Below are 288,358 nucleotides of genomic sequence, written 5' to 3' on the forward strand. Positions count from 1 at the left end.
GGGGGCCGGCAGCTGGGGCTCCAAGGTCAAGGGGATTTCAGACTCTGTATGCATCTGCCTGGGAGGACCTTCCTGCAATCTTAACCTTCAGGATGAGAGCCAATGGAGGAGACAGGCTCAGTGGTCCACTGAGCGCACAGTTCAGAGAAACCCAGGGATTCTGTTCACTTTTTTTTTTTTTTCCGTTTATGCTTCCATGAAAGCTAACTCATCTGCTTAACTCATTTTTTCTTTCAAGGAAACAAAATGCTTTGCTCCATCCGTTTATCTATTCATTCTTTTAAATAGCATATTGATTTCCTTCCATTCATTCTTCTGCTAATTAATTCATTAGCTAATTCGTTGTGAAGAATGTTTACTGAGCGCCCACTACTTTCGGAGCACTGTCCTAGGTGCTGGACACAGCAGAGAATGTGACAGGCTGGCAGGGCTCGGGTTTCAGGAGGAAACAGAATCCACCCCAGACGGTGAAGGGAGGACTTACAGAGGCAGAGGGAAGGAAACAAACAAGGGACGGCAGGGAGCCGTCAGCCCAAGTGCGAGGGCAGGGAAGGAGCAGTGTTTGCGGAGCTGGTTGAGAGCCTCGGAGGGTGGGCCGCCTGGGGCAGCTGGAGTTGAGGAGGAAGCAGCTGTTACCAGAGCCACCGAACAGCGCAGGGAGGGAGCGGGGAAGAAACGCCCCCCACTCCTTCTCTTCACACCCCTCATCTACTGCTGGGCTGGCAGCCAGCTGCAAGAGAGCAGGCCAGCCAGCAGGTCAGAAAAGGTGAAGGACCAGAGCGGGGAGGCGAGGAGTGGCCAGCACAAAAAAACCAAATGCCAGCTCTCTGGGCTACAGGTTCCTGTTGGAGGGCGCAGATCAACAAACAGGTAACTATTCACCAGGTGGCGATGGGTGCCATTCCAGAAGTAAAGGGGTAGGGTAGACGGAAATGAGGGGTTGATTATGTGGGCTGCATTTAGTATCAGGGGGTCAGGGGTCCTCTCCAGTGGGTCCTATTTGAGTGGAGACCAGAGGGAAGTGAGCAGGGAGCCCTTTGGGTATCTGAGGCAGGGTGTTCTCGGCAGAAGAACAGCAGGTACCAAAGGTCCTGAGACAAGCGTGTACTAGACTTGCTTGAGGACACCAAGGGGTCCAGCTGGCCAGAGTGGAGGGGAAGGGGGAAGAGAGGGTGGGGACAGGGGTCGGGTATGAGTCGGTGAGGGTCAGAGCCTGTGGACCTTGCTAAGAGCTGAGGACATAACCCTGAGAGGGTCGGGAGATGATGAAGAGAAGTGGTCAGATCCTGGGTAGATCTCAGGGGCGAGGTGGGGCGTGGACCGCAGGTAGAACGGTGATGCCATTTACCTGGAAGGGAAGACAGTAGGGGAGCAGGTTCCGACATAGTGAGTTTGAGACTCGGATTATTCATCCAAGTGTTGTGAGTAGCTGAGTGCAGCCCAGGGGGACCGCTCTGGCCTCAGGCACATGACTGTCTTCAAGTCCTTGCTCTGCCGGGAACTGAGCCAGCCACTTGCCGGCTTCATTCCATTTGGTATCCGAGTGACGATGTGCTCTGGACAGGAACGTGGGACACAGGTCTGGGCTGGTGACGTAAAACGTGGGACTGTAAAATGAGTCCAAGCTCGCTTTGCCTGCCGCACAACAGGCCAATAAATGGGAGACGAGGTGTTGAGGCAAGGCAGACGGAGAAGATGGCAGACTAATGTCTCAAAAGAACCATCTTATCCGGGTTTGGATGCCAGTTTCTTTTATAGAACGGAGAGGGGGAGGAGATGAGGAAGTAAAGTAAAAAGGCCATAAGATTTGCAAATGTCCCCTGGAATGGCCAGCCTCAGGGAGGAGATGTGTTAATTTCTTCTTTCTTGTAGCCATCCACAGGTGAACAAAGGCACTTTGGATTACCGTTCAGGCAGAGGGGCAGGGTTCCCCGAGGCAGGCCATTGTGTATAGACAGTATCTTTTTAGTGAACAAAAGCAGTGGAAAGCAAAGGTTAAAGTAAAAGAAACAGGTCCAACATGTAGTCAGATTTGGCTCTTCCTGGTTACAGGACTCCCCAGTGTAGAGATGGGATCAGAGCCACCCAGGGGACCAGGGGGCAAGTGCAGAAAGAAGAGGGCGAGGAGAAGGCGAGGCCCCAGAAGAACATGGAGGGCGGCCAGTGAGGCGGGAACAACCCAGCAAGCTCAGGGAAGGGGCTCGAGTGAGCCTCTCCAGGTCTCAGCAGGATCTAAGCTGACCATGTCTGGTCCACAGCCTTTCTTTGACATCTAATCCGGACCCTCTGAATTTTATGAAAGATTGACGTAGAGATGTTAAAAACTAGGTACAATTTATGAGTCTCTGCTAGGTGCTGAGTATCATGTCCGCACATGGCTACTGGTCCCCACACATGTTGTTATGGGACATGCTGTTTACGATACAGGTAAGGAAGCTGAGCTCAGAGAGGGTAGCTGAGTTACTTAAGGTCACACAGCTGGTGGGCGGCAGAGTCAGGGTTTGAAGCTGGGTCACTATGGATGCCAAAGCCTTGATCTGCCAACTCAAAGCAAACTGATGAGTAGGGAGGAGGGTCTGAATTTAGAACATTCCATTCCACCATTTTTTTTTTTTTTTTAAAACAGGTTGAAATTTTTAATTTATTTAAAAATGGTAACTAAGTCGAGGCATGTTGGCTGGAAGATGGGACAAGGAAGTTTGTAGAAGGACCCAGAAGGAAGAGGAGTAATCAACTTCACCAAAGCTGCTGGGAGGTTACAGGGAATTGACTACTGACTTTGGATGATTGAGAGGTGCGGTGGGTCAAAAATCCCATGGGCACGAGCTGAGGAGAGAAATGAAAATGACACAGTGAGTTCCTGTAACAAGACCAAGGAAACAGGTGGGAGTGGGAGGTCATGGGGTCAAGGGGAGGTTTGTTTTTTTTTAATTGAGGTGAAATTCACTTAACATAAAATTAAAGATTTTAAAGTGAACAATTCAGGGACTTCCCTGGCGGTCCAGTGGCTAAGGATCCACACTTCCACTGCAGGGGGCGCGGGTTTGATCCCTGGTCCGGGAACTAAGATCCCGCATGCCGCACAGTGCCAAAAAAAAAAAAAGTGAACAGTTCAGTGGCATTTAGTACATTCACAATATTGTGCAACCACCAGGTCTGTCTAGATCCAAAACATTTTCACCACCCAAAAAGCAACCCCTCGACCCATTAATAGCTGCTCCCCAATCGCCTCCTCCCCTGGCCCCAGGCAACTACTAATCTGCTTTCAGCCTCTGTAGATTTGCCTCTTCTGGACATTTCATTTAAATGGAATCATACCACAGTTGACCTTCCAAATCTAGCTTTTTTTCACTTAGCATGAGGGTTTCAAGTTTCTACATTGTAACACATGTCAGAACTTCATTCCTTTCTTTGGCTGAATAACATTCCATTGTATGGAGAGACCACAATTGCTTCTCTTTTCATTTGTTGATGGATATTTGGGCTGTTTCCACCTTTTAGCCAGTGTGAATAGCACTGCTATGAGCTTTTATGTACAAGTTTTTGTTTGAACACCTGTTTTCAATTCTCTTGGGTATAGACCTAGGTGTGGAATGGCTGGGTCATATGGTAATTCTACGTTTATTTTTTGAGAAACCATCAAATTATTTTCCACCATGGCTGAACCGGTTTACATCCCCACTAGCAATGTACAAGGGCTCCAATCTCTCCACATCCTTGCCAACAGTTAGTTTTGTTTTTGTTTTTTAATTGGTGATATTAAGACGTTTTTGTACAGAGCCTGGGATGACCTAAGAGAGAGGGAGAAATTGATGCTGTTGAAATGAGATAATTGCTGGAAGGAAGGAAATTTTTGAGTAGGTGAGACGGATGCGCCCATAAAACCCACAAATGGGAGGTGCTCCCAAGTGAGAAGTCTGTCTGGATGCTGGGCTGCCAAAAAAGAAAGAAGAGAAAGGTGTCTGACATCAAGGTCTCACCCTGACGGACTTGTTCTCTCTGGTGAGGGCCTTGCCCACACAGCAGCAGTGAATGGGTGTCAGGGCAGACAGAGCGGGTGGTCTCGCTTTAAAAGCGTCAGTTCTTATCCACAAGGCGTGGTGCTTTGGGCAAAGTGGGGTGACCTCTGAAACCCCAGCAGGCTCAGACGTAGAATGGAGATAACAAGAGCTCAGGGGCTGTTCTTCGAATTAGATGAGGCTATGCCTAACCAGTGCCCAGAACATAGTAGGTGCTCACTAAAAGTAGGTCCCTTCCAGTGGCTCATCCTTCTGATTAGACTGTGAATTTCCTGACAGGTTTTCCCTTCTTTGCAGCCTTCTCAGCATCTAGCACTGTATTGGCCTCACAGTAGGAGCTCCGTAGACATTTGTAAAAGAATAAATAAAGGAACAGAATAAAAATAATGAGCTATAAAGAGATTTCTCAACAGTAACTGCAATAGCAAATATTTACCTGGAGCTTGCTACATTGCAGGCCATTTCAAAGGTATACACCCAGGAGTGATTAGTGGGCATGTAAACTGGTTTAGCCACTGTGGAAAATAGTTTGGTGTTTCTCAAGAAATAAACACAGAATTACCATTTGATACAGCAATTCCATTCCTAGGTATATACCCTTGCATCTCATTTGATCTGTATGTGACCTTGAGATGATTATTCCCTTATCCCCACTTTGCAGAGAGGTCACTTGTCCCACGAGACATGGTGGGGAGCAGCAGTTGGGATTTGAGGTCTGACATCAAATCTCAGGCTCTGTCATCTTATACTGTTTATCTAGATGCTGCTAAACCAATGGTTGAATTGTCCTGGCACCTGAGAATGATTTATTACAGCAAAAAAGATGTCAAGAGAGAGTTTGGGTGACTGCTTGGGGAAAGGAGGGGTGGGCGCCAGCTGGGTAACTGTGGAAGGTTTGAAAAGCCTGGGAAAGCAATCCCCTCGCTCCACAGCCTTTTCTTGGTGTGTCTGCATGTCCTAAAGTACAGCTGAAGCCACCCAGGCACAGAAATGTCATCTTTCTAGTGTGCGGGCTGTGCAGGCATCAGAGGTCGGTTGATAAAGACACCCTGAGTAGGTGTCTTCCAGGGATCAGGTGATTTCCTCCTGCTCTCCAGCCCTCCTTTGTCAACAACAAGGCACTGGGGAAATGGGATTAGCCATGAGGAGGTTACCCGATTGCTTCCAGTCAATGCCAAGGGAATTGGATGGGCTTTTCCAGGCTCCCAAGACAGCGCTGTCTCCCAGGGCCTGAATTCATGCCTGAGCCAGGCGCAGGGTTCCTTTCCCGAGGCGGGTGGGACTCCTGGGCACCCATCTCTCTGTGCTTCACCCCAAAACCATGCGTCACTTCCCACACCCTCACCTCTGTCTGTGAACTCCTCACCTCTCACTGTGAACTGCTCAGAAGGAGGCCGTTGATGCCCTTGGCTGAGCTTGGATCTTGTCCCAGCTGCCCAGCAACGCTCTTAGCCCCTCACCTCTCTCCCTCACATAGCTCTGCCACTCCAGCCCTCCATCTGTCTCCTGGGGCTGAAAAAGAGTAGGATTAGCATACCTGCATCACTTTTGAGCTAGAGAGAGGTCAGGAGGACAGCGTGCATTCATAAAATAACAGCAATGGCCGTGACCATGGGAGCAGCACTTCCCAAGTGACGGCTCTTGTGTATTTCATCACGGGCTGATTTTACTCCTCCATCGACAAAGCAGCAAGAGTTGACCCCTCATCCTGTTCCTCTGGACTTCAGACTCGATCAACCTGCATTCCTTTGTGTTTTGCTTTACAACTCTTGCGTGTCATTTTACTGACCTTCAACACAGCTGCCCGGGCAGGTTGGTCCTACACTGTTATCCACAAGGGAATTGACACCCTAAGGCAGTCAGCAGTGACTTCGCCAGGGTACCTCTGCCTTGGACTCCCAGGCCAGAACTTGCTGACCCACAGCTGGGCACGTTTTTAATAAGCTGAGCTAGCCATCAGTAGCTCGATGTTAATCATTTATTGCTTGTCAAGATTGCCATCACAGAATGTTTACGGTAGCCGCTGGATGCCTTTTAGTCATTAATGCAGCTTTCTTTCACAGTTTCCCAGGCTTATATCTGATTCAACTGGGAGCCGTTCTATTCATGAAGCATCTTCTGTTTGCTCTCTAGACAGGAACGGGCTGAGGAAGCTCCAGGAAACAGGTAAGTCAGGCTCGCAGGTTTGGATTGGCTTTGGGGACCATTTCAGGAATTACCAAGACTTACAGAGCAGTTGGAGCAAGAGATTTAAAAATTGAGGGATATGAAAATCAACTAGGTGAAGATTAAGTGAGAAATGCACTTGGAGTGCTTAGCGTGGTGTCTGACAAATGTTTATATAAAAACGAAATTGATTATGGTGTGGTCATTATTCCAAAGGCAGCTAATAACTCCCCTCCTCCCTTCCCCTTCTTCTTTCCCGCCCCTCCCCTTCTTCCTCGCTGCCCTATTTCCCACATTCCTTTAGGTTAGCTTTAGCTCCATGCCGAAGTCAGCAGAGAATTAACCCTGAAAATTCAGAATAAAGTCACCGTGAAGTGTTGGTCAGAGAACTGGGGCCAGGGCATGTGCGGCATTTTCTGCTCAGAGCTGTCAGCCAGCGACTTGCTGGGCCCACAGGGCTTTGTCAGCAGGGCCACATCTTGGGGTGGACAGGACAGAAGGCCACGACTCCAGACAGTTAGGGAGGTGGCTGCTGTCCGCAGGAGCCGGTTTGGGAGAAAACATCCGCCTTCGCTGTCTGCTGACATTTTGTGCGGCGCTGATGCAGGTGGGTGTCTTTTCTTCACTTGTATCCTTACTCGCAACGCAGGCTCATGAGCACGGGACTGACTTGAAGGGGTCTGGGCTCAGATCCCACCTCTGTGATGGGTTGGGTGGGAAAAGATTCTTCTCCAAGCCCTGCTCGCTTTACCTCTAACATGGCCAGTTAAAGCATCCAACACACGGTGCCCCTGACGTTTTTATTATAAGCAGCAGCAGCAATAGTACAGGAGAGGTGATTTTCTAAACATTTAACCCTAGGTGCAGCCTAAGGGGCCCCAATCAAATTGTCAGCATCAGAGACCTGTTGCCTGTAGCTGCTGGATTGTGGCAGGTGGGCCCCTGGGGCCTCAGCACGTGGCTATTCACCAATGGGAACAGCAGCAATCCGACCTTTTAGGCCAAAATGATGGGCACTGGCAGGGTGTTAGACTTGAGTAGCAGCAATATTAGTATTGTTACCGCAGATTCAAAAGACAGGAGCTAGCATTTTTTGGAACCCCATGCACTGGGCTTATATTTATGTTATACTATGTTATGTTATTGATATTATTCTATTTAAGCCTAGAGAATTATCTTGAGGCGGTTTAAGGTTCTCTAGTCAAACACCAAGTGGGTCCCCCTCCTTTTTCCTCTGAACCCGTTCTAAGACACCGTTCGTGATCCTTTAGCATTTACTATGTGCTTCACATACACTGACTCATTTAATCCTCACGAGAGCCCTATGAGGCAGGTCCTATTATTATTCCCTACTTGACAGAAAGAAATAGAGGTACAGAGAGGTTAAGTAACTTTCCCCAAGGCACACAGCTAGTGAGCTATAGAGCTGGAATTTGAACCCATGACTCCATGCTGCCTCGGGTACGAGCCATCTGCACAGGCGGCAGTCTCCCCCTGTGACGTGATGTCTTGGGGACGTGGCGTCATTCTCAGCTCCATGATGGCCTCTGCTGCAGACAGCAACCCTGGGCAGTGGGTCCTTACGGACTTAATAACCCTCTCTGACCAGGGAGTTAAGAAGGTCAGAGCTGGCTTTGACCCCAAAGGAAGTACAACCCGCACCCCACACACACATCCTCCTGGTACCAGCAAAATTTCTCCTTTGCAACATGTTTTCTGGGAAGAATGAACAAATACCTCTGCACCCTTGGCCTCAGGCACAACTCACCTCTCTCAGTGTAGAAGATTTATTCAACCTCTCGTGTTGGATCTTCAGAGCGCACCGCTTCCCCCATCCTGCGCCCGTGCCCCCTTGCCCTAGTTGTACCCACGGGAGGATTTAACACGGGCTGTGATTAGTTAGTGCCCACTTGCTGCCTTCTCTTCTCCCTCCCACGTCTGTTCTCACTTCTTCCTCCTCATCTGGGACCGCTCATCAGCTCTGACCATCAGTTCTAGGTGGTTCCAGCTTTGGACACATCCTCACAAAAGCCACCCTCTGATCACAGCTTGGATCCCATCTTCTCTCAGTTGTTCTGCAATCTAAGCCCCCAGGGGAAGCTTCCATCCTCCCTTAACTGCCTCATCATGCCTGCCACTCACCCTCTGTCCCTCCCTCATGAACCCCCAGTGCTCCGAGACCCACATCTTCCTTCCCCAGGACCAAGCCGGGAATGGACCGTCCACACCCTCCTACAGCCCGACCAGGCTTGGTTTTTAAGGCTGCTCCCCAGAGGTCCCCATGGCAATTTCTCAGTTTCACAAACCTTCCTGCCCCTTCAGTTGGTTGCTTGGCCTTGTGCTTCACTGAGAATATGGACACCACTGGACAGAAGTCTCCCATCTCCCCACTTCCAAACCTGCATCCTGCCCACGCTTCACCCATGTTCCGTCCTCTGATTCCACACCCACTGCCCACCCTCTTCTCTGCTCCTCCTCGAGGCCAAGGTTCTAGGAAGATCCATCTCCTCCTCCAGATGGTCCAGGCTCTCCCCAACCCCCCGACTTACACTTCCCTATGGCCTCCATGTGGCCACATGCCCTGGACACTCTTAGCTCCTCTTCCTTGGCCCCTGAGCCATATTCACACAGCTGACCACTCACATCCTCTTAAAGTTCTCCTGCCAAAGTTCGCTCTCCCTGCTTTCTCCGACTCAGTCCCCTTTGCTGTCTTCTGTCCTCCCTCTGCTCTTTCCTGGTCGGAGTTCCTTAGGAATCTTTTTCTACACTCTGTCCCTGGGTGACTGACTTATCTAATTCCATGGTGTTAATTGTCCTTAATTTATCTCCAGCCCAGACCACTTCTTGAGCACCGCTCTTATTTCCAGCTGCCAGAGTGATATTTGTACTTGGATGTCACTTCCAACTGCCAGAGTGATATTTGTACTTGGATGTCACACAAATGTCTCAGCCACACGCGTCCTAAAGAGAATTCTTTATTTCCTCCCATCCCCAAATCTGTTGCTTTCTGAGTCTTCTCCAGCTCAGTGAATGATGGTTGCCATTACTTAGACACCACAGATTTGCCAGGCATCTCCCCAGGCCTTTTATGTACATTCCCTCATCTAACAATCATGACATGAGAGAATGATAACAATCATCCATTGACTGACAAAGAAACAGACCCAGAGGTTAAGTAACTTGTCCTGGGTCACGGTGGCAAAACCAAGATGGGCAGGTTTCTGACTCCACTATAGCTTTGCTCTTTCCACCCGGCTCATGCCTTTTCAAATCAGACTCTTGCTTGATTATTTGGAGACCATCTTCATCCTTGGGTACCTGCAGGACCACCATGTTGCATAACTCCAGGGGGACTCTGACAATGTCACCTGTGTAATTGGTGCTCCCTGGAGTCATGTGGTGACAGCCATTCACATAAACTAGAATGGGAATGCAGTCTCTGGAGCTCAACAGGTGGTGGCCATGGATACCGTCATTCTGGCTCCCTTGGTCCCATCCCATCTCATCTGATCCCATTCTGACTCCTCTCTTCCACCCCACCCACCCATTCTGTTTACTGTGCTCGTCTCAAGCCAGGCACTGTCACATCTGTGGGCACAGAGGTGGATCAGCTGCGATCCTGGAGTGTGAGGAGTGTATCAGGCAGGGTTCTCCAGAGAAACAGAACTGACAGGATGCATGTCTAGATAGATAGATAGATAGATATAGATATTGATAGAAGAATAAAGAGAGAAAGCTTTTAAGGAATTGACTTGCATGATCGTGGGGTTGGCAAGCCCCAGACCCATATGGCAAGCCCACAGGCTAGAAATTCTGGCAAGAGTTGATGTTGCAGCCTTGGTCTCAAGTCTGGAAACTCAGGCAGGATTTCTATGTTGTCATCTTGATGCTGAGTTCCTTCCTCTTCAAGCACCTTAGTCTTTGCTCTTAAGGCCTTCAGCTAATTGGATGAGGCTCACCCGCATTATGGAGGGTCGTCAACTTAAAGTCAACTGATTGTAAATGTGAGTCATACCTAAAAACTACCAGCAACATCTCGCCCGTTCTCTAAGTGTCCGACCACACAACTGAGCACCATGGCTTTGATGAGCTGCCACATAAAATGTACCCTCAGGAGGAGGTCACGGTCACTGGCGAGGACACAGACGAGAGAACAGTCAGCTGGTACAGTCTGGCTCCTGCGAGACTAATGCGATGAGCTAGGGGATGCACAGGACAAAGTGATTCAGATTTTCTAGAAGAAATAGATTGACAAGCAGAGTAGGTGAGCCTTGAAGGTGAGACAGGAACAGGAGAAGAGGCACTCCAGGCCAGGGGCCAGCCTAGGAAACAGCCAGAGCGGCCTGAACACAGAGGCCCAGTGCGTGGCATGTCCCTGGGCGTACGCTGGAGGGAGAGAGGCGGGTCCCTCGGTGGAGGGCCTCGAATGTCACGCTCACGTGTGACCAACTGACATTCTGTCAGGCCAGCTCACATGACTTCGGACCTCACAGCCCGTCATCCTATAAGAACTGTGTATTCTTCCACAATTGTAGTTTTTAAGTCTGCTTGGCTCCTTGAGATCTTAAGGGCTTAATTCTTCAAAAAAAAACTGTTTCTTTTTAATTTGAAGAAATTCGAAAAGCTTGTTTTTCTAGCTGTAGAAGTGGTTGGTTTTTGTTGGATTGTTTCAGTGTAGAAAATTGGAAAACTGTAGGAAAACAAATCAGATTAAAAAATTGGCTAAGATAACCACGGCCAAGTGGTAATTGTTATTATGTTGTGCTGCTTCCAGGAAGTCTGTTTTCTATGCACAGAAGTATGCGATCTGTCCCCTGCGCATCTCTGCAGCCCATCTCCCACTGCTCCCCCATCCCGTGCTGGGCCAGGCCACTTACCTTCCATATGCCCCATGAGCAGCCCATATGCTCTTCCTAAATTGTCTCCTCTCCCAGAATGTATGCTCCATAAGGGGAGGGCAAGGTCTGTTTTGCTCAAGATCGCATCCCCATAACCTAGATACCAGGGGCTTAATAAATAATTTAATGTATGAACATTTTATTTCACTTTTAATTTTAAATTAAAAAACACATGGACATAGTTTAAGTACATATATTGTTTAATAGTATGACTATTAATAAGTACACCTATTTTATTTCATTTATTTATTTTTTTTGCTGCGCTGGGTCTTTGTTGCTGCGCACGAGCTTTCTATAGTTGTGGCGAGCGGGGGCTACTCTTCGTTGTGGTGTGCGGGCTTCTCATTGCGGTGCCTTCTCTTGTTGCAGAGCACGGGCTCTAGGCACGTGGGCTTCAGTAGTTGTGGCACGTGGGCTCAGTAGCTGTGGCTCGCGGGCTCTAGAGCGCAGGCTCAGTAGTTGTGGCACACAGGTTTAGTTGCTCCGTGGCATGTGGGATCTTCCCAGACCAGGGCTTGAACCCGTGTCCCCTGCACTGGCAGGCGGATTCTTAACCACTGCGTCACCAGGGAAGCGCAGTATACCTATTTTAAATGTTGACTAATGTATATTCTTTTATATATCTTCCTCTTATCAAGTAAGAATGTATTATAAGCATTTTCCAGTGACATGAAATCTTCTTCTTTAACATTAGTTTTGAAGTGCTGCATGAGTTTCATCACTTTAAACTTTACTCTTAGATATTTTGTCCTATTGTGAAGACCATTTTTCTACCATGAAAATGCTGCAATGACCATCTCAGGCTTAAATCTTCACACATTGTTATTACTGCTTTAGGCTATTTATAAATGGAGTCATTGGGCCAAAGGACCTAAATATTTTTATGGCTCTAGAAACATATTTCCAAACTCCAGAGAAGCTGTACAGTTTTCCACATCTGTTGTGCCAATGATTTGGGTTATAATTTCGGTAACTGTCTCCAATTTGACAGGGGAGATTGGCACTTTGTTTGCATTTGCACTGCTTTTATTTTCACACCTTTGGGACAGAAAGTCTAAGGTTTCCAAAGCATGTCCCACCGTAAGAGTGACCTTCTGAATGAGGATGTTCCGGGGTAAGGGCCTGTACTTGATAAGTGATGTGGCACGTGTAGGAAAGCAGAGAAGTGGTCCAACCTGACCATCTCGCAAATGGAGAAACCAAGGCCAGAGAGGAGCAGAGACCGGGTACCCAGGTCTCTGGGGGAGCTGGGCCCCCCATCCTGGTGTCCTCATCAGGGACTCTCCCCTGGGTTCCTTACTGTGACAGCAAGTGTCTGTCTAATGGCTTCTTCCTTTTTTCTCTTTTTCAGGAACAAAAAAGCCCAGCCCAAAAGCTGAAAACTAACCATGAAGCTCAGGGAAAAGGACCCAGCAGATAACAAAGAAAGTGACTTGGAGGAAAAGAAATTGGTCAGTCCTGGTCTCCCTATGTCTCCCTTGTAGGAGTGTTCAGGTGACCCTTGGGCGGTCCCTCCTGGCGCCCTCCCTCCTCCCAGGGAAAGGGATGTTGAGGTGAGGTCAGGCAGAGAAGGAGCAGAGGCTGGAAGCAAAGTTATGCAGGAAGGACCCATGTGAACTGTAAATTGTATACGGTGAGGCACAGGCTGCTGATGGTGATGTCCTCTGATTGATGGTGATACTATCTGTGGTGACCTTCCAGACGGGGGGGAGTCTCCGTTCCAAAGGTCATTTCTCAGCAAGAGGACATTGATGTTGAAGGTGATAATGTCATCATCCTTAAAGGAAACACTGAAACCCAACCCTCTGCAAGGCCCAGTCCATGTGCCCCCTCCTCCAGGAAGCCCTCGGCACTTAGAAAGTCCCTCTCCTTCCTCAGGACTCCTTGGACCCTCTCTTTAAACCAGATTCAAAACCAACAGCCGAACAGTGCCTGCTCTGTGCCAGACCTTACATGGGTCTCTCGTTCCGTTCTCCTGGCTACACTGTAGTGGAGGCATCACTACCCCCATTTTACAGGTGAGAAACTGAGGCTCAAAGAAGGCTGAAGCCACGTGTCCAAGGCTACGTAGCTAGTTTAAGGTGCAGCTGATCTCGAACACTGACCCATCTGTGCCTCGTGTCCTGTGATGGGTGTGGAGGCAACCAGGACTCAGAAAAATATGTGTCCATATTTGTAATAAACCTGTATTTAGCAGAACAAAGATCAATACAAGTGTATTTACGAAATTCCCTGGGGAGTGTGAAATGGCAGCTAAGCATCCCCATCCCCATCTCATAGGTGTGAACTGGAGGTCCAGGGGGGCCAAGCCACCTATCTCAGGGGCCCCAGGGACCCTGCAGACCCAGGCTAAGCAGACAGAGATTCCCTCCAAGTGGACACAGTATCTTTTCATTTGTCTCTAGGTATTTTTTGATTTCCTCTTTGATTTCTTCAGTGATCTCTTGGTTATTTAGTAACGTATTGTTTAGCCTCCATGTGTTTGTGTTTTTTACCTTTTTTTCCCTGTAATTGATTTCTGATCTCATAGCATTGTGGTCAGATAAGACGCTTGATATGATTTCAATTTTCTTAAATTTACTGAGGCTTGATTTGTTGACCCAAGATGTGATCTATCCTGGAGAATGTTCTGTGTGCACTTGAGAAGAAAGTGTAATCTGCTGTTTTTGGATGGAGTGTCCTATAAATATCAATTAAATCTATCTGGTCTATTGTGTCATTTAAAGCTTGTGTTTCCTTATTAATTTTCTGTTTGGATGATCTGTCTATTGGTGTAAGTGAGGTGTTAAAGTCCCTCACTATTACTGTGTTACTGTCAATTTCCTCTTTTACAGCTGTTGGCATTTGCCTCATGTATTGAGGTGCTCCTATGTTGGGTGCATTTTTATTTAGAATTGTTATATCTTCCTCTTGGACTGATCCCTTGATCATTATGTAGTGTCCTTGCTTGTCTCTTGTAACATCCTTTATTTTAAAGTCTATTTTGTCTGATATGAGTATTGCTACTCCAGCTTTCTTTAGATTTCCATTTGCATGGAATATCTTTTTCCATCCCCTCACTTTCAGTCTGTATGTGTCCCTAGGTCTGAAGCGGGTCTCTTGTAGACAGTATATATATGGGTCTTGTTTTTGTATCCATTCAGCGAGCCTGTGTCTTTTGGTTGGAGCATTTAATCCATTCACGTTTAAGGTAATTGTCGCTATGTATGTTCCTATTACCATTTACTTAATTGTTATGGGTTTGTTTTTGTAGGTCCTTTTCTTCTCTTGTGTTTCCCACTTAGAGAAGTTCCTTTAGCATTTGTTGTAGAGCTGGTTTGGTGGTGCTGAAGTCTCTTAGCTTTTGCTTGTCTGTAAAGCTTTTGATTTCTCTGTTGAATCTGAATGAGATCCTTGCTGGGTAGAGTAATCTTGGTTGTAGGTTCTTCCCTTTCATCACTTTAAATATAACATGCCACTCCCTTCTGGCTTGTAGAGTTTCTGCTGAGAAATCAGCTCTTATCCTTATGGGAGTTCCCTTATTTATATGTTATTTGTCGTTTTTCCCTTGTTGCTTTCAATAATTATTCTTTGTCTTTTATTTTTGTCAGTTTGATGACTATGTGTCTCGGCGTGTTTCTCCTTGGGTTTATCCTGCCTGGGACTCTCTGGCCTTCCTGGACTTGGGTGTCTATTTCCTTTCCCATGTTAGGGAAGTTTTTGACTATAATCTCTTCAAATATTTTCTCGGGTCCTTTCTCTCTCTCTTCTCCTTCTGGGACCCCTATAATGTAAATGTTGTTGTGTTTAATGTTGTCCCAGAGGTCTCTTAGGCGGTCTTCATTTCTTTTCATTCTTTTTTCTTTATTCTGTTCTGCAGCAGTGAATTCCACCATTCTGTCTTCCAGGTCACTTATCCATTCTTCTGCCTCAGTTATTCTGCTATTGATTCCTTCTAGTGTATTTTTCATTTCAGTTATTGTATTGTTCATCTCTGTTTGTTTGTTCTTTAATTCTTCTAGGTGTTTGTTCTTTAATTCTTCTAGGTCTTTGTTAAACACTTCTTGCATCTTCTTGATCTTTGCCTCCATTTTTTTCCGAGGTCCTGGATCATCTTCACTATCATTATTCTGAATTCTTTTTCTGGAAGGTTGCCTATCTCCACCTCATTTAGTTTTTTTTCTGGGGTTTTACCTTGTTCCTTCATCTGGTACATAGCTCTCTGCCTTTTCATCTTGTCTATCTTTCTGTGAATGTGGTTTTTGTTCCACAGGCTGCAGGATTGTAACTCTTCTTGCTTCTGCTGTCTGCCCTCTGGTGGATGGGGCTGTCTACCATGTGAGTTTTTTAGGGTTGCCATGACAAAGCTCAACAGACTGGGTGGCTTAAACAACAGAAATATATTTCCTCACAGTCTGGAGGCTGGAAGTCCAAGATCAAGGTGTGGGCAGCTTGGTTTCTTCTGAGGCCTCTCTCCTTGGCTTGTAGGTGTCCGTCTTCTCCCTGTGTCCTTACATGGTTGTCCTGCTGTGCTTGTCTGTGTCCTAATCTCTCCTAGGACACCAGTCAGGTTGGATTAGGGCCCACCCATATGACCTCATTTTACCTTAATCTCTTCTTTAAAAGCCCTGTCTCCAAATCATCACATTCTGAGGTAGCAAGGTTAGGACTTCAATATATGAATGTTGGGGGGCACAGTTTACCCCTTAACATACACAGTCCCTGCCCTTGCTGAGCTCCTATCCAGAGGGGAAGACACACATGAGGATAACACTTGGGAGAAAGGTCACAGCCAGCACAGCTGTTAGCAGCACATGGAACACAGGGGCGGCAGAGAGATGTCCAGGGAGGCTTCTGGGGGGAGGTGGCGAAGGTGCTGAGCACTGAAGGATGAGCAAAGTTATGGGCACCGGTAAATGGGTGTGTGCAGGGAGGAGTGAGTGAGTGTCAGGACAGGCCCAGCACACCCAGGAATGCTGGTTTATGACCACATCCTTTTTTTTAAATTAACTTTTTAAAAACTGAAGTATAGTTGATTTACAATGTTGTGTTAATCTCTGCTGTACAGCATTCAGTTATGCATATATACATTCTTTTTTTCATATTCTTTTCCATGATGGTTTATCATAGGATACAGAATATAGTTCCCTGTGCTATGCAGTAGGACCTTGTTGTCTATCCATTCTATATATAATAGCTTCCATCTGCTGACCCCGACCTCCCACTGCATCCCTCCCCCAACCCCCTCCCCCTTGGCAACCACCAGTCTGTTCTCTATGTCCATGAGTCTGTTTCTGTCTGTTTCTGTTCATAGAAACAGATAGGTTCATTTGTATATGACCACATCCTTGATAGAGTTTATTTTCTAGGATCTGCCTGAGAGCATGGGCCACAGACTGTGTGCATGGGGGGCTGGCACTGGATTTGGAGACGGATGAAGCCAGGCTCTCCCTGAACTTCCATTCTTTTCTGTAACGTCAGGCTAGCAGCTCCTCCTGAGCCTGCTGGGAGGGTTGGTGATACCACGGGTGTGAACACACTTGGCCAAGGGCAGAGCAGTATAGACGTGTGCTGTGAGATGGGTAACTGGGAAGCTGGTTAGCTGCCATCTGGTTCACAAAGCTGTACCCAATCATGCTCGTTACAGAGGCAGGAACCCAAGCCCAGGAAACAGCCTTAGCAGTGGTCCAGCAACATCAAGTTGGCCCCAGACCTCTTCTTTACAGCTGTGGACACTTATATCCCAGGGGTGGGGGGCAAATCTTCCTACGTGGAGTACTTACCATGGCGTTTGTTTAGAAAAGGATGAGAGCATTTGGGTCAAGAAATAGCTCATTTTCTGGGGACAGGGGGTTTGAAGAATAATAATGAATATTCATTGTGCAATTGATATATGCTGGGTGCTGTTTTAGGTTCTGTGGTTTAGTGTGTTCCGTGTACAAACTCATCAAATCTTAACAAGTGTAAGACGTGGTGGCACCATTATCACACCCATTTTACAGATGAGGACACTGTGTCACAGGGAAGCCTAGTAATTTGCCCAAGAGCTCACAGGTTGTAAGTGGCTGGGCCAAGACCCAAACCCAGGCCGTCTGTCCAGCGCCATTGTCTGGGCTTTAACCCTCTGAGCTGTGGCAAAGTGAGGGGACAGCTCCCATCACCCTCACCAAGGCTTTCCAAAGAGTGGAGCTGTTTGTTTTCTCACTCTGCGATGCTCTGGGGACGCCCGCTGGGAATCAGAGATCCCCCACCTGCCTGAAGGAGGAAAGCATGGTTCACCCGAAGGCCAGGCTTCTTAAATAGCCAAGGCCACCCTGGAACTTGAGCCAGGACACCTGGGCTCTGATCTCAGGTGCGGGACTTCGCTGCTCACCTCTGGGCTGGTTTGTGGGCAGGTTGGGGGGCGGACTCACAGACAGCCAGCTCCACCAATAAGAGGAGGTCTTCATGCCAAGCACTGCCTCCCGGCTGCAGGACAAAAAGGGAAAGCGATGTCCTGCAAGTTTCTCTCACTCCTCTGACTGGGAGAACCCCTGGTGCAGGGCAGGGCCAGGGCAGCTGCAGGCTGTTTGTCCCCACCCTCCACCCCTGGCCTCCAGTCTGCAGCCCCTCTGGGTGGCAGAGCCTTTAGTGCTTTTGGACTAGGATGCCTTTGCAGCTCAGGTACTCCCCACACACCAAGGTCCCTCCCAGTTGTAGCTGCACATTTGTGTGGACCACCGGGGTCTTGGGGCCTTTTGAGTTTTCAACCCCCACGGGGAACATGGAACAATTTTAAATGAAGGGGGCAGATCACCTGATCCACTGTGAGTTTTAGCAAGATCAGGGAGACCCCTTGTTACAGATGAGGAGACCAGGGAGGATACATGGAAGGGCCTGGGTCAAGGAGGGGGTGGAGGAGGAAATGAGATGACGAATACGACACCCCACAGGATGGCACAGGGGATTCCTCACTGCACAGCAACGCAGCCATGCTGCCCCTCCCCCACTTTAGGCCCCAATCAGCTCAATTATTTTGCTTCTCCCCACGTCCCAGGGCATCCATGTCTGCAGGCCTGGCTCAGTGCCCTCCCACCCCGCACCCTTCTCTGTCTGCATATTCCCCCGGCTTACTCATCCTGTAAGAGTCTGCTCTCCAATCACCTCTTCCAGGAAGTCTTCCGAGATCAGCCCCCCTGGTTGGCTCGGTGCCTCCTCCGTGTTTCCCCAGGAATCCTCGGCCATCACACGTGATGTCATAATCGAGAACTTCCATGTTAGAGTCCTGCTCTGGACCCAGCTCTGTGAAGGGAGCTGGCCAACTGGCCAAAAACTGTTTCCAGAAACAGCCAATTCTCCAAGCCGCATCCCTGCGTGATTGATATGCGGAATGAGTATTGTGCTGACTGATTCATGCACTCAGCAAATAACTAGCCTAATTATTCAGGGTTGGCTTTTTCTTTTGGAAGTTTCAGTTCCCCATTGAGCAGATCCCTTCCCACTGTTGTGCATTCCGGGCTGGATGTTTTCACGTGCATTTGATAATCCCCACTCCCAGTGCTTCTGCCATAATCCACAGCTTTTATTTCAACATGTACTTTCCATTAAACCCAGGTTGCCGGCTTCTTTTTTATGCGGACTTGAGGCCGCCCTGGCCTTCTAGGGGTTCTGCGTACCCCAAACACGCCATCATTCTGCCGGCCTCTGCACCTGTTCTCTGCCTCTGGGAGGAAACAGTCAAGGCAACCTGTCCTACACATGATTTAAGGCCCTTCTCTGACATCTGGGCAATTCGGCCACGCGGTGAGTTAATTCCCATGACATCCTGGTGTGCATGAGGGTCTTGCCTCCTTAATGCTTTCACTGAGCCAGCCTGGCTGAATGAGCAGGGCAGAGTAATGACCAGTGGCAATTTCTTTTTCTTCCAAACCCACAGCCTCCCCTTGTTCTAGAGCTGCAGGGCAGCCCAGGTCCATCTCCAACACGCTGCTCGGGGTTGTGTGTTTTCTATTCCAGCCTCAGAATAACTCTGCAGGATAATCAGGGCGGGATCAATTGCCCATTTCGCACTTGTAAACGTGGTAGCTCAGAGAGGCAAAGCGACTTGCCTAAGGACACACAGCTAAAAAGCAGTGGAGTCAGGGTTGGAACCGCACCAGCCTTCTCCTGTAGTCAGTGACCTTTCCATTTGTCCCAGTCCTGAGGGAAACTTGCCCTGGGCTCATGCCAGTCGCTCCCCTCCCAGCACGCTGGCCTTAAGAGGGACAATAAAAACATGCCAAAGAAAGAATCCAAACTCAGGGTGGTGATTCCTGGGAAGACAAGTTTCCCTTTCAGGGCTCTCCAGACGCTGTGATGATTTGGAAAGGGGAAAAACATTCACTGCCCATTTCCTGTTCAGACAAAATACAATTGCCACACTTCCTGTTCAGCGCTCCCGCCCACCCTCCCTCCGTGGACTCTGCCTCCTCATTTACGGAGATGCCCCAGCAGAGTCCGGGCTGGAAGGCACTGTGGGCTGAGCCAGCTTGAGGGAGGGCCGGCAGGTGGGTTGTCGGGAAACAGAACATGGACTCTCTGGAACCGAGCTCAGCTCCCGTTGCCCGTGACCCGAGCCGCTCGGCGCCTCCTGAGTTTATCCATCTGAGGAGCGGGACGCCGTGTGGGAGGAGAAGAAAGGTAAACACAGAAACTGGCCTCTGTCTGGGTCACAGAGGCACTCTCTGACTGCTTGAAAGGCCTCTGGCCTTGAGTCCTGGCCTCCTAGTCCCTGTGACCTTGGCCGTGGTGCTCCAACTCGTAAGTCGCAGCTTCCTGGGACCCACAGTATCTTCTGGCAGCGCGGCTGTGCTCGTGCAATGAGGTCAAGGCAGCGAACTGCTCGCACGTGCTGGGTGGTGTCCCCACCTTGCAGCAGGTGGTGAGAGGTGGTGGGCACAGGTGGGCCACAGAGGGGGGTGGGGGGCTCGGGGGAGATGGCTCCCACCTGCTCTTCTCTGCCCTCTGATGGGTGCAGACAAGGGAATAATGACCAGGGCTGGGAGTGAGGAAAGCCCAGGGGACCAGCACAGCCCGGGAGTCAGAAGGAATAACATCTGAGCTGAGACCCAGAGGATGAGTTTAAAGATGAAAGGCGATGGAGAATGGGCCTTTTGTCCAAAATGTGATTCTGTTCCATCAATGAATCCCGTTCAGTAAAAGCTCCTATTACTGCAGAAAAATATTCTGGCTCCACACTTGCCAACGTCCCTCTCCATGGCCTCTGAACCCTCCCTCTGGCCTCAATTCAATCACCAGCATTTACCAAGCACCTCCTCTGTAGCAGGCTTGGTGCCTGGAAGCAAGACCCCTGCCCTCAAAAAGTAAGACCCACGCCCACTGTCCAGCCTCTGCTGCTGACCCCCAGGGGCACCTACCCCTGGACAGGTGAGGACCTTACCTGCTCTAACTCCTTTCTTCGGCAGAATATCCTATGAGGTGGGTGTATTATCATCGCCATTTCACAGATGAGAACACCGCATCAGAGAGCAGCTATGTAACTGGTCTGAGGTTACGCAGTCATAAGAGGCAGACCTGGGGGTCAGACAACGTTGAATCAAAGATGGAAAAGTAAAAATGAGGAGGTGGAACTTTCAGGGTGGCTTTCAGTGGGTCTTAGATATGAAAGTCTCCAGAAGGGAAGGTTTCAGCGGGGCATGGCCATATGGGCCGGGGCAAGAGAGACCTTGGCACGTAGCCTGGGCAATGGCCATTCTGCACGGCTGGGTCAGAGGGAGTAGAGAGAGAGAACAAAGTGAGTGAACAGCCTTTCTGAACACTGGCTACGTGCACAAGCCCCTCAACGTCCTCAGCCAGCAACACATCCACAACAGCCTATGCAGCTGGTGCTGTAATTTAGATCCCATTTTACAGCTGGGCAAGCTGAGGCTCAGAAAGGTCAAGACCCTGGACAGATCCCACAGCTGAGTGGTGGAGCCATCAAGCACTGAAGCCTGTGCTATAGGAGGCTGTCTAGGCGGGCAGAGCGGGAAATCGGCTATCGAAGTCTGGCTTTCCCTTTCAAACAGTGTTTGATCCCTTCAGGTCCCTAAACCTTGGACCTCATCTGTCACATTTACCTGCTGTATCCCAGGAGCTTGTCAGGGCCTGGCACCTAGAACACACCGCCCTCCCCACCCCACCCCCCCCAATCACCACACACACACACAACACATGATAAATCATGGAGAGAAAGTGCCTTCCAAGAGCACCTGGCTCCCTCTGACAAGTGGCCCACACTTTCCTGGTCAGCTTAGGATGGCAGCCCCTCCTGCCTCCAGCCCCTGCCTTCTGGCCAGCCTTTGCCAAGGGGCCCAGATGTTTCTACTCTTGGTCCTGTCATGCCTGTGGCCGTCCATGGATGGGTCCATAGGGCAGGATTACATGGAGGCAGATGCTTGGTTCTCCGGGTCAAGCCCTGTATCTCTGTCTGCAGGTCCTTCTCCCAAGGTGCTCACGCTGGCCTGTAGATGGACAGCTCCAGCCTGGAACAGAGTGTGCGTGGGTGTGCGTGCGTCTGTGTGGCCGTCAGCAGCGTCAGCGGGGGAGAGGCGGGGGGGAGAGGCAGTGTGGTGCAGTGGGTGGCTGCATGGGGGCTGGAGCTGGACCACCTGGGCTCTGGTCCCCAACCCAGACAGCACCAGGGACTGCCCCATGCCTGTTTCCTCACCTGTAAAATCAAGATAAAACAGTACTGATCTAAGGATTCTATGGGAGAATACCCGGAAAGGGCTTAGAACAGATGCCTGGTCCGTAGCGCTTAATAAGAACCAGCTGCTGCTGCTGGCGGCTTAGTCTGGCTTTGCTTTTTGCTCCTATGTGAGTCAGAGACTGGCTGAATTCAGCTAAAATAAGTGTCGTAGCTGCTAACAGCACCTGTGAAGGACAGTAGGTCTGAGTTTCACAGATCCTCTTGCAGCCGGACAAAGAGGGCAGTGGTGTGGACAGAGGCAAACTGAGCTCCCTGGGCTGGCCACACCCCCCTGGGCCGGACCTGGATGGGAGCCCCTCCTGCCGGCTGGCTCTGAGGAACCTGCATCCTTGATCTGGAAATCCTCCCCAGCAGAGGACGGTCCAGCTGCGTCCTGCGGGCCCCTGGCTGTGCGCCCGAGTGCCAGGTCTGACGTGCTTTGCTCTCCTTTCCCAGGACTGGTCCTGCTCGCTGGTCGTGGCCTCTCTCGTGGGCGCCTTCGGCTCCTCCTTCCTCTATGGGTACAACCTCTCGGCGGTGAACGCCCCCACTCCGGTGAGTGCCCGCGGCAGCGGGATGTGCCCAGCAGAGGGCGCTGCGGCAACGCGGAAAGCCGGGTGTTACCGCCTAGCCCGGGGTGGTACCCCATTCTGCAAACATTTGCAGGCCGGTTCTGTGCCAGACCCTTGCTGGACACTGGGGTGGAGGGAGGGACAGAGAGAGTGAGACCAGCCCCTGCCCTCGAGGGGGAGGTGGGAGATACAGAAATAGAGGATGATGACAATTCGTGAGGTCCGTTCCCTGCTCGTGGAGGGTCCTGGGAGAGTGTAGAGAGGAGAGGGATCTTCGGAGGTCCCAGGGGCCAGATCCTAAGGGTCTTATTCCAGGGCAAGGAACACGAAATCTGAGGCTTACGAAGGGATCTTAGGCACAGAAACATTTCCTTGATCTGCTTTTTCTTTGTTTACGGCTTTTAATCACAGCTGGATGTCACTTGAGTATCTGTTGGTTTAAGATCCATTGCTGGCTTTTGTTTTCTTCTGAAATCAGGTCATTAGGTGCAGTTCCCCAGGCCCTCCTAATACCACTCTGCTGGTTTGCAGATGAAGGTTTAGTTCTCACCCACCTAGGCTGTTAGGTTTAGGTGCTACCCATTCCTGCGGGTGCTGGCTTCTGCTTGACCTACCTCCATCCCTGGGGTAAAGTGGATGGGTCGATGGTGGTATACAGGAAGTCTTCCTGGAGGAGGTGATGCCAGAGCTGCATCTTGAAGGTGGAGCAAAGGCACTGAAGCCTGAGATATGAAACATTTGCAGAAATGCAGGTCTGATACTGTTGGAGCCCAGGATGTATTTTGGACAGCATAAGGGCATGAGCTACAGAGGCAGACAGAAGCCAGGCTGTGGACTTTTGTGGGTGCTTTTAAGGCTTTTCCTTGTTTGGGGGCCCAGCATGCTGTGTGCAAAACATAGGGGGAAGCTGGACCAGTGGGTCTCAAAGGGGCCCCAGGAGCCCTGGATTTTGCAGAAGTGCCTCAGGGATCCAGACTCCATCTGTACTAGAACAGCACTTTTTTTATTCTGTTAACTCTTTTACATTTTAGGGGCTCTGTAAGTTCATTTGAAAAATTGATTCTGATACTAAAAACAGTTTGAAAACCAGGGGGTCTACATGGCTTCTCTGAACGCTTGCATTAATCAATGGCTTTGATTTTGTCATTGTGATGTCATCCTGAGACGGTATCCAATTTGTCCATATTTGTCTTTAAGAGGATTGGGAATTTGCACTCTTGCGTCATCTTGGTAATCCAGCAGAGCCTCCAGCAGAGGGTGGAGAGCCTTTACACTCATGGCTTATAATGCAAAGAGACGTGTAAAACTTGAACCTGGAATAGAATGATATGAGTAGAAAAGTAGTAGTGCAAGCAATGACGGTGGGAACACGAGGAAGGGGCAATCCTGTCATTCACTCATTCAAAAAATGTTTTTAATTAATAAACTTTATATTTTAGAGCAGTTTTATGTTCTCAGCAAAATTGAGTGGAAAGCACAGAATTCCCATATACCCCCTGCCTCCACTCCCCCACTGTTAACATCCTGCACCAGAGCAGTACCTTTGTTATAATTGATGAACCCTCCTTGACACATTGTTATCACCCAACACCCACAGTTTATATTAAGGTTCACTCTTTGTGTTGTACTTTCTATACATTTTGACACATGTGTGATGACTTGTACCCACCACTGTAGTATCTTACAAAATATCTTCACTGCCCTAAACATTCTCTGTGCTTTGCCTATTCATTCCTCCCATCCTCACCCTGGCAACCACTGATCTTTTTACTGTCTCTATACAGGCACACCTTGCTTTATTCCCTTTGCTGTATTGCAGATATCGTATATTTTACAGATTGAAGGTTTCCCTTTCCAGAGTGTCATATCGTTGGACTCATACAATGTATAATTTTTCAGGTTGGCTTCTTTCACTTAGTAGTATGTATTTAAAATCCCTCCGTGTCTTTTCATGGTTTGAAAGCTCATTTGTTTTTGATTCTGAATAATATTCCATGGTCTGGCTGTACCTCAGTTTATTTATCCATTCACCTACTGAAGGACATCTTAATTGTATCCAAGTTTTGGCAATTATGAATAAAGCTGCTATAAACATCCATGTACAGTTTTTTGTATGGATGTAAGCGTTCAATTCATTTGGGTAAATACCAAGAAGCATGATTTCTGGATTGTATGGGGAAAGTATGTTTAGTTTCGTAAAAAACTGACAAAATGTCTTCCTAAATGGCTGTTCCATCTTGCATTCCCACCAGCAGTGAATGAGAGTTCCTGTTGCTCCACATTCTTGCCAATATTTAATGTTGTTAGTGTTTTGGATTGGATATTCTAATAGGTTTGTAGTGGTATCTTATTGTTTAATTTGCATTTCCTCAATGATATATGATGTAGAATGTCTTCTCATATCCTTCTTTGCCATTTGTATATCTTCTTTGGTGAGGTGGCTGTTTGCGTCTTTTGCCCATTTTTTAATCAGATTTGTTTGTGTTATTATTGAGTTTTAAGAGTTCTTTATATATTTTGGGTAATAGATCTTTATCAGATGTGTCTTTTGCAAATATTTTCTCCCAGTCTGTGGCTTTTTTTCTCATTCTCTTGACATCATCTTTTACAGACCATTAAATTGTAATGAAGTCCAGATTATAAATTATTACTTTCATGAATCACGCATTTAGTGTTTTATCTAAAAAGTCATCACCATACTCAAGGTCATCTAGATTTCTCTCCTATGTTATTCTATGTTAAAACTTTTAGGAGTTTTATAGTTTTGCATTTTACATTTAGGCCTTTGATCCATTTTGAGTTAATTTTTATGAAGGGTGTAGGATCTATGTCTAGATTCTTTTTTTTCCCCTTTTTTGCATGTGGATGTCTATTGTTCCAGTGCCATTTGATGAAGACTATCTTTGCTCCATTATATTGCCTTTGCTCCTTTGTTAAAGATCAGTTGACTATATGTGGGTCCATTTCTGAACTCTCTTCTGTTCCATTGATCTGCTACTATTCTTTTACCAATACCACACTGTCTTGATTACCATACTTTATAGTAAGCCTTGAAGTAGGGTAATATCAGACCCTACTTTGTTCTCCTTCAATGTTGAGTTGGCTATTCTGGGTCTTTTGTGTCTCCATATAAACTTTAAAATCAGTTTGTCAGTATCCGCAAAATAACTTGCTGGGATTTTGACTTGTATCGTATTGAATGTATAGATCAAGTTGGGAAACTGATGTCTTGATAATATTGAGTCTTCCTGTCTAAGAACATGGAATATCTCTCCATTTACTTAGTGAAATATTTTCTCCCAAGGACAGGCCTTGTGAAGAAGAACAGAATGCTCTGATGTATTTCAGAATGGTTCCTTTTCCCCTCCTCTGCTGGAAGCATAAGGGGATTCTTCTGACAGTCCCTGTGAGAATCTGGTAGAGACCCTGGAGGTAAAACTCACAAAAGGGGGACGGATATGACTGGGTCCCCAGAGATATTAACTCTCAAACTTGTCCACACTGAGCCTTCAGCAATTCATTAATTACAGTTCAGGTTTTCCTGCCCCAGCACTGGTTTGCTACTGTGCATTTTTGCTCTGGTAAGTTGTGGTTCTCTGTATCTGCCTGTCTCTCCAGTTTGGGGAGATGCCCAGCAGTGAGAGATGCGCGGGGTGGAGATGGGGACACAGGCAGGTGGAAGGGCTTTATGTTATCCGGGGCTTGAGAGAGAGCGGCAGGCTTCCTGGGAATGGTGCAGAGAGGGGGCCGCCGGATTGTGGGGTCCAAAGGGCTGGAGGGGGAGGAGGCTGGGAAGGAGGCCAGGGCCGGCTCAAGCAGGATCACAGGCGCCAGAACAGGAGCACGAGTCAGCACCACCCAGCCTGCGAGCACTGGAGGCGGGCTGGGGGCCAGGGCTCAGCCTGGGAGCCCCTCCCAGGGCGGAAACTGCCTGGAGCTGGAGGAGCTGGAGCCGGGCAGGCCTGCACGGGGACCCCAGCTCCCCTGGGGACCCCAGATCCTGACAGGTGGTGACAATTCCCTGGTGAAGTGGCCAGGAGGATGGAAGGGGGCCCGAAGCTGGAGGGGCTCAGCCTGTGGCCAGTGATCACTCAGAAATCTCTTCCCTTTGCTGTGGGCCTAGGTGTGAGCAAGCGAGGCAGCCCCAGGGTCCAGGAGACCAGTATGGGAGCAGAGAGCCCAGGGAGCGGAGTCTAACACTGGTGGGAAGGGCCCACGCCTGGTGGTGGGTTTCTGTGTCGGCGTCAGACTTCACCGGGGCTCTGGCCTCTCAGAAGGAGAAAGAAACTCTCGGACCCAGGAGATGCAGATGCTGGGGTCTGGGGGTAACCGTGCACAGACCTGGTGAATAGAGGCTGCCGCCAGAGGTGCTGATGAAAATAAGTCACAGCGAGGGCACTGACCCAGCAGAAGGGATGCTGGTTTAGCGATGACACAGGGTCCTGAGGCCCCTGCCCACCAGCTTCACCTCTTGAGTGGTGGGATAACCGGGTCCGGGCGGGGGGGGGTTGGAGGAGGAGAGGGACTGCAGGCCAAGGCTGTGTACCCTCAGGCGAGGCGGAATTTCACCACTTGAACAATCCAGGCAGTAGCTGACGCTGGCCCTGGCCGCCACCCGGCTGCATCTCACAAGCATTCCGTGTTTCTCTCGCCTCAGATATTTGGAAACTTTCTGGAAAGCTGATGATGAAAATAATGCCCACTGTGGGCACCGACTGCGCTGCCCCATTAGGGACGGTATCAGATTTCATCCTCATTACAGTCCCCAAGGGAGCCAGAACTAACCCCTGTTATAGATGAGGAAACCGAGGCCCAGGGAGGTTAATGTGTCTGCATTCCTGGTGTGTGTGGGGGGAGCCCTTAGCCCCATTCTTAATATATCCACTTGTTTCTCGTCAACACAGTTACCCTAAATGACTGTAGGTCCTGTGCACCCTGCTTTCAAGGAGCCCCCCGAGTCTGACTACCTATCATGCCCCATTTGGAAGAGGACACCCAGGTACCTCGGGCATCCACACATGGCCCTTGCCCAACTTTGGCCAATGGGATGTGAGCAGAAGTGAGTATAAGACACTGGAGGCCTGGCCCGTGAGGACATTCCAGAATGTTCTTCAGTTCTTTCTTCCCCCAGATGGCACGGGGACAAGTTGTAGGACACACACTAGGCATTGCAGGAGCTAGAAAGGAATCTTCATTGTCTTCAGACATTGAAGCTTCAGGGTTTCTGCACCAACCAGTGGCCAGTACCCTGGCAGCTGCCCCCGAGTAGGTCTCCAGCCTGGCCTGCCGTTGGGTCTTCTACCTGGTTTTCCTGTTTCCACTCTGGCTCCTCTAGTTTATTCTCCACCCAAGGCCAGAGGGACCCTTTACAAATTAAGGCAGATCAAACTGTGCTTCTGCTCAAGACCTCCATGGCTTCCCATCACACCTGGAAAACAGCCCAGAAGCCCGCTGTGGCCCCAAGCCCAGGGGGCCTGGCGCCTGGTGACCACTCTGCTCTCATCACCAGCACTTTCCCCCTTGCTCCCTCTTTTGCCCCCACAAGACCCCCCTCCCCCAATGCTGTTCCTCAAACACACCCATACTCGGGCACCCCAGGGCCTTTGCAATTGCTTTTCCCTCTGCCTGGAACACTCTTTCCCAGATGTGCCCAGATAGTCCTATGCTCTCTCCTTCAATTACCTCTGGCTCCTCCTCAAATGTCCCCTCCTCAGAGACGTCTTCCTCGACCAGCCCATCCCAGCAGCACCTCTCTATCACTCTCTAGCCCCTCACCCTAATTTACTTCTCTTTACAGAATATAACACCACCTGAGATACTATATATTTATTTGATTCTTGTCCGTTCTTCCCCCATTTTCGAAAGTAAGCCCCATGAAGACATGGGCTTCATGGTTTTCTTGCTTCTACAGTGCCAGCACCTAGAATGGGGTCTGGCACACAGTAAGCATTGATAATAAATATTTGCTGAATGAGTACATGGATAAATTTAAGATTTTTTAAAAGTTCTTTGTGTGAAAATTCAGTTCCAAGGCAAGTCCCCTAGGCTTCCTCACCCCCCAGCCAAACTGCCAGCTGTGAGTCTGCCCTTTGTGAAAATTCTAGTGCTGCCTCTGCCACATTCACACGGACAGGGACTTGACCCAGGTCTGCCTAACTCGAAGGTGTACCCTTTTTCTGCTCTACTAAGTTGATCTGCTAGAGCTCTTGCAGGTTTTTGGCTTTGCAGGCCATAAGACCTTTGTCCCAACTACTCAAGTCTATCTCTGTAGTGAGAAAGCTGCCATAGGCGATATGTAAATGAGTGGGCAGGGCTGTGTTCCAATAAAACTTTATTTACAAAGACAGGCAGTGGGCCAGATTTAGCCCAGTGATCCATGTTTGCTAATCGCTGTGCTAAAGGTTCCAGGAAAGTGGTGAGGCCCCTGTGGACGCCTGCTGTCATTAGGACCTCCTGGCAGAGAGCTGGCTGGCTTTATGAACAATCAATCCACAAGTGGTGAATTTTCCTACAGACGTTATATTCCTAATATTTTTCTCTCTTTTGTCCTTTTATTGCTGCATGTCTAAACCTTTATCTTTTCTGTTTCCAATGACTAATTCTAATTGGCATAGTTCTATCTATCTATCTATCTAATCTGTCCGTCTACCTACTTCTCTATTTATCAATTTATCCATCTCTTTTTTTTATATCTTTATTGGAGTGTAATTGCTTTACAATGTTGTGTTAGTTTCTGTTGTACAATAAAGTGAATCAGCTATATATACATATATCCCCAAATGCTCTCCCTCTTGCGCCTCCCTCTAGGTCATCACAAAGCACCAAGCTGATCTCCCTGTGCTATGCAGCAGCTTCCCACTAGCCATCCATTTCACATTTGGTAGTGTATATATGTCAGTGCTACTCTCTCACTTCGTCCCAGCTTACCCTTCCCCTCCTGCGTCCTCAAGTCTGTTCTCTACATCTGCATCTTTATTCCTGCCCTGCCACTAGGTTCATCAGTACCGTTTTTTAAAAATTCTATCGATCTATCCATCCATCTACTTATCTATCTATCATCCTTTTTTTTTTTTAATTTATTTATTTTTATTTTTGGCTGCATTGGGTTCTCGTTGCTGCTCGCGGGCTTTCTCCAGTTGCGGTGAGCGGGGGCTACTCTTCATTGCGGTGCACAGGCTTCTCATTGTGGTGGCTTCTCTTGTTGTGGAGCACAGGCTCTAGGCGTGTGGGCTTCAGTAGTTGTGGCTCACAGGCTCTAGAGCACAGGCTCAGTAGTTGTGGCGCATGGGCTTAGTTGCTCCGTGGCATGTGGGATCTTCCTGGACCAGGGCTCAAACCCAGATCCCCTGCGTTGGCAGGCGGATTCATAACCACTGTGCCACCAGGGAAGCCCATCTATCATCTTCTATCTACTTATTTACCTATCTATTTAAAGCATTCTGAGCCCTTGTAAAAGGCTATGCAAAATCTAGAGCTAATTTAGATACCAATCAAATGAAACATGATAATTGCTGAATTTTCAAGCAGTCATGTATGCAGGCTAAAGGGGTTCCTCTGAAACCTGGCAAATGGCCTCATATTTAAGCCATTTTAAGCCTTGACTTTTAGTAGGAGAATGCTTCTTGCCTGGGATCTGTTCTGTTAGTGCTGCTACGATAATCCAGAGCTGTCGTGGGAGATGTCCCCTTGGTGCCTGCGGGCCCCCTGGGTCTGGATCTCGCCTGAGAGGCCGATGAGGGCTGGATGGAGACATCAGAGTCTTATTCCCAGGGCTGTTGTATGGGAGCCAAGGTGGGTGCCCGTCCTCGGGCAGGCAGGGCTGATGTGGCTTGGGTGAGGTGATGTGTCAGCCTAGAGCATGAATCAAAATTCCTCTTGCTCATGAGTGATGTCTGGAGAGCCTACAGGAAGATTCTGGAAGCAGTATTCTAAAGGAATGAAAGGTCCAAGCCTCAGTGGAAGATATGGAGCCCAGACTTCCATCCAAAGGGGTCCCACGAAGACAAGGATGGGCCCAAATGGGATGGGGCTCGGGTGTAATCAATCACGAGGAGCGTGGGTGAGGAGTGGCGGGCCTGGATGCGTTCCTGCTGAGATCTGTGCAGTGCTTGGGGCTGCAGGACGAGCCACGGGCACATAGCCAGGGCCTGAGAGAGCAGCCAGCCTCAAGCAGGGTGACCACTGGGGCAGACATTAAGAAGAGTCACCCAGGGCTTCCCTGGTGGTGCAGTGGTTGAGAATCCGCCTGCCAATGCAGGGGACACGGGTTCGAGCCCTGGTCTGGGAAGATCCCACATGCCGCGGAGCAACTGGGCCCGTGAGCCACAACTACTGAGCCTGCGCGTCTGGAGCCTGTGCTCCGCAACAAGAGAGGCCGCGATAGTGAGAGGCCCGCGCACCGCGATGTAGAGTGGCCCCCGCTCGCCGCAACTAGAGAAAGCCCTTGCACAGAAACGAAGACCCAACACAGCCAAAAATAAATAAATAATTAAATAAATTAAAAAAAAAAAAAAAAAGAGTCACCCAGAAGGACCAAAGTTGAGCTAAGTGAGTGTGTTGAATAGGAGGCCTAAGTGAAAACAGAAATTAGCTAGTAAACAGGCAATGCTATGGCTGGGAGGACAGACAGGAAGGTGGCTGGGAGGGAGAGTTTAGAGCTGATTCCAAAAATAGAGAGGGAACACCTAGAGCCTGTTTGCCCAGTCCTGGCCCACAGTTCAGGCAAGTGCTTTGAGGTTTAGCAAAAAGGACAACGGATGGGATTCTATAGGTCAAAGTGTCCTTGCAAACAATGCTGGTCATTGCTTCCCTGGCACCCAGCAGACTGCCTGGAGCAAAGGTTTGTGATGCCTTCAGATGCTGACTACCCAGAGGTAGGCCAAGTTCACGGGCTAAGGGCACAGTCTTCTAACGACTGCTCTCACTTCAGACACCAGCTGCAAGCTTGGGGATCCCAGGGCTGCCCACAACTCTGACCAACTGCTTACAGATTTGGGGGCACCCACTAGCCCCTCAGCCTTGATAATTCGCTAGAACAACTCAAAAATCTCAGGAAAGCACTATGCTAACAATTACAGCTTTATTATTGCCAAAAGGATACAAATCAGAAGCAGACAAAAGAAGAGACACTTACAGGGAGGGCATCCCAAACATGAAACTTCTGGAGTTCTCTCCCCTTGACATCCAGACACATCACCCTCCCAGCACCTCAATGTGTAACAACTCACAGAGTACTGTCCACCAGGGAAGCTCACCATGCTTCCATGTCTGGAGTTTTTGTTGACGCTTCATTACCTAGGCATGACTGATCACCTCAATCTCCAGTCCCCCGCCCCTCCTTGGAGGCAGGGCTGCCACCACCTGGCTCGAAGCTCTCCCCCCAGTGCCAGCCACATGGTGGGTATTTCCAGCACGGCCAGCCCCCAAACTGGGGTATCTCACTTGCATAAGCCATCAGGTGGGGTCCGAGAGCCCCTCTGTGGATAACAAAGACACTCCTGTCATCAACATTTCCTATCCAGGAAATCCCAAGGGTTTAGAGGCTACTGTTCACGAACCAGGAAGAAATGTTACAGAGCCGGACTCGGGTCTGCTCACCTGCATACAGTAAAGCCAATCTACTGACACTGGGTTGTGGTGAAGGAAACTGCAGCATTTACTGCAGGGCGCCCAGCAAAGAGTCCCGGGAAACTAGTGCTCAAAACACTGGAACTCCCCCATGGGTCTCAGGAAAGCATTTTTAAAGGCCATGTGAGGGGATGTGATCAGGGCATGTGATCAGCTCGTGCACAGTTCTTTGATTGGTTGATGGTGAGGTAACAGGGCGGAGTCACAGGGGTTAACACGATCAATTCTTTTTTTTTTTTAACATCTTTATGGGAGTATAATTGCTTTACAATGGTGTGTTAGTTTCTGCTTTATAACAAAGTGAATCAACTAGTTATACATATACATATGTTTCCATATCTCTTCCCTCTTGCGTCTCCCTCCCTCCCACCCTCCCTATCCCACCCCTCTAGGTGACCACAAAGCACCGAGCTGATCTCCCTGTGCTATGCGGCTGCTTCCCACTAGCTATCTATTTTACATTTGGTAGTGTATATATGTCCATGCCACTCTCTCACTTTGTCACAGCTCACCCTTCCCCCTCCCCATATCCTCAAGTCCATTCTCTAGTAGGTCTGTGTCTTTATTCCCGTCTTGCCCCTAGGTTCTTCATGACCTTTCTTTTTTTCTTAGATTCCATATATATGTGTTAGCATACGGTATTTGTTTTTCTCTTTCTGACTTACTTCACTCTGTATGACAGACTCTAGGTCCATCCACCTCACTACAAATAACTCAATTTCGTTTCTTTTTATGGCTGAGTAATATTCCATTGTATATATGTGCCACATCTTCTTTATCCATTCATCTGTTGATGGACACTTAGGTTGCCTCCATGTCCTGGCTATTGTAAATAGAGCTGCAATGAACATTTTGGTGCATGACTCTTTTTGAATTATGGTTTTCTCAAGGTATATGCCCAGTAGTGGGTTTGCTGGGTCGTATGGTAGTTCTATTTTTAGTTTTTTAAGGAACCTCCATACTGTCCTCCATAGTGGCTGTATCAATTTACATTCCCACCAACAGTGCAAGAGTGTTCCCTTTTCTCCACACCCTCTCCAGCATTCATTGTTTCTAGATTTTTTGATGATGGCCATTCTAACCGGTGTGAGATGATATCTCATTGTAGTTTTGATTTACATTTCTCTAATAATTAATGATGTTGAGCATTCTTTCATGTGTTTGTTGGCAATCTGTATATCTTCTTTGGAGAAATGTCTATTTAGGTCTTCTGCCCATTTTTGGATTGGGTTGTTCGTTTTTTTGTTATTGAGCTGCATGAGCTGCTTGTAAATTTTAGAGATTAATCCTTTGTCAGTTGCTTCATTTGCAAATATTTTCTCCCATTCTGAGGGTTGCCTTTTTGTCTTGTTTATGGTTTCCTTTGCTGTGCAAAAGCTTTTAAGTTTCATTAGGTCCCATTTGTTTATTTGTGTTTTTATTTCCATTTCTCTAGGAGGTGGGTCAAAAAGGATCTTGCTGTGATTTATGTCATAGAGTGTTCTGCCTATGTTTTCCTCTAAGAGTTTGATAGTGTCTGACCTTACATTTAGGTCTTTAATCCATTTTGAGTTTATTTTTGTGTATGGTGTTAGGGAGTGTTCTAATTTCATTCTTTTACATGTACCTGTCCAGTTTTCTCAGCACCACATATTGAAGAGGCTGTCTTTTCTCCACTGTATATTCTTGCCTCCTTTATCAAAGATAAGGTGACCATATGTGCGTGGATTTATCTCTGGGCTTTCTATCCTATTCCATTGATCTATATTTCTGTTTTTGTGCCAGTTTGGCACCTGTAGGTTTGGGGCTACGTGCTCATGGTCATCAAGTCGTTAACGTCTTCCATTTGGTAGGGGTTTTAGCATCTGTAAAACAACTCAGGAAATGTGCATCTGACACTGTTATCTAGGTCCTTCAGAGAGGGCTACAGCAGAGGCTCTGGGGGAGGGGTCTGTCCCGGGAAGGTCCCATAGGGTCCTGCTGGGTTCCAGAAAGGCCAGCCAAATTCTTAATTACACAACAGTACATTGTATAAATACAAGGTATATCTTACAAAAGTATGTTCTAAACATAAAAATACTGAAAAAAGTTTGTAAATCCAAATGAGCACTTTGTTTTTCTTTTATGGTTGGTGTTTTTGTGTGTCTTGAATCTTTACCTATCTAGGTGGTAAATATTTTCTCTTATGTTAGGTACGTATATTTTAACCACATTCCTGAGGTGATTCTGCTCTGTGGTTCCCCTAAGTTCAGAGTCAGATCTGAGTTTGACTCCCAGATTTGCCACTTAGCTGAGCAAGTCACTTTGTCTCTCTGAGCCTCAGTTTCCCTATCTGCAAAAGGACGTAAAAATAGGGCGCATCCACAAAATGTGTTAGAAGGATTCAACGAAATAAAGCTCAAAGAGAGCTTAGCAAAGTGCCTGGCATGAAGACAGTGCTCCATAAAAGCTGTTTTGTTTACAAACTGGCTGGCTTCGAGGACGGCAGAATGGGACGGAGGAATAACATGGTTTGTTGTTTGTTTTCAGTACATCAAGACCTTTTACAATGAGTCGTGGGAGAGGAGGCATGGACATCGGATAGACCTGGATACTCTGACTCTACTCTGGTCTGTGACCGTGTCCATATTCGCCATTGGTGGACTCGTGGGGACGTTCCTGGTGAAGTTGATCGGAAAGGTTCTTGGGAGGTCAGTGGGGGCCATCTCTGTTTGGGGATCCCTTCTGTAATGTTCATAAATATGTCTGTATCAGAGCCAGGATCCCAGCAGGCAACAGAGTTCCATTCAGTCCAACTGGAGAAGTTTTAAAGCCAGAAGGGCAAGGAGCGGAAATAGGGTACCGGAGGCCAAGGAGAAGTGAATCCATGGGCGATGGGCTGACAGGCAGCCGCTGAGGTTGTAGAGGCGCCAGGCTATGTCAGAACCCTACTGTCCAAACAGGGCGGAGCTAGGAAGAAATACCCTGGCTCCTCTCTCCTCCTGCCCCCCAGTCTGCTGCTGGTGCCCCTCATTGGTCAAACCCAAGTGGAAGCCTGAAAACTCAGGAGTCTTGTTGGTGCAGTTCAGGAGGACCAGCTCCCAGGGCACAGAGCAGAGCAGGGAGAGAGGGGAGGGATCCATTTACAGGAGCAAATGGAGAAGAGTCAGCACAGTGTCTTAGAGATTGTTCCACATAAGTACCGATAGATCTGCTTTTTAAAAATCAGTTGCTTAGACAGTCTTCCGTTGTATGACTGGATGATAACTTATTTAACCAGTTCCCTATTGAGAGACATTCAGGTTATTTCACATCCTTTCCATTACAAACAGGGCTGCAGTGAGTATCAATTTCGTGTTGAAATTCCCAGTCCTCGTCCCCTCTACTCGGATCCAATTTACCTCTGAGCTTCATTCCTCATTCATTTTTTACGTGAGGCCTTCTCTCGTATAAGACTGAGTTATCAGTAAATTCCCCCCAAACATTTTCTCTATGTCCTTTCTCATGGCAACTTCCTGGGGGACACTGAGGTGTTAATGGAAAGAGTAGTCTCTAGAGCAATCGTGTGTGAACTTGAATCATGAGTCTTCTACGTCCTGGCTGTGTGGGCTTGGCCAAGTCATTTAATGTATTTGAACCTCAGTTCCGTCACCTATAAAATGGAGTCAATAGTTGCTGCCCTGCGGGGGATGCTGTAAGGGCTAAAGAAAATTAATGGAGGGGGAATGGCCCATTAGCAGTAGCTCAATAAAGAGAAGCTATTATTATCTACCATATTATTTACTCATCATCACCTTGACACCCATACATAGTAGGGACTCCACAAATCTCCATATTGCACTGACCTGAATTAGCAAAGAGATTCATCAGACCCCAGGAAATCTCCCCCGGCCTTGGGGCTACAAAAACAGTGTTAATAATGGTGCTGCCCACTCCTTTACACTCAGCCTCACATCCCCAAATTAGAACCGATGGGGTTCAGAGCAGCCTTTCCATAGGCTGGGGCAGGAGGCCAGCTGAAAACATCATGTGATGCTCATAAAGGCCTGTGGTACCCCAGTGAGGTAGAGGAGCTGCCAACATTCTCTGTGTCCCCAAGGTCACTTCCAGGGCAGTAGCCAATGAGAACTCAGTACACGGGAGGTACAACGATCGTGGAATGGAGTCAGGGCTGCCGTTTTCTGAGGTCCCCCAATGTTTCAGGCACTCACACACACCCTCTTGTTTAATTCTTTCGACTCCGTGGGGTCTATCGATGGAGAATGGGAACTGAGCAAGGTCAGAGCATCTGGCCAGACTCAGCCAGCTCACACAGTGCCTGAGCTCAGGTAGGAACCAACACACGTCAGCCACGGCACCGTGATCTTTCCACTTGCCAAGGAGATCATAATTAGTGTCCTGCTGGCAATGGTCTTGGAATATCCTTGACTATTTGACAACGGATAAGTGACCAGCTGGCCCCCAGACTGGCACCACTGGCCAGGGTCTCCAAGGCACTGTTGCTAAGCCTGTGGCCCCAAGTCCTCTTGCCTATTCCAGTAGATGGAGTCACCCCTGGCCCCAGACACTATTGCCTGTGACACATACCTACCTTATATCTGGCCGTGGGCACTTATGCCCCAAGCCTGCCCCAGAAGAAAGCTCTGAAGCCAAGCAGCTGGTACAGGAAAAGGAACACTGGAATCGGATGTCATGGACCAGCAAGTCCTGACTCCCCAACTTGCCAATTGTGTGATGTGGGACTTTGCCACCTCTCACCTCTCAGCCAGCACTTTTCCTGCGTGTGAAATGAAGGTGATCAAAGTGGCTTTACCATCCTCAATAACATGGCAGCAAAACAAAACAGAAGGAAAGCAAAAGAGAAAATGTATTTGAAAAGTACTAAATTTCTAAGTGATGGAAGAGTCCTAGGATGCAGAGAGAGATTGATCCAAGGGCTTTGGTTGTCATACCCCAAGGAGCTGCCAATTCCTTTTTTCATCATTATGAGTGTAAAAGTTGAATTGATTCTCAGCTTGAATAGTAACTCATCATTATGAGTGTAAAAGTTGAATTGAGTCTCAGCTTGAATAGTAACTCTGTAGGGGAGAAAAGGAGCAAAAATTAAAGAAGTTGGCTACCATTTATTCACCTCCAGCTATAGACCAGTCCTTGACATATAGTACATCATTTACTTCTTACAACTCTCTGTATTATTGTAAACCAGAGGCCCTGAGAGGCCCAGCAACTTGCCCAAGGTCACAAAGAATGGGGTTGACCTGATTCAGACACAGGTCTGTTAGACCACAAGGCTGCACTCTTCCCATCATGTGGTGTGGATGGAAACTGCATCCTGATGCCTCGTTTTTTGTCTCTGATGGTGGCTGTCCCGGAGGAAGAGGAGGCTGAGCTCAATGTCTAAGGCTGGGATGGGATCCAAAGAAAGGGGCCCAGATGGGTGACTTGGAGGGAAGTTTGGGTGGAGCTGGGGGTCCTTGGAGTCAGGTGGTCCTGGTCACCAGCAGGTCCAGCAATGGGATTGATCCTGGCTGAGGCATATGGCTTATCTGTGATTTAGGAGAGGAATGAGGACAGGGGAGCATAAGGAACCGGAAACCGTCTCTGGAGCTGAGCCACCCCCGTTATCTGGTGTCAGGGATGCAGGTTCCTTGTCTCCTGGAGTCTCTAGCTTGGGTTTAAGAGAGAAAGAGACAAGAACTGGAGACAGTGAGCGTGGACCACTCTTTGAGGAGTTTTACTATAAAGTGGAACAGAGAGAATGATGTGATAAATGGAGGAAGACGTAGGATCAGGAGAATTGTTTGTATTTTGTCTTAAGATGGGAGGTACAACAGCATGTTAATGAGATGTTCCAGCAGAGAGGGGAAAATGGATAGTCAGGAGCAAGGGGTGAAACTCGCTGAAGCAATATCCTCAAGCAGGTTGGAGTGGGTGGGGAACTAGTAGGTAATTGGAGGAATCTATTTCAGATAGGAGTGGGGAGAATCCATCTGTAGAAACAGGACGGAAGGCAGAGTGTGTGGGCGCAGATGCAGGTAAGTCCGTCCACGTGGAAGGAACATGTGGAGGGTCTTTTCGGATTTCCTCTGCTTTTTTGGTGGAAGAGGAAGCAAGGTCATCAGCTGAGAAACAGGACAAGGGGATTAAAAGAGAGAGAAGATATAGAAATAGTCCCCTAGGAGACCAGGAGATTGAACAAACCAGGAAACTCTAGAATGGTTGCTAGGGGGCCCTAAAGTCTGCTGGAGATGAGTGGTCATGAACTTCAAGTGAGACCAGTCAACATAATTCTGTGTTTTTCCCAGCCAAGATGAGTTTTGTACGCATGTGCAAGGTAGGCTGAGATCTAACCAGGGCTGGGTTTTTGTCAGACACATAGAATGAAGGGGGTGGGTCACTGGATCAAGGAGTTGAGGGTGTATGAATGTTTAAAATGATGGACCTTGGAATTCAAACTGGATAAGTAGAAATAGACAGACATGAGGAGGGTGACAGATGGTAGAACTAGATACCATCTTGGCTTACAGGCTTGGTCAGGCTAAAGAACTGTTGGAAGGGTAAGTGGTAGGAGCCAGTATCTCTAGAGTTTCCCCCATTTCACTAGGACTTAATGAAAAGTACTTTGCAACTTTCCAAATCCAAACTGAAATAGCACTCCCTGTATCTTCCACCACTTGACCCTGGTCCTGTGCATCATGTTAAAGCGTAACATAGTGGAAAGCAGTTCTCACACTTTCTCTGAGCTTTCTCTTGTCTAGGCTAAGTGTCCCCAGTCCCTTTGGCCATTTCTCAAGGATATGGGCTTCAATCTCCTCATTATCCTATTGCTGTTCCTTGAATTTGACTTCTTCTGCCAAGAGCTGATGACCTGGGCTGCACTGGGGAGATTCTTCACCCCTGGAGAAGCTCAAAACAGTGAAGCCGGTGTCTGCAGTGGGGTTCCCAGGGGGCGCTGGAGTTCTGCTCTCAGAAACGGCATGGTGCTGGCCCCCCTTGTTCTGCTGCATGTCATGCCTGGGAAAAATATGGAAACACAATGATTAAAATCCCTGTCTCTGAACCTGAGTGAGTCAGCTTTGTGAATTATCTGTAAATAAGGTTTCTATCCTCACTGGGATACTGTCATGCTGGGGGTTATTTTGGGAAGGAATATATTAATATGATGAACTTGCTTAGAGGGTGTGCAGCCCAATTTGCAAATGTTTCAAATCAGACTTGAATGTGATTTTAACATCCCCTGCATAGCACAAAATACATCATCACATCTAGTGCAGGGGCTCAGACCAAAGCCCTGGGAGGCATCATTGGCTCCTCTCTTTCTCTCCACCTCTATCCAATTCATCAGTATTTGGGGTTCTGAACCCCAATTTCCAACATGTGTGGCGGGAAGGGAGTTCCCACACACCATCAAGCAATTCTCCAGACACCAGCTGGGTGTCCTATAATTCAACTCCATTCTGACACCATCTACCTAGAGATGGCATCAGATTACAAGACTGAGGGCTCAGTCCTACAAGACTGTCCCCTCCCCCAGTTCAGACGCCAGTCACAAGCCCAGGTTGTCACCTGTGTTTCTGACCAACTGGCTATAGGTTAGAGGTTCCAACGACCACCTGCCTTGGGTTTCAGGTTAAGGGTTTAGTCTCACAAGACTGCCCCCGCCCCAACTTCAGATGCTAATTGCAAGTCCAGGTTGTCAGCTATGCTTCTGACCCAATGGCTATAAGTCAGAGGTTCCAATGACCCCCCTCTTCCAGTTTGATTAATTTGCTAGAGCAGCTCACAGAACCCAGAGAAACATTTTCCTTAGTAGATCACTGGTTTATTATGGAAGGATATAATTCAGGAACATCCAGATGGAAAAGATGGGTAGGGCAAGGTATGGGGAAAGGGCACGGAGCTTCCATGCTCTCTCTGAGTGCACCACTCTCTCCAAATCTATACGTGTTCATCAACCTGGAAGCTCTTCAAACCCTGTCCTTTTGTGTTTTTATGGAAGCTTTATTACATAGGCACAGTTGCTCAGGTCATTGGCCATTGGTGATTGAACTCAATCTCCAGCCCCTCTCCTGTCTCTGGAGGTTGGGGATGGCATTGAAAGTCTCAATCTTCTGATCACATGGTTGGCTCCACTGGCAACAGTCCCCCACCCTTAGCTCCTTCCCAAAAGTCACTTCATTGACATAAACCCAGTTGTGGTGGAAAGGGGCTTGTTATGAATAACAGGACATCTATTTCATCTTTATGGCTCTGAAGCAATTTCAGGAACTGAGTACAAGTGACTAAATATTATAACAAAAGATGCCCTCATTGCTCTCATCACTTGGGAATTTCCACGGGTTTCAGGAAGTGTGAGCTGGAAACCAGGGACAAAGACTGTGTATATTTTTGTTATTATAAATCACAATCAACAAATTCCACCAGCTCAGTCTTCAAAACACACCAAGATCTGGCACTCCCTCCGCCGCTACTGGCTCACTCCCTCCACTGCTACCATCCCGGTGCAAATTCCTATTAGCACTTGCCTGATCTATTGCAATATTCCCAGTTGGTCTCCCTGCTCCCACACTTACCCCTACAGCCCAGGGTTGACACAGAAGGCTAAGTGGTCAGGCCATGACACTTCTCTCCTTAGAATCTTCTAGTGCTTGCCTATCTCACTCAGGGTAGAAACCCAAGCTCTCTTGGTGGCATACAAACCCCTTATGAGCTCTCTACCACTCCCCTCCACCTTCACCTTCTACTGCTTGCTCTCTGGTTCTTCAATGCTTCCAGCCATGCTGGCCTCACTGATGTTCCTGAAATAGCCCACGTCTGGCTCTTCTCTGCCAGGATTGCTGTACCCCAGTGTCCATATGGCTCACGTCTGCCCTTTCTTCAAATCACACACTGCACTGTCTTTAAGTCTGTGGTCAGGTGTTACCTTCTTGGGGAAGCCCTCCCTGGCCACTCTGTGTAAAAGTACACTCCCTTCCCTGCTTCCATTTTCTGTACAGCATTTATCACCATCTGATATGCTACATATGTTTTATTTTTACTTGTGCAGGGACTTGGCCGTGTTCGTGGCCGTGTGCCAGAGCCTAGAATGATGCTCAGCACCCAATCCACCCTCACACATGTGCTGAGTGAATGAATGTCAGTTGAATGAATAAATGATTGTTGAAAGACGAATGGCTGTGAATAAATATGGCAGCCACCATTGTGAGTGGCCTTAGTATCCTGGTTCCTGGAATGCCAAATCTCCCATTTAATAGCATGTGACCTTGGCCAAGTACTTAACTTCTAGATCTGTTTCTTCATGTGAGAAATGGGGTAACAAGATTACTTGACTTCTAGGGTCTTCAGTGAGTATAAAACACTTAAAACAGTGCCTGGCACATCATAAGAACTCTGTGAATGTTAGCTATCACCATGGGCTTATTTTATTTCTTTTTAAATTAATTGAAGCTCTAAATATGTTCCAGGTGCCATCCTAAGCACTTTACATAAATCATTCTCGTAGAAGCCTAACAAGATAGACATTATTATATCCATTTTACAGAGGGGTAAATCAAGGCTGAGAGAGAGTAAGAAACCTGCCCAAAGTTGTTCAATTAGTATGTGGCTGGGCTGTCCAAGCAGGAACATTATTGGACGTGGATTCGGGCGAACAGCAGCTCTCCAGCCCATAGACTGCTAAAGTGAGATTCAGGGCAGATCAGAGCTGGGCCACGTGGGGTAAGTTGGGCTCCATTCATTCCCTTCATTTATGCAGCAAATATATCTGGGACACCTGCATATGCCGGGATCTGGTGTAGTTGCTGGGGATACAGTGGCAAGACAAAGTCGCTGACCCCATAGCACTTACATTCTAGTAGGGGAAGATGCACAACTAGCATAAAGCAAATAAATACAGAGGATAATTTTCTACAGTGTTGGGACTGTGAAGAAAATAGAACAGGGTGAGAGGATGGAGGGGGATGAACTCTGCATTTGGGGGAAGCAGCCATGTCAAAGAGTGTCAGGAGGTTGCATTTGAGTTGAGACTTTAGTGAGATAAGACTCATGCAATGAATAGAGGGGCACCAAGGATGAGGGCCATGAGTTAGGAAGCAGCCTGGCACACCTGAGGGACCATGGGAAGGCTCATGAGCGTGAAGGTGAGAGTATGAGATGATGTGGCAAAAGCCATCTCATGCAGGGCTTTACAGGCCCTGGTGAAGAGTTTATTCTAAGTGCAGTGGGAAGCCACTAGCAGGTTTTAAGTAAGAAAAAGTATGTCAGTGTGTGCTATGAGAGGATAACTTTGGCTGCTCTGTGGACCATGAACTTCAGCAGGGCAAGAATGTGTGTGAGCCTATTGCAGTTTTATGAGTGTAGTATGATGGTGGTCTGGACCACTGCCATATTGTGGGCCTGTAAATGGGAGAAGTGGTTTGATTTGGGATATATCTTGGAAGTAGTATAGATAGGACTCAGTGATGGATTGTATATGGGTCATGAAGAAAATAAAAGATGTAAGTAGTATTCCCAGGTATTTGCCTAAGCCACTAGGAAGGTAGTGGCTTTTTTTATGAAAAAGTATGGGAAGAGGGATTTGGCATGCATTTTGGGGCAGGGAGGGATTTAGTAGTGGGAATTCAAGAATTCTATTTTAAATATGCTTGGTTTGAGATACCTACTAAATATGCTAGTGGAAGTGTCCAGGAGGCAGTTGGGTATGTAAGTCTAGAGTTGAGAGGAGAGTCTGCATCCAGAGATACAGTTGGGAATTGTCATTGGTTAGAGGGATGAACTGGATGGGATCACCCAGGGAGGGAGTGTAGAGAGAGGTGAGACTAGGAGAGAGATGAGCCGGAGCTCTGGGCACCCCAAGTTTCAAGGCTCAGGGAGGTGAGGACAAACCAGCCTAGAGACTGAGAAGGTGAGGCTGGTAGGGAGAAAAATGGAAGAGGGTGCAATCCCAGATGTCCAGAGAAGACTGTGTTTCAAGAAAGAGGGTGTGGTCAACCACATCACATGCTGCTGAGAGGTTGTACCAGGGGAAGGCAGAGAATTGGCAGTTGTTTGTCAAGGTAGAGGTTGTTGATGACCTTCACAAAGGCAATCTCCATAGAGTGGTAGAAATGATCTAATCAGAGTGGGGGTGAGGAAAGACTAGAAGATGAGCAGACAACATTCATGCAGGAGTTTCACTCTAAAAGGGAGCCAAGACAAGGAGCAGAGGGATGAGGACCAAGAGAGACAATATTTAGATGTGTTTATATGGGAATGATTGAGTAGAGAGGGAACAAATCCTTTACTGGGGTAGGGATGCACAATGACACTGATAGACCTTACATCACTGGGGCAGTTTCATCCAATGCAGGTAGGTGGGTGAATTTGGTGGTGGGGGATGAAGTAGTCCTTACCTCCTCCTCTGTGAACTGATGATTTCGTTAACACTGATAACTACAAGTGTTAAAGATGAAATGAGATGAAATAATTTACATAAAAGCCATGCTCTTTCTTAGTACTATATTAAAGGTATCACACTGAGTCTGCACCAAGGATTAAAATTCTCTAGAGGTGGACCCAAGAATCTCATATTTGTATGTGCTCTTGGTAAATCTGATGCACAACCAGACTGGAGAACCACTAAATAATGCTAGCATTATTTTTATGGATATCATTAATATCATCCTAGTATCAAATGTCCAGTTTAACTGAAGTAGGGCAGTGGACAAAGTGTCTGAGGATAGGAATTAAGGTATGATTCCTAATCAAGCCCTTTATTTCTCATTGTCTACGGATTATAGAACATATTGTTTTGTCCAACATCCAAGAACCCTCCAAATCTGGCCACAGCATCCCCCTCCTGCCTCTCCTCCCTCAACAATCTCTTCACAAACTTACCTTACACTAGCCTCTACAGCAACAGGGGTTTGTCCTGTGTGGCCTCAAGGCGGGAACTGAGACCCAGAGGTGGAGCTACAGGGAGAATATTTGGGCATGTTGTGAGAAATCTTTTTTTTTTTTTTTTTACGGACAAGCTGCTACCACCCATGAGATGGAAGGTCCAAAAGGGAGAAGCAGCATTCCTGGGTTTAAAAGCCAGGGCCATACTTTAGTGAGCAGGTTGCTGGGACTACAGAGAGAAGGCTAGGGCAGAGGAGGAGACACAGAGCTGCTGGAATGGAGCACAGAGAGGGGGAAATACCCAGCTTCTCCCCTTCCGCGCCCTCTAGACGGACATCAGGCCTCTCATTGGCCAATCCTCCCAGGAAGCCAGAAGCAAGGGAGCCTGGGAAAGGTAGTTCCCCCTGAAACAGAGCCGGGCAGAGAAAGAAGGGAGCCGAGCGCAAACAGGCAAATGGTAGGCACAGTTCTGAGTTATACAATCTCATATTTCCTATATCTTTACTTATAGAAGTCACAGATGGTCACTAATTGAGTTGTGTGATTTATTTGCCGTCTGTGTTCCTCACTAGGCTCTAAAGCCCATGATGCGGAGGACGGGGATGACTCCCATATTCCTGAGGTAGACCCGGTGTCTAGCACTCACTAAATACATGATGAGTGGAACCCCAGTGAAAGCTTCTGTGAGGAGGGTCCAGGACTTCCTGCCTCTCCCTCCAGCCATTGCCCCGCTTTCCTCTCAAGGCTGACACAGTAGTTCCTCAGTGGACTGAGGGGAAGGGCCCTGAACATGGAGCAGTGCCATGGGGTGCAGGGTATTCGCATCCTGCTTTGAGCTTTCACCAATAACAGAAATTAGTGCCTTCAGACTTATCTTTCTTGAATCCTGAGGCTGTGACCTTCGGCATCAGAATAAGGGAGGTTACTCTAGATTGGAATTTTTGTTTTAAGTCTCTGCTAAATCACATTTTTTTGCCATCATAAGGTCCAGTTAAATTAATCTTTTGAAAGACTAATTTGAAATCATATTTATTTTTAAAAAATTAATACATTCATGTGACTTAACTTTCAAAAGGACCAATTAAATATAAAGTCGAAAGTTTCGTTTTTGTTTCTGTCTTCTGTCTCCTCCTTGGAGACAATCAGTGTTACCAGGTTTTTGTGTATCTTTTCCAAGATTTGTGCCTATCCCTACACACACACACACAAACACACACTTTATCACATAAGTTGTTGCATATTCTACATAAAGTTCTGTATCTTATTCTTTGCACTTAACAATACATCTTTGAGATTTTTCCATATCAGAATATAGAAGGCTACCTCTATTTTAATGTCTGCATAATATGCCATTTTATATATGTATCATAATTTATTTAAATAACCCCTTATTAATGGACACTTGGGTTGTTTCAGTCATTTGCTGTTATAGAAGAAGTTGCAATGAGCAGCCTTTATACCATCCTAATTGAGCTGCAAAATTCACTAAGTTTGGGGTTCTTCAAGAAGTGTAGGAAAGGGAAAAAAATTTAATGAACAGCTTGAGATAAATCAAAAATAGTAGAAAGAACTTTGGCCCGGAAGTTAAGAGGGCTAACTCCTACAAGTAATAACGAAGTTCCCTTTCAAGCCCTAGCTTCTTACAATTTCTAAAACAGTTTAATACTGTTAGATCATTGAGTCTTTAGGGAAAAAGTATCCTGTGAGAGGCTGTTTCCCCAGCTACTTGATTCATTAGTTGTATGACCTAAAACAAGTCACTAATTTATCTGTGTCCTAGTTAACTCATCTACAGAGCAAAGATAAGAATAGTACCTACTTCATAGGGTCCTTTTGAGCAGTAAATGAGCTACTCATGTAAAATGCTTAGAATGGGGTCTGTCATATAGCAAAAGTTCAATTAGTGTGAGCTATTAAGGTCATTTTGCAGGTGAGGCAAGGAAAGCACAGAGCAATGAAGTACGAAGTCCCCTAGGTCATAAAAGAGAGAGCTGGTGCAGGAACCCAGGTCCCCAGGCCTCCAAACAAGTTATGCTTCTCAACCATGAGATCTTAGGAATATGTTATATATTCATATAAAACAGTGGTAGTGGTCCTAACAAGGAGCAATGAATAGTAAGTCTTGCCAAAGGAATTTGGCTGACCTCGTTTGAGGGGATTAGCTCAGCCTCATGCTTCATGCTATGGTTCATCAAATTGAAGGTGCCATTAGGTATAAGAAGCATTGTTACATGAACTGCAGAGGAAGGAAGGGAGGGAGGGAGGAAGGAAGGAAGGAAGGAAGGAAGAAAGAAAGAAAAAGAAAGAAAGAAAGGAAGAAAGAAAGAAAGAAAGAAAGAAAGGAAGGAAGGAAGGAAAGAAGAACGAGAGAGAGAGGGAGGGAGGGAGGAAGGAAGGAGGGAGGTCTCCTAGGACTGAAGTCATAGGATGCTGTAGGTGTGCTGATTAACAAGCTATTGCTCCCAGCTCCAAAAGTACCCTCCTGTGCTCTGCTCTGTGATGCAGGGGCTGAGACCTGCATACCTCACCTGCCCTTTGCCACAGGGGCACTAGAAGAGGAGGGACAAGGGACTTGCTCCCTTTAGTTTGCCTGAATTGCCTGCCAGCCCCAGCAGTGACCTTAACCAGTTCCCTGTGTTAATTCACTCTGTGAAACTAACTAGCGTAGTTTTCATTTCCCTGCCTGACATCTGACTCATGGATTGTAAGACGCATTTTGACTTTGTAATGTTAAATGAAGGTCTTAGAACCGATGAGATAAAATATTGCAACAGGGAGATTCATAGAATATCAGGGCTCACAGTGCCTTCGGAGGTGACCTAATCAACCATGGTAATGAACCCAGAGGAAGGAAGTGCCTTGCTCAGGGTCATATGGCCAAAGTTGGCAATGGGGGTGGGGGGGACCTGGATCCTGTTCCAGGGATACACAGGCCAGTGGCAGCCTCATCAAACCCCTCCTTTTCTTCCAGGAAATACACTTTGCTGGTCAACAATGGGTTTGCAATTTCCGCCACGTTGCTGATGGCCTGTTCTCTCCAAGCAGGAGCCTTTGAAATGCTTATCATGGGACGCTTCATCATGGGCGTGGATGGAGGTGAGCCTTCACCATGGCAGGAGAGGGGGCAGTAACACATTCCTGTGGAGGGTTTCAAAATGTGAGGGGTACTTATGGCTGTCACATGCATCCCTACTGATATTGAATTGGCAGAGACCGAGAGCACAAGAACCCTGCATAAAGTGGGGCAGTCCCATGAGGGACCACCCACCCACAATGCTCCTCTAATGGAGAAGCACTGACTGGGATGGACCCAAACCAGCTCCAAAGACCTGGATGGTCTTCGGCACATCACGCATTCTATTTGTCATCTTCACCATAAAATTCATATTCCAAGTTGTCGGTGGTTTCCAGGGAGTTTTTATAAGGATTATGTTTCCTGTCCGGGCCTCTGACTCATTCATTCTTTTTTGTTTTTTTTTTAACGCTTTTTTTTTGATGTGGACCATTTTTAAAGTCTTTATTGAATTTGTTACAATATTGCTTCTGTTTTACGTTTTGGTTTTTCGGCCTCAAGGCATGGGATTTTAGCTCCCCTACCAGGGATCGAACCCGCACCCCTGCATTGAAAGGCGAAGTCTTAACCACTGGACCACCAGGGAAGTCCCTCATTCATTCTTTCATGTGTTCACCAAGCAGCATTTACAGAGCACATGCTGTGCCTTGCGGTCTACACTGTGGACACAGTGGTGAACAGGAGCCCCCAGTCCCTACACCTGGAGCTTATGTTCTGGTGGGTGGAGAGATATGTAATTAGATATATGAGGTAGATAATGGTAAGCCCTAGGAGGAAAAGAAGCAGCACAGGAAGATAGCAAGGGCTCTTTTTTTTTTTTTAATTAATTTATTTATTTATATTTATTTTTGGGTGTGTTGGGTCTTTGTTTCTGTGCAAGGGCTTTCCCTAGTTGCGGCAAGTGGGGGCCACTCTTCATCGCGGTGCGCGGGCCTCTCACTATCGCGGCCTCTCTTGTTGAGGAGCACAGGCTCCAGACGCGCAGGCTCAGTAGTTGTGGCTCATGGGCCCATTTGCTCTGCGGCATGTGGGATCTTCCCAGACCAGGGCTTGAACCCGTGTTCCCTGCATTGGCAGGCAGATTCTCAACCACTGCGCCACCAGGGAAGCCCAGCAAGGGCTATTTTAAATAGGACTCAGGGAAGGCTGCTTGGAGGAGGAAACAAATGAGCAGAGACCAGAATGAACCAAGGGCAAGAAACAAATGAATATTGTGGGAACTGTGTACCTGGCGGAGAGAAGAGGACAGTGACCCTGAAGCAGAAGCATGCTTGGCAAGTTCAAGGAAGAGTCAGGAGGCCAGTGTGGTAGAGCTCGGTGAGCCAGGGGGAGAGTGGATGCAGATGAGTTGAAGAGGGGCCAGTCAGATCCCACAGGACCTTGTAGGTCACAGTGAGGACTGCGGATTTGTGCTGAGTGTGATGGGAAGCCGGGGGAGGGTTGAGAGGAATGTGACAAGAGTTGGTTTATGATTGAATAAGATTCCTCCTACTTCTGTGTAGAGAGAAGGTAGGGGGAGGGCAGGAGTCGGGTGGGAAGGCCATCCGTCCAGGGGTGATAGCTATGAGTAGGACAGGATGGCAGTGGTGGAAGTGGCGAGACATGGCCTGATTCTGGCCATGGCCTGTGAGAGTAGGAGACTCAAAATATATTGTCAAAACCAACAAGCCAACCCTGCTTTCTTTCTAAATACACAAATCCGTAGAGTGTTACTTTCAGGCCTTTGTGGAAAGATCACAAGCTTTAGGATTAGAAACCCCTGGGATTGGATCCCAGCTCTGCTATTTGCCAATTACTGACTTTTGATAAGTTACTGAATGGTTCTGAGCCTCAGTTTCCTCATCTGTAAAATGGAGATAACAATAGCTACCTTGGAGGGCTGTTAAAAGGCTGACATGAAGACGTGTGTGTGTGTGTGTGTGTGTGTGTGTGTGTGTGTGTGTGTATACATACACTGCCTAATGCTGCTGGAACCCTGTATGAAGTCGTTAAGGGCTAGTTCCCTTCCCTTGTCCATCTTTTATAAGCTGAGGGCACCAGGCGTTATGAGTGACGGGAACGACAAGGGAGAGCATGAGAGTAAGAGGCCGTATAGGAGGTCAGGGAGGAAGAGACTTCATTTATTTTCATTGCTTTGCTGGCAGGAAATAATTCAGGATTTTGTAATACCTCAAACTCTCACTATTCAAGTAGAAGGGAGAAGCCTGTAGAAAGAACATTAACTGGAGGGAATACTGACTGGTGTTCATGTAGAATTTTCTAATTGACTAATCCTGTTCCTGAACTTCATCACCTTTGATCTCCCACTAATGCTGAAAGGCTGTTATATATATTTTTTCAACGGCCATGGTTTATTCACCACGATGGACCAAACGCTGGGCATAGAACAATCCTCGATAAGTTTGAAAAGATTGAAATCTTTTATTGAAATCATATAAGTATATTCTCTGACCACAGTATAATTAAATTAGAAATCACAAACAATATCTAAGAACCCCCCCTAAATTTGGAAAATAATAAAAACACACCTCTAAGTGTTACATGAGTCAAAGAGGAAGTTACAAGGGAAATTAAAAATATTTTACTCTCTAGAGCCTGGGAGCCACAGCTGCTGAGCCCCCGTGCCACAACTCTTGAAGCCCGATCACCTAGAGCCCCTGCTCTGCAACAAGAGAGGCCACCACAGTGAGAAGCCCATGCGCCGCAATGGGGAGGGGCCCCCGCTCGCCCCAGCTAGAGAGAGCCCACATGCAGTGGCGAGGACCCAACGCAGCCAAAAATAAAAATAAAAAAATAATAAAAAAATAACAAAAAAAAAAATTTAACAGAATGATAATGAAAATATAGCATATCAAAATTTGTTGGATGCAGTTAGAGGAAAAGCTATGAATTTTAATGCTTATATTAGAAAAGAACAGGATTTGGTAAACTACCTCCCTTGGGACAAATTTGGCCTGTAGACAGTTTTTTATGGCCTGTGAGCCAGAGAGTAGCATGCTAAGTGAATTAAGTCAGACAGAGAAAGACAAATACTGTATTTTTTCACTTATATGTGGAATCTAGAAAAAAAAAATCAAAGGAACAAACATAGCAAAACAGAAATAGACTCATAGATATAGAGAAAAATGGGTGGCTGCCAAAGGGGAAGGGGGTGGGGCACTGAGCAAAATAGGTGACAGAGATTGAGGTACCAACTTCCAGTTATAAAATAAATAAGTCATGGGATGGAATGTACAGCGTAGAGGGTATAGTCAATGCTATTGCAATAACTTTGTATAATGACAGATCATAAATAGACTTGGTGATCATTTTGTAATGTATAAAAATATTGAATCACTATATTGTACACCTGAAGCTAATATAATATTATAAGCCAACTGTACTTCAGTGAAACACTGTTTTGTTGTCATTTTACATATGAGGGCCCTGAGGCTCAGAAACGTGAGACAGTAAAGTGGTTAAGGGTGAGGGCTATGGATTAAGCCGGCCTGGATTCTGACACTTACCAAGGTTAACTTCATCAGTTAGGTTTTGCTGCATTAAAAAACAAAACCAAAACATAATGGCTTAAGGCAATAATTCTTTTGCTGAGCTTACAGTTCTGAGGGTTGGTGGGGCAATTCTAATCTGGGCCAGCCCTGCTGGTCTCTGCTGGGCTCTCTCTCCCATGGCTGAGGTTGGCTGCAGGCCAGTCAGCGGCTGAATGACCTTGGATGTTCTCAGGCTCATGTTTGGTTGCCAGCAGGTGGGCTGGTCTTGGGATCCCAAGGGCTGGCTCAACTCTGTTCCACGTGGTCTCTCACCCCCAGATGGGGTGACCCAGCCTCTTCCATGGGGTTTTCGGGGTTCCAATGAGCAGCAAGAGGAACAAGTCCCAGTGTGCAAGCGCTTATCAAGTCTGCTTGGACACATCTGCCAGAGTCCCACTGGCCAAGGTGAGTCCCATGACGGGATGCAGAGTCAGGGTCAGAGGCATCTAACCACCCAAGGATGTGGACTCAGGGAGCATGGACAAAGTGGAGGCCACACAGCAGCAGTCTGCCTCCCTGTCTTAGCCCCTTTCTCTAATCTGGTGAAGGGGAATACTCCTAAGCCTCCCTTGTTAGGGAATGTAAAACTTAATGGTATGCTGTGTGTGCAAAACAAGTACATTCCAGGCCCTCATTACCTTCCCCCAACACCAATAATGGTATCATTGCCATTACTGTTGTTGTCATTTTTATTCTTAGTTAATACGATGCAGATCCAGGATTTGGACCGATGGTCGGGTTTCGAAGACCCTGCCTGCTCAGGAGAAAGGGTGGCAAGATGGGAGCATCTAAAAGTCCTTTTCTAACAGAGGCCACTGAAGTCTCTCTTTCTGGCAGTTTTGTATTTTACCCATTTAGTCTCTTTCCTGCTGCTTTGCTTGTCTAGCTATTCTGGGGGAGGTGACACTTACTAGTTACACATAACTGGTTGCTCTCTGAATTTCCTTAATTAAAAATAAGCTGAGTATCTTTTCCGACCACAATGCTATGAAACTAGATATCAGTTACAGGAAAAAAAACTGTAAAAAATACAAACACATGGAGGCTAAACAATATGCTACTAAATAACCAAGAGATCACTGAAGAAATCAAAGAGGAAATCAAAATATACCTAGAAACAAATGACGATGAAAACACCATGGCCCAAAACCTATGGGAGGCAGCAAAAGCAGTTCCAAGAGGGAAGTTTACAGCAATACAATCCTACCTCAAGAAATAAGAAAAATCTCAGGTAAACAACCTAACCTTACACCTAAAGCAATTAGAGAAAGAAGAAAAAAAAACCCCAAAGTTAGCAGAAGGAAAGAAATCATAAAGATCAGATCAGAAATAAATGAAAAAGAAATGAAGGAAATGATAGCAAAGATCAATAAAACTAAAAGCTGGTTCCTTGAGAAGATAAACAAAATTGATAAATCATTAGCCAGACTCATTAAGAAAAAAAGGAAGAAGACTCAAATCAACAGAATTAGAAATGAAAAAGGAGTAGTAACAACTAACAATGCAGAAATACAAAGGATCATGAGAGATTACTACAAGCAACTATATGCCAATAAAATGGACAACCTCGAAGAAATGGACAAATTCTTAGAAAAACACAACGTTCTGAGACTGAAGCAGGAAAAAATAGAAAATATAAACAGACCAATAGCAAGCACTGAAAGTGAAACTGTGATTAAAAATCTTCCAACAAACAAAAGCCCAGGACCAGAGGGCTTCACAGGCGAATTCTATCAAACATTTAGAGAAGAGCTAAAACACCTATCCTTCTCAAACTCTTCCAAAATATAGCAGAGGGAAGAACACTCGCAAACTCATTCTACGAGGCCACCATCACCCTGATACTAAAACCAGACAAAGATGTTACAAAAAAAGAAAACTACAGGCCAATACACTGATGAACATAGATGCAAAAATCCTCAACAAAATACTAGCAAACAGAGGCCAGCAGCACATTAAAAGGATCATACACCATGATCAAGTGGGGTTTATCCCAGGAATGCAAGAATTATTTAAAATATGCAAATCAATCAAGATGACACACCATATTAACAAACTGAAGGAGAAAAACCATATGATCATCTCAATAGATGCAGAAAAAGCTTTCAACAAAATTCAGCACCGATTTATGATAAAAACTCTCCAGAAAGTAGGCATAGAGGAAACTTACCTCAACATAATAAAGGCCATATATGACAATCCCAGAGCCAACATCCTTCTCAATGGTGAAAAACTGAAACCATTTCCTCTAAGATCAGGGACAAGACAAGGTTGCCTACTCTCACCAGTATTATTCAACATAGTTTTGGAAGTTTTAGCCACAGCAATCAGAGAAGAAAAAGAAATAAAAGGAATCCAAATTGGAAAAGAAGAAATAAAACTGTCACTGTTTTCAGATCACTATATGATACTATACGTAGAGAATCCTAAAGATGCTACCAGAAAACTACTAGAGCTAATCAATGAATTTGGTAAAGTAGCAGGATACAAAATTAATGCACAGAAATCTCTTGCATTCCTATACATTAATGACAAAAAATCTGAAAGAGAAATTAAAGAAACACTTCCATTTACCATTGCAATGAAAAGAATAAAATACCTAGGAGTAAACCTACCTAAGGAGACAAAAGACCTGTATGCAGAAAACTATAAGTCACTGATGAAAGAAATTAAACATGATGCAAACAGATGGAGAGATATACCATGTTCTTGGATTGGAAGAATCAACACTGTGAAAATGACTATCCTACCCAAAGCAATCTACAGATTCAATGCAATCCCTGTCAAACTACCAATGGCATTTATCACAGAACTAGAACAAAAAATTTCACAATTTGTATGGAAACACAAAAGACCCCGAATAGCCAAAGCAATCTTGAGAAAGAAAAATGGAGCTGGAGGAATCAGGCTCCCTGACTTCAGACTATACTACAAAGCAACAGTAATCAAGACAGTATGGTACTGGCACAAAAACAGAAATATAGATCAATGGAACAGGATAGAAAGCCCAGAGATAAACCCACACACGTATGGTCACCTTATTTTTGATAAAAGAGGCAAGAATATACAGTGGAGAAAAGACAGCCTCTTCAGTAAGTGATGCTGGGAAAACTGGACAGCTACATGTAAAAGAATGAAATTAGAGCACTCCCTAACACCATACACAAAAATAAACTCAAAATGGATTAAAGACCTAAATGTAAGGCCAGACACTATCAAACTCTTAGAGGAAAACCTAGGCACAACACTCTATGACATAAATCACAGCAAGATCCTTTTTGACCCACTTCCTAGAGAAATGGAAATAAAAACAAAAATAAACAAATGGGACCTAATGAAACCTAAAAGCTTTTGCACAGTAAAGGAAACCACAAACAAGACAAAAAGACAACCCTCAGAATGGGAGAAAATATTTGCAAATGAAGCAACTGACAAAGGATTAATCTCCAAAATTTGTAAGCAGCTCATGCAGCTCAATATCAAAAAACCAAACAACCCAATCCAAAAATGGGCAGAAGACCTAAATAGACATTTCTCCAAAGAAGATACACAGATTGCCAACAAACACATGAAAGGATGCTCAACATCACTAATCATTAGAGAAATGCAAATCAAAACTACAATGAGGTTAAAAAAAAAAAAAACTACAATGAGGTATCACCTCACACCAGTCAGAATGGCCATCATCAAAAAATCTACAAACAGTAAATGCTGGAGAGGGTGTGGAGAAAAGGGAACCCTCTTGCACTGTTGGTGGGAATGTAAACTGATACAGCCACTATGGAGAACAGTATGTAGGTTCCTCAAAAAATTAAAAATAGAACTACCATATGACCCAGCAATCCCACTACTAGGCATACACCCTGAGAAAACCATAATTCAAAAAGAGTCATGTACCACAATGCTCATTGTAGCACTGTTTACAATAGCCAGGACATGGAAGCAACCTAAGTGTCCATCAACAGATGAATGGATAAAGAAGATGTGGCACATATATACAATGGAATATTACTCAGCCATAAAAAGAAACGAAATTGAGTTATTTGTAGTGAGGTGGATGGACCTAGAATCTGTCATACAAAGTCAAGTAAGTCAGAAAGAGAAAAACAAATACCATATGCTAACACATATATATGGAATCTAAAAAAAAAAGAGTTCTGAAGAACCTAGGGTTAGGACAGGAATAAAGACGCAGATGTAGAGAATGGATTTGAGGACACAGGGATGGGGAAGGGTAGGCTGAGACTGAGAGAGGGGCATTGACATATATACACTACCAAATGTAAAATAGATAGCTAGTGGGAAGCAGCAGCATAGCACAGGCAGATCAGCTCGGTGCTTTGTGACCACCTAGAGGGGTGGGATAGGGAGGGTGGGATGGAGGGTGACGCAAGAGGGAGGGGATATGGATATATATGTATATGTATAGCTGATTCACTTTGTTATACAGCAGCAACTAACACAGCAATGTAAAGCAATTATACCTCAATAAAGATGTTAAAAAAAATAAGCTGGATACAAAAAGAGATGCCATTTTTACAAAACCGCATATTCAAGACAAACGTCTTTTAGACCCTTTGTCCTTTGAGCTTTTCAAAAAATACAGAAAAAAAAGTAAAGTCAACAGGTGGGGAAAAAATGCACTCCTGATTTCTGGAATGTGACCTCTTGGATTTGAGCCATGACGTGGAAGCTTTGTGTCATCTATTCTCACCAAACCCTCTCAAAGCAGAGAGATGAATGTGAGGGCATTTAAGGTGAGGCAATTGGTCAGAAGAAAGAAAATTGCTGGTTGTGAGGCGAATTGCTGCCCTGCTTGAAATAAATAATTTAAAACCAAATGAGAAACCCGGAGGATTTTCAGGTGGCTGTGCTGCTCAAACCAGGTTCTCGGGGGGAATATCTGGAACCATCACAGAAAACATCGGACACCTGCCTGAAGTGTCCTATTTCTAAAAGGCTTGGAGCAAAAATAAACACACTATTTTTACATTGAAACACACATGATAAGCATGGCGTTGGAGGGCAAATCCTTGCTGATTGTGAAGTCAAGATAAAAGAATGCAGAGGTGTTTTGTGTTTGTGGATGATTGTGTTGGACAGGTTCCTGCCACAGCGTTCCCAGAGCTGCCCACACTCCCAGGGGTGCAAGCCCACATCTCTGCATTAGCACCTCTGCAGTGGACAAGCCCACGTCTGCTGCATTAAGAACTCTCCAGGGACAAGTTCACATCTGCTGCATTAAGTGCTCTCTAGTGGACAAGTTCAGGCAGCAGCGTTTAGAGAATCACATGGCATGGACATGAAATCAGGGTCAAGGGCTTGACTTCAAGTTCTGGCTCTACCACTGACTTGCCAGGTGACCTTGGGGCCATCAGTTCCCCTCTCTGGGCCTCAGTGATGTAATCTAGAAAATAAGGAAAATGAACTCTGGTAGCTGAGGTTTCCACGAGCTCTAAAAATCTGCTCTGGCTCCTTTTCGTTCTCCCCTTAGAGCTACTACCATGAATGTCCTCTTTAGGCTTCCAGACCTCACATGCCACATATAGCTCTATCATCTACTAATTAAACCACACCACAGTATAGGAGACTGAGAAATAAAGGCATAGGGCCGAAACACTGGCCCTCCTGGCTGGTGGGGTCAGCCCATGTATATCACGTGTGGACTTACCCAGCTACCTCTGCCACAAGCTCCCAGCAATGGTGTGCACCACTCTGACAAGCAAATGGTTTATTATTTATCATTATTCTCCCTACTGCTCCCAAAGGTGTTCACATCCTATTCCCTGGAACCCGTGAATATGTTAGCTTACATGGCAAAAGGGACTTTGCAGATGTGATTAAATTCAGGACCTTGAGATGAATAGGTTATTCTGGATTCTCCAGGCAGGTCCAGTGTCATCACAGGAGTCCTTGTAAGCAAAAGAGGGAGGAGGGGAGCCAGAGTCAGAGAAAGGAGGCGAGATGATGAAAGCAGAGACTGGAGCAATGCAGTTGCTGGCACTGAGGATGGAAGGGGCCATGAGCCAAGGAGTGTAGGTGTCCCTAGAAGGTGGAAAAGGCAAGAAAACAGACTATTCCCTGGAGCCTCCAGAAAGACCACAGCCCTGCCAACATGTTGATTTTAGCCCATTTTGGATCCATGAGTCCCATTTTGGACTCATGCCCCACAGAACTGTCTGAAAATAAATTTAAGTCACTAAGTTCATGGCAATTTGCTATGGCAGCCATAGGAAACTAACAAAAACACTAATAATATTATTAATTTATTATTATGATTTGAGTCAGATTTTAACATGACAAAGAGAGGGTAAGGTGCTCAGAAGAAATGGATTCTAGTCCTAACCTGTCTACTTACTAGCCCGGTGGCCTGAGAAAAGCCTCTTTCGCACTCTGAACTTCTGTCCCCTCATATATAAAGTAGAGATAATGATATCTACCTAACAATATTCAGGTACTAAACAGTTGTGTGTGTTTATGCGTGTCTTTGTCTGTGTGTGTGTCTGTGTTTGTGTGTGTCTGTGTGTTTGTGTGTCTGTGTGTGTGTGTCTCTATGTATGTCTGTCTCTGTGTGTCTCTGTGTCCGTGTGTGTGTGTTTCCCTTCAACAGCACAACTCTCTTGGACTCAGAGCTCTACCTGCCTTTGCATGTGAGGAGATGGAGCCTCAGGGGGTACCTTGCCAAGGTCTCACAGTTCAGATGTGTCTGGGCCAAGGTGGGAGCCAGGTGTGCCTGACTCCACACTTTTCCTAAATTGCTCGGCTTAGAGGAACCAGAGGGATAATGTGGGTCAGGACTTTTCTCTTTCCGTTTTTCCTGTGCAATGATTACTCATTACTTACATTTAAATGGACTCATTTTTTAAAAAGTTAAATCAATAGATTTGAGAAGCAAATAAAACACATCCTGGCCTGTAAGGCAGGCCCTAAATGGTCTCCCCGCCGTTCCCTCTCTGAACCACCACCGTGTGGCCTCAGGGACCACCCCATGTGAAACTGCAACTCTCCCCACCCCGGGCATCCCTGTCCTCCCTCCCCGCTTGATGTTTCCCTAGAGCTCTTATCACCATCTAGCAGGCAGCACACTCTCCATGCTTATGTTCACCCTCCCTGCAGTACCTCCCTCCCCAAAATGCAGCTACACGACAGCAAGGCTTTTTTACCTGTTTCGTTCATTGCCATTGCCTTGGCTTCTAACAATGACGACCTCTCAGTATACACTCAGTAAATATTTGTTGAATGGAGAACAAATGGAAAATGAGGATCCTTTGCCATAAAGAAATGGTTTTATATGTGTATATATATATATATATATATACACACACACACACATATATATATATATATATATAGAGAGAGAGAGAGAGAGAGAGAGAGAGAGAGAGAGAAGGGAGGAAGACAGAGTTCTGCTTTTAGAATAAAATGGTTAGAAAAAGCATCTGTTTAAAGGTATCAGACAGCTACTGAGGCAGGGAGGAGTTATAGGACCACAATCTGGGAAAGGAGTGAAACCCAGAGAGGTAAGCCCTGCATTTGGGGCAACTTTTCCTCTAGAGGTATCTGCCAATTTGAGAATGATGGCTGAGAATCTGAGATGCTTAGTAGACCTTTCAACAGATTCATGGGGCTGAGGAGGAGGAACAGAGTTGAACTTCTGCCAAGTAGGAAGGTCACTAGTCACCACAGGGCTACACCATAGGAGCAAGAATGAATCATAAATAGATCAGATCTTCAAATCACTTCAATCACCAACTGATTTGTGGTACGCTGGGATTACTAATGCCTCTAGCCTCTCACCCTGCCAGATGCATACATCCAGAACCTCAAATTATTTTTACAGTTTTCATATACACTCTGATATTCAATCAAAAGTAGCCAAACATACAAGGAGAAAACCAAGAGAAATAACATAAAAAATAAACTGATAGTGATTCTGAAAATAACAGTATTAGACACAGCCATTAAAACAATTATGCTTAATATGTTCAGATAATCAAGAGATAACGTCAAGAATTTTGGCAAAGAAATGGAAGCTATGTTTTGACTTACCAAATCGAAATTCTGGGACTAAAAAATGCAAAAACTGAAAAATGCAAGAACTTAATGAATGGTTTTACCAGCAGATAGCATGCAACCAAAGCAAGAATCAGGGAACTAAAGCATCAAAGATCAGAAGAAAGCATCCAGGTTGAAGCATGAGAACACAGAAAAGAGGGTAAGAAATGTCTGGGAAATTGTAAAAATGTCTAACATACATTAATTGGAGAATCAGAAAGAGAGGAGACAGAGGATGGAGAAAAAGCAATTTTTGGAAGATAATGGCCAACATTTTTTTTTTTCTGATGAAAAGCCACAAGTCCAAGAAGCACTATGGATCCCTAGTAGGATAAAAACAAAGAAAACCACACGTTTGCACAGCTTAGTAAAACTTCTGACAACCAAGGGCAAACAGAAAGTTATTCTAAAAAACAATCAGGATAAAAAGATATGTTACCTTCAAATAAGTAAGAATAGAATGGAAAGCTGGCTTTTCAACAAAAACAATGGAAGACAAAAAAACAGCAAAATCATATTTTCAAAGAGCTGAAAGAAAATATTCTTCTAGAATTCTCCAACCACTGAAAATATCTTTCAAAAATAAAGGTGAAATGAAAACACCTTTTCAGTCAAACAAAAGCTAATAAAATTTATCACTAGCACACTTGCACAAAAGAAACTAATTATGGAAATATAAGTAGAAAATCCTCATATGTTTGGAAATTAAGATGTAAGTGATGTGTACTTCTAAGTAACCAGGGGACAAAAAAGAAATCACAATGGAAATTTTAAAGTAGTTTGAATTAAATGATTATGAAAATACCACATAAGGCATATCAAATTTTGTCAGATACAGCTAAAGCCATGTTTAGAGTAAAATTTATAACCTCAAATGCATATAGTCTAAAACATGAAAGGCTGAAGATCAATGATCGAATATTCCATCTCAAAGAAGTTAGAAAAAGAATTTTCATTAGAGAACATCAGCAAAGACAAGTGAGTTCTAGAAAAGATTCATAAAATTGATAAACCCCTTGCAAGACTGTTTATAAAAAGAGAGAAAAGGAATTGATAACTAATGCTATTGGGTTGGCCAAAAAGTTCGTTTGTGTTTTTCCGTAAGATCAGAATGGATAGATCCTGAAGCATTAAAAACATAAGAATATATCATGAACATGTTTATGCAATATATTTGAAAACTTTAGATAAATGTACAAATGCCAAGAAAGAAAAAACTTACCAATACTGACTTAAGAAAAAATAGAATTTCTGAATAGTCCTATTCCATTAAATAAGTTGAACATGTAATTTAAAACCTTTTAGCAAAGGAAGTGCAAGGCCCATATGGCTTCTTTAAGAAAGAATAACACTAACACCATACAATCATTTCCAGAGGGGACACTCCCCAACTCGTTTTATAAAATGAATGTATCCTTGATCGTATATCCTAATAGGAACTTTACAAGAAAGGAAACTTACAGGCCAATATCATTACAAAACAATGATTTTGCAGTCATATATGCATGCATTTTCAGTTTTCCATACATGTGCACCAAAAGACTTGTACAAGAATATTTATGGGGCACTATTAGTATTTTTAAAGTTTATTTTATTGAAGTATAGTTGATTTCCAATGTATTAGTTTCCAGTGTACAGCAAAGCAATTCAGTTATGCATATATCTAATAGTTTGTATCTGCTAATCCCAAACTACCAATCCATCCCTCCCCAACCCTGCTTTGGCAACCACAAGTGTGTTCTTTATGTCGGTGAGTCAATTTCTGTTTCATAAACAAGTTCACTTGTGTCATATCTTAGATTCCATATGTAAGTGATATCATATGGTATTTGTCTTTCTCTTTCTGACTTAGTTCACTTAGTATGATAATCTCTAGCTGCATCCATGTTGCTGCAAATGGCATTATTTTGTTCTTTTTTTATGGCTGAGTAGTGTTCCACTGTATATATGTACCACATCTTCTTTATCCATTCATCTGTCAATGGACATTTAGGTTGCTTCCATGTCTTGGCTATTGTAAATAGGGTCACTATTAGTGTAAACCCCAAACTGTCCATCAATAGTAGGGTGGATGAATTGTGGAATACTTACACATTGGAATACTACACAGCACTGAAAACAGACAAATTAGAGCTACATGCTACAACACTGATGCATTTCACAAACATAATATCAGCAAAAGAGGCAAGAAATAAAAGAAGTACATATTCTCTGATTCCATATGCTAACCTTTGGTGATTGCAGTTAAGCTGGTGGTGATCTTTGGGAAGCAGGAGAAGGATAGTGATTCTGAGGGAGCACTGGATGGGGGCTTTCTGGGGTGTTGGTCTTGTAAGTTGATTCTTGACCTGGGTGGAGGTTACACAGGTGTGTACATTTTGTGACGATTCATCAAACTGCACACATATTATTTGTGCAATTTAAAAATGTGTGTCACACTTTAATCTTCAAATTTAAGTTTATATTCAGTGAAATGCTTAGTTTTGGACTGGACTCAAATTTTTCTGCAACCCCATAGAAAAATGCAAATATCCAGTTGTCCCTAGAGTATTTCCTGCAACATCTTTGAGTGTCCTTAGAGAATATTTTCCCTCAATCCCTTCTGCTTTGTATGGGCTAAAATGCTACTTCTGGAATTGGACTCTAGGAGGAATCTGGAAGTTAGGCTAGCTCTGTGTGAGGGAGCCTATCCCCAGTTGCTCCTTGCATTCCATCAGGCCACGTACCCTGAGGAAGCGGAAGGCTGTAAAGTGGTTCTGGAAGTTGTGAAGTGCTTGGTAGATTGGAACTGTTGTTGATGTTTTAGATGAGAGGCACTCTGCCCTCTGCGCACTTCTTGGAGTCTGCAGCCCCTGTAGGACTAGCCTTTGAGGCCTGTTCCCATAGACCACGATTATAACCACACCAGCCTGCTGGTCTGCAACTCCCAACCACTGGCGACCCCAGCAACCTCCCCTTCTCCGCAGCCTTGGTTAAATAACTAACGGTAGAGTGAAAGTGCCTTGGGGACCCAATAAACTTTGATCAAGCACTTGTGCTGGGTCTGGTGCTGTTCTCCCAAGGAAATTTTCTGTGGCTGGAAGTGGGGAAACAGACAATATACAAGTACAGGTGACCCTAGAACAACGTGGTGGTTAGCGGTGCCGACCCTCAGCGCAGTCGAAAATTCATGTGCAACTTTACAGTCAACCCTCCGTACATGTGGTTCTGCGTCTGTGGATTCAACATCAGATTGTGTGGCACTGTCGTACGTATTTAGTGAAAAAAAATATGAGTATAAGTGGACCCGTGTGGTTCAAAGCCATGTTGTTCAAGGGTCCACTGTAAATACCGAACAAGATACTTCCAAAAAGCACTAAGTGCCATGAGGAACATGAGACAGGATGGAGAGATAAGGAGCTATGGGGAGGGATAGATTTTGACAGGTGAAGGCCTCCATGAGGAGGTATGGCAGTTTCCTATGGCTGCTGTCACCAAGAACCACAACTGGGGGGCTGAAAACAACAGAAGTTATGCTCTCAGAGTTCTGGAGGCCAGAAGTCCAAAATCAAGGTATCTGCAGGGTTGGTCCCTTCTGGAGGCTCTGAAGGGGAATCTATTTCATGCCTCTCCTGGCTTCTGGTGCTGCCGGAAAGCCTTGGCATTCCCTGGCTTGTGGCAGCATCACTCCAATCTCTGTCTCCATCTTCACGCGCCCCTCTTCCCTCTGTGTCTCCCTGCGTCTTATCATCTTATAAGGACACCAGTCATTGGGTTTAGGGCCCACCCTAATCCAGTGTGACCTCACCTTAACCTGATTCCATCTGCAAAGGACCCGTTGGGTCACATTAGTTCCCGTTAGCGGGAGGTAGTGAGGCTGAGCTGAGACGGGAAGGACAGTGGGGCGTCAGCCTGTGGAGCTGTGAGGACAGAGGACTCGGGATAAACAGAACAGCAAAGGCTGATATCCCACGATCAGAATGAGCCTGGAGTGTCCGGTAAATCGTAAGGCTGGGGCACCTGGGGGGGGGAGGAATGGCAGGATATGGGGTCACAGGTCAAGAGGGGCCACTCAGGTATGTGGGATGCTTGGTGCAGCAACACGACCCGAGGCTAACCCACCATCCTCATTTGCCCGGAACTCAGGGGCTTCCCGGGACACAGAATTTTCAGTGCCAAAGCCAGGATGGTCCCTGGCAAACTGGGATGAGTTGGTCATCCTACAGCCGGCTACCTCCTCATGGCTCACCACTGGTTTAGCCAGAAGCATCTCATTTTCCCCCAAAATTTCACAATGGGCAAGGAAGAAGAGTCTCCATTAATTGACAGCGTCCTGTGTGCCTTTCACTCTGCTAAGCGTTCTCCAGGGATTCGGTCTGCGCAGGCGCCCTGTGAAGGAGGCGTTCTTACTGTGCCAACCGTATGCCACGTCCATTACCACGACCCATGCCTCCTCTTTCCTACCAGCCATATCATTTCCTTAATAGCTTTTCGTGAGATGATGATGATAATTAACCCCAGAGGGTAGGGGGAGTGTCAGGGTGAGGACCTAACAGTTCTCCAAGTGTCCATCAGGTGACCAAAAGTGAGCCAGGTGCTTTATATGTAGAAATTTTATTCCCACCGCAACAGGAATAGCCAGCAATTATGACCCTTCTTTCATAGATGGGTAGGCGGAGGCTAGGAGAAGCTAACTAACTTGATCAAGGTCACCTAGTGAGGAAAGCAGGGCTCTGGGACTTGAATTCTGCACCTTCCTCTCTATTCCACTGCCCCCTAAGCAACAATGTGCCACATTGATCCGTGGCCACTTGATTTTTCCATGAGGCCAGATGCTCTCAGTATGTGTGTTTGGGATAAAAATTCAGATAGCATCTGGTTTATGTTGCAACTTTGGAGATAATTCCTGTCTCTTTGCACCTTAAGCGTGTTTCCCTTGTGTGCTGAACCAGAAAAAGTTATCCTGGGCTGAGATGCAATGAATGAGATGCTCAGCTTGTAAATTGGGCAGCACATTCCCTTCACTATTTCTTTTTAGGAAGGGCTTCCCTGAATGCTAGAAACTGGGGTGAATCCAGCTTAAGATGAAACACATCGATTGGTGCCTAAAGTGTGTCGGGAACTGTGCTCTAACCTCTAGGCATCAGGAGGCCAGGGCAGGAAAGAAATTTTTTTTTTTTTTTTTTTTTTTTTTTATGTCTGAAACATTTATATTAACATGTTTCCATACAAATAACCCAATGAAAGTTTAGTTGTTGCTGAGGAAAGAAATTTTTGATGCCCAAACAATCTGGTGAAAAATTAGAAGACAATAATAGTTAGTGCTAGTAATGCTGACTTGTACAGCTTTACGTTGAGTGAAGCACTGAGCAAATCTCAATTAACTCTCACAGCAATCCTATGAAGTCAGACTCAGTTCTTAACCCCATCTTGTGGATAGAGAAACTGAGGCTGAAAGAGGCTAACTCTCTCAAGCCCAAGTCCTCAACTTTTGTAAGTTGCAGGGATTTGACCCAGGAAGCAGTGTGACTCAGAGTGTAATAAGCAAGCCACGAATCTGCCTGGGATAAGTGCATTTGTAGACCTTCATGGGTCTATAAAGGGTCTTAAGAATAACCCTGCCCAGAAATGGGTAGAAAACAAAGGTTCTTGAACCTGACAAGGCCTCATGATATTTTTACTAACAGAACCTCTATGAGTGCAGTGTATTAATGTTTTATGAGACATATTTATAACTATTACTTTTTAAATAGAAATATCAGTCATAAGCCTTTGAACACATACATTTATCTTAAAGGTTATGAGACCCTATGTGGGTGACGTAGTCTATAAAATGCTGTAAAATGGGTTTAACAGTATCTGCCATAACTGAGTTCCATGATTTCCCTAAGGAGGTGCCGTTAGCTGGTGGGAAAGTTGAAGTTCTAGAATCAGAGACCTGACCTACTGAGCAAATAATCTCTTGGAGCATTTTTGGATGTCACTTGGTGATTTGGGAAAGTTACTCAACCTCTCTGTGCCTCAGTTTTCTCATATTTAGAATGGGGATTATGATAGTACCTTTACTTCAGAGGGTTGTTATTTAAAATAGATAAGTTAATATATGTAAAGAGAGGAGAAAGATCCCTGCTACTAGGTAGGCACTATGTGCGTTGGTTATTATTATCACCACCGTCACCATCACCACCAGTATCACTACCATCAGCTACTACCATTTCCTCTCCTATGAAATCCACCTCCCAGCCATACTCCATGGAGTAAATGATAAAGCGCATGTTAAAATGTTGGCAATTTGTGCAGCGTGCTGGGAATGGTGTTGTGGCTGCAGCACTATTTCTGTCAGGCACAGAACAGAGGGAGGTGCCATGACCAGAGTCTTCCTTGAAGAAGACAGCTCTCTCACTGCGGCCATGCTTCCTTCATAGGTATCGCCCTCAGTGTGCTCCCCATGTACCTGAACGAGATCTCACCCAAGGAGATCCGCGGCTCTCTGGGACAGGTGACTGCCATCTTCATCTGCATTGGCGTGTTCACGGGGCAGCTGCTGGGCCTTCCTGAGCTGCTGGGAAAGGTAAGTGTAGCTCCCCAGCCAACCACGTCCATTCTCACTTCATGTCACCATCTCTGCTCCCCATGTCCCTTGCCAGACGAAGGGTAGTCAGAGGTGAGCCCTTCCTCCAAAAGCTTGTCCCTATGTCCTAGAATTCTTGAGCATTCAAGCCTTTTGCTTATTATTGGAGAAAAGTTGTTGCTGAGTTTCTTTGATTGGGTTTGATTTTTTTTTTTTAGAAAATAAAAAATACACAAAAAATTCAAACCTTACAGAACGTTCGAATCCACCCACCCAATAGCTATTGTTAACAGCTCAATAATTTTCATTTAGGCTTTTTTCTTTGCTTATATAAACTTATATATACATAGTTTTGTTTTGTTTTTTAATGGAATCATACCATATACATTGTTCTGTTACTTGCCGTCTTCATTTAATATATTTTGGGCATCTTTCCAAGGTGTTTGGCTTAGCTCTACCTCACTCTTGAGCCTTTCTTTCCCACATTAATATGTAATTGCACAGTCTTCTGTTGTTGGCTTTCTGTTTTGGAAACAGGAAGGCCTGACTTTAAATCCCAGTACAGGCATGTACTTGCTGTGTGGCCTTGGCAAGGAGGAACACCTCACCCACGTTGGGGTGGGGATAGATGGAATCAAGGGAGGCTTCCCAGAAGAGGTGGCCTCTAAATTGAGCCCTGAAGGGTGAGCAAGCAATTAGGCAGGTGATGAGGGGGTTTGGCGAGAAGACCCTGTAGAGAAAGGGAATAACTAAAGAAAAGGCCCTGAGATGGGAACAGGCCTGTAAAAGACGTAGGAGTGGCTTGGGGGCTGAGGGAGAAGCGTGCGTGGGGAGCATGAGAGGTGAGGCACCTCTTCGCTGAGCCATGGTAGACTTCCTCCTGGGGGAGTAGGGAGCCCTGGGTGACACTAGACCAGGGGAGTGACGTGGCCAGATCTGAGTTAGAAGGTGGCTCTGGGAAGGTGGGGGGCAGGTGTGGGTAGGAGTGGGAGGGGTCAGAAGGGAGGAGAGGAACCTGATGGAGACTTGCTATTGGTGCACATAGTGCGGGAAGGATGAGACGGGAACTGAGGCAGAGGCCCGGGGGAGAGAGAGGAAGGGCAGATTGAATCCACAGGCTTTGCTGCCTGAGTGTCCAGTGAAAATGAGGGAAGAATGGTGAGGATGCCTACCAGGGATATAGAGCCATCCCCTTCCCACCTACACAAGAAGACCAGGAGGGAGGGAGGGAGAGAGGAGATTAAACCATGACTGAAGGTCGATCGTCAAATGCCCAACACTTCTGGGCATTTGAAGAGAGCACAGCTGACCAACCCCCGCCCTGTGGGCTGCATCCCAGCAGGAGGAGGCCGGCAACAGAAACAAACCGAACAGATGCTCACATCAATGGTGCGCTCGTGTGAAGCGCATATTTAATGCCATTCATACCTGCACACTACTTTGTGAACAGCTCGTATCTACAGGCATGGAAACAGGAGCTGAGAGAGGTGAGGGATAGAGCTAACTAGTAAAAAAATGTTGGAGCTGAACTCAGAATCCAGGTCTGCCTGTTCGCAGACCCACGTGTGGGGTGTGTCTTTTACAGCCACGAATGGGACCCTCTGGGTCCTCTGGGAATGTGACTCTGACTCTGACTCCAGTCCCATCCAGTGGGTTCTTTCCCCACGTCAAGCAATTGCCCAACACCAGCTGGGTGTCCTACCATGCAACTCAATTCTGACACTATCCACCCAGACGTAGTGTCAGATTCTACAGGTTAAGGGCTCGGTCCCACAAGACTGTCCCTGCTTCAGATGCTAATCTCAAGTCCAGTTACCTGAGCTTCTGACCTGTGGGCTATAAATTAGAGGTTCCCAGGACCCCTCCTTGGGTTCAATTAATTTGCAGGAGTGGCTCACAAAACTCAGGAAACCAGTTTTCTATAAAAGGATGTAACTCAAGAACGGTCAAATGGAAGAGCTGCATAGGGCAAGGTGTGGAGAAAGCGTGTGGGGCTTCCATGCTTTAAAACGTGTTCACCAACAGGGAAGCTCTCCAAGCCCCATCCTTTTGGGTTTTAATGGAGGCTTCATTACACAGGCAAGACTGATTGAACATTGGCCATTGGTGATTGAACTCAATCTCCAGCCCCACTTCCGTCCCCAGATGTCACGGGGGTGGGACCAAAAGTTTCAACCCTCTAATCAGTTGGTTGGTTCACCTGGCAACCAGCCCCCATCCTTAGGTGTGGTCCAAAAGTCGCCTCACTGACATAAACTCAGGTGTGGTTGAAAGGGGTTTGTTATGAATACCAAAACATCTTTATTTCTCTTATCACTTAGGAAATTCCAAGGGTTTTAAGAGGAGCTCTGTGCCAGAACCAGGACAAGGACCAAATATAAATTTCTTATTATAAACCACAATAGCACAGTAAGCACTTGGGTTAGAAAACAGGTCCCATTCTTTGTGCCAGCTACCTGAGTCTTACTAACCCTAGGGCTGTCTCCTGCCTCAATCAGCAAAGGTTTTATAAGCTGATGAATCAAGCATGGTGGCTGTATGATGATAGGATAATAGGAACTGGTTGACATTTATCACTTAAAAAACTTTTTTTTAAAATGTTTTGCTATTTTTATTGTGGTAAAATGTACATAACATGGGATTTACATTTTAACCATTTTAGTGTATAATTCCATAGCATTATGTATGACTTTTTATATTGCAGCTAATCCAGGTCACCTCAGAGACATCTGTTTCTGATCTTTTATTATTTACCCTTTTGGATTATTATGGCTACCATTTTGGTTTTGTTGTTGTTGTTTTGCAAAACGAAAAACAACTCACACTTACATTTTTCCTGTCACATGCATGACAATTTCTATAATTAACGCTTGTTGGAAAGAGTTTCCTTACCAAAGTGAGGTCCCATATTAAAGAGACTCTTTTGCTTTTTGTTTTTAAAGATATTTTAAAAGTATAAAAGTAACCATTTTTTGTGTGACAGTAAAACAATATAACAATTACAGCCTCAGCTGTTTAAACATAAAATAATATTTTAAAATCAATGAATAGAACTGTGCTCCAGGGGTAAAAAGTAAATAAATATCTGCCTCAGTAGAGCCTAAGCTTTTTTCTTTTGAGATACTTGTCAATTTCTCATCACTCAATAAAGTTCTCTTTGGTAAATCTAATAACAGATTCTTTCTGCTACTTGGGTCCTGTCTTAGTCCTGTGAGGGCTACTATAACAAACACTATAGACTGGTGGCTTATAAACAACAGAAATATATTTCTCACAGTTCTGGAGTCTGGAAGTTCAAGATCAAGGTGCGCGCATGGTCAGGTTCTGGCAAGAGCCCTCTCCCTGCTTTGTACACAGCCACCTTCTCACTGTGTCTTCACGTCATGGAGAGTGAGGTGATATCTCCCATGTCTCTTCCTCTAAGGGCACTAATCCCATTCATTAGGGCTCCATTCTCATGACCTAATCACCTCCAAAGGCCCCACTTCCTAATACTATAACCTTGGGGGTTATGATTTCAACATATGAATTTGGGGGGGACACATTCAATCCATAGCAGATCTCAGGTCTTTCTTGAACCTCTGTCTTCTCTCTTCCTTCACTCATCCATTCATGCATTCGGCACATTTGCTGATTACGGAGTTGGATGCTGGAGCTGCAGCTTTGATCGTGAATATTATCTTGCTCACAGTCTGCATGGACTGTGTGGCCTTGGGCAGGTCACCCCACCTCTGGGAGCCAGTGTCCTCCTGGGTGGCATGCATGCTGAAAAGTCCCAAATCCCCAAGCTCCACTCCAGCATGAGTTCCTCTAGGGAACATGTCTGGCAAACAATAACCCTGTACAGCATGTCCCCAGAAAGGACACCTTGTATGCATGCCTGTCCCATGCTGTTATTTCTGTTTGCTTCTGCATCTTTTCCCTGCAGTAGGTCGGGTCTTACTGATGCGTATGTACACTAAACCTAGAGGTTTCAAGTTTATTCACTCATGCAGCAAATATTTAGAAAGCTTCTGCTCCAGGATGGGTGTTGGGCTGGTGTCTGGTGATCATGCACTGAGGATTTCAGATGACTCTCTGCCCTTGGGGAGCTCATAGGAAGGACAATTAACCAATGATCAGTGTGATGGGGGAAAGGTAGGGCACTGTCCTAGAATAGGGGGTCAGGGATGGTTTTCTGGCAGAAATGACATGTAAACTCATGCCCTGAGGATGGATAGGATTTACCCAGGCCAGGCCTGTGGGAAGAGAGAGAGAGGCAGAAGTGGAAAGTGTGTTCCAGACAGAGGGAACAGTATAAGTGAAGGCCCTGGCATTTGTTCAGAGGCAGAAACCCCAGGGGGACTAGAGCGCCGAGAGGGGGAAGAAGGTGCCACTGGAAAGGTAAGGGCAGGAGGGCCACACCTGTGTTGTGAGTACAGTGAAGGGTGGGCAAATGAGGGGGCTTGGTGGAGATGATGGCAGCTGGGGACACATGCCCTGTCCAGTGAGAGTGGCTGCTACTACTTGATATTTCCCTGTCAGATACTCGACGATAGGTGATTTTCCAATTTTCAAGAGAAGTTAGAAATCCAGATTTTTATGTCACATTTCTTGATTTTTAAATACTGGAAACCAGTTGGCCTTTAAGTGAACAAACAACCTCCCATCTGTGGGTTGGGTCCAGCCTGTGGGCCACTTTCCATACATTTTCATGGGGACTGTGCCTGCCTGTAGAGGTTTATCTTTATCCAAGAGCAATGAGAAATCCTTGACAGGTTGAAGTAAGGCAATGGCAGTATAAGGTGAGCACTTTAAAATAAAGACTCTTGGGCCACAGCACAGAGAAAGGATTGGATCCCAAGAAAGCCTGGGGAGATTGCACTGGTCCAGGGGAGAGATGCTGGGAGCTTGGATTAGAGTGATGGCTGTGGGCACGGGGTGGGTGGGTGAGATGGCTTAGTGAGTGATGGGATGCAGTTCCTGAGGGAGGAGGAGTCCAGGATAACTCCTGGTGCCTGGCACATCAGCCAGGTAGCACAGCAGAAGTAGATGCTAAGGTAGGGAGCCCCGGAGGAGAAGCAGCTTTGCAAGGATGAGATGACAAGCTCACTGAAATGAATTGCCCAAGTCACAGAGTAACTTAGAGGCAGAGCTGATGTTCAAGAACCTAGGTATCTGGATTCTCAGGCAGGGGTCCTGTCTCCTGGCAGCAACCGGGCTGAGAAACATGACACTGGCCAAGGGGCACAGCACCCATGCCCACATTCTGACCCCAAGCCAGCTGAGAAGGTGTGCCATTGGTACCCCTAGGTTATTTTTTCCCATCAGATGGGATTTATTTCAGATAGTCTTGGGCCTGGCTATGAGGATGTGTGAGTAACTCAAGGAATGTCTTTTTTTTCAAATTCATGCTAAGGGAAAATGGATTTTGGGCTTCTGGTCCAGGAAAGAATGTTAAATGGGAAATTTTCTTTCATCTCTTTGGGATTTGTGATACTCCAGCCAAGTGAGATCCACAGTTATTTTACTAAGTGTCAGCATTTCATTTTCTCTGTTTTAATCCTATTTCATTTATCTTCAAAGACAGAGACAACTGAGCTCCTAAAATAAGTAAATAAATAAAGAGAGAAAAGCTGTGCTTCAATGAAGGCAATTGCTCTGAAATACAGAGGCTGGAGCAAGTAGCAAGAAGACTTTTAGAACAGATGCCAGAAGGCAAGAGAGAGAATCAATGCTGGTGCCTTGAGTTTAATCAAAGACACATTGTAAAACACTGTGGGGTTGAACATTTATGTGACATTTTGTATTTCCAAAGAATATTTCAAAAAACATATTAATTAGCTATTTCTCCTACAATGACAAAGAAGAAAGGAACTGGGATAAAAATTGTAGGCAGAAGTGTGAGAAGACTTGGGAACAGCTTGAGGCCGTAAGTGAATGGTTTCACATGCCGGGGAGAGCATCCGTTCCAGATGAGGATGCGGCCAAGAAAGAATTGGAGCTCAGAGCTCATCAGTGCATCACACACAACTTACGTCCAGTTTGTTCTTTTGTACAGATATTTAGTGCTCAGCTTGGTACCCTTGGGAAATATGAAAAAGGAAGTAAAGCCATTTGAAATTCTGCAGTGATAAGAAAGGCAGACACTTTGAGTATTTTGGTCTATAAGTTTCTTTCTACATTTCTATATCTCTGTTATGCAAGAGAGATAATACTGTGCTTAGCTTTGTGTTTTACTTTTAAAAAATCACCACTCTATCAAAGTCATTTCTCTGTATCACTAGACTCTTTGTAAACACATTTTTAAAATAGCATAGATACATTTTCAGTGTTACATTATATTCTATCACAAAGGTGCAATGTAACTATTGCCCATTACTGAATGCCTTTGCTATTCCTGAATTTTCACTAACATGAACAATACTGAAACAAATACCTTTCATAAAGCTCTTATCTCCTTTCTGTTATCTGGTTTGATTTTTTTTTTGGCTATGCTGTGAGGCATGCGGGATCTTAGTTCCCTGACCAGGGATCGAACCTGCGCCCTCTACAGTGGAAGCGTGGAGTCTTAACAACTGGACTGCCAGGGGAGTCCCTTGTTTGATTTTTATGAGTATGTTGCATCCATATCCATTGTACACAATATGGAAGAAACTGGTAAATAAAAACACTAAAATGTCTATATCTCACCATTTCTAGACAAACACCTTAACAGTTTTAAAAGCTTTTTTCCATTATTTTTTAATCACATAAACTTACACACACACATACACACAAACACAACATTTGGTTCATTACATTTATAACTTTTTGTGTGCTGATTATTTTGCAACACTATATTGTGAACAAGTCATTAAAATTATTTGCCATGATAATTTTAATAATTGTACATTATTCTATTTTTTGAGTTACCATAATGTGTTTCATTATTCTTTTATTTGCTGGACATTTGGATTGTGTTTATTATTGAAACACTGAATTTATAAACTTAGGATGAACAATCTTCCACATAAATCATTATTCAAATCTCTATTTGTGTGGTTTAGCATCCTAGAAATGAAAACAATATGTCAAAGAATATACATTTATTTGAGGCTTTCATACATATCAAATTTTTCTCCAGAGGCTGCCTCAATTTGCTTCCGCACCAGCAGTGTACAAGATGCCTTTGTCACCCATGAGCCTTTAACTCTTTGGTATTTGAAAGGCAAAAATAATATATCAATAGTATTGCCTTAGAATACTATTTTGTGTTTCTTTGCTTATTAGCAAGGTTGGCTATTTCATAAATGCATTAGTTTCCTGTTGGTGCTGTAACAAATCACCACAAAAGAGATGGAAGTTTATTCTTTCATATTCCTGGATGCCAGAAGTTCAAAACCAGTTTCACTGGGATGAAATCAAGGTGTCAGAAGGGCTGTGCCCTTCTGAGGAGGAGAATTCTGTTCCTTGTCTCTTCTTGTCTCGCTTCTGGTGGCTGCTGGCATTCCTCGGCTTGTGGCCACATTGCTCCAAGATCTGCCTCTGTTGTCACATTGCCTCCTCCTCTCCTTTCTGTGGTCAAATTTCCCTTTGCCTCTGTCAGCTGAAAAAAAAATGCACAACCTAAAAGTTGAGAGTTATGTTTTATTTAGCCGACATTCTTAGGACTTCAAGCCCGGGAGACAGCATCTCAAATAACTCTGAGAAAACTGCTCCTCGGAGGTGAGGGGGGAGCTGCAATATATAGGAGTTTTTGCAACAAAGGGCAGGCAGTCGGAACGTAAAAAGATTATTGTTAATTAAAGAAAACCAGATAACTCAAGTTAAGGAATTTAGCGCTTTTCTATGTATGGGAAGATGTAAGAGTCTGGGCTCACTGAAATCATTCCTTTGATATGCACCTCAGCTATCTGGGGCCAGTATCCTGTGTTTTCTCATCCTGAGTTTCCTCAGGCTGCAGTCTTGATGTCTGCTAGATGGCGGGCAGTCCTTGTTTCCGTCCTGAGTTCCCTTAGCGCTCAATGTCAGGAGTGCCTGCAATCTCTGATGGCTGCAACACCCTTTGTTTACTGATATGGCAGGCAGCATTTTTAGTCTACCCCTCCCTCTTCTAAGAACACCTGCAATTGCATTTAGGGCCCATCCAGGTAATTCAGGATAATCTTCCCATCTGGAGATCTTTAACTGCAAAAATCTTTTTTGCCACATAGGTTCCAGGGATTAGAATGTGGGTGTCTTCGAGGAGGCCATTACTGAGCCCACCACACTAAGTTAGTTAGTTTTCAAACATGTCTTCTGTAAATGGTCTATTCATGTACTTTGCTTATGTGTCTGTTGGGAAGTTAACGACTCTCTTAGTAATTTTACAACCTCTTTTGCTTTTAAGAATATTAACCCTTTGAGTCATTTGTAGCGACGTGGATGGATCTAGAGACTGTCATACAGAGTGAAGTAAGTCAGAAAGAGAAAAACAAATATCATATATTAACGCATATATGTGGAACCTAGAAAAATGGTACAGATGAACTGGTTTGCAGGACAGAAACTGAGACACAGATGTAGAGAACAAACGTATGGACACCAAGGGGGGAAAGCTGGTGGGGGGGGAGTGGTGGTGGGATGAATTGGGAGATTGGGATTGACATACATACACTGATGTGTATAAAAGTGATGACTAATAAGAACCTGCTGTATAAAAAATAAATTAAATTTTAAAAAAGAATATTAACCCTTTGATATATTTGTGCAAATATATATATATATATATATATATATATATATATATATATTTATATATTTATTTATTTATTTTTGGCTGCATTGGGTCTTCGTTGCTGTGCGCGGGCTTTCTTTAGTTGCGGTGAGCGGGGGCTACTCTTTGTTGCGGTGTGCGGGCTTCTCACTGCAGTGGCTTCTCTTGTTGCGGAGCATGGGCTCTAGGTGCGTGGGCTCACTAGTTGTGGCTCGTGGGCTCTAGAGCGCAGGCTCAGTAGTTGTGGCGCACGGGCTTAGTTGCTCCGTGGCATGTGGGATTTTCTCAGACCAGGGCTCGAACCCGTGTCCCCTGCATTGGCAGGTGTACTCTCAACCACTGCTCCACCAGGGAAGCCCTGCTGTGCAAATATTTTTATGACTTGGGTTTTTTTACATTTAATTTCCTTTTTATTTTCAATGTGTGGATTATAAAAAAAATTTTTTTACGTAACAAAGTCTTTCTTTTCCTTTGAGATTTCTTCCACTGGTTTTTAGCTTAGAAATTTCTTCTTCTCTTAGGAATGCAATGAATTGTCATCTGTATTTATTTGCAGTTTGTCTATGGTATCAGTTTTTACATTTAATTCTTAAAATCTTTTGAGTTATTGTAGAATATGGTGTAAAGCATTTAAATTTATCTTTTTCCCACCTCTCTTACCACTTTTTCCTAAACTACTCTTTAATCCAAACAACCTTTCCCCTGTTGATTTTTGAGGTTTCTTTACCACACATTAAATTCAAAATATATGTGAGTTTCTGCTTCTGGGCCATCCACTTTGTTCCTTTTATATTTCTATTCTAGTGCCATACTTCATTGTTTTCATCATTGTAACTTTGTTATATGTTTACTACTGTCCTCACCACTGTTCATTTTCAAAACTGTGCCGGAAGCATTCACTTGTATGTTCTCCCATGGGAACTTTAAAACTATTTCCTCATTTTTCAACACAAAAAAGTCATTGAAATTTTGATTGGAATTGTGTTAAACTGAGTCATTAGTTTGAACCCAATTAAGATTGTTTTTCATAATTCATTATTTCCATTGAGAAACGTATCATGCCTCCCTCTTCATCTAGATTGTCTTTTGTATCACTCAGCTGTTTTTATTGCTTTTGTATTTCTAACTAAGCAATAGGAACTAATTTTCTTATTCATTATAGTTATTTTCTCTCTTGTTGCTGCTACTGGAGGTTTCTTCCATTACGTTTTTGATTGTCAACAAAATATGGGAAAGCTACTGATTATATATGTTAATCTGGAACTCTCTTTTGCTTTCTTACAGTTTTTGTCTGTTTATTTGTTTGCTTATCTAGACAATTCAAGTGAGTGATTACTGATAGCATCTGCAAAGACTGATAATTCTGTCCCCTCCTTTCTAATAGTTATGCCCTTTCTTTCTTTTTACTGACATTCATGTCTTATTGCATCGGCCAGGATATGTTAATAATGTTGATTGCAGTGGGCATCTTTGTTTTTTCCTAATTTATTTGGAACACCTATTGTGTTTCACTATTAATGTAAGTATGTTAATTCTTATCAATTTAAAATGGGCTAGTATTTATCTTGGTAAGGAATTATGTATCTCATTTTAGTATTTATATCAGCAATGTGGAAAATATCTTCTAGTTTTTATTAGGCTACTGATGCTTTTTTGTTACCTGACAATCAATTATTGGATATGTTATATTATTAGAATGCCTTGTATTAAACCATCCTCACAGCCCTGGCATTTATCTTTATTGGTCACTGTGGAATATTCTTTTTATATGTTGTTAAATTTGATCCATTGGTATCTTGTTTAGATTTATATACTTATATCCAGAGATGAGATTTGTCTAGAGTTTTGATGCTTAATTTATATTTTTATCTCTTTTCATCTTTTACTCATTCTAGATGATAAGACCTCACTAGTGAAACCATCTCAACGTAGTTTTTTCAGGAAGAAATTATTGGAGGATATTTTATCAGTTTCTTCTTTAATTAACAATCTAATCTCTTTTCAGTCAGTTTTAAAAATTGCTGCCTTTTCAATAAAATCACTCATTTCATTGGAACATTCAAATATGCACGCAAATATACATACAACTATATAAGTTTTAACATCCTCATGTCTATTCTTTATATCTTCTCTCTTGACTTAATTTGATTTTGCTTTCTCTCTCTCTCTCTCTCTCTTTTTTTTTTTTTGACCGCACTGCAGGGCTTGTGGGATCTCAGTTCCCCGACCAGGGATTGAACCCAGGCCACAGCAGTGAAAGCGCTGAATCCTAACCACTAGATCACCAGGGAACTTCCTGCTCTCTCCATTTTTAAATAACATGTCCAAATGGTTGCCTCTAATTTTGCTATTTGAAAGACTAAACTCTGTTATCCATTTTATTGCTTTCCAATTTTAATTCCTGCTTTTTCATTATTATTCATACATTTTTTCCCTTGAACATAGATTTGCCAACATTCCCAAAATTTTAATATGCCACTTTCTCAATGTTATTTTTCTAAATAATTTGTCGTTTTGATTCTATGTTGGGAACAATTAATTAGAGTAATGTTTTCAATTCCCAAACAGATGTGACTTTGTTCTTGTCACTCACTGCCAGTTTCATTTTGCTGTGTAAAGAGAAAGTAATCCATAAATTCCTCCTTTGGGGAACACGTTAAGGTTACTCTGTGGCCAGTTTGCAGTCACCTTTTAGAAGTATCCCATGTTTGCTCAAGGACAATAGCTTTTTCTTGGCACATTGTAACACAGAGAATTGGTATTACAAAATGATTGTGATGTCATCACAACAATTATTGTTAATCTACAAAATGCTAAGGATCTCATACCGGAAAAATTTCACACAAGATTAAAAAGAGGTGAGAAAATGTGATTCTATCATAGACAAATGAACTCCAAAGGGCAGAGCACAGAGCAGGCCAGTTGTAGCTGCAACATCGAGTCATGGGCATGCGGGTTCTGGTGCCAAACTGCCTGGGTCTGCCTTCCAGCCCCACCACCACGCGCTGTGGGACTTTGAGTAAAGTTTCTGAACCTCTCTTAGCCGTTTCCTTACCTATCAATGAAATTACAATGGCACCTCTCTCGTGGGGGTTTCTTGTAAGGCTTGAAGAAGGAAACAGATGTCAAGCATTTGGAACAGTACCTGGAGCTGGTGGTAAATAGATGTCAGCCAATATCTCATTTAATTCATGTAGCAGCCCTTGGAAATAAATATTATTACTTTCTATGTTAGAGATTAAAGGTTCAGTCTCAGAGAGGTTTAATAATTACCCCAAATGGCTTATGTCCATTGTCCAGGTGGTAGGGGAGGGAGACACCATTCCAGGTAGAGCAAATGGCCAGTGCAAAAACAAAAATAAAAATAAGAAGATTGAGGGAGAGCTAGGCACATTTGGAAGCAGAGTGGCTCAATAAAAGCGCCACAGATTGAATGAATGACAACGTGAACAAGTTAAGGCAATGAGATGTTAGCATTGCTTTGAAAATCCAGCCCCATATCCTTGGTGTGCAGAGAATGGACGGTACTCAGAGGCAGAGGGGATGGGAGCATGCACATAGGTGCAGCCTAGCATCTTATAGATGAGGAAGCAGCACACGAGAGGAAGGGGTGCCATGCTTGTTCATTGGTGGGTTCAGCAAAGAGCCAGCAGGGGTGTCCGTGTCCAGGGAAGGGGCACCAGATAGCTGACAGAAACTGCAAGGGGGACAGAGCACCCAAGGAGGAGGAACAGTGGCTGATGAAATTAGATGGGAGCCCCGGATTGTGGGTAGGCTGGCCTTTAACTCCTAGACTTCCCGCTCGTGTCTGAAAGGTGAGTTTCATACACTCAACCCAGACATGAAGTCACGGGCTCAGGATAGCAGATCTAATAGCAGACACACTCTTCAAATAGGATGGGCCACTTGTGTTGGCTCAGGACCACAGCAAAGGGAAAAAAGAAGCAACGTCTCTCGGCTCCCAATCACGTACCAGGCCCATGCTAGGATATCACCGCTGTCAACCTCACAGCAACCCTGCAAAATAAGTGTTAATTACTCTTCTCATGCGATTCCAGAGAGAACAAGTAATTTGCTCAAGGCCCCAGAGCTAGTATGTAGAAGAACCAGAACTGAACTTGGGTCTAACTCTGAAGCTGAGTGGGGCTGTGAAAGGCCCAAGGTTATGGCCCAAATTTGTGACCCAAAGTCTTGGAGCTCATTGGTAACTAGGCTGGTACCTGACCACTGGCAGTCACACCTTCCATATCCCCAGAATCCAGGTCATCAATAGGAAGGTCCAAATCACAGGGCGTCCTTGTGCTTCTGTGAGCCTTAGAACAAAGCACATTTCTTTGTCTTCCTTTCTTGAGCTCCATTTGGAGGACACTGATCTGATCACAGATGAGCCACAATGAGGATTTGTAGAAGGAGGTGACAGACGAAGCCGTGGTATGAATGGATCTGAACAATGAGACCCAGAAACCAGGATGATTCAGCTAGAACGCAGGAGCCTGACAAAGGGATTCATAATGGGCTTCAAGTTAGGCAGCATTATTTAGAAAAGAATGCTGGTTACCTAATTATCTCGGGAAAGAGAACAGTGATCTGTATAAACGTATTGTCAGAGAAATTGGACTGCTCGGGTTAAGAGCACAGAGCTGGGTACCACACTGCCTGGGGTGGGTGTACCACTCTGCCATTTATAAGATGCATGACTATGAATGCATTACTTAACTTCTTGGTGCCTTTGTTTTCTCATCTGTCAAATGGGAATGAAGGCAGGGGTGTTGTGAGGGTGAAATCGAGTTACTCTGTATGAAGCACTCAGCAAATTCACACGTGCTCAGTGCCAGCCTGTCACTGTAGGTTGGCCCGGGGAGGCACTCTGCAGGTCAACAACCTTTAAACATTGCATGGATTTCTTTCTCTAAAATGAGGAAGGGACAAAGTTGATTTCATGGGAAATTTTGCTGCAGGACGTTTAACCCCTCTCTCCACCTCTCCAGCCTCAGTTTCCTTATCTGTAAAATGGGAATAATAGCTACTGACCTTACTTTCCCATAAGATTGCTCGAGAACAAAGCGAAGCAGAAGGCACTCAAACCCTTTGAAAAGCAGAAAAATGTTGCAGGAAGCGGGTCGGGAGCTGGCGTTTCTTGAAAGGTGACCCTGGGCAGGTCACTTCACTCACATGTGGCACTTGGGACAACTTTCTGAGAGGTGAATGTTATGCCCTGAGAAGGTAATTTCAGTATTATTTCTAAGACAGGAAAATGCGAGGGTAATCATACAGTGATGTTCTTGAGGTGTCTTTTGTTGTTGAAGTCAGAGTCAGACCATGAATATGTACAGTAAGTCCCCTACATATGAACAAGTTCCATTCCGAGAGCATGTTCATAAATCCAATTTGTTCATAAGTCCAACAAAGTTAGCCTAGGGACCCAACTAACACAATTGGCTACACTGTACCAGCTATAGCACCGCTGCTTTTACGCTTGCTTCCAGACATCCTGGGCTTGAAATAGATACTGTACTACTGTACTCTATACAGTACTATACAGTAAAGTACACAGAAGCACAACCACTTTTAGAGGGTGCACACAGGTGACAATGTACACCAGACACGTGAACTGACTTGCGTGATGGGACATGCAAACACACGTTCGCATCTTTGAAAGTTCTCAACTTGAAGGTTCATATGTAGGGGACTTAATGTACCTGAAACAGTGATTCTAGAGCAACACATTTGCTGCAATGACCTGAGCGTCTTAGCGTCTGGATTGTATCCTGTGGGGTGGGGTGGTGTTGACTTCTGCAGGATTTGGAGTGAAGATGGTGAGAGACTGACCCATCATAAGGTAGTGTCGTGTGGTGCAGACACAGCTGGGCACATGGTCCCCACCCCAGGGCTCTGTTAGCTGCAGCCAGCAGGGTCCCCCCTCTGGAAGGCGGTTGTGGGGACATCGAGGTCATGGGTTCCATGGACGTTCATTGACCGGTGCTGTTTCCCTTTTGAGACCCAGCTTGTGACAAGTAACAAGCAAGGTGCATTCAACCCTTTTACAAAGCATCCCTTCAGAAGGTGACTGTTTCTCCCTCGCTGAATGGCTGATGCACAGACCTGCACCTCACCCTGGTGGAATCCGTTTTGGTAACAGCATGAGCCACTGCAGCTGAGCTCGAGTGATCTCTGATGAGTTCTGTACAGAACTTTCTATAGAGGAGCAGGACTGGTTCAGCCTAATATCATCTGCATATAAATTCACTATTTAGCTAGCAGCTGCCACGAGGGAAGGCGATGGGTATTGCTTTGCACTGAGAACCATGTGGTATCAGGAATAATGTCACAAAAAGAGCCCCGTGCACAGATCAGAAGAGTCACGCTCTTATTCAACTCTGTCCCCCAGTTTCTCACGTGAGCTTGCCTCAGCTACTTAACTTTTGTGGGTCTCATTTTTCTCTTCTATAGACTGCAAATTATAATAATACCTCATAGGGGACTATTATTTATGCTACTTTAGCCCTTTAATAGGATATCATGTAGGGAAGTTTTAGCTTTTATATATATGTGGGGTGTGTGTGTGTGTGTGTGTATTTAGTACTTTAAAAGCAGGGGTGTGTGTTATTTCAGGGGTCTCTATCTTATCTGCAGCATCGCTTACCTATGCCATTCATCTTACTCAACACATATTCAGTCAAGAAGCATTTACTGAACACCTGCCAAGTGCCAGGCATTGGGAAGAAACATAAAAGAACATGGCAGGGGGCGGCCCTGAGGAGCTCAGTCTAGTCGGAGAGACATACCCATAAAGAAAGACGTGCTATACAGGTAACAAGTGCTTTCATGGAATTCTGTACCAGGAAGAGATGTCCTCCAGAGGAGGAAATGCTAAAATTGTGAGGATACATAGATGTTCTGCGGATAAGGGCAGGCATTCCTGGGAGAGGAAGCAGCAGGTGCAAAGGGCAGGCATTCCTGGGAGAGGAAGCAGCAGGTGCAAAGGCACAGCGTCATGAAATCAGCTTGTCAGACTCAGGGATGCCCTTGGGTTGGCAGGACCAGAGCAGAGGGGCAGAGGGCTCTTCTGTCTAGCCAGTGGCAAGGCTGGAGTCCTGGAAGGGTGCTCATAAAACAGGGCTTTGTATTCCAGGTGAAGAGATTTGAACTTGATCGTGAGGGCAATAGGGAGCTGCTGAAGGTTTTAGACAGAGAAGTAGCTTAGAACGTCAGATTCACATTTTAGAAGGATCACTCTGAGGCTGTGAGGGGAAAGCAAAGAATGCAGTAGGATTTCAGGACAGTGAAGATGCTGTTGTCAGAATCCAGGCAAAACGCTGTAAGAAGCTCCCCTAAGGCAAATGCTAGCAAGGTAGAAGAGGAGGAGATGCACAAGACAGAGATTTCAGAAACAGAGCCAATAGGATTATATGAGGATAGGCAGCAGATCGGATGGCAGTGGGAGGCCTGTGAGGTAAAGGCAGGAATGGAGGTGATGTCGGGTTTCTTAATTGAATTTCTGGACAGGTGGTGATAGCCCCGGCTGTGGTCCAGGGACAGGCATGCGTGGGCTGGGAAGTGGGGGACACCACGCGGAGATTATGGAACCCAAGGGTTTTCAGTGGAGCTGTCCACTAGGCAACTGGAAATGTGAGTTAGGGGCCCCAATAAGAGGTGTGGCCCGGACGTGGAGGTTTGGAGTCATGGCCCCATACATGTGTCTTAGGTTGGGTTCCCCAGGGAAGAGACCCTGAGATGGAGATTTGTGAGCAGGAAGTTGATGGGGGAGTGTTCTCAGATCAACACATGTCAGGCAGTAAAGGAAGCAGGACTCAGCAGAGGGAGAGGGTGAGCTGCCCTCAGTCGCAACGGAGGTCTCAGCCCGCAGGGAGCACTGGACCTGGGAGGACCCATCAGAGGTGCACCACTTTCAGGCAGGGGAGGAGAGGCCTTTGTGCCTCCACATCAGCCAGCCACTGGGTGCAGCTTGCTCCTAAGGAGGCACGAGTTGCCTTGTGGAGGAAGCATCCTTCAAGGGCATGTCTCTGGGGGAAGGCGGGGACCCACCTGCCCTCCCGTAGCCGACAACACTCCCGGCAGCTGGGGGATGAGCCCCTCAGTTCTGCGCCACACACCACTGTCCGCCGCAGCTGGAGGTGAGGCCCTAGGCTCTCAATTGGTTGCCACTGGAGCCACCTGGACAGCCTGAACAACCCAGCGCCCAGACCACACCCCCAGGCCTATTAACCCCAAATCTCCAAGTGTGGGAGACCATGGGCATCAGCAGTTTTCAGAATCCCCCAGGTGATTCCAATGTGCAGCCAAGTCTAAGAACCACTGCCCTGGGGGAAGTGATGGAGATGAACAGAAAAGAGGGTTGAGCTCAAATCCCTGGGAAGGTGCTCAAAGAAACTGGAGAAGAACCGGGAGAGAGGTGTCCTGGAAGGTCACAGGCAGTGGATTCCAGAAAGAAGTGTTCCTCTGCAGCAAGAACCCATGTGGCACCATGCCTGAGGGAGAGGGTGACCCAGCTGCTCTAAAATATACCTGGGATTTGGCTTTAATCGGGCATTGTAAGGTGACAGACACAGAGACACTGCCTTTGAAAGAAGAGTTTATTATTCACAGTCCCCTTGTGAAGGTGCACACCACCCCATGCAGGGCCACATGGGGAAGCACCAGGGTGTGTCAGGAGGCAGAAGGAGAGAGGGCAGGGCGCGACCTAGAGCCTTTATTGTGGCTTCTGTGGGAAGGACTGGGGGAGGCAAGCTTGGGAAAGCTTAGGAGGGCATAGTTTGAATAATTTCAGGTGGTCCCAGGGCTACAGGGGCTGTCTCTACTTGTCTGGTACCTGGCCCTGGGGCGATTTAGGGCAGGGGGCATATTGACTTGGTGTGTCAGAGTTAAATAGAGGAAGTGGTTGGTGTGGGCTCTGGATTGGTTGGTTTGTATGTTAAAGGCACGCTCCCAGGCAAGTTGTTTGCTAGGAATTAGCTAGCCTGGGAGGGGGAGTCTCTCCAGGATCAGTAAGGCTCCAAGATATCAAATCATCATAAAACACAGGAAATAAAAAGCAAGGTTAATAACCAGCCCTGAGGGCCCTCAGCTTGGAGGTCAGAGTGGGCTGGATTTCAGCCTCAACTCACCCCCTGGGGGCACTGGGCACAACTTTCACAATACACAGTAGCCTTGACCTTGGATTCCTTGGGGCTGCAGAGGAGATGACTCTTCAGAAGAGAGAGAAAAAGAGGTGTGAACTCCCAGGTTAGGGAACCTGCAGTGGGAGGGGGCTTGATCCCAGGGATGGAACTCTCCAGAATTCCTGTGAAAATGCTCACAATGAAAGAATATCAGCTATAAACGTTCTGCCAGCCCCAGGGACCTGACCTAGTTCTTTACCTCTTCCATCCTTGGGGGGAGGGGGGTGGTCAGACGCTGGGTAGAAGCTGGGGGAGGGCAGGGGGAGGAAGAAAAATGAACCTCAAACATGTACCTCCCACCCCCAACTCTTTCCACTGCAGACTCCAGCTCCATGCAGGCTTGGACTGGCAGGGGGAGGCGGGTGGAAAATTCGTCATTCAGCCATGATTTTGATTGTGATTTTGAAACTGTGACTCTGGGACCATCTAAGACCCCTGAGATGGGGCTGGGAAGGGCACCCTCAGTGATTACATTTTGAGTGAATGTAGGAGACAAAAACCAAGGTCGTGTTTCGATGACACCATGAACTCTATGTTTTTAAACTTTGTTGCAGTTACATTTGTAAAGTATCCAGCACGGAGCTTGACACTTGGAGAGCTGGATGAATGTTAGCCTTGAGTCTAATGAATGAGATCTTAAATATGAAGACGTATAAAGAAAAACAGCCCATTTCATCCCCCAGATAGTCTTGTGAGGGAGATCTCCTTCCTCCCCTTCTCACCTCCAGTAGCATGGAGCTCGGCGGCCTTGGGACCCTGTCCTGGTAGTGGCAGGAGTGGCCACCAGCACCACCTTCCCGGCTCCACTTGACTGGGGGGCAATGGCACGATGTGATGTCCTTAAATTAGAACCTGACTTGGGATAAGATCAATGATTCCAACTCTACTTAAAAGTTTTTGCTATCTCATCATGGTCCAGGAGGGTTTTATATATGGAAAGGCCTGAGGTCATCTATAGCTTGGGGGAAATAGGACCTAGAAGTCTATTCTAAAAAAGGAAGCCTTGCAGATGAAAGAGGAAGATAACTGAGTTGTCGCAAGACCCACTCACCTTACCTGAGAGAGAGTGAAAATCATCTCGGCAGACAAGACTATCCATTTTTCTTCCCTCCCAAGTAAAATAAGCAAGTGTAAGGGCTCTGGCCTCATGCTTTACTGAACACAACAGGCTCTAACTGGCACCACAAGAACTCATCTGAGAGTCACTCTCCGGAGCACCTAGTGGTCCCATGTTAGGCGGGTCATACTGTAACCAAAAGTGGGGGTCTGGCTGCTCGCCCCTCAAAAGCCAATAAAGAGGCAAGTTGGTGGAAAGGAAAGTTTGCTTTATTTCAGATGCCGGCAACCGGGGGTTGGCGAGGGGAGGGCGGACTCCTGTCCAAAAGCTGGCTCACCGCCCCCCTCTGCAATCAGGGGGCAAGAGCTTTTCTAGGTGGAGGGAGGGGGCTACGTGCAGAAGCTGCACAGTCAGCTCCGACAGTCGTCTTGAAATTGGTCACACGGTGGTCTGATCGGCGTCATCTCGATTGTTTTAACTACAGTTAATCTTCAGTTCCAGGGTCGGTTTGTTCCCATTTCTTTGAGTCCAGTTCTTGGAATTGTAGCAATTTATGTCATGGCTACAGTCTGGTCATCATGTAGTTAACTTCTTCCACCTGGTGGGGGTTTTAGTATCTATAAGACAGCTCACAGGATATGGCTCAGAATATTATTTATAGCCCTTGAATAGAAACTAAAGGTCCCTGACTATACTTAATGACTAAACTATTATTTAGTCCTGTTGGACTGTTTTCCTTTGTTTCTGCATTTTCTCACTTCTCTGATTAAACTTATTCTTTGGCTAAAGTTTTTCCACAGACAAAAGGCAGGTGGAGAACGTAGTGCTGGGGGGCAAGGACCATAGGGTCCTGCTCCATTTCAATACATGTTTTTTTAAAACATGCCTTTTTGTTTGAATAGCTCCTGAGAAAGAAATGCAAATGGCAGGGCTCTTTACAACAGTGATGGTATGTAAGAAGCCCCTTCCCACACTCCTGTGTTTCTCCAGTAGGTATTTATTGAACAACTACTATGTGCCAGGCATGCTCTCTGCCCTCAGGCAGCAAGAGGCCTAAACTGTAATGGGAAATGCCGAGACCTTGGCTCGGTGCTAGGACCAGGTACCCAGGAGCATCTTTGAGGACCACTGGAGGCTGATGGAAGAGGTCAGATCCCCTGGGTCTGGTGGCCTCATGGTCCCTCCCTGGCCACTGAGGCACCTGTGACCAGGCTTCATGGATCAGAACTCAGGTTCTGGGATCTGAGACCTGGCGTTCAGTCGGGCCTCTGTGACCAAACTGGGGCCCTGATGAGTCATTTAACCTCTCTATGCTGTGGTGGCTGTTTCTGTAAACCGGGCATCATCATGGGCTCCATCTCGGTGGACAGCTGTGAAGATGCAAAGAGATAGTCTATGTGATGAACTTTTCATGGTGTTTGGTAGTAAAAACTGCTCTTTCCTGTGGAATGCTAGCGTGTGGATTCCTAGGCCGAACACTTTATACATCTATTAAGTCATTTAACCCCCCCGCCCCAACGACCAACGTATAGGCATAAGCATTATCCTCATTTTACAGATAAGAAAACTGAGGCATGAGCAGTTAGGTCACTTGCCCAAGGCCACAGAGAGTGGGAGAGAGGCAGCATTCAAATCCAGACAGCCTGCTCAGGATCTGTGCCCAGGCTGTAGGTCACTGCTCATAAGTGTTCACAATAGTTATTACGTCATTGGCAGATCAGACGTGTTCATTCATTCTTATAAATGCTTAGATAAAGCACTTGGTGCAGCCATCCATAGAAGCAAGGCTTCTACTTTTCTTGGTAGAAGATGGGCAATAATTACTCCTAAATACAACATCTCTCCCTGTGACTACCTAATATTTCTGGGAAACCTCTAAACACTCACTGGAAAGAGCCAAGTTCATGTACTCTGTTGTTGGCTAAGCTCAGTGCCTCAGGAGTAAACTGTTGCCCGAGCTCTACTCTGGACATTCCCGCTGTTCTTCTTCCCTGGTCCAGACACCGTCAGCACCCCAAGCTGGGGCTCACCCACCCTGAGGTCAGTAGCATCAGTTTTTCTCCGGAGATGGAGCCCAGATCACAGCTACCAAAGTGATCACCGTTAGGAAAGGTTGCATTTAAGACGCTGTGGATCACAGGCTGTACCACCGACTGGGCTTCTCAGTAATACTGGGAATCCATTCAATGTACTCACAGACTGCATGATCCCAGAAATGCTGAATTGTGGGTTCGGGGAACTAGGGGGTGTCCATCTCAGTTCAAAGGCTCCTGGTTGTTCTCAGAGCCAGGTCCAAGTGCCATGGAATAGCAGCAAAGCCACCCATGACCCAACCTCCACCTAGTGACAGCTCCAAGGATGCCACCCCTGGGAGGAGCCTCTCAAATTTGATGCTGTGGGAAAAGCTTGGGCTTGATTCCCACCTGTGCAGCTGCTGGCTGGAGGCCTCAGCACAGATATTACATTGTCTCCACATCTCTCACATGCAAATAGCACCAGATGCTGGAAGGTCAAAAGACACAATCATGTGATGAGCTCACACCATGCCTGGCACATAGTAGGAGCTTAACTGGGTTGGTTCCCTTGTCGTTTTCCCCCAGCTTTCTGGTTTTGCTCTTACTGAGACAGTAGCCAAACTCTAAGAGAAAACAACATAAACACACACACACCAAAAAACATGTAGTGAAAATTCTACTTATATGTATGCCATCTTTGGTTTGAGTTGGTGAGTTGGTTTCTCATCCCCTTTGTTATATGGGCCGTTTGGTGTGAGTTAGTTTCTCATCCCCTTTGTGATGAGGGCCCTGTAGTGTGAGGTAGTTTCTCATCCCCTTTGTGATGTGCACCCTGGGGTGTGAGGTGGCTTCTCATCCCCTTTGTGATGTGGGCCCTATCGTGTCAGGTGGTTTCTCATCCCCTTTGTGATGTGGGCCCTTTGCTGTGAGTTGGTTGCTCATCCACTTTGTGATGTGCGCCCTGTGCTGTGAGGTGGTTTCTCATCCCCTTTGTGATGAGGGCCCTGTGGTGTGAGGTGCTTTCTCATCCCCTTTGTGATGAGGGCCCTGTGGTGTGAGGTGGTTTCTCTTCCCCTTTGTGATGAGGGCCCTGTGGTGTGAGGTGCTTTCTCATCCCCTGTGTGATGTGGGCCCTGTAGTGTGAGGTGGTTTCTCATCCCCTTTGTGATGTGGACCGTTTGGTGTGAGGTAGTTTCTCATCAACTTTGTGAAGTGGGCCCTGTGGTATGAGGTGGTTTCTCTTCCCCTTTGTGATGAGGGCCCTGTGGTGAGAGGTGGTTTCTCATCCCCTTTGTGATGTGGGCCGTTTGGTGTGAGGTGGTTTCTCATCCCCTTTGTGATGAGGGACCTGTGGTGTGAGGTGGTTTCTCATCCCCTTTGTGACGAGGGCCCTGTGGTGTGAGGTCATTTCTTATCCCCTTTGTGACATGGGCCCTGTGGTGTGAGGTGGTATCTCATCCCTTTTGTGATGTGGGCTGTTTGGTGTGAGGTGGTTTCTCACCCCTTTTGTGATGTGGGCCCTGTGGTGTGAGGTGGTTTCTCATCCCCTTTGTGATGTGCGCCCTATGGTGTGAGGTGGTTTCTCATCCCGTTTGTGACGTGGGCCCTGTGGTGTGAGGTGGTTTCTCATCCCCTTTGTGATGTGAGCTGTTTGATGTCAGGTGGATTCTCACCCCCTCTGTGATGAGGGCCCTATGGTGTGAGGTGGTTTCTCTTCCCCTTTGTGATGAGGGCCCTGTGGTGAGAGGTGGTTTCTCATCCCCTTTGTGATGTGGGCCCTGTGGTGTGAGGTGGTTTCTCATCCCCTTAGTGATGTGGGCCGTTTGGTGTGAGGTGCTTTCTCATCAACTTTGTGATGTGGACCGTTTGGTGTGAAGTGGTTTCTCATCCCCTTTGTCATGTCGGCCCTGTGGTGTGAGCTGGTTTCTCATCCCCTTTGTGATGAGGGCCCTGTGGTGTGAGGTGGTTTCTCAACCCCTTTGTGATGAGGGCCCTGTGGTGTGAGGTGTTTTCTCATCCCCTTTGTGATGTGGGCCGTTTGGTGTGAGGTGGTTTCTCATCAACTTTGTGATGTGGGCCCTGTGGTGTGAAGTGGCTTCTCATCCCCTTTGTGATGAGGGCCCTGTGGTGTGAGGGGGTTTCTCATCCCCATTGTGATGTGGGCCCTGTGGTGTGAGGTGGTTGGTCATCCCCTTTGTGATGTGGGCCCTGTGGTGTGAGGTGGTTGGTCATCCCCTTTGTGATGTGGGGCCCGTGGTGTGAGGTGGTTTCTCATCCCCTTTGTGATGAGGGACATGTGGTGTGAGGTGGTTTCTCATCCCATTTGTGATGAGGGCCCTGTGGTGTGAGGTGGTTTCTTATCCCATTTGTGATGTGCACCCTGTGGTGTGAGGTGGCTTCTAATCCCCTTTGTGATGTGGGCCCTGTGGTGTGAGGTGTTTTCTCATCCCCTTTGTGATGTGGGCCGTTTGGTGTGAGGTGGTTTCTCATCAACTTTGTGCTGTGGGCCGTTTGGTGTGAGGTGGTTTCTCATCAACTTTGTGATGTGGGCCGTTTGGTGTGAGGTGGTTTCTCATCAACTTTGTGATGTGGGCCCTGTGGTGTGAGGTGGCTTCTCATCCCCATTGTGATGTGGGCCCTGTGGTGTGAGGTGGTTTCTCATCCCCTTTGTGATGTGAGCCGTTTGGTGTGAGGTGGTTTCTCATCCCCTTTGTGATGAGGGCACTGTGGTGTGAGGTGGTTGGTCATCCTCTTTGTGCTGTGGGCCCTGTGGTGTGAGGTGGTTTCTCATCCTCTCTGTGATGTGCGCCCGGTGGTGTGAGGTGCTTTCTCATCCCCTTTGTCATGAGGGCCCTGTGGTGTGAGGTGGTTTCTCATCCCCTTTGTGATGTGGGCCGTTTGGTGTGAGGAGGCTTCTTATCCACTTTGTGATGTGGGCCCTGTGGTGTGAGGTGGTTTCTCATCCCCTTTGTGATGTGAGCCGTTTGGTGTCAGGTGGTTTCTCATCCCCTTTGTGATGAGGGCACTGTGGTGTATGGTGGTTTCTCATCCCCTTTGTGATGAGGGCCCTGTGATGTGAGTTGGTTGTTCATCCCCTTTGTGATGTGGGCCCTGTGGTGTGAGGTGGTTGGTCATCCTCTTTGTAATGTGGGCCCTGTGGTGTGAGGTGGTTTCTCATCCCCTTTGTGATGTGGGCTCTGTGGTGTGAGGTGGTTTCTCAACCCCTTTGTGATGTTGGCCCAGTGGTGTGAGGTGGTTTCTCATCCCCTTTGTGATGTGAGCCGTTGGGTGTGAGGTGGTTTCTCATCCCCTTTGTGATGAGGGCACTGTGGTGTGAGGTGGTTGGTCATCCTCTTTTACATGTGGGCCCTTTGGTGTGAGGTGGTTTCTCATCCCCTTTGTGATGTGGGCCCTTTGGTTTGAGGTGGTTGGTCATCCCCTTTGTGATGTGGGCCCTGTGGTGTGAGGTGGTTTCTCATCCCCTTTGTGATGTGAGCCCTGTGGTGTGAGGTGTTTTCTCATCCCCTTTGTGATGAGGGCCCTGTGGTGTGAGCTGGTTTCTCATCCCCTTTGTGATGAGGGCCCTGTGGTGTGAGGTGGTTTCTCAACCCCTTTGTGATGAGGGCCCTGTGGTGTGAGGTGTTTTCTCATCCCCTTTGTGATGTGGGCCGTTTGGTGTGAGGTGGTTTCTCATCAACTTTGTGATGTGGGCCCTGTGGTGTGAGGTGGTTTCTCATCCCCTTTGTGATGAGGGCACTGTGGTGTGAGGTGGTTGGTCATCCTCTTTTACATGTGGGCCCTTTGGTGTGAGGTGGTTTCTCTTCCCCTTTGTGATGAGGGCCCTGTGGTGTGAGGTGCCTACTCATCCCCTTTGTGATGAGGGCCCTGTGGTGTGAGGTGGTTGGTCATCCTCTTTGTGATGTGGGCCCTGTGGTGTGAGGTGGTTTCTCATCCTCTCTGTGATGTGCGCCCGGTGGTGTGAGGTGCTTTCTCATCCCCTTTGTCATGAGGGCCCTGTGGTGTGAGGTGGTTTCTCATCCCCTTTGTGATGTGGGCCGTTTGGTGTGAGGAGGCTTCTTATCCACTTTGTGATGGGGGCCCTGTGGTGTGAGGTGGTTTCTCATCCCCTTTGTGATGTGAGCCGTTTGGTGTCAGGTGGTTTCTCATCCCCTTTGTGATGAGGGCACTGTGGTGTATGGTGGTTTCTCATCCCCTTTGTGATGAAGGCCCTGTGATGTGAGTTGGTTGGTCATCCCCTTTGTGATGTGGGCCCTGTGGTGTGAGGTGGTTGGTCATCCTCTTTGTAATGTGGGCCCTGTGGTGTGAGGTGGTTTCTCATCCCCTTTGTGATGTGGGCTCTGTGTTGTGAGGTGGTTTCTCAACCCCTTTGTGATGTTGGCCCAGTGGTGTGAGGTGGTTTCTCATCCCCTTTGTGATGTGAGCCGTTGGGTGTGAGGTGGTTTCTCATCCCCTTTGTGATGAGGGCACTGTGGTGTGAGGTGGTTGGTCATCCGCTTTTACATGTGGGCCCTTTGGTGTGAGGTGGTTTCTCATCCCCTTTGTGATGTGAGCCCTGTGGTGTGAGGTGTTTTCTCATCCCCTTTGTGATGAGGGCCCTGTGGTGTGAGGTGTTTTCTCATCCCCTTTGTGATGAGGGCCCTGTGGTGTGAGGTGGTTTCTCATCCCCTTTGTGATGAGGGCCCTGTGGTGTGAGGTGGTTTCTCATCCCCTTTGTGATGAGGGCCCTGTGGTGTGAGGTGGTTTCTCATCCCCTTTGTGATGAGGGCCCTGTGGTGTGAGGTGGTTGGTCATCCTCTCTGTGATGTGGGCCCTGTGGTGTGAGGTGGTTTCTCATCCTCTCTGTGATGTGCGCCGTTTGGTGTGAGGTGGTTTCTCCTCCCCTTTTTGATGTGGGCCGTTTGGTGTGAGGTGTTTTCTCATCAACTTTGTGATGTGGGCCCTGTGGTGTGAGGAGGCTTCTCATTCCCTTTGTGATGAGGGCCCTGTGGTGTGAGGTGGTTTCTCATCCCCTTTGTGATGAGGGCCCTGTGGTGTGAGGTGGTTTCTTATCCCATTTGTGATGTGCACCCTGTGGTGTGAGGTGGCTTCTAATCCCCTTTGTGATGTGGGCCCTGTGGTGTGAGGTGTTTTCTCATCCCCTTTGTGATGTGGGCCGTTTGGTGTGAGGTGGTTTCTCATCAACTTTGTGATGTGGGCCCTGTGGTGTGAGGTGGCTTCTCATCCCCTTTGTGATGAGGGCACTGTGGTGTGAGGTGGCTTCGCATGCCCTTTGTGATGAGGGCCCTGTGGTGTGAGGTGGTTTCTCATCCTCTTTGTGATGAGGGCCCTGTGGTGTGAGGTGGTTTCTCATCCCCATTGTGATGTGGGCCCTGTGGTGTGAGGTGGTTGGTCATCCCCTTTGTGATGTGGGCCCTGTGGTGTGAGGTGGTTGGTCATCCCCTTTGTGATGTAGGGCCTGTGGTGTGAGGTGGTTTCTCATCCCCTTTGTGATGTGGGCCGTTTGGTGTCAGGTGGTTTCTCATCAACTTTGTGATGTGGGCCGTTTGGTGTGAGATGGTTTCTCACCCCCTTTGTGATGTTCGCACTGTGGTGTGAGGTGGTTTCTCATCCCCTTTGTGATGAGGGACCTGTGGTGTGAGGTGGTTTCTCATCCCCTTTCTGACGAGGGCCCTGTGGTGTGAGGTCGTTTCTTATCCCCTTTGTGACATGGGCCCTGTGGTGTGAGGTGGTATCTCATCCCTTTTGTGATGTGGGCTGTTTGGTGTGAGGTGGTTTCTCACCCCTTTTGTGATGTGGGCCCTGTGGTGTGAGGTGGTTTCTCATCCCCTTTGTGATGTGCGCCCTATGGTGTGAGGTGGTTTCTCATCCCGTTTGTGACGTGGGCCCTGTGGTGTGAGGTGGTTTCTCATCCCCTTTGTGATGTGAGCTGTTTGATGTCAGGTGGATTCTCACCCCCTCTGTGATGAGGGCCCTATGGTGTGAGGTGGTTTCTCTTCCCCTTTGTGATGAGGGCCCTGTGGTGAGAGGTGGTTTCTCATCCCCTTTGTGATGTGGGCCCTGTGGTGTGAGGTGGTTTCTCATCCCCTTAGTGATGTGGGCCGTTTGGTGTGAGGTGCTTTCTCATCAACTTTGTGATGTGGACCGTTTGGTGTGAAGTGGTTTCTCATCCCCTTTGTCATGTCGGCCCTGTGGTGTGAGCTGGTTTCTCATCCCCTTTGTGATGAGGGCCCTGTGGTGTGAGGTGGTTTCTCAACCCCTTTGTGATGAGGGCCCTGTGGTGTGAGGTGTTTTTTCATCCCCTTTGTGATGTGGGCCGTTTGGTGTGAGGTGGTTTCTCATCAACTTTGTGATGTGGGCCCTGTGGTGTGAAGTGGCTTCTCATCCCCTTTGTGATGAGGGCCCTGTGGTGTGAGGGGGTTTCTCATCCCCATTGTGATGTGGGCCCTGTGGTGTGAGGTGGTTGGTCATCCCCTTTGTGATGTGGGCCCTGTGGTGTGAGGTGGTTGGTCATCCCCTTTGTGATGTGGGGCCCGTGGTGTGAGGTGGTTTCTCATCCCCTTTGTGATGTGAGCTGTTTGATGTCAGGTGGATTCTCACCCCCTCTGTGATGAGGGCCCTATGGTGTGAGGTGGTTTCTCTTCCCCTTTGTGATGAGGGCCCTGTGGTGAGAGGTGGTTTCTCATCCCCTTTGTGATGTGGGCCCTGTGGTGTGAGGTGGTTTCTCATCCCCTTAGTGATGTGGGCCGTTTGGTGTGAGGTGCTTTCTCATCAACTTTGTGATGTGGACCGTTTGGTGTGAAGTGGTTTCTCATCCCCTTTGTCATGTCGGCCCTGTGGTGTGAGCTGGTTTCTCATCCCCTTTGTGATGAGGGCCCTGTGGTGTGAGGTGGTTTCTCAACCCCTTTGTGATGAGGGCCCTGTGGTGTGAGGTGTTTTCTCATCCCCTTTGTGATGTGGGCCGTTTGGTGTGAGGTGGTTTCTCATCAACTTTGTGATGTGGGCCCTGTGGTGTGAAGTGGCTTCTCATCCCCTTTGTGATGAGGGCCCTGTGGTGTGAGGGGGTTTCTCATCCCCATTGTGATGTGGGCCCTGTGGTGTGAGGTGGTTGGTCATCCCCTTTGTGATGTGGGCCCTGTGGTGTGAGGTGGTTGGTCATCCCCTTTGTGATGTAGGGCCTGTGGTGTGAGGTGGTTTCTCATCCCCTTTGTGATGAGGGCCCTGTGGTGTGAGGTGTTTTCTAATCCCCTTTGTGATGTGCGCCCTGTGGTGTGAGGTGGTTTCTCATCCCCTTTGTGATGTGGGCCGTTTGGTGTCAGGTGGTTTCTCATCAACTTTGTGATGTGGGCCGTTTGGTGTGAGATGGTTTCTCACCCCCTTTGTGATGTTCGCACTGTGGTGTGAGGTGGTTTCTCATCCCCTTTGTGATGAGGGACCTGTGGTGTGAGGTGGTTTCTCATCCCCTTTGTGACGAGGGCCCTGTGGTGTGAGGTCGTTTCTTATCCCCTTTGTGACATGGGCCCTGTGGTGTGAGGTGGTATCTCATCCCTTTTGTGATGTGGGCTGTTTGGTGTGAGGTGGTTTCTCACCCCTTTTGTGATGTGGGCCCTGTGGTGTGAGGTGGTTTCTCATCCCCTTTGTGATGTGCGCCCTATGGTGTGAGGTGGTTTCTCATCCCGTTTGTGACGTGGGCCCTGTGGTGTGAGGTGGTTTCTCATCCCCTTTGTGATGTGAGCTGTTTGATGTCAGGTGGATTCTCACCCCCTCTGTGATGAGGGCCCTATGGTGTGAGGTGGTTTCTCTTCCCCTTTGTGATGAGGGCCCTGTGGTGAGAGGTGGTTTCTCATCCCCTTTGTGATGTGGGCCCTGTGGTGTGAGGTGGTTTCTCATCCCCTTAGTGATGTGGGCCGTTTGGTGTGAGGTGCTTTCTCATCAACTTTGTGATGTGGACCGTTTGGTGTGAAGTGGTTTCTCATCCCCTTTGTCATGTCGGCCCTGTGGTGTGAGCTGGTTTCTCATCCCCTTTGTGATGAGGGCCCTGTGGTGTGAGGTGGTTTCTCAACCCCTTTGTGATGAGGGCCCTGTGGTGTGAGGTGTTTTCTCATCCCCTTTGTGATGTGGGCCGTTTGGTGTGAGGTGGTTTCTCATCAACTTTGTGATGTGGGCCCTGTGGTGTGAAGTGGCTTCTCATCCCCTTTGTGATGAGGGCCCTGTGGTGTGAGGGGGTTTCTCATCCCCATTGTGATGTGGGCCCTGTGGTGTGAGGTGGTTGGTCATCCCCTTTGTGATGTGGGCCCTGTGGTGTGAGGTGGTTGGTCATCCCCTTTGTGATGTGGGGCCCGTGGTGTGAGGTGGTTTCTCATCCCCTTTGTGATGAGGGACATGTGGTGTGAGGTGGTTTCTCATCCCATTTGTGATGAGGGCCCTGTGGTGTGAGGTGGTTTCTTATCCCATTTGTGATGTGCACCCTGTGGTGTGAGGTGGCTTCTAATCCCCTTTGTGATGTGGGCCCTGTGGTGTGAGGTGTTTTCTCATCCCCTTTGTGATGTGGGCCGTTTGGTGTGAGGTGGTTTCTCATCAACTTTGTGCTGTGGGCCGTTTGGTGTGAGGTGGTTTCTCATCAACTTTGTGATGTGGGCCGTTTGGTGTGAGGTGGTTTCTCATCAACTTTGTGATGTGGGCCCTGTGGTGTGAGGTGGCTTCTCATCCCCATTGTGATGTGGGCCCTGTGGTGTGAGGTGGTTTCTCATCCCCTTTGTGATGAGGGCACTGTGGTGTGAGGTGGTTGGTCATCCTCTTTGTGCTGTGGGCCCTGTGGTGTGAGGTGGTTTCTCATCCTCTCTGTGATGTGCGCCCGGTGGTGTGAGGTGCTTTCTCATCCCCTTTGTCATGAGGGCCCTGTGGTGTGAGGTGGTTTCTCATCCCCTTTGTGATGAGGGCACTGTGGTGTGAGGTGGTTGGTCATCCTCTTTTACATGTGGGCCCTTTGGTGTGAGGTTGTTTCTCATCCCCTTTGTGATGTGGGCCCTTTGGTTTGAGGTGGTTGGTCATCCCCTTTGTTATTAGGGCCCTGTTGTTTGAGGTGGTTTCTCATCCCCTTTGTGATGTGGGCCCTGTGGTGTGAGGTGGTTTCTCATCCCCTTTGTGATGTGAGCCGTTTGGTGTGAGGTGGTTTCTCATCCCCTTTGTGATGAGGGCCCTGTGGTGTGAGGTGGTTGGTCATCCTCTTTTACATGTGGGCCCTTTGGTGTGAGGTGGTTTCTCTTCCCCTTTGTGATGAGGGCCCTGTGGTGTGAGGTGCCTACTCATCCCCTTTGTGATGAGGGCCCTGTGGTGTGAGGTGGTTGGTCATCCTCTTTGTGATGTGGGCCCTGTGGTGTGAGGTGGTTTCTCATCCTCTCTGTGATGTGCGCCCGGTGGTGTGAGGTGCTTTCTCATCCCCTTTGTCATGAGGGCCCTGTGGTGTGAGGTGGTTTCTCATCCCCTTTGTGATGTGGGCTCTGTGTTGTGAGGTGGTTTCTCAACCCCTTTGTGATGTTGGCCCAGTGGTGTGAGGTGGTTTCTCATCCCCTTTGTGATGTGAGCCGTTGGGTGTGAGGTGGTTTCTCATCCCCTTTGTGATGAGGGCACTGTGGTGTGAGGTGGTTGGTCATCCGCTTTTACATGTGGGCCCTTTGGTGTGAGGTGGTTTCTCATCCCCTTTGTGATGTGAGCCCTGTGGTGTGAGGTGTTTTCTCATCCCATTTGTGATGAGGGCCCTGTGGTGTGAGGTGTTTTCTCATCCCCTTTGTGATGAGGGCCCTGTGGTGTGAGGTGGTTTCTCATCCCCTTTGTGATGAGGGCCCTGTGGTGTGAGGTGGTTTCTCATCCCCTTTGTGATGAGGGCCCTGTGGTGTGAGGTGGTTTCTCATCCCCTTTGTGATGAGGGCCCTGTGGTGTGAGGTGGTTGGTCATCCTCTCTGTGATGTGGGCCCTGTGGTGTGAGGTGGTTTCTCATCCTCTCTGTGATGTGCGCCGTTTGGTGTGAGGTGGTTTCTCCTCCCCTTTTTGATGTGGGCCTTTTGGTGTGAGGTGTTTTCTCATCAACTTTGTGATGTGGGCCCTGTGGTGTGAGGAGGCTTCTCATTCCCTTTGTGATGAGGGCCCTGTGGTGTGAGGTGGTTTCTCATACACTTTGTGATGAGGGCCCTGTGGTGTGAGGTGGCTTCTCATACACTTTGTGATGAGGGCCCTGTGGTGTGAGGTGGCTTCTCATCCCCTTTGTGATGAGGGCCCTGTGGTGTAAGGTGGTTTCTCATCCCCTTTGTGATGAGGGCCCTGTGATGTCAGTTGGTTGGTCATCCCCTTTGTGATGTGGGCCCTGTGGTGTGAGGTGGTTGGTCATCCTCTTTGTGGTGTGGGCCCTATGGTATGAGGTGGTTTCTCATCCCCTTTTTGATGTGGGCTCTGTGTTGTGAGGTGGTTTCTCAACCCGTTTGTGATGTTGGCCCAGTGGTGTGTGGTGGTTTCTCATCCCCTTTGTGATGTGGGCCCTGTGGTGTGAGGTGGTTGGTCATCCCCTTTGTAATGTGGGCCCTATGGTGTGAGGTGGTTTCTCATCCCCTTTGTGATGTGAGCCGTTTGGTGTCAGGTGGTTTCTCATCCCCTTTGTGATGAGGGCCCTGTGGTGTGAGGTGGTTTCTCTTCCCCTTTGTGATGAGGGCCCTTTGGTGAGAGGTGTTTTCTCATCCCCTTTGTGATGTGGGCCCTGTGGTGTGAGGTGTTTTCTCATCCCCTTTGTGATGTGAGCCCTGTGGTGTGAGGTGTTTTCTCATCCCCTTTGTGATGAGGGCCCTGTGGTGTGAGGTGGTTTCTCATCCCTTTTGTGATGTGGGCCGTTTGGTGTGAGGTGGTTTCTCCTCCCCTTTTTGATGTCGGCCGTTTGGTGTGAGGTGGTTCCTCATCCCCTTTGTGATGTGGGCCCTGTGGTGTGAGGTGGTTGGTCATCCCCTTTGTAATGTGGGCCCTCTGGTGTGAATTGGTTTCTCATCCCCTTTGTGATGTGAGCCGTTTGGTGTCAGGTGGTTTCTCATCCCCTTTGTGATGTGAGCCCTGTGGTGTGAGGTGTTTTCTCATCCCCTTTGTGATGAGGGCCCTGTGGTGTGAGGTGGCTTCTCATCCCCTTTGTGATGAGGGCCCTGTGATGTGAGTTGTTTGGTCATCCCCTTTGTGATGTGGGCCCTGTGGTGTGAGGTGGTTTCTCATCCCCTTTGTGATGTGGGCTCTGTGTTGTGAGGTGGTTTCTCAACCCGTTTGTGATGTTGGCCCAGTGGTGTGTGGTGGTTTCTCATCCCCTTTGTGATGTGGGCCGTTTGGTGTGAGGTGGTTTCTCCTCCCCTTTTTGATGTGGGCCGTTTGGTGTGAGGTGGTTTCTCATCCCCTTTGTGATGTGGGCCCTGTGGTGTGAGCTGGTTGGTCATCCCCTTTGTAATGTGGGCCCTATGGTGTGAGGTGGTTTCTCATCCCCTTTGTGATGTGAGCCGTTTGCTCTCAGGTGGTTCCTCATCCCCTTTGTGATGAGGGCCTTGTGGTTTGAGGTGGTTTCTCTTCCCCTTTGTGATGAGGGCCCTTTGGTGAGAGGTGTTTTCTCATCCCCTTTGTGATGTGGGCCCTGTGGTGTGAGGTGTTTTCTCATCCCCTTTGTGATGTGAGCCCTGTGGTGTGAGGTGGTTTCTCATCCCCTTTGTGATGTTGGCCGTTTGGTGTGAGGTGGTTTCTCCTCCCCTTTTTGATGTCGGCCGTTTGGTGTGAGGTGGTTCCTCATCCCCTTTGTGATGTGGGACCTGTGGTGTGAGGTGGTTGGTCATCCCCTTTGTAATGTGGGCCCTCTGGTGTGAATTGGTTTCTCATCCCCTTTGTGATGTGAGCCGTTTGGTGTCAGGTGGTTTCTCATCCCCTTTGTGATGAGGGCCCTGTGGTGTGAGGTGGTTTCTCTTCCCCTTTGTGATGTGGGCCCTGTGGTGTGAGGAGGTTTCTCATCCCCTTTGTGATGTGGGCCCTGTGGTGTGAGGTGGTTGGTCATCCTCTTTGTGATGTGGGCCCTGTGGTGTGAGGTGGCTTCTCATCCGCTTTGTGATGTGGGCCCTGTGGTGTGAGGTGGTTTCTCATCCTCTCTGTGATGTGCGCCCGGTGGTGTGAGGTGCTTTCTCATCCCCTTTGTCATGAGGGCCCTGTGGTGTGAGGTGGTTTCTCATCCCCTTTGTGATGTGGGCCGTTTGGTGTGAGGTGGTTTCTCATCAACTTTGTGATGTGGGCCCTGTGGTGTGAGGAGGCTTCTCATCCCCTTTGTGATGAGGGCCCTGTGGTGTGAGGTGGTTTCTCATCCCCTTTGTGATGTGAGCCGTTTGGTGTGAGGTGGTTTCTCATCCCCTTTGTGATGAGGGCCCTGTGATGTGAGTTGTTTGGTCATCCCCTTTGTGATGTGGGCCCTGTGGTGTGAGGTGGTTGGTCATCCTCTTTGTGATGTGGGCCCTGTGGTGTGAGGTGGTTTCTCATCTCCTTTGTGATGTGGGCTCTGTGTTGTGAGGTGGTTTCTCAACCCCTTTGTGATGTTGGCCCAGTGGTGTGAGGTGGCTTCTCATCCCCTTTGTGATGAGGGCCCTGTGGTGTAAGGTGGTTTCCCATCCCCTTTGTAATGTGGGCCCTGTGGTGTGAGGAGGTTTCTCATCCCCTTTGTGATGAGGGCCCTGTGGTGTGAGCTGGTTGGTCATCCCCTTTGTGATGTGGGCCGTTTGGTGTGAGGTGGTTTCTCATCCCCTTCGTGATGTGGGCCCTGTGGTGTGAGGTGGTTTCTCATCCCCCTTTGATGTGGGCCGTTTGGTGTGAGGTGGTTTCTCATCCCCTTTGTGATGTGGGCCCTGTGGTGTGAGGTGTTTTCTCATCCCCTTTGTGAGGTGGGCCGTTTGGTGTGAGGTGATTTCTCATCAACTTTGTGAGGTGGGCCGTTTGGTGTGAGGTGGTTGGTCATCCCCTTTGTAATGTGGGCCCTTTGGTGTGAGGTGGTTTCTCATCCCCTTTGTGATGTGAGCCGTTTGCTGTCAGGTGGTTTCTCATCCCCTTTGTGATGTGAGCCCTGTGGTGTGAGGTGTTTTCTCATCCCCTTTGTGATGAGGGCCCTGTGGTGTGAGGTGGTTTCTCATCCCCTTTGTGATGTGGGCCCTGTGGTGTGAGGTGGTTTCTCCTCCCCTTTTTGATGTCGGCCGTTTGGTGTGAGGTGGTTCCTCATCCCCTTTGTGATGTGGGCCCTGTGGTTTGAGGTGGTTGGTCATCCGCTTTGTGATGTGGGCCCTGCGGTGTGAGGTGGTTTCTCATCCTCTCTGTGATGTGCGCCCGGTGGTGTGAGGTGCTTTCTCATCCCCTTTGTCATGAGGGCCCTGTGGTGTGAGGTGGTTTCTCATCCCCTTTGTGATGTGGGCCGTTTGGTGTGAGGTGGTTTCTCATCCCCTTTGTGATGTGGGCCGTTTGGTGTGAGGTGGTTTCTCATCAACTTTGTGATGTGGGCCCTGTGGTGTGAGGAGGCTTCTCATCCCCTTTGTGATGAGGGCCCTGTGGTGTGAGGTGGTTTCTCATCCCCTTTGTGATGTGAGCCGTTTGGTGTGAGGTGGTTTCTCATCCCCTTTGTGATGAGGGCCCTGTGATGTGAGTTGTTTGGTCATCCCCTTTGTGATGTGGGCCCTGTGGTGTGAGGTGGTTGGTCATCCTCTTTGTGATGTGGGCCCTGTGGTGTGAGGTGGTTTCTCATCTCCTTTGTGATGTGGGCTCTGTGTTGTGAGGTGGTTTCTCAACCCCTTTGTGATGTTGGCCCAGTGGTGTGAGGTGGCTTCTCATCCCCTTTGTGATGAGGGCCCTGTGGTGTAAGGTGGTTTCCCATCCCCTTTGTAATGTGGGCCCTGTGGTGTGAGGAGGTTTCTCATCCCCTTTGTGATGAGGGCCCTGTGGTGTGAGCTGGTTGGTCATCCCCTTTGTGATGTGGGCCGTTTGGTGTGCGGTGGTTTCTCATCCCCTTCGTGATGTGGGCCCTGTGGTGTGAGGTGGTTTCTCATCCCCTTTGTGATGTGGGCCGTTTGGTGTGAGGTGATTTCTCATCAACTTTGTGAGGTGGGCTGTTTGGTGTGAGGTGGTTTTTCATCCCCTTTGTCATGTCGGCCTAGTGGTGTGAGGTGCTTTCTCATACCCTTTGTGATGTGAACCTTGTGGTTTGAGCTGCTTTCTCCCCCGCTTTGTGATGTGGGCCCTGTGGTATGAGGTGGTTTCTCATCCCCTTTGTGATCAGCGCCCTGTGGTGTGAGGTGGTTTCTCATCCCCTTTGTGATGTGGGCCCTGTGGTGTGAGGTGGTTGGTCATCTCCTTTGTGATGTGGACCCTGTGGTGTGAGGTGGTTTCTCATCCCCTTTGTGATGTGAGCCCTGTGGTGTGAGGGGGATCCTCATCCTCTTTCTGATGTGGGCCGTTTGGTGTCAGGTGGTTTCTCATCAACTTTGTGATGTTGGCCCTGTAGTGTGAGATGGCCTCTCATCCCCTTTGTGATTAGGGCCCTGTGGTGTGAGGTGGTTTCTCATCCCCTTTGTGGTGAGGGCCCTGTGGTGTGAGGTGGCTTCTCATCCCCTTTGTGATGAGGGCCCTGTGGTGTGAGGTGGTTTCTCATCCCCTTTGTGATGTGGGCCCTGTGGTGTGAGGTGGTTTCTCGTCCCCTTTGTGATGTGGGCCCTGTTTTGTGAGGTGGTTTCTCATCCCCTTTGTGATGTGGGCCGTTTGGTGTGAGATGCTTTTTCATCAGCTTTGTGATGTGGACCGTTTGGTGTGAAGTGGTTTCTCATCCCCTTTCTGATGTGGGCCCTGTGGTGTGAGGTGGTTGGTCATCCTCTTTGTGATGTGGGCCCTGTGGTGTGAGGTGATTGGTCATCCTCTTTGTGATGTGGGCCCTGTGGTGTGAGGTGGTTTCTCATCTCCTTTGTGATGTGGGCTCTGTGTTGTGAGGTGGTTTCTCAACCCCTTTGTGATGTTGGCCCAGTGGTGTGAGGTGGCTTCTCATCCCCTTTGTGATGAGGGCCCTGTGGTGTAAGGTGGTTTCCCATCCCCTTTGTAATGTGGGCCCTGTGGTGTGAGGAGGTTTCTCATCCCCTTTGTGATGAGGGCCCTGTGGTGTGAGCTGGTTGGTCATCCCCTTTGTGATGTGGGCCGTTTGGTGTGAGGTGGTTTCTCATCCCCTTCGTGATGTGGGCCCTGTGGTGTGAGGTGGTTTCTCATCCCCTTTGTGATGTGGGCCGTTTGGTGTGAGGTGATTTCTCATCAACTTTGTGATGTGGGCCGTTTGGTGTCAGGTGGTTTCTCATCAACTTTGTGATGTTGGCCCTGTAGTGTGAGATGGCCTCTCATCCCCTTTGTGATTAGGGCCCTGTGGTGTGAGGTGGTTTCTCATCCCCTTTGTAGTGAGGGCCCTGTGGTGTGAGGTGGCTTCTCATCCCCTTTGTGATGAGGGCCCTGTGGTGTGAGGTGGTTTCTCATCCCCTTTGTGATGTGGGCCCTGTGGTGTGAGGTGGTTTCTCGTCCCCTTTGTGATGTGGGCCGTTTGGTGTGAGATGCTTTTTCATCAGCTTTGTGATGTGGACCGTTTGGTGTGAAGTGGTTTCTCATCCCCTTTCTGATGTGGGCCCTGTGGTGTGAGGTGGTTGGTCATCCTCTTCGTGATGTGGGCCCTGTGGTGTGAGGTGGTTTCTCATCTCCTTTGTGATGTGGGCTCTGTGTTGTGAGGTGGTTTCTCAACCCGTTTGTGATGTTGGCCCAGTGGTGTGTGGTGGTTTCTCATCCCCTTTGTGATGTGGGCCGTTTGGTGTGAGGTGGTTTCTCCTCCCCTTTTTGATGTGGGCCGTTTGGTGTGAGGTGGTTTCTCATCCCCTTTGTGATGTGGGCCCTGTGGTGTGAGCTGGTTGGTCATCCCCTTTGTAATGTGGGCCCTATGGTGTGAGGTGGTTTCTCATCCCCTTTGTGATGTGAGCCGTTTGCTGTCAGGTGGTTCCTCATCCCCTTTGTGATGAGGGCCCTGTGGTTTGAGGTGGTTTCTCTTCCCCTTTGTGATGAGGGCCCTTTGGTGAGAGGTGTTTTCTCATCCCCTTTGTGATGTGGGCCCTGTGGTGTGAGGTGTTTTCTCATCCCCTTTGTGATGTGAGCCCTGTGGTGTGAGGTGTTTTCTCATCCCCTTTGTGATGAGGGCCCTGTGGTGTGAGGTGGTTTCTCATCCCCTTTGTGATGTGGGCCGTTTGGTGTGAGGTGGTTTCTCCTCCCCTTTTTGATGTCGGCCGTTTGGTGTGAGGTGGTTCCTCATCCCCTTTGTGATGTGGGACCTGTGGTGTGAGGTGGTTGGTCATCCCCTTTGTAATGTGGGCCCTCTGGTGTGAATTGGTTTCTCATCCCCTTTGTGATGTGAGCCGTTTGGTGTCAGGTGGTTTCTCATCCCCTTTGTGATGAGGGCCCTGTGGTGTGAGGTGGTTTCTCTTCCCCTTTGTGATGTGGGCCCTGTGGTGTGAGGAGGTTTCTCATCCCCTTTGTGATGTGGGCCCTGTGGTGTGAGGTGGTTGGTCATCCTCTTTGTGATGTGGGCCCTGTGGTGTGAGGTGGCTTCTCATCCGCTTTGTGATGTGGGCCCTGTGGTGTGAGGTGGTTTCTCATCCTCTCTGTGATGTGCGCCCGGTGGTGTGAGGTGCTTTCTCATCCCCTTTGTCATGAGGGCCCTGTGGTGTGAGGTGGTTTCTCATCCCCTTTGTGATGTGGGCCGTTTGGTGTGAGGTGGTTTCTCATCAACTTTGTGATGTGGGCCCTGTGGTGTGAGGAGGCTTCTCATCCCCTTTGTGATGAGGGCCCTGTGGTGTGAGGTGGTTTCTCATCCCCTTTGTGATGTGAGCCGTTTGGTGTGAGGTGGTTTCTCATCCCCTTTGTGATGTGGGCCCTGTGGTGTGAGGTGGTTGGTCATCCTCTTTGTGATGTGGGCCCTGTGGTGTGAGGTGGTTTCTCATCTCCTTTGTGATGTGGGCTCTGTGTTGTGAGGTGGTTTCTCAACCCCTTTGTGATGTTGGCCCAGTGGTGTGAGGTGGCTTCTCATCCCCTTTGTGATGAGGGCCCTGTGGTGTAAGGTGGTTTCCCATCCCCTTTGTAATGTGGGCCCTGTGGTGTGAGGAGGTTTCTCATCCCCTTTGTGAGGAGGGCCCTGTGGTGTGAGCTGGTTGGTCATCCCCTTTGTGATGTGGGCCGTTTGGTGTGAGGTGGTTTCTCATCCCCTTCGTGATGTGGGCCCTGTGGTGTGAGGTGGTTTCTCATCCCCCTTTGATGTGGGCCGTTTGGTGTGAGGTGGTTTCTCATCCCCTTTGTGATGTGGGCCCTGTGGTGTGAGGTGTTTTCTCATCCCCTTTGTGAGGTGGGCCGTTTGGTGTGAGGTGATTTCTCATCAACTTTGTGAGGTGGGCCGTTTGGTGTGAGGTGGTTGGTCATCCCCTTTGTAATGTGGGCCCTTTGGTGTGAGGTGGTTTCTCATCCCCTTTGTGATGTGAGCCGTTTGCTGTCAGGTGGTTTCTCATCCCCTTTGTGATGTGAGCCCTGTGGTGTGAGGTGTTTTCTCATCCCCTTTGTGATGTGGGCCCTGTGGTGTGAGGTGGTTTCTCATCCCCTTTGTGATGAGGGCCCTGTGGTGTGAGGTGGTTCCTCATCCCCTTTGTGATGTGGGCCCTGTGGTTTGAGGTGGTTGGTCATCCGCTTTGTGATGTGGGCCCTGCGGTGTGAGGTGGTTTCTCATCCTCTCTGTGATGTGCGCCCGGTGGTGTGAGGTGCTTTCTCATCCCCTTTGTGATGAGGGCCCTGTGGTGTGAGGTGGTTTCTCATCCCCTTTGTGATGTGGGCCGTTTGGTGTGAGGTGGTTTCTCCTCCCCTTTTTGATGTGGGCCGTTTGGTGTGAGGTGGTTTCTCATCCCCTTTGTGATGTGGGCCCTGTGGTGTGAGGTGGTTGGTCATCCCCTTTGTAATGTGGGCCCTATGGTGTGAGGTGGTTTCTCATCCCCTTTGTGATGTGAGCCGTTTGCTGTCAGGTGGTTTCTCATCCCCTTTGTGATGAGGGCCCTGTGGTTTGAGGTGGTTTCTCTTCCCCTTTGTGATGAGGGCCCTTTGGTGAGAGGTGTTTTCTCATCCCCTTTGTGATGTGGGCCCTGTGGTGTGAGGTGGTTCCTCATCCCCTTTGTGATGTGCGCCCTGTGGTGTGAGGTGGTTGGTCATCCCCTTTGTAATGTGGGCACTCTGGTGTGAATTGGTTTCTCATCCCCTTTGTGATGAGGGCCCTGTGGCGTGAGGTGGTTTCTCATCCCCTTTGTGATGTGGGCCGTTTGGTGTGAGGTGGTTTCTCATCCCCTTTGTGATGTGGGCCGTTTGGTGTGAGGTGGTTTCTCCTCCCCTTTTTGATGTCGGCCGTTTGGTGTGAGGTGGTTCCTCATCCCCTTTGTGATGTGGGACCTGTGGTGTGAGGTGGTTGGTCATCCCCTTTGTAATGTGGGCCCTCTGGTGTGAATTGGTTTCTCATCCCCTTTGTGATGTGAGCCGTTTGGTGTCAGGTGGTTTCTCATCCCCTTTGTGATGAGGGCCCTGTGGTGTGAGGTGGTTTCTCTTCCCCTTTGTGATGTGGGCCCTGTGGTGTGAGGAGGTTTCTCATCCCCTTTGTGATGTGGGCCCTGTGGTGTGAGGTGGTTGGTCATCCTCTTTGTGATGTGGGCCCTGTGGTGTGAGGTGGCTTCTCATCCGCTTTGTGATGTGGGCCCTGTGGTGTGAGGTGGTTTCTCATCCTCTCTGTGATGTGCGCCCGGTGGTGTGAGGTGCTTTCTCATCCCCTTTGTCATGAGGGCCCTGTGGTGTGAGGTGGTTTCTCATCCCCTTTGTGATGTGGGCCGTTTGGTGTGAGGTGGTTTCTCATCAACTTTGTGATGTGGGCCCTGTGGTGTGAGGAGGCTTCTCATCCCCTTTGTGATGAGGGCCCTGTGGTGTGAGGTGGTTTCTCATCCCCTTTGTGATGTGAGCCGTTTGGTGTGAGGTGGTTTCTCATCCCCTTTGTGATGTGGGCCCTGTGGTGTGAGGTGGTTGGTCATCCTCTTTGTGATGTGGGCCCTGTGGTGTGAGGTGGTTTCTCATCTCCTTTGTGATGTGGGCTCTGTGTTGTGAGGTGGTTTCTCAACCCCTTTGTGATGTTGGCCCAGTGGTGTGAGGTGGCTTCTCATCCCCTTTGTGATGAGGGCCCTGTGGTGTAAGGTGGTTTCCCATCCCCTTTGTAATGTGGGCCCTGTGGTGTGAGGAGGTTTCTCATCCCCTTTGTGAGGAGGGCCCTGTGGTGTGAGCTGGTTGGTCATCCCCTTTGTGATGTGGGCCGTTTGGTGTGAGGTGGTTTCTCATCCCCTTCGTGATGTGGGCCCTGTGGTGTGAGGTGGTTTCTCATCCCCCTTTGATGTGGGCCGTTTGGTGTGAGGTGGTTTCTCATCCCCTTTGTGATGTGGGCCCTGTGGTGTGAGGTGTTTTCTCATCCCCTTTGTGAGGTGGGCCGTTTGGTGTGAGGTGATTTCTCATCAACTTTGTGAGGTGGGCCGTTTGGTGTGAGGTGGTTGGTCATCCCCTTTGTAATGTGGGCCCTTTGGTGTGAGGTGGTTTCTCATCCCCTTTGTGATGTGAGCCGTTTGCTGTCAGGTGGTTTCTCATCCCCTTTGTGATGTGAGCCCTGTGGTGTGAGGTGTTTTCTCATCCCCTTTGTGATGTGGGCCCTGTGGTGTGAGGTGGTTTCTCATCCCCTTTGTGATGAGGGCCCTGTGGTGTGAGGTGGTTCCTCATCCCCTTTGTGATGTGGGCCCTGTGGTTTGAGGTGGTTGGTCATCCGCTTTGTGATGTGGGCCCTGCGGTGTGAGGTGGTTTCTCATCCTCTGTGTGATGTGCGCCCGGTGGTGTGAGGTGCTTTCTCATCCCCTTTGTGATGAGGGCCCTGTGGTGTGAGGTGGTTTCTCATCCCCTTTGTGATGTGGGCCGTTTGGTGTGAGGTGGTTTCTCCTCCCCTTTTTGATGTGGGCCGTTTGGTGTGAGGTGGTTTCTCATCCCCTTTGTGATGTGGGCCCTGTGGTGTGAGGTGGTTGGTCATCCCCTTTGTAATGTGGGCCCTATGGTGTGAGGTGGTTTCTCATCCCCTTTGTGATGTGAGCCGTTTGCTGTCAGGTGGTTTCTCATCCCCTTTGTGATGAGGGCCCTGTGGTTTGAGGTGGTTTCTCTTCCCCTTTGTGATGAGGGCCCTTTGGTGAGAGGTGTTTTCTCATCCCCTTTGTGATGTGGGCCCTGTGGTGTGAGGTGGTTCCTCATCCCCTTTGTGATGTGCGCCCTGTGGTGTGAGGTGGTTGGTCATCCCCTTTGTAATGTGGGCACTCTGGTGTGAATTGGTTTCTCATCCCCTTTGTGATGAGGGCCCTGTGGCGTGAGGTGGTTTCTCATCCCCTTTGTGATGTGGGCCGTTTGGTGTGAGGTGGTTTCTCATCCCCTTTGTGATGTGGGCCGTTTGGTGTGAGGTGGTTTCTCCTCCCCTTTTTGATGTCGGCCGTTTGGTGTGAGGTGGTTCCTCATCCCCTTTGTGATGTGCGCCCTGTGGTGTGAGGTGGTTGGTCATCCCCTTTGTAATGTGGGCCCTCTGGTGTGAATTGGTTTCTCATTCCCTTTGTGATGTGAGCCGTTTGGTGTCAGGTGGTTTCTCATCCCCTTTGTGAGGAGGGCCCTGTGGTGTGAGGTGGTTTCTCTTCCCCTTTGTGATGTGGGCCCTGTGGTGTGAGGAGGTTTCTCATCCCGTTTGTGATGAGGGCCTTGTGGTGGAAGGTGGTTGGTCATCCCCTTTGTGATGTGGGCCCTGTGGTGTGAGGTGGTTGGTCATCCTCTTTGTGATGTGGGCCCTGTGGTGTGAGGTGTTTTCTCATCCGCTTTGTGATGTGGGCCCTGTGGTGTGAGGTGGTTTCTCATCCTCTCTGTGATGTGCGCCCGGTGGTGTGAGGTGCTTTCTCATCCCCTTTGTCATGAGGGCCCTGTTGTGTGAGGTGGTTTCTCATCCCCTTTGTGATGTGGGCCGTTTGGTGTGAGGTGGTTTCCAATCAACTTTGTGATGTGGGCCCTGTGGTGTGAGGAGGCTTCTCATCCCCTTTGTGATGAGGGCCCTGTGGTGTGAGGTGGTTTCTCATCCCCTTTGTGATGTGAGCCGTTTGGTGTGAGGTGGTTTCTCATCCCCTTTGTGATGAGGGCACTGTGGTGTGAGGTGGTTGGTCATCCTCTTTTACATGTGGGCCCTTTGGTGTGAGGTGGTTTCTCTTCCCCTTTGTGATGAGGGCCCTGTGGTGTGAGGTGCCTACTCATCCCCTTTGTGATGAGGGCCCTGTGGTGTGAGGTGGTTGGTCATCCTCTTTGTGATGTGGGCCCTGTGGTGTGAGGTGGTTTCTCATCCTCTCTGTGATGTGCGCCCGGTGGTGTGAGGTACTTTCTCATCCCCTTTGTCATGAGGGCCCTGTGGTGTGAGGTGGTTTCTCATCCCCTTTGTGATGTGGGCCGTTTGGTGTGAGGAGGCTTCTTATCCACTTTGTGATGGGGGCCCTGTGGTGTGAGGTGGTTTCTCATCCCCTTTGTGATGTGAGCCGTTTGGTGTCAGGTGGTTTCTCATCCCCTTTGTGATGAGGGCACTGTGGTGTATGGTGGTTTCTCATCCCCTTTGTGATGAGGGCCCTGTGATGTGAGTTGGTTGGTCATCCCCTTTGTGATGTGGGCCCTGTGGTGTGAGGTGGTTGGCCATCCTCTTTGTAATGTGGGCCCTGTGGTGTGAGGTGTTTTCTCATCCCCTTTGTGATGTGGGCTCTGTGGTGTGAGGTGGTTTCTCAACCCCTTTGTGATGTTGGCCCAGTGGTGTGAGGTGGTTTCTCATCCCCTTTGTGATGTGAGCCGTTGGGTGTGAGGTGGTTTCTCATCCCCTTTGTGATGAGGGCACTGTGGTGTGAGGTGGTTGGTCATCCTCTTTTACATGTGGGCCCTTTGGTGTGAGGTGGTTTCTCATCCCCTTTGTGATGTGGGCCCTTTGGTTTGAGGTGGTTGGTCATCCCCTTTGTGATGTGGGCGTTGTGGTGTGAGGTGGTTTCTCATCCCCTTTGTGATGTGAGCCCTGTGGTGTGAGGTGTTTTCTCATCCCCTTTGTGATGAGGGCCCTGTGGTGTGAGGTGGTTTCTCATCCCCTTTGTGATGAGGGCCCTGTGGTGTGAGGTGGTTGGTCATCCTCTTTGTGATGTGGGCCCTGTGGTGTGAGGTGGTTTCTCATCCTCTCTGTGATGTGCGCCGTTTGGTGTGAGGTGGTTTCTCCTCCCCTTTTTGATGTGGGCCGTTTGGTGTGAGGTGTTTTCTCATCAACTTTGTGATGTGGGCCCTGTGGTGTGAGGAGGCTTCTCATTCCCTTTGTGATGAGGGCCCTGTGGTGTGAGGTGGTTTCTCATACACTTTGTGATGAGGGCCCTGTGGTGTGAGGTGGCTTCTCATCCCCTTTGTGATGAGGGCCCTGTGATGTGAGTTGTTTGGTCATCCCCTTTGTGATGTGGGCCCTGTGGTGTGAGGTGGTTTCTCATCCCCTTTGTGATGTGGGCTCTGTGTTGTGAGGTGGTTTCTCAACCCGTTTGTGATGTTGGCCCAGTGGTGTGTGGTGGTTTCTCATCCCCTTTGTGATGTGGGCCGTTTGGTGTGAGGTGGTTTCTCCTCCCCTTTTTGATGTGGGCCGTTTGGTGTGAGGTGGTTTCTCCTCCCCTTTTTGATGTCGGCCGTTTGGTGTGAGGTGGTTCCTCATCCCCTTTGTGATGTGGGCCCTGTGGTGTGAGGCGGTTGGTCATCCTCTTTTACATGTGGGCCCTGTGGTGTGAGGTGGTTTCTCTTCCCCTTTGTGATGTGGGCCCTGTGGTGTGAGGAGGTTTCTCATCCCCTTTGTAATGTGGGCCCTGTGGTGTGAGGTGGTTGGTCATGCCCTTTGTGATGTGGGCCATGTGGTGTGAGGTGGTTTCTCATCCCCTTTGTGATGTGAGCCCTGTGGTGTGAGGTGTTTTCTCATCCCCTTTGTGATGAGGGCCCTGTGGTGTGAGGTGGTTTCTCATTCCCTTTGTGATGAGGGCCCTGTGGTGTGAGGTGGTTTCTCATCCCCTTTGTGATGAGGGCACTGTGGTGTGAGGTGGTTGGTCATCCTCTTTGTGATGTAGGCCCTGTGGTGTGAGGTGGTTTCTCTTCCCCTTTGTGATGTGGGCCCTGTGGTGTGAGGAGGTTTCTCATCCCCTTTGTGATGTGGGCCCTGTGGTGTGAGGTGGTTGGTCATCCCCTTTGTGATGTGGGCCTTGTGGTGTGAGGTGGTTTCTCATCCCCTTTGTGATGTGAGCCCTGTGGTGTGAGGTGTTTTCTCATCCCCTTTGTGATGTGAGCCCTGTGGTGTGAGGTGTTTTCTCATCCCCTTTGTGATGAGGGCCCTGTGGTGTGAGGTGGTTTCTCATCCCCTTTGTGATGAGGGCCCTGTGGTGTGAGGTGGTTTCTCATCCCCTTTGTGATGTGGGCCCTGTGGTGTGAGGTGGTTGGTCATCTCCTTTGTGATGTGGACCCTGTGGTGTGAGGTGGTTTCTCATCCCCTTTGTGATGTGAGCCCTGTGGTGTGAGGGGGATCCTCATCCTCTTTCTGATGTGGGCCGTTTGGTGTCAGGTGGTTTCTCATCAACTTTGTGATGTTGGCCCTGTAGTGTGAGATGGCCTCTCATCCCCTTTGTGATTAGGGCCCTGTGGTGTGAGGTGGTTTCTCATCCCCTTTGTGGTGAGGGCCCTGTGGTGTGAGGTGGCTTCTCATCCCCTTTGTGATGAGGGCCCTGTGGTGTGAGTTGGTTGGTCATCCCCTTTGTGATGTGGGCCCTGTGGTGTGAGGTGGTTTCTCGTCCCATTTGTGATGTGGGCCCTGTTTTGTGAGGTGGTTTCTCATCCCCTTTGTGATGTGGGCCGTTTGGTGTGAGATGCTTTTTCATCAGCTTTGTGATGTGGACCGTTTGGTGTGAAGTGGTTTCTCATCCCCTTTCTGATGTGGGCCCTGTGGTGTGAGGTGGTTGGTCATCCTCTTTGTGATGTGGGCCGTTTGGTGTGAGGTGGTTTCTCATCTCCTTTGTGATGTGGGCTCTGTGTTGTGAGGTGGTTTCTCAACCCCTTTGTGATGTTGGCCCAGTGGTGTGAGGTGGCTTCTCATCCCCTTTGTGATGAGGGCCCTGTGGTGTAAGGTGGTTTCCCATCCCCTTTGTAATGTGGGCCCTGTGGTGTGAGGAGGTTTCTCATCCCCTTTGTGATGAGGGCCCTGTGGTGTGAGCTGGTTGGTCATCCCCTTTGTGATGTGGGCCGTTTGGTGTGAGGTGGTTTCTCATCCCCTTCGTGATGTGGGCCCTGTGGTGTGAGGTGGTTTCTCATCCCCTTTGTGATGTGGGCCGTTTGGTGTGAGGTGATTTCTCATCAACTTTGTGAGGTGGGCCGTTTGGTGTGAGGTGGTTTTTCATCCCCTTTGTCATGTCGGCCTAGTGGTGTGAGGTGCTTTCTCATACCCTTTGTGATGTGAACCTTGTGGTTTGAGCTGCTTTCTCCCCCGCTTTGTGATGTGGGCCCTGTGGTATGAGGTGGTTTCTCATCCCCTTTGTGATCAGCGCTCTGTGGTGTGAGGTGGTTTCTCATCCCCTTTGTGATGTGGGCCCTGTGGTGTGAGGTGGTTGGTCATCTCCTTTGTGATGTGGACCCTGTGGTGTGAGGTGGTTTCTCATCCCCTTTGTGATGTGAGCCCTGTGGTGTGAGGGGGATCCTCATCCTCTTTCTGATGTGGGCCGTTTGGTGTCAGGTGGTTTCTCATCAACTTTGTGATGTTGGCCCTGTAGTGTGAGATGGCCTCTCATCCCCTTTGTGATTAGGGCCCTGTGGTGTGAGGTGGTTTCTCATCCCCTTTGTGGTGAGGGCCCTGTGGTGTGAGGTGGCTTCTCATCCCCTTTGTGATGAGGGCCCTGTGGTGTGAGGTGGTTTCTCATCCCCTTTGTGATGTGGGCCCTGTGGTGTGAGGTGGTTTCTCGTCCCCTTTGTGATGTGGGCCCTGTTTTGTGAGGTGGTTTCTCATCCCCTTTGTGATGTGGGCCGTTTGGTGTGAGATGCTTTTTCATCAGCTTTGTGATGTGGACCGTTTGGTGTGAAGTGGTTTCTCATCCCCTTTCTGATGTGGGCCCTGTGGTGTGAGGTGGTTGGTCATCCTCTTCGTGATGTGGGCCCTGTGGTGTGAGGTGGTTTCTCATCTCCTTTGTGATGTGGGCTCTGTGTTGTGAGGTGGTTTCTCAACCCCTTTGTGATGTTGGCCCACTGGTGTGAGGTGGCTTCTCATCCCCTTTGTGATGAGGGCCCTGTGGTGTAAGGTGGTTTCCCATCCCCTTTGTAATGTGGGCCCTGTGGTGTGAGGAGGTTTCTCATCCCCTTTGTGATGAGGGCCCTGTGGTGTGAGCTGGTTGGTCATCCCCTTTGTGATGTGGGCCGTTTGGTGTGAGGTGGTTTCTCATCCCCTTCGTGATGTGGGCCCTGTGGTGTGAGGTGGTTTCTCATCCCCTTTGTGATGTGGGCCGTTTGGTGTGAGGTGATTTCTCATCAACTTTGTGAGGTGGGCCGTTTGGTGTGAGGTTGTTTTTCATCCCCTTTGTCATGTCGGCCTAGTGGTGTGAGGTGCTTTCTCATACCCTTTGTGATGTGAACCTTGTGGTTTGAGCTGCTTTCTCCCCCGCTTTGTGATGTGGGCCCTGTGGTATGAGGTGGTTTCTCATCCCCTTTGTGATCAGCGCCCTGTGGTGTGAGGTGGTTTCTCATCCCCTTTGTGATGTGGGCCCTGTGGTGTGAGGTGGTTGGTCATCTCCTTTGTGATGTGGACCCTGTGGTGTGAGGGGGATCCTCATCCTCTTTCTGATGTGGGCCGTTTGGTGTCAGGTGGTTTCTTATCAACTTTGTGATGTTGGCCCTGTAGTGTGAGATGGCCTCTCATCCCCTTTGTGATTAGGGCCCTGTGGTGTGAGGTGGTTTCTCATCCCCTTTGTGGTGAGGGCCCTGTGGTGTGAGGTGGCTTCTCATCCCCTTTGTGATGAGGGCCCTGTGGTGTGAGTTGGTTGGTCATCCCCTTTGTGATGTGGGCCCTGTGGTGTGAGGTGGTTGGTCATTCTCTTTGTGATGTGGGCCCTGTGGTGTGAGGTGGTTTCTCGTCCCCTTTGTGATGTGGGCCCTGTTTTGTGAGGTGGTTTCTCATCCCCTTTGTGATGTGGGCCGTTTGGTGTGAGATGCTTTTTCATCAGCTTTGTGATGTGGACCGTTTGGTGTGAAGTGGTTTCTCATCCCCTTTCTGATGTGGGCCCTGTGGTGTGAGGTGGTTTCTCATCCCCTTTGTGATGATGGCCCTGTGGTGTGAGTTGGTTGGTCATCCCCTTTGTGATGACGGCCCTGTGGTGTGAGGTGGTTTCTCATCCCATTTGTGATGTGGGCCCTGTTATGTGAGGTGGTTTCTCATCCGCTTTGTGATGTGAGCCGTTTGGTGTCAGGTGTTTTCTCATCCCCTTTGTGATGAGGGCCTTCTGGTGTGAGGTGGTTTCTCTTCCCCTTTGTGATGAGGGCCCTGTGGTGTGAGGTGGCTTCTCATCCCCTTTGTGATGTGGGACCTGTGATTTGAGCTGGTTTCTCTTCCCCTTTGTGATGAGGGCCCTGTGGTGAGAGGTGGTTTCTCATCCCCTTTGTGATGTGGGCCCTGTGGTGTGATGTGGTTTTTCATCCCCTTTGTGATTGGGCCGTTTGGTTTGAGGTGGTTTCTCATCCCCTTTGTGATGAGGGCCCTGTGGTGTGAGGTTGTTTTTCCTCCCCTTTGTGATGTGGGCCGTTTGGTGTGAGGTGGTTTCTCATCCCCTTTGTGATGTGGGCCCTGTGTTGTGAGGTGGTTTCTCATCCTCTTTGTGATGTGGGCCATTTGGTTTGAGGGGGATTCTCATCCCCTTTTTGATGTGGGCCGTTTGGTGTGAGATGGTTTCTCACCCCCTTTGTGATATTGGCCCTGTGGTGTGAGGTGGTTTCTCATCCCCTTTGTGATGTGAGCCGTTTGGTGTCAGGTGTTTTCTCATCCCCTTTGTGATGAGGGCCCTGTGGTGTGAGGTGGTTTCTCTTCCCTTTTGTGATGAGGGCCCTGTGGTGAGAGGTGATTTCTCATCCCCTTTGTGATGTGGGCCCTGTGGTGTGAGGTGGTTTCTCATCCCCTTTGTGATGAGGGCCCTGTGGTGTGAGGTGGTTTCTCATCCCCTTTGTGATGTGAGCCCTGTGGTGTGACGTGATTGGTCATCTCCTTTGTGATGTGGGCCTTGTGGTGTGAGGTGGTTTCTCATCCCCTTTGTGATGTGAGCCCTGTGGTGTGAGGTGGATTCTCATCCTCTTTCTGATGTTGGCCGTTTGGTGTGAGGTGGTTTCTCATCCCCTTTGTGATGTGAGCCCGTGGTGTGAGGTGTTTTCTCATCCCCTTTGTGATGTGGGGCGTTTGATGTGAGGTGACTTCTCATCCCCTTTGTGATGAGGGCCCTGTGGTGTGAGTTGGTTGGTCCTCCCCTTTATGCTGTGGGCCCTTTGTTGTGAGATGGTTGGTCATCCTCTTTGTGATGTGGGCCCTGTGGTGTGAGGTGGTTTCTCATCCCCTTTGTGATGTGGGCCCTGTGTTGTGAGGTGGTTTCCATCCCCTTTGTGATGTGGGCCCTGTGGTGTGAGGTGGTTGGTCATCCTCTTTGTGATGTGGGCCCTGTGGTGTGAGGTGGTTTCTCATCCCCTTTGTGATGTGGGCCCTGTGTTGTGAGGTGGTTTCTCATCCCCTTTGTGATGTGGGCCCTGTGTTGTGAGGTGTTTTCTCATCCCCTTTGTGATGTGGGCCCTTTGGTTTGAGATGGTTGGTCATCCCCTTTGTGATGAGGGCCCTATTGTGTGAGGTGGTTTCTCATCCCCTTTGTGATGTGGGCCATTTGGTGTGAGGTGGTTTCTCTTCCCCTTTGTGATCAGGGACCTGTTGTGAGTGGTGCATTCTCATCCCCTTTCTGATGTGGGCCCTGTGGTGTGAGGAGTTTTCTGATCCCCTTTCTAATGTGGGCCGTTTGGTGTGAGGTGGTTTCTCATCCCCTTTGTGATGTGGGCCCTGTGGTGTGAGGTGTTTTCTCATCCCCTTTGTAATGTGGGCCGTTTAGTATGAGGTGGTTTCTCATCCCCTTTGTGATGAGGGTACTGTGGTGTGAGGGGGTTGGTCATCCTCTTTTTCATGTGGGCCCTTTGGTGTGAGGTGTTTTCTCATCCCCTTTGTGATGTGGGCCCTTTGGTTTGAGGTGGTTGGCCATCCCCTTTGTGATGAGGGCCCTATTGTGTGAGGTGGTTTCTCATCCCCTTTGTGATGTGAGCCCTGTGGTGTGAGGTGGTTTCTCATCCCCTTTGTGATGTGGGCCCTGTGTTGTGAGGTGGTTTCTCATCCTGTTTGTGATGTGGGCCGTTTGGTTTGAGGGGGATTCTCATCCCCTTTTTGATGTGGGCCGTTTGGTGTGAGATGGTTTCTCACCCCCTTTGTGATGTTGTCCCTGTGGTGTGAGGTGGTTTCTCATCCCCTTTGTGATGTGGGCCCTGTGTTGTGAGGTGATTTCTCATCCTCTTTTTGATTTGGGCCGTTTGGTTTGAGGTGGTTTCTCTTCCCCTTTGTGATGAGGGCCCTGTGTTGTGAGGTGGCTTCTCATCCCCTTTGTGATGAGGGCCCTGTGGTGAGAGGTGGTTTGTCATCCCCTTTTTGATGTGAGCCCTGTGGTGTGAGGTATTTTCTCATCCCCTTTGTGATGTGGACCGTTTGGTGTGAAGTTGTTTCTCATCACCTTTGTCATGTCCCCCCTGTGGTGTGAGGTGCTTTATCATCCCCTTTGCGATGTGGGCCCTGTGGTGTGAGGTGGTTTCTCATTCCCTTTGTGATGTGGGCCGTTTGGTGTGAGGTAGTTTGTCATCAACTTTGTGATGTGGGCCGTTTGGTTTGAGGGGGATTATCATCCCGTTTGTGATGTGGGCCGTTTGGTGTGAGGTGGTTTCTCACGCCCTTTGTGATGTTGGCCCTGTGGTGTGAGGTGGTTTCTCATCCCCTTTGTGATGTGAGCCCTGTGGTGTGAGGTGGTTTCTCAACCCCTTTGTGATGTGGGCCCTGTGTTGTGAGGTGGTTTCTCATCCTGTTTGTGATGTGGGCCGTTTGGTTTGAGGGGGATTCTCATCCCCTTTTTGATGTGGGCCGTTTGGTGTGAGATGGTTTCTCACCCCCTTTGTGATGTTGTCCTTGTTGTGTGAGGTGGTTTCTCATCCCCTTTGTGATGAGGGCCCTGTGGTGTGAGGTGTTTTCTCATCTACTTTTAATGTGGGCCCTGTGGTGAGAGGTGGTTTCTCATCCCCTTTGTGATGAGGGCCCTGTGGTGTGAGGTGGTTTCTCATCCCCTTTGTGATGCGGGCCTTGTGGTGTGAGGTGTTTTCTCTTCCCCTTTGTGATGTGGGCCGTTTGGTGTGAGGTGGTTTCTCATCCTCTTTGTGATGTGCACCCTGTGCTGTGAGGTGGTTTCTCATCCCCTTTGTGATGTGCGCCTTGTGGTGTGAGGTGTTTTCACATCCCCTTTGTGATGTGTGACCTGTGGTGTGAGGTGTTTTCTCATCCACTTTGTGATGTGGGCCCTGTGGTGTGAGGTGGTTTCACATCCATTTTGTGATGTGGGCCCTGTTGTATGAGCTGGGTTCTCATCCCCTTCGTGATGTCCATGATATTTTTTAAAAATTCAGATATGACTCCCATACCATAAAATTCATCATTTAAATGTGCTTTTTAGTATTCTCGCAGAGTTGTGCAACCATCACTCCTTTCTAATTCCAGAATATTTTCATCACCCCTGTTGATGAAAAATTAATCTGTCTTTTTAAGAAAGAAATGAAAAATTTTATTCGAGCCAAATTTGAGGGTTATTACCCAGGAAGAGCACCTCAGAAACTTCCAAGAACTGTTGCACCTGTTAGAAATGAAGGCATAGTTATATAAGTTTTTTGAGACAGAGGGGTGTACGTTAAATGACGTATTATTGACCATTTACACATTCCAGATCCAAGTGTCATCATGGCCCCTTCCAAGATCAGGAAGGAACGTTGTGTTTAAGGAGTTGTCTTGTTGATGCAAGGGGACTGTTCCTCTTTATGGTTGAGCAGGTATTGCTGCTGATGGGGGAGGTTTGGTGGATGCATAATGCTGATACACAATGCACAGTAGAGGGCGGGGAGCCAAAGGGCAGGGAAAATTTTTTATTTTACATTTTTCTTGTTTTGCCATAAAATATGAATTTTATTTCACACCCCAAAAGGTAACCCCACACCCATCAGCATTCCCTCTCTGCTCTCAGCCCCTCAGGGCCACTTGCCTGATATGCAGCAAAGCCAGTGTACTGCACCGTGTTGTGGTGAAGGAAAGTATAGCATTTATTGCAGGGCACCAAGCAAGGACAACAGGCAGTTACTACTCAAAAGACCCAAACTCCCAGATGGCTTTCAGGGAAGGGTTTTTAAAGACATTGTGAGGGAGGGGGTCAGAGGGTGCCCGATCAGCTTGTATGCAATTCTCTGATTGTTTGATGGTGAGGCAACAGGGTGATGGTTCAGGAATGTAGATGTCCGTCTTCTGGCTCCAACCAGCCTGGGGGTCTATATGTTGATGGTCAGTCTGGCGTCTGCCTGCTGATGGTCAGCAGTTTCCATCTAGTGGTGAAACCGTGTACCTCAGATTGGGACCTGAACCTACGGTCTTTTTTTTTGTTTGTTTGTTTTTTAATTTATTTAATTTTGGCTGTGTTTGGTCTTCGTTTCTGTGCGAGTGCTTTCTCTAGTTGTGGCAAGCGGGGGCCACTCTTCATCGCGGTGCACGGGCCTCTCACTATCGCGGCCTCTCTTGTTGCGGGGCACAGGTTCCAGACGCGCAGGCTCAGTAGTTGTGGCGCACGGGCTTCGTTGCTCCGCGGCATGTGGGATCCTCCCAGACCAGGGCTCCAACCCGTGTCCCCCTGCACTGGCAGGCAGATTCTCAACCACTGCGCCACCAGGGAAGCCTCCATGGTCTTTTAATTGAGATCACACACCTGGTCCCAGGACTTAATGAAGCTCACGTTCTTGATGTTTCATTGCAGAAAGAATTCAGTGAGAGACAAAGTGATAGGTTAGAAGTGGATTTATTTAGAGAGAAACACACTCCACAGACAGAGTGTGGGCCGTCTCAGAAGGCGAGACGCCTCAAAATATGGCTTGGTTAGTTTTAATGGACTGGGTAATTTCATAGGCTAATGAGTCGGAGGATTATTCCAACTATTTTGGCGGAAGGGGCGGGGATTTCCAGGAATTGGGCCACCGCCCACTTTTTGGCCTTTTATGGTTAGCCTCAGAACTGTCATGGTGTCATGGGTGTGTCATTTAGCAAGCTAATGTATTACAATGAGTGTATAATGAGGCTTAAGGTACACCGGAAGTTGAATCTTCCGCCATCTTGGACCTAGTTGGTTCTAACCAGTTTTTGTCCTGTCCTGTGGTGGCAGGAAACCACGCATCTTGTAAACAGTGGGGGTCCATGGGCAGACAGAGAAAAGCAGGAAGCTCCAGACTGACAGGAAACCACACCTTTTGGGTGATAAGTGTCCTGGAAGCAGACAAAGAAAGATGAGGCAATTCAGGAATCTCTTGCGTCCAAATGTAACTTGTTGTTCATTATGCTCTCATTACAATAAAATTAGCCTTACAGATAAGTACCCATCATGCACCGACACCGTGGCACTTCTGATCTAAGCTAAATAAGGACAAACATCCCTCCTCCCCTTGGGAAGAGGGAGCTGAGATGAAAATCAAGGAACACAACCTCCAAACTCCTCCTTCCCCAGGGAATATTCCACGCCTTCATTTGTGTACCCTGGCTTGCCAAAGAAGCCCAGGACTGCAGCTCCTCACCTGTCTGCCCCTCTCTGAGAGCGTATTGTTGCTTAAATAAATTCTCACGTTACTTTCTTAACCTCCCTGCTTTGTCTCCGAATTCTTCTGCAAGGAGACAAGAACCTTAAATTCACCGGGAACAAGGGCATCTGAACCTTCGCCCTGTGCGAAGCCTTTCTAGGTCTGGGTGTGTCTTCTTTTCTCCTCTACTTTCTTAGGAAATGAAACATTCAAGAACTCCACAGTGAGACCTTTGGGTTTTTTTCCTCTTTCTCCCCATCAGAACTGCTGTCTATTGATGTTCTCTCCTTTCAGAGACACAGTGAGAGTTTATTTGTAAACCTGGGTTTTTAAAAAAAATCAGGAAGAATGCTGCCTTAATCAGCATAATAATATGGGCCCGGTGCAGCATTTAAGCTGCATAATAGGCAAATGGTGCTGCTTGAAGGGACTCAAAATGCCTCTTGAATGGTGGGTGTTGCCTGCTTGCCTTTCACAGCCGGTGGGAAGTGAAAAGTTCCCCCACCTCTGGGGCGAGCTGTGCCCGAAGGCCCACCACCCTCACTTCCCTGGGGACGTGGAAAAGCTCTAGCCCTTCACTGACAGGAGCCAGATGGGTCGGATATCCCGGGCCTCGGAGGCGTCTGGGTGGTGCCGCCCGCATAGTAGTAGTTTCCTCTGCGTACCTACTGGGTTCCAGGCTCCACAGTGAGAGCATCGTCTGATCCCACTCTCACGACTGCCTGAGGGGTGCCTGTGGCTGTCCCCATTCCCCAGGTGAGGAGAAGGGGATTCCAAGGGGCCGTGAGAATGTTTCCAAGGCCACACAACCAGGAAATAGCTGAGCCGCTTCAGGCCAGACTTGATGCCCCAGGGGCCTCTGAGTTGGCCAGCTCTTGGCTTCCCCGAACTCCACCTTCTCGGAGTCACCCTGAAGGTAACCACCTCTCAGGTGGCTCTGAGGATTCACCGACCCCCTGCATGGAGATACCAAACACGTGGGCCTGGTGCTAAACTGTTCCCAGAAGGGGGACCCCTTCCAGGGCCCGAAGGTGAGCTCTTGTCTAATACTCGGAAATGAATTGTCCAAGGAGACACATGTGCTGACAAAGCAAAAGACTTTATTGGGAAGGGGCGCCCGGGGAAGAGAGCAGCAGGGTAAGGGAACCCAGGAGAACTGCTCTGCCACATGTGTCGCAGTCTCAGGGTTTAGGGTAACGGGGTTGGTTTCCGGGTTGTCTCTGGCCAATCATCATCTTGCTTGTGCCCATACTTGGTCTGACTCAGGGTCCTTCCTGGCGGTGTGCACATCTCTCAGGCAAGATGGATTCCAGCGTGAGGGTTTCTGGAAGGTTGGCAGGACTTATTATGGGCTGGCATCTCCTCCTTCCTTTTGGCCCTTCCCGAATTCTCCCATTTAGTTTTAGGACCTCCTGTTGTGAGACAACTCATGCAAGTGGTTATTATCATGCCTGGCCAAGGCGGGTGGTTTCAGTCAGTGGTTCCCTAACAAAACCAGTGTCCAATCCCTCCCCAGCCTTTGTTCCTGGGGCTCACACTGGGCAGAGGGACCCTGTGCAGACAGCAGAAGCTGCCTGGCCCAGGGGCCTAGCCCCCAAATAATGACTGAAGTCCTCATCATTCACCGGCCCCCTCTTCTCCCTTCAGGAGAGCACCTGGCCGTACCTGTTTGGAGTGATTGCCGTCCCCGTCTTGGTCCAGCTGGTGAGCCTGCCCTTTCTCCCTGAGAGCCCACGGTACCTGATCTTTGAGAAGCACGACCAGGCTGGAGCTGAGAAAGGTAGGGGCCGCTTTGTCTGGTCCATGTGGCTCTGGCCGCTTCACAGGGGTCAGCGCTGCAGGACATGCTGGGTGCCCTAGGGCACCCTATCCCGTTTCATCTTCCCAACAGCCTGCTATGGGTGGCCCAGAGTGGGGACACAGATCAAAGTGTCAACTGAAAAAAATGCACAACATGAGAGTTGTGAGTTAAGTTTTATTTGGGGCAAAATGAGGACTATAGCCCGGGAGACAGCATCTCAGATAGCTCTGAGAGACCGCCCCGACGCGGTGTGGGAGTGTCAGTATATATGATTTCAGTGAAAGGGGTACGTACAGTCAAGCACACATTTTGGCAGAAGGCTGCTGCTGGTCACGAGCAGATGTCACCGTTAATGATTTTAGTGCTTTTCTAGATATGAGGATATGTAAGAAATTTCAGCTCATAAAATCTTCTCCTGAAAATATCTGTCTGAAGGCCTGTTCTGCCAGTTTTTCCCAGAGCACAGAGTGCCTCATTCCTGGTCCTTGCCCTGAACTCCTTTCAGGGGGTGTTGAAGGTCAGCGACTGCAGTGGCTAGTGACTTAATCCTTGAAGAACCAGATAGCAAGTGACAATTTTACGGTTAGCAACAGGGAGTCTGGAAAAGCCAGGACAGAGTAGGATAAGGCCCAGGTCTGCTCACCTCTGCTCAGTGTCTCTCTGTGGTCACCTCTCGGGTTGTCCCAACCCCAGAGATGCTGCATATTTCTTAGTGGTTTAAGTCTATCCCGGCCCTCCCTCTGCTCCTCTCTTCCTCACTGATCAGCTTTCCCATCTTAACATTCACATACAAGGAAAGGGAACATACAAGCACAGAATGAGCCCTTACATCACACCAGCATGGGGCCTCTGCACCAAGACCCACTGGACCATTCCCGTTAGCCCTGCAAGGGAACAGAAATATACCCATTTTACAGGAGGGAAGCATGAGGCCCACATGGGGTTTGGCAGTCATCTTGTGTAGCTTTCTGGGCCAGATTCAAAGTACAGCTTTCAGAATCAGAGACATTTCTACAGCCCGGAAAAGGCAAAATCATTTTGCCTGGAGACAGACGATGTAGAATGAACAATAGCATCCCCATTCTTTTAGTTTTATAAAACAAGACTTGGTCGACAGCACCGAGGTTCAGCCTGAGGACTGGGAATAGCTAGTGCTGCCTTCACAACCCAGCTCTGCAGTCTGACCTTGACCAATTCTTTTCACCGTTCTGATTCTCAGAATCCTCATCTGTAAAAAGGAAATGATATGAGCCTCCCCCATGGGCTTGTTAAGGATTAAATTAGATGATATCTATATCTATATGGTCCACAGTATTACCTGCTGTCATTATCACTGAGGACTCTGTCCAGTTTCTTATTATCCATATCCTGTCCTCTAATCTAAATTTCCCAAATGTCCACATCCAAGAACAAACTGAGAATTATATGTAGTCCTTAGCTCACTATAATTTGTGCAACATCTTTTAAAATCCAAACAACCTAAGTATTTTCTGAATTGACAAGTGTCATAATGAAATATTAATAATTGCCTATGTCTGTCCATCAGTTTGTGATTCAGATCTATTTCCTCATTTACGACATTTCTATAACATGAAATCAGAGAACACTGTCATTACTTTCGTTTTTTGGATGAAGAAACAGAGGCTTACAGGGGTGAAATGACTCGTCCAGGGCTGTGGTTATATGGTTTCCGGTTTCTAGAGGCCTTTAAAAATTGATGGAAAGGACAGATCTTTCTTCGATAGACGCCCAAATACACAAAATTTGTGGAGCATGGTGGTGGGGATGGGACTTGAGCCCTCTCCCCCAGAAGCCCACAGGGGACCCTGGTTAATAGCTCCTCCCCCATCTCACAGCCAGTAAGTGACAAAAGAAGGACTGGAACCCAGGGGTGATTTCCCTCCCACCACCCTCACACACAGAGGGACACGTGTGGGTAGTGGTCTAGGGGGCTTCCCGTGGGGCCCTTGGGGAGGCAAACTATCCAAAAGTCAGGCTTCAGGGAAGAAGGCTGATGGTCAGATGGTAGAGGCTCTGGAGTAAAACGAAGGCAGCTGAGGAAGAGCCAATGGGATCTGATTTCCAAAAGCAACTGGGTTATAGGTTGTTAGAAGACAGCAATTCCTCCAGCTTGATCTCCTGGCATGTGAGAATGCCCATCTGACTCCACTGGGGAAGAAATCCTGGGAAACGCTCCAGTTAAGTACAGTCAGAATGGGCAGTGCATACGAATGCCAGACAGCAAAGAAGGTTTAAAAGATTTATTTCATAGCACAACAGGGAGTGAGAGAGAAGCCCAGTTGTAAAAAATGATAAATATTACATGTACACTTTATAAAAAGAACAAAGATGTTGGCCTTAGGTTGAAATAGAACATTGAAACCTGCATCTATACTAATAAAAGTGCTAAGTTCACTCCAGGCATTCAGCAAACAATGGATGTTTACTATGCTGGGTGCTCTGCCAGGTGGTGGGGAGAGGGGAGCATAAGTGGTCTTCCAGCCCTCCAGGAGGTGAAGGGGGCGTCTAGTTAAGGGAGGCAGACACACTCCTCAATGCTCATCTGCATTGAGAACATATCATTCTAAGCACTTCACATGTGTTAGGTTGTTAAACCCTCACAACAACCATGGAAAGTAGATCGCATTATTATTTCCATTGTAAGACAAAAAAAAAAAAACAAAACTGAGGACAAGATAACTTAACCAAAGACACAAAGCTAGCAAATGGCAGCGCTGGGATTTGAACTCTGAAAGTCTTGCTCTGGAACCTATGAGCATAAATAAAACACGCTCTATTACCTACCACCTTGTTTGGCACCATGGGAGATACACCTTGCCCAGTCTGTTGGTAATTTGGTAGAAAGGACCCTGTAGCAGTTAGCTATTACCATAATAGTGCTGCATAACAAACCACCTCAGAACTCACTGGCTGAAGACAATGGCAGTTACTCTGTTAATCTTGATAGGGCTTGCCCTTGCAACTCTTCTTGTCTCAGCAGAAGCCCTCTCACATATCTGGTGGTCAGCCAGCTGATCCAGGATGGCTCAGCTCTGTTCCATGTACCTCATCCTCCAGCAGGCTAGCTCAGGCATATTCTCACAGCAAGCACAGAGGTCCCAGAGAGGAAGCGAAAAACACAAGCAGTTTTTCAAGCTTTGAATCAGCTAAAATACTACTGGCCAAAGTCACATGGTCAAGCCCCAGAGTCAGAGTGGGAGGGGCTACACAGTTACAGCGCAAAGGACGTAGATGTAGAGAAGCAATGAATGGAGGCCATCAATGCAGACAATGCAGACACACTCCCCTTTCCGGCTTTCCCATCCTCCCCACCCACAGTTCAGAGTGGCAAGGGGTTAAGTTCCAGCCCTGAGTCTGATTTATTTGTTCCCTCTTGCCAGTTGAGGAGAAGTCCCCAGCACCTAAAAATGGGGGAGAGAGCCCAAACTTCCACTGTGAGAAATGGTGTTTATTTAATTGAATAGAAATGAAATATGAGCATAGGGAATGTGATAGGACACTGGAGTCAGGGAAGTTGCATCTATCAGGACCTTTTGGGTTACAGGAGACAGAAACTCAAAACAGCGTAAGCAGGCTTCCCTGGTGGCGCTGTGCTTAAGAATCTGCCTGCCAATGCAGGGGACATGGGTTTGAGCCCTGGTCCAGGAAGATCCCACATGCTGTGGAGCAACTAAGCTGGTGCGCTACAACTACCGAGCCTGCACTCTAGAGCCCTCGAGCCACAACTACTGAGCCCACGTGCCACAACTACTGAAGCCCGCATGCCTAGAGCCTGTGCTCCGCAACAAGAGAAGCCACTGCAATGAGAAGCCTGTGGACCGCAAAGAAGAGTAGGCCCCACTCACCGCAACTAGAGAAAGTCCTCGTGCAGCAACGAAGACCCAACACAGCCAAAAATAAATAAATATATAATTAATTTTAAAAAATACTATTAAAAAAAATAGCATAAGCAGGAGGGAAACTTTTAACACATGCCCCTAGGAATGGGATTTGAGGGCACCAATAATTACCACTCTTCTTTCTGGCTCAAGTTTGACACCAATTGAGAGATGGATGCAAAAGTGGAGGAGATGCAATAAAAATGTCACTTTTAGTTTGGATAAAGAAAGGCCACTTGGCAAACTGGCCTTTGGTCTGATGGCCAGGAGAGCCTCATAAGGTGGTACTCATGGGCTCCCAACAGGGCCCACCTGTTGGTGGGCCCTGCAGAACATGGAAGAAAAGACTGTGTTCTCCTCCAACCAGAGATATCTCAAAATTAAAGGAAGGAACTAAGCTGTGTGGGCCATTTCTCTCCCCAGCTTACCAATGAGCTAAGTCCCTTCTCGTTTCCTGGGGACCAGTGAGTGAGGGGTGGGCAGAGAGGGCGGAAAGAATGGTACCTTAATGAAATGCCCCTCCAGGAGGAAAGTAACATCAGAAGTGAGCCATATGTGTTCTGCCTTATAATAGGGATAGAGAAGGCTGGATTTCCTTAGGCATGGTGGGATCCAGGAGATTAAACTAAGTCATCAAGGTACTGGCCCTCTCTCAACAACTCCTAGACATTCTTAGGATTTCATTGGCTTCATTCTTAGACGGGTTTTCTCCATTTGGCATCAAGACAGTCTTGAGCAGTTCCAACTTTTAAACACTGTTTTAGAAGGAGAGAGATTCCCTTTCACATAGCACACATCTCAATCCCTGAAGGAAATAATTCTAATTGACCCTTCCTGGGTCACATGGCTATGCTTGAACCAATCACTGCCCCGGGAGTTAGAATTCCCTGATGGGAATTCCCAGAATTGACCAGTCTGGGTTACTATCCAGTCTGGTGATTGGGGGATGGAGGGCTGCAAGGTTTGATTGACATCTCTAGTAGAATTATAGAGTGTACAGGAGGATGGCTTCAAGAAAAAGATACAGGGAAGAGAAAAAAGTAATATATGCTCATCACCATGAAGGAATGATACCTGTGGATGCTCCTTCCTGGTAATGCTTTGTCATCCCAGCCCCCACGGTCTGTATTTTTGTCGCCAGACCCCGATCAGGCATATAGACTTGGCAGAGAGCTCAGACCTCAATCCCCAGATAAATAAAAAAGCAATTCTTTTTATTGCTGTTGTTTTGTGGCTGGGAGGGAGTGTATATCTATGCCATTTAGAAGCCAGTTACTGGCTAGACCCTGGCCTGACTAGAAAAAGAAGACTGTCCGTATTGGCTGCTATTGTAATTTTGGTTGACATCATAATCAGGGGAAGTTTGTTTGTTTCTTTGGTTTTTGTTTTGGTTTGGTTTGGTTTTTTTGAGAGAAAGGTGTACATATCAGGATTCAAGTCAGCCACCTTATGATAGAAAACCCAAACGATAGTGTCTTAAAATAGAAGTTTATTTCTCTCTCTCACATAAGAAAAGGTTGAAGGTAGGCAGACTAAGGCTGTTACAATTCTTCATGGTGTCAGGGACCTTGTTCCTTTCATCTCTCCATCTGCCTCGAGCCCTTCATCTCTAGATTCCCAGAAGGTTGCCTCATGGTCCAAAGTGGCTGCCATCATATCTGCTTTCCAGCCAAGAGGAGCAGGGTGAGAAGGAGGGATTACTTGCCCTTCTATTTTAATAAGTCTCCAAGGCTCACACGCGTCTGCTAGGTCTCTTTGGTCAGAATGTGATCATGTTTCCTCTCTTAACTGCCAAGGAGGCTGGAAAATATAGTCCTTTAGTGCAATGTTGTCACAGAAAGTCAGAGCCTGCTCCTAAGGTGGAGGGGAGAATGAATAATAGCATCTGGCCACCAGCAGGCTCTGCCACAGTCTGGAAAGAAAGGAAATCAAGTACCCATTGGCTGGGACCAGCCAGACTGAGACATTTCGTGCGCTCTGGAGGCTGATAACTCACTACTCCTTCAAGATGGCGCTGCTTAAACAGCCATTTGATGCATATTTAGAGGTGAGGCCGCGTGAGCTCTGGTAATGAGCTACCTGCACCCAGTGAGCCAAGTAAAAGCCCTGAATTTAGTGGGAGCTGCCTTCATCTGTCATTCCTGAACACGCCCACGGTAGTCTCACTCCCACCCCACAAGGACTGTCAACCACATTCTGGTCTGCATATCATTACATCTCCAATGCTGCCTTTGCGCCTTAGGGGATGCCATCGTGCCCCTTGTCCGTGGATGCTCTGGGCAACTGCCTCGGCAGCCTGAGCTGGATTAAGGGACTGCTCTGCAGTCCAGAGCTGGCCAGAAACATTCAGGAGGCAAGGTCACATGCCAGATGGATGGAAGTGGGCCCCAACAATGGCCCTTATGAGAGACAGCTGACTTCATTCCCTTTTGTGCTAGGGGCTAAAGTATGTTACCTTGGTCACAAGGAGTCTGGTTTTTATTAAGGCAAGAATAAAGTATATTCCAGTGGATTCATGCTAGAGGTGCATTGAAAATACAAGCTTTTCCCAAACCATTGCAACACCTGTCTTCAAAAAGAACAGAGATTCCTCAGGGTGGCCAGGTTGGAGGTCCAGGCCCTTGGACCTGCATGGACCCTCCATGGGGTAGCAGAGCAAAAGCAGGTACAAACTAGAGGTCTCAGGTCTCTGCCCTAAAGGACTCACCATGATGTGAGTCTCCTCCACCCCCCCAATCTCCTTCCCACTCATGGCTCAAGAGGGCTGCCATCACAGCTGCCTCCACCTTCTCCAAGTTCCATCTAAGGAAGAAAAGACCCAGGGGCATGACCAAACCATTGACAAGCTGTCAAGGGGAAGAGAGAGCAGACTTATTTGGGATAATAGATTGGGAACCAAATGGGAGAAGCCACAGCGAGGAAGATCTTGAGTCACCGTGAGAGAGGAGATGCAAGAATATAATAGGCCACTTATGGAGGCGGGGAGTTCTCATTTGTGGAGGTGTCTGAGCACTAGGCAGGAATGGGAAGAACCACTGGAAGTAGCCAGAAGGTCCAGCTTAATCAAGACCCTCTAGGCCCACCAATGTCCGCTAGGCCTTGGTTTCCTGATTCCTGAGAAGAAATATCACAACTGTCCTGCCTCTGGGTAAGGTAGACAAGTTCAAGTACAGTGGTGTTTGTGCGAGGAGGGCTTTGCAAACTGTAAAGGATTGTGCACATCAAAAGGAGATTGTCTGCTTTTGCCATGTGAATATCTGCATGACCTTGCATTTGAAGAAAGGGATTCTATGGATAAAGTGATTTGAAATCTTTTGCTCTGGGAATGGAGAATTTGTTTAATGTTGGGGAAAAATCACCCACAACTCTCTAAAAAATCAATCGTCATTTATACCTGAGCTTTTCCTGTCTTTTTCCATGACATTTCCATCATGTTTACGGGGGGGGACAATCATGTGGATTTATCTATGAGGCTGCTTTTATCCACCACCCCCCATGTTTGTGCCTTAAACATGTTTTCTTATTATTGTTTTTATATTATCATGTATGGTCAGAAGAATAATGGCCTCCAAGTATGTCCACCTCCTAATTTTCAGAACCTGTGAATGTCACCTTGCATGGCATGAGGGACTTTGCCGATGTGATTAATTTAAGGGTCTTGAGGTAGGGAAAATTATCTCGGATTATCTGGATGAACCCAATGTAATCACAAGTCTTCTTATAAGTGAAAGAGGGAGGAGGAGAGCCAGGGTCAGAGAAGGAGCTGTGAGAACAGAAGCAAGTGTTAAGAGTCAGAGCCAGGTTGAAGATACTGTGCTGCTGGCTTTGAAGGTGAAGGAAGGGGCCAGGAGCCAAGGCAATGCAGGCAGCATCTAGCAGCTGGAAAACGCCAGGGAACAGACCATCCTCTAGAGCCTGAAGGAGGAGCAGAGCCCTGATGACACCTTGATTTTGGCCCAATGAGACCCATTATGGACCTCTGACCTCCAGAACTGTCAAATAAGTTTGTACTGATTTAAGCCTAGTGGTGATTTATTTGTGGTGATTTATTAGAGCAGCATAGGAAATTCAGACATCACATTAAGTAAGGAAAATCAGTTCCAGTTGAACTATGACTTTACCTGCATTTTAAATGTAGTTTAAACATTTTTTTACTTGAATTCTCAAAATTGTTGGACATTCTGATTTTCATTTATAACAAATAACTGAGTGAAAGGGCTTTGAGCATGAAGCTTTTAAAGCTTTTTCTTTCCAATACACCATTTTCTTGCTATAATGTATCGAGCGCCTGCTCCATGCCCAGTGCCCTGCTTTCATTGTCTCCAATATCACAAGTCTCCAGAACCTCAGAGACTTCAGAGAGGAAATCAACACTCAGAAGTTGAGCCCCTTGCCTGCAGTCCCACAGCCAGTAGAGACAGAAATGAGGTTCAAACTCAGTTTGCCTCACTCCAGTCCTGAATTCACTAGAGGGCAGTGTGATGCCTTTGGTGTATGTTTAAGTGTATTTCTAATTGTAAGACACAGCATGTACATAGAGACAAATAAAATAAGCAAAAAATAATTGATCCATTGGTTGCTAGGTTTAAGGGCCAGAAAAATGTCCACTGCCATATTGTGATTTTCTATATTTGACCCAGGGTTGAACTCCAGATATGCGTTGATTGCATCAGAGAACAGTTAAGTCAGTCGTTGCACATCTGTATTCGAAACTAAAAATCCTATCCCCAAGCCAACTTGATTCACTTATGTAACAAACAGTTATAAGATGATTGTAGCCTGATGAAAGCATGCTTCGTACATAATGCTCAGTGGGGAAAAAATAGAACATAAAATAAATCCATGTGATCACAAAAGTGTGGAAAGAATAGAGATAAGTAGGACAGGAAGGGAAGAAGGCAGGCCTGGATAGAGGTTTCTGCTGTGCTCTGTGCTGGGTGGGCTCTTGATAAGGGAGGATGTGCAAGATGAGCTGGTCCTCTTGAAGCTTCCTGCCCCCCAAATGCATCCACCAAAACCCAAGCCAAGTACCCAGGTGGTCACCCAAGGTACCAAGGTACCAACCGAAGGAAGCCCTGGGGTGGTCAGCCCCTCCCAGGCCCTCCTCTTGCCTAGAAGCTTACGGCCACACTGTGTCCACCTGGAGACACCAAAGAGAGAAGGGGACCGTTTAGTGCCCTGGGTTCACACTTGCCAACTAGAAAGATGGCGCCATCTCCTGGACCCAGCAGAGGGATGTGGCAGAAGGAGGAGGAGATGCAGTCCCTCTGAGGTCTTATCTCTGCCCCCACCAGCACAGTCACCTGCTCCTGGAAGACCAGGGCCCTCCCCTGTTGTCACTCTGCTTTCACTTTTACGGTGCAGCGATGAGTGACCTCTGAGCGTCTCCCCACTTTGCCCCTGGACGAGCTGTCTCCCAGGGCTTCGCATTCCCTGGCTGGAGAGCCCGCTGATGGGACAGGCTGAAGAGCAAAGGACCAGCAGTCCAGGGAGATAGGCACCTTCCTACAAAACACCCAAGGGTCCACAGCAGCAGCAAAACACAGCTCAGAAACCACCCTGTAAAAGCCCCAAGCTCCCAGAGCACGAAGGCACATCTTCATTCCAAAGAGCGAGAAACTGAGAGTTAGCGACTTGCACTCACTTTATTTTTTTGTTTTTTAATTTCTTGCATAGATTTCTTTTTCAATTTTTTATGCAATTTTTTAAAGGTTACACTCCATTAAAAGTTATTACAAAATATTGGCTCTATTCCCTGTGTTGTACAGTACATCCCTGTAGCCTATCTTACACTAATAGTTTGTACCTCACCCTCTCCCACCCCTTTAAGGCCCCTTCCCCACTGGGAACCACTAGCTTGTTCTCTATATCTGTGAATCTGCTTCTTTTTTGTTTTATTCACTAGTTTGTTGTACTTTTTAGATTCCGCATATAAGTGAGATCATACAGTATTTGTCTTTGTCTGACTTATTTCACTTAGCATAATACCCACCAAGTCCATCCGTGTTGCTGCAAATGGCAAAATTTCAGTCTTTTCTATGGCTAAGTAGTATTCCATTGTATGTATATAGCACATCTTCCTTATCTATTCATCTGTCGATGGACACATAGGTTGCTTCCATACCTTGACTATTGTAAATAATGCTGCTGGGAACATTGGGGTGCATGTATCTTTTCGAATTAGGGTTTTTGATTTTTTTCGGATATATGCCCAGGAGTGGGATTGCTGGGTCATATGGTAGTTCTATTTTTAGTTTTTTGAGAAGCCTCCATATGATTTTCCACGATGGCTACGCCAATTTACATTCCCACCAACAGTGCGCAAGGGTGCCCTTTTTTCCACACCCTCGCCAACATTTGATATTTTACACTCACTTTAAATTTAGAGAATCACAGAGGGTTCCAGCAAAGCAAAGGATGTTTTCTACTTTGTGCCTGTGGTCGGTGCCATCCTTGTGCAGCCCCCGGGTCTGCTGGGGGTCCCCGTGCCCCTCAGTGCTGGGAGGAATTGCCTATCCCCTCAATTCCACAGCACGGGGATGTTCAAAGGCTTCTTCAAATGTCTCTGAAGTCCTGAGCATTTCTGGGCTTCGAGCTGTCTTGGGTACCAGCATTCTTGCATGCTGCCCTGTCTTATAGGCTAATAACCCCAACTTGAACTTCAGCACCTACTTTGGTTTCCTCAAACGCACAGCAGCAGTCACGGCCACAGGATCACTGGAGGGTTTCCGGAGGGGCGCGCTACCCAAGGTGCCTGACTTCCTGCCTCTCACCAGCCTCTGTTTTCCCCTCTTATCTCTGCTCGTCCGCTCCGCCTGCTCAGAGGGCCCCTGAGCTCCAATTTCTTCTCCTTCTAGTGTATGGAGCAGCTTCCCTCCCTTCTGAAGCTGGAGCAAGCCGCCATGCAAACGTTCAGCAAACCCTCCTACTCCAGGCACTTATCAAAATATTTTTCTCAGTGAAGACAGTTCTTTCCTTGAAAGACATTCTGGTGTCACCCGTTAAGTTTACACACTTTTCTTTCCTTCTTTATACCGGTAACATCACTGCTGCTATTTGATGCTCCCAGGCTCTTTGGAAGCCATGGTATGTGGGCTCAGGGACTGTGGGTTCCAGCCTCTGCTTCTCCACATGATAGCCCTGTGAGCCCAGGCAAGTTGCCCATCATCTCAGATGAGGCTCAGTTTTCTCATCTGTGAAATGGGAATAGCACAAATGCCTATCTCCAGGGACCAGAAGGATGATGAAATAAGATCATGGATGTGAGAATAATTTGCAGTGTGCAAAAACACTGCAGCAACATCGGCTGTGGTCATTATAATCATGTGGCCAAAATAGTCAGTCAACAAACACTTGTTTTTTATCAAGTAGGTCCTTGTCCAGGAAGGGAAGGAAACAACTGCCCATACAGGCCATGAGCATCCTGGACACAGCCGAGAACTTGGGGTCAGGCAGAGAGGTCCTGGGCCTTGGGAAGACCTTCCATGTCATCTTGTAATACCAGGCCTCTCTCAAAGGGCTGTGGAGAGGCCAGGAGATGGCCGCCTTGTTGAAGATGCTTGTCTTTCCTTCTTGCCCAGCTTATTCCTACTTATGCCAGGAGGCTCAGTGCAGCCCACCTGAGGGGTTCCGAATTCAGTGTCTGGGCTGCCAACTGTCAGTCGGGGTCCTCTAAGAAGCGGACACCAGGTGGACCAGTGGGCAGGAACTTATTGGCATAAGTGCATGTGAAGGGAATGTGGAGGGACCAGGGGAGGTGGAGAGATCACAGACATGGGACCAGCCCAACCCCCGGTGGAGAGGAGAGGGACAGGGCTTGGGCAGAAGGGTCTAGGTGCTGCACAGGACAGGGAAGGTTCAGCAAGGCCCTGACACGTCCTCCAGCTAAGGTCAGCCCCAGAGGAGCCCTGTGTGTGTCCCAGGAACAAGGCTGCCTTAGTTCCCTGGCTGTGTTCCGCCAGTGGCTGTGAGCTGCCCCCCAAAGCCTGGCCTGGACACCCGGGGTGAGGGATTACAGAGCACAGGGGCTGTGGCCCTTGGTCAGGTCCAGCCCTGTAGTCGGGGGTCTGTGAGCACGTCCTCCTGCCGCCACTGTGTGGTAGGCCACGCGCCTCTAGAACAGCGCACTCAGAGGAGGAGTGAGACAGAGTGACGTCTTCCCTGGGGTCCCAAGGTGGTCAGGGTGGCCCCTGTACTAGTCAGGGCTCTCCAGAGAAACAGAGCCAATATGGGGTGTGTGTGTGTGTGTGTGTGTGTGTGTGTGTGTGTGTGTGTGTAGAGGGGGAGAGAGAGAGATTTAGTTTGAGAAACTGGCACATGTGATGGTGGGCGCTGGAGACCCAGGGAAGACCTGATGCTGCAGCTCGAGTCTGGAGGCCCTCTGGTGGTAGTGCTCCCTCTTCCTCAGGGACCTTAGTCATTACTTCTTAAGGCCTTCACCTGATTGGGCGAGGCCCACCCACATTCCAGAGAACCGTCTGCTTTACTCCAAGTCTACTGATGTAAATGTCACCCTCAGCTAAACTGGTGTTTGACCAAATATCTGCCTTCTGTGGCCCAGCCAAGTCGACACACGACACTGACCGTCTCAGTCCTACCCTGTCCCTCACTCCCCTAGTCATCTCACCCTGGTACTGGTGACACTCTGGAGTCACCTGCTGTTTGTGTCACTCTCCCTGGCAGGGACCGCATCTCCTTGAGTGCTGAACACCATCCCCCCTACCTTCCCCGGCATCCAACAAAGACTTCCACTTGGCTGCGTGCCGAATAGATAAGAAAAAAAAATCAAGGACTTGAAAGCGTGGTCCAAGCTGTTGAAGAACATTCACCTGTGAAAGTCATTAAAAATAGTCAGTCTCACCAAATTCCTGGGCAGGGAGAAGGCAGCTTGGCCTCCCCTTCCCACAGCCGAGCAACTCAACCCAGAGGGGTTTGGGATTCACCATCCCCCCACCACCTGACCGTCCATGGAGCAGGGGCTCAAATGCCAGGGCCCCTGACTCCCAGAGGGAGATTCTTGCCAGTTACCTGTCATCTCGCATCTCACGGGGCCCTAATGCTGAGGGTTCTACAAGAATCTCCCCATTTTCTAGGAGGGGGCAGCAGAAGACATTTACCCACTCTCGGGACTCAGAGATGAAGAACCTGCCAGAATTCACGAATGTGCTTGGTGGGCACAGAACACGTCCCCAAACAGATCCCCAGATATCCCAGAACTCGTTCTTCGTACACTGGGTGTTTAATGAACTAGCAACGATGTCCTTTTTAATATTTTATGAGCCACGGAGCTCCCTGCCGGAAGCAGTGGAATAGAGACTTTTAAGTCCCAGACCTGGGCTCCAGGACTCATCAGCTTTGCCTGGGCGGTCTGCAGGGGAGATGCAGCTAGGAATGGTCGGCCGTGTGACTCCTGGAACAGCAGGTGCATCCCCTGAGCATCCTTGCTAATTATTTCTTGGGTATCAGTCTTGTCAAGCCCTTATAGACAGCAGGCACCAAGAGAGACCCCAGAATCCGGTGTTACACCCTTGCTGGCATCAGGAGCCCTGGTCCTGCTGTGCTGCTTCTCTGGGCTGTGGTTTCCCCACCTGTGTAATCAGGACGGACGAGTTACTTTCTATAGGCTGGTGCAGCTGCAACCTCCGTGGTCAGGATCTGGCACATTGGGGCAGGATCTCGGGTTGGGCCCAGGGCTCCTGGAGAACAGGCACCCAGGGTCTGCTACCACTCATGGGCTCACACTACAGGGTGGTCACAGATGCCATTGCTGGAGTGTCCTGTCACCCAAGGGGCAGTGAGATGGCACGAAATAAAATGGTCTCAAAATGGTTTCTGTCATGTGAGTTTCTATTGTGTGCTAGTGTGGGAGGGAGAATAATGATCCCCCCACCTCCAGAAGGTGTCCACATCCTACTTCCTAGAACCTATGAACAGGTTAAGTTACGTAGCAAGGGAATTAAGAATGCAGGTGGAATGAAGGTTGCTAGTCGACTGACTTTGAGATGCAGAGATTATCCTGGGTTATCCACGTGGGCCCAGTGTAATCACAAGGATGCTTATAAGTGGAAAAGGAAGGTGGAAGAGAGAGAGCCCGCAGACAGCTGTATGGGAAGGTTTTGGCACAAGGTTGCTGGCTTTGAAGATGGAGGAAGGGGCCATGAGCCAAGGAAAGCAGGCAGCCTCAGCCAGAAAAGGCAAGGCGTGGATGCTTCCCTAGAGCTTCCAGAAGGAACTCAGCCCTGACAACACCTTGCTTGCAGTCTAGTGAGACCCTTTTCAGATTTTGACCCCCAGAAGTGTAAGATGATACTTTGCATTGTTTTAAGCCACCAAGTTTGTGGTAATTTGTTACAGCAGCCATGGGAAACTAACAGAGGTATGCATACTGCATCCATTGCCTTAAGCCTCACCCACAAAAAGGCCTACAAAGTTTCTACTCCTTATTATACAGATGAGGAGACTAAGACTCAGAGAGATTCAGGGAGATGACATCATGGTCCCTGAGCAGGTCGATACACTGGTCAGTGTCACCCTCAGGACACAGGAACAATAGGAATAACATTTCAGACAGAGAGGCATGGAATGCAGGACATGGTTGCCAAGGTGGTGGGGCAGGGGAGCAGGCTGGGTCCCCCAGAGTCACCACTCAGGCTCAAGCCCCAAGTCCTCCCTCCTCGCTGAATCCACAGGCAGCCCATCTCCGCTGCAGAGCAGATGCTAGAGCTGCTGGCAGGAATGTGGCGGGTGTCATCGCCAGTGAGGATACAAGAGCTTCTGTCTCTGAGACTGAGCAGGAGCTGCCACCACTCACGGTGCCAGAGGTTCAACCAGATGCAGAAGAAAGTCTTTTTCCTCCTATCTTCGGTGCACATCAGTGCCTCTTATGGGTGGACTCTAGCAGGAGTGGGCTAGCACGGAGTCCTGGGACTGTGGTCTGCGGGCTTCTAGCCCCAGGGACCCAGGAGAGATTCTAAAAGGGTGATCTGGGACTGAGTCCCAGTGGGCAGGATCTGACTCAACTAGTGAATGGTGGAATGCTCCCGGCACATGTCACCCTCGGGCCTTTGCACCTGCTGCTCTGCCTGGAAGGCTCTTCCCCCAGGTATCTGCCTGGCCCCGCGCCCTCACTTCACTGAGTTCTCTGCTGCAGTGGCATCTCTTCAAAAACATCTTCCCAATTACAGTAGCTCAAACAGCATGCTCTCCTCTTCACGATCACTCACCCTGATTTAGTTTTCTTCTTTTACTGGAACTTTATCAACTACCGGAACTTCCATAGTTCTATGTTAATTTGTTCAGTATCTGTCTCCTCCACTTAAATGAAAGCTCCCTGAGGGCAGGAACTTTTCCTGTTTTGTTCTTTGCAGAGAACACCAGCACTTAGAGCAGAGCCTGGCACGTAGTAAGTGCTCATTAAACAGTTGTTGAAAGAATGAACGAAACCAGAGTACAGAGTACACCTCACAGCACAGTGTGTCCTCTGGTCTCCAGAGCACGCTGCTTCTCGAAGCTCTGTGCTTCACGCTTGGAGTCGTTCATGGCAATTGGACAAGAGGCTGACTTGCCCTGGGAACATGGAAGAGAAGAAGGCTAAGAGGGGGAGACAGGAGTGAGGGACCTGTAGGATGCAGACCAGCCATTTTCACCAGGGAGATGTTTCAGAGAATTTGGACTTTCTGATGTTTTTGCCTTGATAGTTTCTACCTCTGCCCTGGAGAGCTCTGCCTCAGGGTAGACGTTTTCCAGGTTAAAGCAAAGCATGTGTATATATACGAAGTCCCCCCGTTTCGAGACTCCTTGCAGTCACTCGCGGTGGCAGGGAAGGCTGTGCCTGCAGGAATGTCTGAACGTGTGCTGAGAGGGAAGGAACCGGACGTGGAATATCGTGGAAGCGTTCAGGATAGGCTCCAGTTCAAAGTGATCGTAGTCAGACGTGGAGACTGATGCACGACCTGAAGGCTGCCCTTCCGTAAGGTCAAATCTCAAGCACTTGAGATTAGCGCTCACAGAGAGCTAGCTTTTGGTATATTGTAGGTGCTCAATAAATGTGTGTTGAATAAATGAACAAATACACGAGGCCTGCTTAAAACAGGTGCACAGGTGGAAGGCATCCTAACTCTGTGCAGTGGCCCGAGAGAAGGGAGGAGGGGGCCTGTCACGTGCTAAGGACCTGCGGCACCCGGGCGCATCCCAGTGGCTCGCCCGTTACACCATTCCTCAGCTAAGAGATCTGCATTCTCGCCCCCACTTTACAGGTGAGAAAATAGAGGCTCAGGGAGGTTGGTACAACCTGCCAAGGGTCACTCAGTTGGTAAGCGGTGGGGCTGGTTCTTGAACCCAAGCTTGCCTGGCTCTTTGTTTATAAAACCACAGAATCTGGGTTATACATTGTTGACCAAAAAGCATGAGGACAAAGTTTGGCTCGAATGGAATGCGTCTGGAGGAGAGTAGCTGAGCTCAGCTTAGACCTTCCTCCAGCCTCAGGAAATAGAAACGAACCAAAGCTGACGCACCGCCTTCATTTTGCAGACTGAGACCCAGAGGGGTGAGCGCCTTGCCTGAGGCCCCAGGCAAGTCAGTGGCTGAGCAGTGTCCGGGCCCTTTCTCCTGGCCCATGTCCCCTGTACTCTCATTGCCCCCTCCCATCCCCAAAGGCGCAGGAGATGAGCTTTGGGCCAAGTTCACGGGAGGACCAGCCTGCATTTGACGGTGGCCCCAGTGGTTCTAACCTGCTAGACAACCATGATCACCCTGCCACTATCTTTTTGCTCCCATATCAGTGGTTTATTGGAGCAAGAGTGGCCATAACTTTTACAATCCCTTGTATTTGGCATATGGGAGAGTAAGTACCACAAAGCTGTGAGGGAACCTGGACACATGGTCCTCATCATAGGGATGAAGAAGCTGGAGGTTAAAGGTCAAGTGGCCTTGCCACACCACACCCTAGAGGCTTCTTTTTTTCTCTTTTTATTAAGTATTAGCGACTCCATCTTCTGCTTTATAGGAGTCAAGGAAAAAATTGAGGCAGCTTATAAGCAAGTGAGCACATGTGCATGCACGTGTGCATGTGTGTGTGTGTGTGTGTGTTACAGATGAAACTCAGGGCCCTGGAAGGAGAAGGAAGAACCTCTACCAGGTTGCACAGAGCTATGGAGAGGTAGCACACCATGGAGGTTAAGAGCTCAGATTTTCTGAGCCAAGCTGCTGGGGTTCATACTCCTTCATTGCCATTTCCTGGTTATGTGCAGCCTTTGTCTTGGGGCCTCTCTCTGTGGCACTAACCTCATTGGATTGTTTTGAACCTTTAAATGATTTGGTTCACACAAAAGACTTAGAACAGTGCCTGGAAATCGCCTACAACATGGGAAGAATTTCTGTTGTTTTTCTAAGGGGAGGAACCAAATTAGCCTCTGAGCGTCCTGGCAGCCAGGGCAAGAAAGGCACTGGGGCATCCACAGACTCTCTCTTTAGGAGAAGCAGATCAATGTCTCAGGAGAGAGAGACTTTACTTACACACGACTCAAAAAACCGTTTACTACAAGGGACCCTCCAGAGGGGGGTCTTGGGACTCATAATAGAGCCTTGAACTAAAGTTAAAGCAATTGAAAATGATATTTTTCTATGCTTTCTTTTTTTATACAGACCCTCTGTAGGAGCTGAAGGTGCAAGTCTGAAGTGCAGCTTAGAGAAGGCCATTGTAATAGAGTCTGCACTGTGAGTAAACTAGGTCACCACTCATTCGATGCCCACTTATTTATGGAGTTTTTACTGTGTACCAGGTACAGTGCTAAGCCTGAAGGATAAAATATGGAGCAAAACCAGACAGGAGCCCTGGTCCTGAAGCAAGCAGTCAGTGAGAGAGCCCGACAGGAGCCAGGCAAACCTCGGGACTAGTGTGAGATTGCCCCAGGCCAGGAGCTACAAAGGGAGGAGTGTGGAGCTCCTTTGGGATGATTAGAGGGAGATCAGGGAGAGATTCCTGGAAGAGGTGGCAATTGAGCTGGGGTGAAAAGATGTGTTGACATTAACTAGGTGAAGGGAGACAGGGCAGGAATCCATCCACAGTCAGAGGGTTGATCATAAACCAGTGAATACCTGTGGCTAGGTGAGGCAGACATTGACCTGGGAGGAAGCCCATTTTTGTTGTCATTTGCTTTCTTGTTTGTTTGTTTTTAACAAGTATTTCCACTATATCTACCTCCAAAAGCTACTTCTAATAGCTATTGTTCATCAGGGATAATTCACCTATTATACACCGTGTCAGTTGATTCTTACAAGTATCTTCTGACATACAGAGCAGCCTTCCATGAATGTTGGCTACTCTTGTTGGTATTGATATTAACTCCAGTTCCTTACAGAAGGCAACTGAGGTTTTAGCTGCCAAGTGACTTTCCAGGTTATATAGGGAGGCAATCTGCTGTAGCCCAGCTCTCTCTCACTCCAGTGTGAGCCTTTGGTCCCATTGCCATTTTGCCCATTTCAAAGCCACAGCTTGTTTCGACCAGTTGATCCTATATGCATGGGTTTATTTCTAGGCTCTTTGTTCTATTCCATTGGTCTGTATGTCTGTCTTTATGCCAGTACCATACTATTTAGATTACTATAGCTTTTTAGTTTGATATAATCCCACTTGTCTAATTTTGCTTTTGGTGTCATATCCAAAAAAATCCTTGCCAAAACCAATGTTATGTAGTTTTTCCCCTCCATTTTCTTCTAGGAGTATTTACAGTTCCAGATCTTATGTTTATATCTTTAATCCATTTTGAGTGAAGATCGGTTGGCCATATATGCAGTGGTTTATTTCTGGGCTCTTTATTCTGTTTCATTAGTCTATTGTCTGTCTTTGTGTCAGTACAATACTGTTTTAATTACTTTAGCTTTGTAATATATTTTGAAATCAGGAAGTGTGATGCCTCCAGTTTTGTTTTTTTCCTCAAGATTGTTTTGGCTATTCATGGTCTTTTGTGGTTACATATGAATTATAGGATTATTTTTTTCTATCTCTGTAAAATATGCCAATGGGATTTTGATAGGGATTTCATTGAATCTGTAGATCCCTTTGGGTAGTATGGACATTTTAACAACATCAAGTCTTCTAATCCATGATCATGGAATATCTTTCCATTCATTTGTGTCTTTCATCAATGTTTTTTCAGTGTAAAAGCCTTTCACCTCCTTTGTTAAGTTTATTCCTAAGTATTTTACTCTTTTTGATACTTGCAAATGGGATTGTTTTCCTAATTTCCTTTTTAAGTAGTTCATTGTCAGTGTGTCGAAACACAGCTGATTTTTGTATGTTGATTTTGTATCCTGCAACTTTACTGAATCCACTTATTAGTTCTAACAGTTTTTGGTGAAGTCTTTAGGATTTTCTATACATAAGGTCATGTTGTCTGCAAACAAGGACAATTTTACTTCTTCCTTTATGATTTCAATGACTTGTATTTCTTTTTCTCACTTAATTGCTCTGGTTAGGGCTTCTGAATAGAAGTGGTTGAGAGTCATAGCCTATCCTTGTTCCGATTCTTAGAGGAAAAGCTTTCAGTTTTTCACCATTGAGTATGATGTTAGCTATGGGCTAAAGTATCTTCAACAAACAGTGTTGGGAAAACTGGATCACTATATGCAAAAGAATGTTTGACCCTTATTGTACACCATACACAAAAATCAACTCCAAATGAAGCAAACACTTAAATGTAAGGCCTGAAAATATAAAACTCCGAGAAGAAAACAGGGAAATTTTCACAACATTGGTCTTGATAATGATTTTCTTGAATTTGACACCAAAAACACAGGAAACAAAACCAAAAATAGACAAGTGGAACTATATCAAACTAAAAATCTTCCTCACTGCAAAGGAAATAATTAAGAGAGTGAAAGGCAACCTACATGAATGAGAGAAAAGATTAGCAAACCATATATCTGATAAGGGGTTAATCTCCAAAATACATAAGGAACTACTACATCTCAATAGCAAAAACAAACAAACAAACCAAAAAAATGAGTTATCTGATTTTTCAAAGGGGAAAAGGACATGAATAGATATTTCTCCAAAGAAGACATGCAAATGGCGTATATATATATATGTAGTTCAATGTCACTAATCATCAGGAAAATGCAGATCAAAACCACAATGAGATATCACCTTACACCTGTCAGGATGGCTATTATGAAAAACACAAAAGACAACAAGTATTGGTGAGGATGTGGAGAAATTGGAAACCTTGTACCCTCGCACACGGTTGGTTGGCATGCAAAATGGGGCAGTTGCTGCAGAAGACAGTTTGGAGGTTCCTCAAAAAATGAAAACTAGAACTACCGTATGATCCAGCAATTCCACTTCTGGAATTTCATCCAAAAGAATCAAAATCAAGATCTCAAAGAAGTATTAGCACTCCTATTCCTATTAGCACCGCAGCACTATTTACAATAGCCAAGACGTGGAAACAACCTAAATGTTCATTGTCGGATGGATGGGTAAAGAAAATGTGGTGTATACATACAATGGAATATTATTCAGCATTACAAAAGAAGGAAATCCTGTAATATGTGACAACATGGATGAACCTGGAGGACATTAGGCTAAGAGAAATCAGCCAGTCACAGAAGGACAGATTCTGCATGATCTCACTTACATGAGGGATCTAAGATAGTCAAATTCATAGAATCCAACTGTGGAATAGTGATTGCCAGGGACTGGGGTGCAGGGAAGAGGGGGTGGGAAGTTGCTATCAATGAGCATAAAGTTTCAGTTATGCAAGATGAACAAGCTTGGGTGATGCCAGGAGGCCTGCTGTCTGTGACCACCTCCCATCAACACCATCCTCTGAGCTAGGCTTGCATCACCCCGTGGGCAGAGGCAGTGCAGCAGTGGAAACGCCAGCTCTCCTGTGTGACACGGGCACATCACATCATCCCACTGAGCCTTGGTTTCCCCATCTGTTAAATGGCAGGGCTTTTGTGAGGCTCCTGCAGACCCCGCATCCATCACTGTTCACCTGGCGTGGCAGTGAGTTGCATTCTGGCTCCCACTTGAGAGACTCCTTCGAGCAGAAACCATGCCTTTTTCTTTCCTTAACCTCTGCACCCACGGCACATCACAAGCTCTCAGAAGCCGCAGGTTAATTGAAATGAACTGAATTTGCTTCCGGTAGCTTCTCAGCTCCGCAGTTTCTTTTCATCATCCTTTGAGGTGTGCGGAAAGAAAGATCAGACAGATCCAGGTTGGAACATCGACTGTCTCCCTTTCGACCTGGGATCTCCGGCGTATTACCTAATTTCCTGAGGCTCAGGGGACCAAACCACACTAGGAATCGCAGGGAAGTGTGTAAGACACCCAGCCCAGAGTCTGGCACACAGTAGGCACACAATAAATGTTAGACTCCTAGCGCCTGCCTGGTGTCCTGAGTCCCCTTGAATAAAGGCGAGTCTTTAACTGGTACAAGATCTGGTTACATAACGGGTCCCTTTCCCAGCCCGGAAGTTGACCGTGCCTCCCAGAGGGGTTTCTTTCCAGTTGGGAAATGCAAATTCTCATTCTTTTTTCAAGTTTTCTGGAGTTAGGGATTAGAACACGGCCAGGAGTATGAATGAGGTGTGAGCCGGGAAGCGAGGGCGAGGGTGGGAGGCTGAGCCGGAGGGGAGGCCCTGGGGTAGATGGGATGAACTATTGCAATGGCTTGGAAATTCAAGCCGATGGACTCCTCTGGGAGGGTTGTGTTCCATAGAAAATGACTTTTTGAAATGGCTCGTAGACGACCAGTTTCTAAAGCCCTTTCCTCTCTCTCCACAGACAGCTAGTTACGACTGCATGTGTCGGTCCCACTGCTTCCCCCTCCACCCCACAGATGCCGTGCCCCAGTCTCCTATAGAACCTGCACGATTCTGGGGTTCTGCACTTGCTTTAGAGACTTTGTCCGTCTTCCTGTTTAATGCCCGGGTTCCTCCCACAACACCTCTGACAGGTGGTCATCAGGCCTCTCCTTGCTTACCTCCAGGGATGGGGAACTCACTGCTCAAGAGACCGCCCAGCCCACCCTTGAACACATCAATCAGACAGTTCTTTCTAGTGACGAGCTGACATCTGATGCATCACAGCTGCTGCCCTTGGTCCTTGTCTGGCTCAGGGCCAAGGAAAACAAGCCCAACCCCACCCACATCCAGGCCCCTCCCCCCAGAGCACCCGCTCCTCTGGACTAAACATTAGCAAATATGAGTAGGGTCCAATCACGTTTATCCAACGTAGTTTGAGCACCTGCTGCATACCAGGCCCTGAATAAGACCCAGCCTCTGGTATGACATGTCACAAGCCTCACACCAGCATAAGCACCTGCCCAGAGCTGGTAGGACTCCGGTGATGACAGGGCAGCGGTGGCGGCCATTCACTGGCTGCAGGACACCCCCAACACCACGCCGCATGCTGTGTTCCCCCAGCATGGTTTCCTGCCCCTTTGTGAGTGGGATCCCTGCTCTGGAGGCTGATTCCAGGCCTTCACCTAAAGACTGGAGGAAAGAGATATAGTTATTCATGGGCTCTGGGTGAAAAAAAGAATGCAAGAGTCAGTCCAAAGCACTCCTCCCTTGCTTCCCAAGTGTAATGAGATCGCTGCTAAATTTACAATCTAGACATTCGCCTCAGTCTGATGAAAGTGATGGGCAAACAGATGGTTTAGTTAAAGCCAAAGGATGCTTCCGGTCTCCTTCAGGAATTCAGGATATAGACCGAAATTTAGGAAGAGAGAGGAGGAAAGAGGGAAGGTGGGAGGGAAGGAGGGAGGAAGGGAGGAGGGTAGAAGGAAGAAAGGGAGGGAGGGAGGAAGGAAGCATTTCAAAGATCTGAAAGGTCTGGTCCTGAGTCCCAGGGAGCATAACTGAGCATTGGGAAGGAGCAAAGTTTTTGGAGCCCCTGCTTGGGTTCTAATCCCAACTATTCCACTACCAGCTGCTGACAGTAGTGGCCTCCTCTGGTGCCCCATCACATCATCCCAAGGCGCACTCTGACTTCAGCCCAGCTATGATGACAGTCCCATGAGAGCACAGAGGCAGGTTGCCGTTTCCCCCCACCTCCAGCACGCTCAGGCCTTCTCCGCGGCCAGGATGCCACTCAGCTCGTCTGCAGTGCCATGTGGACATGTGGGAGTTAATGCCCCTGGGGGCAGCCTCCACCCTGTGACAGTTCTGGGAGATGGTCCATGGGCTGCTCAGATGTCCAGCGGAATTGACCCCTTTTGTCCGTAGAAGCCTCCTTCCTCAAGACATGCCTCATGCAACCTCTTCCTTCCATGCCTCACACTCCCCACCCCTCACACCTGCTTTCTGCAACCATCATTTGTGTCAACTTGCTGCACCCAATCCTTGTCTCAGGCTCTGCTCTCAGGGATCCCAGTTCTCCTGAATGTGGGCAAGTTTCTCCTCTCTTCTCACCAGCAAAATGGGAACACTAACAGAGGGTGGTTATAGGAGTGTTAAACAAGTAAAGGCACAGGAAGCATGTAGAACTGTGGCTGGCATAGAGTAACCTTCAGCAAGTAATACCCATTATTATTTCAGTATTGGCCTTGATGGTGATGATAGCTGAAGAAGAACCTCACGAAGTGATATAGATCCAAATGGAAGAAGGTGAGAAGGCTGGCTGAACCTAACACGTTGGTATTCATCCCGCAATCCCACCCTCTAGGAATGAACCATCCCAGGGAAGGGGGAGGAGCAAGTGCAGCTGGTAAATTTCCATCTTCCCCACCGTCAACCAGTTGTTCTTGCAAAATAATCGGAAGATGTTGCCCTTTTATATTTTAACAAACAAAATTTAGCAAGACGCGCTGAAACCCTTTTTTTCAGAATATTTTCAAACAGGAATATTTTTTAAATTGTTCACAAAAATTTTTTTAATGTGCAGATTTGAGAGTTTGAATTGGTGGTCTGTGTCCGTCACTTTGGTTTCCAAGCCACACGGTGATAGAAGCATTTCCAAACATCTTTTTTCATAGAATACCTTCTATCAAAAGGTTGCTTTGTTCTCTCTCTTGTTAAAATGTCACCTTACCTTGAAGAGATAGATTGCTTATACCTTAACTTTTAAGACCTCTGCTAGGCAGCTTTCTGTCACGGTCACTGGAGCTGACAACAGGCTTGTGCCTGGAGCGAGGTGGCAGGTCTGCTGCTCTGTCTTTGTGCTGCCTCTCTTCATTTTATCTTTAATCTGTGGTTTCTTTGGAGGATTCTTTATCAGCCTCCTGTACATTTGTCACGGTTGATTCCATTAAAACTGAAAACTATCATTCTCAAATCCGCTAACCAGTAAATTGCATACATACCTTCAATATATCACTCTACGCTGAAAGCAAAGAAAGAAAAAGGGCTGGCAGCTCCTGTGCACGGTGGAGCCCCCATACCCCCCTCATGTGGGCCATGTGAAGACTCCAGGGTTGGTCCATAACGAAACGTTGTAAAAGTATAAACATGAGTTCCAATATCTTTTACTTCCCCCCTTCTGACATCCCCCACTGTGGATCCTACTGCTGTCAGTAATAAAAAGAAACCAAACCTGAGTTAAAAACCCAATGATTTCCTCCTCTTAAATACCAATAGCAGTTGAAAATCAGTGCTTCGATGAAACCTCCTATTTTTAGAAACACCGAGGACTGCACCGTGCTGAGTTCCGTGCTGTCCCCAACACGTGACTGCAAAGGGCCATCGCCCTAGGCTCCCACCAAAATCCCTCGGCCTGCCTTGTCCCAGGGCCCCTCCGGGTCACGAGAACAAGTCTCCAGGTTGCTCTGTGCTTTGCTCTAGCACGAGGTGATAAATGCTAATGGAGGTGATCACATGTGGTAGCTGCTGTAACAAAGAACCACAAATCGGGTGGCTTTAGGACAGCAGAAATGTATTCTCTCCCAGATCTGGAGGCCAGAAATCAAGGTGTCGGCAGGACCTGCTTTCTCTCCCAGCTTCTGGTGTTGCCGGCAATCCTTGGCTTAAAAGCCGCCTCGCTCCAGTCCCTGCCTCTGTCATCACGGGGCCGTCTTCCCTGTGCGTGTCTGTCTCTCTGTCTCTTCCCCTCTTCTTATAAGGAAAAGAATCATACTGGATTAAGGGCCCGCCCTCCTCCAGGATGACCTCATCTTAACTGACATCGAAATGACACCTGCAAAGACCCCGTTTCCAAATAAATTCACATTCCCAGATACAGATTAGGACTTAAACATATGTTTACGAGATCACAATACATTATAGTGTTTTGTACCCATTGTCAGGTTAAGGTAAAAGGAAGATAAAAGGAGGAAGGGCCAGGAGGTACTGTACCAAGTACCTTCTGTAATAGTTAACGGACTTCTAGTACTTACAGCTCAGTAAGAGTCAGCCCTGTTCTAAGGACTTCGTGACTGCTGACATTTAATACTACTGGCAGCCCCAATGCTGTTATGCTCATTTTATAGATGAGAAAACTAAGGCACCGAAGCATTAAGTAACTGGCTTGGCATCAGACTAGGTGAAGGGTGGTGATGTCGGGATGGAGACCCAGGCAGAGTGGCCCCAGAGTTGGGGCTCTTAAGCACCTCCCCACCGTTACACGACCCATCACAGGTGTGCTGAACTGTCAGGTGCCAGTGCACCAGATCATCACACTGACCCCTCTGGAGCCCGAGGAAGCGGGTGCGTGAGGCTCCGGAGGCCTGCAGGCTCCACAGCTTATGGGCAGCAGATCCGGGGTGGAAGCCAGTTCAGCCCATCTGCACGGCCTGTCCCTTTCCTCTTCGTCACACACCTCTTCCCGTTTTTACTCAGGGTGCGGCATTTTGCAGGTATTTCAGGGCCTGAATCACGCTGCCCTTAACCTTCAGCTCTTTCTCCAAGTTTGCCAGGCTCGGGCACCACTTCCAGACCGCGCAACATTGATCTGGGAAACTTCAGGGCTGTGAGTTGGACCTGGTCAAGAACGTCTGTTTTTCTTTATTTCGTGTTGCGGTGTGAAGCGTGGGCGGGCAGAATGTGGGCTCAGCCCTTTGCGACAGTGCAGACAGGAGCTCGCAGGGTCCCGTAGCCTCCAGCTCATCACCCCCGTCCCCCATCGCCATGCTGCCCACTTCCAAATCCCCAAGGCCATCCAGGCTCCAGCCACAAAAAATGTCTCCCAGACCTGTCCCTTGGAGACTCCTGGCCTGTGTTGTCCACGTGGGTCCCGCTAACACGTGACACATGAGCCAAACACCCCTCCAGATGTGTGCCCACTACCCAGTCCTCACACCCCTGAGAGGCTGGCACGAGGGTCATCACTGTGTTAGAGGTGAGGATGGGACCCAGAGAGGCTGAGCGATTCTTCCATGGGTCCCCAGCCAGGACCCGACATCTAGGGCCGTGTGCTTGAACACCAGGCTGGCAGCTGCACAGCCTGAGTTTGCAGCCCCCCTCCCTTCCAAACCCTCCCTCCTAGACCCCAGGCAGCACTGGACAGATGTACCCCACATTTGCCCTTATTAGGTTTTGCATGATGCTGGTTTCACTCGTGCCCGCTAGCCTCCCAGTGGGTTACTTGTCCCTGAAAGGGGGCACCGATGGGCATCTGCAGTGAACCAGGCTCCAGGCTGGTGCCCTGCCTACACTCCCCCAGGTGGATGTCATAGTGACCTGGAGACACAGGTGGCCTCAGCCCTACCTTACAGGTGAGACCTAAGGCTTGAGAGGTCAGATTCTTTTCCCATGTCATACAGAAAGTGAGTGGTGGTGGTGGGGTTGAACCTACAGCTATCTAATTTCAATGGCTCTGCATTTGTTTCCCTTTGCTGCTGTAAAAAATGACCACAAACTTAGTGGCTTAAAACATAAATTTATTATCCTACAGTTCTGGAAGTCAAAACTCCAAAATAGGACTCAATGGGCTAAAATCAAGGTGCCAGCAGGGCTGTGTTCCTTTCCGGAGGCTCTAGGGGAGAATCATTCCTGTCCTTTTCCAGCTTGTAGAGGCCACTTGCATTCCTTGGCTCACGGCCCCTTCCTCCTTCGTCAAAGTGCGTCCCTCCTCCAACCTCTGTTTCCATGGTCACTTCTCTTTCTCTCTCACTCTGACCCTCCTGCCTCCCTCTTATAAGGACCCTTGTGATGACATGGGACCCACCCAGGTAATCCAGGGTAACCTCCCCATCTCAAGGTCCTTAACCTAATCACATCTGCAAAGTCCCTTTGGCCATGAAAGCTAACATATTCACAGGTCCTGGGGATTAGAACATGGACTGATTTGGGGGGTCATTATTCTGCCTACCTCAGACTTTTTCTGCTCTTCAAAGTGCTTCCTAAAAGACAAAATAACCTTTTGTCTGGTGATGTTTGCCTCCTCTCTCTGCTCAATGCCGTCCATGAGGTTCCCCCTCCAGGCCCCCAGGATGTTCTGGATTCACTGCCTCTGTGATACGTGCCATATAAAGTTAGAATCACACTTCTTGATGTACTTCTGCAGGTTGTTAGTAGGTACCCCAGCAAATACATTTGGGAAAAGTGGAGCCAAACAAAACTAAATGGGTGTCTTTCCTGCAGGACTTATTAGAACCTTTACTATTCTAATGTGAAGTTTGAACCACCAAGAGACAGAGTGCTCATGCAATGACACTAAACTTCTCTGATCAAGGAATCTGGTTTCCATGGAGCCTCTCTTGGGATTAGAATTCCACAAAAGCTTGTTAGGAAATGTGATGTGATGGGGACACCATCTCGCCGGTGCAGGGTCTGCGGCTTTTGTTTAGCACAGTGCCTGAAGCCTAGTAGATGCTCAGTAAGTTCATGCTGAGAATTGGCTCTGAATGGCCTGTGACTTCCATCAACCAGGCCTGAGACCCTCCCTTTAAAAGGCCAGTGCTGTCCCCCCGCAAGGGCTCTGTGTTCTGTAGAACTGATCAGAGTCGATGATATGCCTGGGGTACCTGAAACTCAGTTATCTGCCCATCAGCAGAGCCAGGCAAAGCCAAACCACCCCCCCACCCCCCGCAAGACATCCTGGTCTGCGGTCACTGGCCCGGCCATAGACCTGCTGGCCTTGAGGCTGAGGCAGAGGAGGATTCAAAGCCATGTCCCCCCTTGACCACAGGCCCATGGCCTCCAGGGAAAAGAGGACATTAGAATTTACCTGAGGAAGCCACTCACCCCCTTCCTGCCCCAAAGGACTCTGTGTCCAGCCAGGCGCCATGGGGAGGTTTTGAGCAAAGCAAGCTTTTCTTAGTATTGGTGGACATCTATGGGGGTCTCCCACCTGGGAGGGGCCTCTGAGCCCCTGTACCAGGCCACAAGGCTCTCTGAGGCCCCCTCTTGACACACTCTTTTAGCAACTTTCAAATATCCAATACAGTATTATTAACTATAGTCACCGTAATGTCCATGGCATCCCCAGGACTTATGTATTTTCTAACTGGAAGTTTGTACCTTTTGACCACCTTCCCCCATTTCACTCACCTACCACCTCCTTCCTCTGACGACCACTGATCTGTTGTCTGTGTCTATGAGCTTGGTTTGGGGTGGGGAGAGTTAGATTCCACACATAACTGAGATCACACAGTATTCGTCTTTCTCCGTCTGACCTATTTCACTCAGCATAATGCCCTCAGGGTCCATCCATGTTGTTGCAAGTGGCAGGATTTCCTTCTTTTTTAAGGCTGAATAATATTCCAGTGTGTGTGTGTGTGTGTGTGTGTGTGTGTGTGTGTGTTTATATATATATACCATATTTTCTGTATCCATTCATCCATCAATGGACACTTGGGTTGTTTCATGTCTTGGCTGTTTTAAATAATGCTTGGAGACATTTTTGATTGTCACACTGAGGGGGTGCTTCTGGCATCTAGTGGGTAAGAGGGCAGGGGATGCTGCTAAACGCCTTACAATGCACAGGACTGCTCCCATCACAGAGAGTTCTCTGGCCCCAGATGTCAGAAGTGCCAAGGTGGAGAAATGCTGCTTTCAGGGAAGGCAGTGGGTTTGCCAGCTGGGTTGGTTCAGCTCAGATCAACAAGCACGAACTTGGCACCTGCCCTCCACCGGGCACCAGGAACTGAGCTTCAAGGTGCTCACAGCAGGTGGAAAGGAGGTGCCGATGACAGTGTGGGGAGAAAGCACCGAGGTGGGAAAGTACAGAGGGCTGTGAGAGCCTAGGCTCTGGCATCGGGAGGGAGGAGAAGTTAGCCAGGCAAGGAAAGGCAGGAAGGACATTCTTGGCAGAGGGAAGGGCATGGCCAAGTGCAGAGAAGCAAGAAAGCACAGCGTGTGTAGGAAAGATGAGATGCATGTTTGCACATCCAAGAGAGATGCATGCAAAGATGGGGGCAGCAGGAGAGAAGCTGAAGGAGAGCCATGGGCTGGGCCATGGAGCCTGAGCTTCACTCTGTGCAGAGTGTAGAGGCCAGGGGGCCTTTTAGAATCAAGTGCACTGGTGAGATGGGTGCTGATGCTGAAGCGTGCAGAGGGGGTTATGGTCAGAGCTCCACAGGGCACGAGAAGACTGGACCCAGGAGAGCAGTTATGGACTACTGGGATAGTTCAGGATAAGGTGTGAGAACCAAAGCAGCTTGGCACTTCCAAAGTTGGAAATAGAGTGAAGCTGACTGATGATTTTGCCCTGTCAAGTATTTAGTTGTTGCAGGTTGGCTTCTTCAGGAAACAGAGGCTGAGAAGGAGTTAGGAGTACAGACGTTTCCCTGGGGAGTAACAGCTGGGCAGGGAAAGGGCGCAGCAGGATTGAGCAGGGGGAGGGTCAGACCACAAGGCCACCTGGCGAGGTCTCTGCCAGCCCCGGAGGGAGCCCCGGAACAACACTTGTGCATTACATGAGTCCCTGCTGGGCAAGGATGGCTGCGCCCTTGTACCACAACCATGCTCAGTCGTGGGCTGGGACCACTATGAGAATAGCATTTCCTGGGCTTCAAAGATGAGACGAATGCGCATGAAGCTAAGAGCTGGAGGCTGTCAACTAACCAACCTCCTCACAGTCCAGAAGCCAAGTCCTTTCCTGAAGGGAGCCTGAGTGGCGCATCTTCATGTCTGCCAGGCCAGTCGCATGAGATACGCTTCGTCACCCATTCAGGGGAACCACAGAAGAAGGGGTGTGGGACAAGTAGAAGCAAACTTTTTATGAACACAAATACAACAGGAAAGTTAAATGGATGCTTTAAATGAAGAAGGAGATCAGAACTTTTAAGAGGAAGAAGAGAGATTTTTGCTCCAGGAAACTCTAAAAGTTGAACACTGAATTTAGCTGAGAGCTTCCTGGCAGCCAAGGTGAAAAGGGAATTTAAAAAGTTCTAAAGTTCTCCTTATTTTATATGGAAAGCATGTATGTCAGGGAGGAGAGATAAATATTTTCTTGCCCTAATACTCGAGGACTACTTTGTCACATGAATGTTGCATTTTTGAACTTTGAGAAATACTATGGTTTAGTGCATGCTGCAGAAACATTACTCATTCAGCTGTTTCTTCCACTTAACCCTTAATAAATGCTAGGAAAAATATTAAATTACAGCTTACAAAAGAGACATTCTGAGACAGTTTTTAATATACTCCTGGAAATAATATACCAGAGCCTTCTGGGCTTGCTTCTTGGAGAATCTGGAGAAATTTAACAGCTTTTTTTTTTTTCCTACCTAAGAAGAGCAATTTCACATGGCCTGTGACGCAGAGCAGTGTTTTTAGGGATGACGCCCACTGTGTCTGGAATGGAATGTCCACAGGAGCCGTCACCGTAGCCACCATCCCTGTAGGAGGATGAATATCTAAGTGCTGAATATTTAAATCCATGTTCTAAAAGCGTCTCCCCTGATCTGATTATTGTGATCTCAGGGGTCTAATCAGACAGCCCACATTTGTGCATATGTCCATGGAGGTTTTCACAATTAAGGGCTTGGCAAAAAAAAAAAAAAAAAATGACAGGTTCACTGAAGCTGGACATTTGCAATGTTCAGCCTGGGAAAGGCCTGAATCACATGGGTGAGCGTGAATCCTGGGAAGGTTAGCTCTTTGAGAATATTCCAACCCAGGTTTCTGTGTTTCAGAGGGGCTTGTGGAAAGGACCCTGGAGGTCATTTAGTTCAATCCTCCTTCTGAAGATAGAATCGACCCCTGGGCATCCTGAGCAAGTGGCAATCTGACCTCTGTCTGGATGTCTCCTATGAGGACGAGCACACAGGGCCAGGCAAACAGGAGGTGCTCAGTTATATTCATGGAACCAGAGTTTAGCATATGTCACATCACCCAATCATTACAGGAGCCATGTGAGGCACGGGGCACTGCCCATCTACCCAGTGGTAGAGACGGGATTTGAACCCTGGGCATGCTCTGCTTTGCTGTGGGGTCGATCAGGAGAGCCTGGTTCTCTCTTGGCTCTTCTCCTGGCCAACTCAGTGACCTTGGGCAAGTCATTGCATCTCTCAGGGCCTCTGTTTTCCAACGTTTAAACAAAGGCTTGGCACTCCATGGTTTCAAAGATCCCTGCCAGCTGCATCCCTGACAAGGAGTGTGCCTTGGATGGACCAACCATCCCTGTGGGACCCAGCATCCGACACAGCGGACATCCTAACCCCACTGAAATCTGTGCTTGTCCCTGTTGGCAGCCTTCCAGACATTCCTGGGCAAAGAGGACGTCTCCCGAGAGGTGGAGGAGGTCCTGGCGGAGAGCCGCGAGCAGAGGAACAGCCGCCTGGTGTCCGTGCTGGAGCTGCTCAGGAGTCCCTCCGTCCGCTGGCAGGTCATCACTGTGGTCATCACCATGGCCTGTTACCAGCTCTGTGGCCTCAATGCGGTGAGCGCTCCTGCACAAGCGGAGGAACCAGAGGGAGGCATGGGAGAGGGGCGGTTCAGGGCCTGGACGCCCAAGTTCCAACCCCAGCTCGGTGCCATTGGGCAACCACATAACCTGATCTTCAGTTTCCACATCTGTAAAATGGGATAACGTAATACTGAAAGAAATAATCCATGCAAGGTGTTCAATAAAGCAGCTAGCCCAGAATTACCCCTTAATAAAGGCTGCCTATCAGTATAATTACTTATCCTTAGAAATACTTAAAAGTCATATTTCTTAATAAAATGGGTATTAGGAAGTCATAAGTGAGCAACACTGAGATGATTTAAATAAAAGTACCCTCGGCTGGGCTGGCTTCAGTGCACAACTTGGCCTGAGAAAACCTCAAGGCTTTAAAGAAAAGGTTTCTTGGGGCCTGAGTTGACGTGGGCAGGGGAACCGGAGGAGGGAGTCTTCCATGGGGTTCCCTAACCCTCTGATGGACAAAGCCACCCCTTCTCTCTTAGGGGCTCCAGAAGGTAGAATTCAGGAATTTGAGGCCTAGGAGGCAGACTTAGGATTATTATTATTATTGTCCCTTCTGGAAAAGAGTGGGTTGCCTCCAGGGGTGGTGAGTTCCCCATTCATGAAAGTGTGCAAGCCAGCTGGCCAGCCACTTGGCAGGGATGAATAGAGGAGATTCTTGTACCGAAGCATCCAAACTACCTCTGAGGTCACTTACGTAGCTCAGGACAAGTGTGGCTAGGCCTAGACGGAGGGAGAAGGGAACTTCTGAAGAGGTCTGGGTAAAATAGTTGCCCTGTGTGTATGAGCCTGGCATACAAAAGTCAGCAGGGAGGGTGTTTGTGGGTATGTAGGGGAGGTGACCTGATAGGGAAGTAGTTCCTGTCCGAAGAGGGAAGATGACAGCACAGGAAGTTACAACCACAAGGCTCTGCCTCATTTCATCAACTCTTAATTCTTTTTTTGGAAACATTGGGATGAAATGAAATCATCTCCCTACTTATTTGTTTAACCTTGGTCTGGTCAGCAGAATGAGGGAGCACCTGGGTTAACAGCGTGACCTTGGATTAGTCCTGTCGTTTCCTCCTCTTTGTAAGACCAAGGTCATGGTAGACAGTCTCAAATGCACCCTGCCTGTTCTGAGAAAGCAGAGAGAGAATGTATCCACTCTTTAAAGTTAGCATGTGGAGTCATAAAACCACATATGGAATCTGTATTTAACGAGGCATTTAGATTGAGAACCATGACATTTCTAAACAGAATTCTCTCCTCCGCTGGGACATAATTTTCCAATTTGCATACCCTGTATAACTTTATAAATTCCCCTCGGGTGCATGTATAAGCCCCACTGCATAAGCATAGATGGAAAAAAATGTCTCTCCGCTCCCAGAGCCAGCAGTGCTGAGATCTCAGCCACTCTCCTCGCATTGACTGCGTTCCATCTCTTTTCTTATCGTTGTGAGAACATTTAGCATGAGACCTTCCCTCTTAACAAACGTCCAAGTGCACAACACAGTATTGTTAACTCTAGGCACCGTATTGCGCAGATCTCTAGAGTTTGTTCATCTTGCTTTACTGAAACCTTACACCTGTTGATTAGCAACACCGAGTTTTCCCTCTACCAGCCCCTGGCAACCGCAGTTCGACTCTCTGCTTCTATGAGTTTGACTATTTTAGATACCTCCTATCAGTGGAATCGTGCAGTATTTGTCCTCTGTGACTGGCTTATTTCACTTAGCATAATGTCCTCCAGATTCAGCCACGGTGTCACAAAATGCAAGATTTCTTTCTTTTTTTAAGGCTGATTAATATTGCATTAAATGTATATACTACACTTTCTATATCCACCCATCCGTCAACAAACATTAAGGTGATTTCCATATCTTGGCAATTGTGACTATTGCTGCATTGAACATAGGAGTGCTAATATCTCTTCAAGATCCTGCTTTCAACTCTTTGGGATAAAAACCCAAGAGTGGAGTTGCTGGATCATATGGTAACTCTGTTTTTAGTTTTTTGAGGAACCGCCATACTGTTTTCCATTGTGGCTGCACCAATTGACATTCCCACCAAGAGTGCACTAGACTAGGCTCCCAAGTTCTCCAGGTCCTCACCAGCACTTGGTAGTAGTAGTAGTAGAAGTAGTAGTCATCCTAACAGGCATGAGGTGATCTCTTGTTGTTTTGATTTGCATTTCTCTGGTGATTAATGGTGTTGAGACTCTTTTCATATGCCTGTTGGCTATTTGTATGTTTTCTTTGGAGAAATGTCTATTCAAGTCCTTTGTCCACTTGTTAACAGGGTTTTTTAGAAGCTTTGGGGGGGTGGATTTTGTTATTGTCATTTTGCTTTATTTTTATTTTTTTGCTATCGAAATGTAGGAGTTCCTTATATATTTTGGATATTAGCCCCTTATCGGGTATATATGGTTTGCTAGTATTTTCTCCCATTCTGTAGGTTGCCTTTGTGTGCTGTTGATGATCTCCTTTGCTGTGCAGAAGCTTTTTAGTTTGATGTAGTCTCACTTGTCTAATTTTGCTTTGGGTGTCATGCTCAAAAAATCATTGCCAAGATCAATGTTATGAAGTTTTCCCCCTATGTTTTCTTCTAGAAGTTTTACAGTTCCAGGTCTTATGTTTAAGTCTTTAATCCATTTTGAGTGAAGATAAGGGTCCAATTTCATTCTTTTGTATGTGGATATCCAGTTTTTCCAACACCATTTGTCAAAAAGATTATCCTTTCCCCACTGAATATTCTCGGCACCCTTGTCGATCAGTTGACTGTATATGCATAGGTTTATTTCTGGGTTCTCTCTTCCGTTTCATTAGTCCGTATGTCTGTCTTTATGCCAGTACCATACTGTCTTAATTACTGTGGCTTTATAACATATTTTGAAATAAGGAAGTGTGATGCCTCTAGTTCTGTTTTTTTCTCAAGATTGTTTTGGTTATTCATGGTCTTCTGTGGTTCCATATAAACTATAGGATTATTTTTTTCTATTTCTGTAAAATATGCCATTGGGATTTTGATAGGGATTGCATTGAATCTGTAGATTGCTTTGGGTAGTATGGACATTTTAACTAATATATACTAAGTCTTCTGATACGTGAACATGGAAGATCTTTCCATTTATTTGTGTCTTCTTTCATTTCTCTCATCAGTGTTTTGTAGTTTTCAATGTAAAAGTCTTTCACCTTCATAGTTAACTTTATTCTCAAGTATTTTATTATTTTTGACGTTGTTGAAAATGGGATTGTATTCTTAATTTCCTTTTTGGATAGTTCCTTGTTAGTGTATAGAAATGCAACTAATTTTTGTATGTTGATTTTGTATCCTAAAACTTTACCAAATTTGTTTATTAGTTCTAACATTCTGTATGTGTATGTGTGTGTGTGGTATCTTAGGATTTTCTACATATAAGAACATGTCATTTGCAAACAGTGATAATTTACTTCTTCCTTTCTGACTTGGAAGCATTTTCTTTCTTTTTCTTGCCTAATTTCTCTGGCTAGGACTTCCAGTACTATGTTGAATAAAAGTGGCAAGAGTGGGCATCCTTCTAAGACCTTCCTGACCTTAGAAGAAAAGCTTTCAGTTTTTCATCGTTGAGTATGATGGTAGCTGTGGGCTTATCATGTATGTGCCCTTTATTTTTTTGTTTTGTTTTGTTTTGGGGGGGGTGTTTGTTTTGGGTTTTTTTTTTTTAACAAAAAGGATGTATTAAACCCAACTATATCAATAATTATATGAGGTGTAAATGGGAAATAATACTCCAAGTAAAAGAGATTATTGGCATGCATCTGAAAGGAAAACTCAAGTATATCCTATTTACAAGAGAAAAACATTTAAACATAAAGATACAATTTGAAAGTAAAAAATGGAGAAAAGATACACCATGCAAACAGTAAACATGAGAATTCTCGTGTGTCTAAAATAATATAAAACAACTATATGCCCTTTATTACACTGAGGTAATTTCCTTCTATTCTTAGTTTGTTGAGGATTATTTTTAATCTTTAAATCAGGAGTAATACTTCCGGCTTGCATGGAACCTGACATGGCCTAGAGTAAAGAGCTCTGGGCCAAGATCCAGAGGCCTGGCTTTCTGTCTCACTGTGACCACAAACCTGCAGTTTTAAACCAGGCCAGTTGCTTTCCCTTGCCCAGCCTCTGTCTGCTCAGCTGTAATAATAATCAAGCACACACTTACTTAGCACTTAATATGAGCCAAGAGCTGTCTCCACGGCAGCCCTGTGAGCTAGGCATGACTGTTAGGCACAGAGACATTGAGATAGTTTCCCTAGGTCACACAGCTAGGAATGGTGGAAAGGGGATTTGAGCCCCAGCCATTTGGCTACAAGGTCTGGGTGCTTAAGCCTCGAGCAGGAAGGATCCCCAAGGCCCCCTCAGAGCATCCCCAAATGTGTCACTGGGCTGTGTCCCCAGGTCATCCCTAGGAAGCCAAGGGGACAAGTCTTACTTCCGTCTTACATACAAAAGGATAAACACTGGTTAGCAGCAAATCCCAGCCTCAGAGCCCAACTGTCCTGTGCTTCAGTCCAATCTCTCCCCCTGCACCTGCTACCTTTTAATCCAAATAATTCATGACACCAAGGAAGAGAGCTATCTAACACAGATGAAAAACTTTAAATGTCCTTTAAGACTTGCTCTGTCCCCTTAGTTTTACCAGAAATTATTTGCGGGTGGGAGGACATGGTCCATACGTTAAGACAGTTGTAAATACTGCTAGACATCTCCATTCATCACATTATTCTGGCTCCAAATGTCCTTCAGGGTAGGTGGCACCATCCCCATTTTCTAGATGAAGAAATTGAGGCTTACAGAGGGTCAAGGACTTGCTCAAGGTCACAGTGGGTGATGCCTGTGCTGTCAAACTCACATGCCCTGCCAGTTTGGCCAGCCCATCTCTAAGACCTTATACCTTGCACTAAACCAGCCTTTCTCACCCTCAGCACTATGCACATTTGGGGCTGGAAAATTAATTGCCACGAGGACTGCCCTGTACACTGTAGGATGTTTTGCAGCTTACCCGGCCTCTACCCACTAGATGACAGCAGATATAATCATAAAAAATTTCTGCAGATGTTGCCCAACATCTGCTGGGGACAAAATTGCCCCCAGTTGAGAACGACTGTCCTAAACAAGCATTACGTATTGTTCAGTACTTTTTGGCTAAAGAGTCAATGAATGGTTTTCACATACTAGAAAATCAAGTGAAGGTTGAATTTAACATTTAGTTATTTCTAAATTCCTTTTCAGCGTCATATTGGTTTTTTTCCCCTCCTTCTCACAATAGCTTTCAAGTTCTTTTCTCTAAAATTAGACTTGTCACTTAAAATTACTTATTTTATACAGCTGCCTTCCTCCTGAGCAATTTGTCGTTTGCACAAAAAACAGGCTTTTGTGCAAATATTTTGTCTCTCTGACACTGCTCCCCTCCCCTCAGCCATCCTTGAGGGTGGAGGCCCTTCCCACGGTGCCTGTGTCTCCAGCAGCCCATGGCATGTGGGAAGCAGCTGAGTGTTTAGGAAGGCAAAGAGTACAGGGTGAGAAGAACAAGGGCAAGGAGGGCACTGTTTCTACCAAGTCCTTGGGTTGATGAAAATTGGACCAACTGCCAAACCTGGTGCAAGGAAGCCATAGTTTTCTGGAACCTTCTGGAATCTTCTAGAAGGTCAAGGATGATGATGATGGTACTCTTACCTACCTTGGGTTTCCCTTCCTTCTTCTGGATTCCTCTCTTCTTGAACAGAGGAGGCCAATCATACCAACTTCTCCAGACTTCAGTTTCCTTTTATGGAAAATGGAGATGATATACTCATTTTTTTTCAGAGTTGCCTTGAGGATTATATGAAATTGTGTACGTGGACTATCTCTGATGGTAACTGCTGAGCTTCTGTTAGGTCTTCCTTCCTCCTGGCTGGTATCAGCAAAACTGTTTCTAGCATTGTTTACTTCTCTCTCAATGTCACATATTTTCAAACTTTGCTGCTTCCGATACACACTGTGGCTGGGACGCAAGACACCCAAGCTTGTTAGAAATAAATGTAAAACAAGAGTGGAGCGGCTCAGAGTGCAAGCTGGAAATAAGCCATATGGGCCTGGTGACATCTGTTCTAGATGCTCAGAGGCCTTTTACTGCCACCATATTTGTCCACTTGGTGGGAGCCCAAGCATCACAGGGCTCCCAGGGAGCTGGTGTACCCCTCGAACTCTTTACCTGTGTGATTGTTGTGTAACACTTCCCTCCCCTGCTAGACTAGATCTGGGAGGGCAAGGATGGGTGTGTAACACCCGTGCCTAGCAGAGCACCAGACGTCCCACACCCCTGATAAACAGTCAAATGGAAGGGAGACAAGGCTGGGAGAACGGAGGGAGGGCAGGAGACAGGAAAGCCTGGGATAGGTTTGTAGCACAGCATGACCCCTTCCTCCTCTGCTGGCCAGGACCCATGTGAAGGTCCATCTCATTTATCTAGGCATCATTAGGAATTCTGAAGCCCAAATCATGCTCTGCACGAAACTTCTAATCACAAGTTCAGAAGCATTAGAAACAGCTTTCATTTTGAAGTTTCTTCCTAATAACTTTCTAACTCAAATTAGAAGAATGAAATGTTCTGTTACCCTAGTAACTGAGACCATCTCACAGGAAGAAATTGCTCTGTCCCCATGGATGGAGAGAATGCTAAATGCGGACCCTCCGTGTGGCCACCCTAGCATGTGGTCCAGAGCAGAAGTTCAAGGTCAACTGTGTGTGTTCAACTCCCAGCATTGAACTTGCAAGTTAGGGGACGAGTTGCCATAATTGCTCAGTGCCTGTTTCCCCAGCTGTAAAGTGGGGAAACTAAAGCCCAGATGAAGGTCGTGAAGACAGATAAAAGGATGTGTACAAAGCCCCAGCACAGGGCCAGCCACATAGGTGGTGCTAGATAATTTTAGTTATTATCTTGTTTTAAGAGCCCTGCCATGAGACCACCGGATGGTGGGTTCCAGCCCACTTCCTCCGACCTCCCAGCTGTGTAACCCTGGGTACAACTTAACCCCTTGACCTCAATCACTGAGATGTAAAATGGGGACATAACTCAAAGGAGACAAGAAAGGTGGCAGCAGTTAGCTAAAGGCTGGGTAGGGTGAGGTTATATTTTTATGTAAGAGGAGGAGAAAACCTAGGTAACCCAGCACTCTTAGAAAAGCTTTTAAAAGCTAAGATTTTCTGACCCCTCTTAACATTTGAGTCCTGACTTTGTATCTTTCTGGATTTCCATGAAGAAAAAGAGTGAGGGGCAGGGAAGGGAGCCGTCCTTCACTGAGCACAGAGAGTGGGGCGCTCCAGGTGCCTCATCCAACCTAATTCTCACACCACTTGAAGGATCTGAGCAGGGCCGGGAGGTTGAGACCCTGTCCGCGTTCTCACCGCCGGGAGTTGTTGCTGGGAGTCAAACCCATCAGGTCCACTCACAGTCTCCCCTATTTCCAAAGCTCACAGAGAGGGGACTTTAGATTTTAATTTGCCCTGACCCTGGCATTCGGTAGTGTTGGGGGCTGTTACAAGCCTGCTCGCCCTGGAGAAGGCCTGGAGTGGATTGTAGGTCCTGTTTTCCCGAGTGAGGTAGGCCACTGCAGCTGGGCCTCAGCTGCTCCCACCCAGAGAGGCGGAGAGAGCCAGCCCATTCCTCTACCTCCATTATCAGGTTGAAGCAAGGCCTGATGAGAGTGAGGGATGACATTGGCTTGGGGCTTTGGATGAAGCAGTGCTGCTGAGGAATAGGGTCTGGGCTTTCGGGAGTTATCAGAAGAGCGAAGCTCCTCCCTCGGTGGTGGTCTTGCTTTTCTGTGCAGCAGACTTCTTTCCCATGATGCACTCTGTTCCCTCCCAGCCTGTTGTTATCCTTTCCCATGATGCACTCTGTTCCCTCTCACCTCTCAGATTGACTCCACCTGATCTAATACCCACCTCCTTCCATCTCAGGAGGGAATTCAGATGGCCTCTCACCCAGAGGCAGCAGAGGGCAGCAGAAAGGCTGACATCCCAGCTCTGCCACTCATAGCTGTGTAGCCCTCCCCTGGCTGAGCCTCAGTTTCCTCATCTGTTAAATGGGGACAAGATATCTACCCCACTGGTTATGGGGAGGATAAAATTAGGTCATGTAGGTGATAGGTTTGGGGATACAATATATAAACCCCTCCTTCCCCTCTGAAATTCAGAACAGATTAGAGAGATTGACACAGGAATCAGATAGATGAGATCAAAATGTCAGGTCTATTCCAAGTGAAACTAGATTAGAGGGTGTGACTTCAGAAGCTGGGGTTAATTCTGCGTTCCCGGATTTAAGGCGCCAACCCAGTCTCAACAGAAGGAAGCAACCCCAGGCCCACTCCCACAGGGCACCTCCCTCCCTCCCGGCATAGAGCAGAGGGAGTGCAAGCTTCCTACGGAGGCAGGTGCACAGAGAGCCCAGCACAAGCTGGCAGGCAAGTTTCCTCTTTCCAAGGGTACCTGCCTGCCTTATCCTGAACCCTTATGTGGTTCCTCATTTCTTGGGCTGAGAGAGAGGCCTGTTACCCAAATGGGAAAAGGAAATGAAGGGAAAGGAGGTCCTGCCAGACAGTAGGTGAAACATTGGCACAGTTTCTGGGACATGGTGTTTAATAAAAGATCCCCCCTGTCTTCTATACTTCAAAGTAGATGCTGTGCATCACCATTGGTTTGTGGAGACCACCTCTGTGTTTGCAACTCTCTCTCTCTCCCTGACCTCTGCTTTCATCCTCTGGTCTTCTCTCTCTGACCTCTGACCTCCCACCCTTTTCCCATATATACAGACCCTTGCAATTACATTTGCAGCTCACCTGGATAATCCAGGGTAGCCTCCCCATCTCAAGCCCCTTCACTTAACCACATCTTCAGGCCTTTTGCCATGTAATGTAACATATTCACAGGTTCCTGGGATTGGGATGTGGACTCCGTTTGGGGGAACCACCGTTCTGCTGACCAGTCTTGCAAGCGTATGTTAAGCGCATACTCTGTGCCAGGAGCACCCTGTTCTGGGCAAAGGTAATCAGGTGTTTTGTTGCTCCTGATGTTTAGCCAGGGAGATAGGTTAGATGCATCTCTCAGTTGATGGCTGACTACAGTCAAGGCCATGGATGTATATAGGAGTCAGGGAGTAACAGACTAGAAGAGAATCTCAAGTCAGTAAGCTGGGCTCAGAGCCCAGACCAGCCCGTACAGGCAGGAAGCAAACAGGCCTGGCTCTCTGTCCTGTTCTTGCCTTGTCAGCTGTGTGTGGTCTCGCTGATCTTCAGGCACTGTCCCCTTCACACACGGTTGAGAGATGAAAATAATTTGCATATAATTTGCATGTTACACTTTGTCTCTAGAACACGTCATGAGTCAAGCATGAGGGCTTTAGGGCATTAGAGGCAGGGAGTGAAGGAGGCCCAAATCCTCCCCTGTGCCCTCCTCCCACCCCGCCCCTGCAAAGTCCCCCAGAGGTCCATCCCACAAGGAGGAGGCTAGGCTGAGGCAGATGCAGAGGTGCTTCTGCCCCAGGCACGCACACAACTGTCCCATGTTCTCCTTTACCACGGAGCAGTCACATCTCCATAGAGAGATGGAAATCTTCCAAAATGATACCCAGTATTTGTTATGCACCAATTAGAGAAAAGATGCTTTACTTCATCATTTAAAAAACTTTCACAACAACCTTGAAAGACAGAGTACGATTACCTTCTTTCAGAGAACTGAGATTTCGAGACGTGAAATCATTTGCCTCCAGACCCGCAGGACACAGAAGCAGTGCTGGGATTGGAATCTCGGCTTGTGGGCCTCTCAGAACTGCTGTTCCTTCCTCTCCACCATGTGCCTCAGTGGCTGAAGTCTGCCAGGCCACCAGGAAAAGCACAGCTGTGTCGGGATGAGGTCAACACAAATTGTAGTCCACGGGAGGGTCCTCCGGGGGACACGCTCCAAACTTCCCGGTGCCTCCGTGTTGGTCGACGCCCTCAGACCAAATAAAACGCAGTGGGAGCAGATACAGAGAGTTACCTTCCTGCTCTGTAAGGTGATGCAGAGAGAGGGAGATGGCTTCGTGGAGCCAGCAAAATGAGGCCGACAGCTTGTGTGATGTACAGGCCTGCCCCATGGCGACAGGACCAGCCCAGCAGGTCCTCCCTGCAGGCCCTGGATGGGGAGAGGGTCCAAAGGGCCGATTTCTGCCTGTCATTGCAGAAATGCATTTAAGTATAAGATGACTGGAGGGCCACTTATAACTGTCCCCGTGAGCCCATAATGTTATGCACCGTGACTCTCTTCACTAACATTTAAACCTGTCAGGGACGCTCCTGGCAGTGTTGCTACAAGGGAGAATTGGAAGCAGGGAAGGAAGGGGGTTGGAAAGGGTGTGAGAAGCCAGGAAGGAGCGCCATGCAGGAGGCCGGAACATAGCTTCCACGGAGAACACATATCACATGGGATCAGAGGCTGGAAGCTTCTGGAACATGAGCAGGTCGGGATGTGGGGTTCAGAGCTGAGGCTGAGAATGATACAAATGTCAGATCCACCTTTGCAGCAGGGCAGCTGGGGGTGGAAAGGGCCCAGAGAGATCGCTGACTGTTGAAAATCCATGAATTTGGGCGAAGATTAAGAAAGGCAGCTAAACTCTTCTGATCCAACCCTGAAGGTGTGCTGGGGAATCAGTTACCTTCAAAAGGAGAAGAGATCATATAAACAAATCCAGTGGAGACTAAGGCTTTTTGGAATTATTTTAGCTTCTGTCAGAGCCCTAAGAGCTTTAGGAATTAATGAATTTATCAGGAGCTACTTCTGTACTCTATGGACATGACAGCAAAGATAGAGCCTAAAATTCTAATTTATCAGCTCATTCAAATGAGAGGCAGACACAAGCAGGAGAGTCTTTGTTTTACGTGAATATTTTTTAAAATAATATTTTATTTTATTTATTTTTGGCTGTGTTACGTCTTCACTGCTACAAGCCGTTGCTGCACACAGGCTTTCTCTAGTTGCGGCGAGCGGGGACTACTATTCATTGTGGTGCACAGGCTTATTGCGGTGGCTTCTCTTGTTGCGGAGCACGGGCTGTAGGCCCGCGGGCTTCAGTAATTGCAGCACACAGGCTCAGTAGTTGTGGCTTGCAGGCGCTAGAGCGCAGGCTCAGTAGTTGTTTGGCCTGGGCTTAGCTGCTCCGCAGCATGTGGGATCTTCCCGGACCAGGGCTCGGACCTGTGTCCCCTGCGTTGGCAGGCAGATTCTTAACCACTGCGCCACCAGGGAAGTCCCTGTTTTACGTGAGTATTAAAACCAATTTTGCCACCAAGTGCATCAATGCCCACAAGCTCAGAAAAATTCATGCAGTAGTTTTTACTGGAGTCTCTGGGTGTGCCTATAACTTTATGAAGAATTACTGATTTACTAAAAAACAAACTTTTGAATTAAAAAAAATGTGAAGTGAGAGCTGTGAGTTCAGCTTACTGAGGACTATAGCCCAAGAAACAGCCTCTCACATAGCTCTGAGGAACTGCTCCGAAGAGGTAGCGGGGGAGATCAGTATATATATGATTTTGGTGAAGGGGGTACATGCAGTCAAGCACACATCTCAGTAGAAGGTCGCTGCTAGTCACGAGGAGCATATGTCTCGTCAATGATTTTAGTGCTTTTCTAAGTATGAGAAAATGCAAGAAATTGGGTTCATAAAATTTTGTCTCAAAAACATCTATCTGAAAGCCTGTTCTGCCAGTTTTCCCAGAGCACGGAGTGTCTCATTCTTGACCTCCACCCTGAACTGCTTTCAGGGTGTGTTGAAGGTCAGCGACTGCAGTGGCTAATGACCTAATCCTTGTAGAGCCGGATAGCGAGTGACATTCTTTAGTTGGCAAAACCATCTGTAGATATGAGTAGGTCCTAAATTATAACTTCTCCCCCGATGTGTGAAAGTTTTTTTTCCAACCAATGCTGGTAAAAAGACAAATCTGTAGAAACAAGACCTTTCTCCAGAAACAAAGAAGCAAATGCAGAGAGCACACCCAGCTACAGTCGACCCTGACAAGTTATAAGCAACAAGCCCTAATGTTTCTGCTTAACGATGATCAGTTTATAAATGTTCTCAAAGCCCTTCAAGGCAGCACGTTTTCTTGTCAGATTTCATGTATCAAGACTGCATGGTTTTCTATCATTCAGCAAACTCTTGCTTTTCAAGGAAATGGGTGGGATTGGGAGGACACAAACGATTTATGTTCAGCCTATTGATCCAAAACTTTAGATCCATGAATAGTGACTTACCCAGTTCCTGACATCTCCCAGGAAGGGCGTGGTTATCCTCTTTTGACCAAGGAGGAGAAGGAATCTCAGCAGGGCAGAGGGAATTGCCTGAGGTCACACAGGTAGTTCAAGATGCAGCCAGGTCTCCAAACTCCAAATCAGTGATTGTCTGATGCCCTGTGAGTATCTGCTAGGGTTAGGTTTGGCCTCATGTGGCAGAAACCTCAACAGTGATCTAAATAACATAGGTCTTCTCTCTCACATGAAGGAAATTGGGAGGGCTGATACAGCAGACCCAGGACCACACACGGTGGTTTGCAGAGGGCAGTCCTTATTTATGCCTGTTATCCTGCAATCATTATTAACACACTCCAAAATGCCCAGGTTTGAATCACGCTAATGAGTATGGACACAGTCTCCTTCTTCTTCTTTTTTTTTTTTTTAACATCTTTATTGGGGTATAATTGCTTTACAATGGTGTGTTAGTCTCTGCTGTATAACAAAGTGAATCATCTATACATACACATATATCCCCATATCTCCTCCCTCTTGCATCTCCCTCCCACCCTCCCTATCCCACCACTCTAGGTGGAGACAAAGCACCGAGCTGATCTCCCTGTGCTATGCGGCTGCTTCCCACTAGCTATCTGTTTTACATTTGGTAGTGTGTATATATGTCCGTGCCACTCTCTCACTTCGTCCCAGCTTACCCTTCCTCCTCCCCGTGTCCTCATGTCCATTCTCTATGTCTGTGTCTTTATTCCTGTCCTGACCCTAGGTTCATCAGAACTTATTTTTTTTGTTTTCTGAATTCCATATATATGTATTAGCATACAGTATTTGTTTTTCTCTTTCTGACTTACTTCACTCTGTATGACAGACTCTAGGTCCATCCACCTCACTACAAATAACTCAATTTTGTTTCCTTTTATGGCTGAGTAATATTCCATTGTATATGTGCCACATCTTCTTTATCCATTCATCTGTCGATGGACACTTACATTGCTTAGATGTCCTGGCTATTGTAAATAGAGCTGCAATGAACATTGTGGTACATGACTCTTTTTGAATTATGGTTTTCTCTGGGTATATGCCCAGTAGTGGGATTGCTGGGTCATATGGCAGTTCTATTTTCAGTATTTTAAGGAAGCTCCATACTGTTCTCCATAGTGGCTGTATCAATTTACATTCCCACCAACAGTGCAAGAGGATTCCCTTTTCTCCACATGCTCTCCAGCATTTATTCTTTGTAGATTTTTTGATAATGGCCATTCTGACCAGTGTGAGGTGATACCTCATTGTAGTTTTGATTTGCATTTCTCTAATGATTAGTGATGTTGAGCATCCTTTCATGTGTTTGCTGGCAATCTGTATACCTTCTTTGGAGAAATGTCTGTTTAGGTCTTCTGCCCATTTTTGGATTGGGTTGTTTGTTTTTTTGATATTGAGCTGCATGAGCTGCTTGTATATTTTGGAGATTAATCCTTTGTCAGTTGCTTCATTTGCAAATATTTTTTCCCATTCTGAGGGTTGTCTTTTCATCTTGTTTATGGTTTTCTTTGCTGTGCAAAAGCTTTGACGTTTCATTAGGTCCCATTTGTTTATTTTTGGTTTTATTTCCATTTCTCTAGGAAGTGGGTCAAAAAGGATCTTGCTGTGATTTATGTCATGGAGTGTTCTGCCTATGTTTTCCTCTAAGAGTTTGATAGTGTCTGGCCTTACATTTAGATCTTTAATCCATTTTGAGTTTATTTTTGTGTATGGTGTTAGGGAGTGTTCTAAATTTCATTCTTTTACATGTAGCTGTCCAGTTTTCCCAGCACCACTTATTGAAGAGGCTGTCTTTTCTCCATTGTATATTCTTGTCTCCTTTGTCAAAGAGAAGGTGACCATATGTGCGTGGGCTTATCTCTGGGCTTTCTATCCTGTTCCATTGATCTATATGTCTGTTTTTGTGCCAGTACCACACTGTCTTGATTACTGTAGCTTTGTAGTATACTCTGAAGTCAGGGAGCCTGATTCCTCCAGGTCCATTTTTCTTTCTCAAGGTTGCTTTTGCTACTCAGGGTCTTTTGTGTTTCCATACAAATTGTGAAATTTTTTTGTTCTAGTTCTGTGAAAAATGCCATTGGTAGTTTGATAGGGATTGCATTGAATCTGTAGATTGCTTTGGGTAGTGTAGTCATTTTCACAATGTTGACTCTTCCAATCCAAGAACGTGGTATATCTCTCCAACTGTTTGTACCATCTTTAACTTCTTTCATCAGTGTCTTATAGTTTTCTGCATACAGGTCTTTTGTCTCCTTAGGTAGGTTTATTCCTAGGTATTTTATTCTTTTTGTTGCAATGGTAAATGGGAGTGTTTCCTTAATTTCTCTTTTGTATTTTTCATCATTAGTGTATAGGAATGCAAGAGATTTCACACAGTCTCCTTCTAAATTCCTGCTCTAGCATCTCAACTGGGGCTTTCATACCATAAGGGTTCTATGTATAGTTATGCAGCTTGTGAGTTGCAGAACTCTCAGGAGCTTCATTCATATTGTACTCATTATAGATTTATTATGACAGTTTCCAGTGGATGACAGTAAAATGTCTTGTGGATCAGGGAACGTATCTAATTCTCACAAAGTTACCATGGGGGCTAAAAGCAGTGCTGTCCTGAGGTCACCTAGTGTCCCAAGAGGGCTGCTGAAGCTCCAGCCATCACATTCACCATCCTGACAGCAGAAAGGAGGAAGGGCAAAAAAGGGATCACACCTCTTTCATGAAAATCTCCTTTTAAGGAGAATTCCTGGAAGCCTCACCAATATTTCTGTTCATATCTCATTGCCACACTTAGCTGAGCACATTTTGCTCCCAGTAATGTAGACATTCTGTTAGTATTGGAAAAGGGAAAATGTGGGAGAAAGGAGAAAATAAGCAGTCAGCCAAGCCGCATAGCTCCACCTTATGCCTCTGGATTTAGCAGCAAATCTCAGAGACCACCCTGTACCTGAATTTAATTTAGAAAATAGACGCCTCTCACTGACCCTCCTGCCTTCTTTTTCTCTCCTGCTTTATAGATTTGGTTCTACACCAACAGTATCTTTGGAAAAGCTGGAATTCCTCCGGAAAAGATCCCATACATCACCTTGAGCACAGGTGGCATCGAGATTTTGGCTGCCATCTTCTCTGTGAGTAAACTGAGGGTTATTCCTGAGAACATCATGGGGTGGTAAACAGAGCTGCAGGGACCTCCAGGTAACAAGCACATGAATTTAAAGAAACATGCCCTTTGTCACTCCGAAGTGTCTGAATTTTGGGAGTTTATAATGCAGTTTATCACTGATGTTTCACCTATCTAGAGAATATTCTTATCTACATCTTGTTTCCCTACTGTCTTCTTTTCAATAAGTAGTTCTTTTCTTTGAACTCTCACTTAGTCCCAAATGACACATTGAGGTGGGCACCCTGTAGAGAGGGCCATATCTCCCTGGGAGTCCAGATCAGAGTCCATGTGAGCCTAAGTTCTGTTGCCATCACTTTAAAACCATTAGCTGTCATCACCACCCCAAACACGTAGGAGTTTGCAAGGCAAAGAAAAGGAGAAAGTACACTCCAGTCCATCGGTCCATCAAGAGGGTAACTTATTAATAAGCAACAGTGTCCAAAAGAAGAGAGATGTAGAGCTCATCACTTTTTCTCAACCTTTGATATGTAAAATAAACATACGGGGGTGGTGGGGGGGATGGATAAAACATTAGGGAATTTCAGAATCTAGCAGAAATTGCAGAGGTTTTGCAAACAGACCTAACTGGAGTTGAATCCTGGCTCTGGAAATTCTTGGCTGTGTGATGTTGGACAATGCACTCAACCTCTCTGGTCTTTGGTTTCACCCTTTATGAGCTATTCCTATGTCTTCTACCTTGACCTTTTATTTTCACTCTTGCTCACTGATTTGCACTAACAAGATTGACGCCAGTGCAAACAGGCAGAGGCTTCCAATTGCATTTCTGACTCATTTCTGAAAGAACACATTATTTTGTTCCCTGCTCTTAATGGGGCATTCTAACAAGATGCTTTTAAAAACGGATGTCATAAGAGTGTCGAGACCTGATGTTTTCTGCCTCCCTCTTCCACTCACAGTCTTTTGTTAGAGGGACAATATCTTGATGTTTCACAATCTGGAAGTTTCTCAGAATTCTTGTCTTGAGTTATAGACTCTACCCAATTGTTATTATTAATTTTTACATTGATCAGCAGGAAATCACAGTCAGTCTGGAACGAAAGTCATGGGGAAATTACAGCGTTTGTTTTTTGGATTTTCCCTTTTTTGTTTGTTTTTTTTTTGGTAAAGTATTTTGTTATGAGAAATCAGCATGAGCTCATTAGGGTAAATTTGTAAAATACAGAAAATAGAAACAAAGAAGAAATCACCTACAATCATACTATCCACATAAGTTTGGCAAAATCTCTCCTTGTGTTTTCTTTTTTTAAAAAATAAATTTATGTATTTATTTTTGTCTGCGTTGCGTCTTCGTAGCTGCACGCAGGCTTTCTCTAGTTGCGGCGAGCAGGGGCTACTCTTCATTGCGATGCGTGGGCTTCTTATTGCGGTGGCTTCTCTTGTTGCGGAGCACAGGCTCTAGGCGTGCGGGCTTCAGTAGTTGTGCCTCATGGGCTCTAGAGCACAGGCTCAGTAGTTGTGGTACACGGGCTTAGTTGCTCTGCTATTGATTATACATCATGAACAAATCCCAAAAGCATATTGATGACCATTATGGAACTGTCATCTAATCTAGACTAATCTAATCTAAACTGATGGAAAGCATATCAGTGGTTGCTTGGGGCCAGGGAACTTTGGAGGGACAAGGGAACTTTGAAGTGACAGAAATGTTCTGTATCTTGTTGTGGTCAGGGTTTTATGGGTGGAGAAATCTGTCAGAACCTTCCAAACTGCACAGTTAAAACAGGTCCATTTTACTGAATCAAATACACATCAATCTAACAAACCAAAAACAAAAAGGTTTTACCATTATTAGTCCACCACTGGTCCTAGCACTGTGGTGTGGGCAGTAGGTACAGGTAAATGGCTGCTGAACGGATGACAAACCTTGGCTCAAGACGGACTTTCTTGGAAGCATCAGGAGGCTGACAGTTCATCCCCAGCTGACACCAGTAACCTTCAGAGGCTGCTGTTCACCTTGAGTTCATGTCTTCACTCATGATTCAATGTCGAGTGGAAATACCGTGTTTACTCTAATCCCTTTTGACAGGCTGCACTTCAGTGCTATTTAAAGGAGGAAGAGAGCCCTGGAGACTGACCCTGTTTCTCACTACGATGGAGAGGGTTGTTGCCATCTCTTCTTTCTCTTTCACAGTCATTGCCTTGGCGTCTTCCCAGACCATATTTACAAACTGTTTCCAAATCAAAGACACTGTTTCCAGCTTTACTTTGGCTCAGGTTAGTGGATCATGCAGGGACGTTAGTGACACGAAACAGCCAATTCCCCCGCCAAAGCGCTCGAATGTTGGCACCATGGTGTGAGACAGTGGTTCTCACTGGTCTGTGTTTGGGGCACAATTTCTGACTCTGAAATCAGTGTTGATGCCTTTAAAGAAGCTAAAACAAACAAAAAATAAAAACCCAAGAACAATAAAAATAAAACAACACCCAATACACTGAAATCAGTAACAAGTTCAGTGTGACAATGCAATACACGTCAATCTCAGTGTAGCAACCTCAGTGTCTCCTGAAGACTGTGACGGTTGTCATGGTAATGTCTCTAGTCACTTCTGCGCTCTGTCTCTGGGTACACTAACTGAACCCCCTAAGATGTTTATGAGATGAAGCCCCCAAATGGTCCAGTTATGAGCAGGCTTCATTTCCAGTGCTAGCTTAACTCTGAGCTCAGCCCAATTAACTGTAAGAATGGCTATGACATCCTTAGATTGTAGCAGAAGCACATTATACACAGTGATGAAAATTTGCCAGTGCAGGTATTGGAAATCATTGATGATCAGGAAAAAGTAAAGATTTGTGGCTCAGGGAATAGGAATTTGCATCTCTGAATTTTAGCTAAGTCTATCTTTTACTCTCTTTTTAAAAAAATTTTAAAAGCTCATGTAGAAAACTTGGAAGTGACCAAAAAATAACAAGTAAAATCACAGTCACACATTATTCCCCCAACCAGAATTTGCCATTGCAAACTATTTTTGCATATATTTTTCTAGAACGTATTAGTTTCACATAACTGTAATTTACAAAACTGTATATGTCTATACAGCTTTATGCCCTGCTCTTTTCACTTAAAATTATACACTGAAGATTTTTCTATGTTATTTTAAATTCTTTTAAAATATGTGAATCCCTACATAATTATCATCTGGATGTTCCAGAATTTATTTAACCAATTCAGTTGTTGGACTTCTAGATTGTTTCTATTTCCTCATTAGTATAAATAACACTGCGATGAAGATCTTTGTCCACAAATTTTTGACCAAATATCTATTTCCTTAGGATAAATACCCAAAAGGTGAATGACTGAGTCCAAGAGCATGGATATTTTTCAGCCATCCCTGTGGTCTGAGAGAGCATTCATTCCACTTCCTTATCTCTGAGGAGCTCTGAGTGACTTTTGACAAATTCCATAATCTCTCTGGGCCTCTGATCCTGGGTGTCCCCAACCTTCTTCATCCCCACCTCCCAAGGGTCCAGCTTCCCACCATGTTGCTCTGGCCCTGGCAGCCCCTATCAGGGCCTCACCTTTGATTGGACTCAATTCATGAAAACTTGGAGAGGAGAGATGACTTAGATGCATGCCCTTCTTTCTCTCTAGAACTTTCCCAGCAACTGCTAATCTTTGCTTCCTCCACGGCTCTCGCTGGGCCTGGCTTCCCACAGAATAAACTTACCATCCTCATCATCCTTCTCCTCTGCAAAATGAGAACTGTCATACCTGTCTTACAAAGATCAACCTTCACTCCATCAGCAAACACTGGCTCCACACTTGCCAGGTGATCTTCTAGGTTCTGGGGAAACAAAGATGAAGCTCCTGACCTTCAAGTGAGGAAGATGGTCAGGGTGCATGGAGGAGGGTGCCGGGCACCCAGATGCAACCGTGCACTCTTACGAAGTGGTGCGTTGTCTATTCTGCTTGGGAAAATGTTAATGTCTTCTTACGAACCAGAAGAGACTGTAGCTGATGCCAGCTCTGCCTTCTATCATCCATGTGACCTTAAACAAGTTCCCAAAGCCTCTGCCTCTCAGTTTCTTTACCTGTAAAATCAGACAAATAACAGAACCTACTTATTTTTTTAATTTTTAAAAATTTTTACTGAAGGATAGTTGATTTACAATGTTGTGTTAGTTTCTGGTGTGTAGCAAAATGATTCAGTTATACATATACATTCTTCTTCGTATTCTTTTCCATTATAGTTTATTGCAGGGTATCGAACATAGTTCCCTGTGCTATATATAGAGTAGGACCTTTTTGTTTATCTATTTTATATGTCGTAGTTTGTATCTGCTAATCCCAAACTCCTAATTTATCCCTCTCCCACCCCCTTTCCCCTTTGGTAATCATAAGTTTGTTTTCGATGTCTGTGAGTCTGTTTCTGTTTTGTATATAAATTCATTTGTATTATTTTTTACGTTCCACATATAAGTGACATCATATAGTATTTGTCTTTCTCTGACTTACTTCACTTAGTATGATAATCTCTAGGTCCATCAGTGTTGCTGCAAATGGCATTATTTCATTCTTTTTTATGGCTGAGTAATATTCCATTGTATATATGTACCACATCTTCTTTATCCATTCATCTGTCGATGGACACTTAGGTTGCTTCCATGTCTTGGCTATTGTAAATAGTGCTGCAATGAACACTAGGGTGCATGTATCTTTTGGATTATAGTTTTGTTCCGAGTATATGCCCAGGAATGGGATTCCTGGATCATGTGGTAGTTCTATTTTTAGTGTTCCGAGGAACTTCCATACTGTGTTCTATAGTGGCTGCACCAATTTACATTCCCACCAACAGTGTAGGAGGGTAACAGAACCTACTTCATAATGTTGTAGTGACGATTAAATGAATTGACACATAGAAAGTATTTAATGAATGCAGCACCTGCCACATAACAGGTACTTGGCAAATGATCGTCAGCTATGATCACCCACACTAACCCACCATCATCAGAAAAGAGGAGTAATGAAGACACAGAAGCACTGACTGACTTGCTCAAGGCCACACGGCCTGTTAGAAGCAGGAGCTGGGACCAGACCCCAGGTCCCACCTTGACTGCAAGACTTGTTCTTGCAAATCTCCTGCCATTCTTCAGAAGCCCGGGTTGTTCACAAGCCTATTTCAGGCACCGTGTGTTCTTTGCCTCTGATCTCACAGCTTCACTGCAAAGGCAGGGTCATCATTTGCATTTTCCAAGTAGGGAAACAGGCTTGGAGAAGCTAAGACAACTGTCCTGGGAGCAGAGACCCTACGGGGCAGAGCAGGGACTTGAACCCAGACCTGCCCATTTCAGGCCCACAAGCCTCTGGACACCACATGTGCTCTGCTCTGTAGGGTCAGGTGTCAAGAAGGCCAAGTTTAGACACGTGGGTCCGCCCTGCCCCCCTGGGTGGCAGGGGGAAAACCTTGCCAAGGGAAAGTCATGGATGTTTTTTGAGACATGTAGCCGTCATCCAGGCTTGTTGTCCTCCCAAGCCCCTCCCGGGCACTCAGCAAGCCAGCAGAGCGGTGCCCACTCACCCCTCAGTGCCCATTGCACCGGCAGGACAGCAGCCCAGGGAGAGCGTGCCCAGCTGGCTTCCCCTTGCCTGCCTTTTCCAGAGCAGGGCATGAGGAAAGAGGGAAAGAGGAAAAGGAGGAGGGCTCTATGTTTCCTGCAGCAGGACTCCTTTAGCGAGAGACCCCGAGGCTTTGGGGCGGGATGGCGACAGTTCTTCTCTATGTTCTGGCTTTTGAACCATCATCTGAAGCTGGTAGACAGCAGAGACACTGCTCTGGCTTCATGGCCCCCAGCAGTGTCGCTGCTTCCCTTTGTCCAAGCCAGATCACTCACTTGACCAGGGTTTTCCAGCCACCAAGCCTTTGTTCCCTGCCTCTCTGCCTGCTGTTGCCTCCTCCAGGAAGCCTTGCCTGATTGCCCAGTTGAGAAAAGCCATAGATTTTTATTTAGATGTCCTGAGTTTAATTTCTCGCTCTCTGTCTGTCTCTCCATCTCTCTCTCTCTCTCTCTCTCTCCCTCTCTCTTCCCCTTAATGATGTCTGTGTGATGACCACTGAGTTACTTCACCTCTCTGATCCTCAATGTTCTCTTTCTGTGAAATGGGGGTAGGAGGGATGAGTAGGGGAGGGCACCTGACATCGGAAGACTTACTATGTGTTTTGAACACAGTCTCTTATTAACCTATGCACAACCCCCAGACAGTTTTGTTGGAGGGTATTTTGTCCTCCTTTCACAGGTAAAGGCCCTGGGGCTCTGAGGGGGGGGGAGTCACATGTCAAATTTCACACATCTGGAAAGTGTAGACCCAGGATATAAGCCCCAGGCTGCCTGGCTCTGAGAGTCAGATAGGATCACGATGTTTCAGGGCCATTGGCATTTGAAGGAGCTCCGTGAAGAGCCTGTCCTTACCTGCCTGAGAGGGAGACACGGGGCAGCTGGATGGAGGCCAGTGACAGCCCTGTGGCTGCAGGAAGCTGGGTCGGGGGACATGGCTTCAGGGGCTGCATTCACCTGGGCTTCCCAGTATCACACCCAGAATGAAGCTGAGCCACCCAGGCACAGGCAGAGCGGAAAACGACAGAACCTTCTCTGCCCACTCCCCACCCAGGGCTTCCCCCCAAGTCTGCCCCCGGAACACCCACGACACGCGGCATAAGGGATGGAAAGAGTTTAACTTCCACCCGCTGGATCCAAAGGTGGGGGAAGAGCGGGGCGACCACATCTCTTCTGAGGACAAGCCCGCCCTCCCCAGTGAGGAAGATTAGGGTGAAGGTGACTGTATCAGCACACTGCCAGTGCTCAAGAGCTGTGACTTTCTTCTCCCTCCCTTTCTTCCTTTCTCGTAAAGATCACTCCTCTGGCTGTGGCAGGGTAGGAAGTGGCCAAGCACCTCCAGGTCAGAGCCATCCTTTAACAACGACCCCAGTGCAGTTCCAAGCATCATGGTCCCCTTCACTCGCTGCTAGAAGGGGAGTAGTAACCGTCTCTCTCTGACCCTGACCTAGGGCTTGGTCATCGAGCACATGGGGCGGAGACCCCTCCTCATTGGTGGCTTTGGGCTGATGACCCTCTTCTTTGGGATCCTCACCATCACGCTGACGCTGCAGGTGAGAGGACGTGTCTGTCGCTCCCCAAGGGAGGACAGCATGGGCATGGCTTCTGGCTTCGTGCTCCGGGACCTTCAGCTTGGGAAGTCCATACAGTCTACAGACGACTCTCGTAATGCAGAGTTCCCAAGGGCATCTCAGCTCTGAAGCTGCTGGGTACCCTTGGGGAGGGGGTTTAGTAATGGGTCCTTGAACTGGGGGGATAAGAGACACGACTTCTGGTCCTGTCGCTGCCACTAATGAGCTGTGTGATCTCGGGCAAGATATGTCCCCTCCTGAGCCTCAGTTTACCCATCTGTGGAATAGAAGAGATAGCGCTAGATGACTCCTGAGATGCCTCTTGCAACTCTCACATTCCAGCTCAGGGTGGCTGGCACTGCCGTATGAGGCACCTTCACAACTGTCACATCGATGCCTGTGGGTACCAGCAGGGGATCTGGAGCCAGACCGCCGGGTGGGAATCCTGGCTTTCCCACTTACTCCCCATGAGACTTTTGGCAAGTCACTTAACCTCTCTGCTCCTCGGGGCCCCATGTCTAAAATGGGACAGTTATCCCTATATCCAGGGGTATCGTGAGGGTTAAATGGGAAATGCACTTACAGTACTTGGAACAGTGCCTGGAGCATAATAATCGCTCAGTGAATGTATATTTTGGGGATGGATGGGGCCAAAGCTAATTCTTATGAAAATGGTATTTTTTTTTCCTTTAATGGTGATGAGGAAACCGAGGCATATATCTAAATGAATAAGCTGCCCAAGGTTTCACAGCTGGTGAATGGCAGGGCTGGGATCAGACCCCAGGATCTTGGGATTTCCTCTGCCCCCCCGCACTGCTCAAGGCAGCCTGCATTAATTGAGCACTTACTCGGTGCCTCGAGCCCGTCTAGGCTCTACGGGAAGCATGAGGCAAGGTCACAGTGGTCAATAAAACTTTGCATTTTTCAAAAACAAATCCCTAAAGGGAGAGTTGCACGTGTTGGTCATCTGCCAAAGGTCTCAATGTCCCGCACATCTTTAGAAAAAGGCAATATTACAGTAATTCCCCTACCTATGAACGAGTTCCGTTCCGAGAGCATGTTTGTAAGTACAATTGGTTCGTAAGTCCAACAAAGTTAGCCTACGTACCCAACTAACACAATCGGCTATATAGTACTGTACTGTAACATATTTATAATACTTTTCACACAAATAATACATGAAAAACAAACAAACACAAAAAAATAAAGAAAACATTTTTAATCTTATGGTACATTACCTTGAAAAGTACAGTAGTACAGTACAATAGCTGGTATCCAGGGGCTGGCATCGAGTGAACAGGCAAGAAGAGTTACTGACTGGAGGAGGGAGAGGAGGTGGGAGATGGTAGAGCTGGAGGATCGTCAGCAATAGGAGACGGAGGGCAAGCTGCAATTTCACTCATGTCTGACGTTGGTGGCACGTGTTCTGGTTCCTTGCTGGATTCAACTCTACCTACCCTCTTGAAAAAACAATCCAGTGATGTCTGGGTGGTGCTGCACCAACTACATCACCACTGCTTTTACGCTTGCTTCTGGACATCCTGGGTTTGAAATAAAGATACTGTACAACTGTACTCTATCCAGTACTATACAGTAAATTACACAAAAGCACAACCACTTGTAGAGGATGCACACACGTGACAATGTACGCCAGACACGTGAACTACCTTATATTATTGGACATGTGAACGCACGTTCCCAACTTTGTAAGTTCACAACTTGAAGGTTCGTATGTAGGGGACTTAACTGTGGTGTGCTGGTGTCTGACAGGCAGTAGCTTGTCCTTCAGAAAGGAGGTGCTGACCAGGCAGGAGATGGAAACCTCTCCCTCGGGTGATGTGCTGGCAGAGACCTTCCTTCCCAACCGCCGGGCAGGGAGCGTCACAGGCTGGATGTTCCGGGTCACTGCCTTTCTGCAGCGTGTGTCAGATGTCAGAAGGGCCGCTGGGAGCGCATGAGCCCCTCTAGGCCTCACCTCACGAGGTTTCAGAGCACTTCCCTGCTCAGGTGCCCTCATCTTCCCTGTCCCCCCAGCTCTGTTCCCCAGCAGCCCCCCAAAGAGCCTGGCCCTGCCCTCTTTGTTCAGCTGGCCTCTCTGCTTTCCAGACTCAGGAAACCCTGGCTGCCTCCTGGATACCTCTTCCTCCAGGAAGCCTTCCCCTAACCCATCTCTGAGTGAGGTGCCCCCCTCTGTCTTCCCAGGGATCCAGGGGCAGCCCTGCAACATCACTTATCACACAGCCGGGCTTTCACTGTTGAACCATCTCTCTCCCTCCCGATGGACAGTGAGGTGTGTGGGTGAGGACGATGCCCATTTGTACATTCCCACCTCCCAACGTGGCATCCACGGGGAGCTTGGAGCAATCTGCCAAATGGATGGAAGGATGGATGCGTGGACAGATGGATGGATGGATGATGGTGCAGCAGAGAGCTATACAGTACAAGAGCCTGCGGGGCTCCTGCCAACCCTAGACCCTCCTGCAGCAGGAGCTGGTGGACTTGGCGTGGAAGGGCCGCTCTCTCCCCTCTCCCCCTGCCCTCCACTCTGGATGTTTGCACTGTGCTCTCCCGTGTGCGTGCGTCCGAGCGCTTGCCCATGGGGAGGCCTCTCCTAGAATGCCTTTCCTTTCCTTTTCCTCTTGCCTGACTTCGACTCAGCCTTCAAAGGTGAGTGCAGACCCCTCCCCTCCCCGAGTCTCTCTAGACTGCGTTCAGGTGCCCCGGCACCACACCCACCGTGTCCCAGCGCGGCTGACACCCTGTTCTAACCATCAGCCGTCCAGTCCGCTAGAGCAGAGGCGATTTCCTAAACATCTTTCCCACCCAGCGTGAAGCCATCCCCACTCGCTAGACAAGGGGCAGCCCCTCTAAGCGTATTTAATGATGCAAGTTAACTCATCTCACACCTTGCCAGGACGGCAGAGGGAGAAAGGTAGTGTTTTGCAGGATAATTGGGATTGACTGAGATAAAAATTTTTTTAATTAATTAATTAATTTTATTTTACTATTTTATTTATTTTATTTTTGGCTGCGTTGGGTCTTCATTGCTGCGTGCGGGCTTTCTCTAGTTGTGGAGAGCGGGGGCTACTCTTCGTTGTGGTGCGCAGGCTTCCCATTGAGGTGTCTTCACTTGTTGCGGAGCACGGGCTCTAGGCGCACGGGCTTCAGTAGTTGTGGCTCGCAGGCTCAGTAGTTGTGGCGCACGGGCTTAGTTGCTCGGCGGCATGTGGGATCTTCCTGGACCAGGGCTTGAACCCGTGTCCTCTGCACTGGCAGACGGATTCTTAACCACTGCACCACCAGGGAAGCCCAAGAGAAAATTTTTTAAATGTGAAATTGCCTGTAAGAATTTCTCATATTGCCTGCTTCCAACTAAGCACTCAATCAGTGTTAGTTATTCATTTATTTAGCACCCACTGTATGCTGGGACTATGCCAACTGCTTCACAGGCATCATCTCATCTCACTCTGACATCTGTAACATAGGCGGATGGGATGGCTTAAGGGTTATCATTATCCCCATTTTATGGACGCTGAAACTGGGGTTCAGAGATGTAAAGTGAGCTGCCTCAGGTCATGCAGATGGACTGAGGAGGAGCTGGGGTGGGTACCAGGTCCTCCAGCACAGCTGCCTCCTCACCTGCCCAACGGCTGCTCTCTTGCAGGACCACGCACCCTGGATCCCTTACCTGAGTATCGTGTGCATTCTGGCCATTATCGCCGCCTTCTGCAGCGGGCCAGGTAAGGCGCCGCTCCTTCCTCACATGCCAGCCCAGGGACTCATGGCACCACCAGGGTGGGGTGTTCTTATTGTACGGATAGAGAGCTCAGGGTCTGGGGAGGGGCAAGGGCCACTGGGAGTGGAGGGGGAGGGGAGGGTCCCCATCGATTTAAATGCAGTGACCGCCTTGGTTTCCATCCAACCAATTGTAGGTAACAGGCTCACTCGAAGATGCATAGACGGTAACATACAACAACACAGCAACCATTAACAGCTGCGAGAGCTGTGAGCCAGATTCACTAGTTTGGGATGAATCGAAGATACTCAAGTTACAGTCTGTGCCCACAGAGAAGCTACAGTTTAGTATGGAAGGTATAATGATAGTTATAATAATAATGGTAACGTCTAAAATTTATTCATCACTGATTATGTACTATACTTGGCCAAGCACTTGATGTGTGTTAACTCATTTAAGGCTCGTGACCGCTCTAGAGAAGCCAGATGGGAAGGTACTTGCACAGAGCGAGCAGCGATGGAATTGCCCACCCCCCAGGCCCTAACCACCACCTTACACTGTACCTGCCTGAGTGTGGAGTCTGGAGTACTCTGAGCCTCAGTTTACCCACGACCCACCTTCAGCCCCAGCTCTGCCATTTCCCTAGTGGGCAAGTCCTCCGCTCTCCTAGGGCCTCAGTTTCCTCATCTCTCCAATGGCCAGGGGAGGTGGGACTGAGGGCCCTGCCACCCCCAGCTGGGGGTCTGTGTCCCACAGGGGCCCAGTCAGAGGCTGCGCTGGGGCTGGGAAGATGGTGCGGGGCAGGTCTGAGGACTGTACAGATCTCTCCAGGAAGCACTGCTGTGGTTCTCATTTGTTTTGGTTTTTGTGTTGATGAAAACACCAAGTTTCTATCAGAACAAATGGACCCAAATTTCTCTCTCTCCCTCTGCACTGCTGATTTTCATGGGCCGTCATGTTCCGAAGCCTGTCACATTTGTCCCCAGCCACAACAGAAGGTTGTAATGAGATGGTGGAGAGGGCCGTGGAATGACTGGGGGAGGGCGTCAGGCACGCACACCTGTGTGCACACGCATACACGTGCACGCACACACACATACACACACTGTGCTGTGATGATGAGATGGCCAGAGGAAGAAGGCACCTTCCGGGGGGGCAGCTAATGACAGGAGGACAAACAAGGAGCCCACGTTGCAGTTAAAGGAGATTCAAGGAGGGAATGTGCTCAGTCCCACGGGGTCTCCACACCACCAGCTCCACGGGCAGCAGTCACGTCGGTACCCCTGGAGGTGGGTGGCCAGTGGCCCCGTGCAAGGCCTGGGGACACTGGGGAGGAAACCCAGGGGGACAGTCTCTGCTCTCACGGAGCTCATAGGCTGGTGTGGCCATCTTACCGGGGATGTCACCTGCCCAGTGAGGCCTGTCCTGACCACCTAGTATACATGCACAAACACGTACACACTCACATGTATACACACACACACGTACACACACACGTGCCCACACATGTATACACAAACACATACACATACAAGTATACAAAAACACATACACACATACAATACACACAAGGATACACATACACACATGCACACACATACACATGTGCACACACATGCTATAGTGACACACATACACATGCATACTCTTGATCACATCATCCTGGTTTACTTCCTTCACAGCATCTTTCACTGGCTCATCTCCGTACTGTATCCTCATCTGTTTAATACAGGGATTGGCAATCTTTTTGTGCTAAGGGCAAGACAGTAAAGATTTTACAGGCCACACAGCTTCCGTGGCCACTCTGCAGTTCTGCAATGGTAGTGTAAACACAGCCACAGACAGTGAGTAAATGAAGGCTGACATGGCTGTGTTCCAAGAAAACTTTATTCACAGGAGCAGGTGGTGGGCTGGATGTGGCCTGTGGGCTGTAGTCTGCTGATGCCTGGCTTAATGTGTCTCCCCCCAGCTAGAAAATAAGCTCCGTGAAAGGGCCTTGTGTGTGGTTCATTATCTTCTCCTGAGAACCCTTCTAAGAGGGAGACAAGGGAGAGCACCCCAAAAGTGATTTGGTTAAACCCAGAGGCAGTGGCTTAGGTCTTCCCTGGCCCCATCGTGCTCCTGGCCCAGTCCTGGCCTCCCTCATAAAGGCGTTCGGGCGTTAACCTCTCTTGATCACGCTGGATGTCTGAACACACGTCATCCCTGCTCTGCACAGTAGTCTTGATATTAGGATTAATTGCTCCCATTTACAAATGACGAAACTGAAACCCAGAGAGGTTACAATGTCCCCTAACATGAACCAGCTGGTAAGTGCTGGAGTCAAGATTTGAACCAGGTCTTTAAAAACCTGTGCTCTCTCTACTCCATTGCAAAGAATAAGAATTCACAGCCATGCACTGCTCTGAGCTTTTCCAGCACATTCCCTCTGTCCCCTGCTCTAGTCCTCACACCAGTTCTCTGATAATAATAACATTTATTGAGCACTTACTATGCTCCAGACCCTGTTCTAATGCTTTCTCATAAACATACGCTGAGAATATAAGATAACACAGAGTCAGACTGTCAAAAGAAAATCACAACAATCAGAGATTTTACTCAGAATCAAACTTTACTAATAATTCTCAGGTCATCGTAAGACCCAGGTGAAGTCTGAAGCCATCAGCACAGCTCCCCAGATTCTTCCTTGCATGTTAGAGTGCACTCTGGCCCAGATTAAACTTGTGAGGTCTCTGAATAAAACATGCAGGGCAACACTTACATACAGGAGCTATTTTATTCATGAAGCATCTTCATTTTATACTTTGATAATTACACAGCTGACACTGACATCTTCCAGTGTTCTATACCCATAGCTATACATTCCATTCTAAATAGACCAGGTGTAGCCTCCTAAAAGCATTTTGTACATAAGGACTCTCTTATCTTTCTGCTAGAAAATACCATTATGAGGTTGGCTTAGCAAGTTTACAAACAGAATAGACCAGGTCATTTCTTTTTCTTTCTTTCCTCTCTTCCTAGCCCAGTTGATAGAAGATGAATTACAGGTAAGCTGCAAAACCTTTCCTTCCCCAACTAATTTTATTCCCATTTTATAGATGAAAAAAAGCCAAAGATCATATTAATTAAGTCATTTTCCCCAAGTCACACAGCTAAGAGACAAGTGCTAGATTGGAATCTACACCATCTTGTTCTAGGACCTGCAGTCTTAACTCTGATCTATGCATGTGGTCAGTACTCATTGGCTGTTTGCTAAAAGGTACGTGGAGTTAGGCCCATTTTGAGATTGACTTGCAAGACTGACACAAAGAATTTGGGATAAGAGGGGAAGCTTCTGTTTTTATCTTCTTAGGATGGGTCTACTCTGGATCATTGTGAATCAGTCCTGTTTGTGTCTACACAGAAAGGTATAATTTTGCCATTCGTATCTAGTTGTCAGATGTCTGTGGCTGAAGATGAAATCAGAGCATTTTGATTTTCATGGTTTCCAGCTGTTCTTGCTTCAAATATCATCTGTACACAGAGGTCAGGAGCAGTCTTTCTTCTTTGTCTCTTGAACTCAGATACCTAAATCACAGCTCTTCGTGTTGAAACAAAGGCCATGCTGACACACACAGAGCTTTACAATGAACTGAGGCAGAACAGAGAATTGGGATGATTTCAGAGCTGGCAGGGGACCTCAGAGATCTTTTGGCAGATGAGGAGCTGTGTCCAGGAGCTGGGATGAATTAGAACTAAAGCATCCCAAGTTCATGAAAGAACAGAAAGGTTTTCAGTCCAGTTATTCATTGGAAGTTCAAGTCTTATCTATAGTTTCCCTGCCAGGAAGTCCTCCAACCATGAGTTGATTGCTTCCATTGATGGGGAACTCACTACCTTACAAAACAAACAATGCTGTGGTCCAGGGTCAGGGAGCTACGGCCTGTGAGCCAAATCTGGCCCATGGCCTGTTTTGTATGACCCACAAGCAAAGAATGGCTTTTACATTTTAAAAGGAAAACAAGAAGAATGCGTGACAGAGACCACATGCAGTGGCCTAAAAAGCCTAATATATTTCCTATCTGACCTTTTTCAGAAAAAGTTCGCTGTTCCCTCTAGAGTCCCTCAATTCTGAGATTTGGAAGAAGGGAGAATGAGGTAGCTTATGAGGGAGGGAAAGACTAATTTCCATACAGCAGGAAAAGCCAGCGAAAATGCCAGAATGTAAAAGGAAGTTAATGGCAAAGGAACAACAAATAACCCAGCAGGGCCAGAGCAGTGGTCCTCAAACATTGCTAAATCACCTGGCAAGCTTCTAAAAGTCCTGATGGCCAGGCTGCATCCACAGCCAACCAAACCCTAATCTGGAGGTGGGACCTAGGCCAAACTTGGAAATCCCTGGGCTAGAGACGCCTTTTCCAACCTCGTCTGAAAGCATTACAATCACCTGGGTGGCTTGAGAACTACAGTGAACGCTGATTCAGGCCTCACCTGACGCTGGCTCAGTTGGATCTCCGGGGTAGAGCCAGGCAAGAACCGCTGTCCCAGCGTGGGGCGGGGTGGGGGGGTGCGTTGGAGCGGGGTGTACAGCACAGGACAAGTCAGAGATGTGCTGGAAGCAGGTCCAGGGAAGCCAGGGCGGTGCGTTAAGATTTGCCATTTTATCCTGAGCTCCAGAGAGGTCCATTGGGGGGATTTTTAAGATTTGCAGTGAGAAGAGTGGATCTGGGAGGCGGATGGATGGAAAAAAATCAGAGGCGAAGCTGCAAGCCAGGGGCCGGGTGGGAAACACAGGCGGCAGGAAGTGAGGACCAGACGAGGGCAGTGGGCCTGGGCAATGCCAGCCGGCAGGGACCCCATGGACGGGGGCCCTGTGCTGAATGCAGGCTGCTGAGGGAAAGCTCCACATTTCAGGGTGGGATGTGAGCACTTTTCGGGTTTTTTCCGATAACAGCTCTTCTCCCAGGAAGAACAGTGAGTGCTGACATGGTCTCTCAGTGGACGGGTTGGCCTTCTTCTCTGTCCTCTTACACAAAGATACTAAATTGAACTCATCCACAAACCTGCCTGAAGTGCTTACCTGACCCAAATCACAAAGCTTTGGCTTCTGTGCTTTTTCCCAAACCCTCTCCCTTCTTGCGATGATGTTGGTTCCCCTTGCAGTGTTTGCAAACACTGCTTTTTTGTGATTGCGACCATATTGCATGCTGAGTTTCCAGCATTTTAGATTCTGAGCTCTCCATCAGTGTCAGGGAGGCTCCCTAAGGAAGGTCCATCTGCCCCCCTGATCTCAGATCAGCTGCTGGTCCCTACCCTGTGCTCCCCAAACCCCCCATGTTCACCGAGCCGCTGGGCCTCACCCACTGCAGCTACTGTACCCCGAGACTGACCAGGGCTTAGAAACTTCACTTGGATTCACATTGACAGCACACAGCTTAAGCCCCTGGGGAAATTACCTGTCCAAGGGGAACTGCCATTGGGATTGTGAGATCATCTTGCATCCTCCGAAGTGTACATGAAGGAACAGATTCCAGGGGGAGCCACCTTGGGAAAGCGTGGCTTGGAGCCGATAAGAGATAAACGGCCAAGGGCCTCCCCAGGGAGGCCGCCCCTCCATGATTAAATGAAAAGAATATTCTTCCCAGGAGAGAAGCTGTAAGTTTGCCTGAGGCAGCTTCTGTGGTTAGCAGATCCATTGAAGGAGACTTGACAGGGAGTTGAAATTAGGTGAAGAGAAAGAAAGAAAACAAGAAAGGCAGTTTCCTGCTAAATATTTTATGTGTGCACGTGACGCCAAGGCAGTGGCAGAGAAACCTAATAAATGAGGCACAGGATAAAAGAGCTTTATCTCTGAGGGAAAGGAGATCATCCCCAGAGCATGTAAATTACAGTTTGAAAAATCTTAGTACCCACTGACTCTCTGCCTGGCACTAAGTTCAGCCCTCTAAGGGCAGTTTATGAGCCGATGGGGAGGACGGATACACCCTGGTCTACACAACAAGATGGAGTTTGATCACTGCTTTGACGAAGGAGCACATTAGGATCTGAGCCTTCCAAAGGCTGGAGCAGTCCTGATGGGAGAGATGCCAAGTGCCCAGGGAGCACATGCTTGGCTTGAAAAGGGGACACCTCTATCTATCACACTGATGTAATCTGGAAAGAGTGCCCACGTGTAGTAACCTTTGCAGGGACCATCAGGATCTCTGCCCTGCCCACCCCTCTCCCCCTACCCCACCCCACTGTCCCTGCTTTACAGCCACGTGGAGCTGCATGCAGCTGCCCCACTGTCACCCCTGCTTACATGATTTTACAAATCTGTCCCCCCACCTAGAACTCCACCCTTACACATTGTCAACTAAAAAAAAAATGCACGTGAGAGTTGTGAGTTAAGTTTTATTTGGGGCAAAATGAGGACTATAGCCCGGGAGACAGCATTTTAGATAGCTCTGAGAGACCACTCCGAAGACGTTGGGGGAAGGTCAGTATATATGCGATTTTGGTGAAGGGGGAGTACATGCAATCAGCACACATTTTTGCAGAAGGTTGCTGCTAGTCACGAGGAGCAGACGTCACCGTGAAAAGTTTTAGTGCTTTTCTAGATACGAGGAGATGCAAGAATTGGGCTCATAAATTCTTCACCTGAAAATACCTAACTATCTGAAGACCTGTTCTGCCAGTTCTTCCCAGAGCACAGAGGGCCTCATTCCTGATCTCTACCCTGAACTCCTTTCAGGGGGTGTTGAAGGTCAGCGGCTGCAGCGGCTCATGATTTGATCCTTGTAGAGGTAGATGGCAGGTGCCAATTTGTAGTTGGCCCCATCCATTTGAGGAATGGCTTCTCATCTTTAAAAAGTCAGCTCACACTGTCCCTTGAACCTTTCTTAGAACTAGACAGCCCCTCCTCTGTGCTCTTTCAGCCCCCAGATTTGCTGCTGGTTTCACCCTCTCCACCCCATATTACAATGGCCGAGGCTGCTCAGTTTCCTCTAATATCTGGGAATGTTTCAAAAGCAGAGAACTTGTTTCCATCACTTCTGTATTCCAGGCACCAAACACAGAGCCTGGCAACTGGTCAGCACTCAACGTATGATTGTATTTCTCATGCATTCATTCAGCACTCACGCATGGAGACCCTACTGTGTTTTCCAACACCACTTCTGACACCAAATGTGTCATTTTCCCCACACCCATCCTCCAATTCTCTAACACCAGCTGGGTGTCCAACAATTCAATTCAGTTCTGACACTCCCTACCCAGAGGGAGTACACACCCCACAAATTAAGGGTTCAGTCCCACAAGCCTTCCCCCATTTCAGGCACCAGCTGCAATTGGGGTCCCCAGGTGACTGCATTTCTGCCCAGCGACTACAGTACAGGGGTTCCCAAGACCCATCCCCTGAAGTTCAATACTTGTTAGAACGACCCCCAGAACTCACAGACATGCTCTACTCATGACTACAGCTTACTCTGAAGAGATGCACAGGGCAAGGTATGGGGGAGTGGGTGTGGAGCTTCCGTGCCCTGTCGAGTGCACCCCCTTCCCAGCCCCTCCATGAGTTCACCAACCTGCAAACTCCCCACCCCATTGTTTAGGAGTTTCTGTAGAGCTTTCATTACGTAGGCATGGTCGAGTCAATCATTGGCCAACCTCCAGCCCTTCACCCCTCCCTGGGCATTGGGGGGTTGAGTTCCAACTGTGTAAGCAAGGCCAGCTTCTCCCTGAAACCATCTAAGGGCCCATGTGAGTCACCTTGTTGGCATAAACTCAGGTGTGTTGGAAAGGGGCTCATTAGGAAAAACAAGATACTCCTGTCACTCAGGAAATTCCAAGGGTTTTAAGATCTCCATGTCCTGTACCAGGAACTGAGCTCTGTGCCGGGAACCGGGGGAAAAGACCAAATATATATTTCTTATTATACCACAGTGCAGGCTCTGGGCCAGGGTTGGAGGTAAAGAGTGAACGAGACAGACAGCTTCCCTGCCACCACAGAGGAGGAGACGCATCGCGTACAAATGACTTGCCCAAGGTCACACAGCGAGTGTGGCAGATCTGAGATTCAGACTGAGGCAGTAACACTCCAGAGCCCACTCTCCCCACCAAGAACCCTGCCTGGCATGGTTTTGTAGCCCATGCTCCCGTGGGCCTGAGTCCTGGAAGTCAAGGGAAGGCCCTCAAATATCCCATCCAGGACATCGATCTGTCTGTCGACTGAAAAAAAATGCACAACCTATAAGTTGAGAATTATGTTTTATTCGGCAGACAAAGCTGAGGACTTAAGCCCGGGACACAGCATCTCAGCTAGCTCTAAGGGACTGCTCGGAAGAGGCAAGGGGGAGCCAGGATATACAGGGGTTTTGCGACAAAGACCAGGTAGTTGGAACATCACAAGATGACTGTTCATTAAAGAAAACCAGACATCTCAAGGATGTTAAGGAATTTAGTGCTTTTCTATGTATGGGAAGATGCAAGAGTCTGGGCTCATTGAAATCTTTCCTTCGATCTGCACCTTAGCTCCCTAGAGACAGTATCCTGTACTTCCCCATCCTGAGTCCCCTCAGGGTGCACCGTGTGGGGCTGGCTGCATTGGCTGAGGGCTTGGCAGTGGACAGCCTGTTTGTCTCCATCCTGAGTTTCCTCAGGGCTCACTGTCGGGGGCAGCTGCAGCGGCTGGATGGTTGCAACATCCTTTGTTTGCTGGTATGGCAGGCAACCTTCTTCATTCACAATAGTTAGATGTCCACCTCGAGCATTTTACCCTCTGTGGCCTTGACACTGTGGAGCCCTTGAGGCACCGGCCACGGGCGTCCCCTGAGGGTGGGGGAGGGGCTGGAGCGCCACCTGCTCAGCCGCTGGCCAAGGTTGCCCCCCACCCCCGGGGGACCCTCCCACAGACACTGTGGGGAGTGCCAGCCAGGCTCTCAGAACTGAACTTTGAGGGTCCACTCTGATGGGAGCTCGGTGAGACCCAGAAAGGGGAGAGGCCGAGCCCCGCAGACCAAGCAGCCCAGAGCCCATCCAGCCCCAGGGCGGGGGGACTAGATGGGAGAAGAGCCAAAGGAAATAGAGTCCAAACCACACACTTGCTCGACATGAACTGAATGCCAGCCCCGCACCCACCCTGTCTAGGGAGAAGGAGATGGAAAACATCCCGCTCCTGCCCTGGAGGAGCCCACGAGAGACAGACCTGGAAATGGATGATCGTTGTTCAGCGGATTTACCAGAGGGCAGAAGAGGGAAGAAAGGAGAGGGAACCAGGGGATGTCAAACAACCAATATTTGTGCAAATGTTGCCTGGACATTATCCCTTTTAACTCTCTCAAGTCTGCAAGGTTGGATCCATTATCTCACTGCTGGCAGGGGTGGGTGGAGTCCAGAGTCAGCCCCAGCTATGTCTGCCTCTGAACCCCATGCCATGGGGCAGGTGCTACACCAGGCCCGGCGGGGACAGTTCCGTCCCTCAGGGGATGCTGCCCCAGGAGGGAGTTTGGTCAGCAGACAACAAGGCTCCAGCTTGGAATAGATGTTCCCCAAGCCATGAGCCTAGTACAGTGCCTGGCAGGTATAGGTGCCCAGACATGTCTGTTTGTTGAATGAATGAATGAATGAATAGATGAGATAATAACTCTACCCATGACCTTGGCCTCTACCCATGACCTTGGCCTCCACTCAACTGCATTAAGTAGCTCAGAGTTTAGGTGGGGGTCAAATCAGATGATTCATTTCCCCGAAGAAGTTAGGAAACTATGTGCAAAGCAGAGTAATGAGTAAATCAATTGCTAACTTTCTTGACCAAGCAGAAATGATTGGGTGGAAAACATCAGTATATATACATTAAAATGATTAGAGCTACAAATCAAGAGATTTAGCCTGACAGCAAATCAGTATATGGTCTTAATTTTTGAAAAACTGTTTAATGACAATCAATGGGAATGTCTCACAAATCCAGGCTAAAAAAAAAAAAAATAGCAGTCATTGCTCAGGACACATCTGTATCTGTAAAAGGAATTTATACGGAAGGTGAGAATTCACCGCATCGCTGGTGTGAATTCTTAGCAGGTTTCATCCAGAGCAGGAGACCCAACCCCTGCACCATTACCACATGGGATCTGAGGAGAGCACTTATGAGATGACCTTTCTAAAGCTACCCTGTAAACTCTCAACTATTGTATAAACTTGAAATTAGGTCAAGGTCCAGCACGAAGGTACTGACAGCTGGTATTTTAAAGGGAATTGCACAAGTGGCCTATTTCCAAGGGTGAAGCAGGGTCAAAGGGTTCAATAGAAAAGATGGAGACACCTGAGAAATAGGGACAGAGGGAGGTGCCACCATCCCCTCAAGCCTGAACAGGCATGGGGGAGACTAATTTTAATTAATCTTAATTTCTCCCTAGTAAGAGAAATTAAATACTAAGAAATAAGATTGTGCCAGGTAAGACTGAGGTTGGCAGCTCCACAAACCATTGTGATGTTTAATATTTTTTGGCCACCCTTCCCCACCAAGAACTAATTTTCATCCCAGTTGAGAATGCATGATGTAGGTAAACATATGGATTTGTTAAAGTCAATACAAGCTGTACCTTCATCCCTAGGAGCGTGAAGAGGAATGAGAAACGTCCCATCCAGGAGCTTGGAGCCCAGGTTAGAGGCAGTTTCCAAGTAAAGAAAAAGAAGAGGAAGTAACTGACTATCATTGGGGAAGGGGACTGGATTGACAGTTGAGGCTCAGAGAGGTTAAGTGCTTTACCAAAAGTCACACAACTAATGAGCAGGGGAGCCAGGATTCCAGTTCAGGTTAGTGTGACTCCAGAGCCTGAGTTCTTAAGCTCTACAGTAGACTACCAAGATAACGCAGGACCCGGGCACTGTGTAAGCATGAGGAGATAGTTACCTGGACAAGTGGGGGGTCAGGTTACCTGGCGGGGGTAAAGTTAAACTGCTTTCTGAATGTTGAGCTGAAGCGAGCAGAGTTGTCAAGCATGGGTTTTCAGATTGTGCACTCCCGCAGTGCCATGTCTAAAGATGCATCATCCCCATGTTAGACAGAGAATATATGCTGTCTCTGACATCAGCCCACAGGCAAACACAGTCATACACACACTCGGGAAAGCATGCCCACACACTGGTTCACACATATACATACATATACACACGTGTGTATGCCCCTCTCTGCAGATGTCCCCCGAGGCTCCTTTCTTACCCACTCTCAGAGGCCTGACTCCTATCCCTTGCCAGATTCCAAATCTGGCCTGGATGCCCGACTTCAGGGAGGTGGGGAGGGGGGGAGCATCGGTGGGCCCTGGCCTCCTGGGTGGGGTGAGCAGACAGTGTGACATGCACGGGCACCAGACAGAGTTGTTGCCTGCCAGGTGTCTGGAGAGCTTCCCCGACTAAGCTGAGCTGGGCCACAGTGTATGATTGTTCAGGTCATCCAGAAACATACTAATTTATGAATTTTTTTTTTTTTTTTGAGGAAGGGCCACATTTTCTGGTTTACAACAGTGTCGTTTGAGCTAGCAATGGCCCTGCAGTTGGCTGGCTGAAAAGAAAAGGAAGAACTTCTGGGCAGAGGACAGAAGTCAGAGAGCAGGGTGTGCTGATGGACTCAAAGGACACAGAGTGTCCAGGAGGAGAGAGTTGAGTGGAGTCGGGGGGGCTGCAGGGAAGGTCCAGACACAAGGAAAGCAATGTCAGATTGTCATTGCCCTCGCAGGCTGAAATACTACATTTTGTCCTCCTTGAAGTAGGCAACCACTGAAGATCTTCAGGCTAAAATGTGACATTATCAGACTGGTGTTTAAAAAGTCTATAGTGTGGGGACTAATTGGAAGTAAAATATGGAAGATGGGAGAGGCTTAGTAGAAGTGAATTTAGGGGTCATTAAGGAATTTGTATCAGTGAGCTATCACTGTGTAACAAATAACCCCAAAACCTAGTGCATTAAACAATAACCAGCTATTGTTGCTCCCAAGTCCATGGGTTACCATGATAGTTTGCTACACTGGCCCAGGCTTTACTGATATCCACGCATGTCTGCCTTTGGCTGGCAGATTGGCTGGATTCCAGTTAGTCTGAGGTGGCCTCAACCACTGTTTGTAATCAAGAGGGGACACGATGTCTGTCACCATCCAGGAAGCTAGTCCAGCTCATTTACATGATGGTAGCAAAATTGCAAGAGAAGAAACGTGCAAAACCTCCCAAGGTCCAGGCTTGACCTCACTTCTGCTGCATTCTCTTGGCCAAAATAAGTCACAAAGCCAGCCCAGAACCAAGGGGTGGAGAAAAAGCCTTTACCTCTCCTGGGACAGTCTACAAAGTACTGGGGCCATTCTGCAATCTCCCCAGAAGTTGTAACCATAGAATAGGAAAGGGATGACAATTATGGACTCTCATTTTAGGAAGAAATATAAGTCATTCATTCATTTACCCATTTCATGAGTAATTATTGAGTGCAAACTGTGGAAAAGCCATCCTTCAAATCCTGGAGATACAGTGGTGAACCACACATACACACACACAGTCCCTGCCTTTGGGGAGCTTACTTTAAGCAACAGTCAGAGGTCAGGGTCTCCGCTGGAAATGTATGACACACTCCACTGGGATAATTTGAAAAGACAAATTGCAGTGGTGATGGCAGGCTACAGGGAAATGTCAAAGACCCTAATTATTTTTAAGGTCTCAGCATATGACACGCGCGTCCACCCCTCCACCTATTACTGGCTATGTAAGAAGCAATTTACTGAAAGTTAATTCATCACAAGTCAACTCACTGAATGGTTAAATTGCTGAAAGCCATATCATAGAGAAAAACAATTTGCTGAATTTATCTTTTTTTAATGATGTTATCATATTTTTTAAACTATCTCTCAAGAATGTAGGGAATTTTGTATGGAACACAGCAATTTTAACACCTTTCATCGATTTCTGTGTTGTTCTTCATTTGGCTGCATAAGTGAATTTGGAAAATTTTTCCCTTTTTTTAAATTTAGTTCCCTGTTGTTGTAGCTGAACGCTACTGGGCAAGAGAAGGCACAGTTGAGCCACATAAAATATGTTTGTATCCACAGTAAGAATATATATCTTCCTCCCTCTTCAAATCCATTTTATTCCAAAGACTCATACACACAACAAGTAACAGGGTTTGGATAGCAAGAGATGTGTCAGCACATTTATCTTAATTTATTTGATTCCTGTGTTAGGAAAACAGGAGTTTGGATAGCAAAGGTGCAGAGAGCAAGGGATACCTGCACATCTGTAGATGAGGTTTCTCTTGTTCACGTATTCTTATTCACGAATGGATTTTACATGTTTGTCTTTTGGTGACTTGACCTTGAGCCGACCATGTGCCCTTCATCAGTCACTTCTCCGAGCCTAATTTCTGGCCAGGTCAAGGAGATACCGTACTCCACCGCCCCAGAGCCCCAGGGAAACCCCAGGGAAGTTGCGGGACTCAAGAAAGATGCTCAGTGGATGCTCCTGGGATCTCACTATAACCTTGTCAAAATCTGCATCGATTTTGGCAAGTTCTTGTTCCTCTGGGTCTCAGTTTCCCCATCAGTGAAATGTGGGGCTGAGCCAGATTAGGGGCTCTCCAGCTGGGTGGCTGTGTTTCAGAACCCCCTGCTATGGTCAAATGTTCCTCCCCATCCCCTGTCCAGGCCGCTGGGTAGGCAACAGGACTGGCATTTTAACACATTTTCTAGAAGATTCCTGAGCAGCCAGTCCAGCCCAAACCATTCCCTGCTTGTGGAAGCTTTCAGGCTTAGTGACCAACTCCAGGGCTGCCCAAAGACCCACACCCAGGTGGCTGGCCAGACTGACCACTGGCCCCTCACTTCTCCTGCACAGACCCCCAGGGCAATGGGAAAAGTCATATGACCATGATGACAGTGTGAACAATCGAGTATTTAGCCAGCATTTTAGCTTCTGTGCTGAGTATTTCACTCAAGTGATCTCACCCAACTCTCACACCAGCCCTAAGGGGCAGAGCATCTTATTCCCATTTTGACCATGAGGAGGCTGAGCCTCCAAGAGGTTATGACTCTTATAGGTCATACGTGCAGATGCTCCTGACGTCAGTGGGCGGCAATGTTTGTGCTCTTTTCTACTGTAGTTCGGTGAATATTGACCCCCCCCCCGAAGATTCATGTCCATTCGGAACCTCAGAATGTGTCCTTGTTTAGAAATAAGGTCTTTGCAGATGTTATTAGTTAAGGATCTCAAGATAAAATCATCCTGGACTCAGGGTGGGCCTTAAATCCAATGTCTAGTGGCCTTATAAGACGAGGAGAGAACACAGAGAGACACACAGAGGGCGATAGGAAGATGGAAGCAGAGATTGGAGTGATGTAGCTACAGGCCAAGGAGCACCAAGGAGTGTCAGTTACACCAGAAGTTAAGAGAAAGGCATGGACACTTCCTCCCTCACAGCCTCCAGAGAAAACCAACCCTGCCAACACCTCGATTTCAGACTTCTAGCCTCCAGAAGAGGAGAAATAAATGTCTGTTGTTTTTAGTCACCAAGTTTGCAGTGATTTGTTAGAACAGCCCTAGGAAACTAGCCAAGAGGTTGGCAGGAAAATATTTCCTTATCCCCAGAGAGCTGTTGATGCGGGGCCAATGGGCTTTGGAAATGACAGATTTCCATCATCTAACCATCCTCATTCCCATCATCATTAATACCAGACAGATGGCTGGCAAGCTGCTCGCCAAGCTTACAGTGGGCATTCTGCTTATTCAAGAAGACCAAGGGGAGCTTTTAAAACTAATATCATCTTCCTTAAGGGGAGCACCTGTTCAGAGCTAGGTACCACATTCACCCTGATCCTCAGGGCATCCTGCCAAGGAAACACCCTATTCCTGACAGACATACCTGGGCTCCTGGAGCCCGCCTTGTCCACATCACGCGGGCATAGGCGGTGTAGGATTTGAACCCATGTCTACCTGACTCTGACGTCACCTTTCCTGCCATACTCTCTCCTGTTTTTCCAAACACTTAGCTTTCCTCTTTATCTCTTTCCCACAGCCTAAGGCAGAGTTAATTAGTGAGCTTATCTCCTGCAATGTTAATTTGGAATTATGACAGTGCTCTGTACGACTGTCTGCCAAGTCCTCCCTGGAAAGGATGGTTCCTCGGAAGCAATCCCAAGCAAACGCTGTTCTGAGAGTGAATTTGAGCCCTCCAAGGTTTCAGGGCAGAAGCCTGGATTTGCAGCCAAAGTGTGGAAAGTTTTGAAAACTCTGGTTCTGCAGCCCTGGAGTCAGTGACACCCGCCGGGCTTCTAGGCTTCCCTGTGGTTCCCCCAGCAGCCATCTTCCTCCTGGCTGGGATGGAGCAATCCTGGGACCGGGCAGGGGAACCTGTCACTTAAGTTGTTCCTTGCAGCCGCTAAGATGGTGAGAGCATGATTCTCTGTCCGGGTTATTAGTGTCCCATGGCTGCTGTACCAAAGTGCCACAAACTGATGGCTTTAACAACAGAAAGCTAGTCTCTCACAGTCTGGAGGCCAGATGTCCAGAACCAAGGTGTCAGGAGAGCTGAGCTCCTCTAGAGGCTCAGGGGAGAATCTGTCCACGCCTCTCGCCTAGCTCCTGGTGGCTGCCAGCATTTCTTGGCTTGTAGCCGCATCACTCCAATCTCTGCCCCATCTTCATGTTGCCTCCCTCTCTGTGTCTGCCCCCAAATCCTTCCACCTTTCTCTTATAAAGGATGCGTGTGATTGCATGTAGAACCCACAGCGATAATCCAGGATAAGCGCCTCGTCTCAAGACCCTTAACTTAATCATCCTTTTTGCCGTATAAAGTAGCATTCACACACTCCGGGGGTTAGGAGATGGGGTATGTACGTGGAGGGCCTCTCCCCGCTCCTCGGTTCACTGCTCTGCAGCAGCGCCGCCCCCCCCGCCACCGCCACTCAGCTCCACCCTCCTTCTCTCCTGTCTCACCCATTTCTAACCTCACAGTGGGTGAAGGGGCTCAACAGCTGTGAACCAACGCTTGTTGGCCTTCCTCGCGCAGGCAGTGACCTGGCAGCTAGCTGCCTAGGGAAATTCCACCTCTGTTGTGTCTTGGTTCTGAGTCCAAATGAAGCTTCTGTGTTAACCTCCTGTTACGCATGTAACGTGAATGTTAAGTAGACACAATGTGGTTACAAGGCAAGGAGCGGTCACCTCCGTTAAAGAGGGTCAGGGAGGCATAAAAAGGAACACATGCAGAGTCTGGATCTTGAGGAGTTAATAGGAAGTAGTTCTTGGGGGCAAGGTGGGGTGGGGCAGGGGCTGTGTCAGTGTCCTGTGGCTGCCGTTACCAACCACCACTAACCTGGTGGTTTAGAATAACATACATTTATTCTCCATGGTTCTGGGGTCCAGAAGTCTGAAACCACTTTCACTGGGACAGAGTCAAGGTGTCTGCAGGGCTGGTTCCTTCTGCTCTGGGGGCATATGTTTTCTGGTCTTTTCCCACCTAGAGGCCGCCCACGTGCCTTGGCTTGTGGCCCCTTCCTCAATCTTCAAAGCCAACAGGGTAGCACCTTCTCTCCTCTCTGAACTCTCTGAACTCCTGCCTCTCTTTTATAAGGACCCTGCGATTCCACTGGGCCCATCTGGATTGGGTAGGGTAATCCAGAATAATCTCCCCATCTCAAGATCCTAACTTAATCACACCTGCAACATCTCTTCTGTCCTATAGGTAACATTCACAGGTCCTGGGGATTAGGACATAGACGTCTTTGTGAGGGCAGGGGGTGCTGGTTAGGGACATTCCAGGTAGTAATAGCATTTCCTAAGACTAAAATGCATAAGAAAGTGGGATATATTTTGAAAATGGCAAGTAGTCCAGGTGGCTGGTGGCATCATGGGGGAGGAGTGAGTATTGGCAGAGGGGCTAAGAGTTAGGCAGGCCCAGATCAGACCCTGCCTTGTATACTCAACTTCTATAATGAGTGTATTAGTTTGCTTGGGCCGCCATAACAAAGTCCTACAAACCAGGCAGCTTAAACAACAGAAATGTGTTGTCTCACAATTCTAGAAGTAGGAAGTCCAAGATCAAGATTTCAACAGAGTTGGTTTCTTCTGCAGCCTCTCTCATTGGCTTGTGGATGGCCCTCTTCTCACTGTGACCTCACGTGGCCTTCCTTCTGCGTGTGTCTGTGCCTTAATCTCTTCTTATAAGATTGGGTTAGGACTCACCCACATGACCCCACTTAATCTTAAAGGCCCCATTTCCAAATGCAGTCACATTCTGAGGTATTGGAGGTTAGGATTTCAATACATGAATTTTGGAGGGGACACAATTCAGCCCATAACAGTAATTTAAAATGAAGGTCCTAGAACAAGAAACATCCATGGTTCAGGTACTAATTCTTCCTCTTACTGATGGTGTGGCTTGGGGCAAGTTGCTTAACCTCTCTGGGCCTCATCTGAAAACTAGAGATAACAATAGTATCCACCTCACTGGGCCGCTGTAAGGATTAAATCCATCCATTTATTCAGTGGATAATTACTGATGGCAGCCATGTTCCAGGCGCTCCTTTAGGTGCTGGGGATACAATAATGAAGAGACAAAACACCTGTCACCATGGAATGTTTATTATAGTGAGACGTTGTATGTTGTACTGGGAAACAATATAAAACAACATGAAAATTCACTTATAAAGTATATTGGACTGGAATAAGCACTATGGAGAAAATTCGAGCAGGAGAGGTGGCCAGGAAACATCTATGGGAAGGTATTGCAACTTGATACAGTGTTGTTAGGGAAGGCCCTGGTGGCAAGGTGATAACTGAGCAAAAGTGTGAAACCATGAGGGAATGAGACATCCAGAGAGCTGGAGGAAGAGCACACTGAGCAGATGTAACAGCCAGTGCAAAGGCCCTGGGGTAGGAGCATGTTTGATCTGTTTGAGGAACAGCGAGGAGGCCAACGAGGCCAGGGGAATAAGTGAATGAAAAACGGCAGGAGCTGGGATTGAAGGGTTGAGGATGGAGGGCGAGGAAACAGCAGATCGTGGACAGCTCCATAGGCCATTCTAAGGGCCTCGGGCTTTTTCTTTGGGGGAGATGACAACCCTCTGGGGATTGGGGGTTGAAGAGAAACAGTGTCTGAGCTCCATTTTCAAAGGATCATTTGACTGCTGTGTTAAAACAGCCTGTAGGAGGTCAAGGTAGGAGCTGGGAAACTAGTTGGGAGGTTTTTACAATCATGCACAAGCTGTGTGGACTCTTTGTCTCTTGGTAAGGAAGCGTTCCAAGCCCAAGGCTCACGCTTCTGCAGCCTAGTGGAGGTTGAAAGGTTCCATGCAAGGGACCACCTTTTCCAACACCATCATCATCATCATGACCAACACCACCACCATCACCATCATCACCATGACCACCACCACCATCATCATCACCATGACCACCACCACCATCACCATCATCATCACTATGACCACCACCACCATCAACATCAACATCATCATCATCATCACCAATACCATTTACTGAGCACCTATTATAGGCCAGGCACAGTGCTAACTACATTACCTGCATTATCTCCTTTAATAAGAAACTCAAGAGTTAATTGAGAAAGAAAGAGAAGGCTTCTCCTTCCTTTGCCTCTGCTCACATCAGAAACCCAGGTGGATGCGGAGACTGCAGGCTGGGACGGGCGGTGGAAACAGGTCATGAAGGAAATACCACATCCACCTTCATTTCCTCTTTCACAGTTTTTTTTTTTTTTTTTTTATAAATTTATTTATTTTTGGCTGTGTTGGGTCTTCGTTTCTGTGCAAGGGCTTTCTCCAGTTGCGGCAAGCGGGGGCCACCCTTCATCGCGGTGCGCGGGCCTCTCACGATCGCGGCCTCTCCCGTTGCGGAGCACAGGCTCCAGACGCGCAGGCTCAGTAGTTGTGGCTCACGGGCCTAGTTGCTCCGCGGCATGTGGGATCTTCCCGGACCGGGGCACGAACCCGTGTCCCCTGCATTGGCAGGTGGATTCCTAACCACTGCGCCACCAGGGAAGCCCTCTTTCACAGTTTTAATGACCAAATTCTCATGGGGGTCAAGAGGATTGGCATTAACCTTGTTTTAATTTATATTATATTATATTTATATATTATATATTATATTTAATTTATATTTCCAAATGAAATACAATTACATGACAATGATCGCTTCTCTGAAGTATCGAAAATAACAGCTAAAATGGAAAGGTGGCCCATCACATTCACACACTGTCTGCTGTTTTTCTGGTAATCTGAGAGAAGGCAAGATTCACGCTGATAAAAGTACTTGAAGGATTTCTGTTCATCTCCCCCTATTAGGAGCATTCAGAGGAGATTTTACGGACGCAAAATTGACTCTTAAGGAGTAAAAGATGATGTTTCCCAAAGAGGCACCATGATGAGGGGAAGGACCCTGGGCTCTGAGTCCCACCCAGCATGGTTTGAATCCGCCCACGACCACCAGTGTGGCCTTGGCCTCTTCTTACTCTCTCTTGCAACAGTTTGCCAGCACATAAAATGGGTCCTGGGTGTTGTGAGGATTAAAGGCACAACGTACATGAAGCAAGTGTAGATGGGGCCCATGTGCCGGCACATAGAACACATTCGTTGGGTGTGTGCCAGCGCTTGGAGGGCGTTCACTTCGTGCTGGCCGCCCCTCCCTTCTCCCAGCGCCTGCTTTAGGAGAAGTAGCGGTGATCAGATTCTTATCACCATATTCCTGGATGTGCCATTTTGCTTGACACCCCGGGTGTCTACTCCCGGCTTCCTTCCCCAGTTCTCAGGCTGTCAGTGACCTGAGCCAGGGAGCATGAAGGCCACCCCAGCTCCCTCCACGGCTGAGGACAGGGAAGGGACAAAATAGTTCTCTGTTTCTGCTATCTGTAAATGAGGGCCTCCTCTGTGCCCAACTGTGTCCCAGATGTTGGGATAAATAAGCATCTGGAACAGCCCCCATGGAGCTTATGCTTCTTAGGGAGGCAGTATATGAAGTGAAGCCAGGTCATCATAAGTCCCATGGGGAGTGGGGAGCAATATAAGGGAATAAAGGGTGACAGACAGAAAGGGGGTGCAGTTTAACTAAGGTCGTCAGGAAGGGCCTCTCTGAGCAGGTCAAGTATGAACAAAGATCTCCTCAAAGTTAGTAATTGAGCCTTGCAGACACCTAAAGGGAAACTCTCCCAGGCAGAGGCAATAACTGAGGCAAGAGCCTGCGTGGCATGTTCTAGAACAGTGCTGCCCAAAGACATACAACTCAAGCCACCTATGTAATTTTAAATTTTCTAGTAGCCACGCTGAAGGAGTAAAAAGGGAACAAGTAAAGTTACTCTTATTAATATATCGTGTTCACCTCCATATATTCAAAGCATTATCATTTCAGCATGTAATCACTGTATAGAAGGTGTTGATGGGGTATTTTAAATTTCTTTCTTTTCATAGTAAGTCTTTGAAATTGTCAGTGTGTATTTTACACTTACAGCACATCTCAGTTCAGACTTGGCTGCGTTTCAAGGGTTCCATAACTGCGTGAGGCTAGGGGCTACCATGTCAGACAGTGCAGTTCTAGAAAGAGCAAGGAGGCGTGAACAAACAGGGTAGAGGTGACGAGACATGAAGTCAGGAGTAGGGAGGAGCCTGGCCCGCAGTGGGGGTTAGTTTAGCTGTTGGATTCCAAGCGCAGTCAGTGGGGAACTATTGTAGGGTCTACTCAGAGGGCTGACAATCTGATTTCTACTTCCAATGCTCACTTTGGATGCCGTGTGGATAACAGATTGGAGGAGGTGTCCCAGGTGTCCTCAGAGAGCCACTCTGAGGTGAGTTTTTCACTAATAAGAGTAGCAACAGTAGTAGTTGTTGTAGTAACACAGCACCAATAATAATAATTAAGGTTTTAGAGGTTACCAGCCACTTTCACACTCATCACCCTATTTGGTCAGTGTCCCCATCTTCCAGATAAAAAAACTGGGGCTCAGAGAGGCAGTAATTGGCCCTACGCACCACCATTAGTGTCAGAACAAGGTCTAGGGCTGTGTCCTTGTACCACAATTCCCCCTCACCCCCTCCTGAATCCCTGGCTGGAGGCAGAGGGGTCCCAGGTGAGGCACTGGCCGTGCCTTTCATCCGGGAGCCATAAGCTTTGAAATGCTCTGTTTGCTAAGACGGCAAATCATGGGCCCTGGGACCAGATCTCTGCAAACCAGCACTACTGCAGGGACCTTGGGCTGCCTCATCCATCCAGGGGTGGCAGATCTTCAAAACCCATCAAGCGTGGAACCAGCTCCCACACATTCTTCTCTCTTCTGTCCAGAAAAGCGTAGGAAACTCACCCTGGGCACATGGCACAAAGGGAGAGGCACGGGCTTGAGGTCAGATCACCCCTTCGACTACTGTGACATCCTTGGAAAGTCACTTAGCTTCCCTAAGCTGCGTTTCCTCATTTGCAAAATAAAACAAGTAGCCTTCACCTTGCTCTGCAAGAAGGATAGCTTAGTAATGCGCAGAGTGCCGGGCACACAGAAGGTGCTTGGTGAGCTGTAATTTCCTTCCTTGCCTCCCTTCCTTTATGAAGGCAGATTTCAATACATTCTGTAGCAACACAAATTATAAATTGAGTTCTAGAAAGATGATAAATGGTCTGATAGAAATTTGGTTTCTTCACAAGCCCCCCGCCCCCGCCCCAGGTGATTGAACACATGGTAACTTAACGCCATCATGTGACTTGCTGGAGAAAATTCTAGGCAGGTTTCTCAATCTCAGCACTGCTGGTATTTGGGGCCAGATGATCCTGTGTTCTGGGGGTGATCCTGTGCACTGTACCATGTTGAGCAGGGTCCCTGACCTCTACTTACAACGGCCAGTAGCATCTCTTTTCAGTTGTGATAACCGAAAGTGGCGCAAAAATGTCCCCTGGGCAGAATCACCCCTGGTTGAGAACCACTGTCATAACTGGGTGTTTTGGAATAAGCGCTGGCTCAAGATTCACATCCACTTGGCTCCATCTCTTGCTGTGCGATTTGGGGCAAGCCTCTCTCTCTCTCTCTTCCTCTCTCTTTCTCTCTCTGTCTCAACCTCCCGCCCGCACCCCGCCCGTTCTCTTCCTCATTTACCCACCTCTTATTCTCACCAAAAGCCTATGTGATTATTATCCATTTTACAGATGAAGAAACTGAGGCACAGAGAGAGACAATGGGCTCACCCAGGGCTACACAGCCAGTAACAGGCAAGCCAGCTTTCAAATCAAGGCAGTTCAGCTTCCTAATCCACACTGTTCGTCACACTATGCTCCCTGCCTCTGAAATGCACACGAGACGGTGGGCTAGGAGATTTCAATGAGACATACCACCTACCGTGTCTGAACTGGCCCTGGCACATAGTCAATGCTCAATAAACACTAGTTCCCTCCTCACTAAATTGATTTCAATCAAGAAGATCTTTAGGGTCCCACATGCCATGGTTGCATCTCAAAGTGTTTGCACTGAAATAGGAAAAAAGCTTAAAATCTCCTGGCAATCATTTTCTTATGTTAAGATATTACACCTGGAGGTGTTTGACTCAGTATTAGGGGAAGGAACCCTGAAACAGCAAGGGACGACTCAAATGCTGATGCCCACATACTCAGAAGAGGCAGGAGCAGTGGGTCTTCAAACCATCTCTTTGCTTTAAGCCGAGATCTTTCTAAGGCACCAGTGTCTGCATGAATAGAGTACCTTTTAGAGTCTGCATTAGTTTCCTATTGCTGTTGTAATAAATTATCACAATCTCAGTGAATGAAAACAACACTAGTTTATTATCTTACAAGTCTGAGCCCCAAAGTCTAAAATGAGTCTGCAGAGCACCTTTCCTTCTGGAAGCTCTGGGGGGAGAATTTATTTCTTGCCTTTTCCAGCCTCTCAAGGCCGCCTGCATCCCTTTCCTCACGGTCTCTTCCTCCACCTTCAAACCTCTGCTTCTGTCATAACATCTCTTTTTCTGACTTTGACCCTCTTGCCTCCCTCTTTTAAGGACTCTTATTTTAAGGACATTGAGCCCACCTTGACCAGGCAAGATAATTTCCCCATCTCAAGATTCTTAATTCCATCTGCAAAGTCCCTTGGCCATTTAAGGTAACATTTTCACAGGTTCTGGGGATTAGGATGTGGACTTCTTTGGGGGGACATCATTCCCCCTATCACAGCATCCTTTATGCTCCAAGTTTGCATTAGGCGAAAAAAAAAACGGGAATATGAAATGGAATTTCCTCTATATTATGTTTCCCACGAGCAGCTTCATGTAGCCGGAAAACTATGGGCTTCATCCTCTCCCAGCCTTGTGCCTGAAGGCCGGGACCCCACTTACCAGCTGTGTGACCTTGGTCAGGTTAGCTCAGCTCTCTGATTCGGTCCTGTCTGTAATATGAGGATATGTATATGTAATATGAGGGTAATGCATACAAGAAAGCTATGGTCTGAGTGTAAAAGAAATCTTTGCCAAGTGCCTAATAACATTCCAACTCACAGAAAACCCTCAAGAAATGGGTGCTGTTACAAGGTTTCCTAAGCCACAGGTCAGCTTCCTGCGCTTAAGAAAACTGCCCCTGATGGGTGGCATCTTTTCAGCAGAAGCCGGTCCCCTGCGGCGCTCTGCAATTCTGGAGGCCAAGCTTTGGAGACCTGAGAGTCTTCACTAAATCCAACAAGCCTTCGGGAAGAGAACTGCTTCTGAGAGGACATCGAACCGCACAGGTCAGGGGGTTATTTTTCTAAGACAGTGGCACCTCTAATGGTAAATCTCACCCACATGTAGTCCCATTTCTCAGACCCAGTCGGGAAGAGCTGATGCATGTCCGTGTACTGCCTCACCCCTGAGGTGTGGCCCTGTGTGCATCCAGCTGCTTTCTTTGAGTAAAATATGGGTGAAAATAGAAAATCAAGCTCGTGAGAATTAGGTCTTAAAAGGGCCTGCAGGGGCTTTCTTTATAAGGAAACTCATGCATGCGCTTTAGCGCATGGATTTTCTGAAACCTACATTGGTGGTTTACAGTACATTTTTTGCTCTTTTATCTGTTCTCAGTTATGTTCCCAATTAATTCATTCAACAAAATATTTTGAACACGTACTATGTGCCAGGTACTGTGTTCCGTACTGAGGATGCAGAAACAGAGACATTTTCCGTCTCTGTGGAGTTCATCATCTAATTAAGATAGACAATCAAATAATTGTAGCCTAAAATAATTATACATAATTATAAATTATAAAATAATTATAAATAATTATAAATTAGGTTGTAAGTAAGTATAACCTAAAACACTGAAAAAATAACCTGGGAAGTGCAAACTCCGTGGGCTTGACTGTCAAGTACAATAAGGAGGAGCAGGATGAGTAAGGTTGATAGGAAAGTGCATTTGTTAATTTAAAACTATTTATCAAGCACTCCTTATGTTGACCCAGCACTCAAGACACACCCGTGAATGATGCAGGGATGTGGTCCTTGCTCTTGGACCTTACGTCTTGGAGAGGAGGGAGGGGTGGGGGAGTGTTCAGACCCCAAGCTGCCCCCCCCAACAAATGCATATTTATAGAACCCTGACCAGTAAACTAATGAATACTTTATAATGAGTGACATGAACTAAGAAGGAATAAATAGAGTAAGAGAAGGGCTGCTTTAGTGAGGGCAGACAGGAAGGGCCTCTGTGAGCATTGAAGGCAAGACTTGGATGCTAAGAAGGAAGCAGCCCTGTGAGGATCTAGGGAAAGGACGTGCAAAGGTCCTGTGGCAGAAACTTGCTTGAAAGGTTCAGGGAAGGCTAGAGTGTTGTTAGGAAGGGAAAGAGGTGAAGTTAGAGGTGAAATTGGAGGAATAACAGGGACCAGGTGATGGAGCAGCTCATAACTCTTTGGTAAGGAGTTAGGATTTTATTTTTAGTGCAGTGGGAAGCTATTGGAAGTTGGAAGCAGAGGAGGAATTTGATCCAGCCTCAAAATGCAAGAGATGTGGCTATATTTCAATCCTTCATTCAGCAAATCGTTATTAATTACTTACTGTGTGTCTGGCTCCACTCTAGGCCCAGGGGATGCAAAGATGCATTAAGACTCACCTAGTAGAGAAACAGCCAGTTTCATTCATTCATTCATTCATTCATCCATTTACCGATGTTTACTGAGCTCTCATACCCTGAGCCTAACACTGTTCTAGAAATTAGGGCAGAGCATGGAGCAAAACAGACAATATATCTGCCCTCAAGGAGCTGACATTCTGTTGGAGGAGGGTTATAGTAAAAACATAAAAATATAAATATAAATAAATTAAATTAAAAATAATATCATATAAAAATATAAGATAGTGATGAGAGGAAAGAGAATGGTGGAGGGGGTGCTATCTGAGATGGGGACGGGGCACAGAAGTCCTCTCTGGGGAGGTGAAAACAGAGCAAAGATCTGAGCGACGGGAGGGAGGCCGCCATACAGGTATCTGGAAACAAGCAGTCCAGGTAGAGGGAACAGCCAGTGCACAGGCCCTGCGTGTAATTCCCTGCTCGAGAGGGAAGCTCCCGAGGTGCTGATCCAGGTACCGAGATGCACCAGTGAGTGACACAGAGACGTGGTCTTTGCACATGCCAGCCTCAGGGAGGACCTCCCGAGGAAGGAGTAGTGCCGAAGCTGGGGCCTGAGAGGTGATCAAGACTCAGATCTGGGCTCCATCAAACAGCTGGACTCTTTCTTTCACAAGGAGTGAGCTCCCCATCACTTGAGGTATACAAGGAAGAGTGTTGATGGGACTCCATAGAAAGGAGCCAGGCTGACCTGGAGTCCCGCCCTGGCTGAGAAGGGCACTGATTCATCCATTGTCCCCACCTTCCCCCAACACACCCTCCCCCCCCCATCTAGGCCAGGCCTGTCCCTTCATCCCTCATGGGTCCATGGGGGCAACAGGTGGTGTCCCCCAGTGTGCAGGGGGCTATGGGCACACAGAGGAAGGTGCCAGCCGTGAATTTTAAAAGGTGAGAAAGAGTTTTCAGGCGGACATGTGGGAAAAGGAAGGGGAAGGGGATCCCCACAAGGAACCACCAGATGCAGGCCAGGTGCGGGCGGGCACTGCAGGTTGGCCTCCTTGGCTGCTGTCTTGCTGGCTTTGCCCTTTCCAACAAGGCAGCAGCTTCACTGGCAGGAGAACCCAGTCTGTGGATTCAGGCCAACTGATCAGCTGTGGTCCCGCCCAGCAGGAAGGTTTCTGCTCCCCCAGGAGCCAGGGCTGAGCAGACCCCCATTGGGTTTAGGCTTTTGATCTGGAAATGGTTCAGCTGTGCCGAGGCTGGCATGTCACAGCCAACCCAGGATGAAAACGCAGCTGGGGCGGCTACCTGCAAAGGCAGCCCTCCCTGACTTCCAGAGGTAGCTTTTTCTCAGCCTTAACATCTGCTGCAGCCGTAGGAGCTGTGGGCTGCGAGGATTTGAGGAAGACACCTAGAAAAAAAGAATAAGCTCACCTCTCCACTGAGGGAAACTCCCAAGGAAAATCAGGAAAAACCCCAAGGCCTGCCTAGGTCACACGCACACAGAGCACTTCAACTTGACCTCATGGGATCTATCCCAGCATCCCCGGGTCTCCTGTTTTAATCATCTGAACGTGGGCTCCCTTCTCTGTGCTCCCCGACTCAGCCTCATAGCTGGTGTGTCAGGAAGACCACATGTCAAATCCTACCTCTGCCACGTGTTAGGTAAATGACCTTGGGCAAGTCACCCCCCCCTTTCATGCCTCAGTTTCCTCATCTGTAAGTTGGGGATAATACTGCTAACCTAGTAAGAGTCTTAGGCAATTAGAATTAATTGCTATGACTCTGCACAGCCAGCCACACCGTGGGTGGGCAACACAGGGTAGGTATTATTATTTAAGCTGTTCACCTTGACTGAGAGGATTCCATGGAAGGTCCAGTAGACCTGGGTTAGAATCTCACCTCTGCCGCTGCCTTACCAGCTGTGGGACCTCAGCTGAGAGTTTTTACCTTGGGCCCAGTTCCCTCATCAGTAGTTTGCCTGGGCCAGTCTCAGCTTGCCCTGGATATCCTGACGTCATTATCAAGAGCAACCCCTGAGTCTCTGAAAACACATCATACAGTCTCTTCACCCATCAGTCAGTTGGGCATGACACGGCCACCTTCAAGGACTCCTGGGAGGATGAACAAAGAAGAAGCAAAGGAAAACTCCTGATGAACCCAAAAAGGCCCACCCACCATATGCCGGACTCAGCAGAGTCACATCTACAGAAACATCAGTCTAAGAGCCAAAAACAAGCAGCAATTTAAATTCTACCACAGCCAGGCACTAGGGCACCATTCTCAGCAGGCGGCAGGATTTGTTGAAAACTTCATTCTCCATTCTTTCTTGATCTCAACATTGCTCATGTGTTGAGTTTCCACAAAGCCCAGCTCCTGCCCCCTCTAGGCTCACATTTGAAACCCTTTCCATTGTCTCTTCTCCTTCTTCTCAGTTCTTCCTTATGTAGATCAATTCGGCCTGTCCAAAAATATTTACAACTTGAATTTTCTCTTTCCCCGCATCTCATAAACACAATAAACGCTGCTAAGCAATCAGGAAATAGGTTGAGATCCCACTGTGGTGACCAACCACTCCAGGGGTTTCTGAGATACAGGATGCTCTGTTTGTAAAGCTGGGACAAGCTGGTCACCCCAGATGCCCCAGGAGTCTAGACTATAAATCAATTTTTGTTCAGAGAAGGGCAAATTGGTGTCAGCTTCAGTCTTGGACAACACATGACTTTGAAAAACCAGGATGGGTTTCCCCAGAAAGAGACTAAGACAAGGACTCAAGGAACCCGTTTATTTAGGAGATGATCCCAGGAAACGCCTGAAAATGGGCGCCTAAGGTGGGGAAAGGAAGGCAGCAGAAGGGAGGTGAATTGTGGAGTAAATTACTGCCATGGGCAACCAGAGCAGCATCCTGCTGGGAAAGTCTGAAAAGCTGTAGGAAATACACATCTCAGAGTCATTCCCTGGGAAGTATTTATAGCATCTCCCTGCAGTAAGTCTGGGGAGAAACTGGTGTCAGCTCCCCAGCCTTCTGGCAGATGGAAAGCCAGACAAGGCCTTGTGTCTGGGATGCAGCCAGGAGGTGGGTGAGGGGCCAGCTGCACTGAGGTGGGAGGGGGCACCTGGTATAAGGGGGGTCCACCAACCACATCTGCTTCAGCATTCTGGGATCTTGAGCCAGACAGCACCATGAACCCACAGGATCTGAGATACCATCTAGCCCAGGGACCATGACTCCATCAGAGCTGTATCCCCAGTGCCCGGCACAGCCTCAGCTCAGAGCAGGAACTCAGTCATCTGTGTTCACTGAATGAATATACAAATCCACTCTGCCGAGACCCAGACTGAGGGTGTAACTGCCTGGAATTGCAGGTGCCAGGCTCTGTCCCCAGGGTCCTTGACTCTATTCCAGGCTGCCTTATAACTCAGCATCTGTACTAAAGACCCTTCCTTATCCAGTCGCCCTCGCTTGTCTGTTTCGACAGCCCCTCTAGTGCTCATCCAAATAAGGAAGGATGTTAAATTGTGCCCATGAGAGCTGACTCCTGAGACCTCTGACCTCTGGCTTTATTGAAGTGTAAACTCCTGATCAAGCTTAGTCACATCCTCTGAGTGTGCTGAACCTACCAAACAGAACACGTCCTGATAGATTTGAACTGTGTTTTCCTACCTGCACTCATTAGAGTGTGGCAGCTCCGCATTTTTAGTTAGAATTAGCAGAGTCCGTTTGGCCTTATGTGGCCCATTTGCTCCTGAGCTGCTTCGAAAACATCCCCTCCCCCAGAAACTCCAGTACAGAGACCTGCAAACCTAAGAATTTGACTTAAAAGTCCAGATTAAAGAAATTCCACTAGTCTAAAGTCTTCATCAAAACATACTAATTGGTGGTCAAGAGGGGCCTCACTTGGTGTTTCAGTGGAGTGCAGTTCAGAAAAGAGTCTAAGTCTCATGATGGATCCTATGCAAATTCAGGATAGAATCACAGAAGATGGTTTAATGATGCTGAAGGGCACAAAATACTTTTACGCAAACATTTTTCCAATTTTTTTCTCAGATTCCCAGTGGTCGTGTCCTAACCAGCATCCCTGTCCGCCTCCACACTCTCCCTCCACAGACACAGGCTCCACTCCGCATCCAGGACTGCTTTCCCATCACAAATGTGATCGTGGCTCTCTCCTGCTAAAGCCTTTCAGCTGGCCACTGCACCTGCAAACTCCAAACCCCCTAGCATAGCAATCTAGACTCTAGGATCCACCCAGCGGACCCTCCAGACGATGCCTCTGCTGTCCTATCTCCCCCGTCCAAGCTGGGTTCCCACCAAACAGCACCCTCTAGACCCACTCCCGTGCTCTGCCCCATGCTGGCCCCCGGGCCCAGCTAGCCCTCCATCCACCAGCCACAGAGTGAATTTCCACCTCACACTTAAAAGACTTAACTGTCTGTCATCATTTCCTGTTCATTCGTCCATTCCACAAACATCTATTGAGCGTAAACGTCTATTAAGGAACACAGTTGCTATGGGGAAGGCAACGGTGAGCAAAAGAAACAGGGTACCTGCCCTCAAAGAACACAACAAACAAGCAGAGAATAAAGAAATAAAAAGATAGTGATACGATCCATGGAAGGAATAGGTAGTGGTGATGGCACCTCCTCCTTCTGTCTGATTAAATTCACGCCAAGTCTCATTTCCCCTCCTGGAGGAACCTCCCTTCCCTTTCCTTAGGAGACATGCTCCATGCGGGTGATACCACAGGCTGGGGTCAGGACCTCTGCTGCTTAGCTGCTTGGGCTGTGATTAGGCTGGGAGGAAGGGGAGAAAGATGCCATCACTTATATATTATCACCTACTGGGAGCCAAGCCCATGATAAGTAAATTGCCCACATCCCTTGTGCCCTGAAGTATGTCCAAAGCTGGGGCCATTCCCAGCAGTGGGAATAGTCAGCATAGGCAGGAGCTACGAATTCCCAAGGGGAACAGTGACCAGAGCAGACAGGCTACTTTGGAAATCCTGAGACATGGAGAATCTCCCTTCATCTGTCTGGCCTCAGTCTCCCCATCTGGAAGATGGGGATGGGGCTGGACAGGTGGTATCTGATTTTGCAGCATCTCTGGATACAAAAGGAGCAAACTGCCTTTGCTCTTTCAGTTCAGGCCAAGGACTCCTGCTGACTTGTAATTCCTCCTTATCCATGTCTGATGCTGTATCCCTATGGAGTTTATCACTCCCTTTCTGAAATAATTTAAAACTCCACAAAGGGGAAGCTTTTCCAGAGTCTGACACATAGGAAGTACTCAACGCATGAACTATTTTTATTGTTAAAATTGCCCTGAAGAGGTGTGGTCCAGGAGAACGTTAATCTTGTGATGGGTTTGGCCTTCTTGACTTAGTGGACCCCCAGATGCTGGAGGCTCCTTGAAAGCAGAAGTTGAGTCTGCTTCTTGCTCATCATGGACGTCCCAGCATCTGGCTCATAGTCAATACACAAAGAACATGTATTAAGTGAATGAATGATGAGAAGATTGTAGCAGTTGTTATGATTGAGCCTTTGCTACATGTTGGACACGTTGCTAAGCACTGTCTCATTTAATCCCCAAACTATGCTAAGAGGTAGGAACTGCAGCTCTATCCTCATTTTATAGGCGAGAAAATTGAGAGCCATATGACTTGCTGTGGTCACACAGACTGTAAGTGGAGAGTTTATCTGACTCCAAAGCCGGTGCTCTTAGCCACTAGCATGGGCGCCTCAGCATGGTCATAATTTACATGTGCTGAGTAAACAGGCTTTACTAAGTTTTCAAATAGCTCATCCAGTGCTCAGGTTATAGGTGGGGAAACTGAGGCTTAGAGAAGGACCACAGCCTCCCACATGTGGTCTGTGGAGCCAGAGGTGCCCACTGAGGGTCAGGATGGGACGAACCTCTGGAAGGGCTCCAAGGAGGTGGGCATCCGAGCTCCCCAGAGACAAGAGGACAGCCTTGCCTCTTCTGTTGGGCTGAACAGGTATCCTCCGAGGTAAGGAGCTTCCAGAGCGGGTAGCCCCTTTGGGCACTGCTCACCTTCCTGCACCGGCTGGGTTCTGGTGCCAGCTCCCCCCAAGGCTGCAGGCTGTGCTCACTGATTGCTGACATGCTCCCGCCTGCCATCGTGAAACAAACCTGTTTGGAAACCTGCCTTTATCTTCTCCTAATGTCTCCTGGGGAAAGGGCAGGGGAGAGAATCTTTTCCCCCAACCTGAAGCTCTTGGTTTCGGGACGAGGCCTATCATTTATAGCTTGTTCCACCTTGAGCAAGCCACTCTGTTACTCTGTGCCTTGATTTCCTCACCTGTCCAGTGAGGATTAGAATGTGGATCAGTAGATTCTGAAAATGCTCAGCACAGGACTTGGTACATAAATGTTGGGTGAAAATGGGTGAGTGAAGGGACAAACAAGGTTAAGTCTAGGAAAAGGAACACAGCAAACTAACCATAAAGAATTTTCAAAATGATTATATTTGATTTAAAAAAATTTAATAAGCTATTTTTCAAAGCTGGTACTTAAGGGGAAAATGTATTTAAAGGGTTATGTGACTTATGGACACACATATGGAGATTTTTAAAGGGATTTCTAGGCATTTTAAAGGGCTTTTGAAATTGATGATAGTGGTTCCATTGAAGAATTTTAATAAATATGAATTATAGAAAAGTTTGGACAGTTGCCCTTTATTTCTTTTATATACAAATTGAGATTTTTCTCAGGTACATGGCAAGAGCTAGAAAACAGCAGAGGAGGAGGAAGGGAGCTAAAGAAAATGTGCAGGGAAGCTTGCCGGGGGCATAAATAACAAGGGCTGTGTTTGCTGGAACACGACATACACACATTGCTAAGCAGGCTGCATTTGATCCTCAAAACAATACTAAGAGGTAGGAAGTAGTGTTATCTTCATTTCATAGATGCAGAAACTGAGAGCCATAGATGTCCTTTCCCATGGTTACATAGCCAGTAGGTAGAAATGTGGGAATTTCAATCAGGTTTGTCTCCAGAGGAGAAGGAACGGTTGTGAGAATAGACCTGGTGTCAGATGGCTCCTCATGGTGGACACCAGGGGGCGCGGTTGTCCAATACAGCTTGGTTGTTACAGCAGTGAGCCAGAGACAGGAGCTTTGTGCCACACCCTGCTCCATGCTCTAACCATAGTGTGATACCCTGCCCCATGCTCTTAACCACAGTGTGATACCCTACCCCATGCTCTTAACCATAGTGTGATACCCCACCCATGCTCTAACCATAGTGTTACATCCCACCCCATGCTCTAACCATAGTGTGATACCCTGCCCCATACTCTTAACCATAGTGTGATACCCTACCCCATGCTCTTAACCATAGTGTGATACCCTACCCCATGCTCTTAACCATAGTGTGATACCCCACCCCATGCTCTAACCATAGTGTGATACCCTGCCCCATGCTCTTAACCATAGTGTGATACCCTACCCCATGCTCTTAACCATAGTGTGGTACCCCCACCCATGTGCTTAACCATAGTGTGATACCTTAGCCCATGCTCTAACCATAGTGTTACATCCCACCCATGCTCTTAATCATGGTGTTCTACTCCCATTCCTGAAGCAAATACTAAGGTGTCTAAGATATAAACACTTAATCAGACATACATATTGCAGTGGCCATCGTGAAGTCTAACGCCTGGAGAATAGATGTCAGTAGCAAAGATGATTGGTGTCCCTCCTCAAATCCCCTCTAACCCTAACCCAAACCCTTTCAGGGCATCCCAGTAGGACCTAAAGCTGCCACCACATGCACCTACCCTGAGGACCTACAGATGTCACTTAGCCCAATCTTATGGCCGCCAAAAGCACTGCCCGAAGAGCAACCTTCATTCAATGACTGACAAGTTTGGTGAATCCATACCCAGCTCCCTTGCTTCTCAGATGGGACGGCTCTGAGATGTGTTTTCCACAGTTTCCCAAGGGTCTCCAATTGGAGTAAGCTCTGGTTGCCCACAGTGGTAACTTGTTGATGACATATCTTTTATTCACTTCCTTCAGTTACCCACACTTTTACTAGTATTTCCTAGGATCAACTCACACATAAACTACTTGTCAGTGTTTGCTTCTGGGGGAATCCAGAATAAGATAGCCAAATAAAATAACAAATAATCGCCAAATAAGATAATAAGATATGTTGAACAAGAGATGTCATCATTGGGGCTTATTTTCAGTGTTTAAGTTGTATTGTATGATACCTATTGCCTAATAGGTATTGAGTGCTGTAATATGTCTTGTTTCCATCCTGTATCCAGGCATATGGGGAAACAACAGCACAAATTCATTGTCATCTTTCTATCCTTTTTAGCTTAAAGTTGCAGTCAAAAGAAAGCAGGGTTTGCGGTCAAAAGATCCAACTCTAACACTTACAAGTGGGACTAGTAACTTAGGTAAGGCCCTTCATCTTCTAGAGTCTTAGTTTCCTAATCTGTAATAATAATTCATAACTCATAGTTTGGTCGTGAAGAAAGAGTCAATGAGATCAGGCATGTAAAATCTTTTCTCAAATAATAATGTCCACAAAATAAAAGGCCCCCAAACAGATCATTTTAAACAAGGCGTTCCCTTGTCACAATCCTTTACACAAAAGTATTGTCTTCAACTGCCCTTTAATTTTGAAGCATATAATTTTAAGATAAGCAGCAATCTACACACCTACCAAAAGGAACACCAATACCTTGGTTTTAAAAACCTAATTATAAAGAGATTTCAGGTAAATACGGTCATGTATAGCCTGGTTATAGGATCTCCCTCCCCCAAATATCTAACAAAATGAGCAGGAAAAAAAAAAACTTTTTTTTTTGAAAAAAAACAGTAATAACAACCAAACAAATCTTTACACCGAAAAAAACTAGCCATCAACCAAACAAAAAAATTATACCATAGATTTTGAAAATTTGCACCAATTAAGGATAATTCTAGTGTGGGGCTAGAATTCGGTCTCCACTCCTCAGAAACATCACTAACCAGAGAAGGGGATTCAAAAACGGTTAAGAACTCTCACTAACACCCTAATCTGTGGGGGAAATAGAGTAAGGAAGTGAGTCAGCAATCCTGGGGAAAGATAAAAAGATGCCTTCCCCCACCGCAAACCTCAAAGGCCCTGGGGCTTCTCAATTTCCAAGACTTTGTCCTAATTTGAGAAGACCAGTGGAAGCCCGGAGAAGTAGAAAATCCCCCTGACCCTGTGGAATGGGTTCTGCAGGTCACTTCACAAAATCTCAGAGGAAAGAAAAAGCAGAGCCCAGACCTCCCAGAAAGGGCTTCCGGCAGCCCTCACCACATTCCCCCTACAACCCCATTCCCACCTTTTATAGAAGTTAGTGGAAGATAGTACTCACACCTCAAACTGTGACCTGAAAGACAAGACAACCCAGAAGACAAAAAGAAAAAGTGCCAAAGATGGATCACTTGCCATATCAGAGCAGATGGAAATCTGGATGGAGCACCTCACTCTACATATAGGAAAGGAGAACAGGAGCACAGGGAAAGCACCAACATGGCACATGGAAGAAGGAAGAAAGGAAAGGAAGGGAGAAGAGAAAGAAGGGAGAGATTGCCCAGGGCGTGAGGAATCTATGCAGAAAACAAGAGAATAAAGTCATCTGAGAGACTATAGGTGCAGAAGAGAGACAAAGTTGATCCAACATAAGGGTAACAATTGTCTCAGAATAAAGAATCCAACAGGTAGAACAGAAGTTTTCAAAAGTATAATCTAAGAAATGAATAAAGCCTGAATCTGTAGTCAAAGGGATACACCATGTTCTAAGAAAGATGGTTATGGGAAGATCAACACAAGACCCACCATAGTTAAGTTTATAAACTTCAAGGATAAGGAAAGATTTCTTCAGGGCTTCAGGCAGAAAAAGCCAATCACTAAAGCAGAAATATCAGACTCGCTCTAGGCTTTTTTATAGCAACATTCAATTTGCCAAGTACCAAAATACAAATGGGGATCAATCCTGGGTGGAAGGTTTAGGGATGACTTTTGTTTTCTTTTTATTCCTTTCTATATTACATGCTTTCCTTAATTGTTTAAAAGGAGCAAATATTACTCATGATAATCAGAAAAAAATAATAAAACTATTTTCATTTTGAAAAGCAAAACAAAGATAGAGGACCTGCAAGAAACCTGTTCTGTTTCCATATCAAACCCCATTCCTTCTCATTTTACCGTGGATTCAAAGAAACAGACCATGAGAGACTCAGGAAATCAGGCCACCCATGCCTTTAGGCAAAAGAGAAACAAGTGAATTCCAGGACTTGGGAGAGCATTCAAATAAAACCATGAAGACTGCTAAGTTCCTTTCACATATTTTAAAGATTGTTAGTGTCTTACACTTTCTTCCTTCACAATGGAGTAATTAAGACTCAAACTTGGAAGTCACCCAGCCTTGAGTTTGAGTCCCACTAGTGATGTGATTTGAGGAAATTACTTAACTTTCTTAAGCCTAGGTTACTTTATATGTTAAATGGGAAAAAAATGATAGTAGTAACTACCACATAGCAGTGATAATTAAATGAAATAATGTATGTCAAATGCTTTTCCCAATGCCTATCACATAGTTACCACCACCATCATTCAGCAACTGCAGCAGCACCATTATCTCTATTATCATCACTACCACCATCATCTTCATTTCTATCAGCATCATTGTCATTATCACCATCCTCACTAGCATCATCATCAAGACCATCACCATCATCACCATCATTATCACTAGCATCATTACCATCATCACCATCATCATCACCACCACATCATCATCACCATCATTATCCCTAGCATCATCATCATCATCATCATCACCACCCCATCATCACCATCACCACTATCATCATCATTACCATCACCATCATCATTATCATCATCACTCCTTGTTAAGAGACTTTGGGCTCGTCACTCCCCTTCTCTGAGCTTCAGCTAACTCATAAAAAGGGGGGAAATAATTCAGAGGAGTTTTAAACTATTATCATAGTAGCTAACAATTATTAAGTAGGTAACACTTATTGAGTACCTCTCATGGGGCAGACTTATACTAAGTACTTGCACACAGTTGTTCATTTAATCCTCACAAATACCCTCAGCAGTAAGTCCCTGCTATCATACTTCACATGTGAGAGATCTGAATTCTAGAGGGATCTGGTGGAGCCAGGACTTCAACCTGTTCTTACTGACAACAGAGCCCAAGCCCACTATGCCTCACCACCTTCTTTGGTTGTGAGGTTCAAAGGAAATAATGGAAATGGAAACCCATCGGCACAGTGAGCTGTGTAGGATCCTCGTGGTTGCTTATATTTGTTCTCTGGGGGTGGCCTGAAGGCCTGATGAAGGAAACAGAGAAGAGACCTGATATCGATGTCCTGTGAACCCCAGGGTATCTTAATCATTCCTCCACTGATTCTGAAAACCTTTACAGAGCCCCTGGTACGTGTGTCCTAGGTGCTGTGCTGGGAGGAGGGCCATAACCAATAAACAAGTCATGGCTTCAGCCCTGAAGCCACAAAGAAAGTACAGGGAGGCAGGTTCATCAACGTTCTGCTCCATTGGAAGCTGGTGCACCAATGTTAACTGAGTTATCCACAGATGCTTCCAAAACACACCTAGGAAATTCAGGAAAGGTGAAACACCAGCCCTCAACCCTCTTCAGGCTTCAGAATAGCTGTGAACTGTCCCCTGGGATATGCAGCAAGGCTCACAGCAGTGTTATCTGCAAGACCAACTGGGTGTGTGACACATTCGCTTTCCAACAATGCAATATCACATGCTCTACAGACCTAAGTTTGGTTTTAGCACATTTCAACGTGCAATCATTGTTCTTGCACATTTTGATAGACACCTTTAAGATAAAGAGACTCCACCTTTTGTAATAAACTGCATATCAAAGCTTTTCAAAATTAAATGTTGAGCATTTAATTCAAGTAAGTAAATATCAATCGCCTGTCTACTCTCTGTCAGGCAAATGGAGATGCTGCCTGCCCTGGAGGCCTCACAGTCTAGCAAGGGGTCAGGGGTGGTTCATTCTGAGTCATTTTTGATGTGTGGAATCCAAGGCTTGCTGGCAGCGTGCTGGGGTGAAAACTCTGGAGAGACACAGACTTGAGATGGTCCTCTCTGTGACCTTGGTTGAACTTGGTTGAACTTGATGATGAGTGTTGTGGTTGTGTGCAGCGCTCTCTCTAAAAGCTTTGCGTCCATGGGATGGAGAATCCCCAAATTCGGCCCCTTCCTTCCATCCCCACCGCCACCATCTGCACCCTCTAGACACCATCACTTCCTCCTGCATAACCCAACAGCCTCCTGCATCCACCCCTGCATCCTCCAGCCCTTTCTCCAAGCAGCAGTGATCGCTAAAAAATGCACACTGATCACATCAACCCCTACTTCATCCCCCTCATTGGTTTTCTTCAATGGCAACCCCTCTCCTTGATCTCCAGAGGCTGCTTAATTGGCCCTGCTCACCTTTGCCACCTCATTCCATGCCTCTCTACCCTCCCTCAGATGTCCAGACAGACTGGCCTCTGTACTGGACCTTGACCCAATCCTTTTCACCCCTAAGGGTCTCAGCCCTCCCATCCCTCCACCACATGATCTTCCCCAAATCTAGCAAGATCTTCCCCAAGTCGTCACAGGCTGCATCCCTTCCTTCAAGCCACATCTCCACCATCACCTGCCCAGAGGGCCCTCCACACAACTATTAACCTAGATCCCCACCCCCTCCATTGCCCTGAGCATTTCCTCCAGTGCTTATCACATGCTGCGATTATCTATTGTTCCTTCACTTCCTTTGTAAGAAACAAGTCATCTTGTCTGCCTCACCAGATGAGGGAGTCTCAGGAGGGCAGGGGCATTTCCATTCTCCTCCAAGACTGTGGGACCAGCCCCAACACAGCCAGTAATCACCGAATCTTGATGGAATGAGTGGAATGAGCCTAGTGGTTCCCAAACTGAGATGGGCAAAGGCCCTCAGCGTTTCCCCTTCTACTACCCATCCTGTCTTTTCTGTGGACCTCCAAGGTGTAGGTCTGATTCGAGTGGAGACTCCTGTTGAGGACGGCGGGGAATGGGGGTGTCATCCTGAACCCTAGGTCCTGGACGTGGTCACAGGGCCCAATCCTGAGTCTCGCTGAGCAGGACAGTCGGGAGGGGGAGGGTGCAGACCTCAGAGAATCTCAGCCAGGTGTGGTGCCCAGGGGGCACTGGGAAATGTGACCAAGCAGTTTGGGTTGCCATGCGACGAGGGGCACTCCTGGCTTCTGGAGGCAAGGTGTGAGAAACATTCTGCAATCACACAGGACAGCCTCTCAAAATAAAGAATTGTCTCACCCCATGACAATGATGTTTCTGTTATTGCTGCACTGCTGGGGCAACTCATGGACCGGGGCCCACCAGGCGTCCAATCGAGAGTCGGTAAGGAGGACTCCTCTCAAGCAACGATTAGCAGAAAAACCTTGAGATTTGGAGGTCTGAGTCCCAAACCTGAATCTTGGCTCTGCTAGTCAGGAGCTGAGTGACCTTGGCTAAGTCAAGTAACCTCTCTGAGCTTCAGTTTTCTCATCCAGGGAATATGGTAGCCAATACCTGCCTGACTCAGTTGTTCTGAAGATAAATTATAAGCATTCCTAGCACAATATATTCAGTGTCAGTTGCCTGGTACATCATGTTGATACACATCGTACTCAGTTTGTGTAGGAGCACAGCTTGATTCAGAGGGCATTTGCAAAGCCAAGAGGATGAATCATCTCTCATTTGGGTGGGCCAGGTCAGAGGAATGGTTTATGTTACCTTTAGGGGTTACAGGCTGTAACACCAGCACCCACTCCCAAAGGCATCACTCTCCCAGGTAGAGCCGGCTCTTACCGGGTGGCGTTCCCCTGCCACATAGAGATGGGTGCTGGCGGCCTGACCTGCCCAGGGGGATTAATCCGCGCCCTGGCTCTGGTTGCAGGCGGCATCCCCTTCATCCTGACCGGCGAGTTCTTCCAGCAATCGCAGCGGCCAGCTGCCTACACCGTGGCAGGAACCGTCAATTGGCTCTCCAACTTTGCCGTCGGGCTCGTCTTCCCGTTCATTCAGGTATGACCAACAAGGGGGCTCTCGCTCACGAGATCCCCTTCGAGTGATGGGTGATTCATAACGCAGACGCTGAGCCTCTCTCAAGTGGAAACTCTATTGGCCCAAGGATGGGAAAAATGTAGTTTGCCTAAATCCTTAATCCTTTTTCTCCCTCCTGCACGGTCCGGGAGCTGCTCCTAAATGCTAAGGGCCATCTCAAAAGAAGTGGGCTTCCCATCGCTGAGGGTCTGCAGGGAACCCTCGGTGAGAATCTCAAACCTGCATTTTTACATCGTCCTGGTGTGAGGCAAGGCCCGTGTCATGTTTCCAGTGCACGCTGCCACCCTGCCGTGCACGTAGCACCCTCATTGTCGTCGGCATCACCACAGCTAATGGGGTCATTGTCCCAGGGGTGACCACCCTTGACAGGAGAATGATAACTCAGGAAACAGACACAAGTTCTTTCTGCATAAAGAATCTATTCATTCGCTCACTCATCCATTCCACACATATTTACTGAGCCCCTACCTTGTGCCCGGCACTGTTTCAGGCAATGAGGATAGAGGGGAACTAAAGCCTGTGTTCCATGGTCTTGGAGCTGAAACGGGAAGCAACAACAGAGGTGGACATGCTATTTTAGGTGGGGCAATCAGGGAAGGCCTCTCAAAGGAGGTGACATCAGAGCAGAGACCTGAGCGAAGTGAGAGAGCAGCCTGGGAATGGAGATGTCCCGGCAGAGAAACAGCAAGTACAAAGGCCCTGAAGCAGGGCCGTGCTTGGGCTGTGTAAGGAACAGCAAAGAGGCCAGTGTGGTTGGAACAGAAGGAACAAAAAAGACAGGAGAGGCAAGAAATAATATCTGAGAGTCCTCCAGGGCCAGGAACACAAAGACAAGGACTTCACAAGTGTTCCGCACAGAGCAAGCTACATTCCAGGAGGGAGGGTCAAGCTTCCCTGCCCTAATTCCCACCAGGGTTCCCTGCTGCCCAGAGAGCAGGTGATACCACTGGTGAAGGTGAGAATCCATCAGAAACCTCTGAGAAGGAACCCACCACCCATTTTCAGGGCCTAATTCAACCCTCCTCTTTTCATTAACTAGTGCCAAGCCCAGCACATTCCAGAGACTCTGCTGCAGGCTGGGCTGAGTGAAGGTCAGTGGCCCAGCTGCAGGCCCACGTGATGGGTACTCCTGCATCCCCAGCTATAGAGCAGTTACTCTGCACCAGGCCCCCTGCACGTGGCTTTATGAATTCACGTCACCCTCATGCAGCCCTGAGCTGCGGTTTCTCATCCTCTCCATCCTGCAGAGAAGCTGAGGCTCAGGGAGCGGGCGGGGTCAGCCCCAGGTCCTGAGTCACTGTCTAACCCGGTGGCTCTGCCCTGCCCCCTCTTCCTCATCAACATTCTCCATGTGCCACTCTGTCTCAGTCTCAGAGTTAGGGGCTGACACACTATGTAACTTTTAAAGCATCCTGACTTAGCTACAGCCGTTGCATCTCTGAAATGTAAATGCCATGGGGAGGCCATGGACCAGAGAATTAGAGACCGCTCCTCGTCCATTTACTCCATCCTCGGGGCACCTTCACTCGGCTGGACCCAGAACACAAGTTGTCTTTTCAATGGATTTCAAACCTTAAATGGCTTTTTCCACTTTGGTTCAAAGCCAGCAGAGCCAGGGGGTCAGTAAAATATTCATTATTGTGGGGAAAATTCACTTTAAATCGCTTCTTTGCCAATGCACATCTCCCCACCACCCTTGCAAGTTAAGTGAGACATTCTAGAGCCTTCACACAACCCACAACTAAGCTTTATGTGTCCTGGAAGTAGGCCACATCTTCTGAGCGATTCTGGGGGGGCATGAAAGACCTCTGGACCCCCAGACCAAAAAGGGGCATCTCACTTTCCCGCTGCAGTTTGGGAGTTAACAACACTAACATGCCACTAACGCTAGTGTTTACTGAGCGCTTGCTGAGTGCCAGGCACTATTCAGCCCTGTCAGTGTTGGGAGGTAGGGCCTGTATTTCTCCCTTTACAGACCAGGAGCCTCAGAGAGATGCTCAGAGAAATGACAGAGCCAGGTTTGAACCCCTTCTCTCACCCTCACCGGTAAGACATGGGAGGGAAAAGCCTTTGGTTATAAGCAGATGACTCTTTTAAAAGCCCATTTGACCTGGGGTTGAGTAGTTAACTTATCTTTAAACACACACTCACACACACAAACACACACACACACATACCACACAAACCGCTCAGAGAGGTCTCCAGCTGAAATTGGATTTCTGTGACTTTTATTTCACGTTGTTCATTTGGCAAATCGTAGCCCATCCACAGCTTCTCCCAAATAGAAATGCGGTACTGCATTTACCTTGAGATATTTTCTTAGTCCGGTGAGTCTGGCCCAGATTCACGCTCAGTGCATGCTAGCTTAACATACGCAGCTGGCTTACATGTCAAGGAAAGGGTAGAGGAGAGGACAGTGACCACAGCTGAGCATTTACTATGTACCAGGTCACATGTGCAGTCACGCCACCGCATGGAAAGTCTTATCAGCCCCATGTATCAGTCAGGATGGGCTGGGGTCTGCTGCAGGAAGAAACAGCCCCCAAGCCTCAGTGGTGTTAAACCACCTGGGATAGTGGTAATGTTCACTGCAGGGGGAGACTAGAGATTCTGCCCCAGAGCTTCCCGACTCAGGGATGTTGGCTGGCAGGACCCTTCTCTCTGAAATAACTGCCCCCATGCCAGGTGGAGGGAATGTGGCAGGTCTCACACCTGCCAGTTAAGACCTTGGCATGGCAGTGACACAGTGTGTTCTGTGCAACTTTCCATGGTTGAAAGTCACACGACCACACCTTACCTAAGGGGAAATGCACGCTGCCTTGTGTCCCAAAGGGGAAGAGCCAGAAAGTTTGTGTCCTTCCCTGACGAGGACCGTAGCCCACTTTTCGGGGAGGAAAGTTGGGTTCAGCAGGCTTGGGAGACTTGCCCGAGGCACCGGAGCTCAGTAAGGACATGGTCATGGCCACGGACTTGTACTCTTCCTCTACCCACAGGGCTTTTACCGGTTTCACGCTCCTTTCACAATAACCCAATTTCTGATGGCCTTGAAGACGTGTTGGGGGATCATGTTCATTCCAACTGGCTCACTTCCAGCCCGGCGCTCACCTGCCTGGGAACCCCGGGAGCCTGAGAGGTTCCTGGGGGTCACAGCTCATGCTGGGTCACCCTGCCATGATACATCTCTGAGGGCAAAGTAGGACCAGGACTCCGAGAGTTATAATGTCCCTCCTGCAAGAGCCGCGTGCTAAGACTGTCACCACATGTAAAAATGCATCCATTCGTGCTTTCAGGATAATCTCATAGAGAAGTCAGCTCCAGGGATGCTGAGAGCCTGGCCTGGAGCAGGGGAATAAGGCGAGGGAGGGCTCAGCCTGGTTTAAGGGCTGAGGGGCGGAAGGGGTGCCACCCGCCCAAAGAGCCGAGGTCCCACCAGGCACAAATGATACACGTCTGCATGCCCATCTTAGAACATCCAGACCAGCTGTTTCCTGTCAGACACGCCGGGGCACAGGTGTCGTGGGAGGGTTGGGAGAATCACTCTTTATAAGCTTGGGTTTCAGGGCTTGGGGCAATGCAGGGAGAAGTACAGGGGGTGGCAAAGAAAGACAAGTGTCTGGGGAAGGCCTGGAAGACAGGTCTCTGATCCATTCCCTGGGAGGTGCTGGGCTCATATCGCATCACTGCCTTTGGCATTTGGGGCTAGAGCTGGAGAGAGGCATTGGTCCCACATCAGAGAGGGACCATCTGACCTTGACCTTGACCTTGACCTTGCCTGGAAATGTCTGCAGGATGTTGTGAAAAGCTGGCAGGATCTCGTGGGAAACAAGAGACTCGTGAGGACCTGGCCCATCCCAGTGTAGGCAGGGAACCCGCTGTGAGCGCGTGAATCCCCTCGCTGCCCCTCTGCCAGGCCATCAGCAAGCCTTTGCTTGGAGTCCTCTGGATATAGGAGTCTCAGGGCCGCTGGAGGTGGGCGATTCCATCGTTCCAAATCCAATCCTTAGAGCCTGCCACCTTGTACCAGCCAAGACTATGGGCCTATGAGGGTGAACTTCTGTGTCTGTCTCCGGAACAAGGTGACCAGGGCCTGCAGGCCGGGCCCTAAGCTACGCTGTATCCAGATGTGTGGCCCGAGGCCTGGTCTCAACCAAATGAATGGCTGAGTGGGAGGTAGCGTCTGTCAAGGACCCACAATGGGGCACAGGACGCACTTGATCTCGTTGAAGTAACACTGAATGTCACGACCGGGCCAAGATCACGCTGTTACTGAAGAGTAGGACCAACATTCAAAGCCCAGTCTCTCTAGACCCTCCAGGCGCCCCCCCCCCGAAAGACCACCTAGACTTCAAAATGCACATATTCATTCATTTATTCATTCATTCTATAAACGCTTGCCAAGTCTACAACATGCCAGGCATTGCTCGAGGGTCTGGGGACACAGCCTTGGGAGGTTCTAAGCCACGGCGGTGGTGGGCTGTGGGAGGGGACAGGTATGAACCCCAGGGGGCTCACACAAAGCAGTTCTCACAAGAGGGAGGTTATCCCAGCTGCAGCAGTCGGCCCAGGAGGCATCTCAGAGAAGAGGCACGGAGCGCAGCCTTGAAGCCTGAGGGGCACTTAGATCCGTGGTGATGGAGAGGAAGGGCATCCCAGGCCGAGGCAACAGCGTGAGCAAAGGCTCGGATCTGTGGAGGTGAATCCTGAGTGTAGAGGCACCAAGGGGTCCAGAGTGGCCGAGGGTGTTGGGGCGTAGAAGGAGTATTATCGGGAGGAGGGCCAGGCAGGAAGATTCGTCCCCAGTTGTGGGAGAGCTTAGATGCCGAGGTCGAACTTTTGGGCCCAGATATAAATGAGGACTTGACTCCAGTGTAAATGCCGAGGTTTATCGTTGACATCAGAACCGCAGACACACCCTTGTTGCGCAGCTGCTTCCGGCTGCTGGGGGATAGTGAGTCCCGTTTTCCTCCCGCCTGCTCCGCTGGGACAGACTTACCTTTGCCATGAGTAGCAACCCATCAGTCACGAGCGTTCCACCCTGGCATTGGCCACAGGGATTCCCACTCCTGCTGCACACCTAGCTCGTGTGGGTGGGTGGTGGACGTGACCGTGCAGCAAGGCCACAGAGACCCTTCCGAGCCACGACGCGGTGCTGAGCACCCACAGTAGCCCACCCCCTGGGTCCCTTCACTCCTAGGGGGTCTCAGTTTCCATTTCAATTAAAATGGAAATAATGGTCCACGGGGTGGTTGTATAGATCAAACGGGATACTACACTGTCCTGGGCCGGGTTCCCTAGAAGCAGAGTGAGAGACAGATGCCAGTGCACAGAAACATCTCAGTCCCATGGGTGTAGCTCACAAGGTGCTGCCACCTGTGGGGCATCGTACAGCTGAGACGCATGAGGCTGGGCACGTCTTTGATTTGTCCAAGGTCGTCCAGCCGTTAACACTCAGGATCAAGACGCCAGCTGAAGTCCTCGGGTGTCCACAGCCCAGTCCCCAGCCCAGCACAGGTGCAAATCAGAAGGGATTCCTGAATGTGTGAATCCAGGTTGAATGATGGCCCCCAAAGATATCAGGTCCTAATCCCTGGAACCTCCAAGTGTTCCCTTATATGGAAAAGTTGTCTTTGTAGAAGTGATTAAGTAGAGGATCTTGAGACGGTGGCCCCAGATGCCATCATAAGTGTCCTTATGATAGGGAAGCAGAGGGAGATGTGACATGGACAGAGAAGCATGTGAGAGGAATTCCTTGGTGGTCCAATGGTTAGGACTCCACGGTCTCACTGCCAAGGGCGCGGTTTCAATACCTGGTCAGGGAACTAAAATCCCACAAGCTGCACAGTGCAGCCAAAAATAAAAATTAAAAAAATTTTTTACTGTAAAATAAAATTAAAAAAAAGAAGGAGCATGTGAGATGTGACAATGGGGGCAGACTGGAGTGATGCGGCCACTAGCTAGGAATGCCAGCAGCCACGAAAACTGGGAGAGACGAGCCACAGATTCTCCCCTAGAGCTTCCGGAGGAAATGGAGGAAACGTGGCCCTGCCAACACCAAAGACACTGATTTCAGAAGTATGGCCTCTGGGACTCTGAGAGAATGCATTGCTGTTGTTTCAAGCCACCGAATCTATGATAATGTGTTACAGTAGCCACAGGGCACTGATACAGTAGGAAACCACCCAGATCGACAATCAGAGCTGACATTGATTGAGAATTACTGTGCTCTGTACATATTGTAATTCATTTAATCCCACAACAGCCCTGTGGGGCAGGTGCCATTATGGCCCCATTTCACAGATGGAGAAAAGGATGCACAGAAAAGTCAAGTCACGTACCCAGGGTTGCGCAGCTAATCTAACGAGTGGCAGAGGTGGGATTGAAACCCATGCATCTCCAGGGCATGCGTTCCTGACCACTGCACTCTACGGTGTCCCCCAGGAGTCACACATCTTGACCAAAGTCTTTCATGCAGAGGGTGAGAGGTGCTAATTCAACCTTGAAAATGACACCATCAAGTGCTCTAAATGACTGTGGATTTGGTCAGATCAAATTCCTCAAGCACATTATTTGGGGGAGACAATTTAGGGTAGAAACCGGTGATCAGGGCGGACACGTCTACCGCCCTTACCTACCCGAGGAACCCTGCGTCAAGCCCCTGGAGGCCGGCTCTCCCTGCCATTCAGACGCACACTGGTTCTGTACGGCCTGGTGAGCAGACCTGCTCACCACCGCCTGCTCCTGGGCTCCCTGCTGGGAAAAGACCAGCAAAGGGCCTGATGCTCCAACGTGCTGAGAGAGAGGCCAGGCCAGTCACTCTGTGGATGGGTCCTCCACCCTGCTGTCCGATTTTAGGAGCTCTTTTTTTAGCGCTTTAATAAGCATGGAAACAGGTTGAGGGATCAGGATTTATCATCAGAGGGCCTGGGTTTGAGGCCCTGCTCTCTGTTGATAAGCTGTGCGATCTTGGATTTCTCCAGACCTCTGCTCCTCATCTGTATGTGGAGGTTGATAACAGAGCCTCCTCGTAGGGCTACTGTGAGGAAATCGTGCGATGCTTGAAAAGCGTTATTATACATGATAGGTCATAGCGTAGGACAGGCCATGGGCAGAGATGACGAAGGTGCAGGTTGGCAGATGAGTTTTGGGAGGGGGTGTGCAGGGGCTCGAGACAAGGAGGAACTACAGAGTTGAGGAATGGGGAGTGTATGCCTTTCCTGGGGCTCCTATAACAAATTAGCACAAATTGGGTGGCTTAAAACAATAGAAATCTATTCTCTTACAGTTGTGGAGGCCAGAAGTCCAAAATCAGTCTCCCTGAGCTAAAGTCAAGGTGTTGGCAGGGCCATACCCCCAGCAGAGGTTCCAGAGGAGAATCCATTTTCTTGCCTTCTCAGCTTCTAGGCTGCTTTCCTTGCATTCCTTGTCTCCTGGCCCCTCCCCATCTTCAACGCCAGCACCTCGCTTCAGTGGTCACGTGGCCTCACCTTCTGTGTCAGATCTCCCTCAGGCTCCTTTTTATAAGGGCAACCGTGATTGCAGTTATGCCCAGCCAGATAATCCAGGATAATATTCCCATCTCGAGACTGTAACTAAATCACATCTGCAAAGTCTCTTTTTGCCATATAAAGCAACATTCACAGGATATCAGGACCTAGATACTTGAGGGCCATTGCATAGCTGACTACAGGAAGTACAGGTGGGTTTTGGAAGCCGGGCTGAGACACATGGTCGGAAGCTGCCCAGAAGCCAGGCAGATGTGATGCTGAGTCCCTGACTACTGCCCCCCGGGGTGAGCCCAGGGTGGTCCTGAGACCCCCAGGAGGAGTCCTATGGTGACAGTTCTGGGGTGGTAGAGCTCCTGCTAGATTACAAAAGGGCCTGAACGTGCCTAGTAGCAGGAGACAGACTGGACATTCATACACTAAATACAAATAGTAATTGCATACCAGGTCTTTACGTCAGGCATTTGATATTTCTTCAGTGAATGTTGGGTAGACCCTACTACACCTTGAATGCTCCGCTAGAGAACTTACACTTGATCCTGTAGACCAGAGGTTTTCAGCCCTGGAAGCACATGAGACCCACAGGGGGTAGTTTAAGATAAATGATTAATGCTTGGGACTTACCATCACCATCACCAAGATTCTGAGCCAGTGGTTGGGGGTGGAATTATCAGGATCTTTTTAAAGTGCTCCAGATGATTCTAATGGGTAGCTGTGGTTGAGAACCCCAATGCAGAGATTTGGAAACAGTGACGGATACTAAGCAGTGGAAGGAGAAATTGGGTTTGTGTTTCGGGAAGACGCTTCCGGCTGCTTGGAGGCTGGATTGGTGGGTGGGAAGACCTGGTGCTTGGGATTGTCTGTCACCTGCAGGAGAAATGGTGCTCAGGCTTGGATTAGGATGATGGCCAAGGGGAGGGAGCAGTCAGGAGCAGAGTAAATCCAGTTTGGGGAGGAGGATCTTGCATGAGGCAGTACCGGGCCCAGACGAATCACCCCGGCTGGGCAGACAGCCAAGCTGGTGACAGTCACCTTGCCATCGGGGCAGCTCACACACCCTTGGTCTTCATCACCTGCAGTTACAGACCAGTGTCAGCCAATCAGCAGCACTGCCTTCAAAGTTGAACTCACAGCATCGTTACTTCTGAACTGGTCCACAGAAGATTTCTACGATTTAAACACTGCCATTGGCATCATCAGGAGGGGAAAGAGGATTTTATCCACAAAACAAGGGCTCCGTGAGAAGCCCACTTGATGGTCAGGCCTTCTTTCATCCTTAAGCTTGGCCTTCAGCCCAGCTCGTTCCTTCTCTTTCGCAGTTGCCCCCTTTAGTGCTGTGCTAATTGATTGTCGGTTTGTTCCCAGGAAGGATGTCCATGGACGTGACACAGTTCAGAAGTTCAACAGTACAGAGCCTTTCAAAAATATTCAGTCCCTTCTTCCTTCCTATTTATAGAGAGGGCATTTTATAGGTCAGCAACTTTCTTAACAGTTTTATCCATTGAACCCTTTGTGTAAGCAAAAACTTTCAAACTTAAAAAGAAGGAGCAGGGACTAAATAGATAAAATGTGTAAAACGATTCCAGATGGCTTCAAGAACAAAATGTGAAAAGTAAAACTAAAAATTAAACAGAAGACAAAGTAGGAAGGTATCTCTGTGACCCAAGCTGGGGAAGGACAAGACCCCTAAAAGCACAAACGATGGGGAGAGAAGGGACGGATCCAATTATGTCAAAATCACGGGTTTCTGCCCAAAAAGGAGGAGCAAGTTCAAGGGTGCCACAGAAGTGGGTGAGAGAAGCCATGTGTAACCTCTAAAACTGATCAGGGATTAACTCCTAGAGTAGTAAGGACCTCTTGCGAGTCAACAATAAAAAGACACGAGTCCCTGTAGGAAAGGGGATCAAGAATAAGAAAGGGCAGTTCCCAGACAAGAAGCCTAAAGGGTAACACAGGGGAAGAGAAGCTTTAAACTTGTTTAAATCAAATAAAGGCAAACTACACTAATAACCTACCTCTGTAAACAGTTAGTCAACTGTTTGCCCAATTGTCAAAATTAGAAATTTGGAGAACACTAAATGTTGACAAAGACCTAGGGAAATGGGAGACCTCATGCACTGGTGGAACAGTCTAATGCCAATTAATCAAATTAAGTATCCATATACACTATGACCCAAAATTCTACCCAGAGATTTTTGCAAAGGTCCATAAGATAGACTGTACAGGGATATTAACTACAGCACTGTTTGTGGCATCGAAAGGCTAAAGGTAACCTGAGTAGCCATCCCTTGGGGAAAAGAATAAATAAAGCATAGTAGATACACACTACAAAACAGTTATGCTGCAGTGAAAGCAAGGAACTAGAGCTTCATCACCCACGTGTATGACTCTAAACCCAGTGCTGAGAGAAGTAAAGCACAGAGTGGAGTCTGTAGCCTGGTACCACTTATGTAAATTTAAAACACACACATAAAACAACAATACAGATTTTCACGAAGAAAAAGGCAGCCAGATGACAGATAGAAAGATAGGTAGAAAGATAGAAAGATAGATAGATAGATATAGACAGATAGATGATAGATAGACAGGATACGTTGATTTTAAGAACATTTATCAAATATTTAAACATGAGTTTATCTAGAGGCGAGGGGAGACCACTGAAGGGCAAAAGGAATGAGAGCAGAAGATGAGGATAAAAAGAGGAAAAACAAATAAATATAAATAAGAGGGGAATGTTGCCCAGTCCAGTAATGATAGTATGTCAAGAGACAAGGAATATGATTAACTCATCCTTGTGTCCTCCTCTTCCCCCTCCTCTTTTTCCTTTTTTCCTGTAAAGTTATGAGGCAATTCTAATGATAAATGGCTCAGGTTCACTATAGAAAGTATGAAAATATAAAGAAAAAGAAGTGAAAACACTCATGTTACGGGTTAATGATGCTGCTTCCTTCCTTTCCTCCAAATATACGTAATTTTTCATATTTATAAAACTTGGAACCTATTTTTTTTGTTTTGGTTTTTGCTTTTCTCACCCAGCATGATCTCATGAGCATTTCCTTATGTCCGTGGGCATTTTTAAGGCAAATTCCCTCTGAAAGCAGAGTTCCTGCCAGCTGGGGCATCCCCAGGGCCTCTGGGTTCTCAGGGATTGTTCAGGAAACCTTGAAGTTATGACTGTTGACTCGAGCTGAATGGCCCCGCCGGACACACTGATGGAGACACAACAGTCAGGTGGCCACATGTAGATTTGGGGAAACGTCAGCCTCCTGACCCAAACTGGGGAAGGCAGTGATGCTTAAGTTTCCTTTCTGGATGGGAGCTTGCTAGTTTCCTGGGGCTGCCGCTGGCAGTGATGAAAGCATTGGAGAAATGCGGGACTTACAAGTTCGCAGTCGCACCCCTCACCCCACGCAGACCCTCCCGTGGGGTCAACTTCTGCTTGCTGCAGACTCCGTAAAAGAACCATTTCCATTCTACAGTCCTTCTGGGAGCCACCTCAGCCATAATCAAAAGCCACCGTACTCATTTCCTGGGGCTACCATAACAAAGTACCGCAGGCTGGGGGGCTTAAACAACAGAAATTTGTTTTATCGCAATTCTGGAGGCTGAAAGTCTGAGACAAAGCTCTTGGCAAGGCTGATTTCTTCTGAGGCCTCTCTCTTTGGCTTGTAGACAGCTGTCTTCTCCCTGTGTCCTCACATGGTCTTCCTTCTGTGTATATCTGGTCCTAATCTCTTCTTACAAGAAACAAGTCGTCTTGGATTAGGGCCCACCCCTATGACCTCGTTTTACCTTATCACTTCTTAAAGACCCCAGCTCCAAATACAATCCACCTGAGGTATTAGGGGTTAGGATTTCAACATATGAGTCATGAGTGGACATAATTCCACCCATAATAGCCAGCAAGCACTGTCGCTCACGCATTTTGGTCCTTTCACTCATTCCAAAATGTGTCAGTGGCAAATGTGCCCCAACACCTAAACAGAGGCTTGCAAGGAGCATGAACTTCTTCAGAAAAAAATATCTGGGCCAGCTTGGTTCTGGAGATTGGCATGAATCAAACCAGTATTCTAACCCACTCATTAGCAGAGGGGCCCTGGGGTACTTTCTTAACCTCTCCAAGCCTCAGCTTTCTCAGTTTTCTCATCTGTTGGAGGATAAATAACTCAGCTGCCCCCTCCTCGTATGTGTCAGGGCAACTCTGATGTGTGGTCCGCTCTCCCAGAGGACTCCAGCGAAAGCACTGAGCTCCCATTGGACACGCCCCCTTCTGTGTTAGTTTCCTAGGGCTACCATAACGAAGTCCCAAAAACTTAGAATGATGGAAATGTATTCTCTCACAGGTCTGGAGACTAGTAAGTACAAAGTCAAGATGTTAGCAAGTTTGGTTCCTTCTAAAGGCTGTGAGGGAAAAATCTGTTTCATACCCTTCTCTTAGCTTTTGGTGGTTTTCAGCATTCCTTGGCTTGTGGTTGTATCACTCCAATTTCTGCTTCCATCATCCTATGGCCTTCCATCTGTGTGTGTCTCCGTGTTCTTTTATAAGGAGACCAGTGATTGGATTTAATGACCTCATCCTAACTTGACTACATCTGCAAAGACTATTTCCAAACAATGCCAGATTCACAAGTACCGGGGGTTGGGACTTCAGTATATCTTTTGGGGGGAAACAATTCAACCTACCACACCTTCCCTATATAGGGTGACCATCTCATCTTAGTTTTCCCAGGACTGTCCCTGTAAGTATCACATCCCAGAAAACCCCTTTGTCCCGGGGAACTTGGGACAGTTGGTCACCCTCATCCCATCTCAAAATTGCTCCCCGACTAGTGCCCCCTGGATCACCTCCCAAATAAGCTCCCATGCCCCAGTCTCAGGCTCTGTGTCTGGGGCTCCCAGCCTGGGGCAATTCCTGTAACACTGGCCCGATCTCTAGGACAGAGTAACTTGGTAACTGGTAGCTGCTGTGGTCGGTGGCGGTTCTGATTGCCCTTATTTGCCAGGCACAAAGGCAAATGTCAGGTACAAATGATTATATCATGAGTCCGCCCCTCCTACCCATCTTGTTGTGGTTCCTTCTTTACGTCTTTGTTGTAGAAAATCTTCTCTGGTAGGTTCCAGTCTTTTTCATCGATGGTTGCCCTGCAGATAATTGTGACTTTGGTGTGCTCGTCAGAGGAGGTGAGCTCAGGGTCTTTCTACTCTGACATCTTGGCCACTCTCCAGGTACAAATGAGACACAAGAAGAAACTGCACAGACTTTGGGGTCAGACAGCCTGACCTTGAACCCTGGCTTTGCAGCTCAGCAGTTAGGTGAAGGGCAGGCTGCTCAAACTTTGTCCAACTTTGGTTGCCCTCTTAGCCATAATTTTCATTTCTATGAAACAAGAGAATTGCCCCACTTTTGCAGCAGGGCTCCCCAAAGAATGAGAGACAAAGTCAAGACTTCGGTGCAAAGTCTACCCACAGACACTCAGGATCAGTTGCTGTCATGATCACTATTAGTACTGGGAAGGCTGTTTCCTGCCGTGCGATCTTAGGGTCACCTGGAAAGAGGAGACAGGACAGAAAAAGCAATCATGGTAAATGCTGGAAACTTGCACCACCCCTTACCAGCTGAGCCATCAGGACAAGTGGCCTCTCAAAGCTTGCCTTCTCCTCTCCTTCCTCCTTCTCTCCCACCCACCCTGCCCCCTTCCTGCAAAATGTTCTTGATGGGCTGGGCTGGGCTGCCTTGGCCCCTGGGGAGATTACTATCAGTCTCTGTTTCTCTGCCCTCAGCCGCAGGCTGCCTTCTCCTCTGAGTCTTTGCTGTGGTCAGCGTCACTGGGTCCCTTGGGTCGTTGGTTGTAAAAGCCTCCAGATAACTGGGCTTCTGCCATTAGCATCAATATTTTCTGGTTGGGAGAAAATGGCATGCAAATGTATGCCTGCTTGATTCCACTGGAGTTCTAAAATTCCTTTTGAGTTCAACAAAATCTGGAAGCAAGAAAATGATTCTTTTCAACTTGAAAAATATCCCAAATGCCTGTGCAAAGTGAGGGGGAAAGCTGATGCAGATCTGAGATGGTGGGCTCTGAAAGCAAGCAAAACTGCCCCCAGCCTCTCCGGATGGGCCAGGGGACCCTCTGAGGAGAGAGCACCTTTCATGCGCTCAGTGCCTGTGGGTGCCGGCATCGTGCTGCGCCCTGCAGGCGGGCACTGAACAGGAGGGCACAAACTGCCTAACGTTTCAGGAAGAACCGACACGACTCTCACGGGACGGGTGTAGTTTCACGGGAGGAAGTAAGATGGGGGGCTTAAGTGGGCTGACCAGTGCAGGGACCTTTCAAGCTGAGATTGAGGAAGTGTGTGTGCGGAGTGGGGGAGGGAGGCGATGCCTGGCAGAGAGACGGAAGGTGCTGGAGAAGCCCTGAGCAGGTACAGAGCAGGCATCCAAGGATGCCTGCCAAATCCCTCGAGGCGCTGAAGGCATGATAGGGATTGGGGGTTTATCCGAAGGACTCTGGGAAGCCACTGCATGATTTTAAGACATGATTCATTTTGTACTTTTAAAAGACTTCTTTAGCTGTCTGCTGGGAACTAGATTCAGGTCAGGGGCAGGAAAAATGGATGCTAAGGTGATAGAAACCAGAACAGTGGTTAACTCTGTGGGGGAGTGGGGTGGGGGGAATGGACTAGAAAATGGCACAAGGAACTTTCTGGGGAGATGGGAACGTTCCACATCCTAATAAAGGTGTTGGTTACACAGGGGTATACTTTTCTCCAAATGCATTGACCTATATATACACTTAAGATCTGGGTAAGTTACCGTATGTACATTCTTTCTTGATAAAAAGTTGTATGTTTTTTAAGAAAGAAAAAAGGTGTTTCAGGGTAAAGTCATCAGGACTTAGTAACAAAAACAGGCAGAGAGGGAGGAAATAGTCAAAGGTGATGTCGGGTGTCCGTCTAGGGCAGGTGGGAGGATGGCAGTGCCAGTTCTGAGAGCAGGTGGAGGAGGAGCCAGGGGCAGGGAGGCTGCGAGTGGGAGGCGTCGGCAGGGTGGTTAACGTGGCTTCCAGTGAGTTGACATGCCATCCATCAGGCAGCCACAGGGCTGTGTCTACTCAAAGGCTCCTGGGCAGCACCAACAAGACCTTAACTGTACACGTGACAATGACTTGGAAGCCACAACACATGCCAGAGATGTAAGTCATCACTAAGATCCCTGCCCTATTCTAACTTCCCCCAGAAGCATCCTAATGTTTCAGGCCCACTCCGCTCAGAAAGTAGAACAGCCTGGCCTTGCAAAGCTCTTTGCAGAACTGGAGTTACAAGTGTAAGGCACCTGGCTTCCCATCAATTCTTAAGTGGTGGTCTGGGCCCTGACTTATCCGAGAGCTCGCTTGAATCACCAATGAACCAATGTTCCAGCTCCACGGGTGGGAGTGGAAACTCAGCAGAAGAATTCTGTTTTTGCCTCATCGTGAAAATCTAACTTGGACCACCTTTTGTACCTTCATGCATCTCCATAAGAGTCCTCCCATTTCATTCATTTATCCTATCATTGGACATATTTATATTAAGAAAATGCTTAGAGTGAGCCGGGCACTGTCTTAGGCTGAGGGTACAATAGAGAGCAGGGGACGTGGATTCTGCCATCATGGAACTTACAACCCAGGCTGGGCTTGGACACCAGGCGAGGAGATGAAAAGCTGGGGGGAGAGGGAACAGCAAGCACAGAGGCCCAGAGTCAGCAGGAATCATGATGGGAGGCGGGAGTGACCAAGAACCAATGTGAAGGAAGCACAGGGGGTTTTTTGTAAATAAAGTTTTATTGGAATGCAGCCAAGCACATTCATGTGTGTTTCATTGTCTCCGGTTGCCTTCCCACAAAAGCAGAGTTGAGAGGTCCTGACAGATTGGATGGCCCTTTACAGGAAATGTTTGCCGACCCCTGGGCTAGATGTCCAGCCTGGAGATGCCAAGGGGAGGCTAAATTGGAGGCTACTGAAGGAAGGAAACACACCAGGACTTTTTGGGAGGATCTGCTGAGAGGACAGGAGGTGTGACGAATGACTTTCAGAGTTCTAGCCGGTGTGGTCCAGCCTCAAACATCCCCCTCTACCTTGTGCAGAGCCCCACAGAGAGGGAGGAAAGCCGACATTCACATCACACTGAATGCTCGGCACTGTTCTAAACACCCTGTGATTAACTTACTTAGGAAAAGAGCCCACACCACACACTATGGTGAGTTCTTGCGACCCAGAGAGGGGTGACGTGTGCCTCTGTCCCCAGGGAGACGGCAATTGGGATGCCGCCAACTCGCAAACAGTGGGACATACCCTGTAGAGGTTTGTGGACATGCTTGGACCCAGTGTGAAAGATGAAGAGAAGGCTTCTAAGTCAGAAAGAGTGCTTCTGGTCAGTTCTTCTGGGGGATGGAGCTACTATTGCAGGAATTATTCATTCTAACTCAGAACGCTTTTTGCTTTTGATCATCTGTTTGATGGCTACGTCCAAACTGAACCCAGAATTACACCAGGTTATCATTTTGTTACCTCTAGAGCTCATGGCTTTTGGTGGCTAGATTTCTAGGCAGTGCCCATGCCTCTCCCCCCGCCCACACCCAACAAGGCTGATATGCAAAGGAATCCAGGACTAATTTGTCAGAGCTCAGGACTTTGTTCCCAGCACTGTACTTCACATCTACTTTCCTTGTTCAGGGAAGCTGGCAGCTTTAAAGAGCTGCTGTGTTTTCACATCGTTCTGATAAACTGGAGTAGAAGAAAGCTGAGATTTCTCTTTATTCTCAAGGATCTTTTCCTAAAAGAAGCACTTTGCCACAATTGCCTAATATTTTTAGCATAATTTGGTGGTATAGTGCATTCTCAAAAGAAAATTTGTTTCTCCATATTAAAGAATATGGAACACTTTCATGATCATTTGTAATAACACAATGGGTGTATTCAGAGAAACGATGTAACTATAGCTTATAACATTTTCATAAGTTGGAGAAGGAAGTTTACCCAGGTGAGAGGGCCAGACACCTACACCTGATGAAGTTCTACTGTTTCTACTACTTCTGTTTCCTCTGAGGCTCCCAGGAGATCCTCAGGACCTCAGGGTCCTGCCTCTACTTCCAGACTGGTCCTCAGCTGAACCACCTGGGAAGGTGAGCCCCGCATCCTGGAGGATTTTTTTTTTTTTTAACTAAAATGCTTACATGTGACTCCAGCTTTAGAGCTTTCTTTTGGTAAGATTCCTTTTGATACCTGTTCACCATGAGTGAATTACTGCTTGGGTTTAGGCTCTTTCATTTACACTATTAAATGTATATTTATATATGTATATTTTAATTATGTTATGAAACACATCATATGCAAAAGAGTATGAAATGCATCATATACATATCGACTGAAAATAATGCACAACCTGAAAGTTGAGAGTTATGTTTTATTCGGTGGATGAAACTGAGGACTTAAGCCCGGGACACAGCATCTCAGATAACTCTGAGAGACTGCTCGGAAGAGGCAAGGGGGAGCCAGGATATACAGGGGTTTTTGAAACAAAGACCAGGTAGTCGGAACATCAGAAGATTGCTGTTAATTTTAAAAAAACAGATTATCTCAAGTTAAGAAATTTAGCGCTTTTCTATGTATGAGATGATGCAAGAGTCTGGGCTTACTGAAATCATTCCTTTGATATGCACCTCAGCTATCTGGGGCCAGTCTCCTGTGTTTTCTCATCCTGAGTTTCTTCAGGGTGCAAAGTTGGAGGGGGCTACAATGTCTGATGACTTGATGGCGGGCGTTCTGTTTCTATCCTGAGTTCCCTCAGGGCTCACCTTCAGGGCGGCTGTTATGTGATGGCTTGATGACTGCAACATCCTTTGTTTACTGATATGGCAGGCAATATTTTTCATTCATATATACAAAGAGAAAAATTATTATTGTAATTATAGAATGCATTATATTTAAAAGTAGTAGGGAAAATCAGTGTAGTTAGCCAACTTAAGCTATTGCAATGCCCTGGGTGCCTCTCCCTAATCCCTAGCAGGGATTTTGTGCTAATTATTCTCTAGGTTTTCTTTAGGATTTGACCCCTGCATGAATGTGTCCCTTAACAATCTGGTGTTTTGCTTTTCCTGGTTTTTATATTTATACAAAGAGAATCACCCTGAAGGTATTTTCTGTGCCTTGTTCTTTTACTCAACATATACTGTTGAGCAACATCTGTGTCATATGCCCAGCTACAGGCCGTTGCTTTTTACTACTCCATAGAATCTTTTGTATGAACGTAACCCAGTTTATTTATCCCTTCCCTTTTCCATGAGCATTGGTGTCGTCTCCCATTTCCTTGCTCTAGAAATAGTGCTATTATACAACATTGTAAATCAACTATACTTCAATAAAATAAATTAAAAAAAAAAAACCCTACATAGTGCTACGATGAACATCCGGGTACAATGCACAGGAGTTTCCGTGCTGACGGGAACGTTGGCCGTCTGCTATGCAAAGCAGGAGCCACCAGCCATGCGACTGTTGAACACTTGCACGTGGCCAGCGCAACCGAAGAACTGAACTTTTAATTAATTTAAATTCAAACAGCACCACTCCAGAACAGATCCACTCTGAGTGTCACTGCTGGGTCATAGGACACGTACAACTCGCCTTGACTTGGTCATGCCCAGTGACGCTCCAAAGTGGTCGTGGCTATTTACAGCCTCAACTGTATGTATATCCACAGGTATGAAAATGCGTGTTGCTCATCAACACTTGGGATTGTCATTGTCAGGTTTTTCACATTTTTGCCAATCCGGTAGTGTGAAATGGTATAAAATTATGGCTCTAATTCCTATTACCCCAAATTACTAAGGAGAATGAGCACCTTTTCACAAGCTTATTTGCCATTTGTATTTCCTCTTTTGTGAAACGCTCATTCATACATTCTGCCATTTTCTCTATTAGGTCATCTTTTTCTTATTGATTCATAAGAGTTGTTTTTTTTAATTTGGGGTACAAATTCTTTGTTTGCTATGTATCACAATACTTCCATTTGTGGCTCTTGTACTCTTTGTATGGTACCCTTTTTTGTTTGTTTGTTTGTTTTGTTGGGGCAAGAAATTGTGACTTTATTCGGAAAGCCAGCAGATCAAGAAGATGGTGGACTAGTGTCCCAAAGAACCATCTATGTATGGTAACTTTTGATGAACAGACGCTCTTAATTTTAAAGTTGCCAGATTTATTTGTTTTAATTTATGAACTAAGCTTTATGAATGTGAAAGTGTTTTACAGAAAACCTCTAATATGATTGTGTCCATTTTACTAATGGGGAAAACAAGGCCCACACCGGTTGTGGGTGCTTCCCACGGTGCCATGATGAGTTGAGTGTTTGACAGAGTCAGATCTGGAGTCGAGGTCTATTGTTTCTTAGGTAAGGTCCTTCCTGCAACATACGTGCTGCCTAAAATCTCACACGGGGGACACTGGACTTACCCTCCCATACCAACCATACTTAGGAGGGGTGGAGTAACTTCTCAGGAGCAGTTGGGCAGAAAGTGAATTTCTGAGCTGTTTTGAAGTAAGAGAGGAGACAGGGAAAAAGTGACACGTATATCCTCTGTGCCAGGCACTTTGCCAGATCAACTGCAGTGAATGAATTTGCCCAAGAGAGGCAGGTATGGAAGTGAGACAATGGCCTCCATATCAGGCCAACCTGGGTTCAAATTCCAGACACGGCCCTTACCAGCTGGGTAACTGCAGTCAAATCACTTGCCCTTTCTGATCTTCACTTTCTCACCTGTAAGAGGTTAGGAAGATCTGCTTTGCAACTGCTATTGGGGAAAACTGAAGGATCCCAGTAACATTTATCTGCCCACACACACACACACACACACACCCCAGATAAGAAGTCCTGATAAATAATGGAGAGAGTGTGAGCTCCCAGCCGGGCCCACTTCAGTGTAAGTCCTGACTCTCATCGATCCCTACATGGCCTTGGACATGTTTCAGAAGCTCTCTAATCCTCAATTTCATCTTTTGTAAAAAGGAAAGAAAAGTGGCTGTATCATCACAGTGTGGACTATGGGAATCGGATGAGATAATGTCTATAATATTGCTGGCACCCAGGAGTGCTTAATAAGTGCATTTCTCTTCCCAGATTAAATGCAATCACAACTTGCAGGTTGATTGCCAGGTTGCCGCATGACTGCTGGCACGATATACATTCCAATAACTTGGCCCCTGAGAGTCCTGAGGTGGGCAGTGTCCTTTCGCAGGATGCCTGCAGTACCACAGGGTTCTTGGCTCAATTCTGTGAAATGGTGAGAAAAATCCTGTTGCCGCACATTGGGTCTCTTGGGAAAGGAAACGAAGCAGGTGACCGCTCCACCGGTGTCAGCTCTGCAGGTGGCAGAGAGGTCCCAGGCAGCTCCACGTGTGGCCTGGGGTAAGCAGGGAAGCTCTCTGAGCCTCAGCACATTTATATATTCAGTGAACACTTGTGAAGCACCTACTATGTGTCAAGGAGTCTCCCAGGTTCTGGAAATACAAGAAAAATAACAACTCCTGTCCTCGGGCAGCTTACCATCTGGTCGGGGAGACGGTTAATAAACAAGTGATGATCCTGCTGGGTAGCGGTGAATGGTTTAAAGAACAATGAAGCAGAATAAGTGGAGAGCTGGGGGAGCCCTTAGAAACAGAGGCCAGAGAGAACTTCTCTGAGAAAGAAAGCCGAGATGAAGGGGAGTGGGAAAGCAGGGTGTGCAGACATGTAGAAGAAGATTATTCCAGGAAAAGGGAAGAGTATGTGCAAAGATCCTGAGGATACTGGAGGAGTGTCAGGAAGGCAGTGTAGTGGGCGCAGAGAAAGAGAGCGGGAGAGGGAGGTCAGAGAAGTAAGGGGGCCATGTGGGTGCTGGGCTTAGAGGCCATGGTAGGGACTTAGGCTTTGCTCACCTGCCTTGGGATGTCATGGTGCATTTGGAGCAGAGGAGCGACACGCTCTGTCCTTTGCTCAACAGAATCGCTGTGGCTTCTCTCTTGAGAATATTCTTAAGCCAGGACACAGGAGAAGCAGGGAAATCTGTTGGGAAGCTATACTAACAGTCCAACGCAGAGATGATGATAGCTTGCACCAAAATGGTAGCAGTAGAAGTGGTAACAAGTGCTCGGATTCAGAATATATGTCAAGGTAGAGCTGACATGATTTCCTGATGCATCAGATGTGGGTGTGAGATAAAGATAAGTGTTCGGTTGGCTTTAGCAAATGGCAGGATGGAGGGGCCATCAACCGAGGCCAGGAAGACCAGAGCAGGAGCAGGTTTAAAGGCTCCATTGGGACTTGGTAAGTCAAGATGCACATTCAGCATACAAGTGGAGATGTTGAAAGCCACATTGAATATATCTCATTTCATCTTTAAAACAATATGTGGTATAGATCACCATGTTAGAAATGGGGAAACTTCAATCAGTGCATTGAAGTTCTATCCTAAATGGCACATCTTAAGTGTTGACACATCATGTAAATGATGGAGCCAGGATTTGAATTCTACCCAACTGACTATAGAGCCTACCCCCTCCCTTCTCTGTTCCACTCATGGAATCTCTGTGGACAAGTGGGAAGGCACATGCCCTCCCAGCCAAGCGCTCCCAGGTGTGGACTCTTTACTCCATCCAGGACTGCTCTATGACCTCTACAGGGCAATGCCTCATTTAATTCTCACTACAACCTATAACTAGCATTATTATCCTCATTTTACAATGGTGGAAACTGAGGCACAAAGAGCCTCAGATTCAGTACATGGTGCATCTAGGATGTGATCCAGAGATCAAGTTCTTCAACACTATGTCATATTCCAAAATTAAATGTTTGTCAAGTCAAAGAATAGCATGTAATTGACTAAAATCAAGATATCGCTTGCTGTGAAGTATCATTCAAAGACAGTGTCACCCTATCTTTGAATCAGTAGATGTTTGTTAAATGAAAAAGGCACAGCCCTGACAGCCAGAACCTATAAAGCCTTTTATTTAACAAACATTTGTTGATCAACTACTATGAGCCAGGCACTGGATAGGCACAGGAGCTACAGAGGTGACTGAGTCACAGAGAAGCTCAAGGTCTAGTGCAGTGGGCAGGGTCATTCCAGTGCTATAATCAGGATACATAAAGTAAAGTGATTGCATTCAACATTTCTCTTTTTTTCTAGTCTCTCCTATTTGTAAGAAGCCATACGTCTCAGAGCAGCAGTGAGTTAAATCTTTTGCATATTAGAAAAAATGGTGTTATCTTGTCCTAGCCTATGCTCTGGAATTTTTTTATGAACTGGGGAATTTCACTTCCCTTTTGACATTACTTTTCTCACGTGTATATTGGAAGGAGGAAGAATGGGGTTAATGGTAAATATGAACTTAGGATAACATTCAGCAAGTATCACACTTTGCTTTCATGATGAGTAATTTTTATATGCCTTGTTTTCAAAATAAATAAAGACTGCCATTTCCTCACCTTTACCAGGGTTTGAAGCTGATTCATTTGTGTCTCATGTGAGAACATCTCATGTAGACATTTATAAGGCACATTTGCCCATAGAGCCAGCCTCACACCTGCAGTGTTTTATCCAGGAACATTGATACATGAATGGGAAACTATTTAAAAAAAATCAGCCCAGAGATGGTTTCACAGCCACTTTAGCAATTGTCTTTCTGATGTTTTTTGTCTCTGCCTTCCCACAGAAAAGTCTGGACACCTACTGTTTCCTGGTCTTTGCCACAATCTGCCTCACAGGTGCTCTCTATTTGTATTTTTTCCTGCCTGAGACCAAAAACAAAACCCATGCAGAAATCAGCCAGGCATTTGCCAAAAGGAACAAGGCCTACCCACCAGAGAAGAAAATGGACTCAGCTGTAACTGATGATAAAACAAATGGAAGGTCTGAACTGGACTCCTCCTCCACACTGGAGAATTTTGTCAAAAAGAGGATTGTCTGAATGGATGATCTCCCCATTTTTGGAAATGGAAGAGTCCCCTGCACGTTTAACGTTATTAAGTATTTAAAAATAAATCTTTGCTAATCTAACATCGCAGCCATTTGGGGTTTATTCACAGCTGAATCCCCCAAACTCTTCTGGCAGCTGGAAAGAATCACCCTATGTTTCAGTGGACCCAGCATTCTTCTGTAGACATCCATGGCCTGCCCTCTTCATGACTTACCCCATGGTTTCAAAATGAAATTGGGGAAGTAGCATTTGAATGCTTTCTCAAAGAATAACAATCTAGTCTGACAGAGGACTCGATGGGCTAGAAATCCAGACTGAGTTTCCATTCCCAGCTCTGCCAGAAATAGCCTTGAGCCACCCTCAGCCTGGATCCTGAAGCATCCAAGGACCCTTGGCTTTGATCCTGGATGAAGGTTTTCATACCTCCTAATAAATGCCTGTTTCCAATCTTTAGCTCTGCCTTGTGGATCTCAGACTCAGGAGAGGCTGATACCAACCCACCACCCTCCAGGCCCCACCTCTCCCAGGCTGTCCCGTGGGGCTCCAGAAACATCTTCACCTCTGAGTACCAGATGTGCTCACAGAGAGCATAAAGGGGATCAATATGTAGAAGACCTAGAGACGCAGACATAAGAAGTAACTTCCCAGAAGCTGAGGCAGGGACTGCAAATTTAACACTGTTCAGTTGAAAAAAACAATGTTAAGAATGATTCTGAAGTTAAACCTAAGCTTGGAGGAAAGGAACACTGTGATTGATTAGTGATGTCTGCCACAGGTATAGAGTGAGAGTATCACACATGCTTTATGTTTGCCAGTCTTAGAAGAGATTTACCTGAAAGACAATGTATTAGTCAGGGTTTTTCGGAAGAACAGGAAAAAATATATATATATATATGTATATATGTAATTTATTATGAGGAATTTGTTCACACAATTACAGAGGTTGAGAAGTCCCACAATCTGCCACATGCAAGCTAGAGACTCAAGAAAGCCAAAGGCCTGAGAACCAGGGTAACCAGTGGTGTGAGTTCTACTCCAGGTCTGAAAGCCTGAGAAGAGAAGTGCTGATGGTGTAAGTTCCAGCCCAAGGGCTGGAGATCAGTTTCCTAGCTCAGCATTCAGGCTGGGAGCAAATCCTCCCTTTCTCCACCCTTTAGCTCTATTCAGACCCTCAGTAGATTGGATTCCCACCCACATTGGAAAGGGCAATCTGCTTTACTCAGTCTACCAATTCAAATACTAATTCCATCCAAATTACCCTTGCAGACACACCCAGAAATAATGTTTAACCAAATATCTGGGCACCCCATGATCCGGTTACGTTGACACACAAAATTAAACATCACAAGTCCACCCCTCGTCAACTTGGCACCTATATGCATCTCTTTAAATCATACTCAAACTCCAAACAAAGACCATAACAAGGTCATAAATCTGCCTAACATGATAGAACTATCCTATGTTCAACCAAAAGTTCACTAACCCCTTCTCCAGAAGAGGAGGTAAAGTCCTTGAGTGATGTTTACTCTTCTCCTTGATTCCTCATAACTGAAATGCTATGAGGTAAAATTAACAATACTTAAGTACTATGATACAAAGTCAATACATCTTCTGTTACATGGTGAGGAAATAAAAGAAGAAAGAAAACAAAGATATTGTTAGATCTATAGAGAGAAACATAAACCTGTTCATAAAGTGAGGAAATACTCATGATAATTAAAATCTTCATTCTGTAACTGGTCATATGGTCATAGTTGGTATTATCACCACCTTCTTCCACTATTTATTTTGTATTCCCTTGGCCTTCAGCAAACACCTCAGCTGGTCCTGGTTCTTTATCTGGTAGGGTGACCCAAACCTTCTTTCCTGAAGGATCTGGGCCATTATTAGTACAGTAACAATTGGGTGGTTATAGTTTTTCATGACCCTTAATCACAGGGCTTGGTAATACTAATGATGCCCTAAGGGATCTCCTGTTTCCAGACACTCTCTCTTACCTCCACTGTGGAACAGTCATCCAATTTCCCCTTGGTGGTCTGGATCAATCACCCTAGACAGCTCAGTATCTCCCTCTTACTGTTTGCTTGTTGATTCAGAGGCACGAGGAGCCCAACGTGGCCGGGTGACAGCCTCAGTGGAATCGTTGTACATCCTGGTGGAAGGATTCCTCCTCCTGGAACTCAGACTCCTAAGCCAGCAGAGCATAAGGCTGCAGGAACAGGAAACGAACAATTTGCTAGGGGGTCACTAAGGGTAATAGTGAGTGATATCACTCCCATTTCCACCCCTTGATTCCTGGACCCGTGAATCTGTGCTATGGGAGAAAGAGCACCATGTTGGACACTGATTCAGAGCATACACTGCCCCAGCTCTGCAAGGTGTTGCCACCTAGTTGGCACCGTTAACAAGCCTTCAAAAGGCCATGCCAGCATTTTATGGAGCCAGCTGCTTCAGGATGGTAAGAACATGGTAAGACCAGTGAATTCCATGAGCATGAGCCCATTGCTGTACTTCCTTTGCTGTGAAGTGAGTTCCTTGATCAGAAGTAATTCTATGTGGATATCATCACGGTGGATAAAAGATTCCGTAATTCCATGGGTGTATAAGAAACACTGTGTGCAGAGTAAACAAATCTGTGTCCAGAGTAGTTTTCTATTCCAGTAAGGACAAAACACTGCCCCTTCCATGATGAAAGTGGTACAATGTAATCAACCTACCCCAGGTAGCCGGCTGATCACCTAGGGGAATGGTGCCATATTGGGGACTCAGTGTTAGTCTTTGCTGCTGGCTGGTGGGGCACTCAGCCTTGGCCGTAGCCAGGTCAGCCTTGGTGAGTGGAAGTGCATGTGGCTGAGTCCGTGTGTACCTCGACTCCTGCCAACATGGCCTCTTTGTTGATGAGCCCATTGGGAGATGACAAGGGTGGCTGGGGAAAGAGACTGACAGGAATCCACCAAATGGGTCATTCTATCCATTTGATTATTAAAATTTTCCTCTGATGAGGTCACCCTTTGATGATCATTCACATGGGAAACAAATATCTTCACACTTTTTGCCCATTCAGAGAAGTCTATCCACATACCTCTTCCCCAGATTTCCTTGTCACTCATCTTCCAATCATGTTCCTTCCAAATCCCTGGCCATGCAGCCAGACCATTGACGACAGCCCATGAATTGCTACATAACAACATGACTGGCCATTTCTCTTTCCAAGCAAAGTGAACAACCAAGCGCACTGCCCAAATTCTGCCCAGCATTAGGGTTTCACTTCACCACTGTCCTTCAGCGATGTCCCAGAGAGGGGTTGTCGTGCTGCAGCCGTCCACTTTGGGGTGTTGCCTGCATATCACGCAGACCCGTCTGTAAACCAGGAAGAGAAGACTCTTCTCTTCCTCTGTCAACTGACTGTAGGGAACTCCTCATGGGGCCACTGGTGCAGACTGGGAGGGAGGAAGCAGTGCATTCAGAGTGGGGACCATGGGCATCTGGGCTACTTCTTCATGTAACTTGTGTCATCAGGGCCTGCTCAGGCCTGATCACATATACACCATTTCCATTGGATAATAGAACTTATGGCTTAGTGGGTCAGATAACACCCAGTTCATGATTGGCACCTCAGGTCAAGTTGTAACTTGGTAGCCCATGGTCTAGTGTTCAGTTTCGAGTAAGGCCAGTAGCAGGCCAAGAGCTGTTTCACAAAAGGAGAGAAGTTATCCACAGAGGATGGCAGGGTTCTACACCAAATTCCTAAGGTCCTATGCTGGGATTCACCTATAGGGGCTGCCAAAGACTCCAAATAGCATCCTTCTCTGCCATTGAGACTTCAAGTATCATTGGATCTGGTGGCCCAAGTAGCAGAGCAGCCTGGAGCTGGTGCAGAGCCTTATCTTGGGCCCCATTCAAAACTAGCAGCTTTTCAGTAGGTGGGCCAGAGTAATACACCCAAATGTGGAATATGTTGTCTCCAAAATCCAAAGAGACCCACTAGGCATTGTGCCTCGTTTTTGGTTGTAGGAGGAACCAGATGTAACAACTTATCCTTCACTTTAGAAGCAACATTTGACATGCCCCACACCACTGGACTCCTAGAAGTTTTACTGAGACAGAAGGCACCTGAATTTTTGTTAGATTTATTTCCCACCCCCTGACTTGCAAATGTCTTACCAATAAGTCTAGAGTCCTTGCTGCTTCTTGCTCCAATAAGGGTCCAATAAGAACAATGTCATCTATGTGATATCTTGTGGAAGGAAAAGACAACCAAGGTCCCTGTGAACTAAATTGTGACAAAGGGCTGGAGAAATGATAAACCCCTGAGGAAGGATAATGAAGTTGTATTGATGGCCTTACCAGCTGAAAGCAAACTGCTTCTGATGGTCCTAACTAACAGGTGTCAACAAAAAAGCATTTTCCAGATCAATAGCTGCATACCAGGTACCAGTGGATGTGTTCATTGCTCAAGCAATGAACCCACATCTAGTACAGCAGCTGCAATTGGAGTCACCACCTGAGTAAGCTTATAATAATCCACTGTTATTCTCCAAGATCCGTCTGTCTTCTGCAAGACAAAATAAGGAAGTTGAGTAGGGATGTGGTGGGAATCACCACCCCTGCATTTTTCAAGTCCTTCTTGGGGACACTAATCTCTGCAATCCCTCCAGGAATTTGGTATTGTTTTTGTTTTACTGTTTTCCTAGGTAAAGTCAGTTCTAATGGCTTCCTCTTTGCACCATAATAGTCTTCATTCCACAGGTCATGGAATCCATGTGGGGATCTGCTGATGTGTATCTATCCCAATTTTGTGCTCAGAACTAGGAAGATAATCACAGGGTGGGTTAGGAGAGCCACCAGACCCAATTGTGAGATGGACCTGAGCTAAAACTCCATTGATCACCTGGCCTCCATAAGCTCCTACCCTGACTGGTGGACCACAGTGATGTTTTGGGTCTCCTCGAATTAATATCAGGGCAGAGCCCATCCAGTGTCCCCAAAGGCTGATTATTCTCTTTCCTAATTTACAATTACCTTGGTAAAGGTTGTAGGTCACTTAAGGATAGGCTGGGAGAAAGATTAACAGGATAAGTTTTTGGTATTGTACCAGGATCTTTCTTCAAGGGGAACCAGCCTCCCCTTCATTCAAGGAATTCTGAGAATAGAATGAGGGGCTGTGTCTCTGTTTTTAGACTTTTGTTCACTTGGTCTAGAACTTTTCTGGTAACACAGATCAAGTAAGAATTTACTAGGCTTTCTATCTATTTCACTTCCAGGAACACCACGATCAACTAGCCAATGCCATAAGGTCTATGCTACTCAGACTATTCTGATTGCTGCTTTGATTCTACTGCCAATTATGGTAACCCAGCCCACCTTGACTTTGGCAACTAAGTGCCACCACTTGGCCATGGTCACCCTGGGATCCAATTACTCCCATTGCATTTAGGTTTCCAATTCATTGACTGCAGTTCCCATTGTAAGGTCTTGTCTATAGGGAATAATCATTGAGCTCTTCAAGAATACCATCTTTTTCAAAGTATTGGTCAAATGTATGTTTTCTGGACCCTCCCAGTATGGGTGAAGAGGTCTTAAATGACAAATCCACTCTAACATGCCAATCTCCCTAAGACTTTGAATCCCTACCTTAAACCAAGGAAGGTCTAGCATTTCTAATTTGCCCACTGTGGGCCACCTTTTTCATATCCATATTTCAGCCAACCAACCAAACTAACCATTGGAGCTCTTTCTAACTCCCTGAGCTGCAACATTACTTGCAGATCTCTGCTGAGTCCATATCAGTAAGTTCAGCCTGATCCAATGTTATGGTCCTCCTACCATTATCCCACACCTTTGACATCCATTCCGACACATGGTCCCCATATTTATGTTTGTTGAATTAGAAAACTCAAGCTGTTCTTTAGGAGAGTGGCACACCTCCATGGGCCACACTTGTACCTCACCTTTAGGGGCCTGCTGGCACTTGAGTCTAAAAGAAAGAGGGGTGGTGAGAGGCCGTTACAGTTTCCCAGGCAACGCAAGGTTAACCCCCTTGGACAGAAGTGCAAAGGCCAATACCACTGTGGGTGCAGAAGCCGCTACCCATTGGGGATGGGGAGGCTGCTTCTACTGGAGGTGGGAAGGTCACTTCTGCTGGGGATAGGGTGACCTCTTCCACTGGCACAGAAGACTCATCAGAATTTAGGGGCTTGACGTCCCCAGCTTCATCAAGATCTTCCCACCTGTCCTCATCCCAATTTACAGGATCACAGTCAATGACCTCACTTTAACAGTAGACACCCTGTGAGGCTGGGAGTTCAACGTGCATTATAATCCAGCTGGCCACAGGATGAGATTTTGTGTTTGATTTTCAGCAATCTCAGTCCTGCAGCTACAGGAGATAAGGGTCTCCTTCAGGGCACACAGAGAAGATTTTAGGTCATTTATATAGTGCTTGAGCTGGGAATTCAAATCCCTAAACTCACCCTTTTCTTTCTTGCCAGCCTACCTCATTATATTAGTTTTCAAAAAATGTTCAAAAGAATCATATACAGTCACCCCACTCTTTGCTTGTTGTAAGTGGTTGATGAGGAGAATCCAATGGAAATACTTGACATATCTCCATTGCCAGATCATGCATGGACAACCAGTGCTCTCTTTACTACTGGAGATAGAGTCATTAGCATCTTTAAATCTAATCAGATCAGAGCGCCAATTACAGAAACCCCAGAACCAATTCAAACAACTCATCCTTAAAATTCTGTTTATTGAGAACTACTCCTGGTACCAAAACCTATATTCATCAGGGTTCTCTGGAAGAAGAGAACCCATAGCATAAATATAGAGATTTATTAAGAGGAATTGGCTCACATGATTATAGAGGCTGAGAAGACCCACAATCTGCTATCTGCAAGCTAGAGACCAAGGAAAGCTAGTGGTGTAATTCCAGCCAGAGTCCAAAGAACTGAAAGCCAGGAATATCGATGACATAAGTTCCAGTCTGAGGGCAGAAGAAGACCTATGCCCCAGTTCAATCAGTCAGGTTGAATGAATTCTCCCCTCTTTTGCCCTTTTGTTCTATTCAGGCCTTCAATAGACTGGATGATGCCCACCCACATTGAGGAGGGCAATCTTCTTTACAGTCTACCGATTCATGTGCTAATCTCATCCAGAAACACCCTCACAGAAACAATGTTTAAACAAATATCTGGGCACCCCAAGACCAATAATTTTTGACACACAAAATTAACTGTCACAGGTAGTGAGTTCACCATTACTCAAAGTCACAAGCAAACTTTGGTTGATTACTTGCCTTGACAGTTGAAGAAATCTGTCAATTTGGGAGGAAGTTGTTTGGAGTAGATGTAGGCAGTATGATTAAGGGGTCTTCCAACCCTTCTATGCTAGCATTGTTTGGGTGGAAACACTTGCAGCCTAACATTATAATGCATGCCTTATGGTTTGGGTGCTTCCCTATACTTGCCTCCAAAGTGAAACAGATGCAAAGTACTTGAATTTAGTATGTCACAGTAGAAAGAGTTTGGCCAGAGGGAAAAAAGCCCTGGACCTAGCAACACCACTGGAATCCGTTCAGCCATAATCCCTTCCGTATTTCTGATCATCCTTGACAAAATAGGCCTTAGCCAAAACTTGAGTTCTGATTTTCCTTTCCTACAGAATAGTCTTTCATCACTGGGCCTCTCCTTTGGTTGATTGCCAACTCAATGCACCATACCATCCAGCTTTGGTTTGGCTGGAAATTTTGGACAGTGTTTGTCAATATGGAGAGAAAATGATATGTGGGTACAAAAAGTGGCTGAAACCAAAAAAAAGCCAAATCTGGCTTAAAAAGAAATATTAGCTTTTGGGTGTTCTCTTTCATTTTTAGACTTGAGTATTTAGTCACTCCATGTTTATTACGTACCTGCCATATACCAAGCACTGAGGATACATCAGTGAGCAAGAAAATACACTGCCTTTGCCTGCATTAGCTCATGTCTCCGCAGGAGATGGAAAATCATAGAAGCGTTAACAGTAAAGTGTCATCAGCACTTGGGGGAGGAGGGACACAGTGATATGGGAACATGCAACAGGACCACCTTATCTGGAGTTGGAGTGAGAGATGAGAATCAGAAAGTCTTCCCAAAATAATGATAGAAATGGAATGAGGAACAAGACTATCAGGCAACAGACCAGGAATCATTTTTACATTTTACAGTTGGAAAGTTAGTAGGACAACATTAAGAAATTTTTTGAAAAAGAAAACAATAAGACACCCATAATCTCATATGTTTCATTCTCCCCAACACTGTCATTTTATTTTTTATACATCTCTGCCCTTTTCTGGTCTATTATTTGTCCTGTTATAATCACATATGTTAGAATACATAAAGCACAATTTACAACTGTCTTATCTATCTTCTGTTTTTTCCATTTTATATTAAATCAAATGCATCATCTCAATTTTCAGGCCTTTTGTTCATACTCTACTATCCACTGCAGTGAACTCTTCATGTGCAGAGTTGTTTTTCAGATACTGAAAGATAATGGGGAATGGTGAGTCAGAGAGATGAGCATTTCCATGAGCCCGGGGACACAGGCACTAGGGCTTTGCTGAAAGGTACTAACCATTTACAGCACCCTGTATCCATTCATGGACCCTAAAGGAATCTACTCAAATTCACAGACCTCCTGTCCTAATTCTTGCTGAGGTCTTAGAGGTTAGGTCCTGGTCTTACTATTTTACCTATTCTTTCATCTCCAAGCCATGGAGGTTGACATTTTTTCTTTTCAAGTTCACTGAAAGAAAAGTAACTCATCCAGCTTCTGGCTCTGGTTAAGATGAAATAAGCACATTCCACACCTTTCTGCCACTGATTATAAGTAAAAACCCTGGATATAATATGTAATACAAATACGCAAGAACTCTCAAAATAATTATAGCAGTCAAATTGACAAGGGAAATCAAAACTTGAAGAACAACCAATATGGCAGTGAGAATTTTGCATTTTTTCCTCCCATATCTCTTGGCTTATATTCCTGAGCAGACAATTCCCGGAACTGCCCAGTAAGCGCTGTCAGAAAAAGCTCTAAGAGAAATCCTCCCTTTCTGGCCAGAGGGACAGAAGTGGTAACTGGCCATGTGGGGAAAAGAATACAGTAGGTGTGAAAGAGTCACCTTTAAAAGTGTAAAAATCTCTCCCTGTTTTTTTTGGCCCTGAGACCCCAGCGGTGAAGCTGAACTCCTAGGATTGTGGCAGCAGTGGTAGCCACATAGACGCCAAAAATCTAAGAAAAGTAATCTTCTCTCTGATAATAGGAACAGGCACAATGGACCTCTGTGGTCTGAAGATTGTGGGGGAATGCCAGTTATGTTTTCTTTATTATTATTTTTTTCTATCAATGTTTTGCCCCAGTTGCAAACCCATTTGTGCAGCTTAACACAATGGGGAGGCTATATCCTTGCATTTCTAGCCAAAATACCAGAAGTGACAACTGGACACTGGAGATTATTGGGGAAATCACAGTGAGGAGCCAGCTGAAGAAAGGGATGCTCTGAATCTATGTATGAAGTCCTGGGCTCCCCTCTGAGCACCGCATCAGGCAACTGACCAGAAGCAATGTAGAAAAAACTTTGAGAAGTGCACTACAAGTTAGACCACCACATGGGTCCAGACTAGCCCCTGGGTGGTGCACACACAGGGCAGACCCAGATAGCACTGCAAAAACTTTGAAAATTAAACTGAAATTGGAAATACTGTCCACAGAATGTGGGTCAGGACTTGCAGTCTGAACATAACTAGGTTGATTGCCTGCTTTTAAAAAATTGTCCAGAAAGCTTTAATAGGACACAGAGCTTCATAGTATAATATTCAAAATGCCCAAGATATAACTTAAAATTACTTGATATATGAAGAACTAGGAAAACCTCAGCAACACTCAAGGGAAATAACAATCAACAGATGCCAACCCCAAATGACCCCGATTTTTAAAAAATCTTTATTGGAGTATAATTGCTTTGCAATGGTGTGTTAGTTTCTGCTGTATAACAAAGTGAATCAGCTATATGCATACATGTATCCCCATATCCCCTCCCTCTTGTGTCTCCCTCCTACCCTCCCTATCCCACCCCTCTAGGTGGAATGACCCCAATTTTATGGCTCCTTTAAAGTAACTATTATAGTCATGCTCTGTGAAGTAAGGGAAAACACTCTTGAAATCAATGGAAAGATAGTTCTTGCAAAAAAATTAAAACTATTTCTAAAACTGAAAAACGTAATAACTGAAATGTAAAATTAACTTTAGAGCGTTAGTAGCAGAATGGAGATGACAGAGGAAAAGATCAGTGAACTTAAAAACAGATCAATAGAGATTACTCAGTCTGAACAACGGGGGGAAAATAGTGAAAGAATGAACAATACCAAGTAATGGCAAGTATGTGGAGCATTTGGAACTCCCCTAAATCACTGGTGGGAACTATAAACAGGAACAGCCTCTCTGAAATGGTGATCAAAGAAAACATCTAAAGCGTGTTTCCTAATATTGAGCTCGTGAGCTGAACGTGGGCACCAAGCCCAAGCTTCTCACCAACCCCCACCCCACACACACTGACACATTCTCTCTCCCACATACTCATGGGGCCAGGGCATTCATGCATGGAGGGACAGAGAGTGTGTAGGTCGTGTGGCAAATCAATTCCTGATACAGAGAGAACAGTGACACTGATAAAGATCCCCTCCTTGACCAAACTTTAGTCCGTCTCCTCTGAGCACTCTTCTTGACTAGACCTTGGCCTTGGCCTGCAGATCCCAGTTTTAGCAAGAATCCTGCTAAGCCAGTTTAATGAGAATACCCCAACCTTTGATATCTAATTAAGGTCCTCTTCCCCCATCCTTCATATCCAATCAGACTCCTCTTTTCCCTGCTCTTGTTAGCTAACCAAGTCCCTCTTAGTAATTTCCATCCACTGACTCCCTCACCCTGCCCATTGGCTATAAATCCTTAGCTGTCCCCATTTTATTCAAGTTGAGCTCAAACTCTCTCCCCTATTCAATAGTCTTAACTGCTATTGCAATAATCTTGAATAATGTTTTCCTTGCCTGCTTAACTCCATCTGGTGCAATTTTCCTTTGGCAATACTCACAGCTTTAAACCCATACATTTAATCCAATCAGAAAAGTTGAACCAGACTTCCCTGTTGGTGCAGTGGTTAAGAATCTGCCTGCCAATGCAGGGGACACAGGTTCAAGTCCTGGCCCTGGAAGATCCCACATGCTGCAGAGCAACTAAGCCCTTGCACCACAACTAGTGAAGCCTGGGCTCTAGAGCCCGTGAGCCACAACTACTGAGCCCGCGTGCCACAACTACTGAAGCCTACGTGCCTAGAGCCTGTGCTCCGCAACAAGAAAAGCCACCGCAATGAGAAGCCCATGCATGGCAACATAGAGTAGCCCCTGCTTGTTGCAACTAGAGAAAGCCCACGCCAGCAACGAAGACCCAATGCAGCCTAAAATTAATTAATTAATTAAAAAAAAAAAGAAAGAAAAGTTGAACCAGTGAATGTCAGATTCTCCATTTCCCCAAGAAAACCAGTTCTCCTCACTTGGGGGAATAGTGAGTAAAAAGGGCAGAGAAGTTCCTGTTTAAGATAGTGGCTGGCCCATACACAGGGCCAGATGGAGATGAAAGCCTTACAAAGGATAACTTCTCAGTACAGCTAGAGTAATTCAAGATAGAGCTTCCATCTTTGGAGTAAAGACAGGAAAGGGAACTCAAGGTTCTGGGCCCCTGACAATGAGGTGGCAAGTGGATCTATAATTCTCAACTCCAAATGGCCAGGCAGTTTGGGAAACTTTACAAGTAATTCAGCCCTGGAAGGCTGCCCTGCAAAAAAATCCCTAGCCAAATATTCAATGGTCAATCCACCAGCCAATCACCAGCAAGCAAGGAAGGTGAGGCAAAGTCAGTGATTGGACAGGCTTGGGTTCCCTCAGCAGGAATTGACTCTGCTCTCCCAGCACTGGCTAGAGTCACCTATGGGCCCTTGAGAGATTAGGAAGCTGAAATTATCAAGAAGCACAGGACTTAGTGGGAAAAACAACCCCCCAGTTTTTATTTTCTAGTGAGACTGAGGTAGAGGTGTTTGCACTGAGCATTAGGGATGTTTTCCTTATAACGAAGGTTCACTCATTTAGAAACAGGTCACAGGGTGGGCATTCCATCCTAAACATTTATATTCACAAGGGTACTTGTACTTGAAAGGATTATGTAAGTGAGTGAATGTGTCTGTGTCTGTGTTTTAAACACATGAAACATTCCTCTTATGTTATTTCATATGTTCACCTGATCTGGGCATTATCAACTGGTACTTATCTAGAAAAATAAAGAACTGCTCCAAGAGAGAGGGGGCCATGTCTGTTTGACTCTACACTGTATCCAGATAGCATAGTATCTGGCACATAGCAGGTGCACAATAAATATTGGTTGAACGAATAAATGAATGAATGGGTAATGTAGTAGACAGAAAAATAGCCCCCAAAGATACCCAGGGCCTAATCCCCAGAACCTGTGAATATGTTACCTTGCATGGCAAAACAGACTTTGCTGATGTGAATAAGTTACAGAGCTTGAGATGGGGGAATTAGGCAAGTCCAATGTGATCACGATGGTCCTTATAAGAGGGAGGCAGGAGGGTCAGAGTCAGAGAAGGAGATGTGATGGTGGAAGCAGAGAGTGGAGAAAGAGAGATAGAGAAAGACATAGAAAGTGAGGGGGCGGGGAGAGAGATTTGAAGATGCTACACTCTTGGCCTTGAAGATGGAGGAAGGAGTCCTGAGCCAAGGAATGCAGGTACCTCTAGAAGCTAGAAAAGGAAAGGAAACTGATTCTCCCCTACAGACCCCAAAAGGAATTCAGCCTTGCCAACATACTGATTTTATAATTTCTGACCTCCAGAACTATAAGACAATAAATATGTGTTGTACTAAGGCACTAATTTTGCAGTGATTTGTTACAGCAGCAATAGGAAACTAATAGTTAGCCCAGAGCAGTTGTCTCCACAGTGAGATATGAGTAAGCAGAGCACAAGACAATTCATTGGGATCTAAGGAGAAAATATTATAAAGGATTTATATTCATCTCTCCTCTTGAAGTAAATATTACTGGACTTATTTTACATGGTTCAAACACCATCCCTAACCCAGACTGGCCATTACCTAGATTACATGTCTTGGCTGCTTCTCCTCACAGATGTTTTGAAGAACTTCTCTCTTCCTCTTCTCAGAATTTCAAGATTCCTGATTTTTAATGTAGCACATGTAACCCTTCTGTCTATTTCTGATACATAGTAGGCACCAGAAAAGTTGTGTTTATTGGAGGGAGGAGCAAATGAAAGAGTGTAAATGTAGTGACAGGAACACTGGCCACCCACCTAGACCGTGATGTTGAAGGTCACACCCGAAGGATGCAGGGCAGTGAGCAGTAAGGATCCTGGGTCTGGACCTCATGGAGCAGAGCTGCTATAACAGCCCTGAACTGGCTAGCAATAACCTTGGCTTGTGAGAGTCAAAACTTCTTTCTTGTTTAAGCTACTCTTATTTGGGGTTTCTCTTCCTCATGATTAAATCTAAACTCAATTCATACGGGTCATGACAGGAAATAGCCCAAGGCAAATGAGAATATATGAAGCAAATCTAATCATTTAGACACTCAGCAGGGTATTTCTCTAGGGCACAGGTGCCTCCGGGTTAAGGGAGCATGAATTCATATTCATGCTGTGTAGTTACTGCAGACAGTCTTGGAGCTGTCTGTGGTGCTTACCTGGGTTTTCTGCCTAAGAATACTAATTTCTCCTCTTTACAAGTTTGCAAAATACTTTCACAGTATTGCTTATGATGCTGGTGATAACTTGTGAAGTAAATTTTAATGGATTCGTTTCATTTGATCCAAACCCTGTTCTTCCAGCTCCAAGCCCAGCCAAGTTTAGGGCTCCTGTCACTACACTACAGGATCTCAGAAATTTGGCCCCAGCCCCTTGTCTCCAGAACAATGACTCTGACATGCATCTCTACCTGTGTGTACCATACATGTATATTCATCCCTTCTGCTCTGACTGCCTGACACATACTGATCTGTGGTGGATTGTGGCATTAACAGCTCCGATGAATCATGCTTCCTGGTGTGCATGATTATGTGATCCCCTTGTGTAATCCCCTACTGCTTTGAGTCTGGACTTGGCCATGCAACTTTCTTTGGCCACTGAGACATCAGAAAATGTGATACGAGCAGAAGCTTGATGAGCACTTGTGCTCCAGGTCTCTCCCTCTTAGAGTGCTAGTATCATCCTGTGTGGAAGCCCAATCTAGCCTCCTTGAGGATGAAAGGCCATATAAAGGGAGAGGCCCAGCTGTATCCACTGTTCCAGCTAAGCCCAGATCCAGTGACCCTCCAGCTGAATGTAGCCGTATGAGTGAGTCCAAGAAAAAATAGCAGAAGAACCACAAAACCAATTCACAGAATCACAAGAAATAAATTATCGTTGCTTCAAACTGCCAAGTTTTGGCATTGTTTGTTAAACGCAATCAGTAACTGATACAGACCCATTATTTTGCTTACATGTTCTTATTATTCACTGAGTTATTTAGTACTGCTTATAGCCCAGACCCCCAAACAATACCAGAATTAACATTCTCTGGAGTAATGTCTCCAAACATTACCTATACATCTTTCCTAGGTGATGGGGATTTAAAAAAATGGGTAAAATCAACCTTCAAGGGATTGAGAAAAATTAGGGAAGACAAACCACTGATAATCAGCACAGGTCTAGTGGTCCCTCTCCATAGAATGACTTTCTCCTTACCTTCCCTTGGGGAAATTCTATTCATCCTTAAAGACTATCCTGCCTCTAGAACTCTTTCTGTGTTTCCGGAGTCTTGGCTGGGTTATCTCCCGTTGACTCCCACAAAAGCCCCTGTTCACCTTCACTGAGGGATTTATCACTGCACTAGAATTGTAGTGATCTTTTTTTACTTGAATATCTCCCCAACTAGACTCTGAGAGCCCACAAGAAGATGACTGATTCATCTCAGGACCCCATACTCTTGGTAAGTGCTCATTATATATTGACTGAACAAATAAATGCCCTGACATAGACATGAAGAGGATGTGATGGGAGCCCTGAGGACACAATGACTGTAGCTTGGGGTGATTAGGACAGATGTTTCTGAGTGAAAGCATGTGAGCTGCCTCTCAGATGAGGATTAGGATTTAATCAGACTGAGAAGGCGGGGGAGGAATTTGAGACAAAAGGGTTAGTGGTATGGAAATAAACAAGTAAATGGCATGTTCAGAGAATAGAAAACTGTCGGTGTGGCCAAACATGGTGCATATGAGGATAAGAGTAGGAGATGAGGCTGATCACTGTTTTTGGTCGGGACTGAAAAATCATGACTGGGGCATCAACCTCAATTCCTAAATATGCCTGGGACCAAGCCCTCCCCAGCAGCTTCCATCTATGGCCGGACCTAGGTCCATGCAGAAAACACCCTATTCTGATACTACTTCTTAACTGAATAAATGATGAAACTCAGGGAGGTCAGATGGCTATTATCAGACTTCTCATTTTCTTCCACTGAACTTCTATTAGCTGGTTGTGCACCCCAAAGGATGGAGGTTGCATTGAGTGGCAGGGACTCAGCAGCTGCCCACAGTTTAGACATTTGCTGCAATTTACACTAAGATGTGGATGTAATTATCCTTATCCGAGTCACTTCCCCAGGCAGATTTGTACATTAAGTAAATTTCCTCTCATTAAATCATAGCATTTGGGGACTGCAGTTTGTCTCAACCAAGAACTAGAGCTTGGAAGTAATAAAGGCAAAGAGAAAAAAAAACTTGGTTTCTCAACAGGAAGTGTAGGTGGTGAAGACAGAGACAATATTTCACAAGTGTGTTGGAAGTCCAGACCTCCAGCAGTTCCAGGACGATATGCCTCCTGAATCTAGAGCAGGCACGTCTCAGCTACTCACTACCCCACTATTTGGCAAATAGAGAATGTTGCATTCCAAGTAAGATTTAGAAGTAGAGAAGAACATCTAAATGAAGGTATTTTCAGTGATGGGATCAGATCCTTCAGAAATGAGCTTGTAGTTTCATCCCATGAGTAAAAATAAAAATAAATATTTTTATGCTGGAACGATGTTAAGTATTTTCACACATATGATCCATTTGGTTCTCACAACAAAACTGTGGGGTAGGTTGTGCACATAACCTCCATTTCTCCACATAACGTCCATTTCTTTTTCTTGGAATTTAACACAATTCTAATTAAATAGCCTAAAGTGGAGACTGGGGACATCAGATGTGTCATAGTACCTGCTAAATCCCTAGCAGTAACCATAGTCCTTTGCCCATAGTAAGTGATCAATAGAGAGCTGGTGAATGAATAAACTAATTGTGAATGAGATATTTTTTTTTAATCAGGGAATTTTGACTGATAGAAGAACTAACTTTAAAGATATTGGAAGTCACCAGGCCAATAAAATTTGGCTGAAACCTAACTGCATATATTAACACACCCACCCAACGAATGCGTATCACTTAGGGCTCCTTAAGTTGCAGGTGGCAGAATCCTAACTCATACTAACTTAAAAATTAAAGAAGGAAGTTTTTCTTTTGCTCAACTAGTAAGGCAGCCAGCTTAAGTCTTGGCTGGACTCAGGGGCTCAAATAATATCATTCGTGGTTCCAACTCTGTCATCTCTCCTTTCTGCTGGTCTCTACCTGGCTTTCTCTTCTTGAGTTTCTCAGTATAGCAGCCTCCTGTAGCCCCAGTCTTGCACCTTCTCAGCTTGGCCACCAGTGGGGAAAAAAATTTCATATTTCTAGTGCTGTGGAACAAAACACCCCCAAAATCGGTGGCTTAAAAGAGCAGCCATTTTTCTGCTCACAATTCTGTGTCAGCAATTCAGGCAAGGCTCAGCTGGGCAATTCTTTGGCTCCGTGTGGCATCTTCTGGATCTGATCAGGCGTCTGTGGTCAGGTTGTGTCAGCAGGGGTATGGTTGGTCTCAGATGGCCTCACTCACACATCAGGGCCCTCAACTGGGATGGTTAGAACAGAGGGGATGTCTGGGTTTCTCTCTCTCTACATCATCTCTCGCTGAATCAAGTGTTTTAATCTCAAAGAAGCTCCAGCCTGGCTTGCTCACAAGGCAGCAGGATTCCGAGAGTGACAACAGAATACTCAGAACTCAAACAACATCTCTTCAACTGATCAAATCAAGTCATGGGATCAGACCAAATTCAAGAGTGGGCGGGGGGGAATAGACTCCACCTCTTCATGGGAGGTGGCTAAAGTTGCATTGCAAAGGGGCGTGTGGGATGGGAAGGGTTACTGTGGCCAGCTTTGCAGTCTACCATCCCCCAATGTCCAGATAGCAACCTTACAAAGATTCTGATTGCCCTACTCAGGTCACATACATCTTCCCAGATCAATCACTGTAGCCAGGGTGGATGAGTTGCTCATATGCTCTACCCAGAAGTGGTGGGCAGGGCAGAGCGCAAGAGACAGTACAATCTAATTGACAACTCTTCCAGAGCCACCTAGAATCAAGGAGGGAGACCCCAGCAAACCAGAAGATGGAAAAGTGGGGTTTTTTTGTTGTTTGTTTGTTTTTAATTAATTTATTTATTTATGGCTGTGTTGGGTCTTCGTTTCTGTGCGAGGGCTTTCTCTAGTTGCGGCAAGCGGGGGCCACTCTTCATCGCGGTGCGCGGGCCTCTCACTATCACGGCCTCTCTTGCTGCGGAGCACAGGCTCCAGACACGCAGGCTCAGTAATTGTGGCTCACGGGCCTAGTTGCTCCGCGGCATTTGGGATCTTCCCAGACCAGGGCTCGAACCCGTGTCCCCTGCATTGGCAGGCAGATTCTCAACCACTGCGCCACCAGGGAAGCCCCGGAAAAGTGTTTTTAAAAGACAAAACTAAAGCTCGCAGAGTCCAAGGCAGGCTCTGTCCATCATAAGGGGATGTTGATCAGCTGTGAAAGCCTGAAAACAAAGCTTGAAGTATCACAGGGCAGAGGCCATCGGTCTCCTCAAAGATAAGGATGCCTTGACTTACAGACTCAACCTGTCCAATCACTCCTGATTTTGGAAATGAATGCTTAGCTTTCAAAGCCAGATGCCAGAAAGGACAAGTATTTACATCAATTAACTCGTGCCCTGTTTTCTCATTCCATAATGCCCTAGCAGGCTTCTCATTATAATTTGGCTTCCAGCAAACTGCTGAAACTAGTTTGAACTCTGATTTTTCTCAATGATTCTGTTTTTCATAGCAAAAATTAGTAAGTTATCATGCCTGGCTTATATATCAGTCTCTTGTGAGAATAATAGAAATGAGTCATCCCCCATAAATCTCAGGTATAAGAAGATTTCATCTTTAAGGCTAAAAGCCAGACCGTGGTGAGTTTGTAAAAATATTATCCTTTAAGGCATGTCCCTGAGGCCTCCTTGGAGATGCCTGACCTCAAGCTGTATCTCCAGGTATTGTTGTTCCAACTTTAGCACAGAAGAAACTAAGGCTTAGAAGAGCAACTTGTCCAAGGTCACAAAGCTGGCCACCAGAATTTATAAGGTAGCTCCTCACCAGTTTTAATTACAGAGGACACTTGCTGTGCCCTGCAGTGTTCTAGGTGCTGGGGATATGAGCGTAAAGAAAAAAATTTACAATTATAATGAAACTGACATTCAAGTGGAAGGAGATGGAAAATAAATAAATAAGCCACAAAAACAAATCCAGTGGAGGTGAGTGCAATGCAAATACTTAGAACATGGAAATGTGCCAGGAAGTGTCTGGGTTGTGACTCTCAATTGGGTGGCCAGAGAATGATATCGTTAAGAATAGCATCAAACTGTTACTCATGGATCTCAAGTGCCCACCTGTAAAATAGGTTGGCGGGACACAATTCCCCCTAGAGTATCATCATGCACAAGTCTAGAATGGGGAGAACTGGTTTAGCAACACATCACATGGATAAAGGACCTGGAGGGTGAGTAGGTTAGTGCTGTATAGGTGAGGATCTGTTAAAGCCATTAATACTAATAGAAATATCTATCGATATAATTTATTGAGCCGTGCCGGATGCCTAAGATGAATTCTCTCTAATCCTCAAGACAACCCTGCCAGGACAGGTCTTAATCTCATCATTTAACCACTGGGGTCCTCTGAGGTTGAATAATTTATCCCAAGAGAGGTTGGGAGAGGGCAGGACATGGTGAGCCTTGCAGGCCAGGCGGGAGGGTTGTTTGGAATAGGTTCTGCTGCCTGCTGCCTCTCTCCAGCCTTTGCCTGTCCTTCCTCCTCTGCCCTAACCACTCTGCTCCTTCTCTCTACCGCAATACACACGAGACCCTCCCCGTACCATCTCCTCCCAGGGGTCAGCAGGTGTTTTCTGTTGGCACGGAAAAGGCATCTGGCTACCCACAACCAACCCCAATCCCTCCAACACCCGCTACCCAGACGCTCCGCAGCCTCTGAGCCCAGCACCAGTGCTCCCACGCACCTCAGCAGCTAAGCCCGGGAAGGGACCAGGGACGTGATACCCAAGGACTTCTGACCCACCCACCCTGGCCCCGTCACCCTCTACCATTTGTATAAGGTAAAAAATTAGTCTGAAGTCTGGGACGGCCCAAGATTTCCTAGATGATGAAAGATGGAGTTTATATTTGAGCCTAAATACTCTAAATTCTAGTCGAATGTTCATTTTAACATGCCACATCCATGTCAAAAAAAATGCATTTTCCCAATTGGGGCAAATTAGCATAATCTCCAACTTGAGGCACATAGACCCTGCCTCTTTTCGACTCAGTTGTATCACTGGCCTCCCAAGAAAGACCTGTTGACCCAAAGGCAATTGTTTCCCACTTCAGGGCTCCAGTGAAAGCCCAGTGTCTGATACAAGAAGGAACTGGTGCCCGCCAGGGAGGGTCCAAGCCAGGGCCATCCTGTTGCCCCTTCTCTTGTGTGAATGGTGCCCCCTGGGATTGCGAGGGCGGCTCTGACCACAAGTCCAAATAAGGCAAAGGGAAGAGAGTCCTAAGCCAAGAGACGGTCTTCCCTCCAGGACTCACAATGCTGCTCACCTTACAAGTGAGAGAGAGAACAGCCTTTCTCAAAGACTGGATTTACGAGGCTTCATCCCATGCGTGAGCCATCTTTATTTGTGTATGCAAAACCCTGGCAGAAGCATTCCTAAATTTCTTTTTAAATGTGAACTATACTTATCATCTCAGGAAGTGAGACAGTGTATGAGAAAGTGCCTTTTACACTGGATGGAACTCTAGAACATCTGGAATGGCTGGTAGGTTGGTAACAGCTGGCCAAAGAATATTGCTCCAGCAGCAGTTTTACATTGCAAGTTCTGTCTCTGCCTCTTTCCATTAACTCAAAACCTATGATTAGGAGCGCTCAGTATGTGGCCAGCCCTGGGAATACAGCGATGAAGCCAACGCAACCCTGCCCCTTAAGAAAGCAAAGTCTGATGAGAAAGGCAGCAGGTGCACAATTTCAGCACCACAGGGAGTGCTGGCACGGCAGGAAGCTGGGGGCATTGTGGAATTAAGGGAGGGCACCTAACCCGACTGAGAGAATCAGGGAAGACTTCCAGGAGGAGGTGGGCTCTCACTGGAGCGAGCCACAGGTAAGGGAGAGGGCCTTGCCAGCAAAAGGGAAAGAGCTGCTACCCAGAAGCCCAACGACATGTGACGATGCAGCACATGGGGAACATGCGCGTGGCTGGCGTGGCCAGAGCACAGGGTGTGCTAGGAGGGTCGGAAACTGCAGTAAGAGTCTAGACTCAAGAAGCAAGATTCAGGACCTTGAATTCCATTTTGAGGAATAAGGACTTTGTGCTGAAGGCAAGCAGTTCCCAAAGAGTGCTTCATGAAATCTCAGACCCCAGGGGTCCTGGGAAAGAGGGGTTCCGTGGTCGCATGGGTTTGGGAAACCCCTTCTATCATCCCCCTTTCGTGGACAATCGCAGAGTGCACTGAAAGTTCTGAGAGGTCTGGCAGTAAGGAAACCTGTTTAACTTTGTCCAACCTACTCTTTCCCAAACATATTTGGCCAGGGAGAATGGAACACCTATAACCCCCACCTCGGAACCCTCTTAGGGAAACCTGCCAGAGCTTCTGGGGAGACTTTGAATGCTTTTTGAAACACAAAAATGACCTGGTCAGGTTGGTGTATTGGAAAGATGTGCAGAGCGAAGGCATTGCCCTTTCATTAGCCTGCTTCTAGATTTTCCCCCAGAATGTCACTGATTAGTGTCACATGTTACCACTCAGTGTGTCCTTAACTTCTTTGTCCTCCCAACATCACTCCTTCCTCACCAGCTGCAGAGTCACTTTTCAAGGCTCAGTTCAGAACGTTCCTCCCCCAGAACTCTTCCCCTGACCCACTCGGGGAGGTTAGAAGGCCCCCAGTGTGACCTGCAGCACACTGAATTGGCCGACATGGGGTCACCTGGGCCTCCCTCCTGACCGAGCTTTCCTGCTCAACTTTCCTCACTGACTCGTGTTCTTCCTACTCTTACTGAGGGTCCACCTTCAGCCTTCACTCCATCTCACATTCAAATGCCATCCCTGGACAGTATCTCTCATTTCCATGGTTTCAACAACCTTCCAGCTGAAGACTGACTGATACCACCTCCTGCCAGAACCCCCTTCCCAGCAGCAGACCTGGTTCCAGTACCTGTTGGACAGCGCCCCCGGACACCCCTCAGGTGCTGCAAATCAGCATGTCCACCTCCTTCTGCATCACACCTCTTCCCTCTTCCGTCGCATCCCCCCACCTGCCCAGGCTGCAAGCCGAGGACCACACAGACACTGCTTTCCTCTCCCCCAACACTCAGTCAGCATCCAAGTCCTGATGATGCTAAAATTGTTCTCTTTCTTCTCTGCCTTCCCCCCTCCTGCCGTCAGGAGCTTCATCATCACCTATCTGCAGCACTGCAATAGCTCCAGAACTGCTCTCCCTCAAATCACCGTCCCCGCTGCAGCAGAGGGACTTCCTAAAGCACATGTCCCTCTCAAAACTTCCCTGACTCCCCATTGCAGCCCCTTTGCATGACCCACAAGCCTTTCACACTGTGGCTTGGGTCTGCTTCCCCCCCACTTGCCTCCTTAAATCCTCTTCTCTGGTCCCATTTGCCATTCCTGCCCAACCTTCATTCATTTACCACTCTAGGAGTTTACAGATGCCGTTCCCTCTACCTTGAATGACTTTCCATCTCTTTCACCCTGGAAAACTCTTAGCTATCCTCCAAGTCTCCTCTCAAAGCCCACCTGTCCTTGGCTGGCCCCCCAGGGCAGCTAAAATCCTTTTTCTACCAGCCTCCATAGCCCTGCTGAGCCTCAGTTTCCTCATGTGGAAAACCACAATCCCTACATCAACCATCAACTCAGTAAGTGGCTTAGGGGTAAAAAGAGATATTCTGCCCTGTCCCCCAGAGTGCCTGCTGTGATTCCCCCCTTGAGACTGACCAAGCCCAGCCCCTCAACTGGGCACCCCTCATCGCCCCAAAGGCTGACCAGCTCCCACTGCGGCTGAGGCAGGCAGAACATCACCAGAAGCCCCAAACCCGTGCTTTAAAGTTTGAATGTGATCAAAGGCTCCTGAAAGACAGGCATGTAATATGCCGGCTGCCAAGGACACGCGGATGGGCCGGTGGTGGCCCCAGGGTGCCAAGAAACTCATCAAAATGGAAATAGGTTGTCTGAGAAAAGTCTGGCCTGCGGTAAAGGGAAGCTGTGCCCAGCTGCTAGAAAGGAGCGAGCACAGGCCCGAAAGTCCAGCCCGGACACTGTGACAGGCAGCTTCTACCCGGCCGAGGACAGAGTCATGCAGCCAAGGCATGTCCCAAAGAGGGCAAACTCTATCCCCGGTTCCATCCTGGCCTTGAGCTGACCAGCTGCCAAGCGGCAGGGTATGGCGGGATTGAAGAGGAAATAACAAAGCCTGAGGCAGACTAATTCAGGGGCTCACAGAGGCCCACGGCATCCAACTTTGTTCACGGGGCGAGGATGTTCTGTTATGATTTCAGCCCAGAGCCTAGAGAGTAACAAGAAGCACACAGGTGACCAGCCTCTCTGCAGATCTCCTTAGAGAAACTGCCCTGGCGGCTGGCACTGGCCAAGGATTTGGGTGGCTGATCTTGGGTTCTGGCCAAATCTTCCATCAAGCTTAAGGTTGCTTTGGGGCAACCTGGCTCCTGCACCCCAGCAAGGTCAATACAATTCCTGCAGGTCAGCGCTGGTTATTTGAGCTTGTGCCATCTTTGAGAGATCAATCATTCAGTCGATAGGTATCTATCACACATAGATGCTACACACTGCGAATGCAAGGGGGCAAGGGGCATGGTGCCTGCTGTTGAAGAGCTCAGTCCAGTGGGGGAGAAAGCTGATAAATAGACAAGGAGGGTCTGTGACAAATGTCAAAACAAGATATGGATTCTAACGAGAGGCAGCTGACCCAGTATTAGCAGGGAAGGTGATGGTGATCAGGGATGTCTTCCTGGAGGAGAAGACACTTCAGCCAAACCTTGAAGGCGTGCAGGAATGCATAAGAAGGGGAAAGAGCATTCTAGAAGAAAAAGAATGAGCAGAAGCATGGGAACATGAAACAGCACGATGTGCTCCGGGGACTTGGCACTTCCATGCAGCTGAAACCCCAAACAAGAGGAGGAGAGTGGCAGGTGACCGAGGCCAGAGGGACACAAGGACCAAGGGCATGGGAGGAGAGGACCTCACCTGAATTGTCCCTCATGAAGGAGCCACCTCCTCTTTTCCAGAGTCATGAGAGCTCTCCTCTCTGTCCACACACCAAAAGGCTGGATGCCACTTAGAGCTGGGATTATTTTATGAAACAGGGTCAATTTTTCTGTACCCAGACCCCAGGACTGAAGCCCAAACTGCACATAAACACCTGCCCAGGCCAGGCAGGTGGGTGTCAGGCGGGTAAAAGCGTGGACTGGGAAGGCAGCTCAGGAAGAAATCGATGAATTTGGTCTCTTCCAGTCTTTAAGAGTCTTAAAAGCCCATCATATGCTTCTCTGGCCAGTATGAGCACCTCCCCAAAAGCTATTTTAAGTCAAGCACATCCTCTTCAGCACCTCTTATCCACCCTGAGCAGAGTGCCATTTTTCCAGCTTTTAAAAGAAGTATCATGAAGGGAAGAGAAAGCCCATTTTCCCAGGTCACTGTGAAGCTAGACCCACTATGTTATAATTTCCTCCAAGCTTTATCCCAACACAGAAACAGCCTACATTGGTGACTATTGTATCCATAGGATCTAACACATTCACTAGCACACAGGAGGTGTTTAATAAGCGTACCATTCATTCATTTGCCAACAAATATTTATTGAGAGCCTACTGTGTGTCTGCTGAGTTCTCGGCACTGAGGACACCACAGTTAAAGAACAGTCAAGAATGCTGTCCTCCCAGCACTTACATTCTACGGGTCATACAGATCACAGACACATAACTTAATATCAAGTAATAACAAGTGCTACTAAGAATATTTGATCAGAGTGAGGGTTCAGAGAGTGATGGAGAGTGTCTCTGTAAAGCAGGCAGTCAAAGATTTCCCCAGTCTCTCTCTCTTTCTTAATATTTATATATTTATTTTTGGCTGCATCGGGCCTTAGTTGCAGTGCCCGGGCTGTTCGGTGCAGCACGTGGGCTTCTCCCTAGTTGTGGCATGCAGGCTCAGTAGTTGTGGTGCGTGAGCTCAATAGTTGTGGCACGTGGGCTCAGTAGTTGCGGCACATGGGCTCTGTAGTTGTGGCACACGAGCTTAGATGCCCCACAGCATGTGGGAATCTTAACTCCCTGACCAGGGATTGAACCTGCGTCCCCTGCACTGGAAGGCAGATTCTTAACCACTGGACCACCAGGTTAGTCCCTCCGCAGTCTCTCTTAATGGACAGTGAATTACTTTTACTGGTAATGAGATTTCAGGCTGAGATTGGATCCTGACTTTGCTGTTTACTAGCTTTGGGGTCTTGGGAAAGTAGCATAAATTTCTTGAGCCTTAGTTTTCTCATCTGTAAAATGGGGGGAATATTGCCTATTTTAATGGTTGTTTTGAAGGTTAAAATAGATAATGTATAGAAAGTATTTAGGCTAATTCATGGTAGAGACACAATCAGTAAATGACAGTATCACTAGATGATGTGGCAAAACCATAAACACAAAGCCCAGTACACCATCATCATCATCGTGTCATCATCACAATAATAGCCTATAGCTCACAGTATGCGCCAGGCTGCTCTAAGCATTTTCCATGAATTTGTATTTAATCTTCAAATGACCCACCTACTATGAGTCCCATCTTACTGATGAGAAAACAGAAAGAATTGGACAGATTGAAACCTACAGAGGATAGGTGGCTTGCCCAGATCAAATAGCAAGATAACGCCAAGCCAGGTGCCAGAACTTCTGATTCCCAAGCCAATCCTCCTTCTATGATACATACTAAGCAAGTCTCATCTCTTCTGGGACCACATACCTGTCAAGGAAATGGGTTTTCCTTTGACATGTTCCTGCAGCTTGGTGTCTACAAGTATTCCTAGAGACATTATTTGAGGTCGACAGAAAAAGTTCCTGAGATCGACTTCCTTTGGGAAATCTGAGTTAGGCAAGATTAGGGAGCCTAACTTACTGCCCATCCTCTGGGGGAGATGAATTGCTAAAGAGCAATGCAACTGCCCCAAAAGGAGAATATTCCATCCCATCCTCCACACGTGTGCAGAGCCCTTGTCTCCCACGATGCTGACCGTCCCCTGAACTCGCAGGGGAAGCGTTGACCGGGGTCGGCCCCATGCCCAGCATTGCATTTTCCACTCTCTGTCAGTATCCACAGACTTCCACTTCTTTGAATTTCATTTCTTCTCATTTTGAATTCTGGCTTTTAAAAAAAGCACGTGCAGGAAACATTTCTCCCCAAACCTTTAATCTGTGAATCCCCCATCTCTAGTCAAATATACCCACACGTCCCTCCTCCTCCACTGGAATGGCCATTGAACACATTTGGTCCCTGAGTAAATAAGCTTGGCTAATAAGCACTTATCTCGTGCTCATCATAATCCCTGTCATTGCAGAAGCATGAACACGGCCACACTTAGCAAAGCAGACAGTCTCCTCCAACGAGCAGTACAAGTGGAACAGAGAGGAATTCTCCAGCTCTGCGGCCCCAGCACAGCTCCCCAGTCAGGCTGCTGGGAGTCTGCTCCCCCTTTGCCTGAAATGTTCACCATCAAAGGGATGTCTGAGACCGACATATATACGCCGCTGGGTCTGAAATAGATATCTAGCGAGGACGTGCTGTACAGCAAGGGGGACTCTACTAGTGCTCTGTGGTGACCTGGATGGGAGGGAAATCCAGAAGGGGAGGGATACGTGTATACATATGGCTGGTTCACTTCTCTGTGCAGCAGGAGCTAGCACAACATTGTAAAGCAACTATACCCCAATAAAAAAAATATTAAAAATAAATAAATAAACAATAAGAATATACAGAATCACAAAAAATAAAATATATTTTTTTTAAAAACTAAGGGATCCCTGACATTAGATTAAGAATAACCAATGCAATTCATATATTTGGCAGTTCACAGAGCATTCTCAAATCCCTTCTCTTAGGCAGTCTCCCCCTCACTGCACAGTTCCTGTTGTAACTGAGACGCCCCATCTGCAGTAGATGCCATCGGTGCTCACCCCACATCCTCTGGGCCCACCTCTGACTTTAGTCGCTGCAAGGATGGACAGTCCCCAAGTACCCAGATGGCTTCTCATCGCAAGGGGTGTCTGATCTCTCAACTTTTCTACCTCAAGGCTTTCTCTGAAGCTATGGAATGTGGCTAAGTCCCACAGCCCAGACGTTCAGGAGAGTGAACGCCCGTGGGAACAGCTCTCTACAATAAGGAATGAGAATCATTGAATAAATACCTCAGCCTGTTGTCCCTCAGAGTTACAGTGTTGACATACAGTCTCTACAGCTTCCTACAGTGTCTCCGTTGGGGCTGAACCCACAGTGGACCACACCCTCACCTGGCTTTTTCTATGTTAGGTTATAGTTACCCTCAATTAGCTATAGCTATAGCTCTAAGAAACCTCACCAGAAATTTATTTAGCTCATGAGTGTAGAGCTCACAGGGAGGGTCTTCTGGGTTGATCTTGGTTGGATTCACTCTTGCATCTGTGGTCGGATGGTGGATCTGTCAAAAGATGGCTGGTCCAGGATGACCCCACTCATGTGCCACGTGGTTGGCGGGCTGTCAGCTGGAGCAGCAGGGATGACTGAGCCATGTGTCCTGTGCACGTGGCAGAAGCAGGGTTTCCGAAAGCAGCAAGAAGGCAAACCCCAGATGGCAAATGCCTTCCAAGCCTCTGTCTGGGTCACAGCTGAGGAAGAATTCCCAGTGATGCCCAAGTCAGGAACACAGACTAGTGTCAAATAAGGTCCCACTGTCCCCAGTTCTGTTGTTATTGGTGGTGGTGTCATCAGCTTCTCCTCTGTGAGTGTGTCTGTACTGGGAGGAGGAGCTGTGGGGTTTTTTTTAAACATCTTTATTGGGTATAATACTTGTTTTACAGTGTTGTGTTCATTTCTGCTAGGAGATGTGTTCTTTATAAATGAAGGTAGGAAAAAAATTTTTAATGTAGCACCATGAGAATTAACCTCACGGACCTCCAACTATAGGGAGTGAAACTGACTGTATTAGTTTTCTCGGTGTGCGGTGACAAGACACCATAGCCTGGGCACCTTAAATAGCAGAAGTTTGTTATCTCAGTTCTGGAGGCTGGAAGTCCAAGATCAAGGTGTCTGCAGGGTCAGTTTCTTCTCGAGCCCTCTCTCCTTGGCTTGTATATGGCTATCTTTTGAGGGTTCACCAGATCTGCTATTGAGAGGAGCTTAGGGGCAGAAGTCTCTGTGGAAGGGAGCCCTAAAAAGCTCCTTTGCTGAGCAATTCACCGAAGACTGAGAACACACCAAGGAACAGGGATCCTGGAGGTCATGGAGTAAGTCTATCTTTCCCTCAACTTCACCCTGATCCCTCCTGCTGGTATTTTGTCAGTCTAGAGGAACAAGAACTCCCATACAATCCTGCTTATTCTGTATCCATGAAAAATCAAAATGAGTCACACTGAGAAGCAGGGAACACAGAAATCTCTTGTTCTGCAGCGTGAAGCTGGTTGAAGCCATGTGCGGTGATGGGAAGAGAACAGTTAACTCTTTTCTTCCAGCATCATTGTAGCAACTCCCATAAGCCACCTACTTAGACATTTATCTCTAATCATCACAGAATAGCTATTACTCTTCCCACTTGCCAGAAAACTCAGAAACATTGGGTAACTAGCTCTAAATCATACATATTATGAGTGATTAAACCTGAATCAGAACTGAAGACTCGGATTTCCAAGTCCCCAACCTTTTCCTAACTATTTGACTTCAGCAACTAATTTTTCTTTGATCCTCCAGTTTTTCCATCCGTAACATGGGATAGTTAGACTAGAAAACCTCTAAAGCCCCCCTTTATCTCTGGGGTTCTTTGTCTCTTAAAGATAAGACTCCTTTGCCCTTAGCACTCTCCAATTCACAAGCCAATTCATTAAGTCTTATCACTGCAGCCAGAAGCCTTACATGAAATGGAGAGATTGACAGCCTTGAGAGAGGAGAGGGGAACAGCTCTCTTACCCACTGTGATTTGGTTATAAATAACCCACGAAGAAAATTAAGATTCTCTGTCAGGCCCTGATTGTAGTGGATGTTGTGATACAGGACCGTGACCATACAAATGCTCTAGACTGATTGGGGAGGTACCACTACTGATTCGTCTGGACTAGGTGCTTTGCATCAGGGGAGTATTTGGGTTAAGGGTTAAAGTCAGCTGATAGAGCACAATGGACATCGAGTTTACTTCTCAGAAGATAAAAGACAGGGGCACCCCACCCCAATGTTTTCTGAGATATACAAGAGAGAGCCAATTACTCGCCTCTGTGCCTGTGTCCCCAGGGGACTCTGGTGTTTGGGTGCACCAGACCTATTCTGGCTAAAATGCCTCCAGAGGACCAGAGAGGGGATAGGGACAAAAATAAATCTCATCTGCTCTCCTTCCAGTGGACTCAGCAGCATCTATGAATCCAACCATTCATTCGCTGACTCCACACCTTCTTATTCAGCCCCTGCTCGGTGCCAGGCACTGGCTGGAGCTCTGGAGACTGTGCTGATGAAAATGGAGAATATGGGATTTTCATAAGCAGCGATCACCTGGTATAATACATAAATAGGGAAAGTGCCCAGCACTGTGGACAAACAAAGAGGCAAAAACTCTAGGGAATCAAGGACACCAGGAGGACACATTGGGTTTGGGCTTGGGGACTTAGTATTATAGGGCAACACAGAAAGCATCTTCTGGACAGTTCACTGGATTGGCAGTTGTTGAGTCTGCCCTTCAGGTGGTTGAAGTGATTAGTCCAGCTGTGAGGGTCTAGGGTTACAGATGTCTCTGCTAGAGCTCGCATTCATGCAGACCTGGGACCAGACTCCTGCCAGGATTGGGAGTCTCCGTCAGTCCTCATCTTGGTCCTGCTGACCCTGACTTCACACTTGAGTCCAGTGCTGTCATGCAAAGAGCAGAGCCTTGGGACAGTCATGCCAGGGTTTGGTTCCAGGCTCAGCCATTTTCTAGCTGTGGGACCAAAATAAAGTGATTTATCTTCTCTGAGTCTCCATTTCCTTATATGTAAAATGGAGATGTGATACCTGATTTATGGACCTTGTGAGAATTAAAATCATTCTTGCTGGACCCCAGGAGGGGTTAAGTTTTCCTGGGGGCCTCCTCGTGGCCTCCTGTGCCACTCCAGTTACTGTAGTTACCACACGGTGGTGAGAGTACCCTTGGGGGCTGAGTCACTGTCTGATTCATCTCTGAATCCCTATGCTTGGAACATTTCCTGGGGACTATTACACACTCAAGAAACATTCGATAATACTGTGGGAGATTGTGTTACTATATATTTATTGTTCAGAAAACATTTGCTTTCCCCTCTCTTCATGAGAGTGATGTACTTCCCCACCCCACTGATAGTGAGCCTGGCTGTGTGACTTGCTTTGGCCAACGGGATGTGCGTAAACTTAGAGGATGCCACATCCAGCAGAGGCATTAAGTGAGGCATGCCTCAGATAGCTGCAGCTCCTTTCCTGGACCCCCTAATGAGAGCCATATGAAGCAGGCATGAACCCAACTCACAGCCTAGGCCTAGGCCCATCTGAATTTAGCCAAACCCATTAGAGTCCTGTAGAGCCATAGCTTATCTATGAATGTGAGAGGTGAATGTTTTTTGTTAGCACTGAGATGTTTGGGATTGTTTATTAAGCAGATTATCACAATAGAGCCTGACTATTACATTATATAAAGTTAATTCAGTACTAACAATGTGCCATGGATTGTTCTAAGTGCTTTATATAAAGTATCTCAACTAATCCTTACAGCATTGTAGTTGGATATAATTATCCCCATTCAACAGATTGGGAAACTGAGGCACAATTTATCCCCAAAGTCATATAGCTAGTAAGTGGGAGAGCAGGGATTCTAAACTAGCAACCCAACTCCAGAGCCTAAGTTTTTATGGCAGGCATAAATCCTGCCATACTGCCTCTTGTCATGAGTCAGTCAATGAATGAATAAATTAATCTATTAATTAAATTAATCTAGAGACCAGCCTGGGGTTTCACCCTGAATCCTGGCTGTGCAGTTACAACTGTACTGCCCTTCTTGGACTGTGCTGGTTAGACACCCCTTCCTCATGGGCCCCTTTTCCCAGCCCAGTGCCAGAGTTTTTGCCTCATGAGAACAAAGTTCATGGTCCCCACTCGACACTCAAAAATAGATTCTGCTGCCTAGATTCTCAGACTACTTAATGGGAAACCTTATTGCCAACTGCTGGATTGCTGGCCACCTACCTTACCCTTCAAATTTCCAGAATCAGTCTCTGAAATTGCTCAGTTTCCAAAGCCTCAGGTCCAATTAACAGCAAGTCAGAGACTATATTAGTCAGGATTCCCCAGAGAAACAGAGCCAAGAGGAGAAGGGAAGAAGGAAGGAAGGAAGAAAGAAAGAAAGAGAAGGAAGGGAGAGAGGGAGGGAGGAAGGGAGGAAGGAAGGAAAGAAAGAAGGAAGGAAGAAAGAAGAAAGGAGGAAAGGAAGGAAAGAAGGAAAGAAAGAGAAGGAAGGGAGAGAGGGAGGGAGGGAGAGAGGAAGGAAGGAAGGAAGGAAGGAAGGAAGGAAGGAAAGAAAGAAAGAAAGAAAGAAAGAAAGAAAGAAAGAAAGAAAGATAGATAGAAGACAGAGGGAAGGAAGGAAGGGAGGGAGGGAGGAAAGAAGGAAGATAGATATAGATATGCCACATCCAAGCAGAGGCATCAAATATTCTTGCTTGATTTGACATGGTCTCTTGTGATCCTGTCCTCCAACATGAGATGAGAAATAGGATATATATATATATATATATGTATATATATGAATATATATACATATATATATGACTTTTCGTATATATATGAAAAGTCATTTGTTATAAGGAATTGGTTCATGTGATCATGGAGCCTGAAAAGTCCCAAGATCTGCAGTTGGCAAGCTAGAGACAGGCAGGAGACTCAAGAAGAACCAATGCTTCATCCCCAGTCTGAAGGTGAAAAAAGAGCCTCAGCGCAGCAGTCTGGCAGGAGTCCCTCTGACTCAGACTTTTTGTTGGCCAGGTCTTCAACTGATTGGACAAGGGCCACCCACGCTGAGAGGAGCAATCTGCTTCACTCTGCCCAGTGGTAATTTCATCCAAAACACCCCCACAGACACACCCACAATAATGTTTGACCAAATCTCTGGGCACCCCAAGGCCCAGTCAAGTTAACACATAGAATTAACCATCACAGAGATCAAGAGAAAAGAAAACATGCAATAATTTTCACAGTAGTTTTATTCATAAGAGCCAAAAAGTGAAAATAACCCAACTATCGATAAACATGTAAATGGAGAAACAACTGGCTATTCACACAATTGAATACTACTCAGCATTAAAAAGGAACAAACTTCTGATACATGGATAAATCTCAAAACACTATGCTGGCTAAAGTCATCTCCATACTATTTGATTCCATTGGTATGAAATTCTAGAAAGAAAAAAAGGATTCTAGAGTGGAACAGAAGCAGTGGTTGCCCCTGGGTGTGGGGTAAGGATTGTCTCAGAAAGCACAAGAAGGAAATTTCTGGGGTGATAACGATGTTCCAGGTGTATGATTTTCAAAACTCAGGAAATATATACTTAATATATATATATTTCATTGTAGATCAATTTCCCACCAAAAGAAAAATTGTAAGCAAATAACTGATCTCTAGTTAATAATAAGCATGCTGAAGAATTTAGACTTACATGTACTGAGTCGGCCATTTACTCTAAAATGCATCAAAGCTAGGTGGATCGACAGATGTATACAGGGTTAGATAAATGAATATATATGTGGTAAAGCAAGAATCATAACATGTTAATGGAAAATCAAGGTCGTGTATATCAGGTGTTCACTGTAATATTTTTTCAACTTTGTAGAGGGACAAGAATTAAGCAGAAAATAGATGCCCATTAAATATTTGTTGAATGAATAAATAAGTATGTAACTTGAAAATAAAACTCATCTAGACATTCCTTCTGCATCTACCTACATGAAAGCATCCCTCTGTGATGAGGATGGGGCGGTGGTCCACACAGAGTCCAGCACCAAGAGGGAAAACCCTGTGATGGACAGGGTCTTGGTGCTCAGGCTGGGTTTCAGACCTGAGCCTCTGAGGTGGGAGAGCTGAGCTCAGGACATTGGACCAACAGAGACCTCCCAGCCCCACAAAATATAAATTGGCGAGAGCTCTCCCAGAGATCTCCATTTCAATGCTAAGACCCAGCTCCACTCAATGACCAGCAAGCTACAGTGCTGGACACCCCAGGCCAAACAAGTAGCAAGACAGGAGCACAAGCTCACCCATTAGCGGAGAGGCTGCATAAAATCACAATAAGTTCACAGATGCCCCAAAACACACCACTGGACGCAGTCCTGTCCACCAGAAAGACAATATCCAGCCTCATCCACCAGAACACAGGCACCAGGCCCCTCCACCAGGAAGCCTACACAACCCACTGAACCAAACTTACCCACTGAGGACAGACACCAAAAACGACAGGAACTATGAACCTGCAGCCTGCAAAAATGAAACCCCAAACAGAGTAAGTTAAGCAAAATGAGAAGACAGAGAAATACACAGGAGATGAAGGAGCAAGGTAAAAACCCACCAGACCAAACAAATGAAGAGGAAATAGGTAGTCTACCTGAAAAAGAATTCAGAGTAATGATAGTAAAGATGATCCAAAATCTTGGAAATGGAATGGAGAAAATACAAGAAACGTTTAACAAGGACCTAGAAGAACTAAGGAGCAAACAAACAATGATGAACAACACAATAAATGAAATTAAAAATTCTCTAGAAGGAATCAATAGCAGAATAACTGAGGCAGAATAACGGATAAGTGACCTGGAAGATAAAATAGTGGAAATTACTACCACAGAGCAGAATAAAGAAAAAAGAATGAAAAGAATGGAGGACATTCTCAGAGACCTCTGGGACAACATTAAACGCACCAAAATTCGAATTATAGGGGTCCCAGAAAAAGAAGAGAAAAAGAAAGGGACTGAAAAATATTTGAAGAGATTATAGTTGAAAACTTCCCTAATATGGGAAAGCAAATAGTCAATCAAGTCCAGGAAGCACAGAGTCCCATACAGGATAAATCCAAGGAGAAACACGCCAAGACACATATTAATCAAACTATCAAAAATTAAATACAAAGAAAAAATATTAAAGGCAGCAAGGGAAAAGCAACAAATAACATGCAAAGGAATCCCCATAAGGTTAACAGCGATCTGTCAGCAGAAACTCTGCAAGCCAGAAGGGAGTGGTACGATATATTTAAAGTGATGAAAGGGGAAAACCTACAACCAAGATTACTCTAACCAGCAAGGATCTCATTCAGATTTGACGGAGAAATTAAAACCTTTACAGACAAGCAAAAGCTAAGAGAATTCAGCAACACCAAACCAGCTTTACAACAAATGCTAAAGGAACTTCTCTATGCAGGAAACACAAGAGAAAGAAAAGACATACAATAACAAACCCAAAACAATTAAGAAAATGGTAATACGAAATACATATCAATAATTACCTTAAATGTAAATGGATTAAATGCTCCAACCAAAAGACATAGACTGGCTGAATGGATACAAAAACAAGACCTGTATATATGCTGTCTACAAGAGACCCACTTCAGACCTAGGGACATATACAGACTGAAAGTGAGGGGATGGAAAAAGATATTCCATGAAAATGGAAATCAAAAGAAAGCTGGAGTAGCAATTCTCATATCAGACAAAATAGACTTTAAAATAAAGACTATTACAAGAGACACAGAAGGACACTACATAATGATCAAGGGATCGATCCAAGAGGAAGGTATAACAATTGTAAATATTTATGCACCCAACATAGGGGCACCTCAATACATAAGGCAAATGCTAACAGCCGTAAAAGGGGAAATCGACAGTAACACAATCATAGTAGGGGACTTTAACACCTCACTTTCACCAATGGACAGATAATCCAAAATGAAAATAAATAAGGAAACACAGCTTTAAATGATACATTAAACAAGATGGACTTAATTGATATTTGTAAGACATTCCATCCAAAAACAACAGAATACACTTTCTTCTCAAGTGCTCATGGAACATTCTCCAGGATAGATCATATCTTGGGTCACAAATCAAGACTTGGTTAATTTAAGAAATGTGAAATCATATCAAGTATCTTTTCTGACCACAACGCTCTGAGACTAGATATCAATTACAGGAAAAAACTGTAAAAAATACAAACACATGGAGGCTAAACAGTACGCTACTAAATAACCAAGAGATCACTGAAAAAATCAAAGAGGAAATCAAAAAATACCTAGAAACAAATGACAATGAAAACACAACGACCCAAAACCTATGGGATGCAGCAAAAGCAGTTCTAATAGAGAAATTTATGGCAATACAATCCTACCTCAAGAAACAAGAAAAATCTCAAATAAACAACCTAACCTTACACCTAAAGCAACTAGAGAAAGAAGAACAAAAAAACCCAAAGCTAGCAGAAGGAAAGAAATCATAAAGATCAGATCAGAAATAAATGAAAAAGAAATGAAGGAAACGATAGCAAAGATCAATAAACCAAAAGCTGGTTCTTTGAGAGGTGAACAAAATTGATAAACCACTAACCAGATTCAAAAGAAAAAAAGGGAGAAGACTCAAATCAACAGAATTAGAAATGAAAAAGGAGAAGTAACAACTGACACTGCAGAAATACAAATGATCATGAGAGATTACTACAAGCAACTATATGCCAATAAAATGGACAACCTGGAAGAAATGGAAAAATTCTTAGAAAAGCACAGCCTTCCAAGGCTGAACCAGGAAGAAATAGAAAATATGAACAGACAAATCACAAGCACTGAAGTTGAAACTGTGATTAAAAATCTTCCAACAGAGGGCTTCCCTGGTGGCGCAGTGGTTGAGAGTCTGCCTGCCAATGCAGGGGACGCGGGTTCGAGCCCTGGTCTGGGAAGATCCCACATGCCGCGGAGCAACTGGGCCCGTGAGCCACAACTACTGAGCCTGCGCGTCTGGAACCTGTGCTCCGCAACAAGAGAGGCCGCGATAGTGAGAGGCCCGCGCACCGCGATGAAGAGTGGCCCCCGCTTGCCACAACTAGAGAAAGCCCTCGCATAGAAACGAAGACCCAACACAGCCATAAATAAATAAAATAAATTTAAAAAAAAAAATCTTCCAACAAACAACAGCCCAGGACCAGATGGCTTCACAGGTGAATTCTATCAAACATTTAGAGAAGAGCTAACACCTATCCTTCTCAAACTCTTCCAAAATATAGCAGAGGGAGGAACATCCCCAAACTCATTCTACGAGGCCACCATCACCCTGATGCCAAAACCAGACAAAGACGTCACAAAAAAAGAAAACTACAGGCCAATATCACTGGTGAACATAGATGCAAAAATCCTCAACAAAATACTAGCAAACAGAATCCAACAGCACATTAAAAGGATCATAACCATGATCAAGTAGGGTTTATCCCAGGAATGCAACTATTCTTCAATATATGCAAAACAATCAATGTGATATGCCATAATTGAAGGATAAAAACCATATGATCATCTCAGTAGATGCAGAAAATGCTTTCGACAAAATTCAACACCCACTTATGATAAAAACTCTCCAGAGAGTAGTCACAGAGGGAACCTGCCTCAACATAATAAAGGCCATATATGAAAAACCCACAGCCAACATCGTTCTCAGTGGTGAAAAACTGACATCTTACTGTTCTCATATTCTGAGATTTATTGTGATCCCTTTCTGAGTTCTCATATTTATTATTATTTGATTTATAACACTAGACTCTGAACTGCTCTGGAACAGCAGGGCTTGGGGTTAGGTCTATGAGGACAGAGATGTAACCCTCCAGCCAAAACAGACATGCAAGGCTGTCCCAGCCACACTACAGGGACAGCCTGTAGCATGGAAACATTGCTCAGGGAGTCAGGAGCCAGCCAGAGAGTTATAGCTTGGCCAGTGCCACAGTGTGTGACTAAAGCCCTCTCTGAGCTTCAAATCACCCACCTGTAAAAGCCTCATTATAAGGATAGAGCAAGGATTACATGAGATCATGTGGAGAATGCCCAGAGCACCAGGCGCTAAATAATGATCATTGACATCATCATCACCGTCTCCATCACCATCATCATCACTATCACAACCATCACTATCATCATCACCACCATCCCCATCATCTTGACCATCACCATCGCCATCATCACCATCACCACCACCACCACCACCATCATCATCATCATCATTGTTATTAATCCCCATCCCCTGAAAGATGACAATCGAGTCTGTAAGAAGTTCCTGAGCCCCTGCCAGCCCAAGATGTCTGTACTTTGTTCTGTAGTCAGCCTGAGAGAGCCACTGAGAGTCATTCAGCAGGAGATTGTACAGTGATGAGAATTCTACTTAGGCAGATAAATCGGCAGGGTCTGTGGAGGATGGAATAAAGAAGTGAGAATTTGGCATTTTTATTGTGATGTGGGCAAAGGGTAGAGGGTCCATGTAAGCACTGGGCAAATGGAGACCCATATTCCCATAGTCCTGCCCTCAAGGAGCTCAGTCCTTGGCATCAGCAGGAGGTGGCAGAACTTGACTTCTGGCAGTGGAGCCTGCCCTCAGAAACCCTTTTAAGCAAATGCATAGTTTCCTATTGCAGCTACAGCAAATTTACCACAAACTCCATGGCTTAAAACAACAGAAATTCATTCTCTCACAGTTCTGGAGGCCAAAAAGCCGAAATTAGTTTCATGGGGCCAAAATCAAGGTGTCAGCAAGGCCGGGCCCTCTGCAGAGGCTCTACAAGTTGTTCCTTGCCCCTTCGAGTCTCTGGTGGCTGCTGGCATTCCTTGGCTCATGGCCCCTTCTTCTATCTTCAAAGCTGCAGCCTAGCATCTTCCAACCTCTCTTTCTCTGCAGACGCTGTCACATTACCTTCTCTCTTCTGTAGTAGCCTCTCCGTCTGCCTCTCTCTTATAAGGGCCCCTGTGATTACATTGGGTCCGTTTGGATAATCCAGGATAATCTCCCCATCTCAAGATCCTGAACTTAGTTACATATTTCGTCATATAAGGTTATGTTCACACTTTTGCCATATAAGGTAACATTCTCAGGGTCTGGGAAATGGTATGTGGACATCTTTGGGGCCCACTATTTAGCCATCACAGCAACCAAGGCTTATTTTGGTAGCCATCCCCTCCATACCACCACTCTTTCTGTATTTTCAATCCTAAAACTCAGTAACCCACGCTTCATGAGCTATCCATCATCTTGCCCCTATGCCAATAAATCTGGCAAAGGGGAAAGTCTCTCGTCTCCCTGCTAATGTGGAAATTCTGATCGCTGTACACTCTCCTGCCAAGTGACTCCCTGTGGCTCCCCACCTCCACTACAGAACAAACCCCAGACTTCTTGGACCAGCACGCAGAGCTCACCATGATTCCGCTTCCACTGCCTTCCTAGTCTGACTTCCTCCACGTGCCTCACAATCCTGCCCGACTGACCTCCTCAATGTCTCTGTTGCCTCCAGGGCTACAGACAACCAAACCCAGTGGCATGTGGGGTTCAGAGTTTCGGAACCAGAGGGAAATCATCTGATTCAGGTGAAGAGATGAGGAACCGAGCTGCAGGATACAGCTGGGGTCAGTGAAGAGACCAAAGATGGTGGGAAAGAAGAAGAGGAAGAGGAAAGAGAGAAGAGATAGAATGAGAGAAAGACATCTTTTGAGCCTCTAGATCCAGGCATACACTGGGTTGCAGTTACAAAAGCCAATATACCAGCCTTCTGCTAACACATGTCTGAGTTGAGTTTCAGTTGTCAGCTACAACTGAAAAAACCCTGCCTAGAACAGGGAAGAAACAAGGTTCAGTGGGGCCCTGAGCACAGGGGGATGGGCTGCCCATTTGGGGCGGGCAGCACACGGAAGCGTAGCTCAGGAGAGAGGATGCTTGAGCTGGAGGGTGAAACGGAGTCCACCAGCATTCTGGGGTTGGAAGGGCATTCCTAGCAAGAGGGAACAGCATGTGTGAAGGCTCAGAGACGTGACGCTTCATGTGTGGAGCTGTAAGGGAGGAAAAATTCTCCTCTACCTTCTTTGGGTCTCTGACTGGACCTAAGCAGTAAACTGACATAAGACAGATCGACAGGAGAAAAGTATATAAATTTTAATGAATTTTTATATGTACATGGGAGCCTTCACTGAGGAATGAAAATCTGAAGGAACCAGAGCAGGAAGCTTTGTGGACCTTTTAGACAAAGAAACAATTTCTGAAGAATTCACAAGACAGTGGGGTTTGGACTCTGGGTAGTAAATGGTGAAGAAGTAACAAGGCTTGTTATACAGCCTTCTCATCCCTAAATTCTCTAGTGATAAGATGTCTCCCTTCTTCCTAGTACAGAGAGGGTACCTTTCATGTGGGAGATTCACCTCCTGCTTTGACCAGGGTGGGAGGTCAGAGTGACCTTCCTGTTTCTGCCATTTTCTCAAACTCCTTCGGGTTAAGATACTCAATATACTCAGGTACAAAATTTGGGGTAGTGTGTCCTGAACCCCATCAAAAGGATAGATTTTCAGATAATGGAGGAGGAGGAGGAGGAGAAAGAGGAAGAGGAAAGGGAAGAGAAGGGAGAAGAAGGAGGAGGAGGAGGAGAAGAAGAAAGAGAAGGGGATGGAGAGGGGGGAAGAAAAGGGGAAGGGGAAGGAGAAGACACATTTATGTACTGTTTACTCTGCAATTAGTTCATTAAATCCTGAAAACAAAGACTCAGTCTATGGTACGTGTACGAGGTGCCAAGAACTGTTCTCAGCATCCCGCAAGATCGGTATCATCCCCATTTTTCAGATATGGAAACAAAGGTCCAGAGAGCAAAGACACTTGCCCAGGGTAACACGGCTAGTGAGTACTGAGCCAAAATTCAAACCCCAACCTTCTCCTACTTCCAGCCACTATGTTACACCAGCTGCCTGGATTAAAAGAACTCTTAGCGATGACCTAAACTAGTTCATGAAGCTACAACAAGAAAACCTGGAGTGTTTTGTGCAGGTGTGCTATTAAGACCCAAGCATCCTACTGCCCACTGCTGACCGATGTCACCAAGGACTGCAAGTCCCCAGTACAAAGCACTGTGTTTTCCTCTCTTCAGACCCTTGAGCTGAAATAAGGACCCACATATTTTTATCCCACCATCTTGACACCATTCTTTCTCTCTGCTCCAGCCACAGTATAAACAATGAGCACACAATATTCAACCTGATGGGCAGTATTTGAAAAAAATCAAATTAGTGGTATAATTGGCCACTCCAGGACAAAACACCAACCCTGGAAAGTCTGAGGAGATTTGCTCACAAATTTCTCATGGGTCAGCTAAACGATAAATCCAAATTATTAGTTTTTAATCTAACTCATAATGAATAATACTGATATAAATCGTCAATAAAAAGTAAAACTGGCAATTGCAAAGTAAATGGTAATTTGCTAAAAATAATTCCCTTCCCTCCATCAGAAGACAGAATGGTAGAAGATATGGATGAAATTTGATATGGAGAAGAGAAACCAACTAATCAATCAAATCTTCACTGTGAAGTTTTCCAAGAAAATAATTGATTCAATAGAAGTAAATTTAGTAAGATTTTAAAAAAGAAAATTGAAAGTAATGCTGTAAATCGCTTAATTGCCTCAAAGAGAAAAATGATCAATGCATTACATTTGTTCAGTGCATTTTACTCTGGAAAATACTTGTTTGGGAAAAATTTGTCCATGTTGATATACTTATGGTTAAACTGTTTGTTTTCAGAGCCAAAACACCTTCAGTTTCAGCTGGGAGGGATGATATGTCTACTCACCTACGTTCGTTTGTTCATGCTGATCCTTTCTGTATTGCTTTCTCCCACCCTTTTTCACGTGTTCTCATGCTACAAACCTTTCAAGGACTAGTTTGAATGCTACCTTAGCTACAGAATGTTTCCTGATGCTCCCTTTAGATAGGAACTCACGCTCTTTTAATTCCTTCTCTACTTTTTCTCGCCTCTCTTGTGGCACCAATGACTTTCATCCCTGTTACAGTTCTTGGAATCAATCAATCCTCCTTCCCCTGGACTCCACAGTCTGTATCCTGCTGCCTCTGCAACCCCAGGGCCCAGCTCAGAACACCAGCACCTGGGAGCTGGTAAAAAAAAAAATTGCAGAAGAATGAACAGGTGGAAGAAAGTGCTGGCACTGATCACTTGCACGCCTGTGTGTGGGTCTGAGTCCATGTGCCACTTTCCTAGAGAGGTCTTCTTCTTTGTTTTTGGCCGCGCCGTGCAGCATGTGGGATCTTAGTTCCCCAACCAGGAATTTGCAGTGGAAGCACGGAGTCTTAACCACTGAACCGCCCGGGAAGTCCAGAGAGGTCAACTTCTGATGTATAGAATAGAATCACTGACCCCCTGTCAAAAGATTCCTGAACCATGAGAACAGGTGAGGCAGATGTCACTGGGGACTGAGGATCCATCTCAGGACGGAACTCTTGCCTCCAACGTGACACACATTCCACTGAGGTATCTGGTCAACCCCACGCATGTTATTCCTGTTCACTTCGTGCCTTCAAAAGAACCAGGCCCCCTTTGTTCATCAGAAACACAGGTCAAGTTTATTGGAGAAAGGATAGCTGTGGGAGTTGGGAATGGCCTGGGATCAGCTACAGATGACCATGTTAAGGTCAGAAAAATGCTCTTAATAACCTCAAGCGGTTGTTGTCAAGGGCTGCTCGAGAAAAGACAGGGATTGAAGTCCCAGATGGGATATTTGAGGGCCCTCACTTGGCTCCCAGGACTCGGGCCTACGGGAGCACAAGCCACAACACCAAGCCAGGCAGGGTTCTTGGTGGGGAGAGTGGGCTCTGGAGTGTTATTGCCTGGATCTAAATCTCAGACCTGCCACACTCGCTGTGTGACCTTGGGCAAGTCACTGAACCTCTCCATTCCTCCATTTTGTCATTTGTACAGTGGCAGTATTAATTGCACTGAATTTTTGGTGAACATTTAGTGAGTTAATGTTTATGAAATGTTTAGCAGGGGGCATGTGCATGTAGCAAGCAGCCAATAAATCACTTTTATCATGATCCTCTCTCTGCCCAGGGTGCTCTTTGGAGCCCCAAGGTCTTTGGCGAACAGAGAGTGTAGACATACCCTGTACTTGTGCAGGGAACAGCACTGGGGGCTGAGAGGCCTGTGCTCAGAACAGGTCGATGCCTCCCTCACCACATTCCCCATGGCAAACCCTTTCCTGCTGTCTGTTTGCAGGAATTAAGATTTAGTACCTCCTATTGGTATGCAAAGGTATTTCCTTGAGGGTCCCTCAACCCAACAGTCACGAAAATGCTTTCATTTTCAGGGAGAAAATTTCTGACACATAGTGAACACAGAAAAATCTAACGAGGCAAAAATAAAGACACAGGAGAGCTCTTACAAGACTGAAAGTGACTCAAAATAGAGGAGATATTGAAGCTTGAGGAAGGAGATTGATCAGTGAATCACCAAATGGGAAAACCCTGGAACACACGAGAACCATCTGCCTTGAGGTTTTACCTTCTGCCTGCGTGTGGATGAGAAGCAGGTCCCCTCACCGCTCTGCACACAGCGATGATGGTAGCAGCTACATCACAGCATCGTTGTGAGGACCAAATAGACTAACACCTGGAAACTTAATTGGCACTAATTAAGCAGTCAACCAATGTTGGCTATTATCTCTGGTGGTGGTGGTCGCAGACCCGGATCTCTGCCCTGGTCATCACCCCATCCACCCACATGGATGGCCCTTAAGCACCTTAAACATGAGTCCAAATTTAAATCCAAAACATCATCCCTCGTCACCACCACCGCCAGACTCCCTCTCCTCCCCCACTTCCAAGGGCTCCGGAGAATAGGATGTCAGGTGCATGGAAGCAGAGCCCATAATGTTAATCCATTTTCAGTTCTGGGTTCCTAGCATGGTGGGAAGTGGGGGGACAGAATAGGCAATCAATATGTCTTTGGAGCTTGTGGGTTTTACTTTGTTTTGTTTTGCAATTTGTTGTCATCACATTCTTACCATGTGGGATAGCGGCAAGTCAGACAGGCATGGGTTGGAATCCCTTCCTTGTCACTTCTTAGCTGTGTGACCTGGAGCAAGGAGCATGACCTCTCTGAACCTCCGCATCTTTTCCTGTACAAGAGGAATGCGCAGACCTACTCACAGGGCTGCTGTGAAGGATCAGTGAGATCACTCTGCCCAAGTCCTGACATGGCATTTGGTACAGAGTAAATTCTAGCAAATGAGCATTGTTTGAATTAATAATGACCCTGTGATGTAAGCATGATGGTATTCATTATCAGAGCTGAGAGGACCCAACTCAGAGATGGTGAATCATTTACTTTAAAACGACATAACTGGGACTCAAACCCAAATCTCTTGGTTCCAGATCTGATGATCATTCTTTGCTGCCTGAGATGTCCAAATCATTTTACCAAACTGGGGGAGGAGGAGAGGGCAGAGAACAGAAAGTTGCTTAAATTCTTTATTTCATTTTAACAGCCTCTTGCCCAGGAGGAGGAACTTGTAATGAAGGTCTAGTGTCTTTGAGTTTGTTTTCAATTCATTTTTAACGTCCTCTTTCCCCCTAAGCTCTTCCTTGAAAATAACTTCCTGCCACTTTGCACAGAAAGGCCTGCTCTCTTTCATGAAATACCAAAAACAAACAAAAAACCGGCTTTTGAAATGCTGTTTTGTCCCCCTAAGTGCTAACATTTGTCATTTGCAAATTATCATTCTCCACACTTCTTTCAATTAGAATTAATCAGGATCCTAAAAATCCCTGGGCATCTGTATTTAATCCACAAGCAACTAAACAGTGTTCCATCTTAACAGGGAATATTGTACATAAAGAATATATGTCATCAACTTCTTTTACACAGAAAGAACAATTGACTATGAATGTTTTTGCACTCATGATCTCCTTTGGAAATGGATTTCCAGGGTCAAGGGGCGCTACCCATGCCTCCAACCTCCAACTCCCCCATCTCCCCCATCTCCCCCACCCCCCAGCCTCTGTGACAGATGCATATTGCCAGGGAAAGAGCAAAAAGAGAAAGTGATCTGAGGTCAGAAGACCTGGTTCTAGTTCCTACAACCTTACTGGGATTCTTAGACAAGTCCATCAACTTCTCTGGGACATGTGCACAATGAAGTGAGTGGACAAAATGATTTCTGAAGTCTCCAGCCAGATTTCAAATTTGCTTAAAGTACATGGAATATTGCTAAAGAAAAGAAATGATGGTGGCCATTTCTGTTCAGGCTCGAAAACCTTGTTGAATGTTTGTTTATTTAGGAATGGACTGTTGTAAAGAATCTTTTCTTAGAAGATGAGACGGGTATATGTGAGGGCACTTGTGCGTGCTGGTGCATGCTTATGTGTGCATATGTGAGCTAACATGCTTATAAATGTAGCTTGGGCACACATGTATTGTGAGGGCATCTGTGTGCATATGAGTTGTGTGTGCATCAGTGCCCTGGTGTGTATTTAACTGGAGACACACAGAGGGTCAGCAACAGCAGGTTGTTGAGTGTATAGACACTAATAACGGCTCATTTTATGCAAACTTTTTAGCAACAGCATTAGTCATTCTATTACTGACTTTAGAAACATGGAAAATGTCTCCTGGGTAGCATCCTGGACTTGGGAAATGAGTACAAGTTTTAGAATCAAACAGATCTGACTTCAAATCCTACCCCTGACACTCACCCAGCATCTTCTTCATCCAGGTTGACATGAGGATGAAATGAGAAAAGTCTATGATGCACCTGAGGTTAGTGAAGGGCTCAGTAGATGCTATTTCCTCCCTGTCCTTCTACATGAGTTATCTACCACTCGGTAACAAATTAACTCAAAACTTAGCAGCTTAAAACAACAAGAATTCAGGGAATTCCCTGGTGGTCCAGTGGGTAAGACTCCGCACTCCCAATGCAGGGGGCCCAAATTCGATCCCTGGTTGGGGAGCTGGATCCCACATGCATGCCACAACTAAGAGTTTGCATGCAGCAGCTAAGAGTCTGCGTGCTACAACTGAGAAGTCCCCATGCCACAACTAAGAGTCTGCATGTTGCAACTAGAGAGCCCACATGCGGCAACTGAAGGATCCTGCATAACGCAATTAAAAATCCCATGTGCTGCAACTAAGACCCAGCACAGCCTAAATAAATAAATAAATATTTTTTTTAAAAAAACAAAACAGAATTCATTACCTTATTGTTTCTGTGGGTGAGGAGCCCAGGTGATGCTTTGCTGGGTCTTCTGGTTCAAGGTCTCTCACAGGCTGCAATGCAGGTGTCAGCTTGGGCTGCAATCTCATGTGAGGGCTCAACTGAGGCAGATTACACTTCCAAGCCAAGTCAAGTGGCTACTGGCAGACCTCAGGTCCCTGCTGGCTGTGGGTCAGAGGCTTCCACCAGTTTCCTGCCATTGGTCCTCTCTATAGGACAGCTCACAACATTGCAGCTGTCTTCCATCAGAACAAGAAAGTGAGAAAGACTGAGCAAGATGGAAGTGACAGTCTTTTGTAGCCTAATCTCAGAGGTGACAGCCATCACTTTTTCCATATTCTCTTCATTAGAAGCCAGTCATTAAGTTCAGTCCACACTTAAGGGGAAAATAGCAGGATGAAGGCACCATTGGAGGCCGTCTCAGAAACCGCCTACCAGTCTGTCCTCTGCCCCCCAAATGATTCACATCCTTCCCACATGCAAAATACACTTGCTCCCTTCCCAAGATTCTTAAAAACCTCCTCCCACTTCAGCATCAGCTCGAATTCCAGAATCTCATCAAACCAGGCCCAGGATTGTAGGAAGCTTCTTGGAAATAATTTCTTACACACAGCTCCTAGAATAGAGTTCCTCAGAATTTATGGGCCTGTGAAACTAAAGAGATCCATTGTCTCCAGTGTAACAGGCAAATGATATATTGTGATATCTTTATTCTTTTTTTCTAGATTTTTAACAAGTATTCTGATTTTGTGTTCCACTAATTCATTTAATCAACAAATATTTATTAGGTACTGACTAAATACTCATCTTCTACATCCCATTTTACCAGTGAGGAATCTGAGAATTAGATATTCCAATATTACCACTTGGCCCACTGGATTATTTTCCTTCAGTAAAAGGACCCCTAGGGTTCACTTTCAATGAGAATATTCTAGCCCCACCTGAAGTGAGGTTTGAATTGGTTTAACTATTGAGATCATCTTCCACAAAGACTAGCCATTGAGATTCTTTCTTGTGGCAGAAAATCTAAGAATAATGAAGGATAATAAGAGATCTAGAGTACTATCAGATGTAGTCATTGCTAATAAGAACCAATCAAATATTGCAGGAAAAGTGTACCTTGAAGAAGCAAGGCAGGATCAAGGGAGAAAATTTTGAAACCTGCCTAATGATATTGTAGACTGATGGTGTTCCTCAATTGTGGCTATACATTCAAACATATTCAAATTTTTTAAAATACCAAATCTTAGGCCCTATCCCTCAGAAATTCTGATTCAACTGTTTGGAGTGAGCTTCAGACACTAATAATGATTCTATGGGGCAAGTGATTGCCCTCAAGTAATTCTATAGGGCAAAGAGGATTGAGGACTACTGGTAGACCCAGAGTGGCAAATGCTTAGCACTTATCACACAACCTCCACCTCCCAAACCCCAGATAGACATCATTAGTCAATCAGGCACCTCTTTTCCATTGATTGGAATGCAGCCTTGGTATTTTTCTCATCACAGGACTTTGGGCAGCCACGACCAATGGATTCAAATTGATGTGTGAACTGAGCTATAGTTGCAATTTCTGACAAGCAGTATTGGACATGCTTTCCCAATTCTTGAAATTATCAGAGGTGTGGAAAGATAGGACCTCCTACATGCTGAGCAGACCCAATCTGATATAGACAACTGAGGTCTAATTGCCCATTGTTAAAAAGCATTGGAAGAGCACAGAATAGGGACCAAAATGCAGAGAGAATTTACAACCGAATCTGATGAGAATTAGTTTCAGGACCTCAAGATGTTTAGCTCAGAGGAGACCCCTGGGGCAATATGTATGAAGGCGTGACCCTCTGTCTGAATCTCTCCAAGGAGTGTGTAAGGCCCCAAAGGGGGACTCTCCAGGAGGTAGACTATGGCTCCATCTGCGGAGAACCCTCTTCATGAACATCCTCTCTTCAAATCCCACTTCTGTCACTTACTGGAAGTGTGAACTTACACAAATCACTGAACCTCGCTGAGCTTTCTTTTCCTCTTCTTTCAAATGAAAGTAATGGCACTTACTTCACAAGAACATTGCAACGATGGCATGAAAAGATGGATATAAAACATCTGGCATTAGAGTATGTGGTCAGCAAATGCTAGGTGTCACCATTCTGTCACTGTTGGTGGAGCGCCAGTTCCCCAGAGATGGTCTTAGAAGAGAATAGAAAACAATCCTCTGGGCCCAGCACTATGTTAACATCCTACAATATCTTAACATCCTGGGACACATGCATCCCCAGGCCCCAATTTGGGAATGTCAAAATGGCATCTCCTTAACCATGTCAAAGCCAAAGTCTGATGGCTCTGCCCCGCTTGTGAAAGGGGGTCCTCATGTTCCCTGTAACTCCTTCCCCAAAGTGACCTAGAGCTCCAGGGGTTCCATATGAGCTCGAGAACATTCTCCTCTTAGATCTCCCCTGGCCTCCTTATCAAGTTTGACATCTTGTCCTGTTCCTTCTGTCCCAGGTGTGGCCAAGTCTGGTTTGCTGTTCCATCCTATGCATCTCCCGGATCTTGGCCCTGAGCTCTTGGTCCCCACACTAACCCTGAAATGGGGCACAGAACTATTACCTGGACACAAGAGGTCCTGCTCTGCACTCTCAGGTGTAATGAACACAGTCACAGAACTGATAGTTTTCTAATTCTCACTGTGTGTGTGGCTTTCCACATTCCACCTGCACCATATCACACAACCCTGCCAATAAACTATAAGGTAAGTCCGGTTATTATCCCCATTTTAATAAGAAAAAAAGAAAAAAAACCTTGGCAGTTAACTTAATCTCTTTGACTTCCAGTTCTCATGAAGTAAGACATTAGAAAGTCAGGATCTGAAATCAAGTTGATGATTTTAAAATATGTCCAAAAGTAACAGAATGAACCTATGGGACTTATATGTACATAGCTAGTATAGAAATATATATGGATCCTTATGAAAATGTGCATATGCACATATGAATGTATATATGTATATATTTCCCAGCTCTGTCCTTTGAGAGGACCTAGCAGCAATGTCACCTCAGTAGCCATAACACTCCAGCACTTGGATCTTGGTTTCTAAATACCATTCTCCAATAAAAAGGAACCAAATCTCCCTGGAGACATGGCTGATTCCAGGGCTCAGGCAGGGAATATACAAGATGAGACTCGAATATCTTGTGCCAAAATATAGCAAACTTCTCAAAGGATAATAAAGCATATCAAAAGGACACAGGAGCCAACTTGAAAGGTCTCCCGATGGCCAAATCTGGGACAATTTAAACATCACAATAAATATGGAGAGTAAAGGATTATAGCCTATTGGAAAAAAACTAGGAATCCAAGAGTCTACATTGGTGTAAATAAATAAATAAATTCCTTGACTTACAATAAAAAAAGGTGGAATTTAAAAAAAAAAAAAACACCATTTGGCAATCATAATAAGAATTGATTCAGAGAAGAATCATTATTTGTAGATGCTAAAACCAATGGGTGAAATTCTGAGTAATAATGGGATATTTTTATAGCCTCAAAGTATCTCTCCAAAGGATACTTTTTAGTTACACAGGGTAAAATAGTCACTATGTAGTAGACACTGCCACAATCCTATGATCAGAGTTTATGTTGCTAGTATGAGATTAACTGACAGCATGTGC

The 288,358-nt window shown here is 47.0% G+C and overlaps 1 protein-coding gene across 4 annotated transcripts; it reads left to right on the forward strand.

Moving 5' to 3' along the window:
• Nucleotides 1-6,130: 6,130 nt before the first annotated feature.
• On the forward strand, nt 6,131-239,690 carry SLC2A9 (solute carrier family 2 member 9). 4 transcript variants are annotated; one of them, XM_059924186.1, is made up of 13 exons: nt 6,131-6,185; nt 12,435-12,534; nt 22,227-22,325; nt 34,478-34,638; nt 46,776-46,900; nt 64,867-65,012; nt 119,778-119,910; nt 151,412-151,599; nt 166,959-167,069; nt 174,127-174,228; nt 177,911-177,986; nt 216,961-217,088; nt 239,347-239,690. In XM_059924186.1, the coding sequence occupies exons 2-13, from the start codon at nt 12,472-12,474 to the stop codon at nt 239,599-239,601; spliced, it is 1,587 nt and encodes a 528-aa protein (XP_059780169.1). In that variant the 5' UTR covers nt 6,131-6,185; nt 12,435-12,471; the 3' UTR covers nt 239,602-239,690. The 4 variants fall into 4 exon arrangements, with proteins under 4 accessions (XP_059780169.1, XP_059780165.1, XP_059780166.1 ...); XM_059924182.1 differs by lacking the exons at nt 6,131-6,185; nt 12,435-12,534 and adding an exon at nt 19,507-19,720; XM_059924183.1 differs by lacking the exons at nt 6,131-6,185; nt 12,435-12,534; nt 174,127-174,228 and adding an exon at nt 19,507-19,720.
• The last annotated feature ends 48,668 nt before the right edge of the window (nt 239,691-288,358 follow it).

The sequence above is a fragment of the Balaenoptera ricei genome, chromosome 5 (genome assembly GCF_028023285.1).
Source record: "Balaenoptera ricei isolate mBalRic1 chromosome 5, mBalRic1.hap2, whole genome shotgun sequence".
In the NCBI taxonomy this organism is placed as follows: domain Eukaryota; kingdom Metazoa; phylum Chordata; class Mammalia; order Artiodactyla; family Balaenopteridae; genus Balaenoptera; species Balaenoptera ricei.

What these genes read in the sequence shown, in the direction of transcription:
- SLC2A9 (XM_059924182.1), top strand. Translation starts at nt 19,610, where the DNA reads ATGGACTCTCTGGAACCGAGCTCAGCTCCCGTTGCCCGTGACCCGAGC. An exon ending in CGGTGAACGCCCCCACTCCG is followed by an intron (nt 22,326 to 34,477) that starts GTGAGTGCCCGC and finishes GTTTGTTTTCAG; the next exon opens with TACATCAAGACCTTTTACAA. An exon ending in TTCCTGAGCTGCTGGGAAAG is followed by an intron (nt 65,013 to 119,777) that starts GTAAGTGTAGCT and finishes TTCTCCCTTCAG; the next exon opens with GAGAGCACCTGGCCGTACCT.